This window comes from Myodes glareolus, chromosome 4 (genome assembly GCF_982192425.1).
Source record: "Myodes glareolus chromosome 4, mMyoGla1.1, whole genome shotgun sequence".
NCBI classification, from domain to species: Eukaryota; Metazoa; Chordata; class Mammalia; order Rodentia; family Cricetidae; genus Myodes; species Myodes glareolus.
The window spans coordinates 15,202,860-15,488,183 of record NC_142029.1 but is presented as its reverse complement, the minus strand read 5'-3'; the positions used below and the strand labels follow the sequence as shown (position 1 = coordinate 15,488,183).

Here is a 285,324-nt window from a genome sequence, read left to right as displayed (position 1 = left end):
ACCTGTTAGCAGTTATTCTCACTTATCCCCTCCCACATGGTCCAAACAACTCCAGCTGCTGATAAATCCCAGGGGCTGCCTACAGTAGCTACTCGCCATACTGTCCAAGCAGTCTTTGGGGCGGGGCGGGGGGGGGAGAAGCAGAGGCTTCTGCGGGTTACCCTGTGGGAGTACAAGGATGCCAGGAAACCCACCCAGCGCATTTCAAAAGCGTTGCCCTGATTTAGCTAATATATGGGAGCCCCCATCCTCTGGGTCACCAAAGGGACCCGCCAAAGACTCTGTTGGACATCTCCAATGCAAAGCATCCTGAACAGAGCCACAATGGAGATGTGGATTGACAGACCCTTGGGGTCAGAGAAGCTAAGCTCATGCCTACAGTCCTGAAGGATCGTCCTTGTGAGAAAAGGACAGTGCTGCCCTTGGGAAAGCTTGGCTTCTACCACAAAACTGGGGAGGACAGGCTAGCCCACCACCTTAGGCCCCCAGAGAACTGGAACTGAAACTTGGAGAGGAACTGTCCAGAGTCCTGCCGGAAAGAAGTTCCTCGACCCCCTAGAAATCTGATGCTCTTACCAGCATTCCTCTCCAGGGCTATCAAAGAGAGGCAGGCTCAGGATAGGGGAATCTGACTCCCCTTGGAGGCATTCACGGTCATCTCTAATGGAGTAACCATTGGGAGAAGATATCCCTAAGATTTTCTTTTGCTCTCTCTAAGATCATTTTTTTTTTTTTTAGGTTAAAATTAAACCAGGTTAAAAAGCTCTAAGTTTGCGGGGGTTTTACTTATTTATTTTGACACAGGGTTTCTCTGTGTAACCCTGGCTGTCCTGGAACTCACTTTGTAGACCAGGCTGGCCTCAAACTCAGAAATCCTCTGCCTCTTCTTCCTGAATGCTGAGATTAAAGGTGTGCACCACTGCCAGAAGTATTTTTATTTTTATAGGTGTTTTCTTGCATGTATGTCTCTGTGCACCCTGAGTGGAGAAGGTATTAGATCCCCAGGACTGGAGTTACAGATTGTTGTAAGTCATCTTGTGGGTGCTAAGAATTGAACCTCAATTCTCTGGAAGAGCAGATGGTACCCTTAATGGCTAAGCTTTTGCTCCAGTCCTTTTTAAGATTTTAGGGAACAAGAATCTCTCAGGAGACCTGCGCCAGACTTTGTCATCTGATTCCACGTCTTGGAGTCAGTACCACCACCACCGTTACCACCCCCTGATCAGGGGTACACAGGCACTGGTGACTAAGGAAAACAGCTATGGCCAGGACTGTGAGAAAGAAAGAAAGGAGCCAGAGGAGAGATGCTCATGAGGCAGTGGTCAAAGGCTGGTGGAGCAGAAAGAAGGTAGTTACCTGGGTAAGATGAGGGTTGGGGTTGAACCCACATTGGTTGCAGACCTTGTTGTGACACTGGGTGCAGGTGTTGAAGTTTGGCCGGCTGGAGGTCGACGTGAGGTCCGAGGTCTTGCATATAGGACACAGGGTGCTGCTGGGGAGGGGAGCGATCTGGGGGACAGAGTACGGGGACGTGGGGGTGCTGCCTCTGTCTGGTGACACTGAGGGGGACCGTCCTGATCTCTGTGTCCTGCCGTCTACCTGTAGTGTCCTGCGGGGACCATCAGCTTCCTGGCCTGATGGGCCTTGAGCCCTTGTCTCTCGGGGGCTTTCTCGGCCTGGAGCAGTAGCAGAAGCTTGCTTTGGGGTTGGAGAAGTTGCTCTCTGGCTAGCCAGGGGCTCCTTGGGGTCCAGTCTCCGTGAAACACTGAAATGACATTGAAAATGACTGTTAGAGACACATCTCATAGAAGTAGCTTACAGAGCTCTCTTCCAACTAGAGTGACCCTAAGCCCCATCACTGTCCTCTTTCTCTTGCACAGTGACATCATCACAGTCACCATTTACTGTACCCTGTGCTGAAGCCCCGACAAGCTGCTTAGCATCAGGCCACATGGCAGATGGACAGGACTGTCCTTTCACGCGTTGGAAAAGAGCAGCTTCTAGTTAGTAATCTCACACGGGCTGGACTTGTTTGACACACGGTCTCAGGAAGCCCAGCTGGCCTTGAATTAGTTCTGTAGCTAAGGATTACCTTGAACTTCTGATTTCCCTGCCTCCACTTCTAAAGTGCTGGAATTACAGGCAGGCGCCACCATAGCCAATTTATAAGTTCTGGGGGCCAAACCCTGGGCTCTGTGCGTGTTAGGCAGGTAGTCTATTGGCAAAGCTGCACCCCAGCCAGGGGCTGCGCTTTCTAGGGTTTGTTTTTATTTATGTTTACAGGGTTTGGCCCGCATGTGTCCATGCACCACTTGTGGGCAGTGCCCACAGAGGCCGAAAAAGGGCATTGGATCCCCTGGTTGTGAGCAGCCATGTGGATTCTAGGAATGAAGCCCAGTTCCTCTGGAAAAGCAGCCAGTGCTCTTAACCAATGTGGTGGTCTGAATAAGAATGGCCACAAAGCCTCATAGATTTGAATGCTTAGTCATCAGGGAGTGGCACTATTTGAAAGGATGAGAAGCATTAGGAGGTGTGGCCTTGTTGGAGGATGTGTGTCCCTGAGGCTGGGCTTTGAGGTTTCAAAACCCCATGTCATGCCCAGTTCCTCTCTCTGCCTACAGATCAGCATGTAGCTCTCAACCGCTTCTCCAGCACCTGCCTCCCTGCCAACATGCCCCCTGCCATAACACTGGACTAAACCTCTGAAACTGTAAGCAAGCCCCAATTAAAAGATCTCTCCCTCCTCCTCCTCTTCCTCCTCCTCCTCCTCCTCCTCTCTCTCTCTCTCTCTCTGTCTCTGTCTCTGTCTCTCTCTCGACAGGGTTTCTCTGTGTAGCCCTTCTATCCTGAAACTCACTCTGTAGACCAGGTTGGCCTTGAACTCACAGAGATCCGCCAACCTCTGCCTCCTGAGTGCTGAGACTAAAGGCTTGTGCCACCACACCTGGCAAATGCTTTCTCTTATAATAGTTGCCGAGGTCATGGTGTCTCTTCATAGCAACAGAGCAGTGACTGAGATGGCCCTGAGCCATCTCCAGCCCAGGACTGCACTACTAAGAAGCCTCGAGGTGATGCCAATATGGCCAATGGGCTTTGCCCATTCCTTCCAGAGACCCTCCAGCAAGCCTGGTGCCCAGCCACATCTAAGATGGTGGGATGCAATGTTAATTTTTCATTGGTGTGTTGTTGGATAGGGTTTCAAATTCAGCCTCTGAGAACCCACTGAAGGAGGCCCAGTGTGACTAAAACTATATCCATCCCATTACGACCTGTCTGCAGAGTTGGGTAGACCCATGAGGAAGAAAACATTCAGGCCAAAATTCAATTTCCTGAATTCCTTCTTTGGACCGACTTAAGTTGGTTTCTGCCAATTTACCTCTTTCCCAGTCTGAAAGAGGGTAAGCACAAAAAGTCAAAGGCCAAGTTTCCTGTTGTTCCCAGAACATTCTAGACTGGCTTTGGTTGGCCGCTGATAGCAAAGGAACAGATCAGGTTTGATGAGACACTAATGAGGCTTCACTTATGTAGCTCAGGAGGGCCTCGAATTCATGGCTTTGCCTCCCACTATGATTATAGGTGTGAACTACCATGACCAGCTCAAAGTGACTTGTTTGTTTGTTTGTTGTTGTTTTGGGGGGGGGTGTTCCAAGACAGGGTTTCTCTGTAGCTTTGGAACTTTCTGTAGACCAGGCTGGCCTCAAACTCACAGAGATTCACCTTTCTCTGCCTTCCAAGTGCTGGGATTAAAGGCCCGGCTCAAAGTGACTTTTTAAACTCAAATGTTGTATCATAATCTAGCCTTTCTTTAGAAATTTTATCCACACTGAGGACCTAGAACAAACTGGCACAGACCTAAGAAGAGACCTGTGACTGCTTACTCCCCACTGCATCCCAGGATCCACACGAGCTTCCACTGAGCACATATCAGTGAGTGCACAGAAATGAAAGGAAGATGTGTGAAACAGTGAGTGTGGTGAGCTCAGAAAGCAGGGCGCCATCAGGGCAGTGACATCACCCACTTCTGAACATTTCACATGGAGTTTGCTTAGCAACAGGCTCATAGGCAACAGATTCCAACAGCTTGCCTGCCTTCCTGCCTTCCTTCCCTCCCTCTCTCCTTTCTTCCTTCCTTTCATCTGTTTGTCTTTCTTTCAGTTGTTCACATTGACTGACCTTTGCTTTTGGTCTCGGTCCTGCTCCCTGTGATCCTGTCGGCATACCCCATCTTCAGTCTATGGTAATATGCGGCAGCGTTCAGCTAAGGAGACTAGGAACGCAGCCCAACACAACATCATAAGCTTATTGAAAACACTAAGAGACTTTGTCTGTGAATTTGTGTGTGGAGCACTTGACTGATTAGTTCCTGAGTGAACTTTTTTGACGGCAACGTCAAAGAGCAGGACACACGTGAGGTTGATAAACCCCTACAGTGCGGGTCGGGTCGCCAGGTACTCAGTTACTCTTCACACATATACATATTTTATAAGCCTTCTTATATTCTTTATGAATACCTGCTGAATATTTAATTAAAATGAATTTTTCAAAAAGTAAATCAGACAGGGATCCAATCCTCTAGGGTTGGAAACAGATGTGCAAACAAATCACTGCGAGTCCCAAGCCACAGTCCTGAGGAAGATGACGAGACCTCTACACTAGGCCTTAAAGGACAAGCCATGCTCCCTGAGGTGGAAGAGCGAGCTAGACAGAAGATACATCCAAAGGCTCAGAGGGGCCGTCAGAGCATGCTCAGTATGGGTGGAGGGAGGCAGGAGTGTGTCAGATGCAAATCGTTATCACTCCCAGCACTGAGAACAGCTCTGATAGCATTAGTATTCAATTACCTGAATTCGTTGGAAAGCTCAAAATGAACATGGGGACAGGCGGAACAACTGGGTCATTATGGTTTCCCAGCAGGTGCATTTGGGCTCTGTGGCCCAGTGAAGATGATGAAGGTAGGAAATCCAGTGAAAAGAAAGAAATGCCCAGGAGACAGTTCATAGAATTAGGGGACAGAAAGATACAACAAAGGACATTCCTGTTTTTCAGGCCCATGGAGAATCCAGAGAAGGAAGCCTGCAGGGGTGGGGAGTGAAGAAGCAAAACTAAAAGAATGGGTTAGGTTATATTGAAGATCGTGGGGAGCAGGAGAAATCTTATAGCGTGGCTCTAGATATTTTTATCTGAGAGAATGAGTTCACAGGCAATTCTCAGGAACGGAAGTCACCCAGCGAATGGTGGTCCAGGAAAACACAAAGGAACCAACAGCATTCACGGACTTAGAGAAAAATCCCAGAAACAGAGCAGTCAGGAAAAAGACAGAAGAAAATACCCCACATAGCTGGGTGTGGCAGCGCACACCTTGAATCCCAGCACTTGGGAGGCAGAGGCAGCAGGATCACTGTGAGTTCAAGGCCAGCCTGGTCTACAAAGTGAATTCCAGGACAGCCAGTGCTACATAGTGAGACCTTATATCAGAAAGAGAAAGAAAAAAGAAAGAAAACGACGGCATAGGGTTAGAGAGCCCCCATACCGAGAGCAGCCAACACTGTCCTGAGTAGAGTTGAGTCACAGGAGAAAATGGCTACCTCTATGAAGATCATGCGCCATACCATGAAAGTCCAAGATCTCCCGAAACCCAGCACAGTTCTTTCTTCTGCTTAAGAAAGGTCCCGCCATGACAGAGCTCAGGAGTCATGGCTATCTGGACGTGCATCCCAAAATAACACAAGTGGAAAGATCAGCCTGAGGACAGAGATGCAAGTACTGTAGAAGGCCCTCCTTCACAGATACAAACGTCTCCACCCAAGCCTGACTGCTGGAAGCAAGGAAGATGAGAGATGTCCACAGGAGAGACTATCCTGTGCATGAGAGACCTGGACTTGTGGACACAGGCCACCCTGAAGCCCCCAAGGCCAATGCTCCTCCCAGAAGTCTTCCGGAGGCTGCTTCTTGGGAAGTGCTGGAATAAGGGCAATGCACAAGGCAGGGAGACAGACCAAAAAACAAAGGCACAGAGGGTCAGGCCGGAGGAAGAGGGCCTGTACGAAGGGTGACTGGAAGCCAGCTGCAGAAACTAAAAACACCTGAATATTTTTTCAGATTTTTATTTTATGTGTATGAGCTTTTTGCTTGTATGCATGTATATGTACCATGTGCATGTGTGGTGCCTAAAGAGGCCAGAAGAGGGCATCAGATCCCCAAGAATTGATGTTAAGGATGGTTATGAGCCACAATGTGTGTGCTGGGAATGAACCCTGAGTCCTCTACAAGAGCAGCACTCCTAATTGCTGAGCCACCCTCCAGCTACAATAGATAAATACATCTTAATGGTGGCCAAGAAAGGCCAAAGACATGAAAACGTTCCGTTCAATTTCTACCAGCTTTCCTTCCTTTAAATATTTCGGGCTATTAACTATTCACAAGTAATTTTAACTCAACCCTGTTTGCCAAGGCAGGAAGGAACCTCCTGGCTCCTTCCAGGAAGGGCACAAAGTCAAACAGTCTGCCTGTCCCTCACCAGCCCTAAGAAGCTCTGTGGCTTTCTGTCCCATCCATGCCACTCCTGGGAGACATAATCCACTGTGTGTTGGTGAGAGAAGCAAAGAACTAATTCATTCTAGAGACTGAAAGATGCTGCAGCCCGGGTTACAGCAGGGCAACTGGGAAGGAGGTGACCGCCTGGGCCTTGGTGGGAAGCAGCCAGGAGCTGCTCTGGCTACTGTGGTCAGCAAGGACCTGCTAGGGCTGGCACCTACAGGAAGGAAATGCAGGGAAGAATGGGGCCGGAGTGCGGGCAGAGGGAAACCATGCTGTGGGCTCCACATGGCAGATCTAGAGCATGCCCCCCCCCACCGCCTCCAGTTGAACATTTGAAAGAGAAAGGACTCATATTAATAAACTGTCTCTGTTCATCAAGAAGGGAGGGACCTTAAGGAAACTCTGTAAGTCAGGGCAGCTGGAAGAACCCCACAGCTTCAAATAAGGTTTTCAAAAATTCATGGCTGACCTTTCAGTAATGGGCAATTACAGCGGGGCAAACACTGTGGGAGGACCCCCACCTTCGGGGCCGTCCTGGTGGTCTATGGACAAGCCAGTAGAGCAGCAGAGGCAGTGAAGCCAATGATGGGCGCCAGGGTGCAACTCCTGACTCCTGGAGTTCCCCCCTCAGGAACGGATCCCAGTCTCCATACAAGGTACCCCTTATTCACTCAGCCTACAGGCCAGCGGCCTTCTGCCTTTTAAAAAAATCATGTGCTCCTGTCAGCAAAATATGTTTTTGCATTCCCAACACATGAATATTTATCTACAATTACATGCTCTTAGACTATTCATAAAATGCCTGCCCCCCCAGACAGGAAGGTTTTAAAGGACACTTGATAGAGAACAAATAAGAGTTCTGGGCACAGCTCAGGGGGGGTGCAGGACTGTGGTCTCAGCACTCTGGGGTAGGGGCAGGAAGATCACAGTTCAAGGTCATCCTTAGAGACGTTCACAACTTGAGACTAGCCTGGGCTAGAAAAAGAGAGGTGAGGAGACATAAATAGTTTTCATATTTTCTACTCTGTCCCACCTCCTACCCAACATGTGCCCTAGTTTAGAAGCCACCACTGAGATAGCCAATCTCCAGTCTTTTTTTAAAAGACTATTTTTAGGTAGGTAGGTGTGTGTGTGTGTTGAATGCTGTACCTTCAGAACCACTGTGTGTGTTGTGTGTGTGTTGAATGTAGTACCTTCAGAACCAGTGTGTGTGTGTTGAATGCTGTACCTTCAGAACCACTGTGTGTGTGTGTTGTGTGTGTGTGTGTGTGTTGAATGTAGTACCTTCAGAACCAGTGTGTGTGTGTGTGGTGAATGCAGTACCTTCAGAACCAGTGTGTGTGTGTGTGTGTGTGTTTTGAATGCAGTACCTTCAGAACCCAAAACCTTCAGAAGCTAGAAGTGTGGTGGTTTGAAGAAGAATGGCCCCCCGTAGGCTCCTACATTTGATGTAATCATCAGGGAGTGGCCCTAAGAGATGGATTAGGAGATGTGTGGTCTTGTTGGAGGAAGTGTGTCACTGGGTGTCTGGTCATAGCAATGGAACACTGACTAAGACAGGAAGCATAGAAGGAAATACCATTGCCTTCAATTAGACACAAAGGTCACGGACTTAACTATTTATGACATGGGACAAAACCAAACCCTTAACCATGTCTCCAGTGATAGGCAGTTTTTACAGGGTTTCAGTCAGAACTGGGCCAGACACACCTCTTGTCGAATTCATTCCCTGCTAGGAAACCAGAAGGCATACAGTAATAGTTTATGGAGTGTCTACCTTTGACCTTCCCTGAATCCCATTCCCCACCCCTCTTTCCATCTTCCCCCATCTCTTTAGTTTTCCCCATCTGTGTGTGGGAAACAGGAAACATCAACTATCATCAGCTCCCTCTGGCTTTGAAGGCTGAGTGTCTCTTGCTCCGTGGTACCTGAGACAGACAGACATGTGAATGACAGCTTGCTTACAGGTTAGTGGGTGCCGAATGCAATCTCCTTAGCTTAAGGACTATGTCAGGTTTATCGCTGATATCCACGGAGTTTATCTCTAGAAATAGTTACCTATTCATTCATCCACACAAAAAGAATTCACAGGGATCACATTTTGGGTCCTTGAATGTTTGACTGTGTTTTTGTGATCTTTGAACTTGAACAACACTTTAGCTGGACATAGACTTTGAGCTCATACTTTGCTTCCCTGAACTCTCCAGCTGCAGCTACTGTCTTGTGTGGAGGAGAACGCTGGGTCAGTCTGATCTTCCTTTTTTATATGTTAACCTTCTCCTCTAGACCAGTGGTTCTCAACCTGGAGGTCACAACGTTTTGGGGATCAAATAACTCTCTCACAGGAGTCACATATCAGATATTTATGTTATAATTCATAATAGTATGAAAATTAATTGTACGGTTGGGGGTCACCACAGCATGAAGAACTGTATTAAAGGTTGCAGCATTCGGAGGCCTGAGAATCCTGTGCCAGATAAACAAGAACTCTTCCTTTTTGAAGTTTGGTGACTTCACCAAGACATGTTTGGGGGCTGACCAATCCATATTTCCTGAAATTGCCGATGTCCTTTCAGACTAAGACGTCAGCTGGGTGTGGTGGCACAGGCTTGTAATTTTAGTGACTAAGGAGGTGCACACACACATGCACACACCACACCACACATATTGGTTTTGTTATTGTTGTTTTTGAGACAGGGTTTCTTTAAAAAAAAAAAAAAGATTTATTTATTTATTATGTATACAGTATTCTGCCTGCATGCATCCCTGCACACCAGAAGAGGGCGCCAGATCTCATCACAGATGGTTGTGAGCCACCATGTGGTTGCTGGGAATTGAACTCAGTGTCTCTGGAAGAGCAGCCAGTGGTCTTAACCTCTGAGCCATCTCTCCATTCCCAAGACGGGGTTTCTTTGTGTAGCCCTTGCTGTTCTGGAACTTACTCTGTAGACTAGCCTGGCCTTGAACTCACAGAGATCCACCTGCCTCTGCCTCCCAAGTGCTGGGATTAAAGGTGTGGGCCACCACTGCCTGACTTGTACCCTTTCTTAAAAAAAAAAAATTCTGGCAGTTCTCAGTCCTCCTGAAGTCCACAGAGGAATAATCCTGTTGGTTTGATCATCACCATGTGCCATCCCCTACCCTCTGCCTACGACACTGGCCTCTCTCTATTCACAAGCATAAATCTGCATGTAAGCCCTGAGTGAAGCCTGGGAACTCACAGACAACCGGGTATGTTACTGAATCTGTCCATGAGTTCACCAGGAGGCTTGCCAAATGTTTCCACAGCACCATGTGAATCACACCGCTGGTGTGAAGCCACCCTGAGGTCACCTTCCGCAGGTGTTAGAAGCAAAGGTTGCCTCCCTGCAGGATACTATGGGCTTACTTTCTGTCGTCCAGGTCAGAATGCGAACCCCCAGGAGGACAATGGTTCCCTGAACTTTTGTGGTGTAGTCCCTGCTTGCCAGCTGAAGGAAGTAAGTTCCATAGCTTGTTTTAATTAACCAGTGTAAAAAATATATATATATAATTAGGAAAGGTTTGTAGGAAATGACCCTGTTAAGGCTCCTTTTAGGTGAATTAAGACAGACGTGTTTATACTATTCATCTATTACAAAGTTCTGGTTCAACCAATTAATTACTCATAAATTCCCAGAGGACCTGAGAAAAAGAATGGGCTTTACACCATGACGGAAGAGCTGGTTTCTCTAGTAAGACTTAGTAGAAGGGAGAATACTGCAGCTTTGCCGTCGTACCTATGGGCTCCTTCCCCAACGTGTTCTGACCTGGCTAACTACTCATCCCAGCAGAGACAGACAGGTGGGCGTTCCTGCTAAGAGTCAAAAGGGCCAGTGATGAAGGGAGAGCAAGGACAGGCAGGTATCCAGGCCAGAGTCTCTACCCAAAACTGAGACCCCAGGCCAACAGCTCCTTGAAGGGCTCTCCCTGTCACCTCCTAGGCTTCGGGACGGCTTGGTATAGACCACCAGAAGAAACGAAGGCCCGAGCATTAGGAACTCTTCCTCTGGGCACTGGGAAGCACTGAGCCTGGGGTGCTGACTTTGCCTGTGCACATTACAGAGCTTCTCTGTGCCCAGACCTACAGCACACGTCTGAGACCTAAGCAACTTCCTCGCCCTTCTGTTGGGAGTAGGTGGTTCCAGACCCACCAGCTATCTCTATGAACTCCTCAACCTGGACCAGCTTAGCTAGCCACATTTCCACAGCCTTCTTGGAGTGCCATGGCTCCCGGCATGACCAGGTCACCGAGCCTCTTGCTCCTCACCCAACTTCCATACCTCTGTGTTAAGATCCCACGCGGGCACAGTTTTCAACTATGTGCTGTCCTAGTTTCCCGACCCATGGGGAGAAGCTCCTGAAGCCAGGAAACTCTAATTAGAAGTCAGAAGTCATTGCATAAAGCTGAGCCAGCTGTTTCCAAGTCCCAGCTACTGCAATTTCTACTACAGCCTCTACCAAAGGGACAGTGCACAAGCCTCTTCCAAATTCTGCTGCAACTGGGAAGTTGAGATAAGCAAAAGGAATCTGAAAGCCATTGTGACCATAGAGAACACAAGCCCCAACCCCCTGCCTACTGTTCCCAAGAACGAAAAGATCCCAGACCAGAAACTCCTTACGTTTCTGCCTTATCTTCAGTGTCTGTGCCTCATGAGAGACTCAGTGCTCAGCCTGATGCCTCTCCAACCCACAGAGATGGCCAGTTCTGCTCGAGACACAGGAAGGAAGACATGGCCAACAGCACAGCTGGTGGGATAACTCAGGGTTTATATCTCTAATACTTGAATGGGCTGAACATGTGTGATGCTTGGGGTCTGGGCTGAACCCAGAAACTCCCTGGTGTCTGATGTATTACAAAGCCTGCTGTTTGAGATTTCCACCATAAGGCTGCCTGGACTGAGATCCCTTAAATTAATTCTCATGGAGAGTCAATAGAATTTAAAACTATATCTAGCCAGGCAGTGGTGGCACATGCCTTTAATCCCAGCACTCAGGAGGCAGGGGGAGTCAGATCTCTGTGAGTTCAAGGCTAACCTGGGCTACAGAGCTAGTTCCAGAACAACTAGGGCTACACCGAGAATCCCTGTCTCAAAAACTCAAAGCAAACAAACAAACAAATAAAAGTGTATCTACTGTCCATTCAGGGAGAGAAAGAAACACCAAAGTAATTTTCGTGTATCCCATGTTAATAAGTTATCTTTCTACATAATGGGAGGGGCATAAATACGAGCAAGGTGATGATATACAGGTAGGAAATGTCATGAGCTGAACAAGGTAGCCTACACCTATATGGAAGTGTGAGCTTGGCTACACAGTGAGTTTCTAGTCAACCAGGGAGACCTTACCTAGAAAGGAAGAAAAAGGAAGAAAGAAAACTTAAAGTTATAAGGAAATGCATTGTTTTATACTATATACTAAAAAAATAATAAATAAGCAACTAAAGGACAAAAGAGATTGCTCAGAGATCAAGGCTTCTTGTTTTAAATATTAAATGAAATGAAAAACTTACTAATACTATTACCGCTTCTTTCTATTAAAGAATAAGAAAAAACTTGTCTGTGACTCAAAAATGGTTAAAAAAACGAATTGGGGAATTGCCTGTTGACTTTATTTATTTATTTATTGGTTCTTAGTTTTAATTCTGAAAGAAAACAAAAGTAAGAACTGAGGTGGCTTAGTAGGTAAAGGCACTTGCCACCAAGCATAAAAATCTGAGTTCAGTACCAGGGATCCACATGACAAAAGGAGAACCGACTCTGGAAAAGCTGTTCTCTAATCTCCACATGCATGCCATGCTAGGCACGTGCGCGTGCACACACACACATACACACACCACACCACGCCACACATCACTAAATAGAAATGTACAAAAATTATAGAAGGGGTCGGAATTTCCCATCTCCACTCGCGCTGAGACACCCTGTGAGCAGTGCATCACTTGTCCCCAGTGCATCACTTGCGGCCCAGGGCACTTGAGTAGGCTTCTTCCAGAGACTGAAGAGTCCCACTTTGACAAAGAACCTACAGCACTGATCTGCAGCAAGCCAGTGGTTAACACTAGAAACAGCAGGGAGGGGCCAGCGAATGGGTCAGCAAGCCTACATCTGTGTTCCATCTCCAGCACCCATGGTGACAGGATAAAACTGACTCAAGGAAGCTGTCCTCTGACCTCCACACACAAACCACAGCACATGCACCCTAAATTACACACATACACAATAACAATTTTTAAAAGAGATAGCCAGTATCAAGGAGAAATAAAACTTTTGCTTTGTATGCTCAAACTTATTGCAGTAAAAAGAATTTAAAAAATAAATGTTTTTACCCACAAGACTCCACCTTTCACACATGAAACAATGGGAACTTGAATGTTCGTGTGTGTGCATGCATGGACATGCATGTGTGTGTGTGTGTGTGTATGTGTGTGTGTATGTGTGTGTGTGTGTGTGTGTGTTAAAGATGTAAGAGTCCTCCCAGAAAAAGAAATGAATGTGGGACACCAGAGCAAGAGAAATCCTGGATGATGATGATGATGCTGATGGCGATGATGCTGATGTGGTGTGTGTGTGTGTGTGTGTCTAGAAAAAAGTGGATCTTCTAACTTTCTTCTACACATGGTCAGAGTTCTCAGAGCCTGCCACAGGACCCAGCCAGCAGGTTCAGTATGTTTGTCAACTGAATGACTGGTTAGGGAGCCAGAGGCTTTCTGTGGTAGGGGCCAATGCCCTGGGCATGGAAGACAAAGGACCCACTACAATAATTCTGGGGCCTACCAGGCATCCCAGCTCAATGACAGACAGGAATGGGGAAGGACTCGAAAGCCTGGGAAGACATGACAGTATCTGCTCAGAAGGCTTATTCTGAAAGTCTAGCTGAGAAAGGCCTGATTTTTCTGGGACAGTGACCACAATCAGTCACACATGAGAAGGAAGCCTTAAAGAGTCACACTGTGCAAGTGCTCATGAAGCATGAGAATGAGGCCTTCTGGAAGCATCTCCAAGGTGACGAATCACCCGACTGTGGGCATTTGCTCACACCCTCCATAGCACACTACAGTGGGACCCCTGTCTCTAGGCAGTTTCCTATTCCCGTACTGCCTGCAGACAAGGATTTCTGGTGCCACACCTGACCCCATCCCACCCCCAGCTCACCCTACATTCTCTTTCGATAAGGCCCCTTCCTTAAGACCCAGCTTCACGGGCTGGGGAGAGGGCTCCATGGACAGAGCACCTGCTGTGAGACATGAGCATTGCAGTGTGGATCTCAGAAGCCACATAAGAGCTGGGTGGGCATGGAAACGTTCATACTCCCAGCACTTAGGGGATTCTCAGGGCAAGCTGACTAGTGAGACTGCACACAAGTGGTGAGCTCTAGGATTAATGAGTGACTGAGTCTCAATATATAAAGTGAAGAGCAATCAAGAAAAACACTGTATATCACCTACATCAATGTTGGACCTCCACACATGTGAGAATAAACATGTATAGTCACAGAACATGTACACACATGTATACCCACACATATACATGTGCACGCGCTCACACATACACACACTTCAACCCTTAAACATTCGTTCAAGCTCTCTATATCCACATGGACATTTGACAGATTTCACCAGTCCTGCCATCGCTGTATCTTCTTGCAGACTCCAGTAGCCTCCTGAAGGGAAGTCTCTTCATGGGTAAGGGATCCTTCTCTGGTCCCACTCTTTCCCTCACCTGCACATGGCAGAGTCCAGATGCCCACGAAGAACTGGTGTTTAGGAAGGGTTGGACTACAGGATGCAATTCTCTACAAGGCTTGCGAAAGACAGTAAGAATAGAAAGTGCCATCTCAAGATGGTAAATGTGCTAGCTAGTTTTACATCAACTCGACACAAGCCAGAACCATCAGAAAGAAGGAAGCCTCAATTGAAAAAATGCCTCCATAAGCTGTAGGCCGGGCAGTGATAGCACATGTCTTTAATCCCAGCACTCAGGAGGCAGAGGCAGGCAGATCTCTGTGAGATTGAGACCAGCCTGGTTTACAGAGTGAGTTCCAGGACAGTCAGGACTGATACACAGAGAAACTGAGTCTTGAAAAACAAAACAAAACAAAACAAGACAACAAAAACAAAAAAATTGAGCTATATGCAGGCCTGTAAGGAATTTTCTTAATTACTGATTGATGGAAGAGGGCCCAGCCCATTGTGGAGGTGCCACCCTGGGCTGGTGGTCCTGAGTTCTATAAGAAAGCAGGCTGAGCAAGCCACAGGGAGCAAGACAGTAAGCAACACTCTTATAGCCTCTGCATCAGCTCCTGCCTCCGGGTTTTTGCCCTGACTTCCTGCAGTGATGAACTATGATGTGCAAGTGGAAGCCAAATAAACCCTTTCCTCCTCAGCCCGCTTTGGTCATGGCACTTCAGCACAGCAATAGAAACCCTAACTAGGATGGTAAATGAGATGCATTTCAGCCAGAAAAGCAGCCCCTCTTCTAAACAGTACCCACTGCAACATCAAAGGACACGTGCACAGATGCCACCTTTCCATCTTCAGCATCGCTGTGTCTGTTGTTCCGCACGCTGTCAGCCTCAGTGCGGGAGAATGTACATGGATGCTGACTCATTTCCCCTCTTCCAATTACTGTCTTTCCTCTGCGATTTTCTTTTTTAGAAGATGTATTTCTTTTTATGTGTATGAGCGTTTTGCCTGTATATATATCTGTGCATGCCTGTTTCCAAAGGAGGTCAGAAGAAGATGACAGGCCCCTGGCACTGGAGTTTGACATCTCCATGTGGGTGCTGGGAACAAAACCCAGGTCCTTTGCAAAAGCAGTAAGTGCATTTAACCACTAAGCCATTGCTCCAGTCCTTCCTTTGTGGGTTTTTCTGGATTTTCAGGGTCTCAGGTAGTCGGACTGGCCTCAAACTCTCTATGGAGCCAAGGATGACCCTGAACTTCTGATCCTCCTGCCTCTGCTCTCCAAGTGCTGGGACTACAGGTGTGTGCCACCATGCCATGCCTGTTTCATGGGCTGCAGAGTGAACCCAGAGCCTCAGGCAAGCTGGGCAAGTGCTCTACTGCTGAGCTACATCACCACGCCTGCTTTTACAGTTCTGAGCCATCCAGCTGGGGCTCTAGGCTCTGACCTTTCCTCTAATGTAAGGTAAAAACTTCTCATCTAAGGTTTTTAATCTAGTTCAACTTAACAGTAATACCTTTTGAGTGTCTGGACCCACCCTCACCAAGAGAAGCCGTCCCTCTGTCCTCTCCTTCCCAGGATTCCTTGTCTGGGGAGCAGAGGCTCAGGGACATTTCTGAACCTAGCTAACATGATGAGAGCATTGAGCTCAGCGATTCAGCTTTAAATTTCACAAAAACAAATGTCTGAGGGGCTGGAAGAGTGGTTAAGAATACTTCTACTCTTGCTCAGTTCCCAGCACCCATACAGTGACTCACGACACCCTGTAATTCCAATTCCAGAGGACTGGACACTCTTTTCTAACCTCTGCAGGCACCAGACACATATGTGGCACACATACATAATGCAAATATCTGTGTTTTCCAATGGCCTTGTGTTGTTGTGGGTTTTTGTTTCTTTTTCTTTCTGAGACAGGGTTTCTCTGTGTAACAGTTCTGGCTATCCTAGAACTCGCTGTCTACACCCGGCTGACCTCACACTCACAGAGATTCACCTGCCTCTGCTTTCCTAGTGCTGGGATTAAAGGCGTGCGCTATCACCACCCAGCCTTTTCTGATGGTCTTATGAGACACCTGGGAAAGGGTCATGCAATCCCAGGGGTTGTGACCCATAGGTTGAGAACCACTGTTGTACTTAGACCCATGGTGACAAACATATATAATCCCAGAGGTTGGTTGAGAGGCAGGACTATCCCTTTAAAGCTAACCTAGATAGACTACACCAAAAGTACTAGGCTAGCCTGGGCAACATAGTGAAGCCCTGTTTTAGAGGGAGAGGAAAAGAGAAATTGGCCTTATATGTCAGCCTGTGGAGCTGGAATCAGAAATTAATACTGGAGGAAAATGTTTGATGAGATACCATATGTGCACGTGTGTGCATGTGTATGACAGTAATGCTCACATGTACATATACATGCATGAGCACATGAATACATGTGTGATCACATTCTCTATGGCTCAGAGATAGCCACCAAGTAATGAAGGAGGCCTGCTCCCAAAGGGAAGGGCAAATGCCCTGAACAAAGCACAGGCCAGGGCCAGCCTGGGCCAACACAGATGCCAGGACCATGCCAGCAAAAGGAATATAGATGCCAGGTGCACAGTAGGCACCGAGGAAAACATTAGCTTTCGCCTTCCTCCCTTCCTTCCCTGGCTCAACAGCAAGTAGAGTGGGCAGGAAGCCTGAGATTCTGGTGCCAAAGTCTCAGGGAAGTGGGAAGTAATGCTAAGTCAGCCAGGAACTCTAAGAGAAAAGAAAAAGAATGAGCTGTAAGGTCTGTGTTTGACAGGGGGAGACCAGGGTCTGAGAGCCAGGCTTACGACACAGGCCCAAAGCCCACCCTACCCCACCCCTGCCCAAATCAGAAGAATCAGGCGAGTGCATCGGGGCCTCCACAGCCTTGCTGAAAGGCTAAGGACAGCACTATCTGTTCAGGCACGGCCAGGCTTCCAAGGCCAAAGGAATGTCTGAGGAAGGGGCTGGGGACCTGGGCACACTGGATTCTGGAAACGGAGTAGGTATCAGAAATAGAGGATGTGGCAGAGGCTCAGGGACACCGGAGGGAAACTTGGGGAGGAAGAGCATCAGGCTTTTACAAGGCTGCTGCTCCACTACACCTCAGCTTCTCCTCGGGAGCAGGTGCCTGGCACTGAGCTGCTCTGCAGACTTGATTACCTGGCACCCATGTAGGCAGACAAGGCTGCTCATCTCATGGAACTTGCCTTATGGCCAAGATGCAGGAAAAACCCAAGAAGACAAATCCAGGGCATGAGAGGTGTTTAGAAGAACATGGGGGAGGAAGTGGGGAGACGTCTGAAGAAGGCATATGCGAGAAGAGTCATACAAACATCCTGGGAGTTGTACCAGGGCCCGGGGGAGGGCATCTAAGGGAGGAAGAGGAGGAGCTGGGAGGCCTGGGACATAGGACCCTCGCCAAACCTCAGCATCTCATCTCAGGACCACTCTGATGTCCACTAGGCTGTTAGAGATATTCAAGGATCTCTGCACTGATCACAACAGCTAAAATGTATTACAAACCTCATGTCCATCGACAGATGAATAGATAAACAGTTTTATATATACATATGGCAAAATGTTACCTAGCCCTGAAGAGGAAGGAAATGAAAATATGCCACAATGGATAAAGCCTGAAGACATTATGCTAATGAGATAAGCAGTCTCAAAAAAGCAGATGTTATAGAAGGTACCTGAAATCTATCCTTAGCCCAATTCTTAGAGACAAAGTAAAACCCTGGGCACCAGGGTCCCGGGGAAGGAAGAGGGGTTACTGTGGAGCAGTGCAGTTTCTGTCTGAGACCCTGAAGGGCTCTGGAGATGACCAGCTTCACAACAGTGTAAGCATGCCCAATACCACTGAACTGTACACTTAGATGGCGTAAGCTGGACATGGAGGTGCATGCCTGTAATCCCAGAACTCAGAGATTGAGGCAAGCAAACTCCTTGAGTTTGAAGCCAGCCTAAACTTCAGGTTCACCAAAAAAAAAAAAGAAAAAAAAAGGCAAAACTAAGCCACCAAGGGGTTTGGTGGGTAAGGTACTGGCCACATATGCCTGATAACCTAAGTTTGATCCCCAGAACCCAAGTAAAGGTAGAAAGAAAGAAAACACTTACTTGGGCAATAGTGGCACATGCCTTTAATCCCAGCACTCAGGGGGCAGAGGCAGGTGGATCTCTGTGAGTTTGAGGCCAGCCTGGGTTACAGAGCAAGCTCCAGGACAGCTAGGGGTACACAACACAGTGAAATCCTGTCTCAAACCTCCCGCAAAGAAAATAAAAAGATAAAAGAAAGCATGGAGTTCTCCATGGGCCTCTGCATGAGCACTATGATAGGACACCAGCCCACACATACATCATGCACACACAATAATAATAAACAAAAATGCAAGAAACAAAAAGTTGAAATTCCATATGACGCACATTTTACCAGAGTAAAGAAGACAAAAGGAAATGAAGTTCAGGATCCCGCTACACTGCAAGTGAAACTAGATGCCTGCTAAGCAGAAGGGTTAAGACAAAAAGGCAAATTTCATTATTCCACGCATATGAAATTCAAAGAAAAGGCAAATGCATAGATGCAAAAAGCAGAATAGTGACTGCGGGGGGCTTGGGAAAAGGAAGGTGGGAGTAAGTTATTAATGAAAATGGAGTTTTCTTTAAAAATTATTGATTTTTAAAAGTTATTATTCTCTCAATTTTTTTAAAATTTATGTGTATGGATGTTTTGCCTACATGTATGTCTGTGTACTATATACAAGTGTGGTACCCAGGGAGGCCAAAAGAGGGTATTGGGTCCCCTGGAACAGGAGTTACAGATGGTTGTGAGGTGTCATGTGGATGCTTGGAATTGAACAATGGTCATCTAAAAAAGCAACAAGTGCTCTCTTTAATTTTTTTTGGGGGGGTGCTTTTTTAAGACACTGTTTCTCTGTGTAGTCCTGGTTGTCCTGGAACTCAATCTGTAGACCAGGGTGGCTTCAAACTCAGAGATCACCCTGTCTCTCCCTTCCAAGTGCTGGGATTAAAGGTGTGTGCACCACTGCCTGGCTACAAGTGTCCTTAACCACTCTGCATCACCTGTGCAGCCCCTTTACTACTTGTATTTTTTTAATTATCTATCTATCTATCTATCTATCTATCTATCTATCTATCTATCTATCTATCTATCTATCTATCTTCCTACCTATCTGTCTAAGACAGGGTTTTTCTATATAGCCCTGGCTGTCCTAGAATTTGCTATTATAGGCTGGCTTTGAACTTCCAGATATCAACCTGCATCAGCCTCCTGAGTGCTGGAATTAAGGGCATGGGCCACCATGCCCAGATATTTTTAATTTTTTTTTCTAAGACAAGATTTCGTTGTGTAACAATCCTAGCTGGCCTAGAACTTACTCTGTAGACCAGGCTGGCCTCAAACTCACAGAGATCCACCTGCCTCTGCCTCCTAAGTACTGGGATTAAAGGTGTGCGCCACTACCATCCAGCAATATTTTTAACTTTTAACAGATTTTTTATTTAATTAATTTGTGAAGCGTGTGTGTGAGAGAGAGACAGAGAGAGAGACAGACAGACAGACAGACAGACAGCTCTCTCTCACGGCATCACCAGGAATGGAGCTCGGGTCTGGCTAGCACAGCAAGCTCTTTCTCCGCCGAGCCATCTCACCAGCACTGGAGTTCTTCTGAAATGATGAAAGTGAGAACTCCATAGAGGTGGCTGCTGTGGAGTACCGTGAATGCACTAAGAGCAGGGACCACTCTAAATACTTAATTTACTATTATGTCCTGCTCCCTCTACTCACCTTGTTCCTGCAATGAGCAGGCTGCCTGTGAGCTAAGAACAAATGTGCTGGCATTCATGGTCCTCCCAGCCCAACAGCTCAGCTCAGCCCTCCTCATGCACAGACAAAGATGCAGTCATTTGCAATTCAGCATCTGTGGAAATATTCAACAGTGGCAACCATACAAGCACCTCCAGCAGCTACGCTGCCCTGCTGGGGAACGACCAGAAGAGCCAGTGGCACTTGCTCACAGGGCCACACAGCCACTTCAAGTGGCCCCCTGGAAGACCTAGTCCCACACTGGCCAGGCAGTGTATCAGCAGCAAGCAAAGATGAATGAGTCCTACAGACAAGGTCACTTTCTCGGGGAGCTAGCTCAGAGACAGGTGACTCCAAGACCAGGCAGGAGACCAGCAAAGAAGGGTCTAAGGACCTTGAGGGTCCCAGGAGAGCTGTTCTGAAGGAGCAAGCAATGGAGGTGCCCCGCTGAGGTGCTCAGAGAGAGAGAGGCAGATAAGGCCAAGCAGTCAGGCCAACCTAATGACTGAACACAAGCCTCCACTCTACAGGATCTGTGTAGGGTGTCAGCATCCTCTGTAGTGCAGTCCTGACTCACAGCACACCCTTCAGTCCAAACACAGCAATCTGTCACCAACCAAAGGGCATGGAAGGGAGCAGGCAAGACTGTGGGGTCAGGAGAGGAACCAGCCACTTTCAGCCAAGCCCTTTACATCCATCACTGCAGTCAATCTCATCAGCACTGTGACGGAAATCAGAGTTCAACGAGATGAATGAACACATCGAGGCAAAGCTAGGATCAGAACTAGGCCTCCCTCCTCACAAACCCATGCCCTTCCTTCAAGTAGCTTCCTGCTCTCATGACCCTTCCTGATTTGGGGCACTGCCACCTGCCCTTCAGTCAGGACTGAAGGAGCCTCTTCAGTCAGGACGCGTCATCTTGCTCCTTGAGGGACTTGAGGAGATTATGAGTGCACAGTGGGCTAAGGTCCTGAGGAAACCAGCTCTGCTGTGAACGTTCCCCTTTGTAACCTCCAAGAGGCAAACTCAAGGGCACTCCAGGGAATTAGGTGACAGACCTCAGCTCATGCTCACTACCCCACACACACACCTCACTCTCCCAAACATGGCGGCTCAGTGCAGGAGCTTGCAGGCCCCAGAGAGTTTCTCGGGAGAGCCTGGTGCCTGAAAGGTGACACAGCACAGTCATGGTGAGCTCCCGGAACATCAAGTTCTGCTTCCCTTCTAGCTCGCAGAGAACAGAACTGGGGACCACGCAAAGGCACCAGATGGAATCTTCTCTATTTTAGCCAAATGCTGTGACTCATTTAAACAAATCCTACAGTTTTCAGAAATCTAATACCTACCTCCTATTGAAAAATATAGAAGAATAAATTCTTCAGGAGCAAACCATCCTATTGACACATACTGAAAGCTGTGGAACTGGTTTTGGTATCATTTTGAGACTGGAGAGAGACTGGGCTAGCTCAGAATCAACCTTTATTCTTAAAAGGCAGCGCCTGAGTGGGAAAGCAGCTCTGTCCCTGCAGCTCCCAGAGCTCTCGGATCTAGCTGTTTGCCTTGACTTCGCCCTCAACCTGTTTGCCAAGACGCAGAGACACCACTGAAGGAGATTTTGCTCAGAAGACCAATTTCCAAGAGCCATATTTCCACTACGATCTTTACCGGATTCTAGTCACACATCTCTTGGAGCCTCGGAAAGGAAAACAGAGCTGAGGTGTGGAGAGCTCAGGAGTGCTAATAACAACCTCCTTAACTCCCACCAACCTTCAGCCTGCAGATCTGTGTGACATTCCGACAGTGCTGGCAACTGCTACTTACAGAGAAACCTCCTCTGCCTATGACCCGGCAGTTGAGAGGGAAAGGCAGGAGGACCAGAAACCCATAGCCATTCTCTACTACACATGGAGTTTTAGGCCAGTCTGGGATATGTGAGACCCTGTCTCAATAAAAATAAAAACAAACACAAAGAACAACTTTGGATTAAAATTGAAAAGACGAAATTTTCTTGATTGCAAACTGATATAGGATTGTCCAGGCCACTATCAACAGCACCATCCCTAGGCAGGTGGTCCTAGTCTGTGTATGAAAGGTAGCTAAGGGTCTAGAGAGATGGGTTAGAGAGATAGCTTACTGGTTAGGAACACATTCTGCTCTTGCAGAGGACGGGAATTTGCTTCCTAGAACACATCAGACAGCCAATGACCACCGACCACCGTAGTTCCAGCTTCAGAAGATACAGAGCTCTCTGTTGGACTCCACGGCACCTGCCTTCCCATGCACATGCAGACACACAAGCACATCCATACTGACAACTAGGAAAATAATTATCCTTTTAAAGAATAAATAAAAAGAACCAGGCAGTGGTGGCACACCATCTGGCATGTGGGAGGCAGAGGCAGGCAGATCTCTAAGTTTGAGGCCAGCCTGGTCTACAGAGGGAGTTTCAGGACAGTCAGGGCTACGCAGAGAGACCCTGTCTTGAAAAAAACAAACAAACAAACAATAAATAAGAAAAGCAGTTGAGCAGATACCGATGAGGGAACCAGTAAGCAGTGAAGTTCCTCCACGGATTTTCCTTCAGTCCCTGCCCCAACTTCTCCCAGTGATGGACTAGAATTATGAACTGAAATAAACCCTTTTTGCCAAGCTGCTTGTGGTCATGGTGTTTACCACAGCCACAGTGACAGAAGTAGCCCATGCACTAGGCAGGCATCCCATCACCCAGCTCCATCCCGAGCCCCTCTTTCCCGTCATCCAGCTCCATCCCTAGCCCCTCTTTTTACTTTCTGTTTTAAGAAAGGATCCTCACTAAGTTGCCCAGCTTGACCTGAACTTGAAATTCTCCTGCCTTAAATCCTTCAAGTATCTGAGACTATGGTCCTGAACCATCAGGACCGGTTAGAGTCAATGTCTTAAATAGCAAATACAGCCGAGTGTGGTGGCATACACTTGGAAGGCAGAGGCAGGCAGATCTCTGGGAGTTCCAGCCTAGGCTGATTTACATAGCAAGTTCCAGGTCAGCCAGGGCTGCATAGTGAGACCCTGATTCAAAAATAAACAGGACTGAGAGACAGCACAGCAGCTGAGAGCACATGCTGCTCTTGTAGGAGATTCAAGTTCAGTTCCCAGGATCCTCCTGGGTAGCTCAGCTCCCAAGGATCAAACATCTCTGGTCTTTGCAGGCTCCTATATTCACACATAACCACACAGAGTCACAAACAAACCTACACATAATTAAAAATAAGATATTTAGGGGCTGAAGAGATGGCTCAATGGTTAAGAGCACTGACTGCTTTTCCAGAGGACCTGGGTTCAATTCCCAGCACTCACATGGCAGCTCACAACTGTCTGAAGATCCAGTTGCAGGGGATCTGACACCTCCACACCAATAAAATAAAGTTAAATAAACCATAAAATATTTTTTAAAAATAAGATATTTAAAGATAAATAAATATGTCAAATAAACTTAAACATCTATAGGTAAAAAAGATAAATGTTCATGAAGTCAAAATTAAAACATGACTTGACTAACAAGAAAGCAAAACAAAAACAGGGAAAAAAATAACTGTTGACAGCAGATTGCCTCACAAGGAATAACAAAATAAGCAGCAGAAAGGGCCCAGGCCCCTGTAATTAACCCTTGGCCATGCTGCTACACGCATCCGGAAGTAAACTTTTGAGTTACAAAGAAGATGCCAAAAAAGATAGTGCAGCATGAAAGTATACAGAGGAAGAAGGAGGGGTCAGCAGGAATGGGAGGGACCGAGGGTAACACAGGGGTGAATAGAATTAACACATTCACATTATATATTTATGTGAAAATGTCAGCCGAGCGGTGGTGGCATACACCTTTAAAGCACTAGGGAGGCAGAGGCAGGCAGATCTCTGTGAGTTCGAGGCCAGCCTGGTCTACAAGAGCTAGTTCCAGGACAGGCTCCAAATCTACAGAGAAACCCTGTCTCAAAAAATCGAAAAGAAAAAAAAAATAGTCCCTGTGCCTATTATTTGGATAAGGAAAATGTGGTACGTTTACACAATGGAGTACTACACAGGAGAAAAAAATAACAACAGCTTGAATTTTGCAGAAAAATGGATGGAGCTAGAAAACATTATTTTGAGTGAGGTAACTCAGACACAGAAAGACAGTTACCACATGTACTCACTCATAGGTGGTTTTTAAACATAAAGCAAAGAAAGCCAGCCTACAACCCATAATCCCAGAGAACTTAGACAACAATGTGGACACTAAGAGTGATTTACATCGATATAATCTACATGGTGCACTTACAACGTCTGAACTTAATAAAAAGATTTTTTAAAAAAGAATTATCTCAAAGCTGGTTATGGTGGGTGGGACAGACCAGCACTCAGGAGGCAGAAGCAGGAGAATCTCTGTCTGTGACTTCCAGACCAGCAAGGAATTCTGTCTCAACAAAAGGGGCAGAGGCTTCCCTTACGCCCTCCGTCCTCCCACCCTTTATGCTCTCTGTCCTTCCAGCCTGTGAGAGAGAATGCCTGTTCCCAGCAACAAGATGTCAACTTAGAAATGAAGATCAGGCTTCCCTGTGTCTTTTTAACATCTTTAGGATATTCAGCCTTTGCTATAGCCAAAAAGAAAAAAAAACCAATGTAAACCATGGACTAAGGCAGAGGCGGCACCAAGATGAGCAAGTGTTCGTGGAGGAAAGAGTGGGAGCAGAAGCCAGGGCCTGGCTAGGGAGCCAAGGAAACTCTTTCCTGGCCCCAGAGCAAAACAAAGGGACCAGGAAGCAGGTTACTGTCGTGACCCACTATCTTAATTACTTTATATTCCTCCGGAGCAGGTTTTCCTACTGAATAAGCAAAAGTCAGGCTCAGGTACATTTCTCTACACTTGGGAGCACAGGCTTTGGCAACCAGCCTGACCCAGCTGGGCTCCTTTTTAAAAAAAGTTTATTAAATATTAATGTACGTGAGAGTGATGTGTGCGTGTAGGTGTGTGTGCGTGTAGGCGTGTGCACCATGGTGCACAATGCGGAGAGCAGGGGATTACTTTATGGTGTTGCTTCATTCCTTCCACCTTAGTGTGCCAGGCTGGCTTGCCAAGCACCTTTATTGAGACATTCTGCCAGCTTGAAGCTGGGATTCTCTAGCTCATCTGGACACCAGGGTCCCCAAGATGTATGCGAGTCAAGAGGCTACAAAAGTTGGGGAGCAGCAGTGCAGTGCAGAGTGGGAGCTGAGCCAGAGGAGTCTGGTCTTGAGCCCTGACCTCAAAAGCAAACACCAAGAAGAGGTTTCAAGTGAAAGTCCTTAGGGTTTTTTGTGGATCCTTTTTTCGTGACTTTTTTTATTTCTTTGGGTTTTGATGTTGTTGCGTTGAGACAGGGTCTCATGTACCCCAGGTTGGCCTCCAGCTTTCTATTTAGTCAAGGGTAACTTCTAATCCTCCTGCCTCTTTCTCTCTAGTGTTGGGATAGGAGGCCTGTGTCAGCACATGGGCTTTGCATGGTACTGAAGAGCAATCCCCTGTGGAAGAGCCTGTAAAGGGTACTTTTACACATTTTCCAGCGCAGGGACCCTGCAGTTGATCTGAGAGTGTACAGTGAACTCTGATTAATGGGGGAAAGTGGTGGACAGATGCCAGGTTAGCAATCACTCCAGACAAGGCCCCTCTTCCTAGTGACTCTTAGGAAACATCAGAAGCTAAACCACTCACCTGAAAACACATCTTAACCATTCCCAGTTCCTATGACCTTCACAGTAGCAGGGGCAGCAAGCTAGACCAACAGCCCAAAGTCAGGAGAGGATAGGGCTAATGTTGGAGCCCAGAGGGAAGTCTTGGGGAGGGGGGCACAAGGAGCAGACCATCTGCACAACCAGCCCCAGCAATCCCAGCAAGATGTCCTGACTAGAAATAGGCTATGTGTATATTTACAGAAGGTGCTCCTTTGTTCCCACACAAGTTTCTGATCCAGCTCCCACTGAAAAGGAGCCTCCTGCTTCTGAGGCGTGAGCCTCAGGGGACTTGGTGTGTGGTTCTCTTTCCTACACGGCCCAGCCCGCTTGCCACTCCACTTAGCTGCTCACCCCCCAGACTTGTATAATGCACTCAAATGCCCACATCAGCGTCACTTCCTGGGACACTAGACGTCACGATTTCTGGTCCTATTCTTTAACCAGTGTTTTGTTTCTGAATGACTAAAATCATTCTCTCCACGGAGTCCTGAACTCTGAGCACTGGCTGCATTAGCATTACTTACCATTACAACCCAAGTGTTGACCCAGGGGCTAGAAAGAAAAGGAGGAGCAACTTTCCATGAGCCTGGGTCCCTCCTCCAATCTGAGTGACTGAGAATGGTTGCCAAGGGAGGCCCTGGCAGAAGCTGCCTACCTGTTGGCCTTCACCTTTCTTCTACACTTGACCTGATTGTTGTGAGACCACAAAGAGAAAAAGTTGACCCTGGTAATGGGAAAGGGTCTATCAAAAAAAAAAAAAAAAAAAAAAAGGCAGCCCAGGGCTGGGGCTGGTGGTGCACAAATTCCAGCCCTGGGGAGGCAGAGCCAAGGAGGATCTCTGTGAGTTCAAGACTAGCCTGACCTGCATAAGTGAACCTCAAACTAGGTGTTATGGTTCGTGCCTACGATGCCAGTACTTGGAAGCTGGAGGAAATCAGTTTGTCTTCAGCTGTACAGCACATTCAAGGCTAGTCTAAGCTACAAGAAAAGCAGAGACTAAGATAAATCTTACAGAGTCAGTGCTATGTAGACCAGGCTGGCCTCAAACTCACAGAGATCGTCTGCCTCTGCCTCCCGAGTGCTGGGATTAAAGGCGTGGCCCACCACACTCGGTTTATAGGGTTAGTTCTAATCCATAACAGCTGAATTCAGGGGACAAACAGAGACTAGAAGCTTCTAGATCCTGGAAGGTCAAGCTAGAGGTGATCAAACACTGGAGAGCATTTCTTGGTTCCCATTCCTGGCTACAAACCACCCCTCGGTCCCGAAAGACACCACTCTGCTCTTGCCGTCTTGCTGCCGGGACGTTTCCCACTAGAAGCGGTCTTTGATCCAACCACACCCGACTCAGCTACTCACACTGACCCTGGGCCCTGGGCAGCTCAAGATTAGAAAAAGGCTCTGTGCCAAACAAAAGTCTTCTTAAAGACCTCATATGGACATGACACACAGTGCTGTTCCTGGCCTCAAAGGGACTGGCTTCCCTGGAACGGGGGTAAACTTTATAATCCCAGTGTCCAAAAGCCTATGGCAAGCGGATCACTAGTTCAAAACCAGCCTGAGCTACCCAGTCTCAAAAACAACCAGCACGACCACGACAAAGTCTTCATGTCGGTTAAATGTGCTGCACAAGGATTCAACTTTCCCAAGAAAAGCGATCCTGTGTAGTGGAGTAATGTGGGAGGTCGCTGTTTTCGTGAAAGGGTGAGAGGGTGACAAGTGAAGGTTCTCTGCACGGTCCGTGCCTGGGGGTACCCAGGTGGAACCATCCACTGGTCTTTATTTGGGGGCCATCAGCATGTGGCACAGCTTGCGTGGATGCTCGGGCAGGGACCTAATGAGAGGGAGGAAGACACAGTGGAGGACTGAGACCCGGGAACGCATGCAGGTGGACAAGGTGCACGAAACCCCAACGGGCTTTACAGACGGCGAGTGTGGTCAGAGGGGTCTGAGCCCACAGGGAGGTCTAGAGCAGCTGCAGAGAGGAAAGCACCCACTTAGCCTGCCAGTAGACTCCTGTAGTCCCAGGAGGCAGCAGAGTCACAAAAGCATGTGTGTATGAGTGTGCATGTGTGTGTATGCTCATATGTTAGGAAACAAACAGCCAACATCCAAGGCTCAGGCCTTCCTTACTATTAGAGAAATTCTGCCCAAAGCTAGCAAGACACCAGCACCACGACATCCACGAAAGGGGCTCTGGAGAAAGCCTTGCTCGCCCATTTTCTTAGTGATGTATGTGTCTCTGGTTGAGCCTTCTATGCTCATTCAATTTGTGGGATCTGATGAAGCTGAGAGTTGTGCTTTCCTAGAGCCTGTGTAGACTAGGACACCCAGCAGGCCCTGATAAACGGGTGCTGAATAACTGGACAAAGGAGTAAGAATAAAGGATTCCCTGGACTGTTAGAGCAGCGCGTGTGGAGTGAGGTGCTGCTCGTACTGCGTGTTCACCCAAGCCCTACCACATACCATCGGAATCCCTCACTGGGAAACGGTCATCTCAATCACATTGGTCATAGTCTTCACTCCTGAAGGCCATGCACTCCGTGACTGTTCAGAGCATGTTGACATTTGCCTGAGGAGCAGAGGCATACCCTGTCTCCATGGCAGGTGGAGCAAGAAAGGATGGCATGAATTCTACCCTCATTCACAACCAGGCCCTGGGGCCTCTGGAGCCTGGCCCAGAGTAAGTGGGCTGCCTGGAGTAGTCACCCTGCAGTGAAGGCCACGCCCCCATACACCAGCCAGTAGGGCCTGACTCTTTTCTTCTGCCCTGGGTCTTATACTCCAAGGCCACCAAGAAGATGGCCTCTGCTTCCCTCTGGTCAGCTAGGGACCCGCACATGGGCAGGGAGAGCATCAGTAGTGCACTGGGCGCTCTATCCCTTCCAGACCACGAACACTGCTTCCTCACCCCAAACCGGTATGGTGGCTCACTAAGCACGGACTAGCAGGGGGGTGTCTGGATGCGGCCACTGCTACTCAGGACTCAGGCTTCTCAGCCCACAGCAAACATGATCCTCTGTCATCCAGACACGCAAGCACAAGCGCGTAAACAGGATCCCTCGGATCCTACCTAGTAGCACTACTGCTTCCTGAAGCGATGTATGTGTTGGGCCTGGGAGAAAGGTAATCTGTAAAGTGCTGCTGTCCAGGGCAGGAGGGACAAGAGGAGCCCTGTGACTCAGTGGCCTGCCAGTCCAGCCTAATCAGAAAGCCCTAGTTCCCAGTGATCCAAACAATGTGGATGGCACCTGAGAAACAGCACCCAATGTTGACTTCCGGCCTCCATGTGCACATTCTCCACTATACACAAACACATTCATGCACACACACTTGTACACACACACATTCGTGTACACACACATTTGTATACACGCACTCGAGCACACACATTCATAATACACACTTGTGAACACACACGCTTGTGAACACACACTCAAAGCAGTGTATGTCTACCTAGGTATTTGTGCTTTCCTGTGACAACACCAGACTACAGAGCAGGACTGAGGGAGTATGGCTGAGGCCTGTGTTCCCTGCCAAACCTTGTCACTCTTGGGGTTAGTGCCCTTCCATTTCACAGGCCTGTCAGTCCCTGAGGCTGTTTTCACAGAAGTGCAGAAAATGCGGGGTGTTTATCCAAAGAGAGGCTTCCATTTCCTCTTCCTGCTTGCCACCAGAACAGGTGAGCACCTGTGCCACCAAGCAGGCCCAGTCCACGCTGAACCAGGGTCTTCATACTGGAGAAGGTATCACCCCGATGTCCCCACAAGGAGCATTTCTGCTCTCCTTACTCAACACTTGGGAGTACAGAGGTTTGGGGGGCTTACCATTTAGGAATGTGGGTCTCTGACATCTGCCCCTGGAGTCCTAGGAGGCTTATGCCTGCTCCCCTTCAGTCTGGGTATTTTCACAGCTCAGGCAAACAAAGAATACAGCAAAATGGCCAGGTAGGGACCATGTGGTCTCCAACGAGCACCCTAATAAAGTAACTGGGGTGGGGTAAGCAGTGTGGCAGGCCTGGTCTGTTGGGAACGCTGAGAGCAGGCTGCCTGGGTCTGTCTGCTCCTTTCTCCCTCTCCCCCATTGGTTCAGCCTACATCACAACTCCCCAAAGTGCCCTAACAGGAAAGCCCTCTGACTGCTCTGTGGGTGGTGTATCTCAGACAATCAGCACTAAGCACCGTCATTTACAGAAGTGCCTTCAGCACAGGAGGAGAGGAGAACGGATGCCTATTCCAGCTCATTGGCTTCTGAGCCCTAAGAGGAATTCATATCCCGGGCAAGTGGTAGCATCTATACCCACGTTGCCCATGAGCAGGCACAGCTTCAGAGTAGCAGCAGCCTTCTTTCCGACCCCCGTTCTGCCGAGAAGAGCCTGTCTCACCCACTCACACTCAAGCTGGAGGCTGAAACCCTCAGCCGGGCTTCACCGAAGAGTACTCCCTCGTGGGGCGCTGTCTTCGGTGGCCCTGGGGACCTGTGCTTCAGCTCTGACCAGCTGTATATTCTGAGAGCCTTTGAGACCCAACAGGCCTTTCAAGTTAACTGTTTAATCTGAACTCTAAACACTGCCTTAGTGGCTATGCGTGGGCACGGGAAGGATGGTCCTCATTGGGCACTCTAAGCCCATTAGGCACCACTGCTGCAGAAGTGCTCCCAGAGGCCGGGAACATAGCCTTAATCAAGTTTAATTCACACATGCTCTAGAATAGCAAGTGAGGGTGCGACTATCGTGTTCATCTTTCCAGTCTCGGTCCTGTACATGAAACCTGGCTCCAGTTATCAGTCATGTTATGTCAGGCCTCGCGCTGAGTACTTACGTTTCATTTGCTAAGACCAGTGTTTGTTCAACTGAATGCACTCGACTCCCTCTCCTGGAACACCAGCACTGCCTCACTTTTCCCCTTTCTCTTTCGAGAACCAGGAGGCCTTACTGAGAAGCCAGCTCTAACTCCCAGCAGTCACCTCACCTGGACACACCCCAGCTGGAGGCGCACTCCCAGGCTTCCAGAGCACTTCCCCAGGCTTGCTCTTCAGCACCAGGAGAAACAAGCACAATTGGCCAAAGAACAAACTCCTAAACTTAGACCCTGTCCTTCATCTCACTCTCTACCCGCCTCTCTCCATACACCAGATGTTCAGGCCAAAGTCGGGGGTTCTCCTGCCTGTTCTCTTTCTTAGGCTCTCCACACCAACCCTTGGCAAGGCCTCTGCTCCATCTCTAGAATACATTCAGACGATGATGACATGGACCACATTCATCCTTCCCAGATCCGTGCTTCGCCCCACACCCTGGTTCATGAACCATCTCTCCCAGCTTCACCTTTTGTCCTTAGGCTTTGCAACAAAGGGAAAATTGACTTCTGCATTTGCCATTTTGTTTCAAGCAATTCACTTGAAGAAAAAAATCTCAGACACACTAATAAAAACACGAAATAACATGTGCACCATGTTCCTCACTGTGATGCTGCAGTTCAGTGTTCATAGATAAACCATGTTACATTCACACAGGGAACATGGTGCAGATGCAGAGAAAGCAGGAGGAATTCTGTACCATGCTACAAGGTGATCATCATGATACATTATATAAATCAAGTGCAGTAGTCCAGAACTTTAATAGCAGAACTTTAATCTCTGCACTCCCAAGGCAGAAGCAGAGGCAGGTGGATCTCCAGAGGGTGTTCCAGGACAACCAGGGTTGTTAGACAGAGAAACCCTGTCCCAAAAAGCGAGAAGAAAAAAGAAAAGAGAGAAGAAGAAAAGAAAAGGAAGGGAAGTGGGAGGGAAGTGGGGACACCATGGAGGCGCTGAAAAAACTATTTCTTACCACAGAGGGAAGAAAAGGAGCAAAAATAAGCCACGCCCAATGTGCCTTTCCTGAGCCCCTGTATTACAGACTCTGGAACCAAAACAATGCTTGTTTTCCATCACCAAATTATGAGGCAACCGGTGACACAGCCACAGTTAACTACAATACCACACTGGGCTTGCCCATGAATCGTGTTGCCTAATGGAAAGCCAGCAGCACAGTGTCAGTCACTGCTCTACGACTATGAAGAGACACCGTGACCAATGCTTAGACAATAGAGCATTTAACTGGGCTAGCTTACAGTCCCTAGGCTTAGCCCATTATCATCAGGGCAGGGGGTATGGCAGAACTTATGCCACTGAAGCAGGAGCTGAGAATTCATCCTGATCCACCTCCTGGGACACACTTCATCCAACAAGGCCACACCTCCTAATCCTTCTAATCCTTTCAAATAGTACCATTCCTTGATGACTAAGCATTCCAATCTATGAGCCTATGAGGGCCATGCTTATTCAAGCCACCACAGTGAGCAAGCCAGAGGCTTAAAATGTGCTTGTGCAGTGTGTGTGTCCATCATCTTTACCGCGAGAACCGCCAGCTAGCCTGCTGTCCAGGAAAGATGAGGCACATACTAGGGAGAGCTGGACCCAACTGCAGCCTGGGGTCCAGCCTGGATAGCATTGACTGATCCAGTGAGATGTTTTTAAAGAACTGTTGTTTGAAGCCACTAAAGTTTGGCTGATTAATTGTGAAATAATATGGTAAAAACTGATATCTGATCAAAAAACAATCTTCACAAATTAAAAACCAACTAGAATAAAGAAGCTTAATTTTAGATCTTTACTAATGGCATAACTACACAGGAAAGAATAATTTCTAATAACTCTAAGACATGAACCTATATATCTCTGAAAAGATATAACCTAAAGACAAAATATACTACAGGGAATCTTAAATTACATTCACTAGTATTATTGCTAGTAAAAATAGCTATGTTATTACTCTAAAATAAATGCACACAAACACACATACATATTCTATACTCTACCTATACTCATACATACATATATATTAGAATAAAGTCAGTATATAGCAACGACAATATCTCAAGATCTTAAAGTGAGTTTTATCTGCTGTTTTGCTGCTTTAGTTGAAGAGATAGCTGAGCATGCAAGCACACACCTGTGAGTCCAACGCTGGGGTGGAGGGAGGAGGAGCAGATTCTGAGGTCCTCATGCTTGGCAGAAAGCCTTTTTCCAACTGAGTCACTTTCCCAGACCCTCGCCATACAACATTTTCTCCTATGTATGTTTAGGAACTTTGTCTGTAGGGCACCTGCTGCTCCTGGGAAGACGAACTGACAGAGCCTAAGGCTAGTCAGTATAGCTAAGGAAAGGCTGGCAGGAGAGAACCAGGCCTGCACGGAGATTCCGCTGCTGTGCACAGGGGCCGTGGCCAGGGTAAAAGGGGTGCTGGCTTCTCTAATCTTACTTTGACTCTCCTGCTCTCCTCAGCTGCCAGATCTCCAAACATTAGCTAGCAAGGCCTTGGTTGTGAAACTCTAAGCACTGGCTAGTCAAGGTCAGATGTAGGGGCTGGGAAAGGGGGGACGGCTGGGCTCTCTGAAACAAGCATACTCCTTAGTTATTACCCTCTCTCTCCAGGGGAACAGAGTTAGGGCCCAAAAATCTCACTAGGTTAAAGGAACCTCCAGGTGTACACAGGAAGACATGGCAGGGTCCAGGCAGGCTCCCACAGAAGTACACCTGGGTTGCATATATCCAAGATGGAGGACACTCAGCCTTCACACAGAGAACGCCATGAGGCTGGATAGGTGTGAAGTAGCTGCCACAGAGATCTCAGAAAGACGGAGGACGATGCTTTTTGCTGCATGAGTGAAGACTCCCATCCCTCAGACTGTCACTCATAATCCATGCGACTTGCTAAGCATTGGACCCTGTTCTCTGAGTTTCCCTGTCCTCAGAGTACTGAGAGCCTCGGGCAGGACAGTGAGGTAGGCAACTATCCCTGAGTCCAGTACAGTCAAAGGAGCTGAGACGTCAAGACCTGAGAAGGGCACACTGATGGAGGCTCACGATGGATGCTTGCAAAGTCTGGAGTAGAGGACCAGCTGACAGGAAGCATGAGGAAATCCAGTTCAAATAATGGAAAACAAGAGTTTCCCAAAGGTGGAATCTGCTGAGAAAAACCAAAGGCTGCTGAACACTTCAACTTCCATATCAAAGCAGAGCTCTGCCTGGGGAGATGACAGCAGCCATTATAGCATCCATTAGGGGTGGCTTAGATGTTCAAACTAAAATAGAGACAGAGCAAACACATTATCTGCAAAAGCCAAACCATACTTCTAAAGGGATCACCCTCACATACTGGACCTTGACACTGAGGGGGTCTGGTCTGAACCCACAGAGCCCAGGGGCAGCTCTTCCCTCTGAAATGAGAGTGTCGACCCAGCTGTCCAGCTGCCTGGGTGGAGTAGGCAGGAGCAGCCTCTTCTGAGTGAACCTTTCCCTTGTGCTGCCTTCGTCACACACAAAGCTTTGCCCAACCCAGCTCCATGGCAATCTTAGGCACACCAACCATTAGAGCACCTGCGGTGGGTGGAACGAGCACTCGGGAGATGAGGGGGCACAGCAAGGAACAGTGAGCCTGCAGGGGTTGGCTAACCCAGTGCAGGATGGCCAGTGGAGGAAAGGTGCCAGCAAGCCTTCCCTGGCTGCAGTCTTGACTTATCTTGTACATTCTAGGAAATCACTGGAACACAGTAAATGAGCCGTCCTCTGCTTACAGCTGCGACTAACTCCCCTGAAAGACACACATTGTGCTTTTTATTTGTGATCTTGTTTTGTTTGAGATGGGGTCTCATTCTGTATCCCAGGCTGATATTCTATGTAGCACATGCTGGCCTGGAACCCAGGGTGACCCTCCTACCTCAGCCTCCTGAGTGCTGGAATTACAGGTGTGGTCCACCATGACCAGTTTATGACCTTGATTTCTATTCTCAATGGGACTGAAGAACAGTGGAATCAACACCCTTCTTTTTCGTTTATCTCATAGAAACTAAATATCAAAGGCTAACGGGGCTTTGGAGACTATCTAGTCAAATCCTTCAGTTCAGAATCGATAAAACTGAAAAGTTAGGGCCATAGGAGTGGGTCAGTGGTGGGGTGCTTACCTAGCATGATCCCCAGAAACTCAAAAATAAAATAAGAGTGTCCTAAAGATCCACCCGGTGTGTAGACTCAGTGCGGAGTCTGGGGCAACATCAAATGATCAAAACCTGGATTTCTGATCTTCATTCAGGATGCCCACAATTCCTCATCCTACACTGTCCTTTATCCAAATGTCCTACTTCCTGATCCTTTTGCCTCCGCACAGCCCTCCCCATCTTCTTGCTAAATTTTCCATCTTGTCTGAGCAGGAGGCAGGGAAATGACAGGGCTCTCCAGCTGTGCTCAGTGCGAGGCATTTGGGTTTGCTAACGTCTGCTAGCTAGCTGTTCTGAATCGCTCATCTTAGGCCTCTGGAGCTCCCAACAGAATAAGCTAATGTTTTGAATGTGTTTTGTAAGCTGTAAAACACTATACAAATATATGTTCTGCTATTTCAGGATATGGAATAATACAATCCCTTCTAACTGTGCGCTTCATTATCCTACCTCTGTGCGACGAAGAAAAGCAGAGACAAGAAGGACAAGGAGAAGGAAGAAGAAAGAGAGAGTAAAGATCTGGACAGATACTTCTGTCTTTCCCCAGACCATGAGCCCATGGAGGATGGAGCCCATTCATTCTATTCTCCTTCTTTTATTCTCTTGGTTCACCCAAAGATAGGCTCAACAAATGGTTTCCTCTAGAGCCCTCTACACCAGGCATGGTACTTATGATCCACACTCAGAAGGCTGAGGCAAGATTTAGAAACCAGTTTGGGCTACACATTGAGACCCTAACAAAAACAAACAAAGAAGCAATGCTGAACTGGATATGTAGCTCAGAAGGCAGGCATGGAGCTCCGGGTCAGCTCCCAGGACTGCAGAAACGGGGCGTGGCAACTCATGCCTGTAATCTTAGCACTGCAGAAACGGGGCGTGGCAACTCATGCCTGTAATTTTAGCACTGAGGAAACGAGGCGTGGCAACACATGCCGGTAATCTTAGCACTGAGGAAACAGGGGCAGGAAGATCACAAGTTCAAAATTATCCTCAGCTACACAGGGAGCCTGAGGCCATCCTGAGCTATGTGAGACCTGCCTCAAAAAGAACAAGACATCTTCTGGATTAAGGATTTAGCTCAGTGGTGAAGCACTTGCCTAGGGTGAGGCTCTGGGTTTAATTACCAGCATTAAAATAAGTAATAAATTTTAAGAGAATAAAAACCCTTCTATTCCACTGCAAAAGTCCCCACAAGAGTTTCCATACACCGCAAGCACAGAAAAGGAGAGTGCAGAGACTTTGGTCAAAGGATACCAACTTCAAGTTAAATACGAAGAATAAATTCAAAAGAGCTACTGTGTATATCATCATAACTATAGTTAATAATAACAATATCATGTTCTTGAAAAATCACTGAGTAGATTTCAACTATTTTTCACCACAAGAAAATAAATATGTGAAGGAATAAATGTAAATTAATTAATTTTACATATTTTAAGGTATCATGTGGTATATAACAAATACTGTTAGTTTAAAAGTCTGGTATAATGGCACCTGCCTATAACCCCAGCACACTTGGGAGGAGGAAGCAAAGAGGAGGGCCACAAGTTCAAGGTCATCTTGAGCTACCTGAGGTATCTCTCTCTACCTACCCTACCCCGAAAAAAATTTAGGCTCAGTAAGCAAAGTGCTTGCCACACAAGCGTGAAGACCTCTGTCTGAACACCAAGAACCAACATAAAAAGGCAGATGTGATGGCAGATATCTGTAACTAGAGCAGTCCTGCAGTGAGATAGGAGCTAGGCCAGCATAGACCGCCAGGAACCAGAGACCCTGCCTGGGGAAGGAGGGATGGCTCAGTGGTGTAAACCACTTCCTGCTTTTCCAGAGGACCTGGGTTTGATTTTCAGCCCCCATGTTAGCCGGCTCACACTGTCTGTAGATGCAGCTCCAGGGGACCTGGTGCCTCTTGCCTCCACAGGCACTGACATTCACAAACCCTCATACAGACATGCACACACACAATTAAAAATAAAATATCTTAAAAGGGTATAGCGAGATAGGCGTAGTGGTGCACACCTTTAATCTCAGCACTCAGAAGGCAGAGGCAGGCAGATCTCTGAGTTCGAGGCCAGCCTGGTCTACAGAGCGAGTTCCAGGATTCCCAGGGCTATATAGAGACCCTGTCTCAAAAACATAAAATAAAAGGATGTGGAAGACTAGAGTGATTGTTCTACAGCTAAGAGCACTGGCTGCTCTTCCAGAGGACCAGGGTTCAATTCCCAAAACCCACATGACAGCTTACAACCATCTGTAACTCCAGCTCCAGAGGCCGATGTCCTCTTCTGGCCTCGGTGGACACCAAATATACACATGTTTCAAACACCCATACACATAAAATAAAATAATAAAAAAAATTTAAGAGAAAGAGAAACCCTGCCTCAAAGTTGTAGGTAAGGTCTAACACATGAGGCTTTCCTCTACTGTCGAAATACATGCCATGGAGTACTCTCTTCTGTCTCTGTCTGTATGTCTGTCTGTCTGTCTGCCTCTCTTATATACACACATACACACACACTTAAGTACCCGCAGTCCCTCGCTACCTGCCCCCCACAGCAATGTATCAATGTGACGATTGAGAAATGTCCTTACCTTCCCTCTTTTCTGAATGACCACGTCATGTCTAAGTGGTTGGTTATTCAGCATCATGTGAGGGTCATTTTCCTCCCTGAGCCAGTGTCACTGGCCAGCCCTGGCTCACTGAAAGGCCAGGGACACTCCCAGGGAGGACAGAGCGGGGTTATCTTCTCATGAGCTCCTGGACAAGCAGGCAGGGCTCTTTGGTCTCGTCTATATTTGAGACCAAGTCTCTAGGGGCTGGAGAGACAGCTCAGTGATTAAGAAAATGGGTTGTTCTTCCAGAGGCCCCAGGTTCAATTCCCAGCACCCACATGGCAGCTCACAACTGTCTGTAACTCCAGTTCCAGGGGATCTGACACCTTTGTACCAATGCACATCAAATGAAGTTAAATTATACACACACACACACACACACACACATATATATGAGACCATGTCCCAGAAAACACACGTATATTCATCTCACATTCACCACCTTGGACACTGCTAGCAGAGCCACCTACTTTAGGGGCAACCAGGCTTCAGTAGGCACTCCTGGACTTGATCCTTAAAAGGGCCTAAAGGTTTCTAATATGCCTCCAAGAGATTTTCTTGTTAGAAGTAAGGAACCGCAGATAAAGAATCTCTTCTAGATAAAAGCTCTCTTTAGAACCCAGGGTGCCCATGAGAGCAAAGATCAGGAAGGAAACATCATAAAGTAACGCTGCTGACCTGGACCCCCCTACAGCAGAGCTCAGGGAAGGCACCACAGATCCGAGCCTGAGTGTAAGTTAAGCAGGCAAGGAGAATGGCGCGGGTCAGGGCTGGGGAGAGTGGAAGCAGGACTAGCTTAGCCTAGTGTGCGCAAAGCCCTGTGTTTAATTCACAGAACCATAAAAATCAAACAAACAATAACTACAAAACAAAAAAAAACCCAAACGGAGAATGACCATGACCAGCAGACACCCAACCTCTAGAGGTCCAGTCTGTAAGGAGGGAACCACAGAGGGCAGGAAGTCAGAATTCCAGCTGCCCTATCACAGAGAGTAACAGTCCTGGGTTCCACCTATAGCCACCCCCTCCCATCCCTCCACCCCCGTGGTAGAGATGGGGATGGTAGACAGTCCTATAAGAAACGAGCTTGGGCCAGTCTATGAATGCAGTGTTCGTATCAGCCTGACAGACTCCTGGCCTGAGGCGGACTGAGGCAGGAGTCCCCACAGTTCATATCATAAAGCGCACTCAGCCCCTGTTGCAGCATACAGGCCTCGGCCACCATTTCAGTGTTTAAGAACAGTTCCCAGACAGGAAGGACAAGGAGGGCCAGGACAGATGAGGCCTGCAGACTCTTCACAGCCTGGCAGATCGAGAGAGAAACAAAGACCGAGCAGAGCGTTCATGATGAGGCAGTCATCCAGTAACCATAGTTAGACCTAATACAGCAGATTTTTTATTTTCTGGTTTTTGTTTGTTTGCTTGTTTGGTTTGGTTTTTGAGACAGTGTCTCTGTGTAACAGCCCTGGCTGTCCTGGAACGACTCTTGTAGACTAGGCTGGCCTTGAACTCACAGAGATTCGCTGTCTCTACCTCCTGAGTACTGGGATTAAAAGCGCATGCCACCACGGCCCAGTGAATACAGCAGTTTAACAGGACAGGTCCATAGGCTCTGGGACAGACTCTGCCTCTTGAGCAGCTAACCGATACAGGGCCTGGCCTTCCCCGTCCCCACTCCTAGCAAGAGGACAGGTTCCCATTTGGACATGGCAGAACGGTGAGATGAGGAGGATTTACTGAAGGCTCCAAATCTGTCCCCTAGCAGCTTCCGACTCCAAATCTACAGACGGCTCACACAAGTTGGGTTAAAAGGGCAGGACTGAACGCTTTGGCTGCTTACACTCAGAAGAACTTCAGAGAAAGAAGAGAATGTGACCCGCTACATTGTTCTTTGGCTCCCAAATTAGTCCAAAGCCAGGCTCTAATTTTAGCAACTTCCTCCTCATCCCTTCTTCTAAAGGTAGAATTTCAGCAGAGCATGGTGGCACATGCCTGTCATCTTAGCACTTAGGAGACTGAGGCAGGAGAATTGAGAGTTTGAAGCCACCCTGGGCTACACAAAATGAATTTAAGATCAACTTGAACCACATAGCAAGCCTTGGTCTCAAAAATAACAAGATGAATGAAATGTGGGCTTGTGACATACAATTCAGCGGTACAGCATTTGTATGAATGTATGAGTCCCCTACACTCAATAATTACTACCAATGATAATGATGAAATGTGAATCTGAATAGAGTCTAAGTATCATAACCAATTTTCAGAAAAACACTGGCCAAGATACATCTTGTATGACACCACAAGAATGCAATGAACTAGTCCAGAATATGAAGGACCACAGAATAAGTGACTCGGATCTGCAATACATAAGCTACAAAATGAACAAAGTGAGAGACAGGGTATTAAAGAGACTAGATTTTTCATATACACCACAATTTGAACAAACCAATTATCAAAATCTATAAGACAATCAGAAAAGAGAACCACATCCAAATTTTCCCGGAGATTAAGAACAAATTGTTGGACACCAGCCTGGTCTACAGAGCGAGTTCCAGGACAACTAGGGATACACAGAAAGAAACCCTATCTTGAAAAACCAAAAAAAAAAAAAAAAAAAAAAAAAGAACAGATTTCAAGCGATGGTGCACACCTTTAATCCCAGCACTTGGGAGGTAGAGGCAGGTCTCTGTGAGTCTGGGGCCAGCTACACAGAGAAACCCAGTCTCAAAAAAAAAACAAAAGAACAAGTTGTTGGGGCGCTAGAGAGGCAATTCAGCAGTTAACATCACGTTCTACTCTTGTGGAGGACTCAGGTTCAGCTCTCAGCACCCATCTTCAGTGGCTCAAACTACCTATATCCAGCTCAAGGGAGAGTCAATATTTTTGGCTTCTTTGGTCACTTGCTCTCAGGTGCATACCCACACACAGACACACATAAATGTACATAATTAAAAATAATTCTTTTTTTAAAAGAATATGTTGTTGCCTAGCATTCATGAGGCCCTGGGTTTGATTCCTAGCAAACGTTCCCTGGAAGGAAGTTAATATATATTTAGATATGAAGATTGCACTGTGGTTACATTTGTACAAAGTTCTTGCTTCTTGGAAGCTTGGAAGTATACACTGGAATACTGATGATGGGATGTTGGAATGTCTGGAATCTGTTTCAGGAGGAAGCACGAGGGGTAAATGAAACTTGCCTGGCTATGAGTTGGTAACGGCTATAGCTGAGCAATTGGAACACAGAGCTTCATTAGACTATTCCCTCTATTATTACCTATGCTTGAAAATTTCCATGGTAATCTTGTTTTGTTTGTTTGTTCATTTAAATAGCCTCTCTTCTAATTTCTCCACTAGAAAAAAATTTACAGCCAGACATGGGCACTCACGCCTGTAGAAAAACACATTTTAAATCCACAACCAGACATGGCCACGCACGCCTGGAGTCTCAGCACATGGAAAGCTGAGGCGAGCAGAGCATCCTAAACCAAGGCCACCCTGGGTCATGTAGTGAATTCCAGGCCAGCTCAGGCACTAGAGTAAGACACTGTCTCCAAAAACCAAACAAAACAGAAAACCCTACTGTGTCTTACCTGTCCCACCAGTGCAGGGAACAATATTATCAAAATTCCCCTTTTTTTCCCCAGCAAGAAATGTTAAAATGATTGCCCCCTTGGGTAAAATTGGCAATGTCACTATTCTCAAGGAAGGTTACTTTAATGCATACTCCCACTCCCAAAAACTCAGCCGCTGGGATCAGGTAGGCCTCTAAATGACAAATGAGCATTGTTTCCAAACCTGGCGATTGTGTCCTCTCTTTCTATCTGTATACACTAGTTCACTGTAGATTGTACTAGTTCGTGACTATTAGCTAACACAGTACACCTGGACAATCAGACACCATGCCTGATGAATCCATTTTGAGCACTCACGTCTATTCAGCCAACAACCAGGTTCTCTGTGCCCAGCTGTCTTTGACTCAAGATTTCTCCACGGCATATGAGCTAAAAGGGAATTATGGATTTTGTCGGGCATTTAGAGAGAGACGTCTCACCTGAATTTACCCCATCTCTCTCCTAGTCTTGCATTCAGTCTCTTTCTCTGCTGTATCTACCAATGTAGACCACATTCCTCTTTCTCTTCCCCTTTCTCACTCTCTCTCTCTGAATTCCAATAAATTTTCCATGATGCTTCGGGCATCTCCCTCTCCCAAAACCTAACTGTGCCCTTTGTGTTCCTACTTGACTGCCCCTCTATATACACTGCTGGTGTGGCACCTCCCGGACATGAGACTGTCCAGTTTCTCTGAGATCTCATCCACGTTCGGCTCTTCAAGAGAGACCTGACCAATCAGACTAAGTGCTAGAGGGTAGGGAAGTACCATATTTTTTTTGCCCATGCCCTTCATGTAGCTAAATCCAGTTCTTGCTGTTGATGGCTAAAATACCTTCCCTAATCTATGGAAGATCAGTAAATGAGAAAACATTTAGAAGTCCTTACAGCTGATGAGGATGAGACAGGCTGCCACTGATCTATGCGGACTCTTGGTGAATTTCAAAGTAATTTCTTAGATCTATTTATCTACTGTGTGTGAATATGTGACTGAGTCTATGTGCACAGTTGGGGGAGGGGTGTACACACCTATGTCCACATAGGCAGACCCCAAAGAGGGAACCATGTCTCTTCCACAGCTCTCTACTTAGCCCTTTTGGACCTGGGGCTCTCATTTTCTCAGATAGGCTGGAAGCCGGCAAGTCTTAGAGATTACTCTTGTCTATGCCCGCACCCCTCAGCACTGAGGCTGTGGGTTTGTGTGAGATGCCCAGTGTGTGCATGTACTAGGACCCATACTCAGGTCCTCATGATAGTTAGCAAACTCAACCACTGAGCCATCCCTCCATCCCTGCTTTGTGTAATTTTCATAAGTTTTATCTTTATGTGTATGGGTGTTTTGCTTGCATGTATGTCTGTGTGTCTGACGTCTGTGGAGGCCAGGAGAGAGTGTCAGATCCCCTGGAACTGGAGTTACGGATGGTTGTGAGCCAACATGTGAGTGCTAGGGATGGAACTTGGGTCATCCAGAAAAGCAGTCAGTGCATGCTTTGGCAACACATATACTAAAATTGAAACACTATAGAAGCAGTCAGTGCACTTGAACTGTTGAGCCATCTCTCTAGTACCCAATAAACGGTTTTTTCAGTACTGGGGCTTGAATCCAAGGTCTCATAGGTGCTGGGTAAGCCCTCTGCCACTGTGCTACTTCCCAACTCCTTTGAGCATTTTTTTCCCAAAGGTACTTTGTTAGGTACTTACGAGGGCTGGTCTTAATCTGGTGGTATGCCATGGATATGTGTACAGGAAAAATCCCATCATCCTGTGCTCTTGCTGTACACTGATACAGTGAATGAGTGAGTAAGTGAATGAATGAATGAATGAATGGTGTCCCTTCCTCTAACAGGATAGCCCCTACCAGGCCACACAGTTCGGAAAGCAGTGTCTGGGACAGAGATCAGCTTCCTCCTAACCTGCCACGCTTTGGGAAAAGCAGAGCTGAAATAACTACATGTAATGAACCCGAGACCAGAGACAGAAAACCGTTCCTTATGGAGCGCTCCAGTGCTTGAGGCCTTACCATCACCCCCCAGGCTGAGACAGCGCTATGGGTGTGGCGGCACTGATGTTCTTCAGCCTTGAATGCTGAAGCCACCCCCTCACAGAGTCCAAGGAAGCTCAGTATGAGGATGAGGAAACGGATTCAGCTTGAGGTGACAGGAGGTGACATGGCAAAAGGAGAGAACCAGGATTCCACTCCCTAGGAGCCTCAGTTCCCCTACGGGGTTAGAAATTTAATCGCATCTTCTTTTGACCCCCTCCTCAATACTATAAAGCTTCCGACTGCTACAAAACTCAAGACCTTGTGGGAAACAAATACATATGTAATGCTCTTTGCTGGATGCCTAGAGGCGCATGCCATGGGCTTTTTCTCCACTGATGGGCCAATCTGTTCTCATCAGCATCTCAGAACGGAACATGCTAAATTCGGTATCGGGTACCTGAGATGCACTGGTGAGAAGTAGAAGCCATTCCGAGCCTGAAGGAGAGACAGACAATGCAGTTGCACTGCTGAGATGCTGTGCTAAACCAAGCAGCAGCAGGAAGAGCTGCCCCTAAGGGTCCTCAGTCTTGAGCGTTGGTGACAAGCCACCAGCTCACCTCATGAGCCTGAAAGCTGAAGGACCCCAAGAACACAGGCCTGTGTGTGAGCCCGGTGCCCCATTGGCAAGATGTGTTGTAATTGCCAAATCCAGCGAGCCCATGGTTTCTGCACATGTGGCAGTGGACGGGTCTGCCCTGTAGCAGGAGTTAGTATGGGCAGGACACAGCAGCCTCTTTCCTGTCCCTCTAAGCTGCCAGGTCCTTCCAGAATTCCATGTGCTTGTCTCTGCAACATCTGATAAACAACTAGCGGAACAGCCAGTTTGGCTAAGGGAAGAAAGGCGGTAAATTCCCCTCCTAGAGCTCTCAGCAACAAGGTGTTTTTCCACTCTCGGTAGCTTTCCCTTGGAGGGAGAGGACTGAAGCGTGGTGAGCTTCTGTCTCAGGCTAAAGCCCAGACAGCAGCGCAACACGCAGCAAGATGGACAGTGTTTGTGGTGCTAAGAGCTGTGTGCTACTCAGCTGCATTAGTGTAATAGCAAATATAAAATGGGCAAATTCCGCCTCTAAAAGGTGTGTGCACAGGCTGGCTTGTTAGAGGCAGGTTTTGGGCTGCTAACAGCTTCATCGCTGTGAGTCGTCTAAGGAATGACTTCTGAGGAGAAAAACACAGGAGGGACATGGCTGGGCATCCGAAAAAGCAAAAATTCTTCTTGGAGTTTCTGTGTTCTGGGAAAGGCAAAGCAACATATATTGCAGCTTCGTATGGAGATGGAAGCACCGCCCCCAAGGAGCGTGCTACTCCCCAGGCCCAACTGGTGTGAAAACGATGCCTTCCATTTCACCCTGTCATCTCTTGTCACAGGTTAGCTCTCACAGCCTCTGCATTCAGTGCAACTTGCTTTTGCAGAATCTGGGTTGGCAAACATCGAAAACAAGCTGGTCTTAAAATATTTGACCAGATCTATTCTGTTTAAACCATTCTACATGGGCTTCAGCTTTCCCGCTGCTTGGCAGTGTGATCTAAATCCTTAAGCCATGGGTTCGTATCTGGTGCTAGGTAACTCAATGGGCATTTTTGCTTCACCTGAAAGCGTTCACGAACCCTTGATGAAAGCACTGACTGTGGGTATTACTGAGCCTGATAGTATACAGTGGACAAGTTTCCTTCCCCCAAAGACAGTGACAGCCACGGAATGCTTAAGGAACGCAAAGGACCAAGTTCATGGTTCAACTGTTCCCATCTCTTCCTATTCCCAGCAGTGACACTTATCTTCCCTGACAGCCACTCCCATTGTGTTCTTTCCTCGACCTAACACAATGGACATATGCAGACACTGGCAGACAGGGAGAATGTCTTCCATCCCATTGCTCCCCTGTGCAGAGGGACCAGACTAAGGTTACATAAGCCCCTCCTGAGCTGTTGGGCCCCTGCGCTAGGGGGAAGAAAATTGGGGGATTGTGACGAAGTCACAGTCTGCAGGCCCTGACTAACCCTGTACTCACCATCCTGTCCTGTCAAGGCAAGGCAGCTGGTAACCTAGGGTTGCTCCCCACGACCACCCAGCTCACGCCAATCTAGCAAGCCGACTCGAACTGGCTGTCCACTAGATCGTGGGATTCCAGGCCCCGGCCCCAGACTCGGACCACAGTTCCCTGCCCCCCAGGCACCCAGACCCTCTCTCTTACCTGCCCGGGCCAGGGCCGGGGCCAGGGCCGGGGAGCGGACCGAGACCAGGGGCCAGGGGTCCCGCCGCTCGCGCAGCTCCAGCTGCGGGGAGCTGTCCGCCGCCTGCTAGTGCTGAAGGCGGCTGCCCTGCTCCGGGGCCCGGACCCGGACCAGAGCCTCCGGGCGGCAGCGGCCCTTCACCCGCGCCGCCCTCCAGGCTGGCCTCATTGCCCATGGTGGGCAAGCAGGCGGGCGGGGTCGGGGTCGCACTGCGCCCGGGCCAGAGGCTCCCGGGCGGCGCTCACACTCTCCGCTCCACCGCTGCTGCCGCCATCTCCCAGCTCGGCTCGCACCGCCGCCTGATGCTGCGCATGCGCGTGGCGCGAGCGCGCCCCTGCCCTGCACACGCCTCCCCCTCCTTGCGCGCGCTCACGCCAGCCCGCGAAGACTCGTGTCCACGCACCAGCCGCGGGGTCGCCGGGAAAACGGCCTCGAACCCGCGCATGCGCCCTTCGCGGCCAACGCGGCCGGCGTGTGCTGAATGAAACCCGGCTAGAGTAGGCGGCCGGATTCTACTGGACTTCTTTGGAGGTTCACCAGACTTTAGAACCTACTACCTAAGAGCCAGGAGTGGTGGCCTACGCACGTACTGCCAGTCCTTAGAAGGTAGAGGCAGGAAAATCAAGGTCATCCTCAGCGACATAGTGTGAATTTGCGGCCAGCCTACACCAAACCATTTTAAAAGCCGGCAAGAGGGTTCAAGTGGGTAAAGGTGCTTTCTGCAAGTCTCACGCTGTGAGTTAGGGACCCACATGTTGAAAGGACAGAACCAACTTCCAAACGCTGTCCTCTGATCTCCACACCCACCCGTACCCCCACCTATACACAGATACAAATAAAAATGTCTTTTTTAAAAGAGGGTCTAGAGAGATGATTCAGCAGTTAAGAGCGTATACAGCCCCTGCAGAGGACATACAGGGTTCCCAGCACCCATATCAGTGGGCTTACAACTGTAATTTTATTTCCAGAGAGATCCTATGACTCTAACCTCAACAAACAAGCACTTATATGCACAGACCCACACACATATGCATTAAAAATAGCAGCCATGCATAGTGGCGCACACCTTTAATCAGCATCCAGGAAGCAGAAGCAGGAAGATCTCTGTGAGTTCAGAGCCAGCCTGGTCTACTTAGAAAGCTCCAAGACAGTCAAGGCTACATACATAAAGAAATCCTGTCTCAAAATAATAAATAATGCTTTTAGCCAGGCAGTGGTGGTGCATTCCTTTAACCCCAGCACTCAGGAGGCAGAGGCGGGAGGATCTCTATGAGTTCAAGACTAGCCTGGTCTGCAAAAAGAGTTCCAGGTCAGCCAGGACTGATACATAGAGAAATCCTGTCTCAAAAAAAAAAAAAAAAAGAATGAGAACCCAGCACATCCAAGCCTGTGTGGAACTGAGGGAGGAAAGCCGGCACTGTGGAGGGTCTTGCTGTGCTTCCTTTCGTACTCAAGAGTATTTGATATTGTTTCATGTCTGGTGACTACATGTGAACAATTAGGTACCATACGGGTCAGCATTTCAGATTGGCTACTTCCATGTAGGACCTGGAACTCATTCAGCCTCAATTTTCTAGTGTGCAAAGTTAGGATATTAACAGGCCCTCTAAAACAGAATGTAGTGAGCTGGGTGTTGGTGGTGCATGCCTTTAATCCCAGCACTTGGGAGGCAGAGGCAGGTGGATTTCTGTGAGTTCAAGGCCAGCCTGGTCTACAAGAGCTAGTTCCAGGACAGCTAGGGCTGTTACACAGAGAAACCCTGTCTCAAATAAATAAATAAATAAATGAGAGCCCAGCACATACAAGATAACGCTGGTTGTTGCACGAATTCTAATTGGTTTTAAGAATAAAAACCGAGAGCCAGTTATCAGGCGTGAAAACTGAAAGACCAGAGAAGCAGAGCAGTCAGCCTGCTAGAATTCTTACCTCTCCGAATGCTCAGACCCAATAGGCAAGATCCTGTCTCTACAAAACCTCAGACTGAATTCTCTGAGCTCCTGTCTCTATCTGCCTAGTGCTGGGATCCAAGGTGTGAGCTCTGTTTTCTTTTAGACTTAAGCAGCACAGAGTGGCCTTGAACTCACAGAAATCTGTCTGCCTCTAACTCCCGAGTGCTGGGATTAAAGGTGTGTGCCACCACTGCCTGGCCTCTATGGCTAACTAATGTAGCTAGCTCTGCACTCTGATCTTCAGGCAAGCTTTATTTGTTACAGCATAAACAAAATGTCACCACAGCTGCCACTTGCTGTCTTGCCTGTGGTATCCTGGATTTGGGGGATTGGTGACACACAAGCTCTAAGGGCAGGTCTGCGGCCTGACTTTGTCCCTTACTAGATTATTTTAGCTTTACAAACACCAGCTAGTGAGATGCTGCAAGAATTTTTATACAAGGAGACATAAAAATCTACTCTCCACAGATAGCACACCAAAAAACTAATAATTCCACCAAGGTCCAACTTAGCACACCAATGAATTTATTGGACTCACCTACAGAGCATGAATGACCCCAAAGAAGCCAAATTCTGCAGTGTCACATCCAACATGGATGACAATTTCTCCAAAGATAGACAATTGGAGGCCCCCTACCCTCACCTTCAGATAACCTTCCACCTTTATACATTCCAGCATCTTCCAACACCACAAGCCACAGGCAATAGAGCAAAGTTAGGGTGGGCAAGGAGGTGCCAAAGGTATGAGAGCTGAGGAAAGGGTCCCAACCCTTCCTACTGTGGAGGAATGCCAACAGGCTCAGGCCGGAGGGTCTCAGGACGGTGACACCTGCTTCTGGTGACAATACTAACAGCTATGGTGCTCAGCACTCTGAAACACACGGCTTAGGCCAGGTGAAAGGGGGAAGCATGTTGATTTTCTGTTTCTGTAGAAATTACCAGAGTGTGGCTATCCACAGATTCAAGTCAACACATCCCTAGCTCCTGTGGGAGTAATTAGCCCTACCCAGGCAGTAGGTCTGGGGAGTTAGTCTCCGCAGATGGATTCCTGGCTGTAAGGAGACCTCCAGGGTCTTCGCTACCTTGGTGACAAGGCATGCACAGTGGACCCAGGAGGACCTGGGAGTGTATGTTCGTGGTGTCCTTCCTCTCCCAAACAGTTCCACTTCCTGGGAGGAGCATTCCTTGGCTCACACTTTCCTGCCCACTTCCTCCCGTCATTCATCCAAGGACACCGACTGAGGGTGGGATAGTACTAGTCCCTGGTGGTCTAGGACTCTTACCCAGTCTCTCCTTTTTCTTCCCTGCCACACGAGTTATCTCCTTCTATTTCGTCTAATTTTGACTGCTGCCTGGGTTGGCCTTCAGCAAGTCTTTAGGGACTGGCCCCTGGCTTGGTCCTCCATGCTGCTCTGAGCATTTCTCTCATCTGCCCTTTCGAGGGGTTCCACCACCAACTGGGTTTAGAAGCTGCTCAGGAAGATCTCTGACCTCCACTCCCAAATGACCATGCATAGGCTGCGGACCTGATAAGACCCAGGGAGAATACAGAGACTGCACTCAGTGTCTCTTCACAGAGGACTATTGGCAAGCTGTCTTCTTCACTCGGGAGAATTCACAAAATTCGACTACAGAACAACTGTATCTGGTATCATGTCCCTGTAGGTCTGGCTGCTGTCCTCCAGGGACAGCGTGGACTTGAAGACTCTATGGTTTCCCAGGCTCTGAGCCTCCCTAGCGAATGTACCCTCTTCCTACTCTGGTGTACTGACAACACACACGGCGGACATTTTGGAGGAAATGCAGATGGCAGAAGAATCTACCTACAAAAGGGAATAGATGTGTTTGCTTCTTCAGCCTGAGACACTTTCAACAGCAGGAGTGGTGGTGCATGCCTGTAATCCTGAATCTTACAAGGTGGAGGTGGAGCAGTGGGGAGGAAAAATTAAAACCTGCCTGAGCTATACAACTGCCTTGTCTCAAAGGCAGGGAGCTGAAGAGTTGGTTCAGCAGTCAAGAGGACTGACTGTTTTTCCAGGGCAGTGTTTCTCAACCCATGGGCTGCGACCCCCCCTTTGGCAAACTTCTATCTCAAAAAATATTTACATTACAATTCATAACAGCAGCAAAATTACAGTTACAAAGTAGCAACAAAATAATTTTATGGTTGGAGGTCACCATAACATGAGGTACTGTGTTAAAGAGTTGCAGCATTAGAAAGGTTGAGGACCACTACTCCAGAGTGACCCAAGTTCGATTCCCAGCACCCACATGATAGTTCAAAATTACCTATATACTTTCTTTCCAGGGGATCTGACACCATCTTCTGGCCTCCACAGGCATCTGGCACACAGAGTCAAGTGCAGAGACTGGAGGTGTGACCAGCAAACACCCAGATACATTAAAAAAGAAAATCGCTAGGAGGTGGTGGTGCACACCTTTAATCACAGCACTTGGGAGGCAGAGGCAGGCAGATCTCTGTGAGTCTGAAGCCAGCCTGGTCTACAGAGTGAGTTCTAGAACAGCCAGTGCTACACAGAGAAATCCTGTCTTGAAAAACAAACAAACAAACAAGTCTATAGGGTAAAGAAGAAACTTTTCAGGCAAGAATAGGGGACAGGACTGAGGAGGAGGCTCAGTTAGTAAAATGTTTGTCATACAAACATAAGAACCTATTTGGATCCCCAGTATGTAAAAACCTGGGCACGTGGGGCACCTGTTCTCCCATAAGTAAGGATCCATGGAACCCTATGGCCGACCAGCTAAGCTATTCCAGGCTCATGAGAGAGCGTGTCTCAAATAAACAAGGTAGAAAACAATTGGAAAAGACACCAGATGTCAACCTGCACAGGCACACATAAATCAGAGCGTGAGTATCTCCCACTGCCACACCCAAACAAAGAGGAAAGAGAGCAGGCAAGACTGGAGGTGGATGAGCAGAAGAAAGGATGTGTTGGCTGTGGAGACGTCAGGGGTTGAGATGCTCGCTACAGAAGCATGAGGACCTCAGTTCAGATCCCGCCAGCCCACAGCAATGCCAGGTGGGAGCGACAGCCTGCCTGGAAGCTGAAGACAGGATTCCTAGAGCAAGCTGGCTAGCAAAACTATCCATATTGTCAAGCTCTGGGTTTGACTGATAGAGCCTGCGTCTACAAATGGGACTGAAGAATGATTCTTAACATCAGTCTCAGGCCTCCACACAAGCACACACCGCATAACGTGCATGAGCACACACACACACACACACACACACACACACACACACAATGGGAAAAGAGGGCCTGAATAGGTGGTTCAGCAGTTAAAAGCACGTACTGCTCTTCCAGAGAACACAAGTTTGGTTCCCTGATCCTTGTCAGCTCCAAGGAATCCAATGCCTTTTCAGACACCTGCACTCATGTACACATAGCCCAAACACATAACCATACAGATAACAAAAAATTACAAAAACAAAAATTTTAATTAAAAAAAGGTGGCCCAGCCGGGCGGTGGTGTCACATGCCTTTAATCCCAGCATTCAGGAGGCAGAGGCAGGCAGATCTCTGTGATTTTGAGGCCAGTCTGGGCTACAAAAGCTAGTGCCAGGACAGGCTCCGAAGCTACAGAGAAACCCTGTCTCGAAAAACCAAAATAAATTAATAAATAAATAAAATAAAAAAGGTGGCCCACACCTTTGATCCCAACCCTCAGGAGGTAGAGGCAGGTGGATCTTCTTGAGTTCCAGGACCACTAGGACAAACCAAAGAGACCCTGCCATGTCGTGCTCAGACTTAACACAGACGGGAGAGGTTTGATCCTGCCCCAAATTAATGTTCCAAACTGTGTCAACTCCCCATGGGAACACTTACTTGTTGGGAGGAGTGGATGGGAGATGATAGGGAGAAGGTAAGGGGGCGGGAGGAGGGTTGGAATGTAAAATGAATTTAAAAAATAAATAAATATTACAAAATTAAAATTTAAAAAAAGGGAAGACACTAACTCCAGTCCTAGGGAAATCTGGCGCCCTCTTCTGGTCTCCTCAGGTACTGCATGAACATGATGCACAGGCATACCTGCAGGCAAACTCTCAAACATTAAAAAATAAACTAAGACTGAGCACGGCATCCCATTATAGGGTATGGGTTCCAACAAGCTAGCTCATGCAGACTTTGTTGACTCCCCATGGAAGCCCCTACCCATTGGGAGGAGTGGATGGGGGTGAGTTTGGGGGCAGGTAGAGGGGCAGAAGGAGGGGTGAGGAAAACTGTGACTGAAATGTAAAATGAAACTAAAAAATAAGAAATTTTTAAATGGGGGGGGGTTTAAGAAATGGCTCAGCAGTAAGAGCACTGACTACTTTTCCAGAGGACCCAATTCAGTTCCCAACACCTACATGGCAGCTTGCAACTGTCTGTAACTCCAGTTCCAGGGGAACCCATTTGCCAGTTTTAACCCATGGCAAAACACTAATGCATATAAAATTTTAAAAATTAATTAAAAGAAAAAAAATTAAATGAAAAAAGAATATATACCAAACTGAGAAGGGAAGAGGGAAGTCTGGAGGGGAAGACAGGCTTCCTGGCTTAAGTTTGTTGGCACCCATAGACAAAGGGAGGCAGGTAGCTCCCCAAGTAAGCAGAGGCTACAAAGAGACCTTGGCCTTGCCCTGTCCAGGTGCACCGCCACCCTCCCCAGACCATCCTGCCGCCCCCGCCCCGCACCCCTAAACAAGCTCATTTGCATACTACAGTCTTCAGTTGGCCATGGTTCCTGGAAGAATAGGAAAGAACAAAGCTAGACAGTATAGAATTCACTCGATGTTTTGCCCATGTATATCCTTTCCTGTTACAGTGTACGAATCTTTTGTTTGGTTGGTTGGTTGGTTTTTGTTTTTCAAGACAGGAGTTCTCTACATAGCTTTGGAGCCAGCTCTGTAGACCAGGCTGGCCTCGAACCCACAGAGATCCATCCGCCTGCCTCTGCCTCCTGAGTGCTGGGATTAAAGGTATGCGCCACCACCACCAGGCTTGCAGTGTGCAAATCTTACTTGTATTATGAAGAGGCAGTTGAAAAAATCGGCAAAAAGTGTCTGCCACCAGCACAACCCCAGCAGCCCGCACACCGCTCCCAAGAAAGCTAATTAAGCCCCACTGCTATTAGAGGTGTACACTTTCGAAGGCTTGTTATGACAAGAAAAAATAATGAAGCTGTAGTTTCTAGAAGCTGTAAGCATCCAAGTCAAAACATGCTGCTCTCCTGGCCCCTCTGCACTCCCCCAGGCGGGCTTCCAGGCTGGCTCTGCCCAGCTCATTAAAGTGCACCATACCCACCTTCCTCCAGCGCCTACCCCACCCCTCAGTGCCAGGCCCCAGAGGCCCATGGGACCAGTCTTTGAGGAGCTGTCTACAGACCTAGAAATCTTTACTTTTAAACTACAGAAAATGCCCGGTCTGAATCTCTGTTTTGAGTTTTCTCCCCAGAACCCCAATCTCTATGTAGGGCTCATCACCTACCTTCATTCCAAGTTATGTCTTTATGCCATCTCCTGAGACAACAGAAGTTCAGACATGGCTCCTTTCAGGGGAAGAGACAGCTTGCTTGGTGGCCCCTCTTTCACACACTTCTGTGTGTCTTCAGGGAAGTCTTTCAGGAGGGCTCTGTCCCCACCTCCCTTCCACTTTCCCACTTCAAACCCAAGACCATTACTAGGAATTACTTTTCAGCACACGGGACCATGGGCTCTAGGATAAAGTCCTTCTCTTCGCTGAGTTCCACCGGAGTCTAATCAGAATGGTCTTTACTGAGGACCCTAGCAAACTCCCAGGAACCGCCAAAAGTTCTCCTGTCTTCCAGGACAGATAGAGAGAATAGGCAAGGATTAAAGTTGCTGACAGCAAAACCACGCGCCGGGAGCAAGAAGACAGATTGTAAGACCTTCACGGAAAAGATGCCCTAGGTCTCTGCCAGGATGGATGACTTCAGTCAGTTAAATGTGACTGATATCTTCTGAGTTAGGTTCAAGACTGTTGAACCCACTATGTCTTCACTTCAGCTTGTGATTTCCAAGTCTGGCCTTTGCCAGTCTGCTGCTCAAACCAGGCCCCAAGCCCAGAGCACTTGGTTCCTGGCCCTCAATGCTGACCACTGTCCCTACCTGCAGTAGTGAGTATAACCATGGCATCGCCAGACCAGACAGTGTGACGGCAGGCGCCACACTCGGACAGCAGGGTTGTCTGAGGAGATGCTTCCCTGGCTGCCCCAGGGCCTGGGCTGGAGAGGAGCAGGTATCAGTCAGGCGGGCAACATCTGGGCGACCACTGCTATTTTTGTGTTGATAACCCCTCCAGCTGGGAGGCCTGCTGTGAGCATCAGTTTTCTGGGAAGGCAGCCTTTCTGACAAAGAGCTGACAGAGCAGACTGAGAATTCCAAGTAAGGCTGGGCAAAAGACAGACTCCATCTGCGATGAAGAGAAAGGCCAAGTGTGCCACTGCACTGCCCTCCCCGTCTGTGTTAACACTAATTCCACAGGCTCACCCCTTCCCACTGCCAACTCTGCTCCAAGCATCTTCTCGGGACCCCTCAGGTGTGTGCATTGTTCTCGTAGGCAGCCCCGAGCCAGGGTCTCTCTGAGGAGGTTGGAGTTCCAGGAGTGTGCTGCCTTAGGGTGCACACAGTAGGGTTGAGGGGAGCAATGGTTACAGCGTCAGAGCCCAGGGAATCAGTCAGCGCTGCTGCCTCAAACTCCCATTTGCACTATATTTCTTTTCATTTCAATTTTTTTTTTGACACAGGATCTCACTATGTAGCCCTGGCTGGCCTAGAACTTGCATGCAGACCAGGCTGGCCTCAAAGTCACAGAGCTCCACCTGTCTCTGCCTCCTCAGTGCTGGGATTAAAGATATGCACCACTTACGCAGCAGGGTAACCTGCAACTTTCCCTGTGGTCACCTCTGCAGGACTGGGAAGATAGGCGGTCAGCACATCTGGTCTATGTGGTGCCTGGGGTGGAACCCAGGGCAAACACTCTATCAACTGAGCTGCGGCTCCAGCCCTCACTCTAACCACTTCACTGGACACAGAAAACAGAGTCCTCATCTCGTCCCCCACACCTCCCACACCCCACACAATACAGGATGGGTCCCCTCTCCCCAGCCTTCCAGCAGATGACAGCATCCATTTCCGAATCCCCTATGGCCAGTTCCCTGCCCACCTCAACCTTGGTTCCCTGAGGGTGAGTTCATCCACAACAAAGCCAGTTTCCTCCCAGAGACAGGTCTAGAAATAAATCATTCTCATCACTTAGAGGTCCACCCACCTCCGGCTGTCACTGATTGGACCAGCTCCTTGCTCCAGGTCTCTCCCAAGACCTTTAATAAGAAAGGTTCTAAGGCAGAGATTCTCAGCCTGTGGGTGGGTTGCAACCCTTGCATATCATATATTTATACCACAATTCACAACAGTAGCAAAATTAGTTATGAAGTAACAATGAAAACAATTTATGGCTGGGGTCACCAGGAGTGTATTTAAGGGTTGAGGCTTTAGGAAGAACTGCTGTTCTAATGGAAGTGGGGGTGACCCTGGAGCACTAGGTAAGTCACTGCAAAGGAAGGCTGGCCTGGCCAGAGCTTGTCCCCATTTTGGCTGGTTCCAAACTTAGGCTTTACCCTGTATATCCTGAGACTAAACTACCCTTCTTCTGTGGACAGAAGACAATAGCCTTCCTTGCCAACTAGAGATCACCGAATTGTACAATTTTTTGATTTGTTTTGGTTTTCGAGACAGGGTTTCTCTGTGTAGCCCTGACTGTACTGGACTCACTCTGTGGATCAGGCTGGTCTCGAACTCGAAGATCCACCTGCCTCTGTCTCCTAAATGCTGGGATTAAAGGTGTGCACCATCACCACTGGCTAGCAGCTGTACAATCGCAGAAGGGCATTCTCTGGGGTTTCAGTGCACCCAGGCTCCAGGACCCACTCAGAGAATGAGTCACCAGTTGTCCCATCCCCGTTTGTTTCTCATGTGGTGTCCTTTGCCCAGGAATACAGACTAAGAGAACCCCAATAGCACAACCGGATGTGCCTAGCCGCTAGCCCAGACTCTCCCAGATCCCATAGTACCCTGTCAGGCTAACGGATGCTCTCAGACTCAAGAAAGGAGAGACGAAGAATCCAACGAACCCATGTCGTGGAAGTCAGACTCCATGGGGACACGAGGTCTAAAAGAGAGGACTAGGAGAGATGAGCAGGCAAAGGATGGAGTATCCCACCCCCCATTTATTTGTTAGTTTGCATCTGAGAACAACTTGCAGGAGTCGGTTCTCTTTCCAACACAAGAATCATGGGATCAAATTCAGGCAAGAACCTTCACGCACTAAGCCATCTTCCTAGGATGGGTAGATATAGATTTCCAAGTCGATAATACACCAGAATTCAAACTTTGCGGGCTGTAACCCTAGAGCGGAAGCCAGCGGAAAGCCAGGGCCCAAACTTGCCACGCCCATTCCACTGCAGGTTCTCCCCTTAGGAGGAAGAATGCTGCACGTGAATACCAAATGCACTTGCCTGTATCCCGCAGGGTAGTGAAGCCTGGGCACCACGCGCGGACTCGGCTCCGCCCGCCTCGGTGCTCCAGTCCTGCCCACATCCGGGGGTGGAGAAGAGCTCCCCTCCCAGCTAGATTGAGCTAGTTCTTCCCTCTCTAAATAGCATTCCCTCCCACAGCCCGACTCCCCTATGCTTGCAGCATTCGTAACCCCACCCACAATCCACACCTCTTCAGCCCCGCCCACTCCTGACCGCTCAGTCCTATAGCGCCACCTCCTGGAAGTTGGCCGACATTGCGCCTCTTTGGGGACTGGGGCTGACCCACTCCCTGCTGGACTCCCTTGGTAGGCTTGTGGAGCCACTATCAAGTTGAGACCTAATGCTAGCACTGAACCTGCCTAGAAGAGTGGGCTTCACAGAACCCTCTAGAGACGTGGTCTCAACTGAGATTCGAGTCACCTTCAGCAAACTGGGAGGCAGTGGGGGAGTGGGGCAAATCTCCATGCTTAGGGGTCAATGTTACTCCTACCCTAGGATGTTCCAGCACATGGGCACCTCTCTGCATCTTCTAGAGTCCTCATAAAGAAGTGACAGGACCATTTCTCATTAGGGGACTTATTCAAACCCTTGCTCTTCTACAATACGAACAAAGAATAGTGTTAGGGTTACACTTGGGGCTGGAATCTGCCCTACACTAGTTCCAAAGGTTTGGCCAACTTCCCTGCCTTCTCTGGGCCTCAGCCACCATGCATCAGAGTGGTCTAGAAAGTGAAGTAAGTCATTTTTCTTTCTTTTTGCTTTGATTTTTCAAGACAAGGTTTCTCTATGTAACAGTCCTGGCTGTTCTGGAACTCACTCTGTAGCCCATGCTGGCCTCAAACTCGAGATTTGCCTATCTCTGCCTCCTGATTAATTAATCCTCTGCGGGGATTAAAAGTGTCTGCCACCACTACTTGACTTTCTGTTGTTTTTCTTATTTCCTTTCTATTTATATTTTTTAAACAATCTTTTATTATTTTATATACCAATCCTAATTCCCTCTCTCTCCCCTCCTCCCATTCCACGCCCCATCCACTCCTCAGAGAGGGTGATGCTTCCCACGGGGAGTCAACAAAATCTGTCACACCACTTGAGGCGGGATCAAACCCTCCCCACCCGTGTCTAGGCTGAGCAAGGTATCCCCCCCATAGGAAACGGGCTCCAGAGAGTCAGTTCATGCACTAGGATTTTTCTTATTTTCAAGATAGGATCTTACTAGGTAACTCCGGCTGGCCATCTGCCTTGGTCTCCAGAGTGCTAGGGTTAACGGTGTGCACCACTATACCTGACATCTTTTCCTTTTATGTTCAAAGACTTTTTACTTATGTGTATGTATGTCTATGCTAAGTGTATGCTGTGTGTGGGAGCCTGTAAAGACCAGAAGAGGGCATCCAGGACATGGTGAGCCACCGTATGTGGGTGTTAGACACTGAATTTAAATTCTCAGGATGAGCAAGTGCTCTTTACTGCTGCCATTCATCTCTCCTGCTCCCCATCTACCCCCATCTTTTGGGAAAAGATCTTGCTATATAGCCTTGGCTGGACTGGAACTCCTGATGTAGACTACACAGGCTTCAAACTCAGAGATCCACCTGCCTCTGACTCCTGAATGCTGGATTACAAGGTGTGTGCCACATCAGGTTTTTTGGTTTTGGTTGTGAGCAGAGCCTTTAATGGCTGAGCCACCTCTCCAGTCCAGGTTCTTGTTTTCTTAGCATATGTATCATGTAGCCAAGGCTGTCCCTGAACTCCTGCTCCTAATGCCCCTTCACACATGCCAGGATTACAGGCATGTACCACTGTGCTAGACTAATTTGAGCTTTTCAGAGAGCAATACTGAGAGACTGAAACTTAGTCTTGTAAAGACTGGCACTAGAGATGGGCCTTCTATGCTTGACAGGAAGCAGGGAAGAGCTTCTCCGAGCTCATTTGTTTGGAACACGGAGAAGACACCAGCTAGAAGTTACAGCTTGGCAAGTAGTGTGGAACCTCCAGGTCAAGCTAGCCACAATTCCTAAATCCTCAAGGTTCTCCAGCCTGGTGTCACATGACTGGCCCAGAGATCATGGCTCTCAAGGCAGTGTCTTTACCCAAGATTGCTAAGAGTTCAGATTCCTCTACTTTGATATCTTTTTTTTTTTTTTTTTTTTTTTTTTGCAGGCCAACTCCATTCCCTAGTTCACTCAGCATCCTAGAGCCTCCTGGAGACAGCAACATCCTTACCTCAACAGCACACTGGAAAGCCATACTGGATCCCCAAGAAATGGCCCTGAGCCAAATCAAGTAGAAAAGCAGGTTCCTACTAATCCCCTTCTCCCTGCCCCCACTCCCTTAAGTCACTTTCTGTCTGGCTCAGAAGACATAGGGGAGCTCACCTCCATCAAGAAAAGATCACAGGAACTTGACTAGAGTGCTGGGGAGCACACATCTAAGGGCTCAATAGCTATTAACTTCCTGCAAAGGAGGCAGGGAACAGCAGGCAGATCTATCTGCAGCCTGCAGCTCCTCTTCTTTCTGCTCCGAGTTAAGACATTAAGCTGAGCTTTCTGCGGGTCAGCTTAACTGAGCAAATGTAGGGTAATTTCCTGAGTTCTTGCTGCCAGGCCTAGAAGACTGAGGGACATCTTTGAAGACATGTCGGGACAGTCTTAACTGAAGACAGGGTATTTGGACAAAACTTACAAAGTAGCTGGCTCACCCTCTAAGCACTGCCTCCCAATACTGGGTTACAGGCCGTGCCTGGCTTGAGACAAGGCCGTTGTGCCCAGGCTGTCTTCTACCTGGGCACTTTCAACATGCTATACATTTAGGTCCTAATTCTGTCCATGGTTGAACCATCAGGGAAAGTGTGTGCAAATCTGATGGTGAGCTGGTAGAGGCAGAGATAAGCCAGGAGAGGCATCAGTTTTTCTATAACCAGTGGCCCTCTAGCAACAACGGCTGTGTCTCCAATTCCCACATGTAAGCACTGTCCCAGGAAAAACACACCCACCTTCTCCTGGGTCCTGAGTATGCTCAGTCTACACAAACAGCCTGTCTATATCTGGACATGTACTTAGGGTTAACTACCCTGGCTAATTATCAGCCAACACCAGACCTATAGGTAGCTTGGGGTAGAAGCTGGAATGGAGCTTGTCAGCATACCTCCAACCCAATCTTCAGGAGGTCAGCCTGAAGACAAGCCCAGAACTGCCCCTTCTAAGGCAGGAACTCTCCACATCCTCTTCCTCTCCACCCAGTCTCACCCTACCCTTGGAAATGAAGAAACAGGATCAAGATCAGCCTTAACTGGCTCAAAGGCAGGAGGGGTGCTAACAGGAGCTCACACAGTAGCAAAGTTCCTGGAGCACAAACCCCGCCTTTCCATGGTACAGAAATGCTAGAGCTTCTGTGAAGGCGGCGGGACTGACAGTCATTCTTTTTTGACATACGATTCCCTCCTACCATTCATTCCCAGGAACCTTAAGAGATCAGGTAAACAGACAGTCAGAGACAATGCATTGTAATAAAGACACTGCTTTTATTTAGTTTGATATGTTTCTATACAGAATGCAGAAAACACATCTTAAAATCATATAGAAGGAAATAAAAACACATCAGTGGTTGGTGAACACTTGAATGTGAGATTGGCTCTCCGTCTCAGAGTCCAATGGCCATCGCCAGCTCAGGGCTCAGGGAGGGGGCTGTCTACAAAGGCATTGTTGCTGTTGTTATTCTGTTCACTGCCCCATTGCCTCCAGTTGCTATGACGACAGGCCACTCTGGGCCAGCCTCCTCTCTACATGGCAGTGCCCAATGGTGGGGTTGCTAAGAGCAACAGAGCTATCTGGAAGGCTTTCCAAAGCCTTTACCTGGAATACTGGGATTTACTTATTTATTATTTATTTTTGATGAGGTCACCAGAAATAATTTCATCAGGCTAGATTCCTGCTCCTGACTCTGGGAAATCAGGCAAACTCCAGCTTGGACCAGAGCTTGGAGGCACAAGGCCCATTCACCAGGCATCCATGAAGCATTCATCTGCAGACTCCCTCATGGGGCACTGCTCACTGTAAAGAACCCTGCTGGGAGCTGAACAGGAAGGGCAGGCTCTGTGGAGAACACAGGAGGAACCACCCTTTGGAAACAGCACATCCCTCCTACCAGCCTTCCCCTCCTGAGACAGCATACCCTCTGCTAAACAGTCGATATGGCTTAGAAATTACTGCTCCGTGTGCAAAGGGAGCCTGGGTCCACCCACCCACCCTGGATCAGGGAAGGGATACATTATTGCAAAAGGCATTCCTCCCTAAAAGGTACCCAAAATAACTCAGACATCAAGAAAAGGCATGCTCAAAATGGTTTCTTCCAAAGGAGGAGAATCAAAGCAGAGTGGGTGCCCCTGAGTCATGGGACAGAGATGCAGACGGATGGACGGTGTTCTGCTAAAAAAAGGCAAAGGAAGCCTCTGTGTAGTCCAGAATTTAATCCATTAGGAAAAGAAAGGGGGGAGTCAAAATGAGCAAAGCCATCAGTTCCATGGAATCAACACTAGGAGCTTGTACAAACTGCGGTTAAGCATCACCAGTTTTTAATCTTTTTTTTTAATAAAACAATTTGAGGCTGTATAAAAACTTTAGTAAAAAATTAGCTTTGAGAGCCCACAGATTTCTATTATGAACTATTGCTGGCATCCTCCCCAGCCACCAGACCTTTTCCAGTTGTTCAGGCCCAAGGCCCAGGACTGGAGCGCCAGAGAAGAGGGGATGGGTGCATGGGGTGGAGCTGTGGACTGTTGGGACAAAGTGGCCAAGGTCAAGTGAGGAAAGAGCATCACATGACATAAAAATATTGCATCTTCACCAAAATGTCCCCCACTGAGTGTTTCAAAGACCATGATATTCCTTTTAAGAGGGAAGAAAAAAGAAAAACAAAACAAAAACCCACAGAGAAGTGAAAAAAAAAAGGTTGATGTGGTCGAGTCCTTCGACCTTCCCAGGTGCCCCTACGAGCAGCTGGACCACCCTGGAGCACCTAGGTTGGGGGCCACAGCCACCAATGCCTCTTGGAGTCCCTTTTCCACAGATATGATGACCCCTCAGTGGTAGGCCACTAACGTGCATGGGGTAGAGGTCAGGATGTCCATGGCCCAAGAGGCCCCTCCAGCTTCCAGCCCCTGGCAACAGCGGGAGAGCAAACCCAGCACCAGGGCCCTGGCACCAGAGCCAGGACCAGGAGGCCCTCAGTCAGGCTCTGGGGTGTCAGAGCAACCAAGTTGACATAGTGTGAAAAAATAGGATTCCTTTGATAAAAAATACTGTCCCTTGGTCTTCTCTAAGTTTGAAACACCCTGGGAGCTTATTTTTAGCAAAGCAATTCCCCATACCCACCCAAAAATTATACGTACAAGTTTAGGTAAACAGCAGATTAAATGTAAAAACTTAACCTTAACTTCTGAAAGTCCTTTGAATTTAATCTTTAGCTACTGTTTTCCATGTTACATCCTGCAGCTAGACACACGTGAATAGAAAAAACAGTACAGTTAGTGTTAAAGGCAAAATGCAGAGAGCTGGGGGCCACCCAGCACTGCCTGCGAGTTCATTCACGGTTCCTCGCTCCCTCCTTCTACCTCTACTCAAACAGTGCTTTCAGAGCCAGCCATCAAAAACGCAGCGAAGAATTTTCTATGAACAAACAAAAAGCTGTTAGGCAAAAAATAAAAATAAAAAAAGTCCCCAAAGTCTCTCCAGCAGCTTTGGGGTTTGGGAGGACCAGAGAGGGCGGGCTTGTCCAGGCCCTGTGTGTCAGTGTGTGCTAGGTCAGGTGTTGGCTACCGGTGGGCAATGGTCTGTGGGCCACCGGTCTCTACAGACAACACCAAGTTGTCTCCAGGCCCCTGCCCTACCCCTGCCTCCACCCAGGCGCTTGTGGGTTAAGGGGGGACATACGGAGGGGGTGATCGGTATGGGGTCATGTTCTTGGGGCGGGAACCCTTGCCCTCCATGGGAGCCGTGAAGGGCGGGGGCGGCTGGTAGGGAGGTGCATTAGGATCCTCATCCCGCAGAGGTGTGTACTCTCCCACAGTGTCCTGGTTCAGAGGAGTGGTCTCGGGCACACTCTGGTTGGGGTACTCAGGAGGTGGGAGGGGAGCCTTCTCTTCCTGCAAGATGAGTGGCATGCTGGAAGAGGGCGGGGGCTTGGAGTCATCAAGCTCATCGGCAAAGATGATAGGCACCCCCTTCTTGATAAAGGTGGCCTGGTCCTCAAGGGTCAGCTTGCCCTTCCGCTTCTTGCGATAGCAGATCATGGCAATGATTCCGGCAATGAGCAGGATGGCTGCAACCACAACAGCTGGAATGACTGTGTGCAGGTAAACATCATCCTCACTGCTCTTCTCAGGGTCCCTGTCTGGAGCCTCTGTGACTGGTGCTGCTGAGGTTCCAGGAGAGGGTGGTGCCACGGGGATAAATTGTAGGTGCCGACAACTGCCAGACCCTGTCACAGCAATACTCACAGCCTTAAAGTCAGGCTCCAGAGCGTTGGAGAAGGCAGGCCGAGGTTTCCCATTTTCATCAGCAATCCTGCGGCTCAGCCCTATGATCTGCTCCTTGGGGCAGGGCTCCAGGGGCAATGTGTTGTTGGTCCATTCCACCACAATAGAGCCACGGGTAATGTTCTGAAGGGTGATAGTGCTGCAGTTTCGGTCCCCAAAGGCAAAAGCTAGCTTTTTTACCAAAGCAATTTTCTTGTGGATGTCATTCACCACTGGTGCTGGGTCACCGGCAAACTTGGCCTTGAACCGTGCAGGAGCCTTGTCTCCTTGTGGGCGCTTGTGAACATGGATCTCGAAGGCATCCACAGCAGAAAGGCCCCCTTTGTCTGTGGCATGCATGAAATACTCATGCTTTCCCACATGGCTGCTATCAGGCAGGCCGTACATGAGCTGGCTGTTGCTGTTGAACTGAACCCAGGACTTCTCGCCTACCAGTTGCTGCTCTCGCAGCTTCAGGGTCAGCTTAAGCTTGTCAGTAGTGGTATCCTCATTGTCGTAGAAGGTATCTGATGGAATTTTCACCTCAAAGTAAGTGCCCACCCAGGCATCTACCCTGTCAATGTGGTTCTTGAGTTCTGGTCGCTGGTTAGGTTCTCCACCACGGGGCACTCCACTGGTGGTGGTGCGGATACGAGTAGGTGGGGAAGCCGTCTCCAATCTGGTGATGGGTGCTTTGGTGGTAACTCGGGGTACTGGTCGAGGTGTACGTGGTTTTTTGGTTGGCCTTCGAGTTGTGGCAGTTGAGGAATCAGTTGAAGGCGTCACTGGTTTTGGCGTGGATACTCGTGGCTTCTTGGTGGTGGTTGCTGGAGGAGTAACAACTGCTGTGGGCTCTACATAGCCAGGAATGGTCAGTGTTGGCCGAATCTGGCCAGGAACTGTGGTGCCAGCTTCTGATACCCGAGTAGGCTGGATAGGGCCCAGGGTTGGAGTCTGAATAATGGCACCTCGAGTCCGAATGGTGACTGTGGGCTTCCCAGGAACGGGATCCCTAACAGGAGGAGCCATGGTCTCTGTTGGAGGTGCAATGGCTGGAGATGTGGGAGTAGGCACTATCCTGGATGGTGGCTCCTGGATGGCCGTGGTTGGGGGCCCAATGGCAGTAACAGGTGTAGGTGTAGCATGGATCTGCCTCCGGATTCGTTTGGGGAGAGTTGGCTTTTTATTGGCAATGTGCCAACCCACCACGGGATAACCAAGTTGGGCAGACATAGCACCCTCCCTAGCAGGAGTTTCTACACCACGAATGTCAGGCACACTATTCTGGTTCAAGGAGCAGCCTAGCTTCCAGGAGAGCAGAGCCCCATTCTCTACTACTTTCTTTGCATTTCCTGGGCCAGCCATGAAGGCTGACATGTCAAATAGTCTATTATTTACTACAGGTACCAACTTCATGTTGTGAAGTTCTACTTCTGAGAAGCTCTGCATTCTGTTCAGGAGATCAATCCTTTGCTTTGGGGTCATCTTGGTAAGGTCAGCATCCAGTATCACTGTAAGGACAGTCACTGGCTCATCGGCAGCACAGGCAGAGGACACTACTTCACCAGGGTCTGATGAGGCTGCCCGTATAGACTGTGGCTCATTGTGGTCTTCAGGGTAGACCTCGATAGAGAACACACTGGAAGTCTGGGGGACATGGCTTCCATTGGCTCCCAGGCGTGCAGCACTCACTGAGATGTAATGTACACCTTTATCGGTGTCAAGGGGGAGGCCTTCCAAGGTGTGACTGTGTGGGTCCCAATGTAGCCAAGACGGCAAAGCCTCCTTCCCTGCTGCAGACACCTAAAAGAAACAAGTGTGAGCTATAAATGCTATCATTGTTGCATGACCTAAAATGATCACATCACTATAGTAAACCACTGGCCTAATCTGAGTTATGTGACAGGCTGAAGGAATAATTTATAATTCCTGCTGAGAAATTCAACTCATCACCTCCAAAGAAGAGTAATAATGCCCTGTTACATGGTACAGAAGACTGGGACTATCAGATGGGCTATGCACTGGAGACACATTAATACACACAGGTTAGGATGCCATGGACCTTAACAATGTATAGACTTTGACTGGGAATGATAGTGCACAGCTCTAATTCCAGAACTCAGGACACTGAAGTAGGAGGAATGAGCTGAAGGTCAGTCTGGGGTACAGTTTGAGACCCTGTATCTAAAAACAAACAAGGCTAGAGAGGAGATGGCTCAGCAGCTAGAGAACAGAGTGCTCTTCCAGAGGACTGGGGTTTTGTTCCTAGCACCCACATTGAACATCTGTAACTGTAACTTCTCTACACACAGCTGTGAGCTCTAACTCCCTCTGGCCTCCTCTAGCAACTACACATATGTGGTGCAATGAACTCATGCAAGCAAACATACAGATACATGAATAAAACCAGTGAAAACATGTAACTTAAAAAAATAAAGATTGTGGTGGACATTCATGAAAGTGATATACCCTACTACCAACTTGCCTGCTCTTACCTGTACGCCAGGTTGGACCATCTTATTCCCCCTGAAACACCTTTTCCAATCCCCCCACTACTCTTCACAGACACATGTTTACCTTGCCTACACACAACAGAAATGCACATAATTCTGGAGATAAGGAAAGTCGACACTCTAGAATGACTTATTTTACAATCATCATTAATGCACTAGGATGGGAAACACATTTTTTATAAAATAGTGTAATGTGGTAGTTTGTAACTGGCCCCCATGTCATAGGGAGTGGTACTATTAGGAGGTGTGGCTTTGTTGGAGTGGATATGGCCTTGCTGAAGAAGGGTGTCACTGTGGTGGGTGGGCTTTGAGGTTTTCAATGCTCAGGATACCAGCCAGTGTCTCAGTTGACTTCCTGCTGCCCGCAAGATGTAGAACCCTCAGCTACCATTTCAGCATTTCGTCTGCCTATATGCTGCCATGCTCCCACCATGATGGTAATGGACTGAGCCTCTGAAACTCTAAGTGAGCCACCCCAATTAAATGTCTTACTTCACAACAGTTGCCAAAGTCATGGTGTCTCTTCACAGCAATGAAAATCCTAAGACATAACGATTGTCTAAATTAACCCCACTTCTCAAGAAGAACTGAGGACTAAAATCAACTATTCTAGAACATGGTCTGCCAAAGCAGTCTCAAAGAATCTCTGATCTCGGGAATGCGCTCAGTTGATAGCCTAGATTTTACCAAGTCCTGGGCTTAATTTCCAGTACTGAATAAACTGAGTATGTGGATACATAATGAGTCTGATTTAATGTGAAAAACATGAAACCCAGAAGAAGGGGGATCCTCTCAAGTGTCTAAGTAGAGGTTTCAGAGTGAGTCCGGTATGAAAAGAAACACACAGCAGAAGCCTTTGACACAGAAGAGAACTAAGGAGCTCAATGCCTTATCATCCCCCAAAGAATCGTTCAAACTTCCTTCAGAGTGCAAGTCCCTTTCCATAGTGACATAAATGGAGATACTCAGAGCACCCAAAGGAATTTCAACACAGAAACATCTATCAGCTGACAAGAGAGAAATTAATACTTGCTTCTGGCCTAGGCCCCATCTTCGGCTCCACTCAGTTTTGTGAAACACATACTCTTGCCCCTGCTGTAAGAAAGGTCACTCATTCTCTGCTCTGACTCAAGGTGCTTTTAGCCCCATGGTCCTGCCCCAAGTCCAGAGTCACAATGGCCCACAGAGGGCACATCTTCAACCTACTCAGGGACTGTTCCTAATTTAAGGCAACTTCTTTTTTTCTTCTTCTTCTTTTGATTTTTCAAGACAGGGTTTCTCTGTATAGCTTTGGTGCCTGTCCTAGAACTCGCTCTGTAGACCAGGCTGGCCTCCCAAGTGCTGGGATTAAGGGTTTGTGCCACCGTCGCCCAGCAGTCATAGCTTCTTAACCCAGACCTATGGAAAAGGAGTTAAAGCCATGCCTCCTGGGCACCCCATTAGCTGCCTAGGTCTTCTTCCTGCCAAAAAACCAGGAACCTGAATGTGTTCACACATAAGCTTTATAGCCAGGACACATTACACCAGAGATTTTTTTACTTAATTTCTACCCTTCAAACTGCTTCAAACAGACTTGTTTCATCCAATAAAACATCTAAGAAACTAACTGACATTATGAGAGACAGCACTAGTAGGGATGATCTCCATAAACATGACTGTTTTCTAATCCATGAAAAACACTACATATATTTCCCTAAACTCATCTAATTCTTTCTCTTTTTTAAAGATTTATTTATTTATTTATTATGTATACAGTATTCTCAGTATTCTGTCTGCATGTATGCCTGCAGGCCAGAAGAGGTCACCAGAACTCATTACAGATGGTTGTGAGCCACCATGTGGCTGCTGGGAATTGAACTCAAAACCATTGGAGGAGCAGACAGTGCTCTTAACCACTGAGCTATCTCTCCAGTCCTAATTATTTCTTTTTTTAAAATTTCTTCTGACATCCTGACCCGACCGTTGTCTCCCCTCCCTCCCATTTCCCCCTCTACGTCCCCTCTCCCCCAGATCTACTGTTTCTCCATTTACCTTCAGAAATAGCAGGCCTCCCCAGGAATATCAATTGAGGTGTTTTGCCTGCATATAAGTCTGTGTGCCATCTGCAGGCTGTGACTGCTGAGGCCAGAAAAGGGTGTTAGATCGTTTGGAACTGGAGTTACAGGTGGCTGTTAACCAGCATGTGTGTGCTGGGAATCAAACCCAAGCTCCAACAATAAATATTTTAACTGCTTTAAATGAAAAGTCTAAGCTTGAAATTTTTCAGTTCATCATGTTATATATGATAGTAGTTATATAGGAAGTTATAAAAGCAAAGGTTGAGCAGTCTTACTTTGTAAAATAATCAGTTAAAAGATAAAAATCAGGAGCTAGAGCAATGGTTGAGTGGTTAAGAGCACTGGCTGCTCTTCCTGAGGACCCAGGTTCAATTTTTATACCACATGGTAGCTTTTAACCATTTGCAACTTCAGTTCTAAGGACTCAACACCCTTTACTGGCTTTCATGGGTACCAGGTACAGTCATAGTACACAAACATGTAGGTGTAGGCATAGTACCCATACATATAAAAATAAGTATCTTTTTAATTAAAGTAAGTGATGAAAAAATTTAAGGCTGAAATGGTGTGTTCATAGAACCATAAGATAGTTTACAGTGATTGTTGGGAATAGGGGAGCTAAACAGAGGGACAGTGGGTGAACTGAATGCGGACAGGCATTCTAGCCACTTCAAAGTGTTTCCTAACCCCACTCCATCCCAATGCCCACTACTGGAACAGCTGCTCACTTAGAGCACAGAGAAGACAGGAAAGACAGGGAAAACAGAAAAAGGGGTAACAAAAGGCCTGGAACAACTCTGGCTGATGCCAGCTAAGGACAAGCCACTTGCAGAGCTGGCAGAATTCAGGATAGACTCAAGAACATCCACAGGACATGTCTGAGTGCTTCAGTAGCATGAGTGAGTGAGCAGCATGGTGCTTCTGCTAGTCTCTATCCAACTACACAAAGTCCTTTATAACCCAGAAAACAGAAAGGTCCCACTTCCTCAAAGCTTCCCAGTCTAGCTATTATACTGACCCCCAACAGACAAAGTTTTGATGTCAAAACAATTCATTTGGAATAAACTCAGCCATTCTATGGCCAAGACTCACATACTGCCAGTCTTGGAAGCTGTGCTAGCTTAAGTTCTGTATCAACTTGACACGGCTAGGGTCATCTGGGATGAAGGAATCTTCATTGAGAAAATGCCTCTAGTGGACTGGCCTGAAGTCAAGTCTATAGAGCAGTTTCTTGATTGATGATTGATGTGAGAAGGTCCAGCTCTCTGTGGGCAATGCTACCCCTGAACTGGTAGTCCTGGTGCTACAAAATGCACGCTGAGCAAATCACAAGGAACTATTCAGTAAGCAGTACTCCCCTATAGCCTTTGTATCGGTTCCTGCCCTGACTTCCTTCAATGTGATATGAAAGTGTAAGAGCCGGGTGGTGGCACACACCTTTAATTCCAGCATTTGGGATGCAGAGGCAGGGCGGATTTCTATGAGTTCAAGGCCAGCCTGGTCTACAGAGTGAGTTCTAAGACTGCCAGGGCTATTACACAGACACCCTGTCTTGGAAAAAACAAAAACCCTAAGACTGAAGCCATACACTTAATGATGTCAAATAACATTAAAATGTTAATATCATGTAATATATGTAACAAACATGAACAAAAGCCTGTTTTTTTAACTCCATCTCCGACACTGTACATTTTACCAAATCATCTATACCATTCAATTTCAAATTGGCAGATAGTAATGAGAATTGCTGGCTTTAACCAGGTGAGTTGATTTGGGCCCATAGTCTTAGCTACAAGCAGGAGGATCACTTGAGCCCCAAAAGGAGTTCAGGACAGTATGTGGAGGGACATCTCAAAGGAGAAAAATATTTGAGAAGAAACTGGTATGTTGAGAACAAATTATTTCATTATTATTTCCAGTATCCTTTGTGTTTCTAGGCATGGCCTCAGGTAACCCAGGCAGGCGGGCCTCAACTTTCTACATAGCTAAGGATGACCCTAAAACTGTTATAATCCTCCTGTCTTGGCCACTCTTTTTTTTTTTAATTTATTTATTTATTATGTATACAGTGTTCTGCCTGCATGTACATCTGCAGGTCACAAGAGGGCACTAGATATCATTACAAATGGTTGTGAGCCATCATGTGGTTGCTGGGAATTGAACTCAGGACCTTTGGAAGAGCAGTCAGTGCTCTTAACCTCTGAGCCATCTTTCCAACCCCCTGTCTTGGCCACTCTTAAGCACTGAGATTACAGGTGTGTAACACCACAGTCAGTTCCGTGCAATGCTAGAAATGGTTTCACACATGCTAGGCAAGCATTCTAACTGAGCCCTCCCCATATCTTTGATAGACTTTCAGACCAAACCATGTCAGAAAAACAGCTAAGTCTCTCTCCATCCTGTTCAGATGTTTTCCTTTTTGAGGGTTCTGGCTTCTCAGTGTCCTGGAAGCCTGGCCACTTGCTGGCTGCAGACCACAGGAGGCCAACCCAGATCTACAGCCCCGAAGCAGGCACTGTCCTGGGTAATGGGTGTTCCTTAGACAGGAAGGAAGAGCACATCTTCATGTTAGAAAGTCCAAGTAGCACTTTGAATGGCAACAATTTGTTTTAACCTAAGGGCCAAAATACCTGATGTCTATAGGAACTTGGTTAAGTCACAGGTAAGCGGGCAACTTTGCATTTTCATTGCCACTTAGGGAAAGGTTCAATATGTCTGAAGGGCTAACTGTCCACAGCACAGAGTCTACTAGTGCAACACCATCCTGAGGACATATGTCCTGGGGTCTGGCTTACCACAAAGGTGCTTAAGGATAAAACATATCCTCTAGGGACGGTTGGACGGACAGACAGATAGATGGCCCAGTGATTAAGAGCATTTGCTGTTCTTCCAAAGGACCTGGGTTCAGTTCCTAGCACCTACATCAGATGGCTCACAGTGCATGCAACTCCAGTTCTTGGCAATCAGATGACTTTTTCTGACTTCTGTAAGTACCCTCTCTCTCTCTCTCTCTCTCTCTCTCACACACACACACACACAAAGAGAGAGAGAGAGAGAGAGAGAGAGAGAGAGAGAGAGAGAGAGAGAGAGAAAGAAAGATCTATTCTACCCTATCTAAGCAAGAGCCACTTATCTATAAAGCAATTCCTGGCAAGCTGAGGCTTTACCTAACCTGAATCTATAATATGTAAGATGAGAGAAAGGATTCTACCCTAGTGGAATTATAGGGCCAGACCCATGCTGGGCTCTACCAGTGCTGGTTTCCCACCTGCTCCTATGGACTGTGAGGAGACCCAGCAAACAATAAGGCTTCTGCTTAACAGCACCAAACCAAGGCTCCACTCCCCAGGCCTCTTCCCAGTTGGCTTTGGACCCAGTATAGTCAGTGAGGCCTTGATCTCTATTCACACTTGAAAACATCTAAAGGGTGCAGAAACGCTACAGGCAGGGGAAAGTCAGGGAATCAGAGGCAACTAGACAGAGACTCTTCAGACTCTCAGACTCTTTAGATTCTCCAGTTGGCCAAGACTCATTTGTCAGAGCAAGTGATGTTAAGAGTGGGGAGGGAGGCTTGCTCTAGGTAAGAACCCAAGACTAACATTCACCTTTTAAGTTTAAAACTGGTATCCTAGCCAGGTGTCATGGTGCACACCTCTCTATGAGTTCGGCCAGCCTGGTCTATAAAGCTTGTTCTAGTAAGACACTGTCTCAAAAACAAAACAACTAAAGACAAACACACAAACTGGTGTCCTCCACAAGACGTGGAGGACCTGAGCTAGACTGAGCCCCTCCTACAGACTAGCTCACACAGTAGCCAAAGGTGCTGTGCAAGTTGTCAAGGGAGAAAAACAATTAGGTCCCACCCAGCTATAACCCACAAAAATGACCAGCATGGCAAGATGTATCCAAAGGAACAGTAGTAGAACTTGGGGATTACTAATAGTCATCAAACTGGACTTAAGGCCCTCTCAATAGGAGGAAATTCACGCTTGGTACTATAAACCTAGCCAACTGCCCATGGCTGGTAAAATCATGAAGCCTAGATGAGAACCCATTACTGCCATCTTCCTAAACAGGTGCAATTCCCAAGTGCATTCTAAATATCTAGCCTCATGCCCACAGATGGGTGTGGTTCTCATTTCTTATTACAGAAATTTCTTTTTGCAGCAGTCAGAGACCATGGCAGAGACTCACAACTGGTCAGAATGCAAAGAACACTGACAATGGGGGCCAGTCCCCAACTGAAACATCTATAGCCACAACCCCTATACCTAAGGCGCAGGTAATGTCTTGGAGGAAGGGTAGGATAGAGTCTAGAAAGAGGAGGACCATGATAGCTGCTGCCAGATAGTGTCTACATACAACAGCGAGCTACACATATAAAATCTGAATAATATGGTTACCTAAATAAGACCTACACAATAGCAACATTAGTTGATATTCCAACAGAGAAATCACAAGGCCCCAACTCCAGATGAAGAGCTATAGGCAATGGCTGCTAAGAGGGGGAAAATCAGTTTTCTCCAGGAACAAACCCTGACAGTTTATCCAATACCCAGTGGCAGCACTAAACATGTATATGAACTTCACTAAATGAACTCAGCAGATTGCATTTATATATACATGTGTGTATATTATAACAGTAATAATTACGGAAGTCATGAATTTGAGAAGGAGTGGGGGTATATGCAAGGGGTTGGAAGGGGAAAGCTAAGGTGAAAAAAATGTAAATACAGTACTTTATAAAATTTTCAATAAATAAATGAATAACTAAACATAAAACCAAACAAAAAATTGGTATCCTAGATCCTGTACATTTATACATGAAATTTTGGCTATCTGTAGAGTTCCAGGTTTACTCAGAATGGGACTAGAGGGTGTAGTTCAGGGACAAAGAATTTACCTAGTAAACACGAGACCATGAGTTCTATCCCCAGCACCACAGGCAATAAAACTCTGGACTAGCTGTGCAATAAGACTAAATAAAGGCCACCATGCCAGAAGAGGCAGGAATCGGAGCTATGTTAGGTATTCCACAGCAGCAATAATGCTTTTGAGGGTGACATGCTGGTTCCCACCACGGAATTCTTGGAATTTCCAGTCACTTGGTCCGCCATGACAAACATCGACACTGTCCTGGAACTGTGAAAGCAAGGCCTACTGCTCTTGCAGCAGCCATCTTGGAAAGGATTCTTTGCAGGTGGTGGGCATATCTGCAGATGGCAAGAAGTACAGAAGGAAGCCCAATTTCTCTAGGCCACAGTCCACCTAAAAGTACATAAAGCTTTTTTGTTTTTTAAAGATTTATTTATTTATTATGTATACAATATTCTGTCTGCTTGACAGACCAGAAGAGCGCACCAGATCTCATTACAGATGGTTGCTTGGAATTAAACTCGGGACCTCTGGAAGAGCAGCCAGTCCTCTTAACCACTGAGCCATCTCAACTCCCTACATAAGGCTTATCAGTTCAGCAACAGTTGAATATCACATATTTTAAATGAAAGTAGAGCCCAGCATGGATGAAAACCATAAAGTTATCCCAAAACAGGGACAATCAAGGGCCTAGGGAGATGACTCAGCAATTAAGAGCACTAGCTGCTATTCCAGAGGACTAGTATTCAATTTCCAGCATGCAAACAGAGGCTCAATTATCTTTATAACTCCTCTTCTACAGGATCCAACACACCCTCTTCTGGCCTACACAGGGACTGCAAATACTTGGTGCACAAATATACAAGTATGAAAAACTCCCACATATGTTCAAAACAAGGAAAAAAAAAAAAGAAAGAGAAGAGATTCAAAACCACAAAATGTAGATAGCCCCATAGAGTTTCAAATACTACCAGGAATGTCCACAAGGAGTTACCTTAACTAGGGAAATGAGTTTCAAAAAAAAAAAAAAAAATTTATTTACTTTTTTTAGTTTTTCGATACAGGGTTTCTCTGTGTAGCTTTGGCTGTCCTGAAACTTGGTCTCTGGACTGGGCTGGCCTCGAACTCGAAAATCCATCCGGCCTCTACCTTCTGAGTGCTGGGACTAAAGGCATGAACCACCACCACCCAGCTAGATTTACCTTTTTATGTGTGTGAGTAGTTTGCCTGTATGTTTGCATGTGGACCACATGCATGTGGTATCTCAGGAGGTCAGAAGAAGGTATTGGATTCCCTGCAGTTATAGATGGTTTTGAACCACCATGTCAGTGCTAGGAACTAAATCAGATTCTCTGCCAAAATAGCAAAAGCTGTTAACTGCTGAGCCATCTCTTTACCCCCCAAAATGCCATATTTAATATTCTGATCCTTAGTCAGGTGTGGTGGTACATGTCTTTAATCCCAGGACTCACGAGGTAGAACAAGGAGGATCTCTGTGAGTTTGAGGCCAGCCTGGTCTGCATAGTGAGCTCCAGGACAGTCAGGGCTGTTACACTCAGAAACATTTTCTGTGTATGTGTTGAGGGAGGGTGGGAGTGATCTGCTTTAGTCTACACTGTATAAGATGACTATTAAGACATTCTTTATCTATGCCTTCTTACACATAAGACAGAACTCAGAAGACTGAGAATTTGGGGACAGATAGACAAGTGGGTAGAGCAGAGAAGTATCAATATGCACTAAATGCCAAAAAACATAACCAAAGGCTCTTACTCTCAACCCATACCCTTGAAGACATGGAGAAAGAGCAATTGAGTAGGAGTTTCCATTACTTACTCTTCAGCAAAAAGGTTTTATTCACAGTCTGAGCAAGCCAGTCAAATATAGCAAAAAGGACAAAAACTGAAGAATTAGCCTCTTGCTAGGGCTTAATTAATTTTAATGAGCTTCTGAACCCAAAAAACACATGAGTGCTATCATTCAGGGCAAACCATGCAGGAGCTGCAGGGAGGCAGACTCAGACATGAACTGACATTTTCATTGCTGGTAGTAGCTTGCAAAGAGTCTTGCAAAAAAATCTTGGTGTCAATTCCTTCATATTAATGAACCTTCAGGTGGCTCCTTTGGGTCTTAAGGTAGCATCTTCCAACAGTATACATCAAGCCCTGGGGTATAATTCGGGCCTTTCTGTGTTCCCTTAGAGACATACCAAGTGGATTTTTTTTTTCCTGGTCCCCATCAAAGCCTATACCACCTGCTCAAGCAAGGTCCCTACAATCTTTCCTTAGACCTGGTAATCACTGATATTTACCTTCAATTCTCTCCCCTTAATCAAGTCACTGAGCCAGGTCAACCTGCAAGGAGTCAGAGAAAACTCCCTGAATCACTCCCAAATGAGGTGGTCATAACCTTTTGTTTTCTTTGCTCAAGGAGACAGAAAATAATGCCTCTGATGGAGTCTGAGCCTCGGGGCCATCTCACACTCAGAATTGACCTGTCTGTACCATGAACTACACACAATAATAACCCAAATTTATCCTGTGACCTTCTGCAAATGATAAACATGGAAGTCTCAAGGCAGAGCTATATACAGGAACATACATAGGTCTAGCTTGAGGCCAGAGGATCAGACATCAGAAGTAATAAACCATGATGGAAGAAGAGGCAAGAGGCTATTCCTCTGCCCAGTAAAACAGAACCACAACTGCCAGAGAATAATCACTCGTCCCACTTCTAGATACAAAACTGTTAAAACTATAGTTGTTTTCTCCATAGTGACCAGGATCATAACATCACACTTCTAGCCCAGCCAGTACCCTCTGATGAGGTATGAAATTTTTATCTGATGTTAATTATTCTTCCCTAAAAATTATTTTAGAGTACTTGCTGTTTTTACAGGTGGTTCACAACTGCCTGTAACTCTAGTTTCAGGGAAGCTGATGTCCTCTTCTGGCCCTCTGCAGGTGTGTTCACATGTGAGGCAAATACACTTACTCAGGCATGAACATATACACATCAATAGATCATTTTAAAAAATGAATTAGCCAAAGGAAAAAAATTAATTAGCTGCAACTGGGCAGTGGTGATGCACACCTTTAATCTCAGCACACAGAAGGCAGAGGAAGGCGGATCTCTGTGAGTTCGAGGCCAGCCTGGTCTATAAGAGCTAGTTCCAGGACAGGCTCTAAAGCTAGAGAAACCCTGTTTCGAAAAACCAAAAAAATAAAATAAAATAAAAAATTAAAAAAAAATTAGCCAGACAGAGATGGCACAGGCCTTTAATCCCAGCACTTGGGAGGTAGAGGCAGGTGGATCTCTGTGAGTTCAAGTCCAGCCTGGTCTACAAGGCTAGTTCCAGGACAGGCTCCAAAACTACACAGAAACCCTGTCTTCAAAAACAAAAACAAAAACAAAAACAAAAAAAAAATCATCTCCCCCAAAGAGCTACTAAACATAGTTACAGCCACAAAAAAATTCCCACAATCAGCCCTTCTACCCTAAGCCCTGACGTCTATTTTTACTTTATCATTTTATTTCAGCTCTAGCTCTTGTAATTTAGAAAAAAATAATAAAACAGAGGCCAGTATTCTCAATAAGAATTTGAGTTGATAAGTCTGGACAAATACCATTCTGACAGCCCACTCCCAAGGATGCTTTCCTTTGCCAACCCACATTTCCCGGTGTGCCATGCTCACAAGGGGTCCATTCAGAACCAGGGAACACCCACTCGAGGCAGGAAGAAACTGCAGTTCATCTCACGTGCCACAAAGCTCTCAAGCATCCCCCCAAAAAAAAAAAAGCTCCTTTCATGAACCCCTCTTCCTGGCAAAAAAAAGAGTGTCCATTGTTCTCAGGGGAACAATGAGGTAGCCCATGCCAGCAGCTCAGAGCAGAGTCTCAGCAAGGGCTGCTCCCAGCCTGCCGACATCTTGGGTTGAGGAAAAATCCACATTGTCTGCAAGGAGGCTGAAGAAAAGTGGGAATGAAAAGCCACCCTCACCGGCTGTACCAAAAAGAGATATCTGAAGGGCTCTACAGGAGCAGCCTCATCGTTCAAGTGACACCAAGGTATTTCTTACCTACTACCCTTTCCAGACAGGGCCCCACTCTGCAGCTGAAGCTGACCTCAAACTCAAACTCTTCCTTCCCATTATAGGGATTATAGGCATGCTCCTACCACACGACACTGACTCCTTCTCAATTAACCTAAAGAGGAGGTACTAAGCCTGAGTTGTTGCCAGATATGCAGGATTACCCACATGGCAGTTGGAGACTCTCCATGATGGGCTCAATTATGCCCACGGCATGGCCTGGAGTGGCTCAGACCCAACACTTGTGCCACTGTACAGAGGCTTTGAGAATTCAAACCAGGTTTGAAGGGAACAAGGTATAGACAACGTCTCCTTCTGTAGCCCAGGCTGGCCTTAAACCAGTCTCAGTATCCCAAAGTGCTGTGATCATAGGCAAGTACTATGCCTGGTGACCAGGACAGACATCTAAGAAGGTAACAGCATTTGCGGGAAACTGCTTCCCCCATGGAGAAAGAGGCTCTAGTAGTTCAGAAGACATTCAAATTGAATCTGAAAGAGGTGACAGCACTAAGAAAGATGGAAGAAGGAAAGTACAATGGAGCCAAAGGCCTGCAGCAGGCCATAAACTAGGAATAATCAGAACAGAAAGGGACAGTACATGAGGCTAGGGTAAGACACCAAGAGGCAAAGGGGAAAGAAAGGAAACCTCAAAACAAATCACAGGGGTCTCATCCTAAATATATATCAGTAATAGGGGTTGGTTTTGAACAGATTCAAAATGATAAAATGTCTCTTGCTCTAGTATGAAAACAACTGAGAGGATCAAGAACATAAAGAACCTTGAGAAGTATTGAGCAAATGATGGCTTGAATAAAGTAGGTACTATTGTCAGAAATGATTTGAAGGTTATCCTAAACAAGCATCTTGGCAATAAGGTCTAAAATACTACTGTTATTTGTCTGAGACAGAGTCTCACGTATTCAAGCTGGCCTCATATTTACGATGTTAGCCAAGGATGACCTTGAACTCTTATTAATCTCCCTGCCTCCACCTCCCATGGACTGGGATTACAAACATGTGCCAACACACTTAGTCTAAAGTGTTTCTTATGTCAGGCACGGTGATGGACTAATTTAATCAGAAGACAGAGGCAAGCAAGTCTCTGGTGAGGTTGAGGCTACCCTGGTCTACATAGCAAGACCTGTTTCAAAACAAGGAACGAAAAACGACCTTATAGGCAACAATAATATTAGATAGTCACTAAAAGTTACATCCACAATGAGTATTAAAAATCATGGGAGAGCAAGTATTGGTGGTGCAAGCCTTTAATCCTAGCACTCAGGAGGCAGAGGCAGGCAGATCTCTGAGTTCAAGGCCAGACTCGTCTACAGAGCAAGTTCTCAAACAGGCTCCAGAGCTACACATTGAAAACTTGTCTCTAAAAAATCACAAAAAAAAAAGGGAAGAAAGGAAAGGAAAGAGAGGGAGAGAGAGGGGGAGGGAGAGAAGGAGGGAGTACGGGAGAGAGAAAGACAAGAGGATACTTATTCTCTTACAGAGAACAAGTTGAGTACCCAGCACCCATGTCGAATGGCTCACAACCACTTCTAACTCCAGCTCTTACAGATCCAATACCCTCTTTCTAGCCTCCTCCAAAACCCACACATTCTTGCCATCCACTCACACAGACACACATGTAAAAATAAATAAATCTTGGGTTTAGATAAAATATCTGTTTATACGTAGTATGTCCACCTCTCAATAAAAGTAGAAAATGGCAGAAACCACAAGAAAATTTTCTTTCTCTTCCACATACTTTGCAAGCCTATGTAACTCTCTTAAAAATTTGTTTTTAGATTTACTTTATTTCATGTGTATGAGAGTTCTGCTAGCATGTATGTCTGTGTACCACATGCATACCTTGTGCCCTCAGAGGTCAGAACAGGGATTTGAAACTGAAGTTACAAAAGGCAGTTGCGAGCCACCATGTAGGTGCTAAGAATAAGAATTTAACCTGGGTCCTCTATTAAAAACAAGTACTCCTAACTGCTGAGCTGTCTCTCAGCCCTTGCGTTATTATAATCAGAAAAGAAATTCCTTTAACATAGATTTTCCAGCCAGGCTGGTGGTACACACTTGTAATCACACCATTCAGTAGGCAGAGGCAGGAGGATCATAGTTTACAAGCCAGTGAGACTGTGTTGGGAGTATTATTTTAAGGTGTATCACTTTTGTTTATGTTGCATTTCTTTAATTCTGTGAAGCTGTGTTACTGTGCCTGACTAAAACACGTAATTTTCTAATATAGAACTGAATAGCCAATAGTGAGGCAGGAGAGAGAAGTAAGGAGGGCGGTCAGGCAGGATAAATAGGAGGAGAAATCTGGGAGAAAGGAGGATAACTTCAGGGGCCTGCCACCCAGCTACACAACCAGAAATGGAGTAAGAAAGAAAAGGTATACAAGAATAGAGAAAGATAAAAGCCCCAAGGCCAAAGATAGATGGGATAATTTAAGAAAAGCTGGCAAGAAACAAGCCAAGCTAAGGCAGGGCATTCATAACTAAGAATAACCCTCTGTGTGTGATTTATTTGGTATCTGGGTGGTGGGTCCTTCAAAAAGAGCCAAAAGAGTAAGAGCAAAAACAACCAACAACAAGACTATCTCCAAATAAGTAAATACTTTTTCAAGCTTGTTTTACAGGCGAGGAAGTCACAGCTCCAAGAATAAATAAATAAAAAGCCTTGCCTTTCCAAATCTTCCACCTGTGCAGCCCGGGTTCTTAAGAGTGGGCTGAATTTTCAAGCTATTGTTCAATGCTAAGGAATCAAAAACAGAGTCTCGTGTGTGTTAGGCAAATGTTCTATCGCTGAACTACACCCCCCAGCCTTCATCTGTTTTCCCACAGGCTCACCAGCTAATAAGTTGTCTGTTCTCTACAGATAAATATGCTCAGATCAAATCCTATTTTCCCAGTAAAAGCTCTTTATGCCCCTGGTGAATAAGCTTGTTACATGTCTCTGCCAGATACTACAAATATCTAGCTCACTGTATCAGTTCAAGATACTACTGGTCAAAATTAACCCATGTAAAACATCCCAATAACCACCGGAACAAAGTCAACCAATGCAGGGTTTATTCAGAGGGTCATACCAAAACCTAAGCAAGCAATGTATCCTTCAGAACTGTCACTCTTTGCCTAACAGATTAGTATCTGGCTTGCTGGGGTAGAAAGAGTTCTATGGAATTCATCTGCTACATGAGCTACAGCCTTCAGAAGTACAGAAGAGTCCAGAAGAAAAAGAGAGCTCAAAGAGGGTAAAAGAGTCAAGGGCCACCCAGATTAAAGGGAAAGAAAAAACAGATTTACCTCTCCATGGTAAGACTGGTATGGAACAGCCAACCTAGAAACCTGGGTCTGTGTATCAGAAGGACACCCCTGAATCTGTAAAAGTTTCAACCAAGAGCCTCCGTGACAGGGCTGCTGGGCTGGGTGGAGAGCAGTTAAGTGCACTTGTGCTTCTTCCAGAGGATCTGATCCAAGTTCAGTTACTAGCATGCACATGGCAGCTTATAACCATCTGTAACTCCAGTTCTAGGGAACCCAACATCCTCTTCTGATTTCAGTGGGCACACATGGCACATACATGGTGCACATACATACATGTAGGCAAAATATACACATAAAATTTTAAAAAAGAAAAATGTACTCCTGGGCAGGTTTCCAAGCTTACTCATTAAGAGTAATAGTTCCAGGCGAGAATGGTGGCCAATGAATCTGACAGCTGCTTCTAACATCTGAAGAACCAGGCACATATGTGGTATTAACACACACACACACACACACACACACACACACACACACACATATATATGTGAGCACTCAGGTTAGCCCCATCTCAATAAATAATTAAGACACAACAAAAAAGGAAAAAAACCATCAAAACTAAAATGGAAGACAGGAACCCTTCCTCTTTCTTGTATGTATTTCTTTTTTATATGTAGTCTCACCTTGATAATTTCTCCACTGGTGGCAATTAGATCTGTGGGAATGCTCACTCGAAATGAGCGCCCAACAACAGCCATGCCATCAGGAATGCCAACCACAGTGGGAACAGTCTCATGGAAGTCTGAAAGTACTGAGTGCATCGATGCCTCAAGCTGGTTCTTCCAGTCCCTCACGGCCTCTGAGGGTTCACTGGGCCAGTGGGACTGAGCCATAGCCACAGAGAGTAGGAGAAGAAAAGTCCTTCCCCAGAGGGGGTGCAGTAGCCAGATGCCCACAGACATCCTCGTCCCTGGCTAGTGTTTGCTCAGGCCAACAGTCGCGAAGGAAGGAAGGAAGGAAGCGATGTGGTCCCAGGCTGGGTCCTCACCCCCTGCACACCTGCTCCATCCTAGAACGCCCACAGCCTGAAAAAAAAAAAAAAAAGAAGAAGAGCAGGTTCAGTCATCAGCAATGCTGCTCCTGTCAAGACTGTATACTTCCCAAGTGTTCTGCCAAGAAGTTCTACCTGAAGGACAAGTCTCTTATTCCCGTGCTCCTCAACAACATGCAGCTGCTTCACACTGGAAATGATTGGTTTCTTGAGTGTAAAATAACACTTAATTTTGAAATTTTATATAAAAACAAGATGTAAAACACCTCACTAATAATTTAAAGAGATTGTACATACTGAAACCATAGCATGTTGAATCCCAAGAACTAACATAGGATTTGTTTATTAAGTGGTTGTGGTCTTTCTTGCCCTCTGTTCCTAGTAGAGTCATACTAAAAATCTGTATGTTATCCTCTCGCCCTGTAGGCTTCAGGGAGTTTAAGACTTACTTCCTCTGAGCCACAGTCACACAGATGATGCCTCATGGGACCTGGTGGATGCTCTTAGGTAATCACAGACATGAGCAATTTCCCACTAAAGACAAAGAGCAAAACCTGCTGCTAACACCATGCTGGGGGGTGCATGTGGCACTTTTTAACCTAGGTAATGCAAACAAAGTAAATAAACTTCTTATAGAAAACAAGGCCGCTGAAGAGGAGAAACACTAAAGACAATGCAAATCCAAAGCAATTAATTCCAATGGGGTTTCTGCTATTTTAAACGTTACTATTAATTTTCTTATTCATTACACCTTTTAATTAAAATTAAAGAGATAGAGTCCAACCCCTGCCCTCAAAGGAAACAAAGTTAGAGTCATGTCCAGTCAAACATAAAGCTAGTATGGTTAAGGCTGCTAAGACAATGGACTAGAACTGGAGACTCACAAACCAACTTCCAAGGCACTAGAACAAGCAATCATCTAAGCAAACAACCAAAGTTAAGTTCCTCCCTCAGTTCTCTATACACACAAGAGAAACTATCAAATTATAGATACAATGTAAAAGACAGGCTTTTGATACCTTTAGAATACACTAAAAACTCCACCAGGCAGTGGCATACACCTTTAATCCCAGTACTCTTTAATCCCAGTACTCGGGAGGCAGAGGCAGGCGAATCTCTGTGAATTCGAGGCCAGTCTGGTCTACAAGAGCTAGTTCTAGGGCAGCCAGGACAGTTACACAGAGAAACCCTGTCTTGAAAAAAACAAAACAAACAAGCAAACAAAAAAGGAATATAGTAAAACTACAAGGAAAAAAACACATTAGACTGCATAAAACACCTTAAAGGCAATTAACTAGGGCTAGAGATGGTTCCTCCATTAAGAGCACTTGTTCTGAGTTTGGTTCCCAAACTGAGTTTGGTTCCCAGCATGCACATGGTAGCTCACAACCATCCATAACTTCTATTCCAGGAATCTGCCACCCTCTTCAGGCCTTCACAATGTACAGGGCATGCACATGGTGTACAAACATACATGCTGGCAAACATCATACACATGAATCTTTTTGTTTGTTTGTTTTAAGACAGGGTTTCCCTGTGTAGCCCTGGCTGTCCTGAAACAGCTCTGTACTCCAGGTTGGGCTCCAACTCAAGGAGATCCACCTGCCTCTGTCTCCTGAGTGCCGGGATTAAAAGTGTGTGCCTTCCCCCACGCTCCAAACCCCCACCCCAGCTCACATTCACCTTTTTTTAAAAAGACAATAAATTGGATTTCTGGGGAAATGGAGTAGATACTGTTTTCCCCAATATTTCCCACAAAATACAATTAAAAACCCTACATGCTACATATGATATAAATGAAAATTAAAAATGAACAAAGGCCAAAAATTAATTGAGGAACTCAGAACTCAAGGATCACCAAAGCAGTAGTTCCTTGAGTTTTCTTTTCGTGTTGTGTATTCTCTTTTTCCTGATTTGGAAAAGGGCAGTGGAACTCTAACAGTCAGGAACTCTGGGCTTGGGACTTTTAGCCTCCTTTTGCTTCCAAGGGTTGAGCACAGATTTTGCACATAGCTGGCAGGTACTTTAATGTGGAGCCACACTCCAGCCCAGCAAGGGTAGAACTACAGGCCTGGACCACTACATTCAACTCTTCTTAATTTTTATTTTTACCTTTATTCATTTTATTTTGTTTTGTTTTGTTTTGTTTTCCAGACAGGATTTCTCTATGTAGCCCTAATTAGTCCCAGAACTCACACCCAGTTGATTTATTTTATGTGTATGAGTGGCTTGCCTACAAGTATGTGCACCACATGCATGCCTGTGTCCTCGAAGGTCAAAAGAGGACTTCAGATCCCCTGGAGCTGGATTTACGGATAACTGTGAGCTTCCATGTCGGAGCTAGGAAATGAACCTAGCTCCTCCGTAAGAGCTACAAGTTACCAAAATCATAAAAATAGGGAAGAGTATGTGGTGCTGACAAATCTGGATGTCAGATACTCAGGTATGTGTGACATTAGTCTGTTATATACTGACTCCTGGCATGATACAAACTAAATCTTCAGTTGACTCCCACGGGAGGCAGAAGGAGAAGAAGGAGAACAGCCACCGGTTTGAGCCCAGCAGATCAGTCAGAGCTATGCAGCAAGATTCTCTCAAAGAACAAAGCAAGGGCCAGCGAGAAATACCTCAGTGAGTAAAGACCTACACCAGCAAGCCTAATAACCTAAGATCAACCCCCAGATCCTCTATAGTAGGAGAGAACTGATTCCCATAGCTGTCCTGTTGTGTGCCTGCACGCACACACGCACACGTGAACACATGTGGAGGTTTAATTACTTAATTAAAAAACGCAGGCTGGGCATAGTGACACAGGCCTATCCCAGCACTAAGAAGGGGAGCTAGGAGGACTATAGTGTTATCTTTGATTATACAGGAGTTGGAGGCCAGTTTTGCTTAATTCCTTTGGATTTTAATCTCCCATTTTCAAGTGAGTATTGGGCAAATTTTTGAAGTGGTAATAACTAAAACCCAAATCTGAACATCTGGATCTTCTGGCCAATTTATTACACCCTATTCATCATCCTATCTCTCTCTGTCTACTTTCTCTGTTTCCCACTCACCTGCCCTAACCCTGTCCCAGTTGCTGGGCTGGGTGTGGCTCAGCAGTAAAGTTCCTGTCTAGTATGGGCAAAGCCTGTCTCAACCCTGGAAGCACCAAAGGGAAAACTCAGGACTAGGCATGCACCTAATGGATAAACAGGGAGGGATGAGGACTTCTTATTTTTATTTTTCCTACTTTTACTTTACATCTATTAAGTCCAGTTCACCTTTTACTTTCCTAATCTGATTCTTAATTTTAAATCCTTAGTGTATTTGAAAACAGCATTGATTACAAGTCACACTCTTCCCCACTAAAAGCATAAGCTCAGTCTACTATCTGTGGTCACATGACAACACGGGGTGTGTCTCAAAGGCATGACGAAGTGCACTGCATTTAGCAGTCAGGCAATGTCCAGGGCATAACTCCAACTACTATGTGCTGGTTTTCCATGCTCTAGGGAGAAAAAATAGGTTCTGCAACTTGGAAAAAAAGTAGCCTGTATGTCTCTCTAATGATGGTTTTCTATAAGCAAAGGTCATGCCTGCTTGCACAAGAAACCTTGTAGATTATAGTTACATATCTATATTAAATTGTCTCCCTGGAATAATTTTTAAATGTGTGTGTGCACACATTTTTTTTTTCTGAGACAGGGTTTTCTGTATAACTTGAACTCACTTTGTAGACCAGGCTGGCCTCAAATGCTCAGGGATCTGTCTGCCTCTCCCTTCCAAATGCCAAAATTAAAGATGTGCACCACCACCGTCCAGCAATTTTTTTCTAAGTAAAAATTTCTTTATTGGGAAGAAAGGATGTGTGCCACAGTATGTATATGGAAGTCAGGGTCCCAGGGTTGAAGATTAAACAGATTGACACCAAATATTTTTACCCATTAAATCATCTTACTAGCCATAGGGGGAAAAATTTATACAAGCCTCAAAAGCTCTCTTGGTCACTACAGAGATCCTCTCCCTTCCTTCAGAGAAGCAAAACCCAAGATCAGTAAACATCAACCACTGTCATACAGAGTCTGGTGGCTAAAATCTGTTAGGAGAAAGGGTGCAGTGTTCCTGGCAAGGCACCCGTTAACACCACATATATATTTATACCTTCCGTGACACCAGCACTCAAGGCTGCCTGAAAGGGTGTCTCAAAGGAGCTCACCACTGTCTCTGTCTGGATGCCAGAAGCTATCAAAGTTCTGCCACTAAGAAATGAATGGTGGAAACAGGGATGTAGCATAGTGTACACAAAGAAATTTGAGCTCTCGGGGCTGCCCCTATGCTAGTGAAATCCAACTTCATAAAAATGGGTCCTCTCACCAATGGAACCAAATTGAAGACCCAGATATTAATCCACACACTTTCGAACACGTGATGTTTGACAAAGAAACAAAAAATATCAAATGGAAAAAAGAAAGCATATTTAACAAATAGTGCTGGCATAACTGGATATCAACATGTAAAAGAATGAAAACAGATCCACATCTATCACCATGTAGAAAACTCAAGTCTAAATGGATCAAAGAGCTCAACATAAAGTCAGCCACACTGAACCTCATAGAAGAGAAAGTGGGAAGTATACTTGAATGCATTGGCATAGAAGACCACTTCCTAAATAACCTCAGCAGCACAGACACTGAGAGAAACAATTAATAAATGGGACCTTCTGAAACTGAAGAAGCTTCTGTAAAACAAAGGACATGGTCAACAAGACAAAACGACAGCCTACAGGATGGGAAAAGAGCTTCACTAACCCCACATCAGACAGAGGGCTGATCTCTAAAACATATAAAGAACTCAAGAAATTGGTCATCAAAAGAACAAATAATTCAATTTTAAAAAAATGGAGGTCAGACCTCAACAGAGAACTCTCAACAGAGGAATCTAAAATGGCTGAAGGAAATGTTCAACATCTTTAGTCATTAGAGAAATGCAAATCAAATCAAAACAACTCTGAGATTCCATCTTACACCAGTAAGAATAGCCACGATCAAAAACACTGATGACAACTTATGCTGGAGAGGTTGTGGGGAAAAGGGAACACTTCTGCATTGCTGGGAGTACAAGGTGGTATAACCCCTTTGGATATCAGTATGGCAATTTCTCAGAAAATTAGGAAACAACCTTCCTCAAGACCCAGCAATACCACTTTTGGGTATATATTCAAAGGATGCTCAATCGTGCCACTAGGACATGTGCTCAACTATGTTCACAGCAGCATTGTTTGTCATAGCCAGAACCTGGAAACAACCTAAATGCCCCTCGACCAAAGGATGGATAAGGAAAATGTGGTACATTTACACAATGGAGTACTACACAGAAGAAAAAAATAACATCATCTTGAAATTTGCAGGAAAATGGATGGAGCTAGAAAACATCATTTTGAGTGAGGTAAACCAGACCCAGAAAGACAATTATCACATGGACTCACTCGTAAGTGGTTTTTAAACATAAAGCAAAGAAAAACAGCCTACAAATCACAATCCCAGAGAACCTAGACAACAATGAGGACCCTAAGAGAGACATATATGGTTCTAATCTACATGGAAAGTAGAAAAAGACAAGATCTCCTGAGTAAATTGGGAGCATGGGGACCTTGGGAGAGGGTTGAAGGGGAAGGGACAGGCAGGACAGAGAGCAGAGAAAAATGTAGAGCTCAAAAAAAAAAATTAGTAACATATATATATATATATATATATATATATATATATATATATATATATATAGTGGGTCCTCTCAGAGCCTTGACAAAAGGCTCTGGCTCGCTGAACACATGTTAATCAGCCATGGTACACAGGGAAAAGACAAGTTTGCATGGCAGCAGCCTGAGACACTCCCCACCCAGAGACCAGAGAAACTTTAAAGGTATTAGAAGAACTGGAAAAGCCAGATATGGGCGGGAAAGGCCTAAAATCCCAGCAGTGAAGCTGATACATGAGGATTTCAAATCTGAGGCCAGCTTGTACAACTTTGCAAACGGAAGGCCAGCAGGGCTACAACAGAGAAACTTTGCACTCAAAATGCTAAAGAAAGAAAGAAAGAAAATGTGTTGGAGGTTTGAGTAGGTGGTAGACACCTGAATTCCACTACTCACAAGGCCAGATTGAGCTACAAAAGTGTTGGTCCCTACAGAACCTGGAGAAGACAAAGCCTTCTGTGACAGCAGTGTGGGAGCGGCCACACAAGCTGCTCACCACTGCCCTCAGAGCTGCAGTAACTGGGAAAAGCTCTAACAATCAAGATACTCATCCCACCCCACTGCTGGGCCTGGCAGATATCCAGCATCTGACAGCACAATGAGGCAACAATTCCACTTGGAGGTAGAAGGCTATGTGTAGAGGAGACCTCTTCCAAGCTCTTGGGAAGTGAGTCTCAAATGATGAAAAAGCAATCTAGAGTAATCTATCAGACACCTTTAATCTAAAGATGGGAAATTCTCAAATGGGAAAAAGTGATTTTCAGAAGTATCTACAAGATAACCCAAAATATTAAAAAATTGCCTTAAAAGTAGATATTATACATCAGTTGTTGAGGATACATGGGGAATAAAATCACTATATAGTGGCTAACAAGGACTCCAGTCAGCTGAGAGAAGTGGAGGAAAGGGTCCTTCTGGTGCTTCCTATCACTGATACAGAGCCCTATTTAGATGTGACTGAAGCATCTCACCTGACGGGAGGGAGAGGTAGATGCCAGTGAGGCACCAAGACCTCATGACCCTACTCTAACTCTGTCCAGATAGCTTTAAGGGCCTGAGAAGTAGAAAGCCTTACTCCAACAGAATCCGGGCCCTGGAAAACAGGTTCTCTAGCTACTCTGCTGCCTCCCCATGTGTAATGAGTGCCTTGTGCTTACAGGAGCCCAGTGGGAATGCTTCCCACTCAAGTAAGTTCACTAAGTAAACTCACATATGGCATATTCAGCTCACAATAATCCAAACTGTTAATAAAACTTCTATCTACTTTAATCTAAAGACTCTTAAAAGAACAGTTATTAGTTTTTACTTTCTAGAAATAAAGAAGTTGTGAGATTCAACTCATTAACCAAATGAAATGTGGCAAAGGCAGCCAATTCTGTCAACTCCCAGGAGCTCAACAGGTATGCTACCTTAAAACAGTACTTAAGCTGTCAGATTGTTACTATTACTCTTATAATTAAAACATTTAAGGAAAATGAGATTTTCTTTTTAGAGCACATTTAAAAGAATGAATCCCAGTGCCTTTAATTCCAGCACTCAGGAAGCAGAGGCAGGTGGATCTCTGTGAGTTCAAGGCCAGTCTGGTCTACAAAGTGAGTTCCAGGACAGCCAGAGCAGATACACAGAGAGAGAGATCCTGTCTCAAAAAGTGTGTGTGTGTGTAAAAAAAGCAATAAAAAGCAATAGTGTGAAACTGTTTATTTGGACTCCCCATGTGAAAAAGACAGGCAGATTTTCAGCTCCCATTTTAGGAAGGCCTTCGGTACGCTGTGACATTAGATAAAGGAGGTCACTTTTAGACTTTAGTCTCACCTTAAAACTACTTTTGGCTCGGGAAGCTGACGGGGTTTCTTTGCCATGGAGAGCTGGAGTGATTGTGATAAGAGAAGATTACAAGCAATAGGAACATGCAGATCCAATCAATCAGAAGCAGCCATGGTCACATAACAGAGACTAACAGGTAAAATATGTGGAAGAGAAAATTGCTACCTCTAAGCAGTAAGTACCGCATCTATCTTGTCTATCAACAGGGAAAGCTGCTTTAAAAGCTCCTGTCACTTAGAGAATTTCTTGTAAATCCTCACTATCGCAGGTACCAAAGAAACCTACAGTCGCAGGTACCAAAGAAACCTACAGTGGGCAATGGTTTCTGCTGATGGTGGCTTGTTTTCTTTCCAATATCATAGAAAGGAAGCAAAGACCTCAACCTGTATATAAATACACACAGGTACAAACGTGTCTTAAAGGGAAAAAAATACAGTTCGAAGTCCAAAACTAAACAGATATTCTTTACTAGACCATGGTCTGTAATCCAAGTTGATCTTTAACACTCTGTGTGAGAGGCTTACTGAACACTCCATGAACCTCCATATGCTCTGGTTAAATATTACTCACTACTAACTGGCAACACTTAAAAACTGTTCACATGGTTAATTTTATGGCATGTATTTTTGTTCTTTCTTTCCTGTTTTGTTGCTTGGGAGCCATGGTATCATGTTCAGGCTGGCCTTAAACTCACTATCTAGTGGGTGCTGGCCTTGAACTCCTGTTTCTCCTACCTCCACAGCGTGTACAACTATGCCTGGCTGCTTTCTTCTTTCTTCTCCTTTTTTAACAATTAAGATTTGTTTTTTGTAGGATTAACATTTGGGATTATAGTCATACCTGCATTCCAACGTTTAAGAGGTTAAAGCAGGGGACCTACTAAGAACTGAAGCATAGCTTCAGCTACAGAGTGAGATCCTATCTCCAGAATAAATGTTTTGTTTTGTTTTAGAGCCAGGCCGATAGTCCTAGTTACTCAAGAAGCTGAGACAGGTGGAGTACAAAGTCAAGGCCTGCCCGGGCAACTTAGTAAGACTCAACTTCAGGATTATTAATAAATAAAATGTAAAAGACTGGGAATATAACTCAGAGGTAGAACATTTGTCTAGCTAAGTCTAATCGTCCATTTGGCTGAAGCAGGCAGAGCAGAGGGTGTAGTGAAGGTGGGGGAGGAGGTTGAGAGGTGGGTGGCCAGACTTGTATGCATAAGTGGGAATGAACCTTCAAACTCATGTGACACCTAAGAATCCAATTAAAGCAAACTACAATTATCTTAAGACAACACAACAATTAACACTTCAGCACACATTTGCTGACTCCTTACCCTGTAGGGCAGGTATGAGGCTTCACTTACTGAGCAGTCTTACTAAATTTCATACATTATTCAATTAAGATTTTATATGCATTACCAAATCACAAAACATAAGTGGTAATCCATTTAACTAGGTAATCACAAGCCACATAACAATGTTCTAGAACATGTCTATGATAGTGGTGATATAAAATTATAGTGAAACTGAAAATTTCCTAAAGCCTAACCACAATACAAGGCACTATCTGAATGCTTGTGGTGACACTGGTGAAAAACCTATGGGGCTGTTAGTCAAATAGCAGTAGAGCACATACTCTACACTCTGTGTAGTGCAGAATGTTTTTCTTTTCTACATTCAATACAGTATATTTAATAGTAATAACTTACTAGCTTATGAACTTACTATACTTTAATATGAAGAACTGACTCCTACTTACAAATAAGGAAAGCTGAAGTGGGATACAGCTCTTAGGTAGAGCATTTGCTTAGCTTGTACAAGTCAAAGGTTCAAAGACCTACTTGGAAGGGGGGAAGTTAACTGTGAAACAAAGCAGCCCTGTTGGAGACCCTTCAGGAAGCAGCCTGCTAGGAAAAACAAAAAACAAAACTATATGTAAATGTATCACCTAGGTTTCCATATGACATTCATATAACAGAACTGTCTATCACATTTTCAGCCTATACCCTCACCATGAAACAACACATGATCATACTTTTCTAAGTAGGTGCTTACTGGAAACTAAAAGTTGCTTTCTAGCTTTCCAAACTCCACCCAATTATAATAACCCCCACCTCAACTCAATACAGAGTAGCACTATCCAGAGGACGAGATCACCAATGTCTGTTGAGAGTCAAGGTTGGAAGATAAAACTGCCCTGAGAAAAAAGAAGAAAGAGGAGGCCCAATGCAATACTGTGGCCACGTTGATTCTAATGCTGCTCTCTCCCAAACAGTATACACGCCAGGTGGGGAACTCATCAGATGTCTGCAAAGGGAAAGGGCTTCCCTTCCCTTCCCTTCCATTCCATTCCCCAAATGATCTACCATGAAGAACGGCAATGACCACTTGACTTCACTTTCAAGTTAAAAGCTAAGCTTCCTGGGTTGTTTGGTTGTTTCCCCCATTGTAATACAAAACTAAAGGCCACTACTCTAAATGAATACTAACCTGGCTTCAATGAACTGAATTTAGAAAACTGTTCTGGTTACTGGCTTTTCTGACCTAACTAACTAATCACACAGACCTGAGAAAATAAAATGTCAGCATGGCCATCACTCCCAAATCACTGCCCCATTCTTCCTCCACATACCAACACATACTCCCACAAATCATTAACTGCAGTCTTTGACCCTGCCAGTCGTCCTGATACAGGCCTGGACCTCAGAAGGGCAATGCCTCAGCATCAAAAAGGATGTCACAGACCCTGTGACTGAGAGTTCATGGATACCTGCTCTAAGATGCCACAATACCAACTGTTTAAACAAATACTTCAACCATGAATGCTTAAAGCTCTGACAACTGCTTGAGCTACCTTCTTTTTTGAACATTCTTAAAGTGTGACAATCATAAACATTTTTTCCATGCCAGAAACAGCCAGACCAACACATCTTGTTTATAAACCAACCAAATAAAACTAGCATCCACTGTCTTTGCTCAGGGAATTTCCTGCTAGAATTCCTCCCCACCCACAAATAGTTTGATCTAACTGGCTCTTTTACTTACTTCAGTCTTACCACGGCTGCAATTTCTGAATAAGCACTAACTTTTCTATATTAGGTTCATACTTCCAAAAGGCAGAACAAAACAGCTAAAAAACAGTCTTAAAGACTCTGGGGAGTCCTGTTTTGCAAAACTCTGTCACTATGGCTAAATGTTGAAATGGTGGTCAGGCCAATGCCAAAGAGGAGGACATCTGGCCTCAAAGTCAGGCTAGCCTAGAGAAACACCCAACAGCACAGCTTCTAGTAAACTGTAGAAGGCAAAGAGTCCCAGGTCAGGTCCTGTCAGCTCTCAGACTGCTATGTCTTCCTCAGTAGGAGCCAACAATAGCACAGACCTACAGAAGTGTTCAGTGTAGGTACTTCTATACCAAGCAAGATCCACATGCTGTTATGGCTTGAGCGTACAACATCCCCCCAAAGGCTCACTGTGTCAGATGTCTGGTTGTCAGCTGATGGGTATAAGGAAGTGATTAGAGCGGGAGGGCTCAGACCTGATCAAAAATTAACCCACTGTTGAATTCATACTCTGATGGTATAACTGGGAGGCAGTACAAACAAGGAGGCGGGCCTGTTTAGAGGGTGTGCTCTGAATGGATAGGTCACATTCCTGGTCTTCTACAGTGCTCTGCTGCTGCTCTTTCCCTACAGTGATTTTCCAGCTTCCTATCCAAGGGAACACGGATGGAGACTTCTAAAGGTGTGAGTCAACTCTTTTTCACTGTTTTCTCAAGCATTTGTCACAGCAACACAAGTCTGACTAACGTGAACACCCAACTGCTTTCCTCCTCAAAGTTCTTTCCATTTTGTTATATGGTTTTGCGGGGTTTTGGGGGGAGAGGATGCTTCGAGACAGGGTTTCTCTGCGTAGCCTTGACTATCCTGGAATTTATACTACAGACCAGACTGGCCTTGAACTCAGATCTGCCTTGCCTCTGCTTCTGGAGTGCCAGGATTAAAGTATGACCACCTGGTAGCTTTCTTAAAGTTCTAAAAGACCTCTAGCTGCTGCCAGCCACACTAGATTACACCAGGTTAACATTAGAATAATATATAAAATGAAATAAAATTTAAAAATCACTGAAGGCAGTCTTAGCACAAAGGGGAAAAATCTGCACTTTAGGTTTTCTTTAGGACTAACACTCATGGTTCTCCTGAAAGATCACTTTTCCTTCACTTCTCTATAGGTATTTCTCCTATCCCAAAATCCCTTCCATTCACTGAATAATGGAGCACTCTACAGCAAGCTTTAGTGAACACAGACAGAGGTGTTCCTACAACACAATTAGGCTCCACTTCATCTAGAGTGCTCATTCCCAGAACATCTGCCCTTCAACAAAACAGCCTTTCGACAAAGTGAGTGCTCAATAACTTTTTGGTTGATGGCTGAATATATACTGACATTTTTCCTCATGAGGCTCCATACCAAAATTCACCCCTTCCTTTGTTTCTCCATTTTCAGTGTTGGAGATCAGCATTTGTCTTACAAGGACAGTCACTAAAGAAATGAGTGTTTTTGGTGGCCTTAGGAGGTGCATGAATCAGAAAAGAAGTTGCATTCATCTTTCAAGAAACTCTCAACTAATGGACAGTATGTTCTGTTCTGGGGTTTTTTGTTGTTGTTGTTTTTTGTTGGGTTTTTTTTTTTCCCTAGAACTGGCTGTTGTCTGTGGGGGTGAGGTGCAGAGATGCCTTGTGCTGGGCAAATGCTCTGTCACCAAGCAAGCACGGCTAAGCTCTTATTTCAACCAAGGACAAAGCTTCTTCTAAGCTCAGAGCAAGACTCTAAAACCTGCCACACACTATAACCAGCTGGGCAGAGGCTTTCTAAGCAGCTCCCAAGATCACACTCAAGACCGTGATGCTCTGACTAGGGGTCACAGCTCTCAAACAGTTGAAATCCTATTTTAAAGACACAGGACCTCAGAAAGAGAAACAAGCAGACAGATACCACAGAGCGAGCGAGCGAGCGAGCGAGCACTGAGAAATCCAAACTGGAAAACTAAAGAAACACAGAGGAGACACTGTTATGGCAGCACTCAGAAGGCTGAGACACAAGGATCCCAAGTTTGAGGTTAGCCTGAATCTTACAAAGACTTTTTTTTTTAAGGTTTTTTATTTATGTGTCTGTGTGTATACACCATATGTACTTGCGTATCTGCAGTAACCAAACAGGTCACTGGATCCTCCTGAAGCTGGAGTTAGAAGTTGCTTTAAGTTGCCTGATATTGGTACTGGTGTCCTTTCATGTATCCTGATATCTGATACTTACATTACAGTTCACAACAGTAACAAAATTAGTTATAAAGTAGCAACAAAACTAATTTTATAGTTGGGGGCCAACACAACAGGAGGAACTGTATTAAACAGTCACAGTATTAGGAAGGTTGAGAACCACTGCTCTAGCCACAAATAACAGCTTTCTAAAAACAAGCTGAGGACAGTGGTGCACACCTTTAATCCCAGCACTCCAGAGGCCAAAGCAGGTGTATCATTATGAGTTTGAGGCCAGCCTGGCCCAGGACAGCCAAAGTTACATAATGAGACAACAAAAATAACAAAAATAAGCAAACAAAAAAAAAACTGGCCTGCATAATTAGACAAAAATTACTTTTCCTCCTACTGCTAAAAGTAGTGACATACTTAATCCCATCATTTTAAAAGCAAAGACACTGTAAGAATGAGGTTCACTGGACTAGTGTGTGGCGTTTGAAATGAGAGTATTCCTTTTATGTTTATATATTTGAATGATCAGAACTGTTTGAGGAAGGATTAGGAGGTGTGGCCTTGTTGAAGGATGTCTAAACTGGAAAGGTGGGCTCTGAGGTTTCAAAAGCTCACACAAAGCCCAGTCTTGCTCACTGCCTCCTGCCTGTGTATCAGACGTAAGCTCTCAGCTACTGTTCCACTGCCATGCCCACCTGCCTGATGCCTTGCTCCTTGACATGATGGCAATGGATTCAACCTCTGTTGCCTTGGTCATGGTGTCTCTTCACAGCAATAGAAAAGTAACTAAAACAGAGTGAGACTCTACCTCTGAAAGACAAACAACCAAGCCCCCTTTTGGATATTGAATCTTCCTTCTACCTCTCTGACCATATAGCCTTTCCTTAGGGCAGCAATCAAGTCCACCAAGTTCCACCAAGATTTAATAGCCTGGATTCATATACCTGAAGGTACTGCCTAAGCCAGCTTTCTCATTATTCTAAACATCACAGGGCCACTGTCAGAATAGACTGAAAGTGGCAGATCAGCCATTCATCTGGCAGCTGTGCAGACTAATTGTTCCACTGCTTCTTCCAAAGACTGGCTCATCCTGCACTCAACAGCTACAATGAGGAATAGTATGTTCTGGATGTGACATTAAGACTGGCATGAGACCCAAGATCCTCCTAGCCACACTGCAGAAGAGCTAATGTCTCCTATATAACATTAAGAACTAAGCTCGACAGCAGGAGGCAGAGTCGGACTTAAAGCCCAGTTCCCTAAGTAAACTTGCTAGAGCCACCACTGATATCACATGGGCCCAGCAGCTCACAACTGCTATAGCATCTGTTAAATACGTTGTTTTTAATCCTGAACCTATCACTTACCCATGTTTGATTTCAGTCTCCTAAATGCTGCTTCCTCAGGAAACCTACCCAATAGGGTTCTCCATTATCTAACTTCTTTCTTTTTTTTTCCTTTTTTCTTTTCTTTTTTTGGTTTTTCGAGACAGGGTTTCTCTGTAGCTTTGGAGTCTGTCCTGGAACTAGCTCTTGTAGACCAGGCTGGCCTCGAACTCACAGAGATCCGCCTGCTTCTGCCTCCCGAATGCTGGGATTAAAGGCATGCGCCACCACTGTCCGGCCATAACTCCTTTCTTTTTTCATACTATTATCAGAATAGTCACAGCAGCGGCCAGATCTGATCTGTTCATATAATCTAACGATGGCACAGTGAAAGTACAGGTGAGACACATAATACTGGTACCTACCTCTGAAAGAATTGTATCCCCACATGTATGTCACGATATATGTACAAACACACATACATAATAAATGTATAAACAAAACCAAGCGGTAGTGGCGCACGCCTTTAATTCCAGCACTCAGGAGGCAGAGGCAGGTGGATCTCTGTGAGTTCAAGGCCAGCCTGGCCTACAAGAGCTACAGGCTACAAAACTATAAAGAAACCCTGTCTCAAAACAACAACAACAACAAAAGAAGATCAGAATTCAGTTCCCTGCACCTATGTGAGTAGATTCACAACTTTGGGCAACTCTAGCTCGAGGATCCATGTGGCCTCCATGAGTACCTGAATACACATGTGCGCACACGCACACACAAAAGCAAAATTTTAAAAATAACTGATTTAGATATAGTGATATATCTCTGTAATACCGACACATAGGAGGTTGAGACAGAGCTGGGATACTTAACAAAGCCTTGTCTCAAACTATTTAAAAATTATTTCCTGACTTTAACTGCTATGTGCAGCTAACAGAAAAAACTATTCTCATTCTTAGAAAATATGTAATTAGGTACTTAGGAATCCCATTTACTCACAGGTGGTTCAGAAAAAAAAGTACAGATAGAAAAGAGAGAATGAAGTCACTGAGATGGCTCAGTGGGTAAAGGAGCCAGATACCAAGCCTGATGACCTTAATACCCAGAACCCACACAATAGGAGAGAATTAATCCCCAAAGTTGCCCTCTGACCTCCACATGTTCTACAGATCTGTGTGTGCACACAAATGCGCACAAAAATAAGTTTAAAGGGGACTAGAAAGATGGCTCAGCAGTAAAGAGTAACTGCTGCTTCCAGAAAATCCAAGTTCGTTTCCCAGTGCCCAATGTGGTGATCTGAATAAGAATGGCCTCCATAGGTTTATCTATTTGAATTCTTAGTCACTACAGAATATCACTATTAGAAAGGATTAGAAGGATTGGGGGGGTTGCCTTATTGGAGGAAGTATGACAGGCCAGCCATGCCCTCTCCCTCTCTCTGCCTACTCTCAGGATGCAGCATGCTACTATGGAGACTAAATCTCCAAAACTGCAAGCAAGCCCCCAACTAAATGCTTTATTTTCTAAGAGTTGCCTTGGTCATGGTGTCTCTTTACAGCAATAGAACAGTGACTTAGACAGTCATGGAGGCTAACAACTATCAGTGACTCCATTTCCTGAGAAATCTGTACTATCTTCTGATCTCTACAGGCATGTACATGGTACACAGATACAAATGCAGAAAATACAGCCAAACAAACATAAAATCAGTTACTGAAAAAAACTAATCATAAAACAGGTGTAATGGCACATGCCTTTAATTCCAGCATTTGGGAGGCAGAGGGTTGGAGGATCTCAGAGTTTGAGACCAGCTTGATCTACAAAGTGAGTTCCAGGACAACCAGGGAAATCTGTCTCAAAAAAAGAAAGGGGGGAAAAAAAAAAATCAAACAAAACACAGGTTTCCTTTCCTGGACAAAGCTAAGGGTGGGGCTAGGTTCCTGCAGTCAGCCTCCACATCTAAAGTGCAGTCTCCACACACAACAAGTACGTCTCTTTTTGTACATCATTATTTTTTGAGACAGGGTCCCAGGCAGGCCTCAAGTTCTCAGGAATCTTTTTGCCTGAATGTCCCATATAGTGGGATTATAAGAGAATAAGACCAAACCAGCTTTTTTTTTTTTTAAATCTTTTTGTTTGTTTGTCTTAAATCTTTTTTGTTTTGTTTTAAAGTCTTACTATGTAGGCCAGGCTGGCCTCAAACTCAGAGATCTCTGCCTCTGAGTACTGGTATTAAAGGCATGTGCGGCCTTGCCTGGCTTTTAGTATCATTCTCAAAGCTCAGTCATATACTTCATAACTATTCCTTTGCATGTATGCAAACACTGCATACAAAAACCAGGTAATTATCACTTCTTCACTTGCTCCAGCAATATGCACACAAATTCAAGTGTTTAAGCACCCTGCACATGTTCTTGCATTCTTCTAAAGATACCTGAAGATAAAAATCCTAGATATGGGACTGACAGATTCTGACAAAATGTCTTTCAATTCATATTCCAAACTAAGGATTTAAGTTATTTTTCCCTGACTTTTACTTGTATTGAGTTATTGTCAAACACTTCATTAATAATTTGAACAGAAAAGGGAGAGAAAAATTAAGCAAGTTGAATAGCTTGAGAAAGAAGTTGGCCCTTCTCGTATTGCTTGATTAAAAAGCATGTACCATAAAAAGTACCATAAATTCAAGCTGGGAATAATGGGTCTGAAATAGCTAGTTAGTTTTAAGACTATGGGAGGGTCAGTTTCCAGACAACTAATGAATCAAAACATGGAACTGTTTTCTAGCCAAACTTGACTTCCTCAAAGGAAAATTCCTATGGAGAATTACGAGCTGATTAATTACTCCAAAGAATAACATTTCTGTGGTGCTCTTTGCTTCTGGGTTTGCTTCCCTGTGTTGTATTATCCAAGCCAGCCTGAGAAACTGAGACGCCCCAGAACAACTCAGAGCTCAGGGCATGAGGAACAGGCACAGAAGAGAAAGGCCGGAGACTGCTTCTGGGTTCTCACATCTACTCTTCATACTGTAGACTCATTTGCTCTACAAAACAGCCCCCTTTACTAAAATCTTTCCAAACCTCTAAGTCTACTGTGCGCTGATCTCCAAATGACAGGCAAGCTCTACAAGAATGTGAGACACCAGCTTTCTCAGAAAACTGCACACTCTAGAGCGTGGGACACTGGGAAAGAACCTTCTGTCTTAGGTCAGGACACACAGAAGTATCTACTAGTCCACTTCCACTCCTGGGCTTTCCTTCTGGTCAGCATAACTTTTGTACATGAGCAATTAACCCAAGAAACTGGTGTCCAAAATAGTTTTGACATCCCCACCATCAAAGCACAAAAATATGTCATGTTCACATGTATGGTTTATGCATGTTGTTACCTGTAAAGTAATTATGCTTATTTTAATTATTATTTAATAATTATTATTAGTAATTATGCTTTATTTTTAAAAGTGGCATCAAAAAATCAACTACTACTAAGTTATACTGATCTGGTAAACTTTCATTTATGAATAAATTTTCAAAGGCTATAGAATGAAATAAGTCTCTGGGCTGGGTTTTTTATTGTTGTTTTTGTATAAATTGAGAGTGAGGGAGCTGCTATCTTCCCACCTGAGATAAGGGCAGGGTCTCCCCTCTTAGAATTTCTGCTACCAACCAAAAAGCCAGAGAACATCAGCACCTGACTCTTGCCTTTCATTTGGGTCTGACCTAATCAAATCGTAGCGATTCAGTTTCAATACAGAAGATTCACTCACCTCTTGACCTTATCTGCGCTGGCAGCCTCACACCCACTCCTACAGAGGGCTAATCAGCAGTACCCAGCAGCCTCTCCAGCCCTTTTTCCAACACAGCCCACACCTCCCTGACTGAAATTCTTTACATTCTTCTCCCTGAAGGGCGGTCTTCAGAAAACTTAGGCTAAAACCATGAAAACAAAAAGTAAGTGCTAGGAATTTACCAAAGCAGTAAAGGACTCCATCAAACCTGTAGCAGGCAGGTAGTCTAGCTCCATTAAATCAGGGAGTACTAGTATAATACATGCCTTTAATCCTAGCACTTGGGAAGCTGAGGCCAGCAGAACTCTGTGAGTTCAAAAGCAGTCTGGCCTACAGAGTAAGTTCATAGCCAGCCAGGGCTACATAGTGAGAAGCTGTCTCAAATGACCAAAAAAACTAAAATTAAAAAAAAAAAAATCACCTTAAGCCTGTACTACCTATGATATACATTAAATCTGAATTTACTTAAATTCAAAATTACAAATGTAGCTGGCAAGATGGATCAGCATACACAGACATACATACAATAAATAAAAAATGTTAATTATTTAAGTGTAAAATAATGAAATTTTAGAAGTGTAAATTAACTGTAAAATAAAGATAGCATAGATACATGATAGGTATCCAGTCTGTGAAGCAAGTTTCTATCACCGGATGTTCAGACTAGCAAGTAAAAGCCAAGATCATCTTCCCACAGAGGCTGCCCACCTAGCTGAGGGGTAAATATAAGCAGACATTGAATTCTGGATGTTCTCATTTCTCCACGTTCTTACAGCTAAAACTATCTCCTACAAGAAGAAATAGGAAAGCCCTCTAAAATAGCCTTGAAATTCAGAAAAGGTTTATAAAATGAAAATCTTTAAGATAACATGAAAAACAGTCCCTCATTTTACAGGCGGGATACAGAGACTTACACAGTCCCCCATGTGGTGAGCACCTGAGTAGTAAGAAGCTGTATCCTATCCTCAAACTTTACCCACTCAGACACCAAACAAAAGGAGAAAGGGAGAAAAGACAGCCAAAGAGATGAGACTAGGAACAGAAAATGACAAACAGGGAAGCTCAGAGTTAAGTGAAAAAAGAATAACGTGAAGAAAAGTGGGAAGGGGTCTGGAGAGATGGCTCATTGGTTAAGAGCATTGCCTGCTCTTCCAAAGGTTCTGAGTTAAATTCCCAGCAACCACATGGTGGCTCATAACCACCTGTAATGAGGTCTGGTGTCCTTGTATACATAATAAATAAATAATATTTAAAAAAAAAAAACAAAGAAAAGTGGGAAGGGCTAAGGTGGGGACAGTGCTCTACAGATGACCCAGCCCTGTGAATCAACCACAAAAGGCATTCAAAATGTTCCTCTTGCAATATTTGCCGCACCCGTGCTAAGTAGGACTGGCTCCACTCTGGCTCCATATCCCTCCACACAAGCCGTGTTCTGGACACCTGTCAGGAGCAAAGTATAAGACAGCAAAAAAATGCCACAGGACAAGACACAACTATATCCCCTTCCCGCCTTACTAAAGGAACCAAACCCAAAACTGAAGGTGCAGTGTTCAGCTGCCAGCTCACAGAAATAACACAAAGAAATTACTCTGAGGCACAATCTCTTAAATCTGGATTGTAACCCTGGTGTAGGAGTTCCTTCTCTTTGTGTATTGCTTTCATTGGTTAATGAATAAAGAAACTGTCTTGGCATTTTGATAGGGCAGAACTTGGGGGGGGGGGGGAGGAACAGAACTGAATGCTGGAAGGAAGAAGGGCGGAGTCAAAGAAGCCATGGATCCTCTGCCTGAGATGAAGGCCTGTTAGAATCTTTCTGGTAAGCCACAGCCATGTGGTGATACACAGATTAATGGAGATGGGTTAAATTAAGTTGTAAGAGTTAGCCAATAAGAAGTTAGAGCTAGGGGCTGGAGAGATGGCTCAGTGGTTAAGAGCATTGCTTGCTCTTCCAAAGGTCCTGAGTTCAATTCCCGGCAACCACATGGTGGCTCACAACCATCTGTAATGAGGTCTGGTGCCCTCTTCTGGCCTGCAGACATACACACAGACAGAATATTGTATGCATAATAAATAAATAAATATTTTTTAAAAAAAAAAATAAATAAATAAATAAAAAAAAAAAAGAAGTTAGAGCTAATGGGCCAAGCAGTGATTTAATTAATACAATTTCTGTGTGGTTATTTTGGGGCTAAGTTTGACGGGCGGCCGGGAAGAACAAGTGGTCTCCCCCTGCAACATAACTCTTCAGGCTCATGTTCTTCAGCAGAGTAAAGAAAAGAGGAGAAAACTATAGATTAGAGAGACTTTTAAAAACTACAACTAATTAAAAAGCAGATAAAATTAAACTACAATGTCTAAAAATGCATCATTTCAGAACTAATTCTTAATCAGGTGTGGTGGCACATGTCTTCAATCTGAGCACTAGGAAGCAGAGACAGGTGGATTTCTCTGAGTTCCAGAACAGCCAGGACTACACAGCACACATGATCGTACTTACCCATAATCCCAACTTAGAGGTGCAGAAAGGAGGATCACAACATTAAAATTAGCCTCTGTTATACAGAGAGATCTGGCCTCAAAAAACAAAGCATGAGACTAGTGCTGGAGATGGCTCAATGGTTAAGAGCACTGGCTGCTCTTCCAGGGATCCTGAGTTCAATTCCCAGCAACCACATGGTGGTTCACAACATGCAGGCAGAATACTGTATATATAATAAATAATTCTTAAAAACAAAACATAAGGCTGAAGAGATGGTTTAGTATTCAAGAGCACTTGTTATTTTTGCAGATCACCTGGGTTCAGTTCCCAGCATCCATATAGTGGCTCATAACTGTCCATAACTCCAAAACCAAGGGATTTATTTGATACCCTCTTCTGACTTCTGTGAGTACCAAGCACTAGCTACAAGCAGGCAAAAGACTCATCAATTAGCAAAGGTGCTTGCTGCCAAGATTGAGCTTCCACACATTTGTGCACACATACCTACATAACAATTAGTCGGTGAAACACAAAGATGAAGTAAACATAAAACCAGCCCAGAAAAACTTTTAGTCTCCCAAGCAGCACATGAAAGTCAGCCAAGCTATGTAGCCTCTCAGACAATCAGATCTGTCAAGTTCACCACTAGGGAAACACCAGTAGTCACTAGCTCAGGTGATAAACCCTACTCTCCAACAGCTATTGGCCATCAAGATGATACTGTGACTATAACCAACTGCCTGGATCATTTATCTATATCTTAATTGGCTTCCAGGAAAGGGTAAAGGTTTTTGTTTCATTAATTGGATGACCAAAAGTTCATATGTCAAGCCAGCAAAATGACTCAGTGGGTAAAGGTGCTTGCTGCCAAGCCTAACAACTAGAATTCAATCCTCAGAATCCACACAGTGGAATCAATCAACTCCCCTAGGTTGTTCTCTGATCTCCACACAAGCACTATGGCATGAGCATGAATGCACACACAAATAAATAAATGTAGTTTTAAAATTTTCAGGTGCTAAAGAGATTGTTAGTATTCAGGCATCTGCACTGGCCTGTCCTTGGGGTCCTCAGCTGCAGCCACTAAGAGCACCCCTGTGCACATTCACTACTTCCCTTTTTAAAAGGGCCTGCCCTTCTTCAATCTCTCTCTGCTTCTGCCTGTCTCTCCTTCTTGTCCTCTCTTCACTTCTGCTGCTCTCCCCTCTCCCGTTCCCTTAACAAAAACCCCTCCACCTGAATGCATGGTGTCTTTATCTCTAGAGTCACTTTTTATTTTTATTTTTTTTTTATTTTTTTACTACAACACCGGTTCCCTGACCAGGAATTGAATCCAGACCATGATGAGAAGAGTGCCGAATCCTAACCACTAGACCACCAGGATAAGTGAGATGGCTCAGGGGTTAAGAGCATGTACTGAACTTCTAGAGAACCTAAATTGAATTCCCAGCATCCACATCAAGCAGCTTACATCTGTTTCTAACTCCATCTCCAGAGGATCTGACCCTTCTGGCTTTTGCAGGCTCCTTCACTCATACCAAGGACCTCCTAACACACACACACACACACACACACACACACACACACACACACACACAATTTAAAATAATAAAAATAAATCTTAAAAAAAATTATCCTGTCTCTCTTTCACTGTATGCCTTCCCAACTCTATCAACACAAAACATTTCAACCTGCTTTCTTGAAAAAGTACAATAGTACTTACTACCTGTTAGACAGCACCATTCCTCAACAATGGGCCAGTCTAACCTCACTGCCTCATTTTCCATTCTTGAGCCAATTCTACCTATTCTGTCATAATTCTACCAACTCAAGGCTGATCGATGTCTCTGCAGCCATTTCTGAGTCCCACTGCTAACCCACCTGGCCCCACAGTATTCTCACTGTCCCCACAGATCTTTCTAGCAATCTAATTCCTCCAAGTGTCTAGGAATAAACACAGTAAACAAGAAAAGTTCTTCCATTCACTATGAGTTACCTTTTCTTCCCTCCTCTAGCAATGTTTATGTTTTCAAATCTGGCTTCCATCTCTTTCTACAGTTTTTCAAATTATTCTCCACACCCCTGCCTCCCATTATCCAAACCATGACCAAGCCAAGAGGCTCCTACAATCCACTCCAGTCAGTCCTTGGAATGTTTCCACTACTGCCTGAGCCCATAGCAGAAACAGGGAAAAGCTTTACAGGCCACAGACACATCAGTATGTCCCAAAATGTGAGTTTGGCTTTGAAAATAATCTAGACTACAGCCTGTCAGCTCTGCAAGGCCCTTTCCCGAAACCCTGGGATGGGCCTAGCCCTCCAACCTACTTTATACTACAGAAATCAGAAACACGCACACAGACTGCCTGAAGTCACTTGTCAGACACAGAACACACCCCATGACCATTCTAGTCTTCTAAAAAATATCTAAGAAAAATTGTTGTCTTTATTTCTTCCTTTTGCCTAAGGCCAGGGAGAGCCCAAATTTGTGTCACGCACCACCAGATCCATCCTTGCTGCCTAAGCACATTGTTGAGAACAATACAGTAAACGAAACAGTATATTCAGGGACTGGGAATTGGTACAGAGGTTAGCAACACTTGTTGCTTTTGCAGAAGACCCAGGTTCAATTCCCAACACCCACAGGGCTGCTCACAACCTTCCGGTCCCAGAAGATCTGAAGTCCTCTTCTGACCTGCCCTGGTACCAGGCACTAGCATGGCACACAAATATGCAAGTAGACAAAACACTCATATACATAAAATAATAAATCTAAAAAGAATTAAGTAAATTAATGAATTAATTAGATAAAATAAAATTTAAAGAAATATTTTTGGGACCAGCTAGGTAGGGTAAAGATGCTTGACACAGCTTCACCTTAATCCTCAGAACCCACATGATGGAAAATAAAACAACTTTTATAAGTTATCCTCTGAGCTCTACACACCTACCATGTACACACACATAATATCAAAAAAATTAATGTTAAAAATACTTGCAACTGAGCACAGAAGTCCACACCAATAACCCCCAACATGTACAAGAAGCAGGAAGATTCTGTGTTTTGGCCAATGTGCTCTACAAAAGAAACACTGTCTCCAAAAATAACTAACAGCATTTAAGGTGGATGAAGCAGGAAGACTGTTGTGGGCTCAAGACCAGCTTGGGGTATACACAGATTCTATTTCAAAACAAATAAGTATATACAAAATATAAATAATCTTAACCCAGTCACCCACTGGTGTGGTATCTCTCTGCATGAGAACACATTAGGATACACAAGTTATCTATCTGCAAGCTAGCTAAGAAATATGGATATCACCAGGTATACCACTAGGTGTCCTGCTTTCTCTACCCTAGATTCAAATCTGAAATAAAACTACCAGGATTATCACTCCACAAAAGCAAGCAGTTTGTTTTGCAGTGTCCATGGTAGAAATATACTTCCTTCCACTCAGGGTTCATTTTAGTTTGGGGATTGGGACTAAACTTGGGACCACGTTCATGCTAATTAAGCACGTACTCTACCATTTAGATATACCTCTTGTCACTGGTTTCTTTTTTTTTTTTTTTAAAGATTTATTTATTTATTATGTATACAACATTCTCCCTCCATGTATGCCCATACCCCAGAGGAGGGCACCAGATCTCACTACAGATGGTTGTGAGCCACCATGTGGTTGCTGGGAATTGAACTCAGGACCTCTGGAAGAACAGTCAATGCTCCTAACCGCTGAGCCATCTCTCCAGCCCTTGTCACTGGTTTCTTAAAAACACGCTGTTCTGGATATGAGATCAAGCTGCCTTGTCCCTTAATCATGTCTGTTCTTGACCCTCAGCCACTGTGTCTTTGGGGAGATGAACTGAACATATGGCACATACTGTGATTTCCAAAAGTAGACAGAGGCCATCAGCTCTTCCTCCTACCCCAGGCATGTCCCACCACTGCCGGGCTGCAACAAGCCCTCTTAACCACTGACCCACTCTCTAGGCCCTGTTTGTTTTTTGTTTCCTTTTTCCTCACAATGTATTTACTGGCCCGGGTGGTGGTGGTTCACACCTTTAATCCCAGCACTTGGGAGGCAGAGGCAGAGAAGCTCAGTGAGTTCAGGGCCAGCCTAATCTACAAAGCAAGTTCCAAGAGAGCTAAGACTGTTGTACAAAGAAACCTGTCTCAAAAAGACAAACAGCTGGGTGGTGGTAGTGCAGGCCTTTAATCCCAGCACTAGTTCCAGGACAGCTAGGGCTGCTACACAGAGAAACCCTGTCTTTGGGGGGGGGGGGGGGGGGGGGGACACACAGACACACCCTTATTTATTATTATTTATTTTAGGGCTGGAGTGGTAGTGCATGCCTTTCTTACCAGCACTCAAGAAACAGAAGTAGATGAATCTCTGTAAGTTCTAGACAAGACTGGTCTATATATTAAGTTCCAGGGCAGCCAGGACACAGAGAAACTCTATCTTGAAAAACCAAAAAATAAAAAAATAAATAAAAAATTAAAAACAAAACAAACAGCAACAATAACAACAACAAAAGAAAAAAACAGATTTTATGTGTACAAGTGTTTGCCTGCATATATGTATACCACACGCATGCTTGCTGATAAAGTCAGATAATGGTTTTGGATCTCTGGAACAAAATTACAGTCACCATTATGTGGGTGCTGGGAATCCAACCCAGGTCCTCCCTCTCTTAAAGCAGTAACTGCTCAGCCAGGCGATGGTGATGCGCGCCTTTAATCCCAGAGGCAGGCATGGCATATCTCTTTGAGTTCAAGACACCAAATCTACAGAGAAACCTTGTCTCAAAAAAAAAAAAAAGCAGTAACTGCTCTTAATCACTGAGTCATTTTCTCATCTTTTATTAGCTATCAAACTCATAAGTTATACCAAAATAAAATGGGCAGATAACAAGTACTAATTATCAGACAGAGGTCAGAAGCACCATTCAGATCACCCTACTGAGTGAGTTCCCAGGACAGCCAGAGCTACACAATAAAACCCTGTCTTGGGGGAAAAAAAGAAAAGAAAGAGAAAGAAACCAAAACCCTTGCCCGAAGTTACATTAGGGAGGATTTCCTCCTCAAGTCCAGGTTTCTCTGCTGAAGGTCCTACTATCACTGTCCAACATCATGATGCTCACACCAAAAATCTTGCCTGTCTTGCCCAACAGCAACAGTTTCTCAGACCTAATCTGAGAAGTCATGACTTAACATCACAATATTACCAAGTCCTATATAGATTTCTCTCTTAAAAACCCCTTCTTATAACAAGTGCCAGCATTTGCAAACTTAACTTAGCAGGGTACATATGTTTTATTCCTTCATTTGGCAAAAATGATACGGTACTTTGAATCCTAAAACAGAGAAAGAAACAACATTCTGCTCAGGCAGAGGATAGAACAGGTTGAGTTGGAGTAGAACAGCCTGAGGATATTATTTCACTGGTTAAACACTTTTAGTATTTTACAAAAGGAAGGAAAGGGGAGGAAAGGAATGGAGACAAGAGACACTAAGGAGGCAGAGGAGTGATACCAGGAAGTAGAGAATGGAATCTTTTACTCAGAAGATCAAGAAGGAATTCTAGGACCATTCCAAAGCCTAAAGGTATTCCAAAGCCTCACCAGGTACCTGCAATCAGAGCAAAGCCTTCAGCCTCTCCCTCTGCCTCCTATCCTACACATTCATCTACCCTTCATAGAACCCAAAAAAATACAATAAGTTACACATCCACCTCTCTGTATGAACCCAATAATCCTAGAGAGAAAGAGACAGAGACAGAGACAGACAGACAGACAACCGCATATATTTCCCCCAGGGACACACTGGCTTACCAGGGTCAAGAAAGCTGATCTCAGAGAAAAAAACATCCAACACCAAAACAAACCTGGTTTGGGGGTTTTTGGTTTTGGTTTTATGAGACAGGGTTTCTCTGTGTAACCTCCCTGGTTGTCCTAGAACTTACTTTGTAAACCAAGCTGGCCTTGAAATCACAGAGACCTGCCTGTCTCTGCCCCACAAGTGCTCGGATTGAAGGTATGCCATCATGTCCAGCACAAATCTGTTTTTTCTCCCAAAAATTACTGTATTAACCTAGTTCAAGACACATACGCATTTTAATAATTTATTCTTATTTCATGTGCATTTGTGTTTCGCCTGCATGGATATCTGTGTGAAGGTATTGAATCCCCTGAAAATGGAATTGCAGGCAGTTATGAACTGCCATATGGGTACTAGGAATTAAACCCAGGTCCTCTGGAGGAGCAGCCTGTGCTCTTTAACCAAAAAGCCATCTCTCCAATCCCCACAAATCTGTTCTTTAAAGAAATCTGGGCTAAGGGTGTAGCTCAGTGGTAGGGTACATGCTTAATTAACATGTATACAGTTCTAGGTCCAATCTCCCTCCAGCATCAAATCAGAAAAAAAAGAAAAAAGATTTTTGTTAAAGACCTATTGCTTACCTCTCTAGAGAACCACAGTCTAACATTTAACATCTTCAGTGAGTTTTAGCATCAATATAAATCAAAGTAAGTAAATATATTTAAATATGCAATTTCATCCACAAATACACCAATTGAAACATATCTGTGAAAGGCCCAGGGGGAGGGTCCAACTTCCTATGATTACACACTCAACCACCCTTGGAAGTAGCAGGCCTGTTTCTCCAAATATGGCCTCAGATCTGCTGCTGTAAGGCTCAGGCCCACAAGGAGTTCACAAGAATGTTTATCAAAATTCAGAGTGTGCCGGGCAGTGGCGGCACACACCTTTAATCCCAGTACTCAGGAGGCAGAGGTAGGTGGATCTCTGTGAGTTCGAGGCCAGCCTGTCTACAAGAGCGAGTTCCAGGACAGCCAGGGCTACACTGAGAAACCTTTTCTCAAACTGCAACCCACCCCCCCAAAAAAGCAGGGTGTGGTAGCATATGCCTTTAATCCCAGAACTCAGGAGACAGAGACAAGTACATCTCTGTGAGTTCTAAGCCAGCCTGGTCTACATAGTGTATTCCAGGACAGCCAGGGCTATGTAGGGAGACCATGTCTCAAAAAACAAAACAACAAAAAAAAGGGGGATGTCAATCAAGATATGTGGGGCTGGAGATGTAATACAGGGGTAGCACGATTGCTTAGCATGGGCAAGGCACAACAAAATATTCGAGAGCAGAGCCAGGGACAAAGTATAAGCATCATTTTCAGAACCCTCCTCAACAGCAATACAGCATAGGGAAACAGCCCAGCCCCACAGCACCCCAGACACAGAGGCCACAGAAACGCTGACACTGAAGGAGGGCCATTCCTTGGGCACAGCCCACAATAGACCCTATTATCCCTGGAACCCCATGACAGGATGGAAGAGGGTAGGCCAGGACATTCCTCCACCCCCTCACACCACAGAGGGAAAGGGCACTGGCAGCCTGGGGCATCAGGGGCCTAAACAGGAAAAAAGTCATTTTCTTCTCAAGTTGTTAAGATCACAAAGGATCCCCTCCTCTAAAAAAAAAAAAGAAAAGAAAAAAAGAAAGGAAGGAAGGAAGGAAGGAAGAAAGGAAAAGAAGAGAAAAGAAAAGAAAAGAAAAGAAAAGAAAAGAAAAGAAAAGAGAAAGGTAACCTGAGGTGCAATCGATAAATAACACAGACTGGCATACTCAGGGTTGCAGGTCAATACTGTTTACCCTCCTGGCAAAATACTATTATCATTTGCAGGTAAGTAGTAGCAATAGCTGGGAGTACAAACCCAGAACAGGAAAGGGAGAGACAGGAATCTTACTGTTATCTATTTGTGACTTTAATGAACTCTATTTTTAAATCTTTAATAAAGAGCTTCTCTTCTACTCTCCTACCGAATTTTCCCATTCAGGCAATTCAATCTTTCCAACACAGCTCAAAGATCTAAAAATGTAAGACACTTACAATCTACTTTATTGTTCCGTAAACCCAGAATCTAGCCCTGCTCAAGAGGTACTAAGTAGACTGGACTCTACTGTAAAACACGGTATTTAGCAAGGCTACCTGAGCAAGTAGCATATTTGATACAAAGATGATATCCCAGGTCAAGCAAGAGAATATACACAGAACATTTACAGGGATGAAAAGAATGTTTTATGTAAATATTTTACGGTAAATCAGTATCCAAAAAGATTGATGTCCAAGGTTATAATTAATATTCAAATTTTTAAAATGTCATTTAGAATTTGATTATTTGCAAATAAAAAAGACAGTGGTGGCACACGCCTTTAATCCCAGTACTCAGGAGGCAGAAGCAAGTGTATCTCTGTGAGTTCAAGGCCAGCCTGGTCCACAAAGCAAGTTCCAAGACAGCCAGGGCTACACAGAAAAACCCATCTCGAAAAACAAAAATAAACAAACCCCCCCAAAAAAAATAGAATTTTATTTTCTACATTATTTTTCTTGGCAAAATTCTTCTGAAGACCAAGGGTGAGGGCTGGAGAGATGGTTCAGCGGTTAAGAGCATTGCCTGCTCTTCCAAAGGTCCTGAGTTCAATTCCCAGCAACCACATAGTGGCTCTCAACCATCTGTAATGAGGTCTGGTGTCCTCTTCTGGCCTTCAGGCATACACACAGAAAGAATATTGTATACATAATAAATTTAAAAAAAAAAAAAGACCAGGAGTGAAGAAGCACACCTGAAATCCCAAAATTTAAAGATTTACTCTATTTTTAATGACTTATGTGAGGAGGGGGACGTACACATAAATGCAGATGTCTCTGAAGGCTAAGGTATTGGATCCACTGCAACTGGAATTACAAGTGATTCTGAGCTGCCTGATGTGGGTACTGGGAATCAAACTGTCTTCTGGAAAATCAGTATAAAACTCTAACTACAGAGTCATCTCTCCAGTCCTTGTAACCCCAGAATTGGGATAACCGTAAGTTATGTCAGCCTGGGCTGTAGAGAGACTTTAGAAGCCAGACTAGGGAACTTATCAAGATCCTGTCTCAAAATATAATTTAAAAAGGCTAGCAATCTAGCCCAGTGGAAAATCACTTCCCTATCATGCTCAAGCCCTTGGGCTCAATCCCCAGTAATACACATGCGCACTAGCGGGAGAACAACTCGAGTAGTTAGGCATTTATGACAACCAATGCAGAACTTCATTTCTACCATAGAAAATCTTGGAATCATCCTCACTGTTTGTTTCTTAATTTTAATTTTTATTTTATGTGTAGGGGTGTTTTGCTTGCACGTATGTCTGTCTACCACATGTCTGGTGCCTGCAAAGGCCAGGAGTTGGATCCTCTAGAACTGAAGCTCTGGATAGTTGTGAGCAACTGTGTGAGTGATAGAAACCAAACTTGGATGCTCTGAAAGAGCAGCATGTACTCTTAACTGCTGAGCCATTTCTCCAGCACCCCCACTTTGGAATCTTCTTAAGCAATCCCCTATGTGCGTTTGGGATGCCTGAAGGGAAGATGTTACCAGCACAGCTACAGGGGTAAAACAGAAGAAAACCAGAACACTTGCAAAATCAAAGGAGGAATGTCTTCAGAACTCATTATTTTGAAACACATAGTATGTATGCTAACCTAAGAAAATAACTTGTTTTGTTTTTCAAGACAGAGTTTCTCTGTGTATACCTGGCTGTTCTAGAACACACTCTATAGACTAGGCTGGCCTCAAACTCAAGAAATCCACAATTCTGCCTTCTAAGTGCTGGGATTAAAGAAAGAAATTCACAACCACTACCCAGCAAAAATTCTTTAAAAATTTCAAGACCAATGTGATGGTGCACTGCTTTAATCCAGCGTTTAAGAATTTAGGCCAGCATGGTCTATACAGAGTTCTAGCCCAGCCAGGACTGCATGATGAGTCCCTGTCACAAAACAAAAAAATAAATAAATAAATAAAAATTCCACTGTTCTGGGCTGGAGAGATGGCTCAGTGGTTAAGAGCATTGCCTGCTCTTCCAAAGGTCCTGAGTTCAATTCCCAGCAACCACATGGTGCTTCACAACCATCTGAAATGAGATCTGATGCCCTCTTCTAGCCTGCAGGCAGACACACAGACAGAATATTGTATAAATAATAAATAAATAAATAAATAAATAAATATTTAAAAAAAAAAATTCCACTGTTCTGTTCCAAAACATATATACCAAGCAGTAAAAAGAATTCTGTATGGGAAGTTTGTTATAGACGCCCACATTTAGGTACAAAAAACATCCACAGCAATAAAGAGCAAATACCAAAAAAGGCAACTGAAATGGGTAATGGCCACTGTTGCTGAATATGACACACCCTTTCCAGTGTTTCACTTGCCCTTGAGCTCTCCTCTAACTGGCACACTCCCCAAGGGCTGTGACAGTCTTAAAAAGAGAAAAAAGAAGAAATCTGTGGCAGCACAAACCCTTAAAAATGGGGAATATTTGGACTTGATCTCTGTGTGGCTACAAACATTACAAACCCTTGGGTCCACCCTAGATAAAGGCCCTTACCACCACTCCTAATGACCTGAGTTTGAGTCCCAGGACCCACAAGGTAAAAGGAAAATGTAGCTCAGTGATAAGAGTGCTTGTCTAACATACTAGAGACCCTTGGTTCCATCCCCTGAAGCCACTAACTAAATAAAGGTATTATCTGACGGAGCTTTCTCCTCACTGTTAATGCTTTAAAACCGGGTGGCTAATCAAGTTGCCAGGAAGCCCACTATCCTTCCTCTCTCCTCTACAGAGTTGTTTCAGGTATCTCACCTCACTGTCCAGTGCCAGGCAGCTTTGAAAGCTTTGTCTTCCCGGAGAGCAGAGGCCCTGCAGGAACAAAAGAAAAGAACACTGGTGAGCATCCAAACAGAAATAGAATTACCATACTAACCACCACCAAAGAAGAGGCAATGTCACTTCAGTCTCCTGCCTATCTCACCCATTAGTCATCCTGCTTGTTAAAAGACCATTGTAAGGAAATTGAAATGTTGTATGTAGTCCATTCAAGACCAAAAATTATGAAATTTCAGAGAGCAAAAATGTAAAATTAATTCCAAAATCTTTTTCTTTGGAGGTGCACAGCGCACGTGTGGGGGAAGTGCGGTGCTGTGTGCACATGCAGCCCGGCAGTCAGCCACAAGTGCCCGTCTCTCAGGGATGCTTGCCTAGTGGCTGGAAACAGAATCTTTCACTCAGACGCAAGGCCTAACAGTTACTCAAAGTGACGGCCAGTGAGTATCAGGACATTAGGATTACAAATCCTTACCACAGAACCATCTTTTGAGGAAAGCTAGGGCTCAAACTCAGGTCCTCATGCTTATACAATAAGTTCTTTATTAACTGAGCTACCTCCTCAGCCCTTATACTTTATCCTGATTCTGAGACAGGGTCTCATGTTGCCCAGGTCGGTCTTGAACTCAAGATCCTCCTGCCTCCACCTTCCAAGTGCTAAGATTACAAGTGTGTGGCACCATTCCCAGTTTTGTTTTTCTCAGTGCTTCCCACCCACTTTAATTTTTTGAGACAAGGTCTTTCTGTGTATCCCCAGCTTGCCTGGAACTTTCTATGTAGACCAAGCTGACCTTGAACACACACAGATCTGCCTGTCTCTACCTCCCTCTTCCTGTCTCTACCTCCCAAGACTGAAGGTGTACACCACCATGCTCAGCTTTGAGTTTTTTGAAACATATTCTCATATAAGCCCAGGCTAGCCTCTAATTTAGCTATGTAGCCTGAGGCTGGTCTTAAACTTCTAATCATAATGCCTCCTCCTCCCAAGTGTTGGGAAAACAGGGGTATGTACCATACATATATTTTGGACAGCAGTGTTTGTTTTTCACTTAGGGTTTCTTTTTTCTTATTTTTATATTTATTTATGTGTATGAACATTTACCTGCATGTGTGTGTGTGTGTGTGTGTGTGTGTGTGTGTGTACACTATATGTGTGCCTGGGGTCAGAAAAGGTCAGAAGGATCAGATCCCCTGGAACTGGAGTTATGGACTGTGAGCCACCATGTTGTTTCTGAGCCAATCCTAGGCAATCCTCTGCAAGAACAGTAAGTACATGTTACCATCTCAGCTCCATCATTTTGATGGTGTGTGTGTGCATCTGTGTCTAAGATTCAGGTTGGCATCATCACCCCTGGTTTATATAGTCCTAGAGATTGAACCCAGGGCTTTATACATGCCATGCCTAGCAATAAGAATTCTCCAAACTGGGCTACATTAGTCTCCCTATTAATATTTTTTTAAATACCAGGATTCTAAGGGAATGATCTACTGGATACTACTTTTATTCACATTTAGAGGTGAACATGGAGTCAGGCATCATGGTGCACGCCTTTAATCCCAGCACTCAAGAGGCAGAGGCAGGTGAATCTCTGTGAGTTCGAGGCCATCTTCATCTACATTGTGAGTTTCAAAAGAGCAAGAGCTATATAATAGAGACTCTGTCACAAAAAAAGAAAGAAAGAAAGAAAGAAAGAAAGGAAGGAAGGAAGGAAGGAAGGAAGGAAGGAAGGAAGGAAGGAAGAAAGAAAGAAAGAAAAAACAACCTTGCTTCCCCCCAATAAAGAAAGTGAACATGGACCTAGTATGGTGGCTTCTGTCTGTAATTCAAATGCTCAGGAAGCTGAATCACTTTTCATTTTCTTTGTTTCTTCTTCCTTGGGGGGTGGGGGAGAATATGATTCTGAACAAGGTCTCAGCTAGCAACCCAGGGTAGCCTGGAATTCACTAATTCAGTTTCAGTTCAGGTTTATCTTAAACTTCAGGTAAATTCTCTTACTTTAGCCTTCCCAGTTCTGAGACTTTAGGCTTGAACAACTACATCTGACTTGAGTTCTGTTTCTGAAGATTTATTTGTTTATTTTTATTTGTATGTGTATGGGTATTTTACCTGTATATACATGTCTGTATATACAGGTAAAATATACTACTAAGTGTGTAGTGCCCGTGAAGGCTAGAAGGCAATGAATCCTATGGAACTGGAGTTATAAATGGTTGTAAGCTGCCATGTGGGTGCTGGGTTCCTCAAAGCTCCTAACAATTGAGCTATCTCTCCAGTCTCTTCAGTTGAGTTTGGGTTTTTATTGTTGCTGTTGTTTTGTCTTGTTTGGATAGTCACTACATAGTCCTTACTGCCCTGAAACTTGCTATGTAAAGCAAGCTTCTCAGGATTAAAAGCATGCTCTAATCCTGACTCCAATGCTCTAATTGCTGACTCCAGCTGAGCAATTTCTTTTTTAAAAAAAGTTGGGGTTTTTTTTGGTTGGTTTGTTTGTTTTTTGCCAGTGGTGGCACAGGCTTTTAATCCCAGCAACAAGGAGGTAGAGGCAGGTGGATTTCTGAGTTCAAGGCCAGTCTGAGCTACAGAGTGAGTTCCAGGACAACCAGGGCTACATTGAGAAACCCTGACTCCAAAAAAAAAAGGGCAGGGAGTTTATATTTACTTGGGAAGGGGATACCACAGTGTATGTGGAGGACAATTTGTGGGAGTTAGTTCGTTCCTTCCACCATGTGGATATACTCAGGTTGTCCAGTTTGATGGCAAGTGTCTAACTGCTGAGCCATTTCATACTTTTTTCAGTTGACCTTCTTAGTCTATTGTTTTTTGAAGTATCGATTCTGTCCAGGCTGGAAACATAGCTGTTTGTTGAGTGTTTACTGAATATGTATGAGCCCCAGGATTTGATCACCAGCACTTATGACGACCTGACGTGGTGGTGCACACCCGTGATCTTAGCACACAGGAGGTGCAAGCAAGAGGAACAGAAGTTGAAGGTCACCTATTATTTTAGCAAGTTTGATTCCCAACAGTGAGTCTGAGGCCAGCCTGGGCTATAAGACCCTGGCAGGCAGGCAGGCAGGCAGGCGGGCGGGCGGAAGAAGGACAGAAGGACAGACGGAAGGCAGCCAGGAAAGCAGGCAGGCATATATATTTATGTGTATATGTATCTGGGGTAAAAATATAAATCCATGATAGGGTATCTGCAGAAGAGGAAACTAACTCCACAAAGTTATCCTCTGGCCTACACGTGTGTCATGATACATGCATGCATGCCCCCACAAACACACAACATTCACATACACATTTTAAAAAATAAACACACACAGGGGCTGGAGAGATGCCTCGGGGTTAAGAGCACTGGCTGACTGCTCTTCCAGAGGACCCTGATTCAATTTCCAGCATCCACACAGCAGCTCACAACCATCTGGAACTTCAGTTCCAGGGGACCTCCCTCACACACATACATGTAGGCAAAACACCAATGCACATAAAAATTGTTTTAAAAAATAAACACACACATATGTATACATATGCATAAAAATTTAAGTCAAAATACCAGGCATATTAGTACATGCCTATCATCCCAGCACTGGAAAAGCAAAGGCAGGAAGCCAGGCCTTCATAGTGAGTGAGATCCAGATCAGTCAGAGCTAGAATGAGACACTGTCTCAAACAAACAAAAAATAAAAGAAAATATGAGTCAAGTGAAGTCACTAGATTGCCCAAGTTTTGTACAAATTTACTTCACAGAATGACTTTGCCATCTTTGCTCTCTATAGTTCATAAGCCTGTGCCACTGCAGCCTATCCAAAGCTCTACCCAAGGCCCAAATCAAAAAAAAAAAAAAAATTGCTTAGTTATCAAACCCAAGCACTAGAAAAATAGGAAACACTATTCATTAAAGCTAAATTAGACCCTCTAGCTAGCTCAATTTTGTAAACTACTCTAAATCTCTATTTATAGAAACTGCTATTTGAGCAGTATCAGTAGTGATCAGAGTAAAGAGAGATGGATGGTCAAGAGGCAGAGCAAGTCTGTGACCCTGAGGAGTACTGCTTGCTTTGTTCCATTGGCTGTTTGGGGATCTTTATTGGTTGGCTTTCACTTCGGTGGGAGGCTATCTACATTTAGAGACAGTGCCTCACTAGGGAGCACAGGCTGCCTCTAGCTGCAGTGTCAGTCCGAGAGCAGGAATTACAGTTCCATCACACCCAACCTAGGAAGACTGAATACCCTAAAGTATGGGCTTAGGGGGACCTAGTATGAAATGACCACATTAGCTAGCAGAACCATCACCTTACTTCCAGCCTGAAGTGTTGACAATGTAACAGGGGGAAATACAGTGATCTAATAAGAGCTGGGCATCCCACACTCGGGCGGCAGAAGCAGGCAGATCTTCAGAGTTTAAGGCCAGGCCGGTCTACAGAATGAATGAGTTCCAGGATAGCCAGGGCTACAAAGTGAAATCCTGTCTCAAAAAACAAAATAACAACAACAACAAAAAGAAATGGCTTAGAGGTGGGAGTGGTAGCACACACCTTTTAGACCCAGCACTTGGAGATGGAGGACAGCCTGATCTACACAGTAAGCTACAGGACAGCGAGGCCTACATAGAGAAACTGTCTCAAAAAAAAAAGGCTCAAAAATGGTTGCAAAGATACAGAAATGTGTCAGACGGTGGTGGCGCACGCCTTTAATCCCAGCACTCGGGAAGCAGAGACAGGTGGATCTCTGTGAGTTCGAGACCAGCCTGGTCTACAAAAGCTAGTTCCAGGACAGGCTCCAAAGCTACAGAGAAACCCTGTCTCAAAAAAACCAAAAAAAAAAAAAAAAAAACCAAAAAAAAAAAAAACCCACAGAACTGTTCTTAAATGGAAAGAGGTGAAAAGGTGGGGAAAACCTGGACCAACACACAGCACACTTTGAACAACACCTACCTGCATTCCTGCATTAATTCCCACTTCAAGGTCCTCTGAGGTTCAATACTCTTTCAAGTTCTCTTGCTCTTTGATACTCATACAAAGTCTCTTATTTTCTCTGACACTCTGGAGGTTTATAACCTGTGCAATCACAATCTGCAACTACTTAAGTCTAGTTCTCATAACTGATATCTTATCTAGGCTAGGCCTTGTTCTTAATTTCAATACTTCTCCCCTTTGTAACTCCTGTAAAGCAGTCTCACTCATCATATATGTAACCCAAACTGGCCTGGAATTTCCCAGTCTCCCAGTACAGAAAGTGCTAAGATTAAAGGCATGTACCATTATGCCCAGCCAAGTTCTCAGGTTTTTTTAACCTTCCATAAAATGGGCCTGTTGTCACTTGCCATTCCACTATGTTAACTGTACCCTTCATCAAGAAAGCTGTAGAAGCTGGGTAGCAGTAGACCATTGATCCCAGTAATCGGGAGGCAGAGGCAGGCGGATCTCTGAGTTCAAGCCCAGCCTGTCTGTAGAGTGAGTTCCAGGGAAACTCTTCTCAAAAAACCGTGTGTGTGTGTGTGTGTGTGTGTGTGTGTGTGTGTGTGTGTGTGTAAAGGAGGTTATAGAACTACAAATTACAGAACTGGGTTGGTAAAGGGAGGAGGATCAAGAGTCCGGGAATGCCTACAGAGTGAGTACCAGCCTAACCTGAGCTATATAGAAAGACCTGTCCAGAGGAAGAGAGAGAAAAAAAGTTATGGAAATCAGTCATGATGATATATATCCATAATTCTAGAGGCTGACATAGGAGTTACAGATTTAAAGCCAGCTGGAACTAACAAAATTTCGTCTCACCTGGCAGTGGTGGTAATGCACACCTTTAATCCCAGCACTTGGGAGGCAAAAGTAGGCAGAACTTTGTGAGTTTGAAGTCAGACTGCTCTAAAGAGCTAATTCCAGGACAGACAGAGAAACCTTGTCTTGGAGAAAAAAAGAAAAAACAATTTTGTCTCAAAGGAAAAAAAAAACTGAGAGATGAGTGGCAGTTGTATGTTTGGAGATGCAGTTCAGTGGTAAAGTCCTTAGATCCTTGCCTAGTATGCCCAAGTAGTTAGCTTCCTCATCCATCCTTTCCGTTACAAAAACACAAGTGTTCTTCGTGGCCAAAGTGATCACTTTTGTACTCCAAGTCTCTGCTTGGTCAGTCACTTCCTGACCTTTCCACTCAATAGGTCCCATACACTCACAAGAGTTCTGTCTTGAACCCTGTTTCTCTTCACCTTACTCCTCACTGCTGACTTGGTTCATGTCCACTCTCTCCCCATAGAACCAAAGCAATGACTAATGCTTCTTTTTTTAAAGATTTACTTACACATATAGATGTTTTGTCTGCATGGACATCTTCATACCAGAAGAGGGTATCAGATCCCATAGGACTATAGTTATAGACAGTTGTGAACGGCCCATATGGGCGCTGGAAATTGAACTCTGGACCTCTAGAAAACCAGTCAATGCTCTTAACTGCTGAATCATCTCTCCAGCTGTGACTGGAGTTCAAGGCCAGTCTGGTCTACAGCCAGAGCAACACAGAGAAACCCTGTCTCAAAATAAATAAAAAAATAAAATAAAAAATAAAAAAGCAGAAATTGACCCTATTACAGCTGTACTCCAAGACATTCAGGGCTCCCAATTCCTCTAAGTTCCTCTATGCAAGCATTCTGGATCCAACTCAACTTTCCAAAGCCCCCCAGTGAGTGTCAAACCTTTTGTCTCTACTTACATTTTTTACCACAGACACTGACCTTCCTGCTACTGCCTTCACCAAACTAAGACTTCTTGAAGGTCCAGCTGAAGTTTGTTCTCCAACCACGTCTTAGGGCCTAAGCCCTTGGCTTACTTCAATACGGTGCCAGAACAAGTAGAAAGAGCTTGAAAAGCAGGAAGGTTTTGTTTAAAGACGGGTCTCATGGTGTAGCCTGGAACTCTCTGTAGACCAGGGTCTGAGATTAAAGGTATGCAACACCACATCCAGCCAAAACTTTTTTTAATTATGTATCTGTGTCTACAAATGCATGTAGGTACCTACAGAAGATAGTAAACTGTAACTCCCTAGAGCTGGAGTTACAGACATTTGGGAGCTGCTACACATGGGTGCTGGGAACTGAACTTAGGTCCTTTACAAGAATGGCGCTTTCAAATTATTTTTATTTTATGTGTATGGGAATTTTGTCTGAATATACCATGTGTATGCCTAGTGTCCAGAAAGCCAGAGAAGGGTGTTGGATCCTGTCTGTAACTCCAGTTTCAGGGTTGTTAACCACCATGTGGGTGCTGGAAATGGAATCAGGGTCCTCCAAAGAACAATAGGTGCCCTTAACCACTAAGCTATCTTTCCAGCTTCCTCCAACAACATTTTATTTCCGAGGGCTGAATCCAGTGGCAAACATCTTTAATTCCAGCAAGGGGGATGGGGACAGAGAAGAGCTCATCTCTGAGTTGGAGACCAGCATGTAAGCTCCAGGCCAACAAAAGATACATAGTAAGATGCTGTCTCAACCACCCTCCAAAAAAAATTTTATTTCTACTGTATATGCCTATAATCTCAGCATCTGAGAGATGGAGACAGGAAGAACAAAAACTGAAAGTCTTAGACTATACAGCAAGTTCAAGGTTAACCTGGGCTACACTGAGACCTTATCTCAACAAAAACCTGGACTCTGAGATGGCTGCTCATGTGCTCCTCAAGTTCCATGTGAGGCCCCATCACTTCTCAGGTATTACATCTTACATCCACTACTAGAACTCCGGCTTGCTATCCACCAGAGAAGACTCAACTGAGCCCCCCTTACCAGTATAATATAAAACAAATGCAGATGGATAGTCAGTCAAACGTTCAGCCTGGGTTTAAATACTGATTTTAACCAAGTATGGCAGTGCACACTTGTTAACACCAGCATCTGGGAAGCTGAGGCAGGAGGATCAGAGATTTGAGGGAAGCCTAAGTTGGATAGTAAGACTCTCAGAGAGAAAGATGATACACAGGGCCAGCAAGACAGTTTCACAGGTGAAAATGTTTGCCTCCGAGCCTGACCAGGATCACATGATAGAAAGAAAGAAAAAACTCCCACAAGTTTTCTTTTAACCTCCACAAACGCACCATGGCACTAGAAGGAACAAACATACATGCATGAACATATGAACTTGAACACACATAATAAATATAATTAAAAATTTTTCAGGGGCTGGAGAGATGGCTCAGTGGTTAAGAGTATTGACTGCTCTTCCAGAGGTTCAATTCCCAGCACCGACATGGCAGCTAACAACTGTCTGTAACTCCAAGATATGACACCCTCACACAGACATACATGCAGGCAAAATACCAATGTACATAAAATAAAAATAAATATAAATTATTTTAAAAAGAACCTTTAGGGCTGGAGAGATGGCTCAGCGGTTAAGAGCATTGCCTGCTCTTCCAAAGGTCCTGAGTTCAATTCCCGGCAACCACATGGTGGCTCACAACCATCTGTAATGAGGTCTGGTGCCCTCTTCTGGTCTGCAGACAGAATATTGTATACATAATAAGCAAATAAATATTTAAAAAAAAAAGAACCTTTAAAGAATAACATTATTTTTTTAAAAAAAAATTTCATGCTGGGTGTGATGGTGCATGTTTTTAATCCCAGCTCTCATAAGCATGAAGTATGCCACATGTCACAAGTTCAGTGTTATCCTGAGCTACACAAAGAGTTCCGGACCACCTTGGGCAACATAGGGATATCAGAGCACCAATCACCGCAATGAAAAGCAAAAGCAACTGAGGATTTAACTACTATACTGGTGCGGACAACTGTCTATATTCTGACAATTATGTTTTAAATAAACGCTGATCAGCCAGTAGCCAGGCAGGAAGTATAGGCGGGACAACCAGACAGAAAGTAGAGGTGGGTCAATGAGAACAGGAGAATTCTGGGAAGAGGGAAGCTCCCTCTGCAGTCCTGTTCAGACACAGAATAAGCAAGATGTGACTATGCCGCTGAAAAAGGTACTGAGCCATGTGGCTAACACAGATAAGAATAATGGGCTAATGTAAGTTATAAGAGTTAATAAGAAGCCTGAGTTAATGGACCAACCAGTTTATGATTAATGTAGACCTCTGTGTGATTTCTTTGGGACTTAATGACTGCGGGAACAGAACAAGGACTGGGCAGGACAGAAACTCAGTCAACACTATATAACCCAGCAATTGTATTCTGGACATCTAGCTCAGAAAAATAAACACCTAGTCTCTCACAAAAATCTCTGTATGCAAATCTTTAATGATAATAATCCAGAACTAGAAAAAACTACAGGTGTCCTCATATTGGCTGTATACCAGAGGGTGGTCCTGAGCATCTGATCATAACGCCTGAACTTCTAGAGTTCTGGGATTGAAGGCATGAGTCCAGATTCAGATGTTCTTGAAATTAAAAAATTATGCAATGAGCCAGGCATGGTGGCACACACACTTTGCACTGGGAAATGGATCTCTGTGAATTTGAAGCCAGCTTGGTCTACATAGAGTTCCAGGACAGCCAGGACTATTAACACAGAGAAACCCTGTCACAAAAACCCAAAAGAAAAGATCATCTGGGCATGGTGGTGTACATGTGGTACTAGCATTCAGGAGGTGAAAGCAAGAGAATCAGAAGTTCTGGGCCATCTTCAGCTACACAGTCTGAGGCCAGCCTGAACTACCTGAAACTTTCTCTTAAAAGTATAAGATTGTACCAGTTAAGAGCACTTGCTGCTCTTCCAAAGGACCTGAGTTCAGATCCCAGCACTCACATGGAGGCTATGAACTGTCTGTAACTCCAGATGCAGAGGATCCAACGTGTCTTCAGGCACCCATATGCTCAAGTCATACACTCACAGACATATGCACACACAGAACTAAAAAAATAAATAAAGCGAAAGAAAAACAAAAAATCCTGACTATGTACACAATAAGGTGTGGAGTGTGACATGTTCTTTCCTCAGTGATTCAATTTCCTCAACTAGTATAAGAATTTCAGGGAGCTAGAGTGTGGTTCTGTGAATTAGAATGTTGCAGCAAGCAAGAACTCCAGAAACAACGGGTAGAATTAGCCAGCCAGCTAGTGCGAATTTAGGAGAAATATAAGCCTCAAGTTTACTGAGAGACCCTGTCTCAAAAAATAAAGAGGAGAGTAATAATAGAGAGAATCTACTCTGGTCTCTATATGTGTAAGTGCACTCACATAAATGTGTGCTAAGCCACACACAAAAGTTTTTGAAATTCTCCTCCTAAGTATTAGAATAATGCACACAAACCAGAAATGCAAGTCTATCTCATCACTGACCCAGGATGCGAGAAAAACTACCTCTATCTGTAAAGTAAAAGACTGAACATGCTAGGCATGATGGCTGAGCCTTTAACTCCAACACTAAGGAAGCAGAGGGGAAGATATGAGTTCAAGGTCAGCCTAGTCTACAGAACAGAGTTCCAGGACAGCCAGGGCTAACACAGTGACACCCTGTCTCAGGGGGAAAAAAGAAAATACAATGTTTCGTGCTCAAGTAGGAGAGAGGGCAGGTGTGTGAGACAGGGTCTCACAACACAGTCCAGGCTGCCCTGGAACTCCCAATCCTAGGGTCTTCTCTTACCTCAGACTCCTCAAATCCTAGGATTTACAGCTACACACTCCACCAAGCTACAAGTTTTTTAACAATCAAATGCTAGATCTCTCCTTTCCAGTCAAAATCAACCCACTCTAATTCCTCCAAACCCCACCATTCTTAATACCTAACAGACCAGCAAATCTGTCAGTCACCCATTCAAGAATCAGGAGTTTTAAAGGTGAGGATGGTATGGTGGCTCAGGCCTTTTCCCTGAACTTCGGGGTTAGAGGCAGAAAGCTCAGCAGTTCAGCGCTAGCCTCACTACATAATGGGTTTAAACCAGCATGGGCTTCAGGAGACCCTGTCTCAACAGCAAAAGGTTTGGAGGTCTACAACTAAGCCCAACCACCCAGAGGCGGTTTTAGATCCTTGGTCAGACTTAGACTTCTGGCCTGCACATTCCTGAACCCAGGCTGTCTCTCCCAGTAGGCTAGCCATTCCCTCTCAAATGGCTCTTCCTTCCTCCCCTATGCTGCCTGACTCCACTACCAGAGGTCCTGCCATCTCTCTCTGCCACTCCCTAAGTGACATCAACATATCTTTCTAAACACAGGCCTAGATTGTGCCACTCAAACGATAAAAAGTATTCCCGGGCTCCCGTACCCTATAAAGTTGGAGCTCCTATGTGGAAAAAAGGCCCAGAACTCCCACCTGTCTAGCTGGATGACTCCCAGGCACTATTTTAGACACTCATGTACATGTAGCTCCGGGAGGACAAACCTTTATGTCCCCCAGCTAATTCTTGCTGGCACTGAATGCAAGGGTTTAGGAATTCTCTCTTCAGGTTATCATGGAAGCACATTCTGTAGGCAGTAGCTACGAATCATGGGTTATAATTCTCACTCATTGAATCCAAAAAATACTTTCTTAAGGACAAAACAAAATGCATTACATACAGGGGTCCCCAAGGCCTACCCAGAAGTTGGCAGGTAGTAACGCCACACATTTGCTAAATGAATGCATTTTGCCCAATCAGTTTTTGTTTTGTTTTTAAGAACAGTGAGGACTTGTACGCTGAGGTTGTCAACAGAGGCACATTTCATGTTCCCACCCGGTGCCTGCCTGCATAGTGCTACTCACGCCTACCTTCACACAGGATCCCACAGGCCTTGCTACTAACTCCCTGGTGAAATCTGATTTCTCCAACAGCCCCTATGTCCTTTAAGCATGCAGGCCATGTCCTTGACTTCAAGGCAGAAAGAATTTCAATTCTTCATGTTCCAACCATCGATTTGTACACCTCCACAATCCGTTACTGCTTCAGTTCTTTTTCAGAACTGAAACATTCTAAAAGTATGTTTCTGACCATTAAGCATGATATAAGCTGATAAAATTGCAACGCCCCATCTCCATCACTCTCCAGAACATCTGGAAGCACACCCAACTCTATCTGGAGTTATGTCCTATAAACACCACCCTCACTTCACGAGTCTGGCTTCCACGCCAGGAACTACTTCTACTTGCTTATTTAGGGAAACAGCAGGCTGGACTCTTAAGTTAGCCCTCTAGGCTATAAAGGTACTGCCCCAGACTAGGCAGACCAGTCAAAAACTTCGTCATCAGCATGAAAACTAATCCTGATGTCATTCAACTTAACAAAAGCTTCTCAAATTGCCGAGATTAAAAGATGCATTTTTAATTGTCCGTTGAGTTTGTCAATAAATGAACTTGGAATTATAGCAAAAGGACTCTGAGGCAACACTGTTTCCTCTAGGAACATTTTCGAAATCTGCTCGCAAATGAAACTGGTCTTCCAAATACCCACTGCAAAGGTAGTAAAGGAGGCTTCCAAAGAAGCGCAACTGAGGGGGAGGAAAGAACCCCAAGACGCCGAGCAGCTCAAAGCAAGAGGCGGGGGCGGCGCCCTTCCCAGCCTCTGGCAGGCGCCCTATAGCAGAGATGCCGCCTAACTGGGCCGCGACCCCCCCTGGAAACCCGGAGGCAGCCCGCAGGCACACACCCGCGGCCGATGCGCAGGCCCCGCGTTCCCGGGAGCGCGGGCCGGGTCTGAGGCCTGGCCCGTCGCCGCGGCGCGCAGCTCCGGCCTCCTCACCCAACGCTCCGAGCCTTCATCCACCGGACAGGGAGCCGAGGGGCGGCTCCGCCCGGGCGGCGGCGCCGCCTCCTCACCCGCAAGGACGTCCGTGGCCGTGTCCCCGCCCCGGGCCGAAAGGGAGCAGCAGCAGGTGTTCCGCGGAAGGCTCGGCTGGCGGCAGCGGTGATCACGGCCCCAGCAGGCAGGCACACGGTGGCGGGGAAGGGCGGCGCACTCACCCGGCGCCACGGGCGGGCCGCGGCAGGTGTTCGCTCCTCCAGGCCCAGGGACACCACCGCCGCTCCCCGGGGACTCCGCGCGAAGCTGCCGCCGCTGCCGCCCCCGAGCCCCAGGAGCGCGAGCGCCGCGCCGCGCCGCAGCCTCCGCGCGATCACGTACCGAGCGGTGAGAGGGCGCCGAGCGCGAGGGCGGGGCGCGCGGCCGGAGCCTAGCAACCGCCTGACACGCGAGTGCCGCAGCCAATCCTGCGGCCGGCTCCGAGCGGCGCCGACTGGCCTTCAGCGCGCGGCCCGCTTCTGCCTGCGTCGCTCGCCCCGCAGCGCGCCGCACCCGCGTACAGGCCCCGCCCCGTCCCGCACCTCTCTGCCCATTGGCCTGTTACGCCCCCGCCCCAAAAGCCACGCCCCAATGGAAAGGCCCCGCCCCCGGAGTCGCGAGTGGGTCCCGGGACACGCCTTAGCCAGTCCCGGTAGCTGGAAGCCCTTGGTGACTGGAGTGGGGGTGGGGCACCCTTCCCAACTTCTAAAGACTAAACCCAGGTCTGGACAGGCCGGCGAACCGGTCCGGCCACAGCAGGCCACCAGTCAGCTGCCCCGAATTTTCTTCGAGCAAAAATCGAGAGGTATCTAAGCCAGTCAAATACTCAGGAAGCGCCCTCCGAATTGCAAAGGAAGAGGCCTTGTTACCCTACTCTTAACATGAATGGAGACGCTAGGGCCAGATCCGGGTGGGTGGGCAGGAAGGTAACCCATTTTTTAGTGCTTGTCATACAACAGGCCTCCCCTCCCCCTCCTTGGAAAGCTAAAATGCAGTGCCTCCTCTGGAGCTCAAAATAGCTCTGACCCGCTAGCACAGGTCACTCACCCCCGGTGGCCCACATTCTTTAGATGGGTGGTTACTGCTAGAATCTGGCCTCCCTTTATGGAGGGTCCTAAAGTAACTTAACTCTCCCCGGGACTTCCCAGAGGGCCCAAACTCCAGAGCATGGAGACTTGACAAGTTACTAAGCCCAACAGTGGACGATGGCTGTGGAAATGGAAAGTGTGTGGTGGGCTCTGCTCCCATTCTACCCCACACTGCTAGAATGAATCCATTCATCCCTGGCCTATGGCCAGGCTGGAGTTCCAGACACATGCTGTTATCAGCAAGCACACTCTGAATACAGACCCGGCGGCTACTTTGCCTGGGGTTCCTACTTAAATGCCAGGTAGGTCTCTTCAGAAGTGCCTAGGAGAAACAATTTTCAGAAAAATCAGGAAGGAATGTGCTACCTCAAATACCTGTTTGTAATTCTGAATACTTAAGTGAGTAGCTCATATAGGCTAGAAAAGAAAAAGGAACTAAAATCCAAGAGAGCAACCTCAAGTCAGCCCTTAGATGATAACTGAAGAGTTAATGGCTTCTCAAATTCCAACTCTAAGAGTATACTATTTTACAAAGGCTAAGAATGAACTGGTCATGGGGGCTCACATCTGTATCAGCACACAAAAAAACTGAGGCGTGAGGGTTGCTGCGAATTTAAAGTCATTCCGGGTTACATAATGAGTATCCAGGCCAACTTGGGCTACCCTGTCTCTAAAACTAATCAGGGGCTGAGAGGTGACTTAGACAGTAGAGTCATTTTTCACAAAGCCTGGTGATCTAAGTTTGAGCCCTAGGACCCACATGGTGGAAGGAAAGACCCTACTGCTGCAAGTTGTCCTCTGACTCCAAGCACATAAATGCACACACAATAAATAAGTAAGATGTAAAAAGCCAGGTGATGGTGGAGGATGCCTTTAATCCCAGCACTCAGGAGGTGGAGGCAGGCAGATCTCTGAGTTTGAGGCCAACCTAGTCTACAAAGTGAGTTCCAGGATAGCCAGGACTATGCAGAGAAACACTTTATCATAAATAAATGAATAAATAAATAAATAAATAAGATGTAATTTTAAAAGGGCAGTGTATGTAGCCTCAAGGACACCTCTGGGGTACTGCTGTTTGCAAAGAAGCTGAAGAAACTCTTCCAACCTTACTGGAAATACGTGGATTCCAAGTAGTTCCCCCCCCTTTTTTTTTTACATTGCCTTTGCACGGATCACGGTGTTCCATGTCCAAGCAAACTTAGCGCTATGGTCAAGAGGTGTGCTCTCCCTGACTAGAAAGTGTAAGGGTAAGTTCCTTCCTGGTCCTAAATACAAGATCAGTGTTTGACTACAGTCCTGACAACCACATCTTTCCAATCCTTACCTCCTGAAATTTGGGACTCGGTTGGAATGCTAGGGCCCCACGACGGTCCTGATATTTCCTACTCCCTCTGCCCGTCTTAGGCTTGGCATATCCCACCTATGTTTCCCCTCAGCCCACAGCAGCCTTGTACTTTGGGCATCATTGCTGTCTTTCTTTATTTTTGTTTGAAGTTGAGGTTTCTTCAAAAGCCCCATGTTTGCTTAGGACCTAGAAAACAGGAAGCCTGTTCTGGCTGGAGGTAACATCACCCTTTGGGCCTCTCCTGCCATCACTAGTGTTCACACTAAAGTGAAGATAAAGATGAACAGTTCTTTTCATGGTCCTCGATGTGGGGTGGGCTAGAAAGTTAAGTCCTAGTTACTTCCCTCTGTTCTGATAGTTAAAACGTTCTCCCACTTAGGAACTGCACAGCCCATTCACCAGCTCAGCACAACGGAGCTCCACTAGGGAGGGCCATCCCAAACGGGGTAACATGGCTGTTCCCAGCCAGTCGGAAAGACTAAGATAGAGGCTCTTCACACTGGTAGTCTGCCATCAGCACCCCTAAACCCTTAGCTGCTCACTATTCCTTCCTCCCAAGAGTACCCAGGAAGGGAAAGGCAGTTGTGTAAGATTTGTTTCTTCCACTTAAATGTAAGTCCTTGACAATTTGCTTGGCCTAACATGGCACCAACCATCATTTAATAGCTATACAGCTAGCTGTATAAAGTAGGGGTTCAATTTTGAGGTATAACTAGCAAGCATCTGTCACAAAATTAAAATAAAATAAAGGCAGGAAGATCAGAAGTTAAAATTTTAACATGAGGTGGCTCAGCAGTTAAGAGCACTGGCTGCTCTTCCAGAGGTCCCACATGGCAGCTCACAACTGTCTGGAACTCCTGTTCCAGGGGTTCCAACACCCTCACACAGACATACATGCAGACAAAACACCAATGTGCATAAAATAAAAATAAGCAAATTATTTTTTTAATCCAACATTGGCTACATAGCAAGTTTGAAGGGAGCCTGTGTTATATGAAACTCTGTCAAAACAAACAAAAAGAGCAAAAGCTCAACTTCTGTTTGAAAGGAGGAAACTGAGTTGGTCCTGCCTGCCTTACCTCCTGGTTGGCAGTCAGCCCAAGCTCTAAGCCCTGTGTTAGGCCTGTGCAAGTCAAATGTCCCATGTTTGCTTGGGACTGACATGATTTATTAAAGCTAAGACCTTCGTTCTAGCTAGACCCAATCCAGTAAACACCTCCATGGAACAAATGCTCATTCCTCTAATTTTAGGATTCCAAGGCGTTTTATTCTGGCACGTTCCTGAGGCACCAAGTGCCAATGTCTGTCCTCAGACTCATCTTACGAAATACCAGCTCCTGCGGCTGATTCTTCCTTCAGTCCAGAGTCCAGGACTGAGCAAGGGTAAACTAGTGACTCAGATGCCCGGCCTGCAAGTGTGCCTGGGACCGTGAGCTGCCAAAGCCATCCTGCCAGGTCAAAGCGAGGGAAGGGTCCTTTTAGTTTAGACTTAACAGAAGGCAAATTGTCCTGCAGCTCTGGCAGAAAGTAAGGACTGATAAGTTTATCCAAGAGCAGCTGCCAGCAGCCCAGCAGCCCATTCTTTCTTCTCTTCTAAGGCACTGCATTTCCACTGGTCCCTTTCTTTTCTTCTCTTTTTTTCTTTCCTTTGCTTTTTTTTCTTCATTTCTTTATTATGTATACAACATTCTGTCTGTGTGTATGCCTTCAGACCAGAAGAGGGTACCAGACCTCATTACAGATGGTTGTGAGCCACCATGTGGTTGCTGGGATTTGAACTCAGGACCTTTGGAAGAGCAGGCAAGGCTCTTAACTGCTGAGCTATCTCTCCAGCCCATCCTTTGCTTTTTTTGAGACTCTATAGCCCAGGCTACCCTGAAACCCATGTGTAGTTCAAACTGTTTTTGAAAAATTCTCATGCCTTTCCAGGCAGATCTTTGTGAGTTCGAGGCCAGCCTGGTCTACAAGAGCTAGTTCCAGAACAGGTTCCAAAGCTCCAAAGCTACAGAGAAACTCTGTCTTGAAAAACAAAAAAACAAAAAACAAAAAAACAAAAAAAAAGAAAAGAAGGAAAGAAAGAAAGAAAGAACTCATGCCTCTCAACCTACCTAGAGCTGAGATTAGAGGTATGAGTCACCATCCAGGGCCACCAAGCTTTTCTATTTCTTTCTTTTAAGATGTATCTATTTTTTTAAATGTTTTTATTTTTATGTTATTATTTTGTTATTTTGTTTGTTTATTTGTTTGTTTGTTTTGTCTTCTTTTTGGTAACAGCCCTGGCTATCCTGGAACTCACAGAGATCTGCCTGCCTCTGACTCCTGGGTGCTGAGATTAGGCGTGCGTCACCACTGCCTGGCTAGATTTATTTACTTTTACTTATATGTATGGCATTTTGCCGGCATGTATGTTTGTACCATGTGAGCATGTGCACCAAGGCAACTGGAGTTACAGATGATTGTTAATTGCCTATGTGGGCCTAGGGATCAAACTTGGATCCTCTGGAAGAGCAGCCAATGCTCTTAACCACTGAACCATCTCTCCAGCTCCAGCCACATGGGTGGCACAAACCTATCAATCAGATGAGCCGTTGCAGCCATACCTGACCTCCCTAGAAGCATCAAGTTCTTATAGGGCAGGAACTCACAGCAAGGATAAATACAGATTGAAGAAATAAAAGTTATTATTCCCCCAGTGAACACAGTGTCCAAGGACCCCTTCTTCATTACGTCCTCCTCTCTACTGGCTAAAGGACAAGGCGGTTCACAAGGCGGTTCCCTCAAGGTCAAAATACTGGACCTGTAGCCTTGAGCATTAGACTAAACACCAGATTAGGTCTAGACTTTGCCAAATAGACTAGATTCACCCAGATGCTCCTAAATTTAGGCAGAAATTCTTCTCCTCTTCCTCTTAGAGCTGGCCTGAGACCTAAGCCTGTTTCTTTCATTAGCCTGAGCACCCCTCTGGGAATACCAGTATCAGAGATACTGAAGAGCTGTACACATTTGCTGTTCCGATACACTGTTCTGGCTGGTCTATACACCTTTGGAACACTGAAAAAATGTGGGTCTCAAGTAAAAGACAGCCTTTGCTGTAGGCTGTGTGCTGACGGGGACAGGGAGGGCTTCTGACCATCTCACTTCTCCAGTCTGGGGAATCTCCAGCATTTATGAGTCGAAAGAAAAGGACTCCTTCAGACAACTGTTTTTGTGATGATTGTCCCTGCCAGCCCATCCCCACCTACTCCCCACATAGGGTCTCTCTCTGCTGGCCTGCCTGAGTGAACTAGAATCCCTGAGCTCTCTTGGGACTATAGCCACCTGTTACCATACATGGCTCCCTTCAGCTCTCTGTGTCTCTGTTTATCTGTTTGTTGTGAGAGAAGTAGAAGTTTATGTGGACATGCGTACATGTACATGCACATGAACACAGTGGTAACACCAGGCGCTGATAATGTTGCCAGGCGTCTTTTTTAATCACTCTTCTCCACGTTTTGTTTTGTTTTCTCTTTTAAATTTGTGTGTGTTTACCTATATGTGTGTCTATGCACTATATGCTTGCCTGGTACCTGAAGAAGCCAGAAGAGCATGGTGGATCCCCTGGAGATGAAGTTACAGACAGTGTTAGACACCATGTGGGTGCTGGCAGTCCAGTCCAGGTCCTCTGGAAAAGTAGCAGGGCCCCTAATCACTGGTCATCTCTCCAACCCCTGTATTTCTAATTATGGGAGGCATATGCACACCTGAGTGCAGGTGCCCAGGGTCCCCTCTCGAGCTGGAGTTCTGCCAGATGTGGGTGACAGGAACTGAATTTGTGCTGTTACAAGAGCAGCTTCACAGTTTAACCACTAAGTCATCTTTCCATCCCCACCACCTCAGCTTCCCGCCTCACCATCCCTCTCCAGACAGGGAGACAGAGTTTCTCTATGTAGCCCTGGCTGTCCTGAAACTCACTCCGTAGAGCAGGCTGGCTTCGAACTCACAGAGATCCACCAGCCTCTGCCTCCGAGTGCTGGCTCAAAAGCATGTGCCACCCTCACCCGGTCACCTCAGCTTTTTTGAGATGACAAAGAGACAAGAGAGCTGAGTGGCAGAAGGGCTGTAAGATTGAAGCCAGATTCCATCTGCACAAGGGGGAGGGCATGGAATTTGAGACTAGCTTGGGCTGCACAGTAAATTCCACATTAGTGCTGCATAATGATATCCTACCTTAGGAAAAATGGAGAGGAAAAAAAGCCAGATATAATCCCAGGACTAGCACGTGAGAGGTGAAGGCAGGAGGATCACAAGTTCAAGACCAGCAGACTCAACTACATATCAAGCTTGAGGCCAGCTTGGATTACACCAGATACTGTCAAAATAAAAAAAAAAAAAAAAGGGAAGAAAAAAGAATGAAAACCATAGAACCAATGAATGTCTCCAGTAGGGTTGTAGGAGGGGTGGATGGATTTTAGCTCATCGTGAGTCTTTCATGAAAGGACACATTTTGTAAGTCACTTGCCCTGAGCATTTTGGCCACCTCATCATCAAGTGACTGTAGGTGAGGCCTGTGACCCTATCTGATCACTGAAAATAGCAGAGGACCATGTATGTGAATGAGTCAAGGGTCTGGGCCAGGACCAGGGTGAAACATTAATTCATTTGCCTTTCTTTTTTTCTTTTTGTTTTGTTTTGTGTTCTGTTTTTGGTGTTTTCTTTTTGTTTGTTTGTTTTTGAGACAGTTTCTGTGTGTAGCCCTGTCTGTCCTGGAACTCCCTCTGTAGACCAGGATGGCCTCAAAGGCAGAGATTTGCCTGCCTCTGCCTCCTGAGTGCTGGGAATAAAGGAGTTTGCCACCACCACCGAACTTGTTTATTTTTTTTTAAATCAAAATAGAATTACATAATTTCATCCTTTTACTTCCATGCTTCCTCCCAGCTCTCTCTCCAATTCCTGGCCTCTTTTTTCTTTCACTGTTATTAGTGCATATATATATATGCATAAATATATAAATGCAACCTGTTGAGTTTGTTTAGCATTGCTTATACGTATATGATTTCAGAACTGACCACTTGATATTGAACAGCCAACTGTAAGGCCCATCCCTGGGGACAACTAGTTCTTTCCCTTCCTCATCAACCTTTAGCTGCCTGCAGTTTTGTCTGGAGTTGGGAAGGCAAGGTGTCTGTTGAAAGGCAGAGGCTGCAGAAGGTGAAAAGGAACATCCTGAAATTTTCTAGGGGAGGAGTAGAACAAACTTAGGGAATGACCACAGCCACAGGCAGGTCTAAGGTCCCTTGGGGATCACTAATTCGAGTCTGGGCCAGAAAGATAGCTGGGCAGGTAAGGGCACTTGCCCCCAAATCAGACAACCTGACTTTAGTCCTAGGGACACATGGCAGAAAGCAGAAGGCAGAATCAGTTCTAGAAAGTTGTCCCTTTGTCTCTGGTCTACAAACACACACACACACTAAATAAGTAAATAAATAAATAGATAAGTAAATAAATAAAAAGAAGTCACTCAGACCCGAGCAGTGAAAGCAACAGTGAAAAATGGAGCAGGAACAACTGATGGGAAGGCAGACTCTGAGGTGCCCTTTCACCGGCTGAGGTTTCCCGCATGGATAGAGGATCCCAGAGCCAGGGGCCCTAAGGAGGGAAAGGTGCCTTCAGGCTTCCTGAAAGGAATGTAGTGAGATCAGGGGGCAGCAGCTGGGCCTCAGCCAGCCCTGCAGTCCTCCTCCTCTTGCTAGGTGGAAAAAAGACAGGTGAGAAAACACAGGAGGGTTGAGGAAGATGGCAGGCTGGGTGGGGGCAAAAAAGGGGGTCACGTGGGGGTGGGGCATCAGGCATCTTGGAAATCAAGTCAGAACAAGCATTTAGAGAGGAAAAGGCACACTCTACCTCCGTTGGAATGTGGAGTGTCTGCTCCCTTGGGGGAGGAAAGCTGAGGGGGAAGGGACATCCTTGCGGTGGGAGGAAGGGCTCCTCAGGCTTGGGCAACTCCTGGTATGAACAAACAAGGGCTTCAGGGAGACCCTGCCCAGCTGGATCCTTTCGAACTCAGGAGTCAGGAAAAGAACGAGGAGTAGTGGGGGTTACTGCTCTAATATGAACTCCAGGATATTCTTCACCCAATGACCTCAGGACTGCGGACACACACACAGACATGGAGGAGAGCCTCAGGATGAGTGTAGGATCACCTCATGAAGCCTCAGCCTGCTTTCCCAGCCCATATTCCTCCTGCCAACTCCCTGCTGGTGGCACCCAAGGGTCAGCTGCTACTGTCACTACCCAAACTGGACCAAAGTCCTGGCGAGGTTCTCTGTGAATAAACGCGATTCCCAGGGGCTGAAGAGATGGCTCAGAGGTTAAGAGCACTGGCTACTCTTCCAGAGGTCCTGAGTTCAATTCCCAGCAACCACATGGTGGCTCACAGCCATCTGTAATGAGATCTGGTGCCCTCTTCTGGCCTGCAGAATGTTGTATATATAATAAATAAATAAATCTTAAAAAAAATAAATAAATAAACGCGATTCCCAGGGAAGGTGTTACATCTATTAGATAGAGTCATTGGTCTGGACAGGCCGAGGGACCCCAGGGAGGAAGAAGATTCAGAGAGAAGGGCTGGGTCCCAAAAGGCACTTATAGTAAGAAAGAGAGTGAGAGAGAAACCCCACTTGAAACCAGGACTCTGTATTGTGGGAGACAAGGCCTGGGGAACAGGGCTTACAACACTCATGGTGGCATCTCTCTATACAAGTGTTGCCAGCTCCACGGGGCCATACAAAGACCCAATTCATGGTAGATGAAGGGGTTTTTCCAGAAAAGGTGAAAAGAATTGTTTCGTCATCTCCGTGCCCCAGGCATTTGAGGGTTTGTGGCAGCTGGTACAAAGATGAGGATGTGGGACAACAGAGAAAAGCCTGCTCCCAAAGGAATATTCTGGGCCCCAGTACCAGAACTCAATGGCTGTACCTCTCACGTTGGGAGGATCCCAGAGAGAAAGGCTGGCCTCAGCTGACCTCTGGGCCACTTGGTAGCTGGTTCCAGGTGAGGCACTGAGACCCTAGCATTACAGTGAACAGAAAAATGGGAATTCACTGGCCACCTTGCCACACCTACAGCCATTGGGACAAGACTCACTTCCAGTCAAGACCATATGTTCACAGGAAGTGAAATCTCAGGGAGCCTGAGGCCCACTAAAAGCTAAGCGAGCATAGACAGAATTGGCAACCCTGGGTAAACAAACCCCTTTTTCTGTCCATCACCCGGACGGACCAGAGATTCACAAGGGCTCTTAGGAATCCCCAGGCCTTTGTTTGTTTCCCTTTTGAGGAGAAGGGACTGCCATATAGTAGAGAATAAGCAAGGCAGGTGTGGGGGGCCGGGAGAAGACTGTGGGGGGTGCTCTGAAAGGGGTTCTGGGAAGGCTCTAGACGTCTGGTCTTTGGGAAAGTCCTGGGAATGGAGGAAAGATTACCTGGTTTTCCACCTAGGTCCCTGCTCCTGGCCCAGCTTTTCCTCCCTTGAGGAATTCTAGCTGCATTTGAATGAGGACTCCTGCAGGCTCTTCCCCCCCCCTTCTTTTCTTCTTTAAGTTTTGTATTACCATATATTAATTATACATAATAATGGGGTTTGTTATGCCATTTTCATTCATGTACATAATGTATTTTGAGATCCGGAATTGCTCTCTCTCTTGTCCCCCTCCCATTGATCCCCTACCTCCCAAGTAGTGCCCTTACTTCCCTTCCACTTTCTCTGTGTGTGTGTGTGTGTGTGTGTGTGTGTGTGTGTGTGTGTTTTACTTTCAGGCCTTTTCTCCTCTTCCTCCTCCTTTTTCTTTTTTATGCTTGCTATCATACAGTGAGACAGGATCTCCGCTATATAGGCCTGTCTGTCCTAGAAGTCATCATATAGACCAGGGTGGCCTGGTATTTTTAGAAATTTTCCTGCTTCTGCCTTACCTTCAATTATGAGCACGTCCCTCAAGCAAGACTCAGGACCTTTGATATATTTTTCTCCAAGGTCTCCTCAGGTCCTCCTGCCCCTTCTCCCAGCCCCCCATCCTCCCCTGCCCACCACCAGTTCTTTCCCACAACTCTGCAGTGAGAGGACTTCATCACCTGCTACTGCCCAGTCAGTCCCCCCCTCCTGCTTCTGTGCAGCTGTTCCTGGACAGTTGGATCCTAGTGGGCCATTGCCCCCAGCAGACCTGTGAAGCCTTCCTCTCCCATGCCTTGACGTCTCTGCTTGCCCACCAACAGCCCCTCCTTTCAGATGTCCTTGGCCCCAGGTCCTGGTGACCCTGGCATCCAGTAGCTACCACAGCTGCGCATTGCCTGCACCCTTGCCAGGAGCAACAGCTGCGCTGCTCCCAGTCTCCACGGGGGCCAAGGTCACCTGCCTCTTATCAGCGTGAGAGTGAGGTGCCAACCCTCCCCCTGCACGTCCCTCTCCTCTGCTTGTGGCCTGGCCTTCCTTCTGGTGAGTGCTTGCACAGAACAGTGGGCCCCCCAGAAAGGAGAAGCTACAGGGCTCTGTCCTCTGCTTTGGTGTCCGCTTTCCGAACCCTGCTAATCCAGCCCCAAGGCAGTAACAGAGTGATCTTCCAAACTCAGATTTATCTACCTGTGAGCCTCTCTGCTCTGTGTTCTCCCTGATCTCTAGCTGACAGGGGACAAGACAGCCCCCTTCCTCGGGCCTGCTTGCCTGGTTCTGTGCTCTCCACTTTCCCTTAACACCCCCATCCCTCTACCTTCTCTATCTCTCTGTGCGCCCCATCTACACGTCTCTCAATACCTAGCCCTACCTCCCAGCCCCCCTTTCTTTTGCATTCCACCCCAGCCAGTGTACCCCCAAACACCCCAGTCACAAGGGGCCTCCTTAGGTTCCTGCAAACGTTCCAAGCTTCTGCCAGCTTCCCTCAAGCTTCCCACATGCCAACCCTTCTGCCCACAGCATTCTTTTCTCACTTGACCTACCTCGCCCTCAGCTCATTCCTTGACTCTGTGTTTGGCCCATCCCCCACTCCGGACCCCTACTTATCACGCTGTGTTGTTCTGTGTGATTTAAGGGTTGTTTCTAAAACAGACTGAAGAGGCCAGTTTGTTTATTTCCTGTCTAACCCTGTGATCTCTAGTCTTAGAGCTGGGTCTGTCACTTAAGCGTTCTTGTTTTGTTTGTCTTATGATTTAACTTTATTATTTTTAATTGTATGTATGTGTATGTGTCTGGCCCATGCTTTGGATTTCCCTAGAATTGCCTGTGGGTTGCCCAACATGGGTGCTGGGAAGTGAAATCAGGTCCTATTCAAGTACAGTAAGCTGAGCCATCTCTCCAGCCTGATTATTTATTTTTAGATAGATTGTCACTATGTTGCCCTGACTAACCTGAAGCTCACTAGACCAGGCTGGCTTCAAACACTCTTTGTGCATGAGCCTTCCAAGTATCAAGATTGCAGCCCTAGACCACCATGCCTGGCTACAGTCTTCTTTTCTTTTCTTTTAAAGTTTTTTGAGGCAAGGTTTCTCTATATAGCCCTGCCTGTGCTGAAACTCTCTCTGTAGACCAGGCTGGCCTGGAACTCACAGAGATCCTCCTGCCTCTGCCTCCTGATTGCTGGCAGTCTGTCATTTCTCCTACACACAATAAAGCTGGAATAAAGATATAGCTGTAGCTCAGTGGTAGAGAAAGATTTTAAATTGCATGAAGCCCTGGGTTCAGTCTCCAACACAAGTAAAGAATGAACTCCTAGTTGAATGAGTTCTCCCAATGCCTAACAGGAAATAGTTTGGAAAAATCTTAAGATCTTTCAAAGAGTCTGATTGGCTTCTTCTTCTTCTTCGTCGTCTTCTTCTTCTTCTTCTTCTTCTTCTTCTTCTTCTTCTTCTTCTTCTTCTTCTTCTCTTTTGGCTTTTCGAGACAAGATTTCTCTGTGTAGCCTTGGCTATCCTGAAACTCACTTTGTAGATCAGACTGGCTTCAAACTCAGAGATCTGCCTGCCTCTGCCTCCCAAGTGCTGGGATTAAAGGCTTGCACCAGCCACCACTGTCTGACATTTTTATTTTTTACTTTTTGGTTTTTTGAGGCAGGGTTTCTCTATAGCTTATTGGAGCCTGCGCCACCACCGCCTGGCCGCTCTGTGACTTCTATATACCCACAGAATACATTTAAACCCTAGCCCTATTCTATGCTGAGCTACAACTTGCCTTAAAGCTATCAATACCTATAATTTGAGACTTTAGAGCAGTGGTTTGGGCCTATAATCCCAGCACAAGAGAGGCAGAAGCAGGACTATCTCACTGTTTTATAGAGCAAGTTCCAGGCTAGTCAGGGTCGCACAGTGAAACCTTATCTGAAAAAGAAGGGGCAGGTGGAGAGGAACTGGCTGTGATTCAGGTAGGATGCTTGCCTGGCAGGCACTGAGGCCCCGGGTTTAATCTCCAACACTGAAAACCAGTTGTGGTGGCATTTGTCTGTAATCTTAGCATTTAGGGGAGTTAGGAGGATCTGAAGCTCGAGGTCATCATCTCATACACAGAAAATTCAGGTCTGGGGCTGGAGAGATTTGGTTCAGCAGTTAGGAACACTGGCTGCTCTTCCAGAAAATCTCGGTTTGATTCCCAGCACCCACGTGACAGTTAACAACCATCTGTAACTCCAGTTCCAGAGGATCCAATGCCCCCTTCTGGACTCCCTGCTCAGACACACACGCAGACAGACATACATATAAAAATATAATACACATAAAAATATAAGAAGACAACACTTAAAAAATAACAAAATTTAGCCGGGCAGTGCTGACACACACCTTTAATCCCAGCACTCGGGAGGCAGAGGCAGGCGGATCTCTGTGAGTTCGAGGCCAGCCTGGTCTACAAGAGCTAGTCCAGGACAGGCCCAAAGCTACAGAGAAACTCTGTCTCGAAAAACAAAAAACAAAAAAAAAACAAAAAAAAAATTCAAAAGAAAGGTGCACTACATAAAATTCTATCTCAAAAGAGAGAGAGAGAGAGAGAGAGAGAGAGAGAGAGAGAGAGAGTCAAAGGAACTACAACAGTAGACAAATGAACCAAAAAGTCCTTTACTAAGCATCTGCTCCTTTATCAGTCAAGCAAGAAGGCCAAAGGCAGAGAAGTGAAAGTCACAGTCCCCGGAGCTAAGAAGTTTGCATTTCCGCTCCTGGATAAGGAAACACACCCCCAGGAAAGCGGGAGGTAGATGAGTCCATCTGGAGAAGAGGTCACCATAACTCAGGATTTGAGTCAATGCTGAATTCCCTGCAAGCCTGGTGAATTCCCAGGAGGGGTTCAGCAGTAGCAGGATATGTCCAGGCCAAAGGGACACAAATGGGTCAGAGGTGACTGCCCAAACAGGCCTCAACCAGACAACCTAGACTTTACTGAAACTTATGGATAAGAGATCTGGGAAAAATAGTCAGCTGGGTCTTACACTGTCTGTAAACAAAGTCATCTTCATTCTGAATTTCTCTTGTGAAAGGATAAAACATGTAGCTAGAAAAAGAAGGGGCCTGGAGAGATGGCTCAGAGGTTAAGAGCATTGGCTGTTCTTCCAGAGGTCATGAGTTCAATTCCCAGCAACCACACAGTGGCTCACAATCATCTGTAATGAAATCTGGTGCCCTCTTCTGGTCTGCAGAAGTATACATAATAAATAAAATAAATCTTTAAAGAAAAAAGAAGAAAAAAACGAAACAAAAAAAAAAAAGAAAAAAAATGTAGTTAGGCTGGATGATGGTGGCGCAAGCCTTTAATTCCAGTGCTCGGGAGGCAGAGACAGGCAGAGCTCTGTCAGTTCAAGATTGGCCTGGTCTACAGAGCAAGGTCCAAGATAGGATCCAAAGCTACAGAGAAACCCTGTCTTGAAAAACCAAATAAACAAACAAACAAACAAATAAATAAGTGAGAAAACATGTAGGTAGTAAAAGTCAAAATGGAGTCCAGAGGGACTGGAGAGATGGCTCAGAGGTTAAGATTCTTAGCTGCTCTTGCTCTTTCAAAGGACCCAGGTTGAAATCCAGCATTAGTGGCTCACAACCCCATTTAACTCCAGTTTCAGGAGAAATCTAGCACCCCTTCTGGCTTTCCAAGGCACTGCATGCCAATGGTATATACACCACACACACACACACACACACACACACACACAGACACACACACACGGGGGCAAAACACTCATACACATGAAATAATTTTTTTTTCTTTAATTGATAGCCCAGGGAACCAGACATGGTAGCACATGCCTTTAATCCCAGCATTCTGGAGTCTGAGGCAGAAGATATTTGTGAGTTTGAGGCAAGCCTAGTCTACATAACAAGGTTGTCCTAGTCTAGAACAGCCAAGGTTAAACAGGAAATCCCTGTCCCAGGGAAATAAAAAAAGGGAACTCAGAGACTGCACTAGGAAGATGTGGGTCCCAGGAAAATCAGGGACACACAAGATTCCGTTGGCTTCCTGTTCCCAGCAGCTGCAGAAACGTTCTCCAGGCCCCTAGCTCTCCCAACATTCCCACCCACCAAAGACTAGAAAAGAATCTTGTTTCCTGTCCTTCCTGATTAGACAGAGAGACCAGGATGGGAGCAGCTGAGTATTCCCTCAAGCCCCAGGGAGATGGTGGGGCTGGAAGCCAACATTTGGGAAGTCAGTGTGGGGACTGTTTAGAGACAGGGCCTGGGAAGGGAATTCATGCCTTTGGGCAGTACCTCCCCGCCACCCCCAGCCTTCTTTATTTCCATAATCTGGAAAGGCTATTGACAATTTTCTCAGAAAAATCAAAACTTTCTATATGTTATCTTGCCAGTAAGTCTGTAATTTTAAGAAGAGTCTCTGTATGTCCTACATACTTAACTTGTAGGGATTCCAATCCTAAGAGCCCTTAAGGTCAGGGAAATTCCTGGTTGGTTCTGCCTGGACTGGATGTGAGTCATGGGCCTCCTCTTGGCCGTTTTGACATGCACTGCCCTCTAGAGCCTGTGGGATTAGGCTGGGAGAGCCTCAAGGGAGCCACTTGTTCCACTTACCCTTAGTGCTACCTCATACCAGCATACTGGAGACAGCTGAAAAGACTGTAACTGGGTTTGATCCCTAGCACTGTTAAATAACTAAATAAACAAATAAAAGGATCCAGGTTTGGTGGCCTGTGCCTGTAATCCCAGTCCTCAACCCGTTAAGACAGGAGGACAGGATAATGTTCTAGGTTACATATCTTAGGAAAGCAAGAGCTACTTGGCTACAATAGCAAGTTTGAGGCTAGCCCGGACTACGGGACTCTCTCCCCCCGCCACACACACACCAAAAACTAAGGTTTACACTTTAATCCCAGCACTCAGGAGACAGAGATAGGCAGATCTCTGTGAGTTCAAGGCCAGCCTGGTCTACAGTGTGAGTTCCAGGACAGGCTCCAAAGCTACAGTGAAACTCTGTCTCAAAAAAAAACAAAAAAACAAAAAAACAAAAAAAAAACAAAAAAAAAAACAAACCAACTAAACAAACAGAAAACAAAACAAAACAAAACTTCAGTTCCTAGGGATGCAATTCTCTCTTCTGGCCTCCTTAGACACTGTATGTTCAGAGTACATAAGACATACATGCAGACATGTATATTTATGCAGAAAAAAAAAGGAAGCCGGGTGGTGGTGGTGTATGCCTTTAATCCCAGCACTCGGGAGGCAGAGGCAGGTGGATCTCTGTGAGTTCGAGGCCAACCTGGTCTACAAGAGCTAGTTCCAGGACAGGCTCCAAAGCTACAGAGAAACCATGTCTTGAAAAACCAGAAAAAGAAAAAAGAAAGAAAGAACAGAAGAAAGAAAGAAAGAAAAAAAAAAAGAAAGAAAGAAAGAAAAGAAAAGAAAAGAAAAAGAAATCTTGCGGGGGGGGGGACCTAAAACTATGGATCAGTGACATGGCTGCACAGATTTGGTGACCTGAGCTTGAACCTCAAAACTCTTTTTTTTTTTTTTTAAAGATTTTATTTATTTATTATGTATACAACATTCTGCCTCCATGCATGCTCACACACCAGAAGAGGGCACCAGATCTCATTACAGATGGTTGTGAGCCATCATATGGTTGCTGGGAATTGAACTCAGGACCTCTGGAAGAGCAGTCAGTGCTCTTAACCATTGAGCCATCTCTCCAACCCCCCTCAAAACTCTTATAAATGGGGGGCTGGAGAAATGGTTCAGAGGTTAAGAGTATTGCCTGCTCTTCCAAAGGTCCTGAGTTCAATTCCCAGCAACCACATGGTGGCTCACAACCATCTGTTATGAGATCTGGTGCCTTCTTCTGGCCTGCAGGCATACACACAGACAGAATATTGTATATATAATAAATAAATACTTTAGAAAAAAAAGAATCAGTAGTTTAAAAAAACTCTTATAAACGGGCTGGAGAGATGGCTCAGTGGTTAAGAGCACTGCCTGCTCTTCCTAAAGGTCCTGAGTTCAATTCCCAGCAACCACATGGTGGCTCACAACCGTCTGTAATGAGATCTGGTGCCCTCTTCTGGCCTGCAGGCATACATGCAGACAGAATACTGAGAATAGTGTATACATAACTAATTAATTAATTAAAAAACCTCTTATAAATGTGGAAAGAGAGACCCCTCACTATAAGGTTGTCCTTTTTTAATTTTTAAAGATTTATTTACTTAATATGTACACAGTGTTCTGCCTGCATATATGCCAGAACATGAGAAGAAGATATCAGATCTCATTCTAGATGATTGTGAGCCACCATGTGGATGCTGGGAATTGAACTCAGGTCCTCTAGAAGAGCAATCAGTGCTCTTAACCTCTGAACCAACTCTCTAGCCCCAAGATTATCCTTTGTGATACCTAATCTTGTTTGTCAACTTGGCACCCTTGGAAAGAAGGAATCTCACTTGAAGAGTTGCGTCCATCAGTCTGGCAGGTGGGCATGTCTGCAAACTCGGAAGTCCTCTGACCACCAAATACACTCTGTAAAATTCATCTCCACACATAAAAAATATGTATGGGGGCTGGAGAGATGGCTCAGCGGTTAAGAGCATTGCCTACTCTTTCAAAGGTCCTGAGTTCAATTCCCGGCAACCACATAGTGGCTCACAACCATCTGTAATGAGGTCTGGTGCCCTCTTCTGGTCTGCAGACAGAATATTGTATACATAATAAGTAAATAAATAAATTTAAAAAAATATGAATCCCACATAAAAAATACAATTAAAAAAAAATAGCAGAACTCACCTAAGGGCCAGTGAGGTGGGTCAGCAGGTAAATGGGCTTGATAGCAAACCTAAGAAACTGGGTTCTAGCCCCAGGACCTACCAGGGAGAGTAGGAGAACTGACTCCCCAAGTTACCCTTTGATCTATACATGTGAACTAGGACATGGACATGCATACTCACACACACACATGTACAAAATAAAAAATAAAATGGAATTTTTTAAATTTTAGGAACTCTAGAGTTGGTTCAGTGGTCAAGAGCACTGTTGACTCTTCCAAAAGGCTGAGTTGTCTTCTCAGTACATACATCAGAAGATCCACAATTGCCTGTAACTCCACTTCCAGAGGAATCTGATGCCCTTTTCTGACTTCCATGGCACCTACACACACACACACATGCACGCACGCACGAACACACTCATGCACACACACACGCACATGCACACACACAATAAAAATAAGAGAGGACTGGAGAGATGACTCAGCAGTTAAAAACACTGGTTTGGCTGCAGTCAGATGATGGTGGAACACGTCTTTAATCCAGCATTTGGGAGGCAGAAGAAGGCACATCTCTGTGAGTTCAAGTCCAGCCTGGTCTACAGAGAGAGAGTTCTAGGACAGTCAAAGTGTTATAGAAAAATCCTGTCTCAAAACAAAAACAAAACCAACTAAACTAAACAAAAACCACACTGGCTGCTCTTTCAGAGGACCTGGGTTTCATTCCCTGCATCCACATGGTGCCTCACAACCATCTGTGATTCCAAATACAAGGGTCCAGTGCCCTCTTCTGGCCTCCAAAGGCACTGAATACATGTGGTGGACAGACATACATTCAGGCAGAACACCCATAAATATAAAATTAAAAAACTGAACTGGGTGATGGTGGCACACACCTTTAATCCCAGCACTTGTGAGGCAGAGGCAGTTGGATCTCTTGAGTTCCTGCCATCCTGATCTACAAAGTGACAGCCAGGACAGCTAGGGCTCCATAGTGAGACTCTATCTCAACACGCTCCTCCAAAAAATTAATAGAAATATATGCTGTAGGGGCTGGAGCAATGGGTCAGAAGTTAAGAGTACTGACTCTTCTTCCCGAGGATCTTCCAGCTTTGGTCCCTAGCATCCACAGGGTAGCTTACCCACAGGGCAGCTCGCAACCAACTCCAATTCCAGCACTCAACCAATGAACCATATCTCCAGTTTTCAAAAATAAGTGTTTGGGTCAGGTATGATGGTGTATGCCTTTAATTCCAGCACGTGGGAGACAGAGGTAGGAGGATCTCTGTGAGTTTGAGCTCAGACTACATAGTGCATTCCAGGACAGCCAGGGCGACCTACGTAGAGAGGACTGTCTCAATAAAGAAATCTTCAAAAAGATTAATTGTATATATGTGTCTGTGGTGTTGGTATATGTATGTGTGACTACAGAGGAGGGATTTTGATCCCCTGGAGCTGGAGTTATAGGTGATTATAAGTAGTCTAATATGGGTGCTGGGAACAGAATTTGAGTCCTTTGCAAGATCAGCATGTACTTTTAACTGTTGAACCATCTTATCTGCCCCCAAATAAGTAAATCTTGTTTGTTTGTTTGAGACAGAGTACAGAGAAACCCACTCAATGAATAAATCTTAAGGTGGCTGGAGAGATGGCATAGTGGTTAGTTGCTCTTGTTCTTTCTGTTTGTTTGTTTAGTTTGGTTTTTGAGACAAGGTTTCTCTGTGTAGCTTTGGAGCCTGTACTAGAACTCTCTTTTTAGACTAGGCTGGCCTCGAACTCACAAAGATCCGCCTGCCTCTGCCTCCCAAGTGCTGAGATTAAAGGTGTGCGCCACCGACACCACCACCACCACCACCACCACCACTGAGTGCTGTTCTTGTAAGGATCCAGGTTCAGTTCCTAGAACCCATATAGTAGGTTACAACCATTCATCCTTAGGCACATGTGCAGTGCACATACATACATGCAAGCAAAGCATTTATATACATAAAACAAAACAATTAAGAAAATAGCAATTTTAAATAAATAAAAATTTAAACATAAGAACAGGATTTAGGAGATTAGCTTTGACTGCTCTTCCAGAGGACCACATGGTGGCTCACAACTGACCTTATTATACCGCCAGTTCCAAGGGATCTGATGCCCTCTTCTGTCCTCTGCAGGTACTGCGTACATGTTACGGAGCCATAGCTGTACAAATAGACAAATACTTTCAAACCCAGCGAACAGCTAGGCCTTCACTTGTCAGTGACCTGCTGTGCTGCTCACACCCACGTGACCCACAGCTGCTTCTACGCCTCTGCTTTCTGCCCACCCGTGTAGAGCAGCAGGACCGGAGCCACGAGAGTGCTTTCCCAGCATGCAAAAGGCCCTGGGTATGAGTTTCTATCCCTTAACAAAACAAAACATCATCTTTCTCACAAAACAATACGGTTCAGTAGTTTCTCCACGGAGCTGTTGACCAGGATGTGAGCTTGTCTTCCCGTCCCGCAGCACACCTTGGAGGCCTTTTGCTCAGTAATAAACATTTGTCTAACATCCATCTTACAGTTCCTTAGCACTTTGCTGGGAGTGGACAGACAGACATGCTGATGGTGTGTAATCCCTGGTTCTCAGGAGGATCAACTTGTGTTTGAGGCCAGACAGGGCTACTTAGCAAGACCCTTTTCAGAACCAAAGCAAAATGACCAGTAGTACATCGACTCAGTGAGTAAAGGTTCCTGTTGTCAACCCTAATGACCCGAGTTCAATCCTGGGATCCACATCCTGCGAATTGTCCTCTGCCCTCCATGTGCACCATGGCAAGCAAATGCCCACACACATACACACATGGGCACACACCAAATAAACAATTAAAAATGTAATAAAAAGCAAAATCCAAAGATCTGAGCTTGGTGACATATGTCTGTCCATAATTCCAGTACTTTGGAGGTGTAGGCGGAAGCATCAAAGTCATGTTTAGCTACATAGCCAGCCTGGGCTATGTGAGATTCCATCTCAAAAGAGAAAGAAACTGTGTGGTGGTGTTCGAGGCTAGCCTGGTCTACAGAGTGAATTTCAGGGCATCCAGGACTACACAAAGAAACCCTGTCTCAAATAACCAAAACCAAAACCAAAACAAGTTGTTCCTCAGTGTAGACAGGATTTCTTATCACGAGGACATTCTCTATAGATTTTTAGATTCTTCAAAATTATGAACAGTGAGTCTGTGCTCATGGAGTTTTTATCAGGTTCCAGATTATCAGTGTGTCCTGGCTCACGCCTGTAAACCTAGCACCTAGGAGGAGAGGAAGAGAGGAGAATCAGGAGTTCAAGGTCAGCCTGACCGTCTTGACCTCAGAAAAAACAAACTAGGACTAGCCAGATGGTGCAGCACTTGCTACACAAGCCTAACAGTCCAAGTTTGACTCATGGAAGCCATGATGGGAGAAGACAACTGCCAGATCCTCCACACATGCAACACAGCACTTGTGCGCGCACACACCCACACACACACACATGAAGGGAGAGAACACAAAAATTAAAAAACAAACCAAGTCTGAAGAGGTGGAGTGTTGGACGTATCCCCATAAACACGAGTACTGCTATGAAGTAGACGTTTGTTCATTATCTATCCATCTATCTATTTTAAATTGTGGAGGTTAAGCCTGGGGTCTACGCAATGTCAGAGAAGTGCTCTATTATTGAGCTATATATCCCTGGCTCCTTATTTTGTTGATTTGATTATTCTTCTGTGCATGAGTGTTTTGCCTGAATACATGTCTGTGTACCATGTGCATGAAGTGACTGGGCACCAGATCTCCTGAGATTGGAGTTACAGACAGTTGTGAGCCACCATGTGGGTGCTGGGGATTGAACCCAGCTCCTCTGCAGGAGTAACCTGTGCTCTTAAGTGCTAAGCCATCTCTCCAGACCGTACCTTTAATCCCAGCACTCAGGAGGCAGACTCGGGAGGAGAAAGAGGTGGATCTCTGTGAGGTTGAGGTCAGTCTGGTCTACAGACCTAGTTCTAGAAGAACCAGGGCCACATAAAGAAACCCTGCCTCTTTTTTTTTTTTTTTTTGATTTATTTATTTATTTTGCATACAGTGCAGGCCAGAAGAGGGCACCAGATCTCATTACAGATGGTTGTGAGCTACCATGTGGTTGCTGGAAATTGAACTCAGGAAAAACAACCAGTTCTCTTAACTCTTGAGCCCCCCAAGAAACCCTGTTTAAAAAACAAACAAACAATCGGACAGTGATGGCTCATGTCTTTAATCCCAGCACTTGGAAGGCGGAGGCAGGCAGATCTCTGCGAGTTTGAGACCAGCCTGGTCTACAAGAGAAACCCTGCTTCAAAAAATAAAAATAAATAAATAAATAAACAGAAAATCAAACAACAAAAATAATTAAACAAATACATGAATATATGCCAGGAGTGGTGTTGTATGTCTGTAATCTCTTAACATGGGAAGTGAATGCAGGAAGATCCTGAGCTCAAGACCAGCCTTGAAACAGCAAAATCAAGTCGGAAGATTGTTAGGCTACATGAAAGGCCTGGCAGCTGGCAGGTGGCTGACCTCTGTGTCTCGCTCTCTCCCTTATTCTGTCCTCCTCTTCTCACTTTTCTTGAGCTGCGATCTCTCCTCCTTTTTATTCTCTCTGCCTGCTGCCCCGCCTATCCCACTTCTGCCTAGCTTCTGACCAGTCAGCTCTTTAATAGAGCAATCATTAAATCATTTAATAGAACAATCAGGTGCCTTAGGCAGGCAAGGTGAACAGCAACACATCTTTTCATAATTAAACAAATGCAGCATAAACAAATGTAACACACCTTTGCATGGTTAAATATTCTATACCACAGGTGCTTTTTAACAACTGAACCATCTCCCTGGACCTTATTCTGATTTTTTGAGAAAGAATTACCCTGGAACTCATTAAGTATGGCAGGCTGACCTTAAACTGAAGGAGATCCTCTTGCTTTCAGCCTCATAAATGCTGGGATTACAGGCATATACACTATTCTTAGCAAAAAAAAAAAAAATTCACTTGGGATATACATACAGAAAGCAGTTACATGTAAAAGAATGGGAAACATATTCCATACAAATAGTTATCAAAAGAGAACTGAGGCATATATTGCATGATACAATATATTGAAATTGCTGGGATGGCACATACCTCTCCCAGCCCTAGGGAGGCTGAGACAGGAAGACCAAGAGTTTAAGGCCAGTCTGAGCTAAATAAGATGCAAAACCTAGCATAAGAGGTTGGCTCCGTAGACAGAAAAGGACTGAAGACAGTAGAAACAGAAATAAAAAACAAGTTGGTCATTTCAAAGCTATTTCCTTATAAAGTGGTTCAGGGGAAAACGCAGTTAACATCATGTTACCATTTTTGTGTTTGGGTTAAGACAGATGGAACACTATTATGCCAATTGAAACCAGTCTGTTTGGGAAAGCTGGCTGCTACTTTTCTAATCCTGACTTCTTGGAAATTCAGATAAACAGTTTAATTTCAGCTTGGTGACGTGGAACTTTAGTATGACTGACTCCATTTTTATTTTTAGTCTAGTCTGTTGGAACATAGTGTAGGAGCTTAACCCAGAAACAATGGCTTTCAGTAATTTCTTCTTGGATTCAGGTACAATTTGGTTTTACATCTATCATGCTGTTATTTCTCAGTAACTCATTCAATTAAAAAAAATAAACAATTAAACTTTAATTTTTAACATTTTTTGTGTATGTATATCTGTTGTGTTTGGTATGATGCACGTGTGTGTGTGTATGCACGTGCCTGTGCTCCAACATTTGGAGGTCAGAAGAGGACTTGGGTATCCTCTTCCATGCCTGGAACCTTTGTTCCTTTAATACAGTCGTCACTGGTCAGGCAGTGGTGGCGCACGCCTTTAATCCCAGCACTTGGGAGGTAGAGGCAGGCGGATCTCTGTGAGTTCAAGGCTAGCCTGATCTACAAGAGCTAGTTCCAGGACAGACTCTAAAACTACAGCGAAACCCTGTCTTGAAAAACAAAACAAAACAAACAAAAAAACAAAAAAATACAGTCGTCACTGAACCAGAAGCTCTCTGTTTTGGCTAGGCTGGCTGACCACTGAACTCTCAAAATCCACTTGTCTCCACCCTCCCAAATGCTAGGGTTACTGGTTTGCGTAGTCATGCTCAGGTTTTTGTGTTTCTTAATTTTTTTTAATTTATCTATTTTGTTTACAGTGTTCTGTCTGCATGTATGCTGGCAGGCCAGAAGAGGGCACCAGATCTCATTACAGAGGATTGTGAGCCACCATGTGGTTGCTGGGAATTGAACTCAGGACCTTTGAAAGAGCAGCCCTCAGGTTGGTTTGTTTGTTTTTAAACATGTATTTTGGGGATTCGAATTCAGGTCTTCAAGCTTTCAGAGCAAGTGCTCTTACTCACTGAACCGTAAGACAGGGTTTTAGACAGCTGAGGCAGCCTAGAATTTGCTTGAATTCCTGATCCTACTGCCTTCACATCCTAACTGCTGAGATTATAGGTTTATGGTGACAAAAATTTCACCTTGACGTAAAAGTGAGGGGCTAGAGAGATGTCTCAGAGATTAAGAGCAGTGGTTGCTCTTCCAGAGGTCCTGAGTTCAATACCCAGCAGTATTGTCATGATGGCTGACAATCATCTGTAATGAGATCTGATGCCCTCTTCTGGTTTGTAGGCATAAGTGCAGACAGAATACTGTATACACAATAAATAAATAAATCTTTGTTTTTTAAAGTCAGTTATTGTTTAACAATTTTTTTTCTCGAGGCAAGTCTCATTACATAGCTCCAGCTGTCTTGGAACTCACTCTATTGAGACCAGGCAGGCCTCAAACTCACAGAGACCCACCTGCCTCTGCCTCCAGTGTGCTGGGATTAAAGACATGTGCCACTGCTGCCTAGCCCCTGACTTAATTTTAAATTATATTATGCATGTGTGTCTGTGTAGGTACATGTGCACACAAGTGTAAATTTCCATTAGAGGCCAGATGAGGGCGCTGTAGTTATAGGCAGCTGTGATCAGTCCTCTGGGAAAACTGCAAGGACTTTTAACTACTAAGCCATCTCTCCTGCTGCATGGCCTCAAACTCCTGATTTATATACCTCAGTATCTTTTTTTAAAAAAAAATTATTTATTTATTTATTATGTATACAATATTGTGTCTGTGTGTATGCCTGCAGGCCAGAAGAGGGCACCAGAACCCATTACAGATGGTTGTGAGCCACCATGTGGTTGCTGGGAATTGAACTCAGGACCTTTGGAAGAGCAGGTAATGCTCTTAACCTCTGAGCCATCTCTCCAGCCCTATACCTCAGTATCTTAAAAGCTCCCAATTGTCTCAATATATAAAATAAAAAGAAAGCTTGGTAGATTGGCATGGTGAGGCACACTTTTAATCCCATCATTCAGGAGGCAGAGGCGGGTAGATCTGTAAATTCAAGGCCAGCCTCTCCCACTTCCATAGTGAGATCCTGTCTCAAAAACAAACAAACAAATCCCAAACCAATTATTTGTCTGTTCCCCAACCAACCTATTTATTGGCAGGTTTTTTTTTCTTTTTAAACTAGGCACTCATTTAGCTCAGGCTAGCCTGAAACTACACAACTGACATTAGCCTTGAACCTCTGATCTTTCTGATTCTGCTTCCACCTCCCAATTGCTAGGTTAAGTAAAGGATCACCATGCCTGGCTTTTTAAATTATTTTTTATAATTTAGCTGGGATTACAGGAGTAAATCGCCACGCACTTTATTTCTTTTTTGATTTGTTTGTTTGGTTGATTTTGGTTTTTTGAAATGGGATTTTTCTCTGTATCTTTGGAGCCAGTCCTGGAACTCTCTCTCTTTAGACCAGGCTGGCTTCAAACTCACAGATCTGCCTGTCTCTGTCTCCCCAGTGCTGGGATTAAAGGTGTGCGCCACCACTGCTCAGCACACCTTATGTCTTGTCTTTTTTTCCCCCTTTGACACAGGGCTCTTTGTAGATCAGGTTGGCTTCAAATTTCATGCTCCTAGCAATTTACCCTGCTTCTACTTCTGACACTTTGGCACTGGGATTAAAGGTTTCCACCATTGTACCTGATCTGGTATGTATTTTTAAAAAATAATTGTTCAGGAGCCAGGAGAAAGTATCATATGCCCTGGGACTGGAATTACAATTGTGAACCACCATGTGAATACTGTGGGTTGAATCCAGATCCTCTGGAGCAGTGGTTTTCAGTTGTCCTAAAGCTGCAACCCTTTAATACAGTTCCACATATTGTGGTAATAACCAACCATAAAATGTTATTATTTTGTTTTGCTTTTTTTTAAATGATGTTGCCCCTTTTTAAAATAGATTTTATTTATTAAGTATACAGTGTTCTGCCAGGAGAGGGCACCAGATCTCATTACAGATGGTTGTGAGCCACCATGTGGTTGCTGGAAATTGAACTCAGGACCTCTAGTGAGCCATCTTTCCAGTCCTGTTTTGTTTTTCTTTTGGTTTTTAGAGACAGGGTTTCTCTGTAGTTTTGGAGCCTGTCCTGGAACTAGCTCTTGTAGATCAGGCTAGCCTCAAAATCACAGAGAGCTGCCTGCCTCTGCCTCCCAAGTGCTGGAATTAAAGGCGTGCACCACCACCACCCAGACCATAAAATAATTTTTAATTGCTACTTCATAACTATAATTTTGCTACTGTTATGAATCATAATTCAGCTAGGCTGTGGTGGGGGCATACCTTTAATCCCAGCACTCTAGAGATAGAGACAGGTGGATCTCTGTGAGTTAGAGAACAGCCTGTTCTACAGAGCAAGTTCCAGGACCGGCTCCAAAGCTATAAAGAAACTCTGTCTCGAAAAAAAATCATAATGTAAATATTTGTGTTTTCTGATGGTCTTAGGCAACCACTATGAAAGGGTCATTCAAGCCCAAAGAGATCACAACCTGATTAAGAATTTCTGCTCTGGAAAAACAGTGCTCTCTACTCTTGAACCATTGCTTCAATACAATCCTCAGATTTATACTTTAGATGTATCCTTATGTAAACCGATTATTTTATCTATTGTCTTTTGTTTTTATTCTTTTGCATCGTCTTTGTTACTTTTTGAGACAGAGTTTCTCTGTGTAGCCCTAACCAATGACTTCCTCTGTTGACCAGACTAGCCTCAAACTCAGGAGATCTGCCTGCCTCTGCCTCCCGAGTGTTGGGATTAAACGCGTTTGTCACTACCACTGGGTTTATGTATTTTTTAAAAAGATACCCCCCTTTTTTTTTGCTTTTATTTTATTTTGGGACAGGGTTACAAGATTTCTCTGAGTAGCCCTGGTTGTCCTGGAACTCAGAGATCTGCCTACCTTCACCTTCCTAGTACCGGAATTAAAGGTGGGCCCTCCACTACTCCCCCACTCCCAGACAGGGTTTCTCTGTAGCTTTGGAGCCTGTACTGGAACTCACTCGGTAGACCAGGCTGGCCTCAAACTCACAAAGATCGCCTGCTTCTGCCTCAAATCTTTTTTTTAATTTTTAATTAATTAACTAATTAATTATTATTATTATTTTGGTTTTTCGCGACAGGGTTTCTCTGTGTTACTAGCTGGAACTAGCTTTTAAAGACCAGGCTGGTCTAGAACTCACAGAGATCCACCTGACTCTGCCTCCCAAATGCTGGGATTACAGGCGTGCACCACCACCGCCCGGCAAGTCTTTTTTTTTTTTATTTTAAAGATTCATTTATTTTTACTTTGTGTGTATTGGTGTTTTGTCTGCATGTTATATGTGTATCCATGTCTTAAGTGCCGTCGGCAGCCAGGAGAGGGCATTGGAACCAAAATTACAGACCACTTTCATTTTTTCATGTTGGTGTAGGAACAGAACCCAGGTCCTTTGGAAGCGGAGCCAGTGTTTTTAACCCCTAAACCGTCTCTCTGGCCCTTGCAATGTTCTTTTTGTTTTGTTTTGTTTTGCTTTGCTTTTGAGACAGGGTTTCTCTGTTTGCTTTGGAGCCCGATCCACCTGCCTCTGCCTCCCGAGTGCTAGGATTAACGGTGTGCACATCCACCGCCTGGCTCTTTCTCCTTTCTTTCTCCTTCCTTCCTTCCTTCCTCCCTTTCTCTCTTTCTCTTCTTTCCCTCTTCTCTTCCTCCCCCCCCTCCCCCCGCCCCGTCCCCAGACAAGGTTTCTCTGTGGATCCCGGCCTCCCACCTGGTTCTGCCTCTTAAAAGCATACGCCTCCACCGCCCGGCGAGTAGTTTAAACTTCTTATCCTTCTTCCTCAGACTCCAGAAGAGCTGGGATTACAGGCCTGAGACTGCATTCCTAGTTTTATGGGGTACTGGGGGATCAACCCAGGGCTTTCCATATGTTAGGTTAACACTACCAATTGAGCTGTGAGTTCTTTTTAAAAATGTATTGCCTGTTTTTGCGATTAATGTCATTTGTGTTCGAGGCCTTACACATCTTAACCGACTACCGCCCTAACAAAGTAGCAGAATCTAAGAAAGGTTTAAGGGGGCCCAAAGCATTCTGGATCCTTTGGATAAAGAATAGCTCGACGGTTGCCGGGGGCGGCCGAGGAGCTGCTCTCAGACGCGTGGTGATTGGTTGACGCAGAACTTCCGCAGGCACTTCCTACTCTCGACCCGCCCTGAGCGTCGGTGATTGGCTGGCCTGTGCATGCGCTAGGTCGTCTGGGAGTTGTAGTTCTTTTGTTTCGCTAGGCGAAGCCTGTAAAGGCTTGTAGTTGGAGGCTGTTAGCGGCGTTTTTGCTTGATCGCTGGTGCCGGCATCATGTCTCGTGTGTTGGTGCCCTGTCATGTGAAAAGCACCGTAGCCCTGCAAGTGGGTGACATGAGGACCTCCCAAGGTCGGCCTGGCGTGCTGGTCGTCGATATCACCTTTCCCAACGTCGCGCCTTTCGAGGTGAGCGACCCCCAGTAGGCGCGACCAAGGCGTCTGGGCGGGGAAGGCATTTACTTGTTCACAACCTCTGCAGTTCCCCGTTGCTTTTACCAATTGGCCCTATTTAGTAGCATTACAGTCTTTATGAGACTAGAATTTACTGTCCTGTTCTTTTCAGCATCTCTTCCACATTTCCAGGACACCACTGGAAATACAACTATGAACCTTAGTACAAGTGGGAGGGTATTTTGGTTTTGGCTGGGATCCTTAAATAATGATGTCAACTTCCCCATTCCAATGGCTCCTGCCACAGGTCAGGTGCAGCTCATCCTTCATCTAGGTCCTCCTAGTGACTTGTTTCTAGTCCCCAGTTGCACTGCCATCTCAGCTGACTGTGACAGGGCACTGCATGACCTCAACACGGGACAAAGCTTACCTCTAATGGCATAGCATTTTGAGCCACCCTGTGACGGTGCCTCACCCACTCTCTTGGCCTTACATGCTTTGTGTTACAATATGTGGTTATCTTCCACGAGGTTGCTTACCACTGGCTGGGAAACCTGGAATATCTGAGTCAGTGTGTTTGAGGCGGCTCTTAGACATCTATATATTTTTTTAAATGTTTATTTTAATTTTATGTGTATGGGCGTTTTGTCTACATGTATGCGTATATACTTTGTGCTTACCTGGTACTGACATACCTGGTACTGGTGGAGGCCAGAAGAGGGTTCTGAATCCCCTGGAACTGGAGTTATGAACTGTAAGGAGCCAGGCAGGTTTTGGGAACCAAACCTGACTCTCTGCAAGAGCACCTCTGAGCACCTGATATGTTTTTGTTTTTAATTCCATGGCTGATTCTGATGAGCTTCCAGAGGTGATAACTACTACTGTGGTAGTTGATACTGTAGGTCTGCCCAGCCCATTGCCTCTCCTAGGCCACTGCACTGCACCTAGCAAGCCTTCCTACGCTTCTTATTCTGGTCTTAGTCTGATCATTCCTTCTTAGTTAAGAGACAGAGACAGAGCTCCACAGAGGGAGAGAACCTCTGCTATCACCAGGTTGAACTACAGTTCTTTTTCATACTAGATTCTTAGGGTCTCTCACTTTGGTACTTTTTCAAATATGCTGCTTTTTGGGTGGTGGGTAGGTCTCATGAGTCCCAGAATGGTTAAGAATTGCTGAGGCTTACCGTGAACTTTTGATCCTCCTGCCTCTGCCACCCAAGCCCTGGGATTCCAGGTGTGCATCACACATCCAAGTTGTCCATCACTGAGCATCTAGCATAGAGCTTCAAACATGCTAGACAAGGCAAGCACTGAACCGCTGAGCTTTGTCATCAGCCCAGGGCTTTCTCTCCCCTCCCCCCAGACAGGGTTTCTCTGTAGCTTTTGAGCCTGTCCTGGAACTAGCTCTAGTAGACCAGGCTGGCCTTGAACTCACAGAGATCCGTCTGCCTCTGCCTCCTGAGTGCTGGGATTAAAGGCGTGTGCCACCTCCTCCCGGCCGTAATCTCGTTCTTTCAGGCTTCATGTGTCCATTTTCTGCTTTCTTCAGGGACCGTCTTAGATATGTTGGCATGGTTTGTTTGCATGACTTACTGGACTGCAAGCATTTTTAGGAAAGCAAAATTATGTCTGGGCTCCAGGAATTGTTGGCTTGCTTAGCAAAAGTGTACATTCCAAAAGAAAGATTACGTCACCATGCACGGGACCCCATTTCTCATGGTGGGTTGGGTGTATTCTAGTTGCAGGAGATCTCGTTTAAGAATTACTACACAGCTTTCTTGAGCATCCGTGTTCGTCAACAGACCCCACTGCACACACCATCCAAGTGGGTAACTTGCCTGCGGGACTACTGTTTGATGCCTGACCCACACAGTGAGGAGGGAGCCCAGGAGTATGTATCACTGTTCAAACACCAGGTCAGCTGGGCCTCAGTATGGCCAGGAAATCCCAGATGAGGACTTCCTGCCTAGGGATTGGGCAAAATAGCAGAAGGGAAGAGTGGGGCAAAAGTGGGCTGGACTGTGGCTTTCACATGGGTACATGGGAGGGACCACTGCTCTGTCTTTCCCTGAGGTTTGGGGAAGCATTTGGCTTACTGTTGGTTGGGGAGTTCCTGGTAAAGGAGCTGAATCTTCAGTGGATCTTTTTTTTATTTAATTTTATCTATCTATCTATCTACCTACCTATTTATCTATCTATCATCTGTCTATTTATCTATAAATCTTTCTATCTTTCTATCTATCTATCTATTGATTTTTCTAGCCAAGGTTTCTCTTATTGCCCTGGCTGTCCTTGAACTGTCTCTGTAGACCAGGCTGGCCTGAAACTCACAGAGATCCACCTGTCTCTGCCTCCTGAGTGCCGGAATTAAAGGGGTGTGCCACCACCATCCAGCTATTTATCTTTTTAAATTGTTTTTTGTTTTATTTGAGACAGTTTCTCTGTGTAGCCCTGGTTCTCCTGTAAGTTGTTTTATAGACCAGGCTGGCCTTGAACTCAGAAAAAGGGACTGCCTGCCTCTGCCTCCCAAGTGCTGAGAGGAAGGCACACACCTCCATGCCCTGCTCAGTGTATCCTTTTGTGTCAGATGCTGTGTGACATGACCAGAGTACTGGAGCTGCGTCTGATTCTGCGGCAGCCGTCACCACTATGGCTGTCTTTCACAGTGGAGGAATTGCAAATCTACCAACAGGGACCAAAGGTAGCTGACTGTATGAAACCTACTGGCTAGCCCTGGACCTAAGAAGCTTCTAAATGGCTAGGAGAGATGGGGCACTGGGGTGGGTGGTGGGCAAGGATGGAGAACTACAGAGGGAAGCCTTCATGAATGTTGGAGGAATACGAATGCAGAAAGTCAAAGGTGAGTTTCTGCCTCGGCATCCCCTGACCCTCGAGACCACCTACTACTTTTAGATGCTGGGATGGACTTTTGCTGCTTATGTTCCTGGGTTCTCCTTCTGTAGAACAGTAATCCGAGTGACCCTTTGATCATACATGGTCCTGAACAGGAATTTCCCAGTGTCTCAGGCTCAAGGGGCCTTTTCTTTGCTCTCAGGTGCCAGAGCTCTCAGATTTGGCTCCACTTAGAACAGTATACTTTTGCTTTGCAGAGCCCCTCCTTGACTTTCCCCAAGTGGCTTTCCCACCCAGTGTCCAATGAGCAGCCTGCTCCCCGCCTTGAGGTAAGCTCTAACCCTGGGTGTTACCCACATGTACATGATGTCCAGAGTATGAACATGTGGGCCTCTGGCTATCCTGAGGCCAGCTGGGGATGTAGAATACTTACTGAGCATGCATAACGTCCTGGGTTTGATTCCCAACACCACAAAAATTTGAGACTGGACACAGGGCCCATGGTTCAATGTCTTCCTGGGTGTTTTGTGGGATTTGAGTTGTGTCTGCTTCTAGGCAGGCATGGATTGCTTCCTGAGTGAACATCGAGCCCTAGGCACACATTCTGCAAGTTACCTGGGAATGCTACCAGCTTCAGCTGGAGTGCCCCAAGTTTTACATCTCTAAGAGCATTGCTGGGGAGAGATTCATAGCCACTCTTCCTTCCCTCTGGAGCAGGGTCTCCCAGATCCCAGCAGAGTATCCTCCGAGGTGCAGCAGATGTGGGCACTGACAGAGATGATTCGGGCTAGTCACAGTTCTACAAGGATCGGCCGCTTTGATGTGAGTGATTGCTTTCTTCTGCTTGGCTTTCCTTGCTTTGAATAGCTCAGAACTGATAGTCTCTTGTGTTGCAGGTGGATGGCTGCTATGATCTGAATTTGCTTTCCTACACGTGAGCGGCAGCTTCTACTTGAGACGTTGGCCTTCTGTACCCATCCAGGACTGATTTGGCCACCAGAGACTAAAGTGTGTTCCCTGCGCATCCAAGTTCTGTCTGCGCCAAAGAAATTCACCTGGCTGTTTTAGCATGAATTCCCAGTGGAGGGTACTTTCTGTCTTTGTCTGACATGCAAATTCAGTCTCTTCCTCTCAACATTTACAGGTTCTACTTAGAATCCTTGAGTTCTTCCTGCCTTCCTGCCTATCCTGCCAATGTGCACACCCTGTCTCCTACCATTTTCCTTATTATTGAGATAAACCTGTTCCCTGTAGCCTAGGAAGGCCACTGCTGTTTTGACACTTAGGACCTGGAAAGCTCGAAGAAGAGATGCCCCCTACTCACTCCTCTGCTTCTGCTGGTGGCCTTTTTCCTTTTGTATTATATCCACAGAAAAGGAATGTCCCACAGCCCTGCACACACCTTTAACCTCAGCACTTGTGAGTTCAAGGCCAGCCTGGTCTACACAATCCCAGGCTAGTGAGGGCTACACAGTAAAACCTTGTCTTTGTGGCACGGGGGATGAAAAGAAAAAGAAAATGCCCCTCTTTAAATCTGTCTTTTGCCAGTCTATACCAGCCTAGCAGGCAAAGCTGGGATTTGGATGCTGAAATATGTGTTGTCTGTCAGTTCTGGGCAGGTGCTTTTGGTACAGCTGGGGCCTGACAATGAGACCTCCAATCTATTTGTCCTGCGTCTCAGCATGAAGCATATCTACGACCCTTCTCCCAGTTGCTTCTTGTCAGTCATGCTCAGGACGATGAGAGATGAACCCTGGGGGTAGTGTGTGCCGACGGAAGGTTTCACAGATGCTGACCTGTAAATGACGAAGGCTGCTGCTCTTTCCTGAGCAAAAATTCAGTTTCCCTCCAGGTCTCCCTGACGTTGATCTGGGAACGGTTATAAAGCAGTGCTGCAAGGTGTCCTGGACCTGGAAAATTGAACATGTGTGTGTGCAGCAGTTTTGGGGAAGGTCTAGCCACCTTTGGTAGCTACCCTGTATTCTTGCCAATCATCCTTCTTGAAGTTAGTGTTTTTACCTGCAAAATCATTGTTTAAACCCATCCAGTTTTTGGTGAAAGGGTGATCACCATAGTCCTGTGTTCAGGGAGCAATGGTCTTCAGTTTGCATGAGTAAAGAGGATTTGGGGTGGCAGGGATCATGCATAATTCATAGCTGTATTCCTAAGATCCAGCCCTGGAACTAGTGTGCGGCAAGACAAATAAATACTTGTGGAATATGTGCCTGCTGTTTGCTGCTTATGTGTGCCCAGCGGGAGAGAGAGAGAGACCATAATAAGAAGCCAGGCCACAATGGTACTAGGACTGCCCAGCGGATTTCACCCTCTAGTGGCTCCACCTCCCACGGCTATCTGACCTGAATGTGTAATTCAGGCTTCCCAGCCGTTTGCAGAACTTTGACCTTCTGGAGGCAGAGAGTTCTAACCCCCCAATTCTGGTTCTAGGCAGCCTATTCTGTTCTGAACTGCCTGACTTGCTTTTATTAGCTAAAGGAAGAGCCTGAGGCCATCAGGAGTCAACGCTCTGTTTTAAATCCCTGCCCTGTGGGCTTCCCACACCCCTTCCCATCCCCCTGGGAGTTAGAAAGACCTGTCCAAGCAGGGGTTTGGACTACATCTCCCAGAGTGCCTGGCAGAGTAGTGGCCTCGGTGTGCCGGGCTGCACCAGTTGCGGGTGACAATGCAGCGGACAGTGAGCGTGGTGGCTCCTCTGGGTTTTCGCCTGAAGGCACAACCCTTGGTCCAGAGCCGCCCACTCAGTTGTGTACAGGTGTGATGAAGGGCACTGGTGGGAGTTTTTTTTACTGGTCTTGGAGGGTGGGGGAGGAAGCTGATGGGACTGGGCCCTGGTGGCTTTAAGTCTGGCTGTCCACAGGATGTGCTCCGCAGGACTCCACTCTATGACTTCCACCTGGCCCATGGAGGAAAAATGGTGGCGTTTGCAGGGTGGAATCTGCCCGTTCAATACCGTGACAGTCACGTTGTTTCACACCTGCATACACGCCAGCACTGTTCTCTCTTCGATGTGTCCCACATGCTGCAGGTGAGCCAGGGGCTGGATCTGGCCTTCCCATTACAGTATTGTACTCTGCCGCTTCGCGTGAGATCTTAGACTACAGTGTTAAGGGCACTGACTAACTTAGGAGGTCTTCTGATTTGCTCTCCCCTGCCCTTGGGTACAGCTGAACCTACTCCCATCTGTTGTGCTGGACATTGGTTGGAAATTGGTTGGGTATCTTAGTAAGGTGCTCGGTCCCAGAAGGCTGGGAGGGAAAGGGGAAACGAGAAGGTAGACCCTCTGTCATCTCCAGAACCCAAAGACCGTAGTCACTCACTTCTGGGCTGAAGTGTGTTTTGGACAACTGAAGGATGCTTTCTTGCCTAGTAGCCTCTTAGACTGCAGTGGCCTGAGGCTTTCCATATTTTCCCTAGACCAAGATATTTGGTCGTGACCGAGTGAAGCTGATGGAGAGTATAGTGGTTGGAGACATTGCGGAACTAAGGCCTAACCAGGTGGGCCCATTTTATTTTTCTCAATGTTAAGCCCTTGTCTCAAGCTTAGGAGGCACAAAGATAGGTCAGATATAGCTTTGCAGGGCTTGCTATCTTGATGGAGCCATTGGGTCATTTCCAGATATCCAACCAGCTTTGGAGAAGCACTAACCCAGCCTTACTACATTGGGTTGGGAGGCCGGAAACCAAAGTTTGTATGCTTTGACCTCTCATGCTGCTCATACCTGTGGTGGTATTCAGAGCATGATCCCTAAACCAGCAGCCTCTCCATTTTCTAGGGCTGTGTTAGGAATATGCTTAAGCACAGCTCTGGGCATGCTTAGCCAGAACTGTAGTTTTAACAAGATCCCTAGGTGGTTCAAGTGACTTACCAATCTCAAGGTTTGGCCATCCAGTCGCAAGGCTAAGGCCAGCTTTACAGTGTTTTGAACACATTGAAGAATGCTGGGAGCCTGTGGGATCACGAAGATGGTCTTTGAATCTTTTCTCCTGGAGTATGGATGGCACATGGGTGGAGTTGGGTGGGGTGAAGTAGTAGTTCCTAGGTGTCACAGAATAAGTGTGAAATGGGTTTCTAAGAATTGAGAAGTAAGGGAGACAAAGGTCCCACTCTTCTGGGAGGGGTGGGAATGTACTTAACAAATGAAGATCAAAGACCCTAGATTTGAACCTTACCTTACACCCTTTACCCAAAACTGCATTCATGAATTTGTGGTAGCTGCGTGGCTCTAAGAATGTTTCTGGCTCACACTTGGCTTTGGCTTTCTGGACCTGGAGACAAGGATGTTCTGCTTTAATGCTAGGGAATACTGTCACTGTTTACCAATGAAGCTGGAGGCATCTTAGATGACTTGATTGTGACCAATACTTCGGAGGGGCACCTGTATGTAGTGTCCAATGCTGGCTGCTGGGACAAGGACTTAACTCTCATGCAGGTATAGTTTCTTTTGCTTTGTTTTGTTTTTCCAGACAGGGTTTCTCTGTATAACAGCCCTAGCTGTCCTGGAACTTGCTCTGTAGACCAGGCTGGCTGTGGCTGTGAACTCACAAGAGATCCGCCTGCTTCTCTCTGCTTTTCAAGTGCTGGGATTAAAGGCATGTGCTGCCCCTACCTGGCCCTACAGCTGCTTTTTATTTTAGGCATTTTATATTCTTTGTTCATAAAGCAGTGCCCAGTGCAGAGAGGGGCTCAGAAAATGACTTAGTAAAAGAACAGTCAATAGACTGAAGAGTAGGCACTCTCTGTGTGCATCAGGGTCTGGGGATAGAAACTAGCAGAGGTGGGGAGATAAAGCTGACCCTGGGCCGGGAGGTGGTGGCGCACGCCTTTAATCCCAGCACTTTTAATTCCAGCACTTGGGAGGCAGAGGCAGGCGGATCTCTGTGAGTTCGAGGCCGGCCTGGTCTACACGAGCTAGTTCCAGGACAGGCACTAAAGCCACAGAGAAGCCCTGTCTTGAAAAACCAAAAAAAAAAAAAAAAAGCTGACCCTGGCCCTGAAATGATCATCCTCTGTGATGTAAGTGAGGTGACAGACATGGGCTTAGGTCCTCCTCACCACTTAGCAGCTATGTGAATTGTAAGATGGGAATCAGCCTGCACAGTTCCGCAGTGTCCGACCCAGCGTAGGTGCTCAGAAATGGTTTCAGACGCTGATGTGCTTCTGGTTTTCATTTCAGGACAAGGTCAAGGAGTTCCAGAACAGGGGCAGTGATGTAGGCCTGGAGGTGGTAGATAATGCCCTGTTAGCTCTGCAAGGTGAGAGTACCTTGCCTTCCTGCCTTTATTTGCTGCTTAGCATGGATGCTATCCCGAGAGGAAAGTATGGATGCTGTGATAGCTGTATGCTATAATTCCAAAGTTAAGTATCTTTCCTCTCTACAAACCTGTCCATGGGTTGGGACAAGGGCTTCCTTTTCCCTTTTGTGGAGTTGGGCTTGCTTGGGAGACCTGTTCTGCTTCCTAAGTAAGGGCTGTAGTACAGGAGGTGCTGAGTCCAAGACCTTTGGTTATTCTTTGGGTTCAGGACCCGCTGCAGCACAAGTGCTACAGGCTGGTGTGACAGATGATTTGAGGAAACTGCCCTTCATGACCAGTGCTGTGATGGAGGTGTTTGGTGTGGCTGGCTGTCGCGTGACCCGCTGTGGCTACACAGGAGAAGACGGTGTGGAGGTATGTTGAGAAGTAATTATTCCCTATGGGGTCTCATGCCTGTAATCCCAGTGCTTATGGAGATAGAAGAAGGAACATTTTAGTTCATGATGGGCTGGGTTTCCATAGTGAGGCTAAGCAAGGCTACATAGTGAGAGCCTCTCTCAAAGAAAAGAAAGCCAAAACAAAACCCCAAAACAAAAAATACAGTTGTAAAGTCTGGCAGAGGGTAGCACATGCCTATAATCCCAACACCCAGGAAGTAGAGACAGGAGAATCCTAAGTTACAGGTCAGCCTGGGCTACCTATCTCAGAGGGATGAGAATAGGGGAAAATGGGGAATATCACTATTTGTACAGGAGTGTTTCACTTCTGTACAACCAAAAGTGGTAAAAGTGGTTACAGGATTCAAGGCTTAGGGGGTAACCGCCTATCTGCTCTCTGGTCCTTTGTGCAGATCTCAGTGCCAGCAGGAGGGGCAGTCCACTTGGCGACTGCTCTGCTGAAAAACCCAGAGGTGAAGCTGGCAGGACTAGCAGCCAGAGATAGCCTGCGCTTGGAGGCAGGCCTCTGTCTGTATGGGAATGACATTGATGAACATACCACACCTGTGGAGGGCAGCCTCGGCTGGACACTGGGTGAGCTGGGCTAGCATTCAAGGGGTCCTGAAGATTAGAATATCTTTTAATGAGATCAGCAAGCCCATAACTACTCCTAAGGTTGTATATACTGCAACAAGTAACTCAGCTTTGCTGAGCCTTCATTCCTTGACGGTACTACTGTGGTTTTGCCTATTATAAACAAAGGACCCTAAGTATGGCTTCCAGGGGGTAGGAGATGACTGACTGTAGTGCGGGTGAAGAATAGAGCCTAAGAGCCCAAGTGATGCTAAATGGATGTCACTTGGGGCCTTCATAGTAAAGACTTCCTGTGTCCAGGGCTTATGTGCAGCTTGCATTTGGTGTGTTCCTTTCCAGGGAAGCGGCGCCGAACTGCTATGGACTTCCCAGGAGCCAAAATCATTGTGCCCCAGCTGAAGGGCGAGGTGCAGAAGAGACGTGTGGGGTTGATCTGTGAAGGGGCCCCAATGAGAGCTCACAGTCCTATCCTGAGCACAGAAGGCACTGTGATTGGTAAGTGGTCCAGGAGGGGACATTGGCTGGCAGGGTATCCAAGGTAGGGATATTGGGCTGGCAGGGTGGTGTTAACCTATGGCTTATGCCTGGACAGGCACAGTGACCAGTGGCTGCCCTTCACCCAGCCTGAAGAAGAATGTGGCAATGGGTTATGTGCCATTCAAGTACAGTCGGCCAGGGACACAGCTGCTCGTGGAGGTTCGGCGGAAGCAGCAAATGACAGTGGTTAGCAAAATGCCCTTTGTGCCCACGAACTACTATACTCTCAAGTGAAGATGGCCCATGGAAAAGCAATTCCTTCCAGGAGTCTTGCCCTAGAAGGCATTCCATAGTGCTTAGTCAGAACAGAAGTAGAACTCACAGGGGTAGGTGGAAGCTGAATGGGGTTTGCTGTGGTCTGATTAGGGTGGGGAGAGCATCCCATCTATTCTCCTTCCCCACCAAGCTATCTTAACTTTAGGGCCGATTTTTTTAAATGACAAATCACCTTAATGTCCTATTTTAGTCTGCAATCCCACTAACCTTATTCTGCCAGGGGCTGGCTAGAGAACAGATGTCTGCCTCTATGTGAAGGATACCTGCCCAACCTACCTCACCATGGTTTCTCTGATTTCAAAGGGCTATTACTGTGGGCAGTGTGAGCTTAGGTACCTTCCACTTTGCTCCCCATGAATGCATACTCTGCCTTTCCTCGGATAAAAATGACTCCTGACTCAGTGTCAGGTGAGTTGTTCCTGTGTGCAAACTTAGGGATGGTTAAGCAAACACAGACTCACCCTTCCACATTCCCTAGTCAACTCAGCCTGCAGTGCAGCAGCAAGCCATAGCAGGCTTGTTACTTGGGCTGACCTTAGCTCTTGTTGTGAATAACTGTACTTTACTAACTCTTGAAAAAAAAAATAAAGTTTCCTTCTGAGGCTAGAGAGAGAGCTCAGTGGTTAAGAGCACTGGCTGCTCTTCCAGAGGACCCAGGTTCAATTCCCAGCAACCACACAGCAGCTTACAACTGTCTGTGATCCAGCTCAAGGTGATTTGACACCCTCATACAGACATGAAAGCATGCAAAACACCAATCAATGTACACAACAATAAATAATAAGAAAATTTCTTTTCTTCTTACTTGCCATGGTCTCTAGCTTTATTATTCTTTGTTCACTGGGTTCCTGGGGTGCCAACCCAATGACTGTCTTCTTGGCCTCCAACATAGGTTCTGAGTAAACTCTCCTTGAAAGAGGCCAGATATATAAACAGGGATATAGAAGTGGTGTGGTGGCATCCCCTTTTAATTCCAGGACTTGTGAGTTGGAGACAAAAGTGTTGGGAGTTCAGGGTCATCCTCAGCAATATGTTGAATCGAAGGCCAGCTTGGACAACATGAGACACTAAATCAACTCTCTCTGTTCCTCCCACTCCCACATCCCAAAACCTAATGGGGATATTGTCCCTGGTAGGCAATCTACCACCAGTCTAGGGAGCTGGCATCAGTTCTCCACCTCTGCAAATTACTGTATTTTGGATCCTGAGGGCAACATACCCACGATCCCTTACTGGTTGCCCGTGTGCACACACCCTTGTCCTGTTGGAATAACCACACGACTGATGCACTTCTCTGTTTAATATGCCACATCTTCAGTTGCTCCTGAGATGGAATATGAGACCTTGCCTCTTTGTAGGGATGTCAGGGGGTGGACCTGAGGCTGTGAAGAACATCTTTCTGCCATACAGATGCATCACTGGAGTAGGTACTTGTGCACGAGGAGTTCAGTACAGTTTCATTTTAGTACACTTGCTACAAAGTCTTTGTAGACAAAGGCTGCCAGGAGCCTATGTGACATCTAACAAAGAGACGGTGGGACACCTGAGGTAGCCAGTGGCCCAGCAGAGACAGGCAGAAGTACAACCACTAGAGGAGATAGATCCAGGGCCACAATGCTTTTAGGAACCATAGTGCTCTCAGGAAGTGGTGTTTCTCTGGGAACATTTGCCACCCATCCCTTTAGAATCTCTTCTGACCCACTGTGAAGGGCCCAGGGCTATCTGGCTAGTGGCTCACTCTTACTGATATTTTTAGGGGCTGAAATGATACTAGCAGGCTCTTAGGATGAACCCTTGTCAAGATGGGAAGCGATAAGGCTGCAGGGCACAATGAAGTCATTGCACTAACTGCTTAGTACCTCCCTAGGAGGTGGCAAGGTACAAACCAAAACACCCCATGGGCACTTAAGCAGTGGAGCTGGTAGCCAATACCAGGGACTCTGGGTGCACTCAGTGTCTCTCAGGTACTCAACTTGCCCTCAAAGAACAGAGACACAGGTCAGCTGGGAAAGGATAACTTCCTCTGCCTGCCTCCGACCCGAAAGACTAACTGGGCCAGGGAGGGTACGTGTTTGCTGCTCTGGTCTAGGCCAGGATTACCTGGATTTTTGCCTACAAAGCAAAGCCAAGGAAATCAAGGCTTAGGGGAGAACAGACTTCCCTCATAAATCTCAGAACTGGTTAACCTCAAGATTCCTCTTAGAAGGACAAGTCTCTGTATGATCATGTCCCAAGGGAATGAAGAGGACAGGAAAAAGACAAGGTGAAAAAGGGACTGCTGACCTTCCCAACCAAGATGCTTCCCAGCTCTAACCCTTGACTCCAGGGTAGAGACAAACTTCACCTGCCCAGTACCTGGAGCTGTCGGAGGCAAGCCTGAAGGAAATAGAGGCTCATCCTGCAAGCACTGTGGTACTCCATTCCCCCAAACCCAAGCCCTCTGCAGTTTTCCAAAGGGTCTGGGCAGCAGCAGGATGCAACCTAGGAGACAGCAGACCCAGTGGTGTCTCTGGAGACCCTTCTGCTGTTGCCTTCCCTTATTCTCTGTGGGTTTTGAGAGGTTCATTTGCTGCCATTTCCCTGAAAGTAATGGAGAGAAGCAAGGTTACTTCATGGGTAGCAGAATAGTCTATCCATGAATACTTGCTATTAAGCAGGCAGTTATAAAGGCTGATTAGTTATAAAGGCCACTGTCTTGCTGAATCAGTCCTTCAGTTGCTCTTGTGTTCCAAGTTCACCATCACAGCCTCCTTTAGTCTCCTAATATTCCACATTTGTCCTAGTTAGTGGGCCTGTTTTAGCTATTTTTTTTTTTTTTACCTTATCCAGTGTTCTCCTCTTTCTTTGGTCTTAGTTTAGGTGCCATGGGAGGGGGGTGTCCCTGAACCCCTTTGCATTTGTACTTACTTCCCCTCTAAACCTCTTGCTTCCCCTGTAAGCAGTCTGGGTTGTCCTTGTTTTCTGGACCTGTTGTGACCTCGGCCATACGGTAGAAGCTCAGAGATTGGCTGAATGAAATGTCTTGATAAGTAAGCTGTTTTTTTTCAGAGATTAGGAGGCTGACTTGATGAGGTAGTGTGCTAAGAATAGAGACTGTTAGGCTGGGGGGGGGGGTTCTAGCTCCAATGGTACAGTGCTTGCCTAGAATAGATGCTCTTGCTTTCCTAATGAAGGACTTCCCAACCACGGGATTCGTTTCCAATAGGCCTGTCACTTCATCTTCCTAAAATTATGGTAACACCCCCATCCATCCCCACTGAATATGTTGGTAAGAGGCTCTCTGGGCACTGGTAAATGCCCAACTCCAATCCTGAGAATTGGTGGATTCTTGCAAAGGTCACTCACTAAGTTAGGGCACTCACATCCCGAGAATTCTCTTCCCAGTCACCAGTACTCGAGTGTCCCCTGCCTGCCAAGCATGGGGTTGAGATAGAGATTTACTCACCATGAAGGGAAATGTGTGGAGCCATCAGGTGTGGATCCATTCTGGCCACTCAGACCTGGAGGCAGGAACACACCCAGAGCTGCAGGAGGCTGAGGGGCTCTGAGCAGGTCAAGTCAGGGGCCACCAGTATAGTTTAAGAGATTGGGGCTGGGATGCTAGGGACTAGTCGTGTTGTCTGGTAGAGGTTTTTGAGAAACAGTTACAACGTGATGGACAGGTGGGGATTCTGGTGTAAAATGGTATGGGGGTATAAATCTGGGTACAACGAGGCTTCTGAGGGACCAGTGCAAGTTTACCCGGACACAAGAGAAACAAGTGATACAGCTTGGTGGTGGTAGGGGCAGCCAGGCCAAGGAGGTTCGTAGGGAGCCTCACCTGGACGGTGATACAACCCGGTCACTGTGTTCCCGTAGAAGCCCCACGCCAGCTGGATGCCCAGGAGACTTAACACCAACCACAGCAAGAGCAGCTTGAAGAGAGTCACTCGCATGTCCTGTGTCTCCCACTCCCGCAGGAACTCGCTGCCCAAGGTGCCCAGCGCTCCGAGCACTGTAGCGGGCAGAGCTTGCAAAAACTGCCCAGACCAAGGTTCCGCCATGACTGGCCAGCGCCCCACCGGGTGTACTGTAACCGTGGTTCCCACTGCGCAAGCGTATGGTCTTCCGGGGTTATGCCTGTAGGTGCGCACGCGTACTCTCAAGCAAGGAAGATCTACTTCGCTTGCGCGAAGTGTTGGCAGTTTGGGGCAGGGCTTTAAAACCGCGCAGGCGCACCCATCCCCACCCAGCTTACTTAAAGGATGAGTGATTCGGTAAGTATAAAATAGCAACTCGGTCTTTTATAGCCCCGGGTTTCCCGTGATGCTCCACGCGGCTGCGATGATTGGTTAAGCGTCTTGCTTTTAGGGCGTGGTTGCGCTCTTGAGCAATCGTGGACGAACTGTGAGTGTGCGCGCGTGCGCGGGGCCGCGACTGGCGCCAGCTCGAGCCCGCAGGGCGCTCGGGGGCGCGCACGTCGCTCCCCGCCCTCCCGCCACCGCCCGCCCTCGTTCGCTCGCGCTCCCCGCCCGCCGCCCGCGGTCCTCCGTCGGTTCTCTCCTTAGTCCGCCGTCTCCCGCGGAGCTGCCGGTCTTCGTCTCCGAGCTTGCGGACTCGCGGACAGGAGTCCTCAGCGCGAAGAGGCCGGACTCAGAGTCGTCTCCTTGAGGTGAGCAGGAGCATTCCCTCCAACCGCCTGGGCTCCGGGCCCGACCAGCCGGCACTTTTCCGGCCACCCGCCCGTCGCCTGGTCGCGATCGCACCCCACCTGCTGCTCTCGGCCGGCAGCCCCTGGCCCCGGCCCCTGACCTGGGGCCCCGCGCCCGAGGCGGCGGCCCCGCCCGCACAGTCCCCGGAAGCGCGCCCCGCCGCCTCCAGTCCCCCTTCCCCCGCCCGGCCGGGCCTGGTGGAGCCCTAGCCGCCCGCCCTCCCCGTCGCTTCCTCTCAGGGCTGCGCCGGGCTGGGCGGGGGCTCTCGGCCGGCCCGCGACCGCGCTGGGGGTAGCCTGCCACTGTGAAGCGCGCGTGGCTGTCGGGAGTTGAAATAGGCAAGAAACTCTTTTTACAACTCCATTTTGTCTTTTACATTTTATGTGGATCATTAATCACCGTTTTATACCGGGTGAGGACAGTGAGGCTTTGGGTGGATATTCTGTTTTCAGTGCCGTATTTCTTAGAGATTGTGTAAGTAAAAGATTGTTTTGAAATCTTAGCGGTTAAGACTGTATGGGGGACGGTATTTTCCAGTTGAAAAAACATTTTAATTATTTGGAGAGGTTGCATCAAAACAGATGCATTTTTACTTAAAGTTACTACTAATTAAGAATCACTTACTGATGGGTTCTCTTTTCAGGTCGTTTCATGAAATTGCACTTTTTGCACCCAAGTAGAGTTTTGTTTTGTTTTTTAATTCATGTTCAGTAACATGAAGTGGAAAATTGGGACCAGTTTTTTTTTTGTTGTTGTTGTTCCAGAATTGGTTCTACTTGTATTTTCTAATAGTCCTGAGAATTTTATCCTCTTGGTTATTCATTTGGTTCTTTCTGTCGTCTGACATTCTTTTGAAATAAGTGGTTTTTGCAGGTTATATATATAACCAGAGTATAGTCGCCTGGCAAACCTGGAGGGGGAAAAAGTCATACTTTCAGGTGTTGAATGTGGTGAGAATTTCCAACCACTTAGTGTCACTTGCCCAAATGTGTATGTCCATGTGGATAGCTTTTCACCTTCCACATGGCTAGTTTGGTAGTGGTACTGTTTTGAGCATTTAACCCAAGTATCATTGTTAATTAAAAAATACAAGGGTAGGTCTTACTAATGAAGTCTCTCAGAGAAGTTGTTTTGAGCATTTGTCTACTTATGTGGAGCAGTGATGTTTCTTGGGGACATAAAATATACGGAGCTTGTTTTTTCTATTTTATTTTCCTCTTTGGTGCTTGAAATTAAACTCGGGCTTGGGGCATAGTGAGCAGGTGCTATATCGCTGAGCTTCTTTCCAGCCCTAAGCTAACTTTGAGTCAAAGTCCAGTGCTCAACTTACATAGCACTGTAAGATTTCTACTCAGAAATCTCCTGGAAGAAGAGAATAGGAATGATATCTGCCGTTATCTCCCCCCATCGACATCAATGTAGTATTTTAGACAGGAAGAAAATCTTCAGGCTTTATAGGCTGACTCCATTTGTAGGGGTGGAGGCTGAGCTCAGGGACATTTTTTCAAGAGAAAGGTTTATTAGTCCTCTGCAGAGAGAACAGTGGGTTGGTAATGACAGGAAAGCCACCTGCCTAAGACTTGAGAAACGACACAGGGTCTGACTTGAGCCCTGGAAATTGCTTTGTAGATCTAGCTGGCCTCTAATTTTCACAATGCTCCCGCTCTGCCTTCTGAATAGTCCTGGGATCACGGGGTGTGGGGCACCATCCTGGTGAGACTTAAAATTTTTGAAGGTCATATTGGACTAGAACTGTTTTTCTCATGTACTCTCAGCTAAAATCAGGGGTCCCGTTTGCTCTCCTGTTCTTTACCTTGCAGACTGTGCATATTTAGGGAGAAGCTAAACGTCTTTCAAGTTTTTGTAATGGCCGTTTTCTGGCTTAGTCTTGCCTTTGAGTTTGTTAGTTTTCTTGAGGACCCAGCCTCCGGGGGTTCACTGTTAGCAAAGACAACATAATGAGGCCTCCCTAGAATGCTTTCAGGCAGCTGTAGGCCTTTTTGACTGGATTTAAGTGGAACTGGTGAGGGTCTGCATGCATCAAATAGTGGTGTGTGCACATGTGTGACAGTGGTTTTGTTCGAGTGTTTTCATAGTCCTCATTCTTTGTTTGTCATTAACTCCTTTTAAAAGTTCATCCTGGCTTATTAGGGTGTAAATTATTAGAAGAGTAAAGTCTTCAGGTGTTTCTTAGTCCATGGGGTGGAGTCGAAGTAGTGAGAGGAGGAGGTTGAGTGTTGAACTAGTCTTTGACTTGTTCTAAGCAGCCAAGAGATTGTTTAACTTCATTGAAAGACTAATTTGTTGAGATCAATGAATTTCCGTTGCAATATTACTAGCAATGATGACAAATTATGCATAAATGCTGAATTTAAAAATTGGAAGTGGGTCAGGTGACAAGCCTGTAATTGGTACTCGAGGAGATAGGAGGATTGCTGATTTGAGGCCAACCTGGGCTATATAACAAAATCCTGTCTCAAAAAAAAGGGGGGTCCTAATAATGTCCTCTCCTCTTTATGCTCCTAATCAGTGGACCTCAGTTGTTACACCAAAGTATTAGTGATAACTGTGTGTCACTTATCTGTTTTGTGGTACTGGGAAGTGAACCCAACTTTGATGCTCTCCAAGCATTCTAGTGCTTAGCTATACTGTTTGTTACCCTCCGAATATTTTATTTAGCGGATTGTTTGCTTCTCTGCCTGAGGCTTGAACCCAGGGCATTACACATACTCAGCAAGGGCTCTGCTACTGAAGTATATTTCCAACCCTGATTGTACTTATGTTTTGAGATAGTCTCATTACACTGTCAGGATATGACCATGAACGCCTTTGCAACCTAGGCTAGTCTTGAACTTTCAATCTTCCTCAGTCTCCCCAGTAACTGGGATTACAGGTCTATGCCATTAGGTCCAGATGTAACTGTATTTTGTTACTATTATTTATTTATTTACTTACCCATTTTTGCTTTTCTGAGGCAAGGTTTCTCAATATTACAATCCTCGCTGTCTTGGAACTTGCTCTGTAGACCCGGCTGGCCTCAAACACAAAGAGATCTGCCTGCCTCTGCCTCCCAAGTGCTGGGATTAAAGACTTGTGCCTCCATCGCCCGGCTTTATTGTTTTTATGAGACAAGAGTTTCACTCTATAGGTGAGGCTGGCCTGGAAACTCACGGTGTAGCCCAGACTGGCCTTAAACTTGTGGCAGTTCTTCCTTATTCCTCCTAAGTCCAGGGGTTGCAGGTATGAACTACCATGCTTAGTTACAAACATTTAGGCATGTATCTTACTGGTATGTTTTGGTGACATTAGCTATTTGTGACAATAATTTCAAAATAGTTTAGTTAGCAATTAATGTAAAATCCTTATATCTCCCCCTCCCCCCATAGGGTTTCTCTGTGTAACCCTGGCCATCCAGGAACTTGCTTTGTAGACAAGGCTGGCCTTGAACTCACATCCGGCCTCCTCTGCCTCCTAAGTGCTGGGATTAAAGGCTTGTGCCTTCGAGGCTCAGCTGTAAAATCCCTATTTCGAGTGACTTCGAGTTCGATTTTTGAGACAGTCTTATATGTAGTTCTGTCTGACTTGGCACTCTGTAGTCCAGGCTGGCCTCACTCCTGCTTCAGTCTCTTGTAGTGCAGGGAACCATTTCTGACGCATTTTAACCTATGGTGCTGTAGTGTTTAAGCGAAGGTTTGTGTACTAATTATGCAGATCATGTGAGTAAAGACAAGATAGGCAGTAAAGCTGCTTATTCTCGGTGTTGGTTTCAGTTTATTGGTGTTTGCTCCAAATGTTTCTGTATGTACTTAATGTTTTTCTTTTGACTGCGCTTTTATATTCAGCAATCAAAATATGATCTACAGGATTATTAAATTGTAACTAATATGCAGTTCATACCAAACTGACTTGATTTGGGGAGAAAGGTTGGAGTATCTTTTGAGAAGTGGTCTTGCCAGCAGAGCTAGATTGGGCTTAAACTCATGTCAGTCTTTAGTTTCCACCTTCCAAGTGCTGGTATTACCAGTGTCTGCTACCACGGTTTCTTTTCCCTAAAATCGATTCAGGTTTATTTATGATCATATCTTAAATTCAAGTGATGGTAAGAGGAAAAGAAGCAGCTAATGAAATAGTGGGAGGTAAAATGAGGTTAGAGAGATGTGCAGAGGCCAGATTGTGTAGTATCTTTAGAATAGAAATTTTTTGAGTTTGTTGTTTTGTTTTACTTTTTGAGATAAGGTTTCTCTGTAAAACCCTGCTGTGCTACCACGCCCATTAGGCTTGATCTTTTTTTGTTTAGAGCCCTTACACTGTGGCCTAGGCTGGCCTGGAGCTCACTGTGTAGCTTAGGCTGGCGTTTTGACTCCTGGCAATACTTACCAATAGTAGGGTTATAAACATGAGACACCAAGTCTTGTGTGGCTTTGGGATTGTTCTGAGGTAAGATGCTTATTAACTGTTATATTTGTTTTGTTTTGAAGGTTGAGGAACAATACCTGAAAAAAAAAATTTGAAACAGGGTCTCATGGAGCCTGGGCTGGCTTAAAACTGGCTATGTAGCCAAGAATGACCTTAAATTTCTTGATCTTCCTGCCTCTATCTTCCTGGTTCAGGCATTACAGATGTATGTGACTATTTCTGGCTTTCTGTGAAGCTGGCTTAGAACCTTGTGATTTTCCTGTCTCTTACCTCCTGAGTGGCGTGGCTTTACACTCGGTGAAGTTAGTTAAAACTCCTTTTTGTTGTTGTGCTTTTTGTTTTTTTATTATTTATTATTTTTTGGTTTTTTAAGGCAGGGTTTCTCTGTAGAAACAGGCTTTGGAGCCTGTCCTGGAACTAGCTCTTGCAGACCAGGTTGGCCTCGAACTCACAGAGATCCTCCTGCTTCTGCCTCCCAGGGAGTGCTGGGATTAAAGGCATGCCACCACCGCCCCCCCACCCGCTGTGTTCTTGGTTTTTTAGTATAGAAGGGAAGTTGACAGATTGAAATAATGATGGCTGAGCTGTTAGAAAGCACTTACAGCTTTTTGCAGAGGATCCAGATTTGATTTCTAGCACATGCATGGTACCTACCTCCTTATCATCTGTAACTCCAGTTCCAGAGTATCTGACAACTTTTGGCTTCCTTGGGCATCAGGCATACAGGTGGTTCACAGATATACATGTAGGCAAATATATATATGCACATTAAAACAACAGCAAAACTTTTAATAGCCTGACCAGTTTTCATGCATGCCTGCAGTCCCAGCTGTCAGGAAGGCTGAAGCAGGAGGATTGTTCCAAATTTGAGGCCAGCTTCAGCTACATATAATATCTTATCTCAGAAGAAAACAACAAGGAGTAGAAGCCCAGACTTAGGGTTTCTGTTGCTGTGATGAAACTTGGGATACAAAAGTAATTTGGAAGAAAAGCTTTATTTGGCTTAGACATCACAGGCTATTGAGGGAAGCCAAGGCAGGAACTCAAGGGGCAGGAATCGAGCCAGGGGCTAATGCAGAGGCTGTGGAGAAGTGCTGCTTACTGGCATGCTAAGCCTGCTTTCTTAGAGAACCCAGGACCACCAGACCAGAGGTGTCCTCACCCCACCGATTAAGAAAGTAACTTAAAGGCTTGCCTGCAGCTGAATCCCATCTTCCCCCAGGGTTTCTCTGTGTGACAGCCCTGGCTGTCCTAGAACTCACTTTGTAGACCAGGCTGGCCTTGAACTCACAGAGATACGCCTGCCTCTGCCTCCCAAGAGCTGGGATTAAAGGTGTGGGCCACCACCGCCCAGCTCTTCAGCTGAATCTTATGGAAGCATTTTCTCGGTTGAGATTCCCTTCTCTGATGACTCTGGGTTGTGTTAAATTAGCATAAAACTAGCCAGCACAGGCCACTTGTAAAGAACTTGATTATTAAGTATGAGCCCTGAGTTGAACTTCAGTACCTTGATATTAATGAATAAAACTTAAAAAGGAAATACTGTCTGATAAGGCCAGTCATTAAAATGTTAACTAGTCTAGGTGGTAAGATACAGTGATCACTGTAAGTTGTATAACTTGAGGTGATTAAAGATTTATATAATAGGGGCACTAAAGAGATACTCAGTGAAAGAGCACATACTACTCTTGCAGTGGAATTGGATTCAGTTCTTTGCACCCATATGGCAGCTCATAAACATCAATAACTCCAGTTCAGTGAGATCTGCAATCCTCTTCTGACCTCCAGGGGTGCCAGGCACACATGTGTACATACATAATTTCAGGCAAAACACTTACGAAAAAGAAAAGAAAAAAAAAGGTTTGTATAACAGCTTCAGTAAGGTCAAAGTGTCTGCCACCAAGCTTGACAATTGGAGTTCTATCCCGGGGACCCACCTGTTGGAATTTAATAGAATCAGCATCCATATGCCATACTATGACCTATGTGTACACTGTAGCATTCACTTGTACACACACTCATAAATAAATGGGAAGGAAAAAAGTATTGTCATGAGACTTTGGTGTCCAGTATGATAGTTTCCTCCTTGATTCCCAACACTTTGGAGGCAGAGGGAGCTCTTGAGTTTAAAGCTATCTTTGCATATGTAGTGAGTTTCCAGGCCAGCCAGGTCTATGCAGTGAGACCCTGTATCAAAAAAAGAAGAAAGCATTGGGTACAGACCAGTTGAGGTGTCTCCGCAAGTAAAGACGACTGCCACAGGAACTCTGAGTTTAATTCCTGAGACCCATGTGATGCAAGAGAACTGAGTTCCCCAAGTCATCCTCTGACCCTCCGCACGACACAAAATAATAAATGAATGGAAAAAAAAATAGCCCTTTTTAAATGAGGAAATTTGTATATAGAATTAATCTATTTTACTTTAAAAGAACAGCATGCATCATATTTGAGAAATAAGATTGATGGTAACATTAATGGACATGCTAATGTGGAAGGGGAAAAATTAAATTCATGAAGTCATACCCTAGACAGAGAATTACAGGCAACCTAGGACTGCTGGGAGAAAGATACTTACTTAGCCTCTCCCTTATTGGTTGTCCATTGCAGAGTTGTCAGCTCTGAAACTATCCATACAAACAACAAAAATAGACTCAGTAGGTTGTATTTATATATTTGTGCATACATATACATACATATTTATGCAACAATAATAAAAAAGCTATCTACTTGAGGGTGTGTAGGGCATATGGAAGGGAGAAAGTGATGCAATTCTGTTTCAAACAAAAATCTTTTTTCTTCTCACTTTTGTCATCCCCACCACCACTACCCAGCCAACACACGATTTCTCTGTGTATCATTGACTGTCCTGAAACTCACTCTGTAGACCAGACTGACTTCAGACTCACAGAGATCTGCCTGTCTGTGCTTCCTGAGTTTGAGAGTATAGATGTGTACCATCGTGCCAGGCCTTCAATTAAAAATATATTTTTAAAGTTTGTTTTTATATTCTTCTCTAAGATAGTGTTTCTCTGTATAGTCCTGGCTGTTCATTCATAGGCCAATGAATAGCCTTGAACTCTCAGAGATCTGCCCACTTCTGCTGGGATTAAAAGCATGTGTCACCATGTCTGACTAACATTTTTTTTTTAAAGAGAAGGTCATAGACAGTATAAATGGTATATTTTTATGATGTTTACTGGAAATTAGCTTTTCCTTTGATACCACTAAGTTGAGCAAAAGGTCCGGTGTGTTCAGTATTTGGCTTCACCACCCACATCCCACCGCTACAGCCAAGGAAAGCGTTGCTTCTAGAAGTGTAATGACCTTAATACTGCTTTACAAGAGGCACTAAAGACTGCCCTCACCAATGATGGAGTCATCACTGAGGGAATCATTTCATCAAAGGTGGAATTCTTGAAGCTACCAAAGCTTCAGAGCAGTGCCAAGTACATCTTTGTGTGCTTGCATAATTGTGATAAGTCTTTGTGTCTCTCAGGTTGGTGAAGGTAGTTTGAGTTGGGCAGCAAATCAACACAATCAAAATTGATAACAATAGTGACCCCCCCCCCAAAAAAAAAGCCAAAGCCGTGGGCTTCTGCAAAATCGATGGCAGGGGGTATATGGTAAAGCAGCTTTTTCAACTTGGAGGTCACAACTCCTTCGACAAGTCTCTGTCTCTAGAAATATATACATTATGATTCAATTATGAAGTAGCAACAAAAACAATTTTATGGTTGGGGGTCACTGCAACATGAGGAATTAAGATAGAGGGTCACACCATTAGGAAGGTTGACAACCACTGCCTTAAAGTGATAGGTTGTAGTTGTGTAGTCGTTAAGGACTATGGCAAAGAAAGCAAGTTTCAGGACATGTTCCAAAACTACAGAGAAACCCTGTTTTTACCTTGTATTTATTGTTATAAAATGAACTTATTTTTCTTAATTTTATAGCCTTGCATCTGAGAAGCTCCAGGTTCTTTGTACAACCACTGTCACAGAAGCTGTGCGTTTTCAGTACCTTTGTAAGGTATGTAAATAAATATTTCTTCCTGTATTTTCTTTTTCCTTATAGTGAGGGATCATTATTAATAGAAAATTTGTGGAAATGTGGGCACTATTAATAATTACTATTAGTGATTCTCGTCCTCCAATCTTGAGGGGATTTCATTTTTTTTTTTCCTGTTACTTGTTTTGTGTCAGGACAACTGTGGAAGTCAGTTCTCTCCTTCAACCTTGTGGGTACCGGGGATTGAATTAAGGTCTTCAAGCGTGGCAGCCAGGACCTTTACCTGATGAGCCATCATGCCAGCTCCATTTTCTTTTATATTTGTTTATGTTTGTTTTTGGGAAGAATGTGGCAGTAAGAGGACAAAATGCAAGAGTTGGTCCTCTCCTTCCATCATATGGGTTCTGGGATCTAACTAGGTTGTTCAGCCTTGATGGCAGTCATCTTAACCCACTGAGACAACTCTCTGGTCCTGTCTCTTTTCTTGTTTTTTGTTTGTTTGTTTGTTTTGTTTTGTTTGTTTTTTTTCTTTTTTCCTTTAAGATGGGATCTTGTATAGGTCAGGTTGGTCTTGAACTCATGATCTTTCTGCTGCTGCCTAGTAGTAAACATATCTTGCTGCTGGTTTTGGTTAACTTTGAAATCTTTGTCATGGTAAGATGGGTAGTTGTAAAGGTAGTTTGTGGTTTTATCTTTACTTATTTGATAAATGTTAGTAAAAAGTTATTATATACAGGAAGTGTGCTGGAACATATCTGAGAAAAACAGACTGTCCTGTCCATTGAGGGATTTTAGTTCGTTTAGTTGCTTTTTTCCCCCCCCCTCCCTCCCTCCTTACTTCCCTCTCTCTTTCTTATTTTAGACAAGGTCTCACTGTGTAGCCCTGGCTGACCTTGTACTCACTATATAGACCCCGGCGTAGCTTCCTATTTACAGAGATCTTGAATGCTGGGATTGTGTGTCACCACACCGGGCCCTGCCTTATTGGAACTTTCCATTTGGTGTCACTGACTGGCCAGCAAACACCTGGGATCATCCTGTTTTTCCCTTTCACCTGACTGCAGGCACGTGTTGTCATGTCATCCTTTTTTGTGGGTATTAAAGCTTCACACTAATCTTCTCATGTTTGTAGTGCAAGTGCTTTACCAGTTGACCCAGTTCCTAGAAAATAAGTCTTCATTTTCAACTTATATTCCCATTTTTGGTTTTTTAAGACAGGGTTTCTCTGTGTAACCCTGGCCATCCTAGAACTCATTGTGTAGAGCAGGCCAGCCTCGAGCTCAAAGTCTCACCTGTCTCTGCCTTCCAAATTCTGGGGTTAAAAGTGTGCACCATGGGGGGGCTGGAGAGATGGCTCAGAGGTTAAGAGCATTGCCTGCTCTTCCAAAGGTCCTGAGTTCAATTCCCAGCAACCACATGGTGGCTCACAACCATCTGAAATGAGGCCTGGTGCCCTCTTCTGGGCTGAAGAAAGAATACTGTATACATAATAAGCAAATAAATAAATATTTGGAAAAAAAAAGTGTGCACCATGACTGCCTGGCTGTTTTTGTTATCTTTGAGAAAGAGAGGGTCTCTTATGTAACTCTGGCTGTCCTGGAACTCACAGAGGGTAATTTGTGGGGAATTGATTTCCCCCGTCCACCATGGGATCAAACTGCTTACTAACACTATTTTTACTTTTTCATTCTGACTTCTGCAAGATTTCTTGTATTGCACTGTGTCGTAACACTGGATCTTACATAGTAACTCAAGCTGATCTAGAACTCACTGTAGTTCAGAGTAACCTTGAACTACATTTGTGTCGCTGACCACCTTTCTTATTCAGACATGTTTGGCAGTTCCCCCTCTCTGTTTTCATTTTATTCCCTCTGCTTTCATTTATTTTTGCTGTGTCTTTAAAAATGTATATATTTTGTGTATATTGATGTTTTGTCTGCGTGTGTCTTTTGCACTGTTTGTGCAGTGTCTACAGATGCCAGAAGAGGGCACCAGATAACCTGAAATGGTTGTAAGCTGTCATGTGGGTGCTTGGAATCAAACCTGGGTCCTGGAAGAGCAATCAGTACTCTTAATCACTCAGCCATTTCTCTATCCCTACTTTACAGTGTTTAACTGTGTATCCCAGGCTGACCTCAAACTCTGAATCTTTTGTTATTAACCTCGTTGTAGAATTACAGGAGTGTTCCTGAGTCCATTTTCTTTTTAAAATATGTATATGCCATGGGTCTGGAGAGATAGCTTGCTCAGTAAAGTGCTCACTTCACAAGAAAGCCTTAGCTTAGTCCCCAGTGTCCACATAAAAAGATGAAAATGGTTGCTTATATTAGTAATACCAGCACTGGGGAGACAGAGACAGGGAGTTGTTCCCTGGGCCTGTATGGCCAGTGAGGCTTTGCAAATGGATAAGCTCCAGGACCCAGTGAGAGATCCTGTTTCAAAAACAAAGTTGTAAGACTCCTGAAGAATGACAACTGAGGTTGACCTCTGGCCTCCATGTGCTTCTTCATACATGAACACACACATTAAAATTTTTTTTTGACCAGGGTCTCACTATGTAATGTTTTGCTGGCTTGCCTGGAACTCACTATATAGACCAGGTTGACCTCAAACTCTCAGAGATCTATCTACTTCTGCTTCTCAAGTGCTGGGATTAAAGGCTTGCACAACTACACCCAGCAAATAAAACATTTCTTTAAACAAATTATTTTTGCATTTTTCACTGACCTATAATAAATTTTAGAAGAAGTCTGTTGTGCCATAGATTGGCTTTATAAAGATTGTTTGATTCTTAAATTTTGTTTGTTCATGGCTGGAGAAATGGTTCAGTGGGTAAGAGTGATTGCACAGGAAGCATGAAGACTTGCACCCATGACAAAAAATCTAGGCATGACTATGCCAGCCTGTAACCATAGCAAGGGAGTGTGGGGGTGGAGGCAGAGATAGGTGGATCCTAGGAGTTCCTGGGCCAGCCAGCCTGGCCAAAACAATGAGCTTCCAGTTTAGTCAAAGACCCCCATCTTAAGGCATTAAGGCAGAGAACAGTAAAGGAAGGCATTCTTCTTTGGGTTCATGCACCTGCACACTCAAGTGCATGCACCAGACACAGATACACACACACACACACTTACAGAGATTTGTTGGATTTATTTGACTACTGCCTATTATGTACTTGTCCAATAATGGTGAACAAGACAGATAATGTTCTTATGTTGATGGATTTTGGCAGAGGAAACCCTAGAGGAACATGATATATGAGGCTGAGAGAAGTGTGAGGTTCTATGAGAAAGCACGAAACGGCCCTGATCTATGTTGGGAGCTGAGGAGAGGCCTTGAAATACGGATGTAGCCCTAAGCATGGGCTTAACCAACAGAGAAGGATAGATGTTTTATTGTTTTGGCAAGAGTAGTTCTAGGCTGTGGGTTTTAGAATTCTTGAAATTAATGTCTCCAGAATTTTTTGTTATTTCCTTATCTGCAGTACAACACTTTATCAGAATTCAACCAATTATATTGAGACACATAGGCAGAACACTCCTACACATAAAACAACAAAAACAAGGAATCTTAAAAAAAATAACATTGGAGGATTGAGAGATGGCTTGGCTGCTAAGAGCACTTGCTGTTCTAAGAGGTGGTTCTCAACTTTCCTAATACTGCGACCCTTTAACATAGTTCCTTATGTTGTGTTGGCACCAACCATAAAATTATTTATTTGCTACTTCATATGTGTAGTTTGCTACTGTTATGAATCATAATATAAATATCTGATATGCAGGATGTCTGCTATGTAACACCTGTGAAAAGGTCCCCCAACCACCCTCTTCCAGGGGGTCACGAGCCACAGGTTGAGAACCATTTAGCTAGAGAAACCAAATTCGGTTTCTAGTGCCCACTTGGGGCTCATAACCTTCTGTAACTCAGAGTTCCAGGATTCCAATGCTTTCTTCTGGCCTCTGGGCACCAGAGGCCAGAATACATGCAGGTAAAACACCCATACACATAAAATAAAAATTAATCTTAAAAGAAATTAATACAGAGAAAAACAGGTTTGGATGAAGTGTTACTGTATATATATCCAGCTTTTTGGTGTGTGTGGGGAGGGTGTTGTTGTGTAGACCTGGCTGTCTTCAAACTCTGTAGCTTTGCAGCCTGTTCTGAAACTTGCTTTGTAGATCAGGCTAGCCTCGAACTCACAGAGATCTGCCTGTCTCTGCCTCCCAAGTGCTGGGATTAAAGGTGTGTGCCACCATACCCAGCTGAGTCTTGTGATTTTTATGTGTTAAATTTTCTGTCAAATTTTCCAGCGTTGATTCCTAGAAGGCTAGACAACTTTACTTTTGTTTGTTTTTTGAGACAAGATTTTTCTATGTAACTACCCTGACTGTCCTGGAACCCACTTTGTAGACCAGGCTGGCCTTGAACACCTCTCTGTTTCCCAGAGTGCTGAGATTAAAGGTGTATTCCACCACCACCCTGCAAATTTTGCTTCTCTAATAATCATCAGCATCGTATATATTTTCTTTCAATTTAGAGAAAATGCTAAGATGTATAAATTTAAGCATACATGTTTGAGAGATAAAGTCTCAGAATTATATACTTGAAATAATGTCAATAGGATATGTGTTATAACCTCAATTTTGGGGGAGGGCGTCGAGACAGACTTTCCCTGTGTAACAATTCTGGCTATCTGGAACTTGCTCTAGACCAGGCTGGTCTTAAACTCACTGAGATTCACTAGCCTCTGCCTCCCAAGCGCTGAGATTAAAGGTGCACCACCACTGCACAGCGTATACCTCAATTTTTAATGTTACCCCTTGAAAAATGAGTTTGCTTTGCGTTTTGTTTGATGTTCAAGTGTCTAGAAATGATAGAAAGCTTGTTGTAATCATCACTATTTCTTCCACGTAATTAACGTTTTGAAGATACATAAGGTAAGATTATAATTATCTTAAGTATGCTGAATTAGTAATTTTTAAAGATATGGTTATTTTATCTGTTTGGAAATTTCTTCATTATCTTTCTAAAATATTATAAACATCTTGATCCTGCAGAGACATAGTAATTCAGGTGAATTATTTCCACTTCTGTTCTTGGCTGGAGGACTATTTTGTGCCTGCTGGTAACGTTTGGCTAAAAAGAATCGTTCGTTTGTGTGTGTGTGTGTGTGTAAGTGTGTAATGTATACAGTTTCTGTCTACATGTATGCATGCTGGTCAGGAGAGGTTGCCAAATCTTTTTACAAGTGGTTGTGAGTCACCATGTGGTTGCTGGGAATTGAACTCAGGACCTCTGGAAGAGTAAACAGTGCTCTTAACCACTGAGCCATCTCTTCATCCCTGGCTAATAAGAGTCTTTAATGCATTCATTAATAGCTAGTAGCTCCACCTTAGGTATCTTTTTTGACTTCTGATGTCAAAAATAGGCTAACATTATTGAAGAGGTAGATATGCTGTCAGTGTTAAAAAGCATTAATCCCAGCACTTGGGAGATAGAGGCCGGTGGATCTCTGAGTTTGAGGCTAGCCTGACCTCCGTCTCTATTACACAGAGAAACCCTATCTGGAAAAGACAAAAAGAAAAAGGAGAAAGTGTTATGATCTATGTAAAGACACTTGTGGGTTTTTTTGTTTGTTTGTTTGTTTTGTTTTTTGTTTTGCCGGGGAGTGGGGGGTGGGCAGCGTTTCTTTGTGTTTTGGAGACTATCCTGGAACTCGCTCTGTAGACCAGGCTGGCCTCAGACACAGAGATCTGCCTGCTTGTGCCTCCCCAGTGCTGGGATTACAGGTATGCGCCACCACCATCTGGCTACTCTTTCAACTTGTATGTTAAGTCCCATTCCCTTTAACCTCAAAACTTGTAGCAGTTCTTCCCTGTTATTTACATCTGCATAAAGCACATTAGCCAGACTTTAATAATTCTGGGTGGATGCTGGCAAATGGTAGTCTCTTACCGGCAGCTGTGCAGTCTAGGCAGACCTTAAATTCTGCTTCTGTTTTCTAAGTGTAGAAATAATAGATGTGAGCCACTGTGCTATTTGTTTTTTCTTTTTTAAATTTATTTAATTTGCAAAAGATTACTTACTTCAAAGCTTAGGTGCCATAACTCAAATTCATGCCAAGTACAGTAGCTCTGTTGAATTTTCTCACTACACTAAGTGTAGAGGTTATAGATGTAAGCCACTATGCCGTTTATTTGTGTTTGGGTGTTTTGCCTGCATGGGTATGTGCACCATGTACATACCTGATGTTTGCAGAGATCAGAAGAGGACTTCATATCATTTGGAACTGCAGTTACAGACTTCTGAGAGTAACCATATGGGTGCTATGAACCAAATCCTGGTTCTCTGCAAGGGCAGTAAGGTGTGGTTGGGTTTTTTTTCCCCCTTCTTTGGGGGCTGCTTCCCAGCTCCCAAATAAACACATGGAAACTTATTCTTTTTTAAAAAAAAATATTTGTTTATTATATATACAATATTCTGTCTGTGTGTGTGTGCCTGCAGTCTAGAAGAGGGCATCAGATCTCATTACAGATGGTTGTGAGCCACCATGTGATTGCTGGGAATTGAACTCAGGATCTTTGGAAGAGCAGGCAGTGCTCTTAACCACTGAGCCATCTCCTTGGCCCCGGAAACTTATTCTTGCCTATGAATGCCTGACCTTACTGTTGCTTGTTTCTAGCCAGTTTTTCTAACTTAAATTATCCCATTTCTCTTTAACTATGTTTTGCCTCTGGGCTTTTTACTTCTCTTTAATCTATATAACTTTCTTTCCTTCTTGCTTCATGGGTGACTGGCCCCAGCATCTTCCTCTCCTTTTTTTCTTGCTCCTTCTCTCTTCCTTAGTTTTCTCCTGCCTAGCTATTGGTTGTTCGGCCCTTTATTAGACCAATTGGGTATTTTAGACAGGCAAAGTAACAGCTTTACAGAGTTAAACAAATGCAACAAAAAAGCTGGGCGGTGGTGGTACATGCCTTTAATCCCAGCACTCAGGAGGCAGAGACAGGCAGATCTCTGTGAGTTCGAGGCTAGCCTGATCTACAAAGCAAGTTTCAGTACAGGCTGCAAAGCTACAGAGAAATTCTGTCTTGAGAAAACCAACCGTACCCCCCCCCCCAAAAAAAATCTTTGCATCATTAAACAGCATAAAGAAATAACACATCTTAAACTAGTATTCCACAACAGTAAGTGCACTTAATGGCTGAGTCATTTCTTCCACATACACAGATGACCCTTGCATCTTGTACCCTCTTTTATAAAAATTGTGTTTCATTTAGCCATTGCTGTATAGCCAAGGATGACCATGAACTTTTGATTCTCCTAGCTTCCCATCCTAAGTGTCCAACCTTATAGTCCTGCCTCACTATCTTAGTTATTGTTGCTGTTGCTATGATGAAACACCATGAACAAAGCAAGTTGGGGAGGAAAGGGTCTATTTGGCTGATACTTCCACATCATGGTTTGTGGCGTGCCCCTTGACCAGCAAGGAAGAACGACCACGAAGTCGAGGATCCTTCTCATATCACACTTTATTGGAGCCTCTTGGTTGAAGGGAGAGCCGGAAGCGAGAGAGAACAAGAAGTGAAAGAGAACAAGAAGAGAGAGAGAGAAAGCGAGAGAAAGAAAGAGCAAGCGAGAAAGCCAAGCGGCATCTGCTTATAAAGGGTGAAGGAACTCGGGTACTGCCCTGATTGGTAAATACCAGTCTGCTGATGCCCGGAGCCTCGGGATTGGTCAGGGACAAGGCTCAATTGCTCATGTGCAGGCAAAGGGCGCTCAGCCCCACGCAGCAATACCAAATAAGGACTTGATTACCTCCAAGTTGCAGGACCGCCAGCGCCGTCTTGTAATGGCGATATCCGGACGGTTCCTTACAATGGTTCAACATTGAAGGTAGTCAGGACAGGAACCTGGTGATATGAACTGATGCAGAGATCATGAAGGAATGCTACTTACTGGCTTGCTCATTGTGGTTCTTACAGAACCTAGGACCACCAGCCAGGGGATACCATCACCCACCATTGATGTGGGATTCCCCTCTGTGTGCTATGAATCTACACCCAGTGGACTGGGTCTTTCTCATCAATCACTAAGAAAATGCATTTTCTCATGCCTCTCCACCAAAGAATGGATAAGGAAGATGTGGTACATTTACACAATGGAATTGTACACACAAAAAAATGACATCTTGAAATTTGCAGACAAAAATGGATGGATCTAGAAACATATTGCGTGAGGTAACCCAGACACAGAAAGACAAATAACATATGTACTCACCCATAGGTGGCTGGTTAGCTTATAATTCACAATCCCAGAGAACCTAGACAACGATGAGGACCCTAAAAGAGACATACATGGATCTAATTTATATGGGAAGTAGACAAGATCTTCTGAGTAAATTGGGAGCATGGGGACCATGGGACAGGGTAGAAGGGAAAGGGAGCAGAGAAAAATGTATAGCTCAATAAAATCAATTTTTAAAAAATGGGTATGTCCTTTAAAAAAAAAGAATATGCATTTTTTCACTTGAGGTTTCCTCCTTTAAAAAGACTGTAGTGTGTGTCAAGTTGGTAAACCATCTACCATACCCCTTTTTAAAAATACCAACTTTTGGAGCTGGAGAGATGGCTCAGTGGTTAAGAGCACTGACTGCTCTTCCAGAGGACCCAGGTTCAATTCCCAGCACCCACATGGCAGCTCACAACTGTCTGAAAATCCAGTTCCAGGACATCTGACACCTTCACACTAATGTACATAAAATAAAGTTAAATAAACCATGAAAAATATTTTTAAAAAAATACCAACTTTTAGGGGCTGGAGAGATGGTTGAGTGGTTAAGAGCACTGACTGCACTTCCAGAGCGCCTGAGTTCAATTCCAGCACCCACATGGTGGCTCATAGAAATCTATAATGAGATCTGGTGTCCTTTTCTGGCCTGTAGGCATACATGGAAGGAATGCTGTATACATAATAAATAAATAAATCTTTAAAAGTAATTAAGATGCCAACTTTTAGCCAGGCAGTGATGGCTCACGCCTTTAATCCCACCCAGTACTTGGGAGGCAGAGGCAGGTGAATCTTTGTGAGAGTGAGCCTGGTCTACAGAGAGTTCCAGGATAGCCCGACTTGGAGAAAAAAAAGGAAAACACCCACACTGCCTTTATTTTGTGTGTGTCAGAGAGTCAGAGTCTCTCCCTTGCCTGGAATATACAAAGTAGCAAGTAGTCTCCTGCTTAATGAGCCCAGGGAATCTTTCTGCCATCAAGTGGAAAGAGAACATGACCTTGGCTGTTATGATCTTTTGGGAATTAAAGTCATTCATGACTATGCCTGGCTCAGACGTGTTTTTATGATACAAGCTCCAAGAGAGACCTAAGGCTGTACTTTGAGGCAACATGTAATTGGAAAAGGGTTGGTTTAGGGCCAGAAATGGGCTGTAGAAAAAAATCGAATGGGTAAGTAGGGTACTTCTTTCTGGGGAAAGAAAAGAGGTTTTCAGTGAAGACCTTTCTTTGCACTGAGGCAGTTAGAAAAGTTCAAGGTTAGTGAGTAGGTGAAGGTGTTTGGTTTAAAAAGGTGGGAGACTTGACTGACAAGATGGTTTAGCAAGTAGAGGCAGTTACCGCCAAGCCTGATAACCTGAATTTGATTCCTGGGCTCCTCATGGTAGCAAAGAAATTTCCTGGAAGTTGCTCTCTGTCCGCCTACCACCTGTTCTCTGACATGTGTGCCTTTCCTCCAACAAATAAATGAACGAATCAATGTAATTTTTAATTTTTTTCAAAGGAAATGGGAAGAGAAATGTTTGTATTGTAATTTTAGAAAATCCTAAATGCCAGGCATTTTGGCGTTGAGAATATCCTGAAGGCTTGTGGCAAAGATGTGATTGGAGCCCATCCACAGGAACAGGATCGCTGTTGTACTGTGTGTGTGTGCGTGTGCGCGCGCCCCGTTACCAGCTGAGCTTCTTGCTGATAGATTCTTAGAAACGGGCTCTCATAGAGCCCAGACTGGATTCAAACTTGTTATGTAGCTGAATATGACTCTGAGCTCCTGATCTCTGCTTTCCAAGTACTAGGATTACAGGGGTATACTACTACACCTGGATATTCTTGATGTTTTGATACAGAGTCTCACTATGGTCAAGCTGTTCTTAAACTTTTTGGATTTGTGTAGTTTTGTGGTCTAGGAACTAAAATCAGGGTTTAGAAAATGTTAATCAAATGTTGTACCACTGAGCTACATCTGCAGTCCTTGAATGTATAGTGTAGTTCAGGCTTAAAATCATGTCCCATTACGCTTTGCAAAATTTATTTTTGTTTTTATTTTTGAGACATACTATATCTTACATTGGCCTGGATCAGACTAGGTAGACCCTATGTTGAAAGTAAGCCCCTCTCTGGGCCTTCCAAGTGATGTGATAACAAGCATGAGCCCACCATGCCAAGCTGTAAAACTATTCATTTTTCTGATTGTTCATTGCTAGTGTATAAAAATCAATTGCTATCTCCTGACAGGTTTTTTCTATGCTGGTGATCTGAGTGCAAATCCTCATGCTTGAGCAGTAAGCACTTTACTGAGACAGTCCCTTGATTGGTAGATTGTTTTATTATTTTTTGTTTGTTTTGTTTTTGTTGTTTTGAAACAAGGTCTTACTTGCCTGACTGGCCTGAACTTACTGTGTACACTAGATTGGCTTCAAAATCCCTTAGATCTATTACCATGCCCAGTCCATATCCTACAGTATTACATTGTTCATTTTGATAATTTATGTATTTTGTTTTATTTGAGACATAGTCTTATATTATAGTCCAGCTCCCTTTTCTATCCTCACAGCTACTGAAATGTGTTGTAATCTGGGGCTGCTTATGGATTCTTATACATTCTAAATAATACCTTTTGTTTTATGTTTAAGTGATGGCTGCCATCAGGAAGAAATTGGTGATTGTTGGTGATGGAGCTTGTGGTAAGACGTGCTTGCTCATAGTCTTCAGCAAGGACCAATTCCCAGAGGTTTATGTGCCAACGGTGTTTGAAAACTATGTGGCAGATATCGAAGTGGATGGAAAGCAGGTAAGTTCAAGTTCCATTATAACTGACATCTTTGTATGTTAGGTACCTGTTTAATTGAATAAGCCTTTTTTTACAGTGTAGCAAAAATGTTAGAAACAGAAATCCATTTTCCCCTGTCACTTTTCTTCCGGGGTTTGGGTTGGTTGATTTATTAGTGGTTGGCTTTTGAGACAGTTTCTTTACCTCGGGCTGGTTTCTATATCACTCTTGAACCAAGGCTGGCCTTGAACCCCCTGATTTTTATAGACTCCATTTTATTTATTTCTGAAATGGGGTATAATATTCACGATTTTCCTTCTGCCTTCAAGATGAGATAATTACAGGTATGTGCATTAATGCCCAGCTAGTATTGTGTGTTAGATTCACTGCTTGGAGCTCCAGAATTTCGCAAACAAGCAAGATGGGCTTGGTAATTTATGTCTAAAACCCTACAGAGTAAATTCCAGATCTGGGGACTTGATGAAATGCTCTTTGGGGGGCTAGAGAGATGACTCAACAGTTAAGAGCACTGGCTGTTCTTCCAGAGGTCCTGAGTTCAATTCCCAGCAACCACATGGTGGCTCACAACCATCTGTGATAAGATCTGGTACCCTCTTCTGACTTGCAAGCAGAACACCGCAAACATAATAAATAAATAAGCAAGCCTTTAACCAAAAGGAGATGCTCAGTGGTGGTGCATACCTTTAAGCCCAGCACTTGGGAGGCAGAGGCAGGTGGATCTGTAAGTTCGAGACCAGCCTGGTCTACAAGACAAGCTCCAAAGCTACAGAGAAACCCTGTCTCGAAAAACCAAAAAAAAAAAAAATTAATTCTCTCCCTCTAAACCATTGATTCTCAACCTTCCTAATGTTGTGATCCTTACAGTTCCTCATATTGTGACCATAAAATTTATAACTATAATTTTACTACTGTTATTAATCAGTGTTATTAATCTGATATGTAGACTATCTGATACCCTGCGAAAGGGTCATTTTCGCTCCTCTAAAACTTCTTATACCCCTTCTTGCTGTTTAAATCCATGACCTTTTTTCATTGTGCGTGTATATGTATGTATTTCTAAATACATAAGTACAACATAGTCTGTATAATGTTAACTTTATGTTTTCAGAGCTGACCATTTGGCATTGATAACTAGTTGTATTCTTTTCTCAGGAAGACTGTTTTCTCCAGCTCAGCTGAGTTGCCCTTAGTTCTTTGTGTAGGATTTTATAAACTACAGTGTTTTATTAATTGAATGTTTTGAATTGTAGCACTTTGTTCTGTTAACAAATATGCTATTTTAATAAAATAATACTGTTTAAATATCCTGTATTTTGATTTGATTCTCAGAAAGATGAATCTTCTGTTTGAATGTATATAGTAAATGACCCTTGTTTGAAAAGTGGGTGGTAATATTAACATTGCACTTATGGTTGTTTTTCCTATTGCAGGTAGAGTTGGCTTTGTGGGACACAGCTGGACAGGAAGATTATGATCGCCTGAGGCCTCTCTCCTATCCAGACACTGATGTTATACTGATGTGCTTCTCCATTGATAGCCCTGATAGTTTAGGTAAGTAGCCTTGCAGGCTAGTTAGTTTTCACTGTCTATTTAAATGGGAAAGACCTAGGTTTTGGGGGTATCAAGTGGTGAAAAACAGATATTCTGACATTCTTTCAGAAAATGAACCATGCTAGGTAGTGGTGGCACATGCCTTACTCAGGGTTCTGGAGCCTAGCGATTGGAGCATGGGCTTGTGGATTCCATTTTATTCTCGGTCTCTTGTGGGGGTGTGTGTATGTGGAGTGGTGTTAATTCTTTTTCTTTAAATGTTCATATGGTGGGGGGCCAGTGAGGTGGCTCAAAAGGTAGAGATATCTGGTCCCCAGGACCTAACATATAGGAAAAAAGTGTCTCTTGTAAATTGTTCTGTTCTTGACCACCACAGATATACTGTGTAGCACACGTGTACCGTACAGGTACACACTAATAAATGAGTAAATGTGATAGACTTTTAAAAGTGTTTTCACACTGCTAAAATTAAATCTCAGGACCTCCCACATGCTTAAATCTAGGTTTAGTATTGTGTTTAAATGTGTAATTTGGCTCTGGTGAGATTCCATAGGTGATAAAAGTGCTTGCTACCCAGCCTGAGGACCTGAGTTCAATCCCTGGTTAGTAAATGGTAAAAGCAGCAAACCACACCTGCGAATTGTCCTCTGAACTCAGCACAGAAACGGCACAGTGACATGTGCACACATGATAACTAAAATGTAAAAGGTCTCTAATGCAATAGTGGATCTGGGACCAAAATTGGGCAAAGCTTTTGGCTGCCTGCATCTCTTCACAGTACTTTTTTGTTTTTGTGTTTGTTTTTGATTTTCAAGGCAGGGTTTCTCTGTGTAACAGAGCCTTGACTATCCTGGAACTTGCTCTGTAGACCAGAACCTACAGGGATCTGCCAGCTTTTCTCTCCAGAGTGCCCAAATTAAAGGTGTACTACTCCAACAGGACCACACCTCCTAATAGTGCCACTCCCTTTAGGCCAAACATTCAGACTCCTCTGTCTGGTGGGGGGGGGCATTCCTATTCAAACCACCACAAGATTCAAGAGCAAGGTGGGAAGAACATGACCTTGTACCAGCATTGACAGTCATAATCTGTGGGCAGGCTTTCTCTATGGGACAGAATTTTGATTTGGGGGTTTTTGTTGTTTGTGTAGCCCTGGCTTTTGGGACTTGCTTTATAGACCAGGCTGACCTCAAACTCAGAGATTCTCCTGCCTCTGCTTCCTGAGTGCTAGGATTAAAAATATGTACTGCCACCATCCAACTGATTTTTGCCTTTTTCTATAATTTTGAGGTTAATAGATTTTTTTTTTCATTATATAAGACCCAAAATGTTTTTTAAGTGTATGGTGTGCTTGTGGGTGTGGGTGTACACAAATGTACTTGCTACGGTGCACATAAAGGTGAGAGGACAGTGAGCAGGAGATTGTTGTCTTCTACCACTCGTGTCCCAGTCGGTTGCAAGCACCTTTACCTGCTAAGTGATCTTGTCAGCCCCCAATGTGCTTTTGAAACAACAATGGAAAAAGAAATGCCCTTATAGTTTAATTAGGATTCTTGGAGTTCTTCAAAATTGGATTAGAATTTATTCTCAGATTTTTGTACATTTTCTCTTTCAGAAAACATCCCAGAAAAATGGACTCCAGAAGTTAAGCATTTCTGTCCCAATGTGCCCATCATCCTGGTTGGGAACAAGAAGGATCTTCGGAATGATGAGCACACAAGACGGGAGTTAGCCAAAATGAAGCAGGTATGGTATGGGGGCGGGGGGAGCTCAAGTGAACAGGGTCTCATTGGTGTAGCCTTAGCTGGCTTGGAATTCAGAAATTACCTCTCTGCCTCCTGAGTGCTGGGATTAAAGGCGTGCACCACCACACCTAGCTTCCCTATAGTGGTCTTAAAACTTTATCACCCAGAATAAACCCTCATAAACCATACTGTTTTAGAATTCCAGAAGTTCTTTTCTGCCCGTCCAACCTTGATTGGCAGGGGCCTGACCAAGGGGTTTCCCTAAGACTCCTTACTCACTGAGGTTGGATGTGTCTTAGCCATGTTGTTAAGGAGTGCCACCCTGGAAAGGAACCATCCCAGCAGTAGTTACTCCTTTAGATGCAGACACTTCCTTTCCCTCTCCAGCGGCCAAAGGACCAGGAAATCCTACAGATAATTATTAGTCCAGACAGAAGCTCCAAATTCCATTGTAAAAAAACAAATCTTGACTTTTCAAATACCAGGTGCTCTAACATCAGAGCTTCTCTGGTGAAGGAGGAGTATTTAGTGAGCGTCTTTAACCCAAAGAAACCAGGTGTCCACTCCTCACCCCGGTGTCATAGCAGGCATAGCCATTCATGGGTATTCAGTCTCTGTACAGATAAACAGGCAGTAAGTGCTTTTGTTATTACCTAACTTGTTGCTCCCTTGCACTGTACTCAATAAACTTCTTGGACTGGGAGAACAGTTCAGTGGCTTGCCTAGCACCAGTGTATGACAGAAACGGTTATTGCTTGCTCTGGATTTCCTTACTCAAAATCTCCCAGTTTCTCTGACCTCTTCTCTCTGCCTACAGTAAAAAGTAGGTTTAATAGACATACTAGTTTCGGGGTATAAATACAAATTTGAGACTTTTATAAAACAGTTTAAATCTGGATTGGTTTAACTCTTTTTCAGCTAAGAGTGTTGCGATGTTCCTTTAGTCCCAGCTATTGAGGTTGAGGCAAGAAAATCACCAGGTCATCCTCAGCAACATAATGAGACCCTATCTCAAACGAAACAGTTGGAAAAACAATCTTAAATGCTCGATGTCTCCATAAGTAAAACTTAAGCACTCTCTCTTTCTACTAGGAGCCGGTAAAACCTGAAGAAGGCAGAGATATGGCAAACAGAATTGGCGCTTTTGGGTACATGGAGTGTTCAGCAAAGACCAAAGATGGAGTGAGAGAGGTTTTTGAAATGGCCACGAGAGCTGCTCTGCAAGCCAGACGTGGGAAGAAAAAATCTGGGTGCCTCATTTTGTGAAGCCTTGTGCAAGCACAGCCCTCACGCGGTTAATTTTGAAGTGCTGTTTATTAATCTTAGTGTATGATTACTGGCCTTTTCATTTATCTATAATTTACCTAAGATTACAAATCAGAAGTCATCTTGCTACCAGTATTTAGAAGCCAACCATGATTATTAATGATGTCCAACCTGTCTGACCAGCCAGGGTCTTTCTGACACTGCTCTAACAGCTCTCTCTGCACTCCACCTGACACCAGGCGCTACATCAAAGAATTTCTTAACTTCTTGCTTCTTTCTAGAAAGAGAAACAGTTGGTAACTTTTGTGAATTAGGCTGTAACTACTTTATAACTAACATGTCCTGCCTCTCCTCTGTCAGCTGCAAGAACTCTGGTTGAGTCACTGACTGCTCCCAGAGCGTTTCTCCGCAGACCCCATGGCAGAGCTCTGGGGAAGGCATCCAGTTTTTTGAAAACTTGCTCTGCCAGAAAGGCCCAAGTCCACGAAGCTGTGGCAGAGTTACAGTTCTGTGGTCTCATGTTAGTTACCTTATAGTTACTGTGTAATTAGTGCCACTTAATGTATGTTACCAAAAATAAATATATCTACCCCAGACTAGATGTAGTATTTTTTGTATAATTGGATTTCCTAATACTGATATTTGTCATTCCCACAGAAAGTGTATTTGTGTTTTTTTTTTTTAAGAAAGTGTATTTGGAAATAAAGTCAGATGGAAAATTCATTTTTAAAATTCCCATTTTGTCACATTCTCTGATAAAATATGGCCATATCTCCCCTATTTAGCTCTATATTATCATCCCAGTTCCCCTTTCCAGACTGGACTAAGTAAATAGGAACTTGGTTTCACGCCTGAGGCAGTTACACCTTGGAGGTGGCAAAGCCTTTCTCCCCTGGACTGCAGGGTCTGGCTCTAAATCACAGTGCTCCTTTATCCACACTGTATCCAAGTTGCCTCCCAGAGGAGCCACCAGTTCTTATGGGTGGCAAGGGAGGTTTTCTCTTCTCTCCAGCTGACTAAACTTTTTTTCTGTACCAGTTAATTTTTCCAACTAATAGAATAAAGGCAGTTTTCTAAACTTCCTGTATCCTGGTGTGTGTTTTGCTTTCAACGGGGCTAGGGACAGGAAGATGGGAAGATTCAGACTCTGACCATCTCTCCATGGAGAGGTCCCTTGAGTGGTGCCAGCTCCTCCCACTCCCACACTCAGCTAGACTAACTTGGCTCCTCCCAAGAATATAAAATGACTATCCTGTACACATGCAAATCTAAAAAGAGGATTGGGATGTCCTGTAGTGAGATGAATGGGGAACCGGGGACTGGATTTTCTTGACTAATACCAAGATGCACTGGGGGCAGAAAAATAGAACCACCAGAGGCATTGATATTACAATGTAGGGTTCTTAGATGGGCTGGCTTGAAACCTGGGACCCTGAAAGCCTCTTCTTCACCCTTCAGTTTACCCTTACTAAAACAGCCACAAGAACTCAGCCTAACAGCCAGTTTGCAGTGCTGTTAAAAACACTACACAGCCAAGTAGTGGTGCGCATCTTTAATCCCAGCACTCAGGAGGCAGAGGCAGGCTGAACTCCGTGAGTTGGAGACCAGCCTGGTCTACAGAGCTAACTCCAAGACAGCCAAGGTTACACAGAAGCACAGTCTCAAGCACCACAGAACAGCCATGGTCAAGGACGCCTTAATTTCTTTAGGCACTCAGTAGGCAGAGGCAGGAGTTTATTGATTTGGAGGCCAGTCTGGTCTATGAAGTGAGTTCCAGGACAGCCAAAGAGACAGAGAAACCCTGTCTCCAGGCCACTCCACCCCTCAAAAAACACTGCACAAGCCTTTTAATCTCTGCACTTGGGAGGCAGAAGCAGATGGATCTCTGATGTCGGCCAGTTTTTTATGCCTTTAAAGCTGTACAGCCTTGGGGTGAGAGATGACTCAGCAGTTAAGAGCACTGACTGCTCTTCCCAGACACAGAACTCAAGATTGATTCCCAGCACTCACATGGCATCTTACAACTGTAACTCCATGTTCCAACACCCTCACACAAACATACATGCAGATGAAATAAAAATAAAAACTAAAAAACAAAAGCCTTGTACAACCTTACGCCTGGGAGAGTAAAATTGCACAATATAAGGGAGCTGTGCATGAACTGCTTCAGCTGTTACTGACAGCAGCCAGCTTCCGAGGCGGGACCCTAGACTACTTGAGAAACCGCCGAGGAGTTAGCCAGAGCTTGAGGATCCCCCAGCCTAGGCGGCTGCCTTCAAACTAATACTACATTGCCTGGGCTAGACCAGACGCGCCCAAGGCTCCGCCAAGTGCTTCAACCCGGCCGCACCCTCTGGCCTTTCCCTCGCTGGGGGAGGGTAGAGGCCGGATGAGGCGGTACCCTGGGGCCTAGAGCGGGCTGTGGGGCCGGAAAAACGAAGATACCACGTGATCTCAGCATCAACCAGTTAAAGGGAGGTGCCGGGCTCTCACCGCGATAGTCTGGATTCTGTTTTGAATTCACCAACTCTAGCAGTATGTGTGCAGCTCGGCTCTCCGCGGCGGCGCAGTCCACCGTGTACGCCTTCTCCGCACGCCCGCTGGCGGGCGGGGAGCCTGTGAGCCTGGGCTCCCTGCGGGGCAAGGTGCTGCTCATTGAGAATGTCGCATCCCTCTGAGGCACAACGACCCGGGACTACACCGAGATGAATGATCTGCAGAGACGCCTCGGGCCCCGAGGCCTGGTGGTTCTCGGTTTCCCGTGCAATCAGTTCGGACATCAGGTATGCAGGCAGGGTGGGGCGGAGGTGGGCCCCAGGCTCCCAGGGGCGGTACAGCCACTCACTTTCCCTCTGGTGCTGGTAGCAGTTGGAATTCAGGCCTGGTCTGGGGTTGTGTAAGAAGGGCAACCTCTGATTACTCATAGGAAACTCCTGATTCGCAGTTAGAAGGTCCGTGTTTTCTGAAATCCTAAGCCATAAATTCCTTTGTCTCCCCTAGGAGAATGCCAAGAACGAAGAGATTCTGAATTCCCTCAAGTATATCCGACCTGGTGGGGGGTTCGAGCCCAACTTTACATTGTTCGAGAAATGCGAGGTGAATGGCGAGAAGGCTCACCCGCTCTTTACTTTCCTGCGAGAGTCTTTGCCAGCGCCCAGTGACGAGCCCACTGCGCTCATGACCGACCCCAAGTACATCATTTGGTCTCCGGTGTGCCGCAACGACATTGCCTGGAATTTCGAGAAGTTCCTGGTGGGACCGGACGGCGTTCCAGTGCGCAGGTACAGCCGCCGCTTTCGCACCATCGACATCGAACCTGACATAGAAGCCCTGCTGTCCCAGCAGCCTAGCGGCTCCTAAGGCGGTCCTGGCATCCGGGTTTGGTGATCACTGGCTGCACTCTGGGGGGGAGTTCTTCCATGATGGTGTTTTCTCTAAATTCGCATGGAGAAACACCTGATTTCCAGGGAAATCCCCTCAGATGGGCGCTGGTTTTATCCATCCCCACCGCCTTTCTGCCTTAACAAAGGTGATTTTCACCACTAATAAAGTGTTCAATGTCAAAGAACTGTGTGTCCTGTGTCAGTGTCACCTTTTTGATAACCTGATTGTCAGGGCCAAGGAACTTAATCCCCAAGTCTAAACGTCCCCTTTGACTGCATCTTCAATAGACACAGTCCTCGTTACAGCAGAGTCCTTACTCCAGAAAAAGAAAAGCAGTAGGCTAGGGTAACGGTCTAGTGCCTAAGAGTCAACTTCTCCTTTCTGAGTTTTGCTGGATTCAGAAATGACCATGTGCCCTCTGTCACACCCAGACTCTAGAATCAGGGTCTGGGGATTTAGCTCAGTGGTAGAGCGCTTGCCTAGCAAGTGAAGACCCTAGATACAGGGCCTCAGCTCCAGGGAATAGTGGAGGAGGGGAGCTTGGACTATTTGGTGAGGGGATGGGGGTTAACAAACATAGGAAGTTTACACTGTAACTGTTTTGTGTGGAGATCTAGTACCTAGCACTGGGGTGCAATTGCACATTTAGGCGTAGAATAGGACATATCTTAAAGACCAGTTGCTGCTCAGGTCCCGCCCCTTTATTATCTCAAGACACACCTGGAGCTGTTTTTTTTTTTAATCACAACCTCCTGGGGATTCTGCAGTGACCCAGGTTCAAGCGTTTCCTGGGGAACATGAATCCAGAGACTTATGGGCAGTATGAAGCAATCTACAGTGTGAGAGAGGTTATTGCCTGACCTGAACCAACTAAATATCTCCCCTGGTTCTAAACAAATTTAGGCAGGGACTATACCTAAGGCCTCACACATACCACATAATGTTCTCTCCACTTCACCCTATTTCCAGTCCTTTTCATTGTTTTAACACTATGGAGCTAAAGCCAGGGTGGTGGCTCATGCCTTTAATTCCAACAATTGGGAGGCAGAGGCAGGCAGATCTCTGTGAGTTCAAGACCAGCCTGATCTACAGAGTGAGTTCCAAGACAGCTAGAACCGTTACAGACAAAAAACCCGTCTCAAAAAATAAAAAAATAAATAGCCGGGCAGTGGTGGTAAACGCCTTTAATCCCAGCACTTGGGAGGCAGAGGCCTGCTCTACAAAGTGAGTTCCAAGACAAACAGGACTGTTTCACAGAGAAACTCTGTCGCGAAAAATAAAGGAAGGAAGGCTGTGTAGAAAAAAAAAAGAAAGAAAGACTATGAAGCCCAAGGTGACCCCCATTTCCCAGAAATTCTGTCTGTCTCCTGAGTGCTAAGATGCTGACTGCCACCAGGCCTGGCTAGCCTCCACCAAAGGCTGGGATTACTGGTGAGGGCCACTGCATCTCATGGTGCAATTTACTTTGTTTCTTTTGGAGACCAGGTCTGTCCTCAAACTCCTGATGGACCTGCCTACCTATTTCCTAAATCCTGGGATTGTGGACATGTACCATCATGCTTGGATTCCCACATGTAGACACACAAAAAAGTGTACACGTACTTTTTGAAACAGTTTCATTATGTAACCCTGCTGGCCTAGGACTCATATAGATCACGACTGTCTGCTCCTGCCTCCTGAGTGCTCAGATTAAAGAAGACTTTCCAAAATAATTTTTTTACTTATTTAATTTTTGTTTTATGTGCAGTGGTGTTTTTGCTTACGTGTGTATCTGTGTGAAGATGTGGGAACTCCTGGAACTATGATTTCAGACAGTGGTGAGCAGCCCTGTGGGAGCTGGGAATTGAAGGCAGGTTCTCTGAAGAGCAGTCAGTGCTTTTAATTGCTGAGCCACCTCTCCAGCTTTTCAAAAGAATTTTTTAAAAAAAATATTTATTTATTTATTATGTATACAATATTCTGTCTGTGTGTCTGCCTGCAGGCCAGAAGAGGGCATCAGATTTCATTTCAGATGGTTGTGAGCCACCATGTGGTTGCTGGGAATTGAACTCAGGACCTTTGGAAGAGCAGGCAATGCTCTTAACCACTGAGCCATCTCTCCAGCCCCTCAAAAGAATTTTTTAAGACATGTTCTATTGTTTTAAATATGTTTTTAACATGTTCCACAGCGCTCCAAAGCTACTTAACTTGAAAACCTGCCCTTCTCAGTAATCACCAGTCCAGACTGAAGGAGAGGTTTCCACTCAACTCTCTCCTTACCCTTCCAAGACCAGTGTGTTGAAGCATTTTCCTTTCAGATGGGAGCCCAGAACCTTCCAGACTCCAACCTCTTCCCTCGGGCTGGGTGGTGACTCACCCTCTCTCACTCACTGTTTTCCCTAAAGTTCAGGGAAGTTCTACCCGCCTAACATGGCTGGTCCTGGATGGGAGGGAGCACTCTTCGTCAGACACCAGGCCGCAGTCTCTCTCAGAGCAAACGCTTCCAGCCCTGTCTTCTTCAGAGACACCTAGAATAATGCCCACTACCACTTCAGTTATCTTTCCAACCAGTTAAACACCCCCTTTCAACACACACACAAGCGCACACACACACACACACACACACAAGCACACCAAACACACAAGAACATCCCACCCCGTAACTGCCCCTAGCCTTGCCCTGTGCCCACCAAACCTCCTGATTCAGCAGTTTAAACAAGCATTGCACTGAGCTCTTGGAGGACCCTGACCTCTGGCCAACATGACTGCAGGGCACTGATTGCTCTGGGAATTTACAGCAGCATTAGGTCATAGACCTTCTGAGAATTCAATGGTTCCTGTGATTACTTAACCAGGTTCAAAAACTTCCATTTTAGCAATTCTAGAAAAAGTACTCTTTTCAACATTAAAATGACAAATTTGATAAATGAGGCCAGATACTTCTGGCACAATTATAGACTTTGATCAAATTACTTCCTTCTACCCCAGTGTAGTTCCCCAAACAACAAATCTTTCATTTTTATAAAAATAAAGTTTCTCCCTTCCTGTTGGTTCTGAGAACTTGCCCTACTTCCTTAAAACTACCAGAAGTGGTGCAGGAGAAAACATTGAAAAGAGAAGAGGGAAGCTGCCACCCTCTAGTGTAGGTTCTGACCTATGTCGGCAATGATTTTCTTTTCCCATAAATAACAAGACTAATGGCAATGTTTTGCAATTCATAACATTGTCAAAGTCTTTGGTTCTGCCGTCCTTGAGATGGAGTCCAGAACTTGGTGCATACTGGACGAGCACTCCGTCACTGAGCTTGTATACACTGGATGTGTCCCAGGCTCTTCCTTTCACTCTTTTTGTGTTTGTTCTTTGTATTATTTCTATAGCACAGGCTAGCCTAGAACCTTCTATATAGCTCAGGAAGAATTTGAACTCTTGCCTAGCTTCACAAATAACTGGGATTATGGTCATGCCATTTATCATGTTCAGATTCATTTTCCTTGTGCATATGTATGGTAGTGGGGACCAAATCCAGGGCTTTCAGCATGCTTGGCACTGCCCCAGTGAGCCCAATCTCCAGCTACTTTTGAGACGGGTGTTAAGTATTTTTCTGACTGACAAACCTCTCTGCCAACACAATAATCCAAATCAAACCAGATCAGACGAAATAGAAAAGAGCCAGGTTTGCCCCAGGTGGTGGTGGCGCACGCCTTTAATCCCAGCACTTGGGAGGCAGAGGCAGGCGGATCTCTGTGAGTTCGAGGCCAGCCTGGTCTACAAGAGCTAGTTCCAGGACAGCAGGACAGGCTCCAAAAACTAGAGAAACCCTGTCTCAAAGAAAAAGAAAAAAGAAAGAAAGAAAGAAAAGAAAGAAAAGAAAAGAGCCCAGGTGTAACGGATGGAAGCCCTCCTGGGTAGCCCTCTGGAAACGTGCGAACAGAGAACCCGGGAACGAGTTCCTTCTCTGGGGGCAGTTTAAATAGTCTGTGGGAGTGGTCCCGACCTTCGCTGGGGAAGGCTCACTGTTTGGCCGGCTTTGGAGGTGAAGTTTGGACTGAGGAAACTCCCAAGGGAAGGGGATTTGACATGGAACTTTCCACCCAACATTTAAAAATGGATACCGGGGGCTGGGGTGAAGCCCCCAATCAAACAACAGGATCTTAATAAATTGCCCAGGCCAGCTTTGAATTCACTCTGTAGTTCAGTTTGACCTTGAATTTTTGGTCCTTTCCTGTTAGCTTCCTGAGTATAGGGTATCACAGTCTCAATTCTAATATTCTCAAAGCACTTTAATTTTATATTTAAAAAGAATCTATTTTTATGTGTAAGAGTGAGATGTATTTTATTTATGTGTAAAAGTGTTTTGCCTGAATGCATGAGCATGCCTGGTGTCCATGGAAATCAGAAGATGTACACATTTCCCAACAACTCTTTTACTGGTCTAGGACAGTTGTCCCACAGAAAGTAAATTATGTTAATTAGTTAAAACTCAATATAAGAACAGTTCATCTCTATGATTTCGAGGCCAGCCTGGTCTACACGAGCTAGTTCCAGGACAGACTCCAAAGTCACAGAGAAACCCTGTCTCAAAAAAAACAAACAAGGGGGGGGGAGAAAAAAAAACAAACAAATAAAAAAGAAAAAAACCCCCAAACCAAAAACAAACAAAAAAACCAATTAATCGTCTCATCTTCACTGGACAGTTCACTTCCACCAGCCCAACACTAATCCTCCCCCAAAGCCACAGTGAAGGGTTACTACAGGATCTCAGTCCTGGAAGCATTCTGGGCTGCCAAACACCCTCAGGCATTTCCCTCCACTCCAAACCGCCAGTGCCAGTGCCATTGAAGCAAGCCTCTGGGCCCCACCAGCTTCCTTTCTGGCTTTCAGTCTCCTTAAGGTCTTTTAATAGTCAATGCTGTCTTTTTGGCCTAATCCCCGCTCTTTGATGGTGAATTGCACATTTCAGAAAGATTTCCTCATGTTTCCTTCTTACAGTTTCTTCAGAACCATAATCAAGTTCCACTTAAGTCTATGGCCTCTTTTTCACATTGTCTGGAGCTCTTACAGCCTTTGGTTTCCAACGTTTAGTGATTCTTATCACATGCTGTCGCCCACGGGAGTGATTTATTAAAGGCCTTTTTTTTTGTTTCACTACTTTTAATTTTTTTTTTTTAAGATTTATTTTTAAGCCGGCAGTGGTGGCTCACATCTTTAATCCCAGGACTTAGGAGGCAGAGGCAGGCAGATCTCAGTGAGTTCGATGCCAGCCTAGTATAAAAGATGAGTTCCAGGACAGCCAGAACTGTTACAGAGAACCCTGTAGGCAGAGAGACTGCTCGTTCGCTTCCTAGCCGCTCACACCTGAATAATCACACAGAAACTCTATTAATTACAACACTGTTCAGCCAATGACTCTAGTGTATTCCTAGCTAGCTCTTACATCTTAAATTAACCCATTTTTATCAATCTGTGTATCATCACAAGGCTGTGTGGCCTACTACTGACATTCCTAAGGATCTAGAGTGTCCTCCTTCAGCAGCTACATGGTGTCTCCCTGACTCCGCCTACTTTCTCTCTATATCTCTGTTCAGATTTCCTGCCTGGCTTTGCTCTGCTAAGCCATTGGCCAAAAATAGCTTTATTCATTAACCAATAAAAGCATCACATATACAGAAGGCCATCCCACATCAAAACCCTGTCTATGAAAACAAAGAAAAAAAATTATTTATTCAAGTGTGTGTGTGTGTGTGTGCATGTGCCACTTTTGTGTAGGTTCCCATGGGGCCCAGGAGGGGACATCAGACCCTCTGATGCTGTAGTTACAGGCAGTTAGGAGATGCCTGACTTGGGAGTCTTCTGGAAGGGCAAAAGTACTCTTTATCCTGAGTTATCCTTCCACCCCTTGCTCTTGAGACAAGGCCTTATCAACAGGAAAGACAGCCCCAAAACTAGAGGCCCGAGGAGTTCCCTTTCTCTCTGGGAAACTCCCCACTGACATAAGGCTAGATCCTTAACCATACCATAGGGAACAATTTTAAGACAAGCCAGAGTGAAGCGAAGTTAATGAACTTACTAAGAATTTACACAGAGGGGCTGAAGAGATGGCTTCATGGTTAACAGAGTGTACGGTTCTTGCAGAGAACCCAGGGATAGTTCCCAACACTCCTATCAGGCGGCTCATAGCTGCCTATAACTCTAGTTCTAGGCCCTAGAATCTAGGGTATACAGTGCCTCCTAGTCTTGGAGGTGACCTGAATGCAGGTGGAACATATAAATTTATGCAGGGGCACACACATACACATAAAATAAATATATCTTTTTTTTTAATCTGTATTATAGTAGATTGTACGAAGGTAAAGGAAGCCTGGCAATGGTGGCACATGCCTTTAATCCCAGCACTCAGGAGGCAAGAGAGACAGGCAGACCTCTATTAAGTTCAAGTCCAGCCTGGTCTACAAGAGCTAGTTCCAGGGCAGACTCCAAAGCTACAGAGAAACCCTGTCTCGAAAAAAACAAACAAACGAACAAACAGAAAAAAAAAAGAGGAAGAAAGAAAGAGAATTGAGTGGTTCTGTTTGTTTTTCGAGGGCTGCTAGGAACCAAGGGCCTGCTCCTGCTAGCTTATGATTCTAGTACTGAGCCCCGCCCCATTCCCAACCCCAAGAACTGTCTAACTTCCCTTATTGTTCAACAACATAATTAGCCGGAGAAATGGAGACTCACCAGCTTGCCCGACCTCTTCCTTGATGGAGGCTGTTTCCTCCAGAAGAGCCGGGCTTTTAAAGCTGTGCGGGAGACTTTGGAGAACGGTTTTCAGGACATGCAATCTTTGTTCCAGGAAAAAAAAAATTAAAATGCCTGGACTTCATTCCTTCCTCAGCCGCTATGGCTCCTCTGTGCTGCTACTCCCTTTGACTTGGGGGCTGACGGCATTCTGCGGACTAGGTTGCTTAAGACAACTTTGTTTTTTGAGACAGGGTCTAATTCTGACTATTTACTTTTTTTTTTTTTGCCAAGTGTGGTGGTTTACACCTTTAATCTCTGGAGGCAGACTCAGATGGCGATCATCAGAGTTCGAGACCAGTTCCAGGGCGTACAGGGTTACACGAGACCATTTCTTAAACAAGTTTCACTGTTGTACGGCTGTACGATGAACTCATGCCACAGTGCCTGTGTCGGGAACAAAGGACAATTTTAAGGAGCCAATTCTCTTCTTCCACCTTTACACGGGTTCAGGGAATCCAATCTAGTCGTGCTTGCACGGCAAGCTCTGTACCCACGGAGCTGTCTCACTGGTCCTTATTTGAGACAATTGTTAATGGCTGGACCACACCGGACAGTCCAGATCCCAATGTCCGCCCCGTGATTGAGACAATTGTTAATGGCTGGACCACACCGGACAGTCCAGATCCCAATGTCCGCCCCTTGTTTGAGACAATTGTTAATGGCTGGACCACACCGGACAGTCCAGACCCCAATGTGCCTGTGCACCTGGCTACAGAGGCTGCCGAGGCAGTCAACTCGATCTCGCATTTAGGCGGTCTTGCAGAAAGCGCAATGGCACCGAGTGGAAACAAAACAAAAAGCTAGGGGTAGGCTTCTCGCACTCGGATTGAGCAGCAGGGTAGGCCCGCAGGCCAGGATGGAGCGAGTGCTTGAGGGGTCGAGGGCCGGCCTGTAGTCAGAACTCTCGACTGCGCAGGGCTGCGGGCGTTCTTCCCGAAGAAGCCGCGCAGACGCGGCAGGGACATGGCCACCGCCTCTGGGCGTTCAGCCTTCTTCCGTCCGCTCCAGCTGCCGGGCACAGCTCGTGGGGGCGGGGAGAGGAGGCGGAAGCTGACGGCGGCACCGGGCGCGCGCACGTGCGTGCTTACGTGCGTGCGTGGGCGCGGCCCATAGCACGCCGTGCGCTAGGCGGATGTCCGGGCCGGCTGGGCCGGGGCGGCGGACGAGATGGCGGAAGGCCGAGGCAGCCGTGAGCGACCGGATGTGGAGACCCAGAAGACGGAGCTCGGAGCCTTGATGGGGACCACGCTCCAACGTGGGGCGCAGTGGTGAGCGTCCGCTCTGCCCTTCCACCGCGCAGAGCCTCAGGCCGGGTGGCTGGCCCTCAGGCCGGGCCCCTCTCCTCAGCTGTAGGTAGAGGCTGGCCGGGGGCGGTGCCTGGAGTCTCAGAAAGAGTGGCTTGACAGCCGCCGCGGATGAAAGAAACCCCGAGATCAGCTGGGGCACAGCGCTGACAGGACTCGGGGCTGTCCTGGCCCATTCGTATTCCCAATGATCCTGGGCCGGCGGGGTCAGGGGTGTAGAATGTGGGAAAGGGGGAGTGCTCAGGTCGGCGGGGGCGGGAAGGTTGGGAGAGCAACTTAAGCACCGAAGACTTGGGCACTTGGGCACTTGACGGCAACCTTTCGGAAAGATGTCCACACCTTACAGACGGCGGTTTCTTCACAATTAAAACCTGGGTAGCAATTTGTGGCTTATGGCGCTCAGTGGGTTGAGAGAAGATCAGAAGTAGATACTTTGTAACTTGTTAACTGTGGAACAGATTCAAGGCCAGAAGCTGAATAAACGTTTAAGAACCCAGATTGTCAGATGTCAGGAACAATTGTGGCAGTAATTAGAGCTAGGAGTGGGAGAGGAATGAAACTTGAATTCTTGAATCCTGGAGCAAAATAGAAGATCGAAAGTTCCAAGATTTTGCCAGGCATGGTGGCATATGCTTCCCTGTTTTGCAGGGACAGAGGCTGAAGGATTGCTGCAGTTCAGGGCCAGTTTCTTACACAGTGAGCATGAACCCTCCAAAAAAAAAAAGTCCAGAGTTTATAAGAGCAGGTTCAAATATGAAGCCTCTTAATAGATGGTTTACTGGAAGGGATAGTACTTACCAGTAGTGGAGAAATACCTGGGTGGTGCTACCATGTAGGAGTCAAAAACTAGGGTAGGTTTTCCATTGATTGCATACGAGCAATCTGAGGATTGAAGAAGAGAGATAAATTTTGTGTGTGTGTGTGTGTGTGTGTGTGTATGCCTTTCAGGTGTAGTTCTGTGCTTATATTGAGCAGAGAGGGTGTGCACCGCATGTCTGGCTCTTTTGTTTTTTACAGATATGGTCTCTTGTTCAAGTTGACCTCAAACTTATTATGCAGTGGAGACAGACCTTCCAAATGCTGGAATCACAGCTGTGGGCCACCACAGCTAGTTAGTTTCCTTTGGATTTACTCCTTTTGTGAATATCTGCTCCAGGCTAGGCCTGCTCTGCCATCTCTCTGTTCCTGATGTTGAGTGTGACTTTTACCCAGGTGGTGGTGCATGCCTTTAATCTAGTTCTCAGGAGGCAGAGACAGGTGAATCTCTGATTTTGATGCTAGTTTGGTCTTCAGAGGAAGTTCTAGACCGATCAGGACTATACAGAGAAACCCTGTCTCAGCCCTTTCCCCCAAAAAGTGGGATTTTAGTGGAAAATGCTCATTACCTTGGTGAAAAGACCATAAAACGTAAGACTAGACGTCTAGAGAACAAAATTAAAGGAGAGCTACAGGCTGCAGAAACTTAAAAAATTGGCTTTTTTTTTTTGGTCTATAATTTATATGAAACTATTGTTTCTCTCTAGGTATCTTATTGACAGCCGATGGTTCAAGCAGTGGAAGAAGTATGTGGGCTTTGATAGCTGGGATATGTACAATGTGGGTGAACATAATCTGTTTCCTGGACCCATTGACAACTCTGGACTCTTCTCAGGTGCAGTATCCTAACTTTTCTAGCCATGTATTCACACGGGACATAGCCAGAGGTGGTGTGTATCCATGCAGTGGACACCATGAACATACAACTCTCATAATGTGAAGAGACAGAAATGCTCGTTTTCACCTGAAGTAGAAGTCTTTGTAGATTATGAGGTAGAAGCACCTTTCCCTAAATAACTACTTCTAATAATGAGAGAATGTTTTATGTCTTACTGTTTTGTTGCTGTGAAGAAACACTATGACCAAGGCAGCTTATAAAAGGAGTTGTTTAATTGGGGGCTTGCTTACAGTTTCAAAGGATTAGCTCATCATCATCACGGTGGGGAGTGTGGCAGCAGGCAGGTAGGCGTGGTGCTGGAGAAGTAGCTGACAGCTTTACATCCTGATCAGCTGGTCTAGGGAGAGATTGGGCCAGGTGTGGACTTTTGACAAAGCCCACTCCTCAGTGACAGATCTCTCCAGCAAGGCCACACCTCCTAATCCTTCCCAAACAGTTCTATCATCTGGGGACCAAAGATTCAAACATGAGCCTTTACTAAGCTTTTTTTCCCTTTTACTTTATTGTATGTGTGCACACATGTTTGTTGTGTGTGTGTAGGTGAGACACAGTGTATGTTAAAGTCAGGAGTCAGCTTTATGCAGTTGTTTCTCAGGTTGTTAGGATTTTTAAATAGACAAAGCTGAAGACATTTTCCCTGACTACTTGGTAATGTTTTGCCTTTATTTTTATTCATTTATTTTTTGAGACAGTTTTTTTTCTGTGTAACAGTAGACCAGCCTGACCTTGAACTCATCGAGATCTGCCTTCCTCTGCTCCTGAGTGCTGGGATTAAAGGGGTACACCACCAGGTCTTTTTCTTTCCTTTTCTTTCTTTCTCTTTGGTCAGCTGTAATTTATTTGTTTGGACTTTTTGTTTGCCTTGGTTTTTGGTTTTTGTTTTTATTTTTTGGAGAAAGGGTTTAACTGTGTGTATTCCTGACTGTCCTACCCTGGAACTCCATCTGTAGACCAGACTGGCCTTGAACTCACAGAGGGCACCTGCCTCTGCTTCCTGAATGCTGGGATCAAATGTGTGTGCTACCTGACTTTTTTTTTTTCCTTAAGAAAAAATTGAGCTGCCTCAGCCTACAGCCGAGTTGCACCTTTGTGGGTACTGGGCTTGCTTCACTGGTCTGAGGAGAACAGTGAGTGCTGCCCTCCGTGGAGTGGGTGTTGATAGACAGGCTTAGCGGGGAGTAGTACCCTTTGAGGCTGGCAGCTGATGAGTCGTCTGGAATTTTTCCCTGAGTGTGTTTCAGATGTCTCTGTGATGGGTGTAAAATGAATGTTTAGCATATTAAATGGCGTTTACTCTCCATCCCACACAGTAGTGTCCATATGAACTCTGACTTGGAATGTTCAATGCCAAGACCTTTTAGGTGTTGGGGCGTAGCCTAGTGGCAGAGTGCTTGGAGGGGCATACATTTAACTCTGAGTTTGAGCCCTGGCACTACAAGAAAGTAATCAAATAACCAGGATGTAGATGTTGCTCAGAGACAAAGTGCTTGCTTGCCTAGGGTGTGTAAAGCTTGGATCCACAGACCAGAAAAACTAAGAATCCTGCTGGGCATGTTGTGTTCACCTTTTATCCCAGGCCTTGGGAGGTTAAGGTTGGAGAGTTGTTGTAAGTTCAGACTTTATGAGCTGTATACTGTTTATTTCAGGCCATCCTGGGCTGCACTGGGAGACCTTATTTCAAAACAGTATACTAATGAGATGACCCAGTAGGTAAAAACACTTGGTCTGTAGGTCTCACAACCTGGTTCAATCCCAGGGACCTACCTAAAGGTGGAAGGAAAGAGCTGACTCCACAGAATTGTCTTCTGATTATGCATTGTGGAATGAGCAACCCTTCCATCCCCTACAGTAATAATAAATATATATTTTTTAATTTTTGTTTTCCGAGACAGGGTTTCTCTGTAGCTTTGGAGCCTGTCCTAGAACTCCCTCTGTAGACCAGGCTGGCCTTGAACTCACAGAGATCCACGTGCCTTTGCCTCTTGAGTGCTGGGGTTAAAGTTGTGTGCCACCACCCCCTAGCAATAAATAGAACGTAAACAACCTCCCACTACAGAAAGCTAAGTGCTAACTGAGGGCGTAGGGATGTAGAACAGCAGCAGATTGTTTGCTGAATCCTTTGTTCATCCCCAATTTCTGAAAATAAATCAACAATAGCAGAAACCCCAAAAACAAGAATATTGAATGACTCAGTAATAGAAACTTAAGTCTTCCTGTCTGTGTCCCTTCCCATCCCCACCCTTTTTTTTTTTTTCTGCTCTGCTGGGAATTGAACTGAGGGCTCTGGACATGGTTGCTGGGTAAGAACATACCCCCCAGCCCTCGGTGCTTTATGTATTTATTATTTTTTTAAACTTTTTTTAATATTTATTTATTATGTATACAATATTCTGTCTGCGTGTATGCCTACAGGCCAGAAGAGGGCACCAGACCTCATTACAGATGGTTGTGAGCCACCATGTGGTTGCTAGGAATTGAATTCAGGACCTCTGGAAGAGCAGACAATGCTCTTAACTGCTGAGCCATCTCTCTAGCCCCATGCATTTATTATTATAGTAAATGTTTTGTGTGTAGATGATGTCTGAATTTGAGCACTGTCAATAGGATTGTTATTGTAAGTACTCAAAATTAACCTTTTTATTGTTTTCTTCTTGTAATTTTTTTGTTTTGTTTTTGAGACAGAGTCTTCCTATGTAGCCCAGGATAGCCTCAGCCTGCTGAGTGCTGTGATGCCTGGCTTTTGGTTTTCTCTTTTGTGGGGTGGAGGAGGTACTTTAGGCTTGAACTTAGAGCCTTGCTTGTGAAGAAACTGTTCTGCCAATGAAATATTGTCTCAGCCTGTGCCTGCGCTGACTTTTATCTTCATCTTTACTAATGATTCCTTTACTGTTTCTAAACTCTTGTTTAAACCCTGAAATGTTTTATTATTTTCTTTTTTTAAAAAAATACTACGCAGGCTTATAATCAGCCATGTTATGCTTATTGTGGAATCTAGAAGCATATATATAGAAAATGTAAATTCAAAGTTTTCTCATTAGTCAGGCAGTGATGGCACATGCCTTAATTCCAGCACTTGGGAGACTGAGGCAGGTGAATCTCTGAGTTCAGGTGCAGCCTGGTATACTGATCAAGTTCCAGGCAGCAAGGACTACAGAGAGAAATCCTGTCTAGAAAAAGCAAAACCAAAACCATTTTTTTCTTATTGAGCTGAAGTCCTTGGGTTTAGCAGCAGGCACTTTGAGCTGTGCCCAGCCTGTTTTCTCTGACCCTGTGATGCTGTCTTCCGTCTATAATCTCAGCACTTGGGAAGTGGAAGCAGGAAGATCAGAAATTAAGGGTCATCCTTGGCTAGATAGAGATGGAGTCACCATGAACTGATTTGGGCCCTCTTTCAAAACAAAACAACAACAAAAATGAGAAGTGGGTAGTTGGGAGGGAGATCTGGGAGGAACTGGGGAAGGGGAAAGAATATGCCCAGAATATATTATGTGAAAAGTGCAATTTTTCATAAATAAAAATTGTATATTATATAAATTATATCTCAATAAATTTTATTTTAGATTATTTTTCCCCCCTTGAGACAGAATCTCACTATGTGGCCTTGACTGTCCTCAAACTCAAAAAAAAATCTACCTATCTCTGCCTCCAGTGTGCTGGGATTAAAGGGGTGCATCACATTGTCCTCCTTCAGTAAATTTCACTTAAAAAGAAAAAAATGAACAAAGAGAATTCTTTTGCCTTCTACCCTTCCTATTCTTTTTGAGATGGAATCTGGCTATGCTGCCCTAGCTGGCCTTGAATTTTGGGGCTCTAACCATTCTCAGCTTGAGTAGCTAGAACTATAAGGATGAACCACAGATTTTAGCTAACTTTTCTTTCTAATTATAGAAGAAATAGAAGTGCCTCATAAAACATGACCAAGGAAGGATAAAGAGTGATCAGGTCTGTTCTGGGTTATGGCCAGTGACAGAATTTTGGAATATTGTACTTGTTCCTGTTGAATCTTTCTTCGTGAAATACCAAGAATCTTGTTTGGAAAAAAAAAAAAATTCTGGGGAGAAGAAAAATGAGGTATGTACTAATTTCCTTTTCAGATCCGGAAAGCCAGACCTTGAAGGAACACTTAATTGATGAGCTGGACTATGTGTTGGTCCCAACTGAAGCCTGGAATAAATTGCTGAATTGGTATGGCTGTGTGGAAGGCCAGCAGCCCATTGTCAGAAAAGTGAGTACCTGAGTTCTTATAACCTGCTAGGTGTGTGTCTGAGTTCTCCCTGGTACACTGACTTCTGTTGATATCCTGGGAAGATGAATGTAGTAAGTGATTGAAAGCAAGTATCTATACCTTGTTTGTTTGTTTTGGATTTTGAGGCAGGGTTTTTCTTCATAGCCCTTGCTGTCCTGGAACTTGCTCTGTAGACCATACTCCCCAAACTCAGATTCTCCTGCCTCTTCCTCCCAAGTGCTAGGATTAAAGACATTACCACCACATCTTGAGACATTGTTTTTGTTTCCTGAGACAGAATCTCTGTGTAGCCTAGGCTAGCCTTATCTTGATCATTTCCTGCTACTGACCTGAGAGACTCTCTGGGTTGTTTCTAGTTCTATCTAGGAAATAAAATGGTTGTGAGTAACTCAGGATTTTACTAAGTGGCCTCCAAATATCAGAACTGCCTGGTAGTTTAGGATGTTCGTTAGTGCTTAGACCATTTTATGGGACTCTTCAGTTGGGCCAAATGAATATAAACTAATACTTTGCTGCTCTTTCTTTTTTCCAGTACTGGGAATGGTCCCTAGTGGTGTTATATATGCTAAACAAGTGATCTAGCACTAAGCTAGATCTCCAACCTTCTTTTTTCCCTTGAGACAGGCGCTTACTAAGTTACCCAACTCACTTGTGACTCAGATAGGCCTCGAACACTGACAGTGACAACTAAACTTTTTCTTTGAACCTCCTGGGTGCCAAGATTATGAGTGTGAGCCACCATGCTCACCAGATAACTTTGGTGTTTGGTGTTTTTTGGTTTTGTTGGGCTACCTTTTTTTTTTTTAGAGACAGGGATTCTCTGTGTAGCCTTGATTGTCCTGAGAACTTTCCCTGTAGGCCAGACTGACCTTGAGCTCACAGATCTTTTTTTGTGGGGGAAGGGAGAGGTTGAGACAGGGTTCCTCTGTAATAACTGACTGTCCTGGAACTAGCCTCTTTTTTTTTCTTTTAAAGACAGGGTTTCTGTGTGGCCTTGACTGTCGGGAACTCACTCTGTTAGACCAGGCTGGCCTCGAACTCACAGAGATCCTCCTGCCTCTGCCTCCCAAGTGCTGGGATTTAAAGACGTGCTACTACTACCTGACCTCTAATAACTTTTCTAATACCATTTCCCCTCTGCTCATGAGGCTGATTGTACTGCTGAGTAGTCAAAAAAGTCAGTGTTTGTCACAGAACAAGGAAGGGCACATTCTGAGACAGAACTGGTTTAGTGCCTTTGGTGGACAGAACTCATGAGACCACTACCTTGTCTCTCAGGTATTTGCTTTCTTTTTTTCTTTCTTTTTTCTGTTTTTGTTTGTTTCTTGTTTTTTTTTTTTTTTTTTTTCCCAACAGGGTTTCTCTGTGTAACAACTCTGGCTGTCCAGAACCTGGTTTGTAGACCAGGCTGGCCTGGGAACTCAAGAGATCTGACTGCCTCTGCCTCTCTAGTTCTGGGATTAAAGATGTGCAACACTGCCATTGCCATCACTCTCCTCCCTCCCCCAAGGTTTTACCTATATTTTATAGCTCTTTACTTTGACAAACTCTACAAGGGCCAAAGTTGATCTCTGAAACCTGCATATAAGGCGTAGTGTTGTACTCTGGCAGATCTCTGGTTCCGTGAAGATGTACTTGATTCTCATTACAGGGTGTGGGAGGTTGTATCTCCAGGGATATATGCTGATGAATTAATTCTGTGCTTTCTAAAAATGAGTAAAAATTTGTACTCCTTAGACCAGATGTGGTGATGAATGCCTTCAATTCTAGCTCTTAGAAGGCAGAGGCAGGCAGATTTTTGTGAGTTTGAGGCCAGCCTGGTCTACATAGTGAGTTCCAAGCCAGCCAAGGCTACATTTGAATCAGAAACAAAGAATTTCTGAAGGAAACTTTTTTGAGAGGTTTTAGTCTTTTGCTGCTGCTGCTGAGGCATACCATTTTCAAGACTGCCCAGGTGTCCAGCCATGGCTCAGTCACCCCTGCCTCTTGTTCACAGGTTGTGGAGCATGGCCTGTTTGTCAAGCACTGCAAAGTGGAGGTGTATTTGCTGGAACTGAAGCTCTGTGAGAACAGTGACCCCACCAATGTGCTAAGTTGCCATTTTAGCAAAGCAGACACCATTGGTAAGCAGCTGGTCAGGGTTCTGGGTACCTGGTGAGAGAATGCAGGGTATTGTAATTGATGGAAGGGGAGCTGGGGTGCCCTCTCAACACTTGTTACCCAGCTGTGGTTGTCAGTCCTGACTTGGAAGTCTTTCTCCTGAGAGAATTGTTATGAAGAACCAGACCTGGGAACTGTGTTCTTTAGAATGGGACTTGGGCCAGCCAGATGGCCAGAAGAGTAGTTCGAGCAGACTTGAACTCAGTATATGGCTATGGATAATTTTGTATTCCTGATCCTCCTGTCTCCACTTCCTGAGTGCCTGGTTTATATGAATGATTGTAAGGGTCGTACACGTGGTACATGTATGCTAGGCAATCCTATCAGCTAAGCCATATCACCAGCCCAAACTCTTAAGTTTTTTGGGACAGAAACCTGTATACGTACAGTAAAAACACTGCTTTTCATTACATAGAGTAGTCCCGAATCTGAGCTGTGTTGTTTCAGACAGTATTGGTCTGATGCAGTGTGGTCTGATGGTATGTGTAAGGCAGAGTATGTGTGTTGTATGTTTAGAAGTAAGGCTGCAGTGATGTGACACCAGAAGCACTTCAGGTCCTTTACAGATGTGATTTTCTTGCCCTTGAGATAGGGTCTCGTGTAAACTGAGTTGGTTTCATCTCTTCTGACCCAGTCTAGCCTTGAGTTCCTGGTCCTTCTGCCTCTATTTCCCAAGTGCTCACCACTACACTCAGCTCTCTCTCTCTGGATGTTAGATTCTGAGTTAATTTTGGTTGTTACATGTTCAGAAACCTTTTAGCATTGCTACTTTTATGTTTTTTTTTTTTTCTGAAGGCTTGTGTGTGTCTGTATGTATTTGAGAGCAAGTCTATTGTGTGCTCTGGTTGTCTTGGAACTCATTATGGTAATCCAGATCCAGCCTGGCCTCAAATTCAGAGCTTTGCCTGCTTCTGCCTCCTGAACTTTGTAATTAAAGGCATGTGCCACGACACCCAGCTTATTGTCACCTCCCCATTCCCCATACATTCAGTTACATGATCTCATATGGAGGTTTTATCGTCCCGTTGTCTGTCCCCTCTGTCCGTCCCCCTCTACTCTCGCCTCCCCCCCCCCTGCATTCCCCACACATTATTACATGATCTCACGGAAGTTTTAAAAACTGTGCTGTACAAGACCAAGTCTGATTCATACTCATATTTTTTTGGCTTGTTTGTTTTGTTTTTCGAGACAGAGTTTCTCTGTGTAGCTTTGAAACCTGTCTTGGAACTCACTATGTAGACTAGGCTGGCCTTGAACTCACAGAGATCCTTTCCCTCTACCTCCTGAGTGCTGAGATTAAAGGCGTGTGCCACCACTGCCTGGTGATTCATACTCACTTGTCTTCTCTAAAATGGATGAAGGAATGTAGGTAGAGTCAGAGAAATTACAGAGTAACTTACCAAAAATCTCAGCCAGGTTCTAAGGGTAGCTCAGTGTCAGTTACTTGTATAATGACCTCACACAACCTCAAATCCCAAATGAAAATAAACAAAGATAGAACACCCTCTATTATTTGAGCTGGGTGTAGTAGCTAACACCAGTAGTCCTAGCAGGTGGAATGCAAAGACTTGAGGATCTACCAAGAGTTTGAGGTCAGTGTGGTTTACTGTGAGACCCTGTTTCAGAGAACTAAACCCAGACAAGGCTCCGGAGATGGCTCTATAAGTGAGTCCCTTCTGTGCAAGCATGAGGAGCTGAGCTCATCTCCCTAGCACCTACATAAGGGAACCAGCTGTGGTATGTACCTTTGACCTCAGCACTTGGGGAGTTTAGACAACAGGTACATCCCTGAAGGTCATTGGCCAGCAACCTCAGGTAAATCAATGAGCTTTAGTTTCAGAGGGAGACCCTGTCTCAAAAAATAAAAGATGGAAAGATGGAAAGTGATGGAAAGAACCTAAAGACAATCTCTGGCTCCCACACGCACACCCCCCACACTAACAAGTACATACCCCCACAGAGAACAATAGTGACTGGAGAGATGGCTCAGCACCAGAGCACCAGTGCTCTTCCAGAGGACCTAGATTCATTTTCTAGCATCCACAGAGCAGTTCACAACTGTTTTAGTTAGTGTTCTATTCCTTTGAAGAGGCCGTGACCAAGGCAACTCTTATCAAAGAAAATATTTAATTGGGGACTTGCTTGCAGGTTGAGAGTGTTAGTCCATGGTCATCATGACAGAAGACAGGCAAGCATGGTACTGAGGCGGAGAGAGAGGGAGAGAGAGAAAGTGCAAGAGAGCACAACGCTGGGCCTAGCATGGGCTTTGGAAACCTTCCAGTGGTACACCATCACCAGGGCCACACTGCCTAGTCCTTTCCAAATAGTTCCCCTAACTGGGTGCTAAACATTCAGACATCTGAACCCTGGGGGCCGTACTCATTCAAACTACAGCTCTTCTGAACTTTAATTCTACACATCCACACCGTCTTCTGGCCTCTTGAGGGTATAGACATACATGATGTACAGATGTCCATGAAGGCAAAAAAAAATCCATACACATAAAAATTTATTAAGAAAACAAGACTTGCACATTCTCAGGGGGAAAAATGGCAGATGTTTTTTCTTTTCTTTTTTTGTTTTATTTTCCTGGTGTAGCTGGGCATCACTCTCAGGACTTTTTACTAAGCTAAGCGAGCACTCTACCACTGAAGCACATCCACAGTCTGCTTGAACTAAGCCCCCTTTCTTTAGATGGAGTTTTGCTGTGTAGCTCGGATGGCCTCAAACTCATGGTCCTCTGCGTCAGTGTCTCAGTTGTTAAATTATAGGTGATATCACCATACCTGGCTAAGAGCTAAAGTTTTTTTCTAAAATTTTAGTTAAAAATTTAATCACTTTCCTTCCCTTCCCTCTCTTTCCTCAGCCCCTCCTATGTTCCTCAAGTCTCTCCTGTGGCCTCCCCCACTCCCTCTAAAATTGGCGGCCGGATGAACTCAGGCTGCATTTCGTGTGTGTGTGTGTGTGTGTATCTAACAATAATGACCATAAAGCTAGCTTTTTTCTTTTTCTTCTCTCTCTCTCTTTTCTTTTTTTCTTTTTTTTCTCTGTGTTGCACTTGCTTTCCTGGAATTCACTCTTTAGACCAGGTTGGCAGTGATCTCATGTTCACCTGCCTCTGCTTCCCAAGTGCTGAGATGAGAGGCATGCACCTGCACTGCCTGGCTTTTTCTTGTTTTGTTTGTTCGGTTTTTGAGACAGGATTTCTGTATGTAGACAGGATTTCCTTGGCTGTCCTGGAACTCCCTATGTAGACCAGGCTGACCTTGAACCCAGAGGTTCTCCTGTCTTTCCCTCCCAAGTGCTAGGATAATGTGTGCTCCATTATCATCCAGATTTTAGTTTTCTAATTTTCTATGTTGCCTTTCTTTTTTCCTTTTTCCTCTTCCTTGTCTTTTTTGTTTTGTTTTGCTTTGCTTTGTTTTTGTTCTTTTGAGGACTAAAGCTCAGGTTAACCTAAGACTTTCTAATAGCTTTGAACTTTTTGGAGCCTTCCACCTCGGTCTCCCGAGTGCTGGGATTAACAGGCAAGAGCCACCACACCCAAGTTCTCTGTGACTGTAGTGCCGTAAATGAGACCTGCATTATCAGAGAAATATAGTGAGCTGCTTCTTTCAAGGATGCCTTTGAAAGATGATTGGCCTTAGGAGTATAAACAAGTTAAGGTCTGTGAACATACTTGCTTCAGATCTTCCATTAACATTTGAGATGGAAGAAGCATGGAGATTGGTTTACCTTGGCTGTCTTTATCTCTGGAGACAGCCCTGAATGATGTTTTTGCCTGTTCCTAGCAACCATCGAGAAGGAGATGAGGAAGCTATTCAACATCCCTGCAGAGCGTGAAACTCGGCTTTGGAACAAATACATGAGCAACACCTACGAGCAGTTGAGCAAGCTAGACAACACTATCCAGGATGCTGGGCTGTACCAGGGTCAGGTAGGAGGGCCCAGGCCATGCTCAGACAGGCAGCTCTGACCAGGATGTATGTCAAGAAATCTTCTGGAGTGAGCATGTCAGAAGTGGGGTGTGTTGCACAATGCTCATTTGGTTTCCCCTTTCATTCAGGTGCTAGTAATTGAGCCCCAAAATGAAGATGGCACATGGCCCAGGCAGACCTCGCAGTCAAAGTAAGTGAACCTTCTCTCCCATGTATCTTGGGCCTACAGGTGCAGAGAAAGGGGAAGAGAGAGAGGGTTGTTCTAAATTAGATGGAAAAATCAAGTTTCTCATCCAAATTGCATAGTGTTTGAAGCACCGGCCTTTGGAAAGTAGCTTGCTTGATAGTGTAAGAGATACCTGTCAGGGTCTCAACATGAATGAAAGAGGAGGAAGAAGAGAAGTTCAGAGCTGATATGGCACTTGCCAGAAGTGACTTTGTTTCTGCTAAGCTCCTTTACTTTTCTTGTAGTTTAGAGACTTTGGAAGGAAGAGGAGCATTAGGATGAGGTCTTGTGTGACTTAAAGGAGATGGCTGGCTCCCACTCACCTTTGCTCTGTGGCCTGCTCAGCTACTAGGTTTGGGTTCCAAGCACAGTTACCTCAGGAGATACCTGTGACTTGTGGAATTGTGCACAGGCTTAGAAGGTTGCAGAAAGAAGTGATGGCTCTTCTTTATGATGTTGTACTGTTTCCTGACCTGATGACAAAGATAGATCCAGGTGTGGTGGCATATTCCTGCAATCCCAGCCTGTGAGAACATTTGGTGGAGGTAGGAGGAGGAGTTCAGGGTCATTGTCTGGTACATAGTGAGTTCTATGCTAATGTGGTCTGTACGAAATCATGTCTACAAAAATAAACAAAAAACCTGTGGCCATGGTGATGGCTCAGCAAGATGCTTGCCATGCAGGCATGAAGACTAGAGCACACATTCCCAGAACCCAACTGTCTTGGGTGGGTGTTGTAGCCTGACCATCATCCTAGTACACAGGAAATATGGAGATTGGGAATTTCTAGAGCAAGCTGACTAGCCACACTAGCCAAAGTGGTGAACTCTGGGGTCAGTGAGTGACCTTGCCTCAAAATGTAAAGGGAAGAGCAATCAACCTCAATCAATCACATATATGAGAGCACACATTCACATTTCCCATGCATACACCTTTCTCACACATGCACATCATATATGTGTATGCAAAAAAAAAACTTGAAAAAATAGAATACCCTGTTGCCACAAAATGCCTGTCTCCCTATCATAAGAACTTATGAATATGTTTTGCAGGTGTGATTGACTTAATAATGTTGAAGGGGGCCTTTTCAGGTGGACCCAGTGTAATCACAAGGCTCCCTGTAAGTGAAAGGGAGGCTGGAGAGTCAGAGTAGCTTTGCAGTCAGAAGCAGAGGCAAGGCAATGAGATGTGAGAAAAGCTGTACTGACTTTGAGCCCAGATGTGAGAAGCTCTACAAGAATGGAAAGTCTACAAGGACTATATGTTGGACCCCTTGACTTTTATTCAGAACTCCTTTGGACTTTTTTTCCCCATTGTTATTTATGCATTCATTCATCCATTTATTTTGGCTGTTTGAAGCAGGATTTCTCTGTGTAGGACCCCTGGTTGCCCTGGAACTCACTCTGTAGACCAGGCTGGCTTTGAACTCACAGAGATCCACACCTACCTCTACCTCCTGAGTACTGGGATTAAAGGTGTGCATCACCCCTCCTCACTTAATTATTTATGTGTATGGGCATTTTGCTTGCATGTTTGTCTGTATATTATGTGTGCCTGGTGCATGTGGATCCGGATGCCAGAAAAGGGTGTTGGACTCCGGGTACTGGAGTTACATATAGCTGGTTACGTTTGCAATATGGACACTGGGAACCTGGGTCTTTTGCAAAAACAACAAGCACTCTTAATCATCTCTCTATCCCCTCCTAATTTAGACTTTTAACTTCAATAATTTAATGATAGTGTGCAGTTGTGTTATCTTGAAAGCCCCTGAGTTTGTAGAAATTTGTGACAGCAGCAGTAGGGAAGCAAACAGCAAAGATCAGACTAGACAGCCCCCCCCCCCCAGACAAGATTTTTCTGTGTAGCTTTTGAAGCCTGTCCTGGAACTTGCTCCGTAGACCAGGCTGGCCTCGAACTAACAGAGATCTGCTTGCCTCTGCCTCCTGAGTGTTGGGTCTAAAGCCGTGCACCATCACCACCCCTGCCCGGCTGACAGCTCTCTTCTTAACTAGAAGTGCCACAGAACACAGAAACTAAACCCTAAACCAAGAACCCTCTAGGTTAACAGTTCTCAACCTCTGGGTCAACTCCTTTAGCATCAAATGATCCTTTCACAGGGATCACAGGACCATCGGAAGACACAGAATTTACATTACAATTCATAAGGGCAGCAAAATTAGAGTTACAAAGTAACAATAAAAATAATTTTATGGTTGGGGGTTACCACAACTTGAAGAACTATATCTCTTTTGGGTGTTTTGTTTTGTTTTGTTGGTTGGTTGGTTGGTTGGTTTCCTTTGGTTTTTTGAGACAGGGTTTCTCTGTGTAAAAGCCGTGACTGTTCTGGAACTCTGTAGACCAGGCTAGCTTCACATTGACAGAGATCTGCCTGCATCTTCCTTCTGAGTGATGGGATTAAAGGCGTGTGCCACTGCTGCCCACTGAAGAACTGTATCTTTAGGTTGCAACATTAGGAAGGTTGAGAGCCACTGCTCTAAGTGGTTGGCTTGCAGCCTGTGAAGTCCAGTTGGTAACTCAGAGCAGAGGCAGGCTGGTTGTCCTGGTCTTGTAGGTGCTTTACTTGTCCCTCTTTGTCTTGCCTTTGCTTCTCCCTACCCTTCCCACACTCGGGTGCCTAAAGAATTTCCATTAAGGGAGATGTCTTTTGGAGGAGAACAGTGCCCTCTTAAGATTCCACGGAGGCTGGAGTCTCTCAGTATGGTGTGGTTGGTTAGAGTAAGTGTTAAATGGTGTAGGGCACAGTTTTTTCCTGTTCTCAAGTGCAGTGTCAGATGCTGTGTGCTTGAGGATGCAGCCATAAGTAGGCAGTGTGTTGGGTCAGGAAATGAGATTAGTAAGAAAAGCACTGTGCCAGGCGGTGGTGGCGCACACCTTTAATCCCAGCACTTGGCGGGCAGAGATAGTCGGATCTCTATGAGTTCGAGACCAGGCTGGTCTACAAGAGTGAGTTCCAGGTCAGACTTCAAAGCTGTAGAGAATCTCTGTCTCAAAACAAAACAAAAATCAAAAGAAAGAAAAGCACCTGTGCACACTGATTTATGAGTAATGTATACAAAACTCAGGGAGGAATTATTAAGTTGTAGGATTTGGGTTGGATCAGATTTATCCTGCTGAACTATCTGTCACACTGGCCCTTGAAGAGTGGGGGTGGGGGGGGAAAGTGTGTGTGTGTCTGTCTGTCTGTCTTTGTGTATATAAAGACAGGAACACACATGCCAGAGCGTACTTGTGGGAGTTAGAGATCAACTTCAGATGTCAGTCCTTGCCTCGCACCAGTTTGAGACACTCTTTTGGTGTTTGCTGCTGCCTACTTGAACCTAGTTGACTGAGCCCAGACCACGAGCTTCCAGCGGTTCTCTTATTTCCACTTCATATCTCTACTGGTGGTATGAACAGGGTTTTTGTAGTCTAAGTCTAAGAATGGAGAATGCTTCTTTCCTCCATTTCCTCTTTCTGTGTAATGTAGAACAGACTGGCCTCAAGCTCATAATCTGTCTCAGCTTTCTGAGTTCTGGGTGTCCAGGTACGAGCCGTGAAGCACACCTAAAGAATGTTTATAGAGAAGAAACCTAAGGCATTGAATGGGCCTGTACTTTGCAAACAAGCAGTAGTGTTGTTTTTGCTTCTCTCTCCCAGATCAAGCACTGCACCTAGCAGAAATTTTACTACCTCTCCAAAACCATCTGCAAGTCCCTATTCCTCAGTGTCTGCCTCTCTCATTGCAAATGGTGATAGCACTAACACCTCTGGGATGCACAGTTCCGGTGTCAGCAGGGGGTAAGAACAGGCCCTTTTACTTTGCTTTTCCTACCTCTGAGTCCTTTTTCATGAGTACCTGGAATGCTCTTCTGCCAAGATAAGCCTTGTGGAATTAGAGCTTCCTGGGAGAATGTGCTGCATGTGGCTTTTCACTGTTTCCTACCTGCAGTAGAGCATGCTGCCTGGTTCTGACTTTCATTACTTGTCCTTTTGCTGTCTGGTGTTTTCTCCAGTCTAAGCCATATAGTCTTGAGGGCAAGGTATAGGGAAATCACATATGTTAAAGGGATGGGCTGGTCAAATGGCAGCTGTAAAGGACAGATCTCAGTTCTGGCAGAGCCCGGTGTCTCCCCTTAGCAACTGTGTTCCTTTCTCCATGCATCATAGGAGCATAGGCATAGGCACAGAGCACAGGCAGAGAGGAAGGGAGCGAGACCAGAAAGAGTGTATGAGCGAACACTCGTGTCAGTCAAGGCTGGTGTGGCCTAGTAGATGGTGGCACATACAAGTTCTTGAACTTGGTTCCCAAGATACTCTTTCCTAAAATCGTCTGATAGCCTCCTAGAATGATATAAAATTAGTCACCAGAATCTAAAAGAAGAAATCTGATAGCATTTCTCCCTGTACTTACTGCCTGCTAACATGTCAGGTAAAGGGGGGTCTGGAGGATCAGAGGAGGTAGAGAGCATTTCCCTTATGAGACTACAACCAGGCACAAGTTATAGAGGCTCAAGCAGAGCTCCAAAAGTTATCCTAAGGACATATGTACAGCACTTGGTTTTATTGCTGGTGTGGATTGTGTTTTTCAGTGGATCTGGCTTCTCTGCTTCGTATAATTGCCAGGAGCCCCCATCGCCTCATATACAGCCTGGCCTCTGTGGACTTGGAAACCTGGGGAATACCTGCTTCATGAACTCTGCTTTGCAGGTAAAGGGGAGAGTTGCCAAATAAGTAAAACTGGGTGGGCGTTTGTTCAGTGAAGAATGGGTCTTCTCTTAGTTCACCCCCCCAGTTCACCACCTTCACAAGTCTCTGCCAGGCTATCTCCTACCAGATAGTTCAGAATGGTTTCATCAGTGTATATGGTCCTAACACTACTGTTTGCTTAGTTGGTTGGTGGTGTTTTTTTTTGAGACATGAATTTTTGTCTTCTCTCAAAAGGAAAAGGGGAGAACTGGAGAGATGGCTCAGTGGTTAAGAGCATTGCCTGCTCTTCCAAAGGTCCTGAGTTCAATTCCCAGCAACCACATGGTGGCTCACAACCATCTGTAATGATGTCTGGTGCCCTCTTCTGGCCTGCTGACATACACGCAGACAGAATATTGTATACATAATAAAAATAAATAAATATTAAAGAAAAAGAAAGAAAAAGGCAAGCCGGGCAGTAGTAATGCACACTTTTAATTCCAGCACTTGGGAGGCAGAGGCAGGTGGATCTCTGAGTTTGTGGCGAGTCTAGTCTACAGAGTGAGTTCCAGAACTGGCTCCATAGCTACTGAGAAACCTGTCTTGAAAGAAAAAAGGAAAGGAAAGGAAAGGAAAGGAGAAAGGAGAAAAAGGAAAAAGGAAAAAGAGAAAGGAAAGGAAAGAAAGAGAAAGGAAAGGAAAGAAAAGGACTGGGGATATGACCCAATGATAGAGGCCTTACCAGCCGGGTGGTGGCGCATGCTTTTAATCCCAGTTCAAGGCCAGCCTGGTCTACAAGAGCTAGTTCCAGGATAGGCACCAAAGCTACAGAGAAACCGTATCTCGAAAGGAAGGAAGGAAAGAAGGAAGGAGGGAAGGAAGAAAGGAAGGAAAGGAGGGAGGGAGGGAAGGAAGGAAGGAAAGAAAGAAAGAAAAAAAAAGAAAAAGTCTTACCTAGAATTCTCAATACTGGATTCAGTCTCTAGCATTGGTACCACAACAACCAGTGTTAGCATAGTAGTTTATGATTGTAATTCTGGAGCTCAGGAAGATCTTCTGTTCAGAACCTAGGCTAAAGAGGGAGATCTTATCTCAAAATCTATCTTTATTCATTTTGGTATTTATTGGTAGATAGAATGAAATAACATTATGATAGATGTGGGCTGCAAGGGATGAGGAGTTCAGCTGCAAAGCTGGAAGATCTGGGTCTGTAAGAACGCCCTTGAGCTGGGCTGTGGTGGCCTTAATCCCAGCAGAGCTCTGTGAGTTGAGTTCAGCCTGGTCTACAGGGCAAATTCCAGGATAACCACGGCTACACAGAGAAAGCAAGTCTTGAAAAACCAAAAAAGCGGGGAGGGGAACAAGCATGCTCTCACTTTTGAAGCCAATTGCAGGTTCAGGGTTTCCTTAGAGCAGTCTCAATTTTGATAATTTGCTAGAAGGACTTAGGCATTTACTTAAAGCTACCATAGTTTATTCATAATAATAGTTTCTGATGAGGGAAGGAGATTCAAGTTAACCAAGAGAAAAAGCAAATAGAATGTCCAGGAGGGTTCCAGTGAAGAACTCTCATGGGTCTGTATACCTACAGTGCAGTACTTGGAAGGAAAATTGCCAAGAATCTGAGATCAGCCTAGTCCAAGAGTGTGTCACACAATCTTCTCTGTCTTCCTGCTGTATGGAAGGGTTTGTTTGTTTGTTTGTTTGTTTTGTTTGTTGTTCTTCGAGACAGGGATTCTCTGTTTCACAGCCCTGGCTGTCCTGGAACTCACTTTGTACACCAGGCTGGCCTTGAACTCACAGAGATCCTCCTACCTTTACCTCTGGGAAGAGTGCTGGGTTTAAAGGCTCGCACCGCTGCCACCATCACCCCGCTGTCTGAAAGGGTTGTAAGCTCTGATTTTGTTCTGTTTCAGTGCCTGAGCAATACTGCTCCGCTGACTGAGTACTTTCTCAAAGATGAGTATGAAGCCGAGATCAACAGAGACAACCCTCTGGGGATGAAAGGGGAGATTGCAGAGGCCTATGCAGAGCTCATCAAGCAGATGTGGTCTGGAAGGGACACTCACGTGGCACCTCGAATGTTCAAAGTAGGTTGAGATATATTACCTTTTTTCCTTAAAAGAAAAGATTGTTTTTACATTATGTGTGTATGTGTGCACTCTCAAACACATGTGCACACATGTATTGTATTATTGTATGCACCATAGCACAAGTATAGAGCTTAGAGGACAACTTATAGGAATTGGTTCTCTCTACCACATAGATCCTGAGGATTGGGCAAGTGACTTTTATCTGCTGAACCTGTTGTTTAGATTCCCTTGTCTTTTGTGTTTGTTTGTTTTGTTTTGTTTGCTGTTTTTGAGATAGGATTTTTTTTTTTTGGTGTGTGTGTCTGTGTGTGTGTGTGTGTGTGACAGCTCTGGCTGTCCTGGAACTCGATTTGAAGATCAGGCTGGCCTTGAACTCATTGAAATCCCTCTGCCTCTGTTTCCTGGGTGCTGAGATTAAAGATGTATACCACTACTGCCTGACCCTTTTGTCCAATTTTTGTTTGTTTCTTTGTTTTTGTTTTTTTGTTTTTTTTTTTTTGAGACAGTTTCTCTGTGTAGCATTGACCATCCTGGAACTTGCTCTCTAGACCAAGAGATTGTCATACATTTAAAAGAAGAAGAAGAAGAAGAAGAAGAAGAAGAAGAAGAAGAAGAAGAAGAAGAAGCTGGACTGAGTGGTGGTGGTCCACACCTTTAATCCCAGCATTTGGGAGACAGAGGCAGGCAGATCTTTGAGTAGAGGCCAGCCTGGTCTACAGAGTGAGTTCCAGGACAAGCAGGGCCATATAGAAAAACCCTGTCTCAAAAACAAAACAAACAAAAAAGTAGAATCTAAGATTCAAAAGTTTTTGTCATCAGATCCTTCTTTTCTATCATTCAGAGCTGTGGTTTTTGAAACAGGTTCTCACTGTGTAGCCCAGGCTATTCTGGAGCTCACTATATAGACTGGAATGTCCTCAAACTCATAATCCAGCTACCTTTAACTTCCAGGTATTGGGATTAAAGATGTGTGTCACCAGGTCTGTCTTAGTACTGTGGGGTCTATTATGTTTGTTTAAGACAGGATTTCTGTGTAACAGCACTGGCTGTCCTAGAACTTGGTTTGTAGACCAGGCTGGCCTTAAACTCAAAGAGTTAAGCTGCTTCTGCCTTCTGAGTGTTGAGACTAAGGCCATAGACTAGCATTCCTGGTTAGTGAATGTCAGTACTTAATCAGATCCTTTCCCTCAGTGAGGAGATCTCAAGTGGCTGCTTAATATTGAAGACTCTCTTTCATCTTCTTGGCCACATTAATCCCTGGGAGATACAAGTAAATTACTGTTTCTTTACTAAATCATAAAAAAAAATTACTAAAACTGGACGGCAGCACACTGGGTTCATTCCAATGTGAACAATTTACAAATGACATTTTGGGCTAATATAGTGCTTTCTCACTTTCCTGGTGAACATAGTTGATATCTGTACTGTCTGGTTGTAGCATTAGCCCTGGTGCTGCTGAATACTTGTAATGTGGTTAGTATGACCAAGAATCTCAGTTTGGGAGCACTGAAGAGGTGGACCCCTTCTAGAGAGTCCAGGTTTGATTCTTAATACCTACATGGTAGCCCATAACCGTTTGTAATTCCAGTTCCTGGGGATCCAAAGCCTTCTGGCCCCTATGGGTACCACATAGGCAGGTGGCATAAAAAACATATACAGATAAAACATCCATACACATAAAGTAATAATTTTTAAAAGAATCTCAATTTTGAATTGTGTTTAACTTTGTCATTGATGCTAGGAATTTAACCCAGGGCTTTGTGTAAGCTGAGCAAGTACAGTTGAGCTATATCCTAGCACTATTTATTTTCAACTTACTTATTTAAATAAGTAAATTTAAATAACCTCTCAATTAGTGGCTAAAGTGTTAGCCAACACAGATGTAGAACAAAGCTTGTTCAATTTTAGGCTGCATCCTAGTCGCTGGGAAGGCTTATTACAGGAGGTTATGGGCCCATCCCTGGAGTTTGTGGTTGAGTCTCAGTAGGGCCTTAGAGTTTGTTTCTGATAAGCTCCCAGCTGCTGCTGCTGCTGCTGCTGGTGACTGGAAACTGTTTCAGGGGTTGCAGGAGAGAGCGTTACTGAGAGTTAGAGCTGGAGATGTGAGGCTGTGCTGTGTGTGACTCCTCTATTTGACGCAGGATCATTTCTGAAGTTCTATAATTTAACACTGAACCACAGAAGGACACTGGACTGGGGCTTCAGAACTTGGGTATATCATCTGAGAGTGCCTTCCCTACCCCTGTCAGGATAATGGCCTGATTACAGGTCTCTGTTTTTCTTGGCTCTCTGATCTGAGCTGTTTCTCTGGGCCCATAGATCTCAATGTGGCTCTTGAGTTAGTTGGATGTTTGCTCAGGTGAGGTTTCTCGTGTTCCAGCTGACTGTTGTGTCTGCTGCCCCTCTGGCTTTGCTTGTTTACTTTCCTTCTTCACTCCTCCTTTATTAAACCTCCTGATATAGTTGCTTTTGTTGTAGACCCAAGTGGGACGATTCGCTCCTCAGTTTTCTGGCTACCAACAACAAGACTCTCAGGAGCTGTTAGCCTTTATTCTAGACGGGTTGCACGAAGACCTGAACCGAGTAAAGAAGAAGCCCTACCTGGAGCCAAAGGATGCCAACGGGCGACCAGATGCGGTATGATATTGAAGCTGTCTGCACAGTGTCCCAAAGAGACTTTCTTCTCTTGGCAGCATAGGAATGGTCTTCTGGTGTTGGTTAGTGCGGGAGCCCTGGTTGCCTCTCACGGCTACTCATAACAGGGTGCATTCCTAGTCAGGAAGGAACTACTTGTTCTTGCTTTTTCTGTTGTTTTCTTTCTTTCTCCCCCAGTGCTCTAGGGCCCTTTGAATAGTAGAAGGCGCTCCACCGCTGCGCTACATCCCTAGCCCAAGAGTGTTACTCCTAACACTTCTTGTGGGTTTCTTCAAGTTATCTACTTTGTTTAGTATTACACTGGCAAGCCAGGAACTAAAGAGCTCTAAAAACTTTAAAATGTTGACAGTGAGCTCTTAGCATTGTTCCTGCTGTTTCCAGGTAATCCAGAATATTTATCTGTGATGCTCGTGATAAAACCTCCAACTTCATTCCTTTTGGGCAAGTGCTGGATCTCATTATGTAGTCTGGGCTAGCATTAGACTGTGTAGCTGAGCCTAGAAATTTTGAGTATTTTGCCTCCAGAGTAGTAAACTAACCTCTTCTCTTCTTGATTATTAAAGAATTATTATTATTAAAGAATTATTAAAGTCTCATTAAGACTAAAATTAGAGGTGAGCAGTGGTTGTGCACACCTTCAATCCCAGCACTCGGGAGGCAGAGGCAGGCAAATCTCTGTGAGTTTGAGGCCAGCCTGGTCTACAGAGCAAGTTCCAGGACAGGGATGCACAGAGAAACCTGGTGTGTGGGGGTGGAAGGCAAGTCTAAATTTAGGACATATATACTTGTTGCCTTGATTTTTTTTTTTTTCTGGTACAGGAAAGGGTAATTTATTTTAGAGACCCTGTGGCATTGAAATAATTGATAAGAATGCTTTAAAATCACACTCGAATCTTAACAAGAAAACCATGAGTTAGCTTAAACATGCCATGATTAAATATCTGATCCCAGTATTCAGGAGGCGGAGGCAGGCGAACTTCTGAACTCAAGGCTAGCCTGCCTGGTTTACAGAGTGAGTTCCAAGACAGTCAGTGCTGTGTTACACAGAAAAACCCTATCTTAAAAAACAAAACAAGGGGGGCTGGAGAGATGGCTCAGTGGTTAAGAGCATTGCCTGCTCTTCCAAAGGTCCTGAGTTCAATTCCCGGCAACCACATGGTGGCTCACAACCACCTGTAATGAGGTCTGGTGCCCTCTTCTGGCCTGCAGACATACACACAGACAGAATGTTGTATACATAATAAATAAATAAATCTTTAAAAAAAAAAAACAAAACAAGGGCTGGAGAGGTGGCTCAGTGGTTAAGAGCATTGCCTGCTCTTCCAAAGGTCCTGAGTTCAATTCCCAGCAACCACATGGTGGCTCACAACCATCTGTAATGAAGTCTAGTGCCCTCTTCTGGCCTGCAGGCATGCACACAGACAGAATATTGTATACATAAAAAATAAATAAATATATTTTAAAAAAAACAATACAAAACTCTTTCCTAAGGGCCTTTAGATCATTACAAACACAAAAGGGTTGGTCTATCCCCAGTGGAGCTCTGTGCCTATGGTACTCTCAATCCCTTATTCTCTGTAGTTCCCTGTTGATTTTTTTCGTTAGTATGGTTGTGAATATAGAGCTGGCCTACAGTGGGAATGTGGTACACTCAAAGCTCTTGGCAGTCTTGGTCTGGCTTCTGGACCATCTCAGTGTTTGTTATGAAGCATTCTGAATGCAGGGAAAGGACAGATGTTGAGACTCTTCTACCTAACCCTTCTTCTTTTATCCAGGTAGTAGCAAAGGAAGCCTGGGAGAACCACAGGCTCAGGAATGACTCTGTGATTGTGGACACTTTCCATGGCCTTTTCAAATCCACTTTGGTGTGCCCAGAGTGTGCTAAAGTTTCTGTGACTTTTGATCCATTTTGCTATCTAACTCTCCCACTGCCTTTGAAGAAGGACCGAGTTATGGAGGTCTTCCTGGTTCCTGCTGACCCTCAGTGCAGACCTATCCAGGTAACAGAATCCTTACCTTCGTAACACCACTTGCTGAGTAGACTCTAGTCCCTGATGGGATTGCTTTCTACCTGCTGTTTGGGAAACTCCACCAACTGTCCCTGGGTCCCCTTGGAATTTAGTCTGTGTGTACACCCTTGTCCTCTAACAGACCTTTGTGTAAGCCTATTATTCAGTCTGTCACTTTCTCATCATATTCCATTCATGTAACTGTAGTAACCTGTTTCACCTGCTAAATGATCTTTGAATGTTGGGGAGCATGCAGTAAGTTTCCTTAAGTCTGTCTTTAAATGAGCAGCTAGGAGAGCAAGCCCAATTGGAGAGATGGCCCCTGGTCTTCATGTCCAATGGAACTGATGGCTCCTAGTGTGATTTATCGCCTAGTCTTCTGGACTTTTTTTCCTTTCTTTTTTTTTAAATTTTTAAACAAAGGTGGTACCTGCTGGGTTGTGATAGTGCACACATTTTCTCCTATGACTCCGGGAGGCAGAAGCAGTTAGAAAAGATCTCTATGAGGTTGAAGCCAGCTTGGTCTGTGTAATGAATTTCAGGTCAGTCAGGGCTACACAGTGAAGCTCTGTTTCAAAAAGAAAAAAAGGTGATACATAGTATCAAATGGCTTCCTCCTTCCCCCCTCCCAGGGTTTCTCTGCATAGCTTGAGCCTGTCCTGGAACTAGCTCTTCAGACCAGGATGGCCTCAAACTCACAGAGATCCACCTACCTCTGCCTCCTGAGTGCTGCAATTAAAGATGTGCACCACCACTACTTGGCCTTTTAACAATTCCTTAAAGAAAGTACTGATCCAATTCAAAAAGTAAAGTATAAACAGAAGCGATGTTTGAGAGGAAAGGAGTGGCTGCCGGAATGTTACAGCTTTACTAACACCAAAGACTCGGCTCTGTCAGCCGTCTACTTGACTCAGCTGGGTCTTCACTGCCTCTGGGAGGGTCCTTGTCCCCATGATGTGTCCTTCTCCCAAGTCATTCCTGTCTCTTTTGGAATACTCCTGTTACCTTGACTGTTTCTCCTTTGCAGTACCGTGTTACTGTGCCATTGATGGGGGCCATTTCTGACCTGTGTGAAGCACTCTCCAAGCTGTCTGGCATTGCTGCAGAAAATGTAAGTAAGAGTCGTTAAAATGTAAGATGGCTAAGTCACTTTATGGCCCTTTGTAGTTTCCTGCAAACTTTCACTTTTGGACGATCGTTGTTACTGGACAGCACAAATGTGATCATTGTCTGTCTTGGCTCTTCATGGCCTCTGGCCTTGATCATGATCCCTTCTAGCACAGGGAAATGCTGTTTTTCCTCCATGGCAATGATGCTACCCATTGTCAAAGGGACAAGAGTAGAGGATGCTGCTTCCATCATTGTGTGGTGTTTGGGTGTAGAGACTGACTCTAAAAAGCCACTGGGTGTTTAGATAATGACCTGTCTCTGATAGCATTCACTCCTCACCATTCCTGCCACTTGAGGGCAGATGTTACCAACATACCAGTGCTGCTGACAGCCATGTTACTCCTTTTCAGGTCCTGGCCCTAGCCTTAGGACGTGGTGGTTCTCTCCAGGCAACACTAGAGCAGGGTATTTCACCCTTTGTCTCTGGGTTTTATTCAGTAGGAGCTCTGTGAGCCATCCTGTCATGTTTCTGTGCTCTCGATTCTTAGATGGTGGTCACTGATGTATATAATCACCGGTTCCACAAAATTTTCCAAATGGATGAAGGTTTAAGCCACATCATGCCTCGAGATGATATTTTTGTGTAAGTATTTAGTGGTTTCTGATACTCACAGAGGAATCGTTGTAGAGGCTTTGCCTTGTTTGTGTTTCCAGGTCTGACATCGGTGCTCATGTGTATCTGTCCTCGTACCTGACCAAAGGAAATGTAGGCTCAGGAAACAGCGTTTTCAGTGCTAAGAATACTAATTTCGTGGTTCTGATGTCAGAGGTTCCTGGCTTAATAAATCATTGCTTGGACAGGTGGTGTTGGTGCACACCTTTAACCCCAGCACTCCAGAACCAGAGGCAAACAGATCTCTGAATTCAAGGCAGTCTGGTCTACATAGTGAGTTCAAAGATAGCCAAAGCTACACAGAGAAACCCTGTCTCAACTCCGCCCCCCCCCACCCGAAAAAGTCACCAGTGTATGAGAGACCAGGGCAAACAAAGGGCTGTGGGACAGAGGGATTTGGGCTCTCTGAAGCATTGTTATGGGGGCCACAGTCTCCATCTCAGAAGACAGTATTTGTTGGCAGCTGATGCATTCTGCAGATCTGAGGTTCAGTTTTCTCATCACCATAAAGAGAATACAAAATGTTGCTTTGTGACCACTCTTGGGAAACGGTATGTATCATCTTCTTGAGTGCAGAGGATGCAATGAACTTAAACTTTGTGACAGCTTCCAGCCAACTACTTCCTCAAGGGAACTTTACTGCTGGCCTGTGGTAACTTTTATAATCTCAGCATTTGGGAGATTCAGGCAGAAAGGTTTCTGTGAGTTCAAGGCCAGCCTGGGCTAAGTAGTAGGTCTAGGACAGTCTGGGTTACTTAAAAAGACACTCAGAAAAACAACGTAGTTGGTAGGGTGTTTGCCTAGTGTACACAGAGTCCTAGGTTTTATCCCTTCTCACTAAATAAACCAGGTATGTCTGCATTCCCAGCACTTGGAAGTAGAAGGACTAGAAGTCTGAAGGTCCTCCTCAGTTACATAGTAAATTTGGAACTTGCCTAGGATATGACAGGAAAGAGAAAGACAGAGACTAAAAAAAAAATGATTTATTTTTAAAAGTTGAACTTTTTGGTGAGAAAAAGTGGAGTTGATAGATGAGTCTTCCATAGTGGTTCAGATGCTGGCCCTTGTTTCTTCTGGTAATCAAAGATTGGCCTGCAGTTTAAGTCTTTTGGGGGTAAGAAACAGTCTAGTCCAGAGTCTGGGCTGTGTAGATCCACGCATGTTGACAGTGATCAATGTGTAATTGCCTTGGGAATGGCTATCTCCCTTCTGCTAACAGCACCTGTCCCTTATAGTCACAGTCCTCACCACCGTGCAGCTTCTGTCTTTCTTGCTGAGGGGATCTGCTGCTAAAGTTCCCTCTTCTGTGTCTCATGCAGGTATGAGGTCTGCAGTGCTTCCATGGACGGCTCGGAATGGATCACTCTTCCGGTCTACTTCAGAGAGAAGAAGTCCAGGCCATCAAGTACTTCTTCTGGGGCCGTGCTCTATGGACAACCACTTCTCCTTTCTGTTCCTAAGCACAAGCTAACTCTTGAGTCTTTGTATCAAGCTGTTTGTGATCGAATCAGGTTGGTGCCAGAAGTGCAATTTTGGGTCCAGCAACTTTAATCCTTTGCAGGTTCTCTGTTGATCCCATGTGCTCACCTTTGTGAAAAATGAAACTGTGCCACCCCCTGGAAGGGTCAGGGTATAGGCTAATGGGATACAGTAACTGGCACACATAAGTACCATGAGCCAGGGTTTGTTCAGTCCTCTGATTCCTAGAATCATATCAATCATGCTTAAATGGCATTCAGTGAGACAAGTGCTTGCTTAGCATTCACAAAGCCTTGTGTTCAGTCTCCACAACTCATTGAACTAGGCATGGGTATAGTGCACACCTGTAATCTAGCATGTGAGATGTGGATCAAGAATTACAGGTTATTTTTAAATATGTAGCAAATTGAGGCCAGCCCAGGATGTATAAAACCCTGTTTCCAATAAAATAAAATAATGCACATGACATCCTAGAAGACCTGAAACTAGCCTTTCTTGGTATTTCCCCCCACCCTTCACCACCCCCTCCCCGAGACAGAGTTTCTCTGTGTAGCTTTGGAGCCTGTCCTGGAACTCACGCAGATCCACCTGTCTGCTACCTGTCTGCCTCCTGAGTGCTGGGATTGGAGGTGTGTGACACTGCTGCCCAGCCTTGGCATCTTTATTGGCTTATTATTCTGATCTCTTAGGTACATCTTAATTCCTTATTTATTGTGTACAGTATTCTGTCTGCATATCAAAAGAGGGCAGCAGGGGCTGGAGAGATGGCTCAGAGGTTAAGAGCATTGCCTGCTCTTCCAAAGGTCCTGAGTTCAATTCCCAGCAACCACATGGTGGCTCACAACCATCTGTAATGAGGTCTGGTGCCCTCTTCTGGCCTGCAGACATACACACAGACAGAATATTGTATACATAATAAATAAATATTTTTTTAAAAAAAAGAGGGCAGCAGATGGCTGTGAGCCACCATGTGGTTGCTGAGAATTGAATTTAAGACCTCTGGAAGAGCAGGCAGTGAGTGCTCTTAACCTCTCAGCCATCTCTCAAGCCCAGCATCTTAATTTCTTGAGCCATTGTGTTGTGTTTGTTAGTAACTGAATATGTGAATTAGGTACTGCTTCATAGCTACATAGTGGAGAAAGAGTTAAAAGTTAATGCTAATAATCCTTTTTTTTTTTTTAAGCCGCTATATAAAACAACCTTTGCCTGATGAGTTTCTCAGTTCACCCTTGGAGCCTGGAGCGTGCAATGGCTCCAGGGGCAGCTATGAAGGTGAGTGTTCCTGCTGTGGGGGTGTAATGACCATTGCTCTTGAGTTCCCTCTTTGTGGAAGGTGTTAAACACATGACAGTATTTGAGGCTAGGCTGGTAGAGGGTAGGGTCTCTCAGTCATCATTTTTTTTGTTTATTTAATGATTTATTTATTTATTAGGTATACAGTGTTCTGCCTGCACACCCTAAGAGGTCACCAGATCTTATTGCAGATGGTTGTATGGTTGCTGGGAACTGAATTCAGACCTCTGGAAGAGCAGCCAGTACTCTTAACCTCTGAACCATCTCTCCATCCTCAGTCACCGTTGTAAACTTTTGTCCTTTGTAGAATCTTCTTAGGTCCCTGCTTGGACACACTGGGCTTCACCTCAGACACACTGAGTCTAGAGGAATTAGGTAACAAGACCAAGGTTATGAAACAGAGTTAGGATTTGTTTGGTTGCCATGCACTTGTGACCGTGCACACCTTTTATCCCAGTACTCAGGAGGCAGAGGCAAATGAATCTCTGTGAGTTTGAGGCCAGCCTGGTCTACAAAGCAAGTTCCAGGACAGTCAGGCTACACAGAGAAACCCTATCTCGGTGGGGTGGGGGTGGGGGAGATTTGGTTTTACAATGCTAGGTGTCAAGGCATCAAGGCTAGAGCTTCGCATGATCACCGGATCACTGGATCACCGGATCACCGACCACTCCAGAATCAGAATTTAATTCTCATCTGTTAGCATTGCCTGGTTGGTACTTTCCTAGCATGTTCTGTGCAAACCACCCAGCATGGCTGGGGAGCCTGTTGTGCCCAAGGAGGATCGATGTCCTGGCCAGCTAATCAGAAGGCTGAAACTGGCTATCTTGGGAGTTTGTATCTTCCTAAGAAGCTGTAGTCAGTGGCTGGCTTTAGGTTATGGGAGAGAAGGAAGTCGGTGATGGAAAATCTCAAGGCAACTATGTGGCCAGGGATGAGTTGTCTTTACCAATGAGCGTGCCAGTTCTTCAGGGTAGGTGTTCCTCTTCCTTTGGATACTTAGGTGATCGTGTGCCTTTATGCCTCCTGTAAACCCACAAATGACCTCCAGATTCTTTGGTTTTGGTGTAGTTTTAAAGTTTTTATTTATTACTGTTGTGTCTATATGTGCATGGTATGTGTGTGTGGGCATGTATGAATGTTTGAGGGTCATTTTCTGGAGTCGATTCTCTTCGCCCACCTTTATGCGGGTTCTGGGGCACAAACTTAGATCCCCAGGCTCATGCAGCAAATGCTTCATCTGCTGACTTATCTTACAGCCTTCCTTTTGTCTCACTCTGTAACCCACGCTGGGCAGCACTCACTGTATAACCTACGCTTAGTTCCCAGTCCTGCTTCTTTCTCCCAAGTACAGGGGTTGCAGGATTTTAAATCTGACTTTTAAATTTTGTTTCTTGTAAAACTGTTTTCTTTAGTGTTTCATTACAGTGTGCTTTTCTCTGAACCTATTGATCAAGGCAGAGAAAGACCATGTGATGTGTGGAACCTAAGCTCATCTCAGTCCCTGGGTCTCTGCTTCCTCATTATAGAGTAGCACACCTTGTCTGCCCTTGGGGACTGTCACATGTTAAATCAATTGCCTAGTACTATAGAGATGTGTAGAGGTGATGCACTTCAACACACACACATTGGGAGGAAGCAGTAACACACTGCAGTATTAAATAAACATTTATCGTTTACTTGTTTATTTGTGGGTTTTGTTGTTTTGAGACAGGGTCTTATGTGGCCCAGGCTAGCCTCAAACTTGCTGTGTGCTTGTGGCTGGCCTTGAACTCAGTATCCTGCCTCGGCCTCCTAAGTGCTGGGCTTATAGGTAGATATTACCACACCTGACTAAATAAAAATTTTAACATTGGTCAGATGGTGGTGGCGCACGTCTTTAATCTCGGCACTTAAGAAGCAGAGGCAGATGGATCTCTGTGAGTTCGAGGCCAGCCTGGTCTTCAGAACAAGTTCCAGGATTGTTAGATCTATACAGAGAAACCTTATTTTGAAAACCTAAGATAAATAAATAAACATTTTAACAATGAAATATGGATTTCAGATTGTTTTTCATGTGTATCAGGAGACGACGAAGAAGAAATGGATCATCAAGAGGAAGGGAAAGAGCAGCTTTCAGAAGCAGAAGGCAGTGGTGAGGACGAGCAGGGAGAGGACCCCAGTGAGACGACCCACAAGGTGAAAGGCCAGCCACGGCACAGGAGGCTTTTCACCTTCAGTCTCGTGAACTCCTATGGAACTGCTGATATCAATTCGCTTGCAACTGACGGGAAGCTCCTCAAGCTCAGCTGTAAGTGCTCTCCCCGACCTTTCAGCTAGACTGGGACACTGAAAATCATTGAAAGGCACTTGGTTTACTGTCCTTTTTTTTCTTTTTGGTTTTCTCTGTGTAGCTTTAGAGCCTATCTTTAACCAGAGACAGTTGTCCTTTGTGTAGCCCTGGCTGTCCTAGAACTTGTTCTGTAGACCAGGCCGGCCTCGAATTCACAGAGATTCATCTGTCTCTGCCTCCCGAATACTGGGATTAAAGGTTTTCACAACCACTGCTCAGCCAGTTTTAATTGTCTTTATGTAGTTCTATGACCATTTCCTTTGGAAAATGATTGAGGACAAATATATTCTTCATCCTTCAAAGGATTTTCACCTTGTTCCTTTTGGTAGTGGGGTTGGCAAATTTGAGACAAGCATGTGCCTGATCTCTCCCTCCTTCTCTCTCTCTCTCTCTCTCTCTCTGTTTTGTTTTTTGAGACATATTTTCTCTGCTTAGCCCTGACTGACCTGGAATTTGCTTTGTAGGCCAGGCTGACCTTGAACTGGTCTCACAGAGATCCACTTGTCTCCCCCAGCAAGTGCTGGGATTAAAGGAGTGTGCCACCACTCTCTTGATTTTTCTTTTTTTTTTCCCCCCCAAGACAAGGTTTCTCCGTAGCTTTGGTGCCTGTCCTGGAACTCACATGGTAGCCCAGGCTGACTGTGAACTCACCAAAATTCACCTGTCTCTGTTCCCAAGTGCTGGGATTAAGGGTGTGCACTGCTACCACTGCCCAGTTTGATTTTTTTTTTTGTTTTGTTTTGTTTTGTTTTTCAAGACAGGGTTTCTCTGTAGCTTTGGATCCTGTCCTGGAAGTAGCTCTTGTAGACCAGGCTGGCCTCGAACTCACGGAGATCCGCCTCCCTCTGCCTCCCGAGTGCTGGGATTAAAGGCGTGTGCCACCACCGCCCGGCTCAGTTTGATTATTTTTATATAGTTGATGTTTTACCTACATGTATGTCTGTGCACCACATATGTACCTGGTATCCATGGAGACCAGAAGAGGGCATCATATTCCCTACAACTGAAATTACAATTGTGAATCAACCACCAAGTGGATGCTGGGATCTGAACTCGGGTCCTCTACAAGAGCAAGTGCCTTTTTTTTTTTTTTTGCCCCAAGAGACTCTTATTGGTCTGTGTTGGCCTTAGACTTACTATGTAGCTGATGCTAGCCTTGAACTTCTTCTCTTCACCTCACGAGTCCTTGGATTACAAGTTTGCACAACTATGCCTCTTTCACCTTAATCCTTGATGACCTCAGAAGCTTTGCAAGACCTGTCCTCTGGCTCAGTTATATTTGTTGTGGTCATGTTAGGAGCAATTCTGTAGACTTGTTTCACTCATAAGAATAAGTTCATTTTTTTTTCTTTGTCCCATTCAAAATACACAATCAGATATGATGCAACTAGAAGGTAGTTATAGATTTGTATGTCAGGTAAATGCAGCTTTGTAATCATGATGGCATGTATTGGGAAGAGGCATCCCCAGGAAGTGGACATGCGTCATGTGTGACCTCTCCATGGGCAGCAGAAGTTAATTGTTAATTTCCAGTCCTTCACCTTCCTTTTCTCTGTCTCTGTCTCTTTCTCTGTCTCTGTCTCTCTCTCTCGTCCTTCCTTTGTTTTATTTTTAAAAGTTTTCTCTCCCTGCCTCCTTCTCTCTCTCTCTCTCTCTGTCTCTGTCTCTCTCTCTGTCTCTCTCTGTCTCTCTGTTCTCTCTCAAAACCATTCAGTGTCCTGGGGTGCTTGCCAGTAGTAAGCTGGACTAGAGCAGGGTTGTTTTGTTTTCTACCTTTGATGATCTTGGTTTGCCTGGTGTTTGTCCAGGTGAACAGTTGAAACAGTTACTGTATCTGTTGTGTCAGATTTTCTTAAGCTTCAGGCAAGAGGCTAAGTCTGTTCGCAGTCCCTCTAGCTCCACCCCACATATGTCCTGTCAGGGTTCTGGGTATTGGAGTTGATCTGCAGCACTAAGGAAGTCTTTGTCAAAATCTTTGGGAGGTAAGGGTTCAAAATGGCTGCCCCGAGACCTAGCATTGCTCTCCTCGGTGGCTGGTGGTGGCTGAGCAGGTGTGGTGGTTCTGCCTAAATGTGGCCCTTCTCACTCTGGCCACTCGGCAAGGCTCTCTTGTTGCTGGTCATTCCATAATGAGTAACTATGGTTCCCTCCACAGCTCGATCCACACTGGCCATTGACTGGGACAGTGAGACCCGAAGCCTTTACTATGATGAGCAGGAATCTGAGGTATGTCATTTGGGGTTTGTGGTCAGTGCTCTGTGCTGGTTTCTGCTCTGGAAATATATTTACAGTCCTCTCACTGAGTGGACAACAGTTTAACAAGTTTTCCTTAGAACTTGAAAAACACCCAAGACTTTGTCTTTTTGTATTCAGAGACCCCAGAAAGTGTAGTATATCCCAGGCAGAGAGAGAGAGCCTCTGTAGCTTTTTTTTTTTCTTTTTTCTTGAGGCAGGGTTTCTCTGTGTAGCCCTAGCTGTCCTGGAACTCCTCTTTAGGCCAGGCTGGCCTTGAACTCAGAGATTTGCCTATCTCTACTTGACTGCTGGGAATAAAGGTGTGCCACCACCACTGCCACCGCTATTGCTGCCACCACTGCTCCTCTAAAAGCCTTATCTTGAGCCAGTAAGATGGTTCTCCACCAGAGTTAAGCACTTATTTCTTGCAGGCCTGTGAGAAGCATGTGAGCATGTCACAGCCTCAGAAGAAGAAGAGGACCGCAGTAGCCCTGAGAGAGTGCATTGAGCTCTTCACCACCATGGAGACCCTTGGGGAGCACGACCCCTGGTATGCACACCCAGATGCTGAGCAGGGCTTCATGGATGCATAGGGTCTGAGGGTTGGTGGGGCCATCTCTGTGCACAGAAACCTCTTCTGTGCTTGGAGAGATCATCTTTCTGCATGGCCAGATCTGTCATACGTCATTGTGTGTGCGGACTGTGTTTTCTGGACTGAAAAAACCATAGTCCTGTTGCCTTGCTGATAAGTACCTGGGCTGATGGGTTGAACTCCCAGCACCCGCATGGCAGCTCACAACCTTCTGGAACTACAGTTCCAGGTGACCCAACACCCCTCATGCAGACAAAATGCCATTGCATATAAAGTAAAATTAAATAAAATCTTAGAGACAAAACAAAATACTGGGGTATTGAAAGGATAACTCTGTGACCGAGTAGCTGTGTCCCCACGTAAGTGCACAGGTGGCTTCCTGCTGCCCTGGTCTTTTCTCCTCAGGTACTGTCCCACCTGTAAGAAGCACCAACAGGCAACAAAGAAGTTTGACTTGTGGTCTTTGCCCAAGATTCTGGTGGTTCATCTCAAACGCTTCTCCTATAACAGATACTGGCGGGATAAACTTGACACGGTTGTGGAGTTCCCAGTCAGGTGGGTGTGGGCACCTGCAGTGTTGTCCGTGTGCCGGTCAGGTGAGAAGGTGCTCAAGTTAGGTTGTGTGCTACTTGCCTCTGGGATGTTGACTTGTGGAACCATCTTCCTCCCTGTCCCCGCACTAGTGGGACCCGTCCCTACAGATTGTCTGTGTCAACTGCTGGTCCTCCTCTTGAGTCCTACCACCAGCCTATGGTCTGCTTTGGTATTATGGACCTGGTCTCAGCCAGGCCAGCACAGGCTCAGTGCTGCTTCTCATGAACAGGAATAAGGTGATCAGAGCCACCTACCCAATGGAACTGATCTTTAGATGGGTGTGGTTGTGTGTGCTTGCAATCCTTGGCTGAGGCAGGAAGATAATTGATTGCAAGTTCAAATCCACCCTGGTAATTAAAAACTCTTTTTCCTCCCCCCCCCCAAAGTTTTTCAGGGATTCTCTGTGTAGCCTTGGCTGTTCTGAAATTTGCTCTGTAAACCAGGCTAACCTCGAATTCTCAGAGAAATCCCTGTCTCTGCCTCCTGTGTGCTGGAATTGAAGCATGTACTCCATGCCTTATTTTCTTTTACCCTTTCTGTTTTTTTGAACATTTCAGTGTGAGCCAGTGAAGACAGCTCAGCGAGTAACAGCACTGGCCACACAGACCTCATGGCCTGAGTCTGATCCCCAGATTCCATGATCAAAAGAGAGAACCTCCTAAAAGCTGTCCTCAGATAACTGTGATGTGGTGTTAATGGCTGCACTCAGTTACTCACTCAGACACACATACACAACAATAATAACAAAGAAAATTCCGAACTAGGACAGCCTCCCAGGACCTGCGCTGACATTTCAGTGGTTGCAGCTCGGTTAATAGCAGCCTCCCGACTCAGGGGCTGAAGCCCTCTTTACGTCTTACTGCTGTTGGAACCCACACAGTATGGTAGCGCCACAACTTGAACCTCTCCCGGTTTCTCAGTCTGACAAATGGTCACTCTGCCCTGGTCTGTTTTTCCTCACATAGTCTGAGTGTTTTCCTATACTCTGGTCTGTTGGATGAAAGGGGTTGCTGGGCTGCAGAGTTTAACTTATTTATGGGGTATTATGTTTTTTACTCAGATCTCTGAATATGTCCGAGTTTGTCTGTGACCGGTCAGCAAGACCTTATGTTTATGACCTAATTGCTGTGTCCAATCACTATGGAGCCATGGGGGTTGGTCACTGTAAGTATTGGCATCTGCTTACTTCAGATGTGTGGAAATGCCCTGCCTGGTGTTCTCTTGGCCTCTTCCTGGATGCCTGGCACTGCCATTAGCCCCTGGCTTGTTTGTAGTTCCTGGCTATAGGCTTTCTCAATCCCTCGCCCTCTCTAACCCCCTTCCTTTCTCCTTTCTAACTTTTCATATTTAATTCAATACTGCTAACGTGGTGAGTTGTCCCACTGATATTCCCCTGCTGGTCTGGAGCTCATCATGTCCTCAGTCAGGGCAACCTAGGACTCCAAGCCGTCCTGCCTTAGCCGCTCAAGTAGGGGCCATGCTGGTTTTACCTCTGGGATTCTCTCTTAAGACAAGGACATGAGGGGGCTGGAGAGATGGCTCAGTGGTTAAGAGCATTGCCTGCTCTTCCAAAGGTCCTGAGTTCAATTCCCGGCAACCACATGGTGGCTCACAACCATCTCTAATGAGGTCTGGTGCCCTCTTCCGGCCTGCAGGCATACACACAGACAGAATATTGTATACATAATAAATAAATTAAAAAAAAAAGACAAGGACATGATAAAACTTTTTGCACAAAAACGTTTGCCTCTGTGTTTATTTTGATTTTTCAAGCTAGGGTTTCTCTGTGTAGCCCTGGCTGTCCTGGAACTAGCTTTGTAGACAGATGGGCCTTGAACTCAGAAATCTGCTTTACCTCTTCTGCCTCCCAAGTGTTAGGATTAAAGATGTGTGCCACTGCACCTGGCTCATTCCCCTGTCAAATGTGTTTGAGAGCACAGCTGATACTGCTGTCCAGGGCCTTGATCAGAGAGTTCTTAACCACTTCAGAATACATGGTAAGTGCCCTGATAAACAAAAACAGCTCTGTAAAATTAGTGTCTTTACAGAAGCAGTATCCCAGCTCTGCAAAAGCGGAGAAAATACAAGGGGTACAGAGGCCTAAAATGGGAGATGCCAAAATTAGTTTATTTTTGGTGTAGTTTGGTTTGATTTTGAGACAGAATCTCATTGTATATCCCAGGCTGGCTTGTAACTTGCCAGGTAATCCTTGATGGCCTTGAACTCCAGTTTTTTCCATTCCTGCTGAGGTGATGGGTATACATGACCATACCCAGCAAAAAAACAGTGATTTCTTTCTTTTGACCTATTTCCCAGAATTTCTGGTTCACTTTAATGGAAACTTTTTTTTGTATTTTGTTGTTGTTGAGACAAGACCTTACTATGAAGCTCTGGCTGTCAGAATGCTTACCCTCCTGCCTAGCCTTCCAACTGTGTTTTAGCTATATATACCAGTTTTGAGGGGGGCATTACTTTTCCCCCAGTACTGGGGATGCAATTTGGAGCCTTGTGCATTCTAGATTAGCTCGGTTACTGAGCTGCATCTCCAGCCTGCCTGCCATAGATTCTCAGTCATAGCTGTGGAGAAAAGAAATGGAAAGCTTCTTGTTCACCTCTCAGCTCTGCAAACCTAGTGGTCACTGTTTTCCAGCCAGAATTCCTCTACTGGCTCCAGAGGCACTAAGAACATTCTGCTGAAGACGAAGCCATCTGCTCTTGTTTTGCTTAAATCTTAGAAGTATCAGTGCCTTCGCCAAGTCCCTCTGTGGCTCTGGATTATACTCATGACTATTTTTGTTTGTTAGGGGCACTGATAAATCCTAGGCAAGTGCTCTGTCATTGCACTGTGTCTAGCACTGATCATAGCCATTAAGTAGACACTGGGGCAGCCGGAGAGATGGCTCAATAATGGAGAGCACTGCTCTTCCAGAGGACCTGTCTAGTTCCCAGCACATGTCGGCTGACTCCCCGCACCACCTTATCACCTCTGTGGGCATTTGCACTCCTGTGCTCATAACCACCCCTCCATATAATTAGATAATAGATCTTTATTAAAAAATGACAAAGCTGGGCGTGGTGGCATGTATCTTTAATTCCAGTACTCTGGAGACAGAGATGGTGAATCTCTGAGTTCAAGGGCACCCTGATCTACTAGTGAGTTCCTGGACAGCCAGGGTTACACAGAGAAACAAACAAACTTATCGTTGCTTATATGTATGTGCATATTAGTTGTTATATAATTTTGTGGTGGTGGTGTTTTCTGTTTGAGACTTGGCCAGGTTGGCCTTGTACTTGGGGGTAGTGCTCGTGTCCCTGCTTCCTGAGTGGATTCACACTGGTTATACATTATTCTTTTTTTTTAATTTTCTTTTTTTTTAAATATTTATTATGTATACAATATTCTTTCTGCATGTGTGCCTGCAGGCCAGAAGAGGGCACCAGACCTCATTACAGATGGTTGTGAGCCACCATGTGGTTGCCGGGAATTGAACTCAGGACCTCTGGAAGAGCCATCTCTCCAGCCCCCGTTATACATTATTCTTAATGTCAGTGTTAGTGTTTTTGGGTAGAAACCTGTGTTTGTATTTCATCCTAGTCCTAATGAAATAACCAGATTCATTTTCCCGGTGGCCATTAGAGCGTTTTATTTGTAACTTGCAGACACTGCGTATGCAAAGAACAGACTGAATGGGAAGTGGTATTACTTTGATGACAGCAACGTGTCTCTGGCTTCTGAGGATCAGATAGTGGTGAGTACCTGGCCCAGATACCCACTTTTCTCTGGTTATCTTAACAAGTAAGCCAAAAAGATCCTCTTAGGCCATTGGTTACTTCATTATCTGGAGGGGCTCTGGGTGGAGTAGAGTGGACTGCCATTCATTCTAGATCTTTCCTAATGGAAAAGCTCAGTTTTCCTTGAGGTACTAGATCATAGTAATCCTGCATTCCCCACAGCCTTGGCCGGGAGGTCAGGAGGCAGCTAGTCAAGGGCCTTTCTGGCTGCTCTTAGATGTGGCTTTGCAAACAAGGTGGCAGACTCCTGAAAGTGCTTGTTCGTTCACTCGCTCACCCATTCCTTCAGAGTGCTTGTGTATCGAGGCTGTGGCTTTCTACACATCCCTAATCTAAACTCACTTTGTGTGTCAGGCTAGCCTAAAACTTATGGTAATTCTCCTGCCTCTGCTTTCTGATAACTGGGATTACAGGTGTGTGTAACCACATCCAGTTTCAGATTGATTTTTTTTTTTTTTTTTTGAGTAAGGGTTTCACTCGGAGACCCAGGCTGGCAAAAAAAAGAACAACAAAAAAACAAACAAACAAACAAAAAACCCTCCTTTCCCAGGCTCTTTTCCCCTTGCTGGGATTATAGGCAAGAGCTACCATGAGTTTAGTAGTATAGAATGGTGCGGAAAGGGTGGGGGACAGGTGTGTGTGTTTCCAGTAAATGGACTCCCTCCCTTGTATTTTAGACGAAAGCTGCCTACGTGCTATTCTACCAGCGTCGTGATGATGAATGTCACAGTGTGCCCTCGCTCACCGCTTTCCCAGGCTCTTCTGATGGAGCCATGAGGCTGGGCAGCTCACATCAGGGCCTGGGAGATGATGAGGCTTCCAACATGGACACCAACTGATGCTGACTCAGCGACCCTGCCACCTCCCCCACCCCACAGCAGTGTCCTCCCCCAGGAGAATGCCTTTGACACTCTTGAAGACTGCTCATGTCAATCTTAAAACCGGATGAGGAAATTACCTTCTTTTATGAGAAGAGACAAGAAAAGAAAGACCCTGTTCTCTCAGAAGGGTTATGTTAAGAGGCTGAATTATTTTTTCTTTTAAATGGGTGTTGAGATAAACCTGTGGAGCTGAAGTGTGGGGTGGGATTTGGTACACAGTGAAGCGTGTCTCATGGATTCCAAAGAATGGAGAGGAACACCCTGTAATTGAGTATGGTGCAGCCATGAAGACCCATGCAGGGCTGCTCTGAACTCCTGGGTTTTGGGTTCTGGTGCCCATACTGGTCACCCCGGTAGTCTGGCCACAGTAAACCAAGCCTCTAGTAAACTTGATGTTGTCCTCGAGTTCTTTGCTGTTCACTGAGATGGGGTTATAGTTTTCTGAACATTAGCAGCAGTAAATTATTACTGGAGCCCATTTCTAGTCTCTGTTCTCTCAGAATTTCCCAGCTCTTGAGGGTCCTGTTTTCAGTTTTTCGTGGAACCTTGAAGTTCTGTTTTAACCCCACTGTCCTTGATAAACAGACTGATTCTATGTGGAACTTTTATTAACACTCTCTTAAAATAAGTCCATTCATAAAACTGGGTGCAGTGTATGGAATTGTTTCTCCATGTTGGCTTCAGAGAAACACTATGGGTGTTTGCCAGGTCTTCAAAACACTGAAGTTAAATGTGTTTTAAGAAAATACTGTTTCCAGCAAAGCAATGGTGTTATGCCCTGGGAGGCAGAGGCAGGTGAATCTGAGTTCAAGGCCAGCCTGGTCTATGGAGCAAATTCCAGGACAGCCAGGACAGCAGAGAAACCAACTTGGAAACAACCCCACGCCGCCCCACCCCACCCCCCACCCCACCCTCCGGAAAAAAGTTTTCAGTAACAGTTATCTCCGGACTGGATTCTTTCCCTTATCCCAGTGGCGCTACACCTTACTCTTCTGCTAATAAGTCACCTCTCTAGGCCTTTGTTGCCCCTTGTGGTCATGTGAGTTTTGACCGACCTTTAACCTAGTACGTGGGGGGTTGGGAGTCGCGTCTTGGCACGTGAACGCGCAGTGTCCGTTGGGCACTCTTGTTCGGCCACGGCTGGGTGAGGACGCAGTAGGGGCCCCTTCCGGCCTAGATTGGCCATTGTTTGGAGACCCAGACAACTGGGTCGCAGTGGGGGGCGGCGGTGGGAAAGGTCCAGTGGCAACCAGCTAAGGAAGCTCTTGGGGGTTAAGCGGGGTGTATCAGGCCTTTTCCCGCGATCTGGGGTCATGAGAATGGTGGGCAATAATCCCCTCTCAGAGGAAAAAGAAGGATGATGTGGTGTTAAGTGTAAATCAAACTTGAAATCCCGGTAGAATCTCAGCCTCTTGTATAGCATTATTACCGCGTTGCTCTGTGCATTTCCGATTATTAAATAATAAAAGGCCTGGTCACTTTTAGGGAAATGTCTGAGAAACTACGAAGATGCAGAAAGGAGCTGACTGCAGCCATAGACCGAGCCTTTGAAGGAGTCAGGCATTCCCAGGAGTGCACAGGCCCGCAGAGGCTGGATGCCCCATCGCTCGCCTCCCTGCCCGTGCACAGGCTGTTCTGCCGAAACCCACTGGCAGCTTGCCCCTCTGCTGCCTCCTGCGCTGGTGCCTCATATGCTCCTGAGAATGAGAACCCTGTCTTTGCACCACACCATGTCCCAGTTAATGCAAAGCCCCTTCCTTTATACTCCAAAAGAAAACCTCTGACCAGCAAGGAAAATGTCTTGATGCACTCTTCCATTTTGGCACGTGAAAAACAGTTTTGGAGAGCTGCAGGAGATGGGGAAAACTGGAGAAAAGAAAGTTTAAGGTGATTTTAATTTGATTGCTTATAATAGCATCAATTAGGGAGAATCGTTTCTTAAAAAAAAAAAAGTCTGATTTGTTATTAAGCTAGCCTTCTCTTGGGAGTGCCAAGAGTGTACAGGAAGTTGATACAGTTTTCAGAATCTGACCCCAACAGACAGTTTTGTTGTATATATTTGGGCTGAAAACTCTAGATATCCAGGCATGGAAACTATGGTACCCAGAGGGCAATCGGTGTTAAGTAATTATTTTTAAATGTGTGGGTGGTGTTGAGGATTAAACCAGAAGTCTCATACATGCTAAGGCAAACATTCTACCGCTTATCAACAAGCCTTAGCAATGCTTTTCTTGTACTTGGAGGGTTTTCCTAATTTGTATTTTGTATGTGTCGATGTTTTGCCTGCAGAGGCCAGAGGCTGTGACTCTGCCTCCCCAGCAGCTAGAGTGACTGAAAGTTGTGAGCTGCCATGTAGGTGCTGTGCATCTGGAAGAGCAGCCAGTGCTCTCAATCGATGAGCCATCTTCAGCCACCTGGTTTTTTCTAATTTTATATTTTTATTAGTATGTATATGTGTGTGTGGATGGAGTGTAGACATAGGCATGGCATAGCATGCTTATGGGAACCAAAGGGGGTTCAGGGATCCAGGAGTTGATTCTCTGTGGATTCAGGGATCCAGGAGTTGATTCTCTCCCCTGTGGGTTCAGGGATCAACTCAAGTCGTCACGCTTACATTTGCATTGCTGTGACATTCTACCAGCCTAAACTCTTATGTAGCTTTAAGCTCCTGTGTCGCTGAGGATAACTTTGAACTCGGATCTCTGAGTCTTAAGTTCCAAATGCAGGAATTATAGACATGAGCTACCAGTCCTGAGTGATCTGATTTAAATGTAAACACTCTAAGCTGCAAAAACAAAAATACCACACACATCTTCCATGTTCGCAGCCAGGGCACTGGCCTTTACCTTCCTTTGCCCACACTTAGATCCATGACGAGGCTTTACTTCCTGGCTTTATCTTTGTCTCTGTTTCAGCCAGGCTGTGGTGGCATACACCTTTAATCTCAGCAAGCAGTATTTGAGTTCGAGGCCACCATGGTCTACAGAGTAAGTTCCAAGGTAACCTGGACGGCACAGAGGAACCCTGTCTCAAAAACTAAACCAAACCAAACCAAAAAATACTTTTTGACTGTCTCCTTTATAGCTACTAAGCAGCTACAAACTGTCCCATTCTCAGGTGCCTTGACTCAGCAGGATGACTGTGTGATCTGCAAATATATGTGGTGGCTTCATAAACATTAATGTAACCTGTAGTGGAATCAGTTGTTATGATATTGCTATTGGTTTCTTCACTGATTTAGTTATCAGTGTCTGGTTATTCTCATAGCATAAAAGGTAGTCACCAGTAAATTTTAGTCTTAGCTGGGCATGGTGGCATGTCTTGAATCCCAAGCACTCAAGAGACAGAAGCAGGGGGGAATCTCTAAATTTGAGGCCATCCTGGTTGGTTTACACAGTAAGTCCCAGGCCAGCCAGGGCAACCTAGTCTGTGTCTTTAAAACAAAACGGGCTGGAAAGATGGCTCAGATCCTGAGTTCAATTCCCAGTGATTATATGGCAGCTCACAACCATCTATAAGATCTGGTGCCCTCTTCTGGCATGTAGGCATACATGCAGGAGGAACATTATATTTAATAAATCTTAAAAACAAAACAAAATTAGACAAACACCAAATCAATCGCATTTTAGATTATCCAAAGTTTTTTTCTTCCTTCCTTCCTTCCTTCCTTCCTTTCTTTTTTTTTTTCTTTTTTTTTTTTTTTTTTTTGAGACAGAGTTTCTCTGTAGCTTTGGAGCCTGTCCTGGAACTAGCTCTTGTAGACCAGGCTGGCCTCGAACTCACAGAGATCCGCCTGCCTCTGCCTCCCAAGTGCTGGGATTAAAGGCGTGCGCCACCACCGGCCTTCTTATCTGAAGTTTTTCAGTATTTTCCTGAAAGAATATCTAACTCCCCATCTTCTTCCCCTACCCGCACCCATCTGGACTGCAGGGAGGATGACTCGAATATGCCGCTCAGCAGTTCTAGCCGAGAGGTCACAAAGGACCTGCTGGATATGATTGGTAAGTAGAAAGCTGGGCCGCTCTTTGCTCGGTCCCTCACATAGGCCTCATCTTGTTTGGAAATTTAGTTTGCCCAAAGCAGACTCAGTAGAGAACCGTGAAATAATCAACACTGCCCCTTTCTTCAATGAACAGGTAACCTAGTGAGGTCACAGATCAGTAAGATCATTACCTAAGTGTCTTATAATGATCTGGGCTCCCTGAAGGAACAGAGAACAGCCTTCAGACCTTAGTGCTTGAGTGCAGAGCTGAAGGAAATGGAGTACAGGCCCAAGGAAGAAGAGAACAAATAGTCCACCGGGTGGGAAATGCAAAAGTGGAAGAAATCTTTCTAGTAGCTGAGTGAGGTGACACCTGCCTTTAATGGTGGCACTTGGAAAGCAGAGGCATGCAGATATATATGAATTTGAGGCCAACCTAGGCTGCAGAATGAGACACTGTCACAAAGAATAAGATCTGTCTCCCTAGAAATAGCCACTTAGCATAGTACTATATGTCTTATTAGACAGTTTTCCTTTATCAAACACTTTTATTATTTTTAATTATGTATATGTCTGTGTGTATCTTAAGTGTGGGTATATGCAAATGAGTGTGGGTGACCTTAGAGGCCAAAGGTGTTGCCTCCCTCTGGGGCTAGAATTACAGGAGGCTATGAGCGCCAGGCCTGAACGCCTATAACTCAATCTGGGCCCTTTGCAAAAGCAGTTAAATGCTCTTAACTGCCGAGGCATCTCTCAAGCTCCATTTTTTTCTTTTTTTGTTTTGGTTTTAGAAAAAGGGTTTCTCTGTGTAGCTTTGGATCCTGTCCTGGAACTTGCTCTGTAAATCAGGTTGGCCTCAGACTCACAGCGATCTGCCTGCCTCTTTCTTATTAGAAGAGTGTGCCACTACCACCCAGCCCCCTTTTTCTTTTAAATTTTTTTTAATTTCTTTTTTTTATTAATCTAGGCACAGTTTGAAGATTTAGTGTTTGCCTGCAGGTATATTTGGGGACCATATGTGTGTGTGCTTTGTGAATAGAGGCCAGAAGAGGTGTTGGGATTTCCTGGAACTGGAATTCCAGAGTTGTGAGCCTCCACGTAGGTGCCAAGAACTAAATGTGTCTTTATTCTACAAGAACAGCAAGTCCTCTTAACAACTGAGCCATCTTTTGCAGCCCCTACCCCACCCATCCCATTTTTGTTGTTTTTGTTTTGTTTTTGAGACTCCCTAGGACTACACCAAGCTTTTCCTTTTTCAGACAGATTCTGGCTGGATAGGCCAGGCTGATCTCAAACTTGTAATCCTCCTGCTTGACTCTTTTGAGTACTGGATGATAAGCATGCACCAGCACACCCAGCAGTTAGACGTTTATCCTACATACATTCTATATCTGTATGTTCTCTGAACTGTGTGTCCTATTTCTAAATGACTCATATTGCAGTGAACCAGCATCTCCTGGTTAGGGGATACATAGCTGCAGGCATTGCCAGAAACTGTGGACATGGAAGAATCCCCAGGTTAGAAAGGACTCAAGGGAGGTCTAATGAGGGATGGTGCTTGCATTGGGCCCCAAAACCTTTCTGTAATTTTGGATGACTGGCTGTCCTCTGATAGCCCCAGGAGATAAGCTGAAGTCATTGCTCCTTCTGCCCATTGTTTCCTTGGACTCCCAGTACCCGTCTCCTCCCGACTACCCGCAGACCCTGCTTTTCCTACCACCTCATCACCCCCACAGGTCAGCGAGTTCTGAGAGCTGGAACAAGCAGGCATATTCCATTTATACTATGCTTGAGAATGCACAGATAATCAGGGCTGGTGGCTCACTTGTGTGTGCTGTGACAGGAATGTCTAGTTCTGTATAGCCCTTGAAATGTTTACCCGTTTATGGTTTGTGTGTCTATTTGCTTGCTAGCGTGTGGTAGTAAGGTATCAAACTAGACAACAATTCTTTCATGAAGTAGATCAGTTTTGTGGTTTTTAATTTAAGCATAAAATGTTCTCAGAAACTTTTTTTTTTTTCCTGATGGTTTCTCTGTGTAGCCCTGGCTGTCCTGGGACTCACTCTGTAGATCAGGCTGGTCTTGAACTCACAGAGATCCACCTGCCTCTGCCTTCTTGAGTGTTGGGATTAAAAACATGTGCCACTACTACCTGGCCTCATATTGGGCACCCATATGTAGCACGAGTTCTAATAGGTATTAATAATAAAAATCTGAGTCACATAGAGGGAAAAATAAAAGATCAGAGAGACAAAGGAGCAAAACCATGGCCACCTTATCTACTGAACTCCCCAGCCAAAAAGAGACTGAGCTCCTGTCTTCACCTACTTTATCACTTCCTCTCCCTGCCCAGCCACATCACTTCCTGTCTATCTGTATAGACCTCCAGACCTCTGTGGTTAACTAGAGGCTACCTACGCCCTTTTGATCTTTAGGCAAGCTTTATTTGTACAAACAAGATATCACCACAACAGGGTATCTTTGTGTAACAGTGCTAGCTGTCCTGGAACTCATTCTGTAGACCAGGCTGGCCTAGAACTCACAGAGATCCACCTGCCTCTGCCTCTTGAGTGCTGGGATCAAAGGTGTGTAGTAGAACTATAAAACTGAGTGTCCTTTTGTTATTGTTTTAAGACCATACGAGTATCCGAACTATTGAAGAACTGGCTGGAAAACTAGAATTTGAAAACGAATTGAACCGTGTGTGTGGACGCTGCCAAGATTCACCCCTTAAGGAGGAGGCCTGGGCCCTGCTTGTAGACGAGAGCCCTCGGAAGTCTTTGGATGCTGACCCTGGGAGCCTCAAGCAGGCTTTTGATGACCAGAATATTGTTGAGACTGTTCTGGACTTGGAGGAGGATTATAACTTGATGACCTCTTTTAAATACCAAATAGAGTAAGCTTATCAGCAGCCAGTTGTGACTTTTGACAAGGGGTTGGCAGAGCCTGAATCACCACATACTGTAACTCCTGCCGAATCCCATTGTGAGCTGAGCCTGGGCTTAATATTCTGTTATTTTGAAATGTTTGGAGGTTTTTTTTTTTTTTGACTTGACATTTTTTAAAGTGTGTTTTTGATTGGTGTTCAATATATACAATGCCCTTGGTAGGTTGTGCCTTTGCTCTTTCTCCAGATTCCTGGAAAAGATGGGTACTGCCCGAATGCATCCTGCGCATTACCCTCCTGAGGTCAGCATAGCAAAAAAAAAAAAAAAAAGAAAGAATGAAAGAAAGAAAGAAAGTAAAGGAAGAAGCACATTAGCAAGCAAGATGACTCAGCGAGTGTATCATTCTATTATTTGAACAGCTATTTTAGTCTTGGGATTTGGCTCAGTGGTACTCGACTGGTATAGCAATAGAGGCAGCATATGACTCCTCAGCAGCATTCATACAGTCACCTGGCACTCTCTCAGTACACCTAGCCACTTTGTCAAATAGACCCCGGGATGAGTGTGCACTAGTTTCCACCAAGGATGGTCACTGGCATTTCCTGCCTGAGGCAAGAGAAAAGGACATCTAGCCAGTGGCTCTTCTTGACTAACTGCCATTTGATCTTTGCAGAGGGGAGAAATTGAGTTAACACAGCCTGACTTGGAATGCTCATAGCATCCTTGGCTGCCTCTGCTCAGGTTGTTCTAGAGAGGTCAGCCTACTTGAGATTCATGTTCATAAAATATTTCTCAAGCAAGCATATTGCTTAACTGTATGTGAAGTGGACTTTGTTTTTGTTTTATTTTGAGAGAGAGAGTATATATCCCTGGCTGTCATAGAACTCCCTATGTAGACCAGGCTGGCTTCTAACTCACAATGATCTGCCTGCCTCTGTCTCACAAGGTGTGCACCAGCAAGCCCCACAGATGCAGAGGTGGAACTTAATTTCTGCCTTTTTATCTTACCCATCATGACCCTTAAGGATGAACTAGATTTGGTTACTCTTTTTATCTTAAGACTTTTTTTTTTTTTCTGTGTTGCCCTGGCTGTCCTGGAACTTGCTCTGAAGACCAGGCTGGCCTCAAACTCACAGAGATCCACCTGCCTCTGTCTCCCAAGTGCTGGGATTAAAGGCATGCACCACCACTGTCCAGCTAGACTTGGTTACTCTTATCCAAAGGCTAAAGGAAAGAAAAACTGCAGAGCTGACAATCCCAAGACTTATCGAATGCCATGTAGAGGTTAGACAAGACAGGTGTGGTGCATACAGTATTCACAGAACTTGGGAGGCTAAGGCAGGAGAAGGCAAGTTCAGAGGCCAGCTGGTTTATGTAGTTAGGCCCTTTCTCAAGAAATGAAAAGGAGGGCTGGAGCGATGTCTCAGTGGTTGTGAATCTTTGATTTACCCTTTCCAGAGGTGCTATATCTCCAGTTCCAGGGGATCCAACACCCTCTTCTGGTTCTCTCTGGCACTTGAACTCATGTGACATACACTCACACAGGCATACATACATATAAAAACCCAAATCTTTCAAATAAATTAAAAATCTTAAGATGTAGATGTAATGGCTAATGCCTGTAATTCCAGCACTTGGGAGACGAAGCAAGAGGATTAGCAGCTCACAGTCTTTCTTACATCACAGTGCAGTGGTTCTCAACCCTGTGGGTCTGACGACCCTTGCACAGGGGTCACCTAAGACCATCAGAAAACACAGATATTTACATTACAATTTATAACAGTAGCAAAATTACAGTTATGAAGTAGCAACAAAAATAATTTTATAGACAGGAGCGGTGGAGGAGGGAGGGAAGGAGAGAGGGGCAGGAAGCAGGTGGTCGCTTTTCATGAGGAATGTAGCATGTGTTGTGGCCGTGCAGACGATGTCAGGACCCTGGGCAGGCCAGAGGACTGCCTGAGTGCACCCTGCCAGGTCCCCAGGATGCAGGCCAGCATAGTGCCTGAATGCTAGCAACTACAACAGGGCACAGCCTTAGGAAAACTGAGAACCACTGACATAAAGTGTTCAAGGCAAATTTGATACCTGTGATATCAGATATCAAAATCCATAGTCTTCAGTCTATAACCTTGAGAAAAATGTCAGACAAACCCAGACAGGAGGATATTCTAGTATCCCCGGGTAGAACTTCAGGATTATCAAGGCCACGGAAAGGATTCAAAACCTCTCACCAGCAGTACGAAGAAGACACGGTGCCCAAGAAGCATGTGAATCCTGGACCGTGGCTTGAGAGTAAGGGACGTTTACATGAGTGAAATCTACGTGAAGGCTGGCGTTTAATGTACTGATACTAGTTTCCTGGCTTTGACAAATCTATCAGTTACATGTCAACACTAGGAAAGCAAGGCAGAGTTTACACATGCTCACTATATTTGAAGTTTTCTGTAAATCTAAAGTTATTCCAGGGGACTGGAGAGATGGCTCAGTGGCTAAGAGCACTGGCTGCTCTTCCAGAGGTCCTGAGTTCAATTCCCAGCAACCACATGGTGGTTCACAACCATTTGTAATGAGATCTGGTGCCCTCTTCTAGTATGCAGACACACATGCTGTATAATAAATAAATAAATCTTTAAAAAAAAAAGTTATTCCAAAATTTAACATTTAAAAATGCAATCAACTGTGAGCCGGGTGGTGGTGGCGCACGCCTTTAATCCCAGCACTTTGAAGACAGAGGTGAATCTCTGTGAGTTTGAGGCCAGCCTGGTCTTCAGAGCAAGTTCCAGGACAGTCAGAGCTGTTATACAGAGAAACCCTGTCTTGAAAAACTAAAAAAAAAAAAAAAAAAGAAAAAAAAAAAAAAACAAAACCTAAAAAGAAAAAAAAAAAAGAGGAGGAGGAGGAGGAAAAAAGAAAAGCAATCAGCTGGGGTGGAGAGATAGCTCAAAAGTTAAGAACACTGGCTGCTCTTCCAGCAGTCTTGAGTTTAATTCCCAGCAACTATATGGGAACTCACAACCATCTGTGATATCTGAAAACCTCTTCTGGCCTGTGGGTATATATAGAGCACTCATGCATAAAATATAATTAAATAAAAAAAAATTTAAATGCAATCAACTCAATTATTTTTTTAATGTAAAAGCAAAATTTTGTCCAGCCTTGTCTACAGAGTGAGTTCCAGGATAGCCAGGCCTACACAGAGAAACTCTGTCTCAAAAAAAAAAAATTGTAGGGAAGCATCAATGGAAATTAAATTTTTTTTTAAAATTTATTTTATATAAAAATAAATAAAAAGAATAAAAAATAAAATGATACTACCAAAAAATTTTATATTTTGCCAGGCAGTGGTGGTTCAGTCCTTTAATCCCTTCACTTTAATCCCGGGGCAGAGGAAGGTGGATCTCTGAGTTCAAGGCCAGCCTGGTCTATAAAGCAAGGACCAGGATAGCCAGGGCACAAAGAAATCCTGTCTCTAAAAAACCCAAACCAAGCCAAAAAATAAATAAAAAGAAGAAAAAGAATAAAGGAAACGAAAAAGAGTCACGATATGCAGTGTGTGTGTCTACAAATCAACCCCCAAGCCCAGACATACCAGACAGGTGCTTTTCACTGAGCTTCACCCCCAGTCCTAAGATGTTTTTGTTCTAAATCCCCATCTCTGTCAATGAATCATGGGTATTTGTTGCTAGTGCCTATCTGTCACCAGCTGTCCCAGTCTGTGAGGACTGAACATGGACCCCTGACTGTCCCGAGGGGGGTCTTCAGGCTCGTTGTCCCCGGTCTCACAATGTGCAGTCTCTGCACGCAGGGCTTTGAAGGGGAGGTGGCCACAGAGGATGGCAGAACCCTAACTATGGAACACTTTGAAGTGATAGGTTTGTTTTTGTTTTTGTTTATGGTGGCGATTAGCCCTTGGGAATCTGGGTCAAATTCAAGGAGATAGACAAAGCTCCCTCTGGCCAGACAGGGAGATACACTTTGGTTTTGTTTTAGCCAAAGCTTTATGTGAAAATATCTAAACTGGGGATATTTTCCCTCTCTGTAGAAACAGATGTTTGGCGATGTAGGCAAGCCCCAGCCTCTGACACTGATTACTCAGGTAGGCACACAGACCTCCTTCTCACCTCTTTACATCCCCTGGCTCACTAATGTGCCTCTAACAGCCCTTCCTGCCTGTTATCTGCTCAGGGAGGCAGGGGGAGGTACTGTTTTTCAGGAATTTGCTGGAGAGAATATAGGAGGCTAGAACATAGCAGTTAGTAAAACTAAAGGTTTTCAGGGTCAAAGATATTCATGATGTGTGACAGTTGACCCTAGTCATGTCTGAGAAACTTTAAAATGTTTGACGTCATTCAGTTCCCTCCCCCGCAGTTCATCTCGGCACACCAAACAATCACTGAATTGTTTCCGTGGAAACACCAAACTGCAATTTGGATTACGAGAATCAAAATAGAAACAAGGAAAATTCAAGAATAAATAGGAGCAGTGAAACCTGCTAGCTGCAAACTGTAAATCTGAATCACAGCATAAGGCATATTGGAGAAGCTGTGCCCATCCATCCTTATGATTCTCAGGTGCTAAGGCTGCATCCTACCAAGACGCTAAAGTCAAAGCTTCAGAAGTAGACTGGAAGACTCTGAGACAGTCAGGCAAGGGTTAATCTGCAGGTAGTCCTAGAACAAAAGGTTGGAGGGCTGGAGGAAGGCTTAGGAAAGGCCTGCTGCAGAAAGAGGGTTAAACAAACAGCAGGTGGAAGGCAGGCCAGGCAGGGGCAGAACAGCAACTGCATGACATGAGGCCAACTGCATGACAGTGCTCCCCACACTTCCAATCCTGGCTGCCCCTGGCCACCTACATCTAGTTCAAGATCCTACCCAGGTGAGTGTCCAGGCACCCCTGTGAGCACACCTTTGTGCCTGTGTCAGAGAGGGCATTCCGTCAGGCACCTGTCTTCTCATCTCCAGCTCTCAGTGTAGGGTAAAAGGGTAAGCCCTGAAACCAGAACCAAAGAAATATACTCTGCCCCTGACCAACTCAGTACAAAAACCAACCAATCCCTGAACACGAAATCCAGCCAATCTCTGAGTTTATACAATCTCAGGAATTGAAATCTGACCAATTCCCACCCTGAAAATCTCTTGGAAAAAATTCTGCCCATAGGAAGCCCTATGAAAGGCCGGTTCCTTCTTCAGTTTGCTGCGGCCTTTTTCCATTATGGCAGAGGCAGCTACTCTCCTGGATCCCTCCCTCCCTCCCAATAAAGCTCTTGAATGAGGTTTGGGTGATGACCTTTCACCAGAATGGAGCGAAGCAGAGTAGAACTTTAACTTTGGGAAATTGGGAAAACCCTCCCCTATTGGAGCAGAGTTGTTACACTGGCGAAACCTTCTCCTGGAGCAGGGCTGTAAACTGCTACACTTACAGTGACTTTGTGATATTCCTTGACTCCGGACTGCCAGGATCCCTTTCTATATGAGCTGCAATGCTCAGATTCCTCCCAACTCAGGGGTCATCCTGTCCTACTTTCCCTAACTCCTTGGCCTTCTCTTGGGCTTTCCCTTTTCTTTCTTTCTTTTTTTTTTTTTATTTATTATGTATACAATATTCTTTCTGTCTGTATGTCTGCAGGGCAGAAGAGGGCGCCCAACCTCATTACAGATGGTTGTGGTTGCCAGGAATTGAACTCAGGGCCTTTGGAAGAGCAGGCAATGCTCTTAACCACTGAGCCATCTCTCCAGCCCTGGGCTTTCCCTTTTCAACCTCAGAGAAGATTACAGAGGGATCAAGAAAACAGGAAGGAAACAGGCAGTTTTGCAGGTGGGGTATCCTTCCATGCTTACACCCAGGAATAAGCTAGTAGAATGTTAAGGCAATCATGACACAGATGAAATCGTTAAGTATGGGGTAAAGGGACCAGCCAAAGAAACCCACCCTGGCCCTAAAACCAGAGTCAGTGATAGAAATACACCCTGGTTCTGAGACCCGAGCCAGTGAAAGAAATGCTTTAGCCCCAAACCCAGAACCAAAGAAATATACCCTGACCCTAAAACCAGGGCCAAAGAAACACACTTTGGCTCTAGAATCAGAAAAGTGAAATATGCCCTGGCCTCAAAACTAGAGCCAAAAACCTAAAAAAAGGCCAGTAAAAGAAACAATGTTTGGGCCCAGCGGTGATGGTGCACGCCTTTAATCCCAGCATTTGGGAGGTAGAGGCAGGCAAATGCCAAAGAGTTTGAGGCCAGCCTGGTCTATAAGAACTAGTTCCAGGTCAGCTAGGACAGTTACACAGGGAAACCCTGTCTTGAAAATCAAAAACAAACAAACAAACAAAAAAACCCAACCAACCAAAAAAACCCCAATGTTTGGCCCTGAAACCAGAGCCAAATCTGCCCCTGATCAACTAACTAAGCAGAAAATTAACCAATCACTATGCAGAAAACCAACCAATTCCTGAGCAGAGATCTAGTCAATCTGAGCTCAAGGGACTGAAATCTGACCAATTCCCACCCTGAAAATCTTCTTCCTGAAAAAACTCCGCCCCTAAGAAGCTCTATAAAATCCCTGTGTCTGTTCAGTTTGTGGCTGCCCTTCTTCCACCCAGGGTTCTCTTATACTTACTGTGCTATTCCCTGGCTCCCAACTGCCAGGATCCCTTCTATCCGAGCCGCAATGCTCACAGTAAGATGTTAATGTTCAAGGTACACTGATGAGAATTTGTGGAAAGGGCTCCCACATGGTACATCTCTGAGGCACAGAAGCTTAATATTGCAGGGGGAAAAGGTTAAGAGTCATGTAAATAGGGAGACTTGAGAAGCCATTTACCCAATAGCCTGATAGCTGAGAATTGCTGAAAAGACTGTTATCTCCAGATCATGTAAGGTTCTGGCAATTTTTATTCTTTCTATGGGAGAACATTAATATTTTAGGTTTCAATTAAGTATTTACAGAAGCAGCAAAGTTTTACTCAGGAAATGTATTTGACGAAGATCCAAGCCGTAGTGTGAAAGGGCTCTCTGCCCTAGGCTTTCTGAAACATGTATGGTAAAGAAGAGTTTTGCCAAGACTGACTTTTAAAAGAAAATCTAGTGCTGGGTGGTAAGGGCACACACCTTTAATCCCAGCACTGGGGGGCGGGCAGAGGCAGGTGGATCTTTGTGAGTTCAAGGCCAGCCTGTTCTACACAGTGAGTTTCAGAACAGGCTCCAAAGCTAGAGAAATCCTGTCTCTCAGTAACAAAACAAAAGCAAAATCTAAATTACAAACCTAACAGTGAGGCAAATGTTTTCTCGGCACACTGGGAGAAGAAAGAACTGCCAGGAATTGCTGTGAGAGAGACGTGGACATAGGCACGAGCCTCTTGGAGCTTCCTGAAACAACACGAGGATCTATGGAAGACTCAAATTCCAAGACAGGGCTTTTGTGTGAGGGGAGGTTGTTTGGCTTTTTTGTTTTGTTTTTCAAGATAGGGTTTCTTTATGTAATAGCCCTGGCTGCCCTGGAACTTACTCTGTAGACCAGGCTGGTCTCAAACTCTGAGATTTGCCTGCCTCTGCCTCCTGAGTGCTGGAACTAAAGGCCTGTGCAATCACCACCTACCTGGCTTAAGATGGTTTTTAAAAAGTCATTTGCCTAAAAATGCAGCCTCTGCCCCAGTAAGTACCAAGTCAGACACTTTCCTGTGTGCTGAGGACACAGCACAGACAAGGCAGGTGCTGTTCTTACTTCTGGAGTTTATAACTCTGGTCAACGCAAGTAAAACAAGAACACTAACTCAGCTCCATCAGTGTGAGACAAAACAGAACAAGAGGATGGTGGAAGGAGAGGACCAACACTCTCTAAATGTAAAAGGGCCATTTGTCAGTGATATGTAAATTGATACTGGGCTGTCAGGAAGTAAGTGCTGTAGTCAGCTTCATTTCCATCCTGGAGTAACAGGGAGGAGCACTCAGCAGGCTCTCCATCCTCCCACCCCAGACCTCCCACTATATCCGCCCCTGTGTAGCTACATACAGCTCTACGAGCATCTGAAGAGCCAAAAATGTTGTGTGTTCCAAGGACGTGCCTGAGACTATGTCATGTTCAACAAGTCTGGCAGGAATAAAAAATAAAATTAAAAAAAAGTAAAAAGTCATAGGAATAAAAGAAGAAACAGAACACCCTTTCCTGATGATTACCAGAGACATGTAGTGTAATTTTTAATTATCTCAGCCTTGTTAGGAGATAAGTTTACCGCTTACTTTATAAAAACACCCAGCTCACAAAACACTGAATCACAGTGAACTTTGACATCATCACCCAAAAAGTGAAGTACTGCTGAGGAACAGCATTTTGTACAGCAGAGTTAGCAACACGGGGTCCATCTCTGGCATTTTAAAGTGAGGCGGTTCAAGAAGGGCTCAGTCATAAATACTAACTGAAAAAAACTTCACAAGATCTTAACTTTGAATTAAAACAGCAAACATCAACAGATAAAAATAAAATATAACAGATTTCTTGTTCACCAGAAATAAGATCCTTTGGTCTCAGAGCTTCCTTCTGGTGGCTTGGTGAGCAACTGTAGCCAGTCTGGGAAGGGCTGGAAGGAGCCTTTTGGGTAGTGGGGCTGTGGCTTCTCATGACTTCTGTTCATAAGCAGTTAAGGCAGCAGGGGTTGCAATGGAGGGTGCAGAGGGGAGACTAATCAGCCAGCCTATATGGTCCACAGAAAGAAGAGGCCAACACATCCTGAGGCAGAATCCAGGCTTGAATTACCTCGGCCTAAAAAAGGACAGCTGTGACTGTCCACATACGTGGGAGGTCCAGGCTACAGAAAGCCCTTGGTCTGGAAATAAGAGAACAGACTAGTGTCTAGCGCCCTGCCGATGGTGTCACAGATTCAAGCCCTACAGAATTTTATGGGAAACACTCCTGAAGAGAAAGAAATTAAGAGTCACTTCTTTCTACACCAGTTTAGTCTTCAGTGGCTGAAGATTGGCTTGGACATGGGAAATTTTACAGAACCATTCATTCTATGAAGCTTCTCTCTAAGTGACTTCCTTCACTATCTTTTTTCTCTTCCTTCTCCCTTTCCTTCTCTTCTCCTCCCTTTCTCTCCCTCTTCCCCTGCCCCCTTTCTTTTGAGACATAGTGTCACTATGTTGCCTGGGCTGGCAGTGAACCTAGGGTCCTATTGTCTTAGACACCCTGAAATTACAAGCATCTGTCACCAAACCTGGAGGTTTAGTGTTGTTGTTTGTTTTTTTTTCTTCTTCTTTGCATGTCTGGTGTGCTCGCACATGTGGGTGTGGGTGCACATGCATGTGGAAGCTCGAGGTTGGTGTTAGGAATCATCCTCAATTAATCACCTATTTATTGAGGCAGGGTCTTAAACAAAACCAGAACTCACAGATATGGTTAGTTCTGTTAGCTAACTTCTCTGTCTCCACCTGCTAAGGCTAGAATTACAGCTGGGCTGACCCACCCATACAGCATATTTACATGGATTTCTAGGGGTCTGGACTCTACTTCTCACATCTGTGTGGCAAGTGCTTTAACTGCTGAACCATCTTCCAGCTCATTTTTGGTTTTGATGGTTTTTTAATTACAAAGAAATACATATGTGTTGCAAAATTAAAAATGTCAAAGTCAGTCATGGTGGTTTATGTCCATAGCCCCAATACTCGAGAGGCTAAAGAAAGGAGACTGCTGTGAATTTGAGCCTAGTCTGGACTTATAATGAATTCCAGGTAATCATGAGCTACAGTATCTTCAAAAACACAAATAACAAAAACCATCAAGATATAAGTGGAATGCCAAAGTCTAGCATAAAAGTCTATTGCTTGGCTGGGCTGTGGTGGTGCATGCCATTAATCTCAGCACTTAGGAGGCAGAGGCAGGCAGATCTCTATAAATTCAAGACTAGTCTAGTCTACAGAGCAAGTGTCAGGACAGCCAAGGCTACACAGAAAAACCCTGTCTATTTAAAAAAAAAGCCTACTGCTTTCCAACAATATAGGGTCTATAGCTACATTAGTTTTGATTATTTTGGTCTTGTTTGATATACGTCACCTCTCTCAAAGGCAGCTCCACTCCACCCCACCCCATACCCGGATCTCATAATGTAGCCACATGGGTCTGGAACACCCTATGTAAACCAGGCTGTCCTCAAATATGAAGTAATTATGGTCTCTGCTTAGTGCTGGGATTATAGGTAAGAACTTTCATAGACATCTTTAACACTCCTTTTTTTCCCCCTGTATATCCCCGGCTGTCCTGCAACTTGCTCTGTAGACCAGGCTGGCCTCAAACTCATAGGGATCTACCTGCCTCTGCCTCCTGAGTGTTGGGATTAAAGGTGTGTACCAATACTCTGTTCTTAAGTAGACTAATTTACAGCTGAGAATTGAGACATGCTTGTAGTACCAGTACTGGAGGCTAAGGCAGGAGGATTGTAAATACAAGGCCAGTCAAGGCTACATAATGAACTCCTGTCTAATAGGGTACCCTGTAATACATCCTCTAGTGGAAATAAGAAAACTCTTTTGACAGTATAACTAGATTTAAAAAAAAAAAGAAATCCTGAGGCTCAGACAGTATCCATCAGGTACAGGGAATGTTTCAAGGGCTACTCATGCAGCCACAAGAGTTCTGAGAGCTTCTTCTAGATAGTGCTCCATAAAGAAGACCTTTCCCTTCACCAAATACACATGACTGCCTTCCTGATGCCACATCACAGGCTGACTGAGCTCTTGTCACTGTCTCCCCTTAATTAACTTCTACACCTTTGTCATGAGTGGCCCAGAGTACTGGATTCTTGCCTACCTCCTACTGACCATCAGTCAAGGCCTCTGACTCTGAGGCTAGATAAGCCAACTTCAGATACTGCATGCTACTGTCCATTCCAAATGTTCCACAATTTGTTTTTCTAACTGAGATCAATGAACCATCAGTTGAAGTCACTGTTGGCAGGCTTAGAAGTTATCATCACTGCTGTCAAAATCCGGATCACAGAGCAAATTCTTCCCTCCCTTCTTATACAGGGGAGGCTCTGGGTTTTCAAGGCTGAGGTCAATGAACCAATTTATCTGCTCATCCCCCTGGGAACTGCTAGATAAGCATGCATGGTCTGGGGAGGAGTGCTGGGTAGACTGCAGGGTCCTCCCCTGTGCTGCCCTTGCTGTCTTACTGTTCCTCACTGTTCCTCCTGGAATATGAGAGGCTGACTTTGTGGAGGTTCTTGGAGCCTGCCAATAGATGAGGGGCCCGTGTAGGCTAGAAACTGGAGACTGGGGACTGCAGTGCTTCGAGATGAAATCACAGGCCTTCCTTGGAGTTTGTTCTTTCTTCCTAGCTGGAAGCCTGCTTCTCTGTGATTTCCTGGGTTGCTGCTTCTTGCCTTTCCTGCCCTTTCCTCGGGTCTTGCCTTTCTGTTCAGTTGCTGACTGTTCAAACTGGTCAGAACACATGTTTTCGTTTTCATTTTGGGAGCAGACATTCTTCATTCTGAATTCAAATTTATTTAAGTCCAGCTGTGAGGCTTCTTGGGCAATTAGATCCTGGTCACGGCCGGTCTTCTGGCTTGGGGGGTCAGAACAGTGGTTATTGAGGTTTCTGGTGGTGATAACCCAGTTCTTGCAGTAAGTCTTCAGGTTTTTGTTCTTCAAATGTTCATTTTCTCTATGGGGCCCATCTGCTGGCAATGTAGCATTTTGAAAAACATCATTCTCTGCTCCTTCATCCCAGACACCAAGCTCCCTAGGCCTCTGGGAACTCCTACTGGGATTCCCTGAAGGAGACACCTGGCCCTGTTGAGCAGCTGGCTCCTCAGCGGTGCATTTTTCCTGTCTGGTAAGATGGAGGCTCTGGGTCAGAGCTGGTGAGGTCTGGGAGGTGCTGTCTTTCAGATGCCCAGCTACCTGAGGAGCAGAGATGAGTTTTTTCAGCTCTTCTATGACACCAGGCACATTGAGCTGGCCCAGCTTCTCAGAAAGTTGCTGGAAGTCCTTACTTTGCTGTGCAACTAGAACTTCAAGGTTCTTCAGGTTGGATTTCATCTCCATGAACTCAGTTTGTCTCTGGGAAAGGTAGTGAGAAAGAGGAAAGTGATGGTCACAGTAAAACATGATAACAGATGTGTGGGTATGGCAGCTCACACTCTAACCCCAGCACTTAGATGGCTGAGTCAAGAGGACTAGCATGATGGGGCTGGAAAGACACCTCAGTGATTAAGAGCAGAGGTTAAAAGCACACTTCAAGAATACTCTTGTTCAGGGTATTGGCATAAGAACAGACAGGAGGGGCTGGAGAGATGGCTCAGAGGTTAAGAGCATTGCCTGCTCTTCCAAAGGTCCTGAGTTCAATTCCCAGCAACCATATGGTGGCTCACAACCATCTGTAATGAGGTCTGGTGCCCTCTTCTGGCCTGCAGGCATAAACACAGACAGAATATTGTATACATAATAAATAAATAAATATTTTTTTTTTTAAAAAAAAAGAACAGACAGGAGGACCAATGGAACCGAACAGAAGACCAGGATATCAATCCACACATCTTCGAACACCTGATCTTTGAGAAAGAAGCAAAAAATATCAAATAGAAAAAAGAAAGCATATTTAACAAGTGGTGCTGGCATAACTGGATATCAACATGTAGAAGAATGAAAATAGACCCATATCTATCACCATGCACAAAACTCAAATCCAAATGGATCAAAGACCTCAACATAAAGCCAGTCACATTGAACCTTATAGAAGAGAAAGTGGGAAGTACACTTGAATGCATTGGCACAGGTAACCACTTCCTAAATAGAACCCCAGGAACACAGACACTGAGAGAAACTATTAATAAATGGGACCTCCTGAAACTGAAAGCTTCTGTAAAGCAAAGGACATGGTCAACAAGACAAAACGACAGCCTACAGAATGGGAAAAGATCTTCACTAAACCCACATCAGACAGAGGGCTGATCTCCAAAATATTCAAAGAACTCAAGAAATTGGACACCAAAAGATCACATAATCCAATAAAAAAAATGGAGTACAGACATAAACAGAGAACTCTCAACAGAGGAATCTAAAATGGCTGAAAGACACTTAAGGAAATGTTCAACATCCTTAGTCATCAGAGAAATGCAAATCAAAACAACTCTGAGATTCCATCTTACAACTGTAAGAATGGCCAAAATCAAAAACACTAATGACAACTTACGCTGGAGAGGTTGTGGGGAAAAGGGAACACTTCTGCACTGCTGGTGGGAATGCAAACTGGTACAGCCCCTTTGGATGTCAGTGTGGCGATTTCTCAGAAAATTAAGAAACAACCTTCCTCAAGACCCAGTAATACCACTTTTGGGTATATATTCAAAGGATGCTCAATTGTGCCACAAGGACATGTGCTCAACCATGTTCATAGCAGCTTTCTTTGTCATAGCCAGAACCTGGAAACAACCTAAATGCCCCTCAATCAAAGAATGGATAAGAAAAATGTGGTACATTTACACAATGGAGTACTACACAGCAGAAAAAAAATGACAGCTAGAATTTTGCAGGCAAATGGATGGAGCTAGAAAACATTATTTTGAGTGAGGTAACCCAGACACAGAAAAACAATCATCACATGTACTCACTCATAAGTGGTTTTTAAACATAAAGCAAAGAAAGCCAGCCTATAAATCACAATCGCAGAGAACTTAGACAACAATGCAGACACTAAGAGAGACTTACATAGATATAATCTACATGGGAAGTAGAAAGTATAAAAAGACAAGATCTCCTGAGTAAATTAGGAGCATGGTGACCTTGGGGGGAGGACTAAAGGGGAGAGGGGAGAGGCAGGGAGGGGAGCAAAGAAAAATGTAGAGCTCAATAAATATCAATAAAAAAAGAATACTTTTGTCCAGTACCCAGCACTCACATGACAGCTCACAACCATCTGTAACTCCAATTCCAAGGGATCTAATGCCCTCTTTTGACTTCTATGGGAACCAGACACAAACATGGTACAGAGACTGATAAGTGGGCAAATCACTTCTATATATAAAAAAATTAATTTTAAAATATAAATTAAAAAGAAGAGCCATGAAGTGGTGGTACACGCCTTTAATCCCAGCACTCAGGAGGCAGAGGCAGGTGGATCTCTGTGAGCTTGAGGCCAGCCTGATCTACAAGAGCTAGTTCCAGGACAGACCCCAAAGCTACAGAAAAATGCTGTCTCAAAAAAAAAATCAATAAATATATAACTAAATAAATTAAAAAGACGATTACCTTGAGTCTGAGGTTAGCTTGAGCAACACAGTGGTTTCTAAGCAGCCTGGGCTACAGGAGAGAGACCCCCATCTCAAAATATAAAAACAAAAAAAAAAAACTAAGAGAACTAACCAATAACCAATAGACAAATATTCATGGTCTCTTGGAACCTCCACCTCTGGAAAGCCCCATTCTTATCTCTCTCTCTCTCCCTTTCTCTCTCTGTCTCTCTGTCTCTGTCTCTGTGTGTGTGTGTGTGTGTGTGTGTGTCTGTCTGTCTGTCTCTCTCTCAAAATCCTGCCCTCTCAGAGACTCTTCAACAAAGAAAAAAATGCCAAAAAGTCCAGTTCTGCATTCTTGGTGACTATTGCAACTTCCTCCCATGTTGCTGCCAGCAGCCCAAGTCCCCACCTAGACTATTCTTAGTCACAAACCTAGCCTGTGGTGGACATGACATCACCCTATAAACTATATAATCTCCTTGCTTTAGTTTAGGGGTTGTGGGGGTGCTGCTTCTCCAGTCTCAATCTCTGGGACTGGGGAATTTGCTCAGGAGTTTCTATGCTCAAATAAACCTGTTGTTATACTTTTTCAACTCAATTTGATCTGGCTTACTGCATTGGCAGAGAAACCTATTATCGGGACAGAAAACCTATTAGTTCATCTCTCACAGAATAAGCAAGTATAGATACATTGTGAGCAAGTCCTGGGTACACACACAGCCAGGGAACCCTGAGGATAGGCTGTATCCTGACTTACTGAAAAAAGAACCATACCAGTTTCTGGTCTTGGATGAAAATTTCTCAGACATTAAGTGTCTTTCTTGGTCTTAGAGACAAAGCCAAAAGCACACATGGGCATGGCATGTATCTGCAAGCAGAAGGCTGGGGTAAGATCACTTGAGTGCAGCACCTCAAGATAAGCCTAGGTAAGAAGGAAGGCAAAGCAAGGGCTTGTATTCATACTTACGGCTTCAGATTTCTTCTGGATCTCAAGGACTGCCTGTTCCATATTGCCTTTGTCTCGCACGGCCTCAAACATTAGGTCGCGCTGGACCTGTGCAGTCTCTTGAACTAAATACAAAACAAGAACAAATTTTTTTCCTAATAAATTTTCCCCAAAATTGCAAAGAGAAGTACCTATATCTTTCCAAATAATATAAAATACTTTGGGTAAAATGCCTGATGCCGAAAGAAAAAATAATAAACAAACAAATGACAAGCTGTGTGGTGGAATTTACTCTATAGACCAGGCTGGCCTCAAACTTACAGAGATTCACCTGCCTCCGCCTCCTGAGTGCTGGGATGAAAGGTGTGCTACCACCTCCTAGTACTTCTTTACTTCTTTTGTCATAGCAATGGGAAGCCTGGCTGGGGCACTGACAAATGAGTTACTCTATCACACTGGACAAGGGAACATCCTTATTTGCCTCTGTTCTCAGCCCTGCTAATCCTTGTGGGGTAACAGCCCTAGCTCTAACATTTCTAAACAGATGGACAGCTGCCCTGTGTGTAGCCCAGGCTGGAGATCAGTAGATAAACAGTACCATGCCTCTATTCAGACAGATGGGAATTACTTTATGAGCCACAGAAAGGCATTGATTTTTGTAAATCATGAGTAATTCATCCCTTGGAACGTGAATCGGATGACTTGAATTAGTTTAAAATAAAAAATAAGCAGAAATGCAAACAAGTACAGATGCACAATTATCTATCTTTCCTAGAAAATTCTAGAGTATTTAGCTAAGAAGAATGTGTTGACTGTTTATAAGGGCGTTCATTTACATGTACAACACTTAATTGGTGGGGAGGGGATTCTACAAACCTCACACTATAACTGACATTGAGACCAAGGCTGATTCACCACAAAACAACTTTCACTGAAACCAAGGCAGTGAGATGAGCAGCAGGTGACTAGAATATTTCTAACTCCTAGGGGAGCATGTGTCTATAGACAGCACAGTGGGCAAGCCACGTGAGACTAAGGAGCTGCTGATTCATCTCAGGCATGAGGTGAGAAGGCTGGCAGAACTACCCTACCCTCAGACAGCAAGATCACTGAGGAGTAGTGCTACACAAAAGCCACCATGGGAATAAAGTGTTGGCACAAGCTAGAGAGATGGCTTCATGGTTAAGTGCACTTCTGTTCTTCCTGAGTACCTGAGTTCGACTCCCAGCACACACACACACACACACACACACACACACACACACACACACACATATATCATGTCGGTTCAATCTACATTCTAAAGTCTGAAATACCTAAGTGATGTTCTCTAATATATACTTTTATGACTCATTTAGTTGTTCCAGGACAGCCAGGCCTACACAAACTTTTCTCAAAAAAACAAAAAACAAAAACAACAACAACAAAAAAAAAAAAACCCTGCAGCTGGGCAGTGGTGGCGCACGTCTTTAATCCCAGCACTCGGGAGGCAGAAGCAGGCGGATCTCTGTGAGTTTGAGGCCAGTCTGGTCTACAAGAGCTAGTTCCAGAACAAGCACCAAAGCTACAGAGAAACCTTGTCTTAAAAAAAAAAAAAAAACTGCACATAAGTTTACAAATTGGGTGTGGTGCATGCCTGTGAGTTCCACACCAGCCTGGTAGTAAGTTCCAAGGAAGCCAGGGCTATGTAGAGAGATATGTCACAAAACAAAATAAAAACAAACAAAAAAAGTGCTGTCACATAGCAGTAACTATAGCACCCTCCCATCCTAAACAAGGAAATCCGGCTAGGGTCAGAAGGGTCACATTCATGGCTCACCAGTGCCCTCTGCTGATAACATCAACCTTGAGACGATAACAAAAAGTTTAAAACAGAACCAAATATAAACATGGGACACTCACATGTCTTGGCTAGAGTTTCCAAAGAATCCAAAATAGATTGGCTTCTCATACTGAAATGTTCCTCAGACTTTTCCACAGATGTCTGCAACTAAGAAATCAAAATTAAGAGAGAAATCACATGGAACTGGAGAAGTGGCTCAGATTGGGAGCAATGTCTGTTCTTTCGGAAGACTAGGGTTTGATTCCCAGCACCCACATGGTGGCTTACAACTGTCTATAAACTCCAATTCCGGGATATCACATCCTTTTTTGCTGGCATTCAAGGGCACTGCACACGTGGTGCACATACATATAGGCAAAACACCCAAATACATGAAATAATCATACATTTTAAAAAAGAAAAAGATGCTGGGCAGTGGTGGCGCACGCCTTTAATCCCAGCACTCGGGAGGCAGAGGCAGGCAGATCTCTGGGAGTTCGAGGCCAGTCTGGTCTACAAGAGCTAGTTCCAGGACAGGCACCAAAGATACAGAGAAACCCTGTCTCAAAAATAAAAAAGGAAGAAAGAAAGAAAGAAAGGAAGGAAGGAAGGAAGGAAGGAAGGAAGGAAGGAAGGAAGGAAGGAAGAGACAAAAGAAAGCACAAACTGTTGTCTTATCTCACTGACCTGGATAACTGTAATTGAATTATAAAATGGCGAACATGCTGCTATTCTACATTTGCTGATGGCACCACAATGATTACCATGCCTAAGATACACGATGCTTTAATTCTCTGAAACTTAGTTCTACCTACCTTATGAATGACTTCTTGAAAATGAGAAATAAAGTTGTACAGCATGTCACTAGAGTTAAGAAAAAAAGGGGAGGAGAGTAAATCTTTGTGCCATGTTGAAATAGCATGTAACATCTGATTATGGCAAGTGTTCATCTAGCATAGCATCAAAACATTGCTTGATCAGAGTTGGAGACTCTACCTGAAAGACATCAAAACTCTAACTGATTTCTAATGCAAATCACATTTTTCTTCCTTCCGTCCTGTTGCTTCTTTATTTTCCTTTTATTTCTATTCTTTTAGAGTTATTTATTCTACGTGGGTACTTTGTCTGCATTATGTGTCTCTGTGCACCATATGCACGCCTGGTGCCCGAGGAAGTCTGAAGAGGCTGCTGGATCTTCTGGAACTGGAGTCAAGGATGTTTGTGAACCACTATGTGGGTGCTGGGAACCAAACCTGAGTCCTCTGCAAGAGCAGCCAGTGTTGAGCCATCTCCCGAGTTCTTCCTGATTTTAGAAGCAGGTATATTTTGTGAGTTCAAGGCCAGCCTGGTCTACATAGAGAGTTCTTGGCCAAAGATGGCTACATAGTGAGACTGTTTCTCAAAACAACAAACAAACAAAATCATGTACATACATAAATAATTTTTAAATTTTTTTATTTTATTTTTCATATTATTTTTAATTTTTCTCTCCATTTCCTAAAAGTTGAACAAATAATTTTTTAATTACAAATTTTATATTCCTTAAATTTTGAAATTTACATTTATCCCATGTGTGCATGTACACATGCATAGCATACATGTGGAACCTAGAGGAAAACTTCAGCCATGGAGATTCTGAGGATTAATGTCAGGTTGTCAGGGTTGTCAGCAAATATTTTTACTCACTGAGCCACCAACTGAACCCTTGCCTTTTTTTTTTTAAACTACATTCATTTAGAGAGAAAGAAAGAGAGTGTGTGTATAATACATTGTGGAGTGGAGGTCAGAAGACAACTTGCGAGAGTCAGTTTTTTCTTTCCACCATATGGAAATCCCACCAGGGATGAAAATCAAGTCATCACATATCATGGCAAGTTCCTTTACTCACATCATACATCATACTTTCAGGGTTTTTTCTAAATATTTGTATTTGTATGTATATGAGTATTTAGTCTGCATGTAGTATTTAGTGCACCATGTATGTGCCCAGTGCCTGTGGAGGTCAGAAGAGAACACTGGATCTCTTGAAACTGGAGTTACAGTTATGGCTGTCATGAGTGCTGAGAACTGAACCTGTGTCCTCTACAAGAGCAGCAAATGCTCTTACCTGCTGAGCCATCTTTCCAGTCTCTCAGTCAGCATTTTTAAACACAGGATTAGATATTAGTTCAGTCTTCCCTGCAATTCCTGGTAATGCTCCTGCCTCAGCCTTCTAAATGCTGAGAATTTGGAAGAAAAATACCATGCTTAACTTCAATTTTTGTTTTTTTTCTTTGTGTTTATTATTTATTTGTGTGTGTATATCTGTATGTGTGGCAGTCAGAGGAAAAATTGTAAGAGTCGGTTCCCTTTCTGCCATGTGGGTATTAGGGAGTGAACTCAGATCATTGTTAGGCCTAGCAGCAAACACCATCTTGTTGGTCCTAGCACAGAATTTTTTTTTTCCAAGATAGGGTTTCTCTGTAGGACAGTCCTGACTGTCCTGGAACTCACTCTGTAGACCAGGCTGGCCTCAAACTCAAAGATCCACCTGCCTATGCCTCCTGAGTGCTGGTGACCCCAAGCATTATACAGTGAGAGTACAGCTGGCAAAATCCCTAGGCTACACCCAATTTGCAAAGCTTTGGAAACCTGCCTTTTGAACAGTTGCTGTCATTTTGTAATCCTTGTGAAGCCATGGTGACCTTCTCTTTCCATAACGTGATTCATCCCAGAATACCTCAGCAGTTTATTAGTTATTGGTCATAACTCTCTCATGTGCTGTTATCCTGGATGACTTTTCATTTGGCCCTATAATCTTGGTATATAGAATATATAGTGGGTGCCTTGAATTCTGGAAAAGGCCACAGAGAAAGGAAGTGTTTCTTACTTAGGCGTCAGCGAGAACAAAGCCGCCAGCTTAGGAAGCTGGAAATGCCAGGCTTGGGATTTTACACAACCATAGTTTCCCCTTTGATCCAGCCACCTTAGATGTTATCTCTAGGTCTAAGAGATTCCATTCCCTTTAATTCAGCAAGCAAGACTCCAATACAAACTCGACTAACTAACCAAACAAATGTAGTCAAGGCACAAACCCTCATTTTCCTATTCTTAGAATTCTGTATTTGGTGTAAAAGTTCCTTCTGTTTGTGTGTTGCTTTCATTGGTTAATAGATAAAGAAACTGTCTTGGCCTAGTTGAACTTAGGCAGGCGGGGAAAACAGAACTGAATTCTGGGAGGAAGAAGGGCAGAGGGAGAGAAGCGATGGATCCTCCACCGCAGATGAATGCAGGTTAGAATCTCTGGTAAGCCACTGCCACGTGGCAATACACTGATTAATGGAGATGGGTTAAACTAATATGTAAGAGTTCGCCAATAAGAAGTTAGAGCTAATGCCAAGAAGTGTTTTAATTAGTACAGTTTCTGTGGTTATTTTGGGGCTAAGCTAGCCGGGTGGCCAGGAAGAACAAGCAGGCCCTCTTCTTCCAACATGTACTGACTTAAAGCCATATACTAATCCTCTCAGTATCTACAGGGGAGTTTCACAGCCAGGTCCCCTCTGAGGCAGTAGTAAAACAACTGGTGCCGACTTTATCCATCCTGTTAGCCTTAGGAAATGCACGCTTGGCACCACTGTTATCACCTATGGAACTGCTAACTATGTCTGTATGGGTATATAAACGGAAAACCTTGTAGGATGGGAAGAACAGCAGGAATATCAAAGGAGGAACATCGAGAGAGCATAGAATGAATAAATGGGACATGACAAAAAAATCCTATGTGAGTTAACTCATTTACCCTGGGATATCTTTAGCCAGTTTTCTCCAGCTATCGTGGTCCTTCTGAATCCTGAGAGGTTCAAGGGAGCTAACTTCCCAACATAAACCTCAATAGGCTTTCTTTTCTTTTTTTAAGACAAGGTCTCATTAGGTAGCCCCCCACTTGCTTGGAACTTTATGTAGACCAGGCTGGTATTAAACATCAGTGATCTGCCTGCCTCTGCTTTCTGAGTGCTGCTATTGAAGACATGCACCCTACATCCAATTAAAATTTTTGTTTTGTTTGTTTTTTCAAGACAGGGTTTCACTATGTAGCTCTGGTTGCCCTGGAACTCACAATGTAAACTAGGCCTGGAACTCACAGAGATCTACCTATCTCTGCTTTCCAAGAGTTGAGGTTAAAGGAATGTGTCATTACATCTGGCTTAATTTTTTTTTTTTCCGAGACAAGGTTTCTCTGTAGCTTTGGAGCCTGTCCTGGAACTAGCTCTTGTAGACCGGTTGGCCTCGAACTCACAAAGATCTGCCTGCTTCTGCCTCCCGAGTGCTGGGATTAAAGACATGCACTACTACTGCCCAGCCTGGCTTAAATTTTTTATTTTTATTTTATGTGTATGAGTGTTTTGCCTCCATATATGTATGTACAATATATGTGTGCTTGGTATCCCCAGAGTCCAAAAGAAGACATCAGATTCTCTGGAATTGAAGTTGTAGGTGGTTGTGAATGACTATGTTGGTACTGGGAATTGAACCTAGATCCTTGGAAAGTGCAGTAATAGCTCCCCAAATAATCCTAAGGGGAATATTCTTTCTTTCTGTTTTAAAGATTTATTTATTATGTACAGTGTTCTGTCTGCATGTATACTTGCAGGCCAGAAGAGGGCACCAGATCTCATTAGAGGTGGTTGTGAGCCACAATGTGGGTGCTGTAAATTGAACTCAGGACCTCTGGAAGAACAGTCAATGCTCTTAACCTCTGAGCCATCTTTCCAGCCTGAAGAATATTTCTTAATCAACTGAATAAAAAACTTCATATGGGGACTGGAGAGATGGTTCAGAAGTTAAGAGCACTGGTTACTCTTTCAGAGGTCCTGAGTTCAATTCCTAGCAACCACATAGTGGCTCACAACCATCTATAATAGAGATTTGGTGCCCTCTTCTGGCATGGATGTATATATAATAAATAAGTAAATCTTTAAAAAAAAACTTCATATAGAATAGCATTTGGGAGGCAGAGCAGGCAGATCTCTGTGAGTTCAAGGTCAATTTGGTCTAGAGCAAGTTCCAGGACAGCCAAGGTTGCACAGAGAAATTCTGTCTTGAAGAAAAAAAAGAAAAGAAATTCTGTCCATGTCCAGCTGTGCATGGTGGCTCATTCCTCTAGTCCCATCATTGGGAGGGTGGAGGAGTGGAAGAGGCAGTTGAATATCTGGCAGTTTCAAGTCACCCTGATCTATATAGTGAGAGCCTATCTCAAAAAAAAGGTCTTAAACTTTGACTTAAGAATTCATATATTATACTGAATTAAGGGTATCATTCAGTAGTAAGAATACTTTCCTAATGTTTGAGAAGCCCTATGTTCAATTACCAGCATTACACAAGACAAAACTAATTTACCACAGACTCATCTAGCCCAGTGGTGGTGGCGGTGCACATGTTTAATCCCAGCACTCAGGAAGCAGAGGCAGGCAGATCTCACATTAGTTGACACGGGATGGCAGTCTAAAAGTGGGCAGCAGCATTCCCCAGGTGTGGGTCCCGGATTGTATAGAGTGGGCGAGGACATACACTTATGCATTCCTCTCAGCTCTCCACTGTGGATGCACTGTTATCAGCTGCTTTAGTTCCTGCTCTCGTGACTTCTCTATGAAGATCATGAGCCAAACTCTTCCTTCTTTAGGTTACTTCTGTTGGGGTATCTTATCTAAGACAGCAACAGAAATGAAACTAATACACACACAAGCAAAGAAAAGCAAGAGCGCTTTGCAGTTTTGTTTTGTTTTTAAGACAAGATTTCTCACCGGGCGGTGAGAGCTAGTTCCAGGACAGGCTCCAAAAGCTACAGAGAAACCCTGTCTTGAAAAACAAAAAACAAAACAAACAAAACAAAACAAAAAGGACAGGATTTCTCTGTGTAACAGCTCTAGCTGTCCAGGAACTCCCTTTGTAGACCAGGCTGGCATTGAACTGCCTCTTCCCCCAGCCAGTGCTGGGATTAAAGACGTGCACCACTGCTGCCAAGCCACTTTTTGTTCTGAGATAAAGTCTGCAGTAGTTCAAACTGACCTGCAAGTAGAACTCACTGTGTTGCCAAAGATGACCACCTTGAACTCCTGACCCTCTTGCTTCTACCTTCTAAAAGCTGACTGGAGTGTACCCCGCACCCCCAATATTTGTTTATTTTGTGGAGATAGAGAATAAACCTACAGACTTGTCGTGCTGGGTAAGTACTACTACCGATGTATAGATGGAGGATGGGCTTCATGGTACCCTTAAAACACAAAACCCAAGCTAATCTTTATCAATGAGCAGGTGCATTATCCTAAATAATGATGACCTGACCAGAGACAAAAAAGGAAAGATTCTCCTCATTGGTTGAGACATCCAGTTTTTTTTGCTCCCAAACACTGGAGCTCCTAGGTCAAACTTCAAAACTTAATGAGCAGCCATCTTTCCCCTTCCTTCTATGGCTCTCTGATTCATACTTATATTACTGCTTCTCTGGCTCTCAAGCTTACACATGGGCAGAGTTATAGGACTTTCATACTATATCAGATTCTGCATCTTTCTCTGTCATTGATCCCCCACTGTGTGTGTATGTAATATTGAATCTGTTTCCTATGCACAACCCTGACTAATACATTCTATTATACCGAAATTGAATTATTTGATGATTGATAGTACATTTGTTTCCTTCAGAAAACATAAGCTTTTCATCCTTTTAAAATGTGTGTACCTGTCACATTTGTCTGTTGCCCTTCGTTTTTTCTCCTCAAACTGTTTCAGGAGTCCTTTTGATTTTCCAACTGGCAAAGGAAGAGAAAATAAATCTTCATCCTTTGTATCACCTCCAAACAACTGGGGCTTTGTCTGGTATTTTGTGAAAATACTAGGTTCATTCTGTTAAATGGAAAAAAAATCAACATCAAATTCCATCCACTATTTTCTGTACAATGCAGAATTTAATGTATTTAAGTACCAAGCATATGGTTGAAGATACAGCATGTAGCTTCTGCATTATTTGTACCAACCAGGAAATTATAATAAACAGCTTTCTAAGTTAATACAGTTTCAGCTTTATCAATGCAGAAATATTAAAAATTCAGCTAAAATTGTTGAAAACAAAATGAATACATTTATAGGAAACAACAAAAAAATCATTTACTCACTCTCTGAGATGTGATATTAAAGCTTCACATCAATACATTTAACTCAAATCACTATTTTTTTTTCTGTTGAACTCAAAACCTGTTGATAACTTTTACAAGGCCTAGGAAGTATACAGGCTGAATTATGAAGAGTCATTTCCTGCATTTCTTAGAAAAATCATATTCTAAACATTCAGAAAGTGCATTTTTTTCCATCATATCACTAGCATCAGTTTTTTTTTTTTTTTTTTGCTTTTTTGTTGTTGGGTTTTGGTTTGGTTTTATTTCTTTTTTTAAAATATTTATTCATTTTTATTATGTATACAATATTCTGTCTACATGTATGCCCGAAGGCCAGAAGAGGGCACCAGACCTCATTACAGATGGTTGTGAGCCACCATGTGGTTGCTGGGAATTGAACTCAGGACCTTTGGAAGAGCAGGCAATGCTCTTAACCGCTGAGCCATCTCTCCAGCCCGGTTTGGTTTTATTTCTTTTCTTTTTTCTTTTATGGTTATCTGAGACAGGGTTTCTCTGTGAATCTCTGGCTGTACTGGAACTCACCATGTAGACCAGGCTGGCCTCAAACTCACAGAGAGTCACCTGCCTCTGCCTCCCTGAGTGCTAGGATTAAAGGTGTGTGCTACCACTGCCTGGCTTTTTTTTAAAATTTATTTTATTTTTACTTTATGTGCATAAGTATTTTTGCCATGGGTGCAGGTCCCCTGGAACTGGAATTACAGACAGTTAGAAGCTGCCAGGGAATTGAACCTGGGACTTGTGGAAGAGCATCCAGTACTCTTAACTGCTGAGCCATCTCTTCAGTCCCTGGTCTTGACTTTTTGATACAGGGGTTCACTGTATCACACCAAGGGGTTCCTTGGCTGTCCTGGAACTTGCTCTGTAGACCAGCTAGCCTTCAACTCACAGAGATCTGCCTCCCAAGTGCTGGGATTGAAGGAGAGAGCCACCATTGCCCAGTTTAGCATCAATTTTTGTACTGAGATCATACATATTAATGCTTCACTAACCTAAAGCACTGAGCTAGCCTTATTCACTGCATCATACGATATAGGTAAGTCTAAATATAAAATTAAATATAATTCAAAACCAAAAAAAAAGAGAGAGAGAGCAGGGATGATGGTACATGACTTGAATCACGGTACTCAGAAAGCAGAGGCAGGAGGATGGCCTTTGAAGGAGGCAGACAAAAGCAACTTGGTCTAGGTACTGTCATTTTGACTTCACACTTGATTTTACCTGTAAGGTGAAACAAAGCTCAGGTTCCCACGCCCAAGGGGAGCTGAGAACTTTCCAATGGCTGATCAACTTCCTCCCTAAACAATGGAAATAGCTTGTCCCCCAACCAAGCTCTTTAAAATATTATGGCTGTTCCTAACAATAGAAAAAACAAATGAATCTCATTGGTTGGACTAAAAAGTTTCCATTTTGTGTTCGTTGACAGTGATGGAACACAGAAGGGAAGTCCCTAATCTTTGACTCCTGATTGGTGAAAATTGTTTCTGTAACTTGGCAACAAATGTTTGTAATTCTTGTACTTATAAATCCTGGCAGGGAAACAGACCCATCAGTGACCCCGATGACCCTGATTATGTGGTGATTTTATTAAAGTCTTTGGAACCCATAAGTGTTGTCTCTCTCTTTCCTCATGGTGCACAACAGACTGGGTAGAATAGCCTTGAATTTTAAACTAGCCTTGGCTACACAATGAGTTCTAGGCCAATCTGGACTACAGAGTAAAATTCTGTCCAAAAAAAAAAAAAAAAAAAAAAGCAAAACAGCAGCAACAAAATCCCAGATTCAAAAAGACAAATATCTCACATTCTTTTTCACATGCAGATCTCAGGAAGTTTTGCTGTTTTTTGGTTTTTTTTGTTTTTTTTCTTGAGATAGGATTTGTGTAGCCTTGGCTGTCCTGGAACTCGCTCCCTTCACCAAGCTGGCCTTGAACTCACAGAGATCCACCTCCTTTGCCTCCCAGGAGCTGGGATTAAAGGCGTGTGCCACCCCTGCCCAGCCAGATTCCAATTTTTTCAAAAATTTTATTTATTTATTATGCATACAACATTCTGCCTCCATGTATGCCCGCAGGCCAGAAGAGGGCGCCAGATCTCATTACAGATGGTTGTGAGCCACCATGTGGTTGCTGGAAATTGAACTCAGGACCTCTGGAAGAGCAGCCAGTGCTCTTAAGCACTGCTCCATCTCTCCAGCCCCCAGACCCCAGTTTTTAATGCTCATCTCTATGTATGTGTGGACGTGAGTGTGGGTATAATCTATGAAACTAGGAGGGAAGAAGAATGTAGAAGGAGTGGAGAACAGCAGAAGAAATGTGACAAGAAAACGGGAAAAGTGCAAAGGGTGTAGATGTCTAAGACGGCTAGAGGATGCAGAAGGGGGGAAGGGAGGGAGACTCAACAAATTTTGCTTGATGATGCCATAAGGACACATAATACCCTGTATGCTAAGTAGATATTTTTTAGTTTTATTTTTGAGAATTAATGTATATTTATGTATGTATAAATAATTGTGATTATATTCATTCTTTTCTGTTTGTTTTTGTTATTTCAAGATAGGGTTTTTTTTTGTGTAACTCAACCCCTGCAAATAAACAAATAAATGTAACTACTTTTCATAAAAATATAACAAAGTAAGTAGTGGTGCAAGCCTGTAGTTCTAGAAGGTTCAGAAGTTCAAAGTCACACTTAGAGGATGGCTCAGCTGATAAAGATGTTTGCCACCAAGCCTGAAAAACTGTGCTCCATCCCTGTAATCTACACAGTAGGACAAAACCATCTCTACCAAAGGTATCCTCTGTGCCCCCAAACACAATAAATAATAAATAAATACAGAAGTGTAAAACTAATAATAATAAAAAAGTTCACGGTCATCTTTAGCTACACAGTTAGTGTGACTATTCAGTGAGTCTGAGGCCAGCCAGGACAATTATGAGACTAGCTCAGAAGTGAAGACACAATAAGAAGTCATAATGGGCCATAAAACAGCACAGGAAGGCAGTGGGAAACTTGCTGGGAAGAAGGGATTCCGTGGGAAGGAGAAGCAGATGAGAGAAGATAATGGGAATCAAAGTACATTATACATATATGAAACTGTTAAAGAACAAATGTTTTCATTTTTATTTCTTTTTATGATGTTTTGTCTGCATATTTATGTCTGTGTTAGAGTGTCAGATACTCTGGAACTGGAGTTACAGAAAGTTGTGAGCTATCATGTGGGTGCTGGGATTGAACCTGGGTCCTCTGGAAGAGCAGCCAATGGTCTTAACTGCTAGGCCCTATCTCCAGTCTCAAGAATAAATGTTTTGAAAATTAGAGAGCTGTGGCTATAACTCAGTGGTAAAACACTTGCTCTGCTAGGCTCTGGGTTCCACAAACAACACTGAAAAAATAAAATTTGTCACTTTATTTCTTTAAGTCAAAGGGCTTATTTTTACTTATTCAATCATGTGTGTGTTTGTGTGTCTATGAGTGTGTCATGTGTATGCCATGGCACAAGTGTGGAGGTCAGAGGACAACCTCAGGTATGGGAGAAAGAGTTGTTCTTTTTGATCTTTTTCTTTCTTTCTTTTGAGACAGAGTTTGTAGCACAAATAATAAAAAGCCAGAGACAGATATTGAGCTTCAACCTGAAAATCAGAAAAGCAAAGCAGCCAAGTCAGTAGAGAAGTCCTACCTCTACCAAGGCAGGGCGACCACAGCCTAAGCAGCCTTTCTCCTCCACATGGTGGCTCATAAGCATCTGTAATGAGGTCTGGTGCTCTCTTCTGGCCTTCAGGCATACACGCAGACAGAATACTGTATGCATAATAAATAAATATTTTTAAAATAAATATTATTTATTTATTTATTATGTATACAATACATAATACAACCATGTGGTTGCTGGGAATTGAACTCAGGACCTTGGGAAGAGCAGGCAATGCTCTTAACCGCTGAGCCATCTCTCCAGCCCTAAATAAATATTTTTTTAAAAAAAGCACCAAGCATGATGGTACATGCCTTGAATCCCAGCATTCTCAAGCAAGAGGAAGATGGATCTCTGCAAATTCATGGCCAACCTGGTTTACATAGTGAGTTCCAGGCCAGCTAAGGCTACATACATAGTGAGACTTTGTCTAAGAAAACAAACAAATTCATCTGACAAAAGCCATTGTTTCTTATGAATTTTCATAATAGTAAATGATTAGGTTAGGAAATATTGTATGACTTTAAGACAATTCTGAAGCCATTTCTGACCATTCCAAACCCTCTCAGCCTCCGTGCCTTAGTGTTTCCCCTCCTCCCCTGGGAACCAAGGACCTAACAGCTACACATGCACGTACTCAGTTCCTGAACAATTACCCATACACGTATGTTTTGACATACGAGGTCAAAATGACCTCTTACCTTATCTGATTTGACAATAGCTCTCCAGCCAATTATTGGTATTAGCCCTTTTCGAATAAGCCAATCAAAATGGTCAAAGAACAACCCCTTTGTTTCTATGGCCTTCTCCTTTAAAAGTAGACTGTACCAGCTATTCGAGGTCTCTCGGCTTCCCAAATGCTGAGGGACCCTGTCATGACAGAATTAATAAAATCCTCATGCTTTTGCATCGGCTGTGGTATATGAGGTGGTCTCTAGGGGCAACTCCTTCTCGGTGTTTGGATGCTAGAGTCCAACAATATGAATATTTGTTCCTCCCAAAAACAAATGATCAAGGGATTGACACTACTCTATGTTGTTTTGGCAATAAAAGAAACTGTACATGTAAGTGATTTTTGGTTGTTTTGGTTTTTTTCAAGACAAGGTTTCCCTATGTAGATAGAAAGCCTGGCTATCCTGGAACTTTGTAGACCAGGCAAACCTTGAACTCAGAGATCTACCTGCCTCTGACTCCCTTACTGCTGGGATTAAAGGTGTTTGCCACCACTGCCTGGCCATGTAAGTGTTTTAGATTTTAGACTTTTAGGTTAAATAAGTAAGTCATGAATCAGCTGAGAATGGTGGTGGATGCCTTTAATCCCAATACTCAGGAGGAGGCAGGCAGATCTCTAAATTCAAGACTAGCCTGGTCTATATAAGGAATTCCAGGACAGCCAAGGCTACAGAGTGAGACTCTGACTCAAAAACAAAACAAAACAAAACAGCATCAATCAAGCACTAATCCATTTAGGATAGTAATCTTCAGGGTACAATTCTAAAGCATGTTCATATTCCAGCAGAATAATTCTCTTTTTAGCTTATCTCCATTAAGAACTATAAAATATGTGCAGAAAAACTTCAGAAATCAGAGCTTGAGTGGTGGCTTATTCCTATAACTTGAAGAGCCTGGAGGCTGAAACAGGAGGGTGGAGTTTAGGCTGGCATACACAGCAAGGTTCTGTCTCAAAAAGAAAAATCTAACTATTGGAAACAAGACTCACATCTACAGAGTTCTGTTGTGTCTGTTTTGGATGTCTTGAGTAGGCACCAGTATCCAAGGATGTGGACAGAATTTCTGAATTTTCTGAACAAAACTGAGACCCAAAGAGGAACTGGGAATCACTGAGAGAAGAACAATCAGTCTGATTACTACTCCAGTTAGATGGTTTAGTGATCCTGAAACAAAGCAAGAAAACATTAAGTTAACATCCTGAACGAATGACATTATAACTCACAGCTACTATTTCAGAAAATTCTGGAGAGCGCATTTTTGCAGCAGCTGGAAGCAAGAAGCTAGGTTTATGTAAAGACACATGGATAAATTTCAAATATAGGAACTGGGGAGATGGCTTGGAGGTTAAGAGCACTGGCTGTTGTTCTTCCAGAAGTCCTGAGTTCAATACCCAGCAACCACATGGTGGCTCACCGCCATCTGTAATGAGATCTGGTGCCCTTTTCTGGCCTGCAGGCACACACTCAGGCAGAACACTGTATACATAATAAGTAAAGAAACCTTTAAAAAATTTTCAAAAATAATTATTTTTATTTTTGTTTTTCAAGAGAAAGTTTCTCAGTGTGGCCTTGGCTGTGGAACTTGCTCTGTAGGCCAGGCTGACCTCTGGCACTACCACCTGGTTTCAAAAATAATTTTGTTGTTGTTTTTTTGTTTGTTGTTTTCTCTGTGTAGTCCTGGCCAACAGGGAACTTGCTCTGTAGACCAGGCTGGCCTCAAACTCACACAGATCTACCTGCTTCTGCTTCCCAAGTGCTGGAACTAAAGGTGTGTACCATCACGCCCAGGCAAAAATAATTTTGAGTACAAAAAAGTAAGGGAGGGCACTGGAGAGATGGCTCAGTGGTTAAGAGCATTGCCTGCTCTTCCAGAGGTCCTGAGTTCAATTCCCAGCAACCACATGGTGGCTCACAACCATCTGTAATGAGGTCTGGTGCCCTCTTCTGGTCTGCAGGCAGACACACAGACAGAATACTGTATACATAATAAATAAATATAAAAAAAAGTAAGGGAAAGATTGCTCAACAGGTAGAGGCACTTGCCAAACACTCCTGGTAACCTGACAACCTGTAATTCATGAAGGTAGGAGAACCAGCTCCTCTGAATTTCACACATATACCATAGCATGTGTGACCCCCCACACACACAAAGAATAAATTTAAAAAGTAGAACTTTACTTAAAGTAAACTTTATTACTTATTTTTATGAGTTTTTAGCCTACATAAAACATATTCGTGACTGAACATTTAGAAAATGTAGGAGAGGGAACAGGACTGGAGAGAGAAGGAGCCATAACAATACAAACACAAGAGCCTGGACTGGGTACGGCTTTAACCTTGCTACATGCCTTTAATCCCAGCAACTTAGAAGGCAGAGGTAGGCAGATCTTTGTGAGTTCAAGGAGGAACTGGTCTACACAGTGAGCTAAAGAATTGCCAGGGCTATGTGGAGAGACCCTTCCTCAAAAACAAAACAAAACAACAACAAAAAAAACAGAACAAAAAAAAAAAAACACCCACAAAGCTTGGCATGGTAATGCCTTATGATTCCTGCTGTAATGTTGGCACTTAGGACACGGGAGCAGGAATATAAGGCGTTCAAAGCCAGCCTGTAATATGGTTTATTTTTTTTTTTTTGAGACAGGGTTTCTCTGTAGCTTTGGAGCCTGTCCTGGAACTAGCTCTTGTAGACCAGACTGGCCTCAAACTCACAGAGATCCACCTGTCTCTGCCTCCGGAGTGCTGGGATGCGCCACCACTGCCCAGCCAGCCTGCGCTATGTTAACCTTAACTCAAAAAACAAGAAACCAAGCCAGGCATGGTGGTGCAAGCCTTTTATTCCAGCACTAGGGAGGCAGAGGTAGGTTAGCCTGGTCTACAAACAAGTTCCAGGACAGTCAGTGTTGCTACAAAGAGAAACTCTATCTGGGGGTCGGGGGAGGGGAAACAAAACAAAATAAAAGCCCAAAGCAAGAAATGTGCCAGGTGGTGGTTACACATGCCTTTAATCCCAGCACTTGGGAGGCAGAGGCAGGTGAATCTCTAGGAGTTCGAAGACAGCCTGTCCTATAGAGAGACTTTCAAGACAGCCAGGACAGTACAGAGAAACCCTGTCTTGAAACACAAAACAAACAAACAAGAAATGGGGCCAGCAAGATGGATCAGTGGGTAAAAGTTCTTGCCCCCAAGTTCAATCCCTGAAGCTCACATGGTAAGAGGAAAGATCCAACACTGTCCACATATTTTCTGGTCTATATATGTGTGTATGTGTGTGTGTACACACATACACACATACACACATAAACACAAACATACACACACACACACACACACACAATAAATAAATGTAGAGGGCTGGAGAGAAGGCTCAGAGGTTAGGAGCATTGCCTGCTCTTCCAAAGGTCCTGAGTTCATTTCCCAGCAACCACATGGTGGCTCACAACCATCTGTGGTGGGGGTGCCCTCTTCTGGCATGCAGGCATACACACATATAGGATATTGCATACATAATAAATAAATATTAAAATAAATAAATGTAGAAATTTTTAACTACAAAATAAGCCTTACTAGACTTAATATATCTTTTTTTTCTTTTTTCTTTTTTTTTTTTTTTTTTTTTGGTTTTTCAAGACAGGGTTTCTCTGTATAGCTCTGGCTGTACTGGAACTCAAGAGATTCACCTGCCTCTGCCTCCCAAATATTAAGATTAGTGTCGGATTAATGTCTACCACCACCCACACCAGCATCGGATTGTATCTTAAAACAATGATAGAAATGATAGAATTAAACAAAGCTAAGTTTTCTCTCTCTGTATAAACAGTAAGCCCTTTTTGAGAAATAAAAAGAATAGGCTTTAAAATAATATTTACTTAATTTTATGTATGAGTGTTTTGCCTGCATGTACGTATATATACCATGTACCATGTGTTTAGTGCCAAAGGAGTTAAGGGTGTCAGATTTCTTGGAACTGGAGTTACAGATGGTTGTAAACCACCATGTGGGTTCTGGGAACCGAACCTGGGGCCTCTGCAAAAGCTTTTAACCAGAGCTGTCATTCCAACCCCTAGATTTTTCTTTTCTTTTTTAAAAATCAAATTGGAAAATCTCCTAGGTAAAATGTTAGAAAGGAAAAAAAAAACTATCCAGTGATGAAAGCACACAAAGAACAATTTAAATTCCTTTCCGGAGATTTTCCCCAATTTAGAAATGGTAGGCTTATTTCAGCCTGGTGGACACTAGTCTGAAACCTCAGTGGATAATACATACGGCTATGCACAGTATCTTATTGGGTCTTGCTGGTAGCTGAACTGGCTCTTCTCTTCAGAGCAGTTACAAGTTATATTGCAGAAACAAACAGAAATCTGAATACCACTGATTTTATTTCTTCCTATTCCAAAAGCATTGCTTAATTCAGGTCACTTTCAAGATTTGGGGCTCTATATCTGATTCTCACAGATCCAGTCCCAAGACTGAACGTTGCATACAGAGCTGATAAACACAGCTACATTGATACTACCTATGGATGTGTCTGCGTAGATGTTAAAATGTATATTCATGTGGGTGCAAGTATATGTATGGGTGTGTACATATGCATGTGTGTGTGTTCATGGGCATGTGTGAACAGCATGTGTGAACATATAGAAATCAGAGGACAACACTGGGTGCTTGTCCTTAAGTGCCTTCCATCTTTTGTTGGAGACAGGATCTCTCATTGGAACTTGTGATGTGGGAGTCCCCTCTGTGTGCTGTGATTACCATTAGTGAAAAAAGAAACTGCTTTGGACCTATACCAAGGCAGGCAGAACTTAGGTAGGCAGGGAAAGCTAGGCTGAATGCTGGGAGAAAGAAGGGCAGCCAGGAACCAACAAGTGGCCTCCTTCCAATAAACTTGGCCGTATAAGCCAAGCTGGCTAACCTGTGAGCTCCCAGAGCTGTCTGTATCTCCCATCTCATCATGGATGGGATATCAGGCACATGGCACTGTGCCCAACTTTTTACATGGGTCTGGGGATTCAAACTCAAGTCTTCACACTTGATAAGCAAACACTTTACCCTCGGCTGTCTCCCCTACACTGACATCACTTTTTTAATCATAAAATAAGTGGGAGAAAAAAGAGCATAAAAAGGAATAGCGGTATCAGAGAAGAAAAGGAGAGGCAATATGGATACCTCTAGCACTATTCAACAGTCACTCCACCTAAAGGAATGAGATTTTCTAGGACATCAATAAAACCACAGGACTTAAATGTCAAAGAAAATAACTGGGAAACTTACCCAGAGCCTGAGGGGATACTGAGCATCTCCTTGATATTCCAGACATTAAAATTCATTTTAATACTTCTATTAGAGAACGGAGAAATATTTAGAACATTAACACATCATAACATTTCCAAATGTACTAATTACATGTAAGAACATTTCAGCAGTTCTAATTCAATTGGTGAAAAATTCCACTACTTAATGTGCCCGAAATAAAACATTCTCTGCTACCAAACTGCATGGTGAGCCAGATGTGGTGGTTACACTGTTTGTTTGTTTATTTGTTTTTCTTTCTTTTTTTTTTTTGCCTGTCCTGGAACTAGCTCTTATGGACCAGGCTGGCCTTGAACTCACAGAGATCTACCTGTCTCTGCTAGGATTAAAAGCATGTGCCACCCCTGCCCGGCAGTTACACAGTTGTAATCTTAACTTCAAGAGGTGGAAGCAGGAAGATCGGGACAAGTTTAATGGCCAACCTAAGCTTCATAAGGAGTCTGGTAGAGCTCTATAATTTTGAAGCCAGCCTTGTCTATATAGTGAATTCCAGGTTAACTAGAGCTACATAGTGCTGCTACCCTGTGATAGGGGCTACACAGAAGCTCAGTGGTTAAGAGCACTGGATGCTTTTCCAAAGGATCCAGGTTTGATTCTTAGCACCTATATGGCTGACAGATAACAATCACCTGTAACGAGTCACAAGGGACCCAACACCCTCTTCTGGCCTCCTTGGGCACTGTATACATGTGATGTACAGACAAACATGCAGGCAAAACATCCATGCAAATAAATAAAATTGGTTTCGAAAAACCCTTGACAATGCCAATCATAGTGGTGCACACCCATAATTCCAGCACTAGAGAAACAGAGGCAGAGGACAGAGCATTCAAGGCCACCATGAACTACATATCTAGAGGCTGTCTCAAAAACAGGGAGAGGGTATATTCTTATCATTCTCTTGGCTATGTCTAAGGACCACATGGGCTAATATCCTCAGCCTCAGCTTGTCCTTTGTGCTTTTACTTGTTTCCTGTTCGCTAAATGAGCTTCTAACTTTCCAGAAAACAAAGATCCTATCAGCCAAAGCTCTCTCGGTGATGATTCAACCAGACAAGAATAATGACGAGACAAGTCATTCTAATAAGCCTATCCATCAAGGTAAACGGCACCTTAAATGTACACATTTGAAACTTTCAAGTGCAGGGTTCCCTCTCCATTTATCAACCCATCTTTAGTAAAGAAAGCATGAAAGAATTAAGGTGGAGCCAGTATTTCTACAAGTAAAGCTCTGGATGAGTAAAGGAAGAATGTGTGTGACAAGAAGGTGGCCCTGGGATTCAGAGCGACTCCTCCTTTTGACCCCATCATAAACTCTGAGAGTTCCCCCTGACAGGGTTTCTCTGTGTAGTCTTGGTTGTCCTAGAACTCTGCCTGCCTCTGTCTCCCAAGTGCTGGAACTAAAGGCTTGCACCACCACTGCTTGGCTTCCAGCTTAATTTAGGGGTACAGGTGGGGGACAAAGAGCAAGAGATAGACCTGGAACTCCCTAATACCTCAGGCTGTTCTAGAATTTGCCATTCTCCTGTTCCATCTCTGAGAGTCTGAGGCCCTGGAGTGAAACCTTCCAGCATTCCCTCCACACCCTATGTCCTATATCCTCTACACGCCATCACACACCCTTCCTATAATGCAGAAAAAGCAAGTCTCTTCCTCAGACTTCTGGTCCCTTCCACATAATTGCCAGGAGGAATTGTTAACTCTCATATTGTCTGGTCAAGAAGCTCTCTCCAAGGGCTAAAGAGATAGTTTAATGGGAAAAGGTGTTTGCTGCCAACTCTGACAACAAGTTCGATCCCCAAGACCCACATAAGGGAAAGCGAGATCTAATTCCTGAAAGATATTCTCTGACCTTCACACGACTCCCTCCCAAGAAGTAAATATAATAATACAAAATGTTTTGAGCGGCCCTCCAAACTCCTGGACGGCCATTCCTATGTGTTTCCCGGATTAGTTCCTTTTTTATTTTTTTTTTAAGTTTTGTTCGTAACGATTAAAGTTTTGTTTGTTTGGTTTGTTCCTAACAATAAGGCAAATTCCAGTTGGCGTCTCTGATTCCCCAGTCACTGACTTCCAGGTTGACGCTGGGCGCGTCTCTGTCTGGAAGCCTCGGCCCAGTCAGAGTCTGAGGAGAGCCTCAGGCCCTGAGGAAAGGCAGTCACTCTGCCTGCGGGGTCACCAAGCCCCAGTCTGTTCCCCATCTCTTCTCTCCCTAGTCCTCAACGCCCTCTCCTCGCCCAGACCCTCGTGTCCTCACCTCCAGTGCCCGCCCGCAACACGCGCTGCACCTCCAGGCTTCGCTGACGCGCTGGAAATCCCGCCGAGGCGAGGTCCCGCCCCCCCCGGGAGCACCCACCAATGAAAATGCCGCTCCTTGGCTCCGCCCCGCTGCCGCACGAGGCCAAAGGGTTTTAACGTTTTTAACGGTTTTAACGGTCCCAACAGTTTTACCGTTAGTCATGATCCAGCACCTGTCACTTCAGGGCACGAAGCGCCATCAGCCACTGCCAGCTCACAGACCCTAGGCTCTGCACGAGTCCTCGGCCCCACCCTTCTTCTCACCCGAAGAATAGAGGCCTGCAGTCAGGAGAGATGGCTCAGCGGTTAGGAGCACTGACTGCTCATCTAGAGTCATCCAGAGGACCAGGGTTCAATTCCCAGCGCCCACATGGTGACTCACAACCATCTGTAATAAGATCTGGTGCCCTCTTCTGGCCTGCAGGCATACATGGCCTGCATTCATAATAAATAAATAAATCTTTTTGTTATTTTTCGAGACAGGGTCTCTGTAGCTTTGGAACCGGCACTGGAACTCGCTCCCAGAGAGACAAAGGACTGTCCCTGGATGGACCTTGATGGCTAGCTTTAGGAATGTAATCTAATGTATTTTTAGTTTTGTTTTGTTTTTTTATTTTTTTCGAGACAGGGTTTCTTTGTAGCTTTGGATCCTGTCCTGGAATTAGCTCTTGTAGACCAGGTTGGCCTCGAAGTCACAGAGATCCGCCTACCTCTGCCTCCCGAGTGCTGGGATTAAAAGTGTGCCGCCACTGCCCTGTACACTGCATATACAGCTTTATGTGGGAAGAGGGCATTAGATTCCATTGTATATCATTGTGAGTCACTGAGCCCGGCTTGTTTTGGT

General features: G+C 44.9%; 10 protein-coding genes and 1 long non-coding RNA gene across 21 annotated transcripts in view; 6 read left to right on the top strand and 5 right to left on the bottom strand.

Moving 5' to 3' along the window:
- Bsn (bassoon presynaptic cytomatrix protein) overlaps positions 1-45,596 on the bottom strand; it is an 82,304-nt gene extending 36,708 nt beyond the window's left edge. The window contains exons 1-2 of the mRNA XM_048424307.3: positions 45,291-45,596; positions 1,357-1,765 (exon numbers count right to left, since the gene is read on the bottom strand). Of these exons, the coding sequence (XP_048280264.3) occupies positions 1,357-1,765; positions 45,291-45,505 (624 nt within the window). The 5' untranslated portion in view covers positions 45,506-45,596. The remainder of the gene's footprint in view (positions 1-1,356; positions 1,766-45,290) is intronic.
- Positions 45,597-59,341: 13,745 nt separating this feature from the next.
- On the bottom strand, positions 59,342-124,491 carry Dag1 (dystroglycan 1). 4 transcript variants are annotated; one of them, XM_085688848.2, is made up of 4 exons: positions 124,377-124,491; positions 111,323-111,379; positions 79,838-80,239; positions 59,342-64,155 (listed from the first exon to the last, which is right to left on the bottom strand). In XM_085688848.2, the coding sequence occupies exons 3-4, from the start codon at positions 80,114-80,116 to the stop codon at positions 61,753-61,755; spliced, it is 2,682 nt and encodes an 893-aa protein (XP_085544974.2). In that variant the 5' UTR covers positions 80,117-80,239; positions 111,323-111,379; positions 124,377-124,491; the 3' UTR covers positions 59,342-61,752. The 4 variants fall into 4 exon arrangements, with proteins under 4 accessions (XP_085544974.2, XP_085544972.2, XP_085544973.2 ...); XM_085688846.2 differs by lacking the exon at positions 124,377-124,491 and adding an exon at positions 124,217-124,342; XM_085688847.2 differs by lacking the exon at positions 124,377-124,491 and adding an exon at positions 124,073-124,200.
- A 27,867-nt stretch (positions 124,492-152,358) lies between these two features.
- Nicn1 (nicolin 1, tubulin polyglutamylase complex subunit) lies at positions 152,359-157,637 on the top strand. 2 transcript variants are annotated; one of them, XM_085688850.2, is made up of 6 exons: positions 152,359-152,577; positions 154,302-154,478; positions 155,150-155,263; positions 155,673-155,744; positions 156,130-156,237; positions 156,312-157,637. In XM_085688850.2, the coding sequence occupies exons 1-6, from the start codon at positions 152,446-152,448 to the stop codon at positions 156,351-156,353; spliced, it is 645 nt and encodes a 214-aa protein (XP_085544976.1). In that variant the 5' UTR covers positions 152,359-152,445; the 3' UTR covers positions 156,354-157,637. The 2 variants fall into 2 exon arrangements, with proteins under 2 accessions (XP_085544976.1, XP_048279075.1); XM_048423118.3 differs by having other exon boundaries at positions 152,360-152,577; positions 156,133-156,237.
- A 112-nt stretch (positions 157,638-157,749) lies between these two features.
- On the top strand, positions 157,750-163,334 carry Amt (aminomethyltransferase). 2 transcript variants are annotated; one of them, XM_048423116.3, is made up of 9 exons: positions 157,750-158,185; positions 158,291-158,458; positions 158,848-158,928; positions 159,732-159,863; positions 160,608-160,686; positions 160,955-161,100; positions 161,537-161,717; positions 162,057-162,212; positions 162,310-163,334. In XM_048423116.3, the coding sequence occupies exons 1-9, from the start codon at positions 158,096-158,098 to the stop codon at positions 162,486-162,488; spliced, it is 1,212 nt and encodes a 403-aa protein (XP_048279073.1). In that variant the 5' UTR covers positions 157,750-158,095; the 3' UTR covers positions 162,489-163,334. The 2 variants fall into 2 exon arrangements, with proteins under 2 accessions (XP_048279073.1, XP_048279074.1); XM_048423117.3 differs by lacking the exon at positions 159,732-159,863.
- Positions 163,335-163,815: 481 nt separating this feature from the next.
- On the bottom strand, positions 163,816-166,921 carry Tcta (T cell leukemia translocation altered). 3 transcript variants are annotated; one of them, XM_087905240.1, is made up of 4 exons: positions 166,768-166,921; positions 166,351-166,649; positions 164,886-165,110; positions 163,816-164,050 (listed from the first exon to the last, which is right to left on the bottom strand). In XM_087905240.1, exons 2-4 carry the CDS (start codon positions 166,571-166,573, stop codon positions 164,040-164,042), a joined length of 459 nt encoding a protein of 152 aa, XP_087761366.1. In that variant the 5' UTR covers positions 166,574-166,649; positions 166,768-166,921; the 3' UTR covers positions 163,816-164,039. The 3 variants fall into 3 exon arrangements, with proteins under 3 accessions (XP_087761366.1, XP_048279079.1, XP_087761367.1); XM_048423122.3 differs by adding an exon at positions 165,976-166,030 and having other exon boundaries at positions 166,351-166,834; XM_087905241.1 differs by having other exon boundaries at positions 163,816-165,110; positions 166,351-166,898.
- Positions 166,922-167,000: 79 nt separating this feature from the next.
- Rhoa (ras homolog family member A) lies at positions 167,001-192,361 on the top strand. The gene is made up of 6 exons (XM_085688851.2): positions 167,001-167,181; positions 175,588-175,663; positions 186,555-186,712; positions 188,143-188,263; positions 189,879-190,009; positions 191,101-192,361. The coding sequence occupies exons 3-6, from the start codon at positions 186,557-186,559 to the stop codon at positions 191,272-191,274; spliced, it is 582 nt and encodes a 193-aa protein (XP_085544977.1). The 5' UTR covers positions 167,001-167,181; positions 175,588-175,663; positions 186,555-186,556; the 3' UTR covers positions 191,275-192,361.
- On the bottom strand, positions 191,215-202,435 carry LOC146894502 (uncharacterized). Its single transcript, XR_015737655.1, has 2 exons — positions 201,355-202,435; positions 191,215-199,992 (listed from the first exon to the last, which is right to left on the bottom strand). It is a non-coding gene; the product is annotated as an uncharacterized LOC146894502 (long non-coding RNA).
- Gpx1 (glutathione peroxidase 1) lies at positions 193,756-194,842 on the top strand. Its single transcript, XM_048423119.3, has 2 exons — positions 193,756-194,057; positions 194,275-194,842. The coding sequence occupies exons 1-2, from the start codon at positions 193,812-193,814 to the stop codon at positions 194,632-194,634; spliced, it is 606 nt and encodes a 201-aa protein (XP_048279076.1). The 5' UTR covers positions 193,756-193,811; the 3' UTR covers positions 194,635-194,842.
- Positions 202,436-202,527: 92 nt separating the features above from the next.
- On the top strand, positions 202,528-241,814 carry Usp4 (ubiquitin specific peptidase 4). Of its 4 annotated transcripts, none has more exons than XM_048424160.3 (22): positions 202,529-202,685; positions 204,245-204,372; positions 208,530-208,660; positions 210,678-210,804; positions 214,633-214,778; positions 214,908-214,969; positions 218,663-218,803; positions 219,595-219,712; positions 221,608-221,781; positions 224,263-224,421; positions 226,215-226,439; positions 227,476-227,559; positions 228,107-228,201; positions 229,551-229,742; positions 230,894-230,982; positions 233,066-233,290; positions 235,488-235,558; positions 235,999-236,117; positions 236,565-236,714; positions 237,814-237,917; positions 240,414-240,502; positions 241,223-241,814. In XM_048424160.3, exons 1-22 carry the CDS (start codon positions 202,585-202,587, stop codon positions 241,382-241,384), a joined length of 2,892 nt encoding a protein of 963 aa, XP_048280117.2. In that variant the 5' UTR covers positions 202,529-202,584; the 3' UTR covers positions 241,385-241,814. The 4 variants fall into 4 exon arrangements, with proteins under 4 accessions (XP_048280118.2, XP_048280117.2, XP_048280116.2 ...); XM_048424159.3 differs by having other exon boundaries at positions 233,045-233,290; XM_048424161.3 differs by lacking the exon at positions 218,663-218,803 and having other exon boundaries at positions 202,528-202,685; positions 233,045-233,290.
- Positions 241,815-241,964: 150 nt separating this feature from the next.
- Positions 241,965-248,517, top strand: C4H3orf62 (chromosome 4 C3orf62 homolog). Its single transcript, XM_048424168.3, has 4 exons — positions 241,965-242,465; positions 242,912-243,313; positions 245,357-245,427; positions 248,043-248,517. Coding segments are annotated over exons 1-4 (741 nt in total). The 5' UTR covers positions 241,965-242,463; the 3' UTR covers positions 248,309-248,517.
- A 6,665-nt stretch (positions 248,518-255,182) lies between these two features.
- On the bottom strand, positions 255,183-284,497 carry Iho1 (interactor of HORMAD1 1). The gene is made up of 8 exons (XM_048424164.3): positions 284,440-284,497; positions 282,144-282,209; positions 277,859-278,033; positions 272,001-272,164; positions 266,101-266,149; positions 265,366-265,453; positions 263,485-263,588; positions 255,183-260,346 (listed from the first exon to the last, which is right to left on the bottom strand). Exons 2-8 carry the CDS (start codon positions 282,197-282,199, stop codon positions 259,243-259,245), a joined length of 1,740 nt encoding a protein of 579 aa, XP_048280121.1. The 5' UTR covers positions 282,200-282,209; positions 284,440-284,497; the 3' UTR covers positions 255,183-259,242.
- Between the last annotated feature and the right edge of the window lie 827 nt (positions 284,498-285,324).

Coding starts and splice junctions, on each gene's coding strand:
- Dag1 (XM_085688848.2), bottom strand. CDS start 80,116: ATGTCTGTGGGCATCTGGCTACTGCACCCCCTCTGGGGAAGGACTTTT. Junction 64,156..79,837: donor CCAGTGGAGAAATTATCAAG/GTGAGACTACAT, acceptor TGTTTCTTTTAG/GTGTCTGCAGCAGGGAAGGA.
- Tcta (XM_087905241.1), bottom strand. CDS start 166,573: ATGGCGGAACCTTGGTCTGGGCAGTTTTTGCAAGCTCTGCCCGCTACA. Junction 165,111..166,350: donor CGGGTTGTATCACCGTCCAG/GTGAGGCTCCCT, acceptor CATTACTTTCAG/GGAAATGGCAGCAAATGAAC.
- Amt (XM_048423116.3), top strand. CDS start 158,096: ATGCAGCGGACAGTGAGCGTGGTGGCTCCTCTGGGTTTTCGCCTGAAG. Junction 161,718..162,056: donor CAGCCTCGGCTGGACACTGG/GTGAGCTGGGCT, acceptor GTTCCTTTCCAG/GGAAGCGGCGCCGAACTGCT. Junction 162,213..162,309: donor CACAGAAGGCACTGTGATTG/GTAAGTGGTCCA, acceptor ATGCCTGGACAG/GCACAGTGACCAGTGGCTGC.
- Usp4 (XM_048424159.3), top strand. CDS start 202,585: ATGGCGGAAGGCCGAGGCAGCCGTGAGCGACCGGATGTGGAGACCCAG. Junction 226,440..227,475: donor CTCAGTGCAGACCTATCCAG/GTAACAGAATCC, acceptor TCTCCTTTGCAG/TACCGTGTTACTGTGCCATT. Junction 229,743..230,893: donor GCTGTTTGTGATCGAATCAG/GTTGGTGCCAGA, acceptor TTTTTTTTTAAG/CCGCTATATAAAACAACCTT.
- Iho1 (XM_048424164.3), bottom strand. CDS start 282,199: ATGAATTTTAATGTCTGGAATATCAAGGAGATGCTCAGTATCCCCTCA. Junction 272,165..277,858: donor CACAACAGAACTCTGTAGAT/GTGAGTCTTGTT, acceptor TCCATTTAACAG/AATGAACCTAGTATTTTCAC. Junction 266,150..272,000: donor GCAACAGACAAATGTGACAG/GTACACACATTT, acceptor TCTTAACTCTAG/TGACATGCTGTACAACTTTA.
- Rhoa (XM_085688851.2), top strand. CDS start 186,557: ATGGCTGCCATCAGGAAGAAATTGGTGATTGTTGGTGATGGAGCTTGT. Junction 186,713..188,142: donor TCGAAGTGGATGGAAAGCAG/GTAAGTTCAAGT, acceptor TTCCTATTGCAG/GTAGAGTTGGCTTTGTGGGA. Junction 188,264..189,878: donor TGATAGCCCTGATAGTTTAG/GTAAGTAGCCTT, acceptor TTTCTCTTTCAG/AAAACATCCCAGAAAAATGG.
- Nicn1 (XM_085688850.2), top strand. CDS start 152,446: ATGTCTCGTGTGTTGGTGCCCTGTCATGTGAAAAGCACCGTAGCCCTG. Junction 154,479..155,149: donor TATCACTGTTCAAACACCAG/GTCAGCTGGGCC, acceptor CTTTTGTGTCAG/ATGCTGTGTGACATGACCAG. Junction 156,238..156,311: donor CAAGGATCGGCCGCTTTGAT/GTGAGTGATTGC, acceptor CTTGTGTTGCAG/GTGGATGGCTGCTATGATCT.
- C4H3orf62 (XM_048424168.3), top strand. Junction 243,314..245,356: donor TGGAGAAAAGAAAGTTTAAG/GTGATTTTAATT, acceptor TCTGGACTGCAG/GGAGGATGACTCGAATATGC. Junction 245,428..248,042: donor GGACCTGCTGGATATGATTG/GTAAGTAGAAAG, acceptor TATTGTTTTAAG/ACCATACGAGTATCCGAACT.